Raw genomic sequence first — 214,075 nt, forward strand, 5'->3', positions numbered from 1 at the left:
CGAAGCAACCAACATGAATTTGACCAAACTCCGGGAGGAAGTGGAAGACAGGAGGGTCTGGCGTGCTCTGGTCAATGGGGTCACAAAGAGTTGAACACGACTAAACGACTAAACAACAACAACAAAAATATAGACTTTTACATACCACATGTTATTTATTCCATTCACATCTTATATACATAGTTGCCTAATTATTTTAATTTATAGAAGATTAGATCCAGATTTAGTTGTACTTAAATTAGCCACAACTAAGCACTAGTTTAACTCCCACTGATTTAAACTAAATGTGACTAAATTGGATGCAACCAACAGTTTGACTCAAACATGTTTCAACCTACAACTGAAACATGTTTCAATATTGGGAGATGTTTTGTGGCCTCCTAAACAATTTTTTTGAACAAAGTTATTGCAATTGGGCCTTCTCAGCAGTGGCTGCCTCATTGTGGCTGCCTCATCACTCTTCCTGGTAGAGATGCGGGAGGCTGGTTCCCTTCTTGGCTTTAGAAAACAAGTGAAGATACACCTGTTCACACAGGCCTTTCACAGCCTTACTCCAGATTAAATTTGCAGTATAAGATTGGTTTTCCTTTTGTCTGATTTTCTAATTTGGTGTTTATTATTGGATTTTATTCTGTGTCTCTGTTGTGTTATAATCTGCCCAGATTTGGTCACTAGATGGCCAGGGTAAATTTTTAAATAAGTAAGTAAATACATTTATGAGGTGAGGGTAGAGCAATTTTCAGTCAAACCAACATAACAAATATTAGAGATATAGGTAAAGGTAAAGATTCCCCTTGACAATTTTTGTCCAGTCGTGTTCGACTCTAGGGGGCGGTGCTCATCCCCATTTCGAAGCCATAGAGCCAGCGTTTGTCCGAAGACAATCTTCCGTGGTAACATGGCCAGTGCGACTTAGACACGGAACGCTGTTACCTTCCCACCGAGGTGGTCCCTATTTATCTACTCGCATTTGCATGCTTTCGAACCGCTAGGTTGGCGGGAGCTGGGACAAGCAACAGGAGCTCACTCCGTCGCGTGGATTCGATCTTACGACTGCTGGTCTTCTGACCCTGCAGCACAGGCTTCTGCGGTTTAGCCCGCAGCGCCACCACGTCTCCCTGGCCACCATGTCTATATTAGAGATATAATTTATCACAAAAAGTTGTGTTCTTGTTCTTTTCTCATTTATCAAATGAGACAATCCCTATCTGCACTGCCTTGACTGAGCAACTAAGGTGTAACACAGAAAGGGAAAGATATGTAAAAGTATTTGGATGGTTTTCATTTTATACGAAAAGCAAAATAAATAAAGCTTTCATTTTAAAATATGGCAAGATCTAGTAATGATATATAACCGATCATTTGTCAATAATCTTATGATTAATTGCAATATCCCAGACCAGATGGGTGGGATATAAATCAATCAATCAATCAATCAATCAACCAAACAACCAACCAACCAAACAAACAAACAAACAAACAAACAAACAAATAAATAAATAAATAAATAAATAGTTTATTACAAATATTACCACCACAAGCAATTATGGCATTTTATTAAACTTATCTACATTTAAGTTTAAACTATGTAATTGATAGTTATTTGAGCCATCTACCAATCACAACTTTCTGTTAATCACCTAGGTGCAACCACAAGTTGGCCCATGGAAATCAGTGAAACTTACAATTGTCTCACCAAATCCCCATTGATTAAATGGGCCTACTCTAGAGCAACTTGCTAAATTAAGCAAGAGGATTTCAGCCACCGAAAGATAACTTTCAATACTTCTTTGAAACGTAACTTTGGCATAATGTAAAATTTTTATAATCTTTTTCATTCGCTGTTGCAGAAAAGCACGAGAGCAAAAATTGTTTAATAATACCCTGTTTCCCTGAAAATAAGACAGGATCTTATCTTATTTTTTGCTCCAAAAAACACATTAGGGTTTATTTTCAGGGGATGTTTTATTTTTGTCATGTACAACCATCTTTTGTTGTTGTTTAGTCAGTAAGTTATATACAACTCTTCGTGACCCTATGGACCAGAGCACGCCAGGCTCTCCTGTCTCCCGGAGTTGGGTCAAATTCATGTGTACAACCATCTACATTTATTCAAATACAGTCATGTCATCTTCTTCTGGTTGCTGCACAATGGTGGAGGGCGGGGTTTCACTTAACGGGCTTATTTTTGGAGTAAGTCTTATATTACGAACATCCTGAAAAATCATACTAGGGCTTATTTTCAGGTTAGGTCTTATTTTAGGGGAAACAGGGTAGGTGCATTAAAACATATCTGTAGCAGATTAATGTATCAATTGAACCTTGCACAAACCATATGGTCATTGATAAACTGTCACTAACAAATGCAGATGTGATACCTTGATTGGGCACTGAAAAATCAAACATTCAGCAAACTTTTGTGGGTCAAGTCCACTTCTTCAGGGATGCACCAATATTTTGTGTATACAGTAGTGCAGAAAAATTATAAATGAGAATCTTAAAAAAATAATGGCAGTTAGTTGTGCCAGGTCTGCTTTTTAGAAGTGGATTCATTGGAGGTGTGGTTTTCAAACCACAGCCCAGGTAGCTGTTGGTTGGATATCATCCCCCCAGCTCCTCAACAAAGTGTCACCAAGTCGTTTTAATGTGCTCTGCCCCTCATATTAGTTTATCTTGCTATGTGTTACCCAGTCAGCCATGTCTTCTTTGTTACTCTTTTACAGCAGTACAGTATTCTGGGGCCAGAAGTATATATAATCCTAATTGATTTATTTTGGCCACCACCACCCCATTTCCCCTCTCCTCCTTAAAATGTGTATAGTTGAAAGGTTTCCTCTCCTGTTACCTTTTTCTTGTATGGCAGTTGTGCTGTTTTGTACACTTAAAACAGCAGCTCTCACATGTTGGAAAATCACAAACAGAGGCAACAAGTGCATACTCCTGTCCTGTGTTTCAGCCAGTCAATCACGTTCTTCCTTTGCTCTTGTTTTTTTTTGCTGCCCCAGCTTTCATTACACTGCTGTTGAGTACATAGGCTGGATTCCTCCTTAGGCTGTTTAGGGGAGTTTGCCATTTAGTTCCCCCCCTTTTTTGGTACTTCTGAAAACCTTGGATTTATTCCACACCAGCTGACATTTTTGTCTTGAGACTCAAGTGACAAATAACTTCATTTCCAAGCAATATGCCATATTAAGAACCAGCACATTGAGATGTCTGATAACAGCCTTTTGTTTCACCAATTCAAGTTATCTGAGCATTGCTACACAATAATCTTTCAGAGCTGGCATAAGTGGGGGCAGATCTCCAGTAAAGACAGATAAAGATGACTGGCCTCCAGTAAAGGTAATAAGACAGAATTGTAAAATGCTTTTAAAAATCTTTTAGATGGCATCAGCTTTGAGCCGCTCATGGAGTTTTAAATTTGTGAAGCACACCAAGGTTGGCAATAGACCAAATACCTATTTTTTGTATTTATTATGGAGATATAAAGATTTTTAGGGGACTGATTTATAATTTCTGAATGGAACAACACACTTCCTGTTACCTATTTTATATGTTCTGAACTTGCACTGTTTCTGTATTCTTGTTTTGTGTTCACAGTTCAGTAAACATTGGACATTTCTAAGAGCACTATTTGTGTGAGTTGCTGTATCCCTGCCACGGGTTAACTACAATAAGGTACATTAGCCTCACATGTGGAAAAAGCCTCGCGCTTGGTTTCAGCCAAGCAGGTTCCAATTTTGTATAATTTGCTTTACGTCTTTATCTCAGCTGCTCCTTCACTCCTCCTTCCCCGTCTCGTCATCAGATATTTGCTCCGCCCCCCGCCAAGGTGCCTCACTTTCTTCCGTCCACTCAATGGCGGTTGGCGCATGCGCAATAGCGAGAGGTGGCCCAGGCCATGGCGGCCGTTTAAAGGTAACTGATTAAGCAAAACTGGAGCGGTGGATTTTTGTGCTGAACCCCCCCTTCTCCTTTTCCACGCCCTCCCCCCCTTACCAGAGGTGACGAGATCCAGGATTAGGTTTTGAGGGAGGAGAAACTGAGGAAAGGGAGCACTTCTAGAATTCCCGCGCCTCCTTTGCAAGCCGCAGGCCTCTTTGACCTCCATAACTTGGAGGAGGAAAGGAAAGGTTCCCTGGTTAAGTTCCCACAGAGGTGGGGAGTCCTGTCCCTCCCTGCCTTCCCTCCCTGTGAACGAGAACCTGTCTGTATAATTTTAGTCCCTTCTAATTAGCAGAGAGAGAGAGTTGCTATTCGACCAAGTCAAATGTCCCCACCCTATTAATCTTTATTTCCTTGCTCCTTACGAAGCGAGGAAGCCATTATTTTTAGCCGCTAGACAACCACGAAAGGGACCCTCTGAATTTATGAGAGCAGCCCATTTCCGGGAGGGTACCGAGAAAAACCTCATAAGTGATCTGTTTTGCAGGAAACTTGCTCGTTTACAATTCCCAGTGTAGGAGAGGCCTCACAATGTACCGGCGGGAAGGAAAACCAGTAATGCTCCCTATATTTTTGGAAGGATCCTCTTCCCAATGAGAAAGGAGACCAAAACGTCTTCGGACAAGAGGAATCTTAACAGACCAAGGAGAACCCAGGACTTCTCCCCCCCCCTTTTTTTTTTTTGCGGCGGATTTAACTCGAGAGTCGGGGTGACCAGTACAAACGAGCCCAATCTTTGTCGTTGTGGCTGACAAAACGTCCCCACAAAGGAAAGCAAGCACCCCATTCCTCTTTCCAAAGGGGTCTTTTGCGGCAAGGGGATTATTCTTATACCAGAGGTGGGGAGTCAAAAGTACCCTCATTCCTTAAGAGAAAAATGAATGGCTGCACTAGGTAAAACAAGCCCATTTGAACCTTTCCTTCCGGGTGGAAAGAAGCATATAGTAAACACAAATGACCCTAGTGTGAGCTGTGGGGATCCAGGAACTTAAAGAATCCCAAGATTTCCCCCCCCCCCCCGTTTTTGAAGGAAGAGGTAATTGCTTCCCGTGACTTATAAGCAAGTTACCCACCCACTCCTTGAGCGGATCCCCATTTCCCTCTTCATGCAGACGCGGGAATAGGGAGCGCCTCATTTTTGTCCCTTTCCCTCCTTGAATTGGGGGGGAGGAAGAGAAGCCAATAGAGAGATGCTTCTTTCGGGAACGGAGAGAGGAGCAGGCTGCTGAGCCGGTCAGACCCACCGGGGAAAGGTGGCGTAAAAGAGAGGAGGGCGATGGGTCTTGGTGGGGCGGGCGACGACGACGGCGGCGCCCCCCGAGGGCTCCAGGTGGGGGATTCGGACCGGACGTGGAGAGGAAAAGGAGGCGGCGGGGCTGCCGCCGGCGCCGCCGCTTCTGCAGGATCCGGAGCCTGAAGGCGCAGCATCGCCATGAGATCCACCGTCTACAAAGCAACCGCGGCGGCAACGACCACGACGGGGCCGGGCTTGCTGGAGCCTGGCCCGGAGGAAGAGGAGGAGCCGCCGCCGCCGCCGCATCTTCGCCAGCCTCCGCCTCCCGCGCAGAACCAGATCCCCGTGCCGGCCCCAGTGGCTGCAGCAGCGGCGGGCCCGAAGGGCCGGGCGACCGTCCCGGCGGCTGCAGCGGCCGCGGCCCCTGGGCAGCAGCAGCAAGAAGGTGGTGGTGGTGGTGGCGGCGGCTGCTGCTGGGGCGGCCTGGTCCCCTCGCCGTGCCCGGCAGGCAGCACTCGGCAGGCGGGCGTGGGCGATGCCGCCGGCAGCTCCCGCCCTTCCAAGTACCAGGCGGTGCTGCCCGGCCACACCGCAGCTGCCGCCGCCGCCAGGGACGGCAAGCGCGGCGGCCCCAACGCCGGACCTGGAGGAGGGCCAGCGTCCCTTTCTCCCACTCCTCCGCCGCTGCTGCCGTCGTCGGCTTCCGCCACGGCTGAGCCCGGGCAGCCGCCGCCGCCGCCTCCTCCTCCTCCTTCTCCTCCGGCACCAGTGGCGGGGGGGTCTCCGGCCCCTTCGGAGCCTTGCGGCAAGTGGAAAAGCGGCAGTACTACCAGCAGCTCCGGTGGTGGCGGCGGCGGCGGCGGGGGAAGCAGCCTTCGGAAGAGCCCCATGGGGGCCGGCGGGGGCGCCTCCAGCCAGGCGGCCTGCCTTAAGCAGATCCTGCTGCTCCAACTGGACCTTATTGAGCAGCAGCAGCAACAGTTGCAGGCCAAGGAGAAGGAGATCGAGGAACTCAAGGCCGAGCGGGACACAGTGAGTTGGATGGTTGGGAACGGGGTGGAAGGGGTTAATGTTCATCAGGTTGGAGGGAGCGGGGTTGGGTAGGAGGATGTGGCGGCTCAAGGGTTAATAGTGAGGCTCGGTGCAGGCTAGTTTTCTTAAGAGTTAATGGAGAGCATGCACGCGTTTGGAGCCTAGTGTTCACAGTGGGAGGGGTTAATGTAAATCGCCGCAGAGGCATATGGGGGCTAATGGAGGGTTTCTCATTTGGCTTACAGAGGGAATGCAATTAGGGCACGATGGGGCAGACTGTACTGTCACTAAGACTAGGGGTGGTCTGTGACTTTGAAGCCGGTTCAGGAAAATATATGATGGAAATACAAGTAATGTGGTGAGCAGACACTAGTCAGGAAAAATAACTACTGTTAGGGTGAATCATGGAGCAGGAGGTGATCAGAAGCTCATTTTGGTCAATAACTATGGTGGATCCTGCATTATTCAATCCCACCTCCAATCTAATGAGGCCTTGGGAAGTCTGTGCCAATTAAAGGGTTAATGTGGAAAGGTGTGGTCATGAGATTATTGGAAACTTCTAGTTAAGGGTTAATGAGTGACAACACATTGGTGGTATAGTGCTTAATCCAGGGATTTGTCATTTGAAGGTGGGGGTCAGGAGTGTTAAGTGAAAGGAAATGTATATCATCCATAGGTCCCCAAAGTGGTCTATATGGACCCCCAGGGGTTGATTTTGACTTTCAGGGGGTCTATGTCAGAAAAAAAAAATTGGGGGTGCAAGTTTAGACTTGTATTAAGGCTTTGCAGGGGTCTAGGGAAAACAAATAAGTTGGCAAGTTGTCTACGGGGCGAAGAAGTCTGGGAACCTATGTGGGATAGAAAAGGCAAGCAAAGGACAGTTGAAGGCTTAGTAGGAAATGGGAGTAAAAAGTAGTGTGTACTGGCAGCCAAAGGGGGCTTGGCACTCTCCAGGTTAACAAGCGACTAGGAAAGGGTTGACAACCTGAGGGTTAAGTTGCAGGGCCTGCTGGGTAGCTGGATTATCTGATAGGTGGAGTTAAGGGCACTGAAACAATCCAAGCCCAGAGTATGGATCTGGGTGAGGCTGTAGTCATCAAGGAGTTAATCAGCAACTGGCCAGGCAAAGCACAGTGTCCACCTTGTGAGGCCCCTGGAGCTGAAAGAGTACTGTTGTGCAAGTAGGGTTAAATTAAGTAACAGTCTTGTGCTGTTGGGAGATGTATGGTACAAACAGGGTTAATTTAAAGGGACATTGGCTGGGAACTGCACAATTTGGGGGGGAGAGAAGGAGAGCACTGAACAAAACAGTCAGCTGCAGTGAGTGCTATCTGAACAGTAGGGGAGGGTGTTTTTAAAAAGGAATATGCCAGTTTTAGGTTTAGCAGCAGTCATCCATTCCCTGATCTTCTATTGATGCTCCTTTTTCACCAGAGCACCATCCTACTTTTTTATTACAACTGTTGCAAAATGATTCCCTGTGTGGTGTACACATGCAAGGTGTTCTTCTCCACCCTTGCCCTGGCACTGTGCAAGCCAAACTTGTCTTCCCCATATCTGGCGAAACCCAATTGTTCAGTCCCCGACTTTTGCAACGTGAGAGAGTCTAATGGAGAGTTTTGCTGCTACATAGAGACTACAACCATATTGGGATGTATACAGCGAGCATAAGGGTGGGTAAAATGCTGCCTAGCCCCTTTAATCTGTTACCATAAGAGCTGAATGGGACACAGGGTGAAGATTGGGGGAGATCTTCAAGATCAACTGCAGATGAAGGTTGGTTTCTTTAGTTATTTTTAAGATTACTGCTGCCTACAGCAATGGTAGTTCAGTGAATAATGTACATTTCTAAATTGCAAATATAGAAATAGCTGTTTGGCTTGTCTTCTTTCCTACCCCTGTCCCCAAATTGCCACAAAGGGTTTATAATCCAGGCCTGTATGCATGGCACGTCTGCAGCCTAAAAATAGCCCCCTCTTCCCAGTTTCTGCAGCTGCTGCACCCATTATTATCAAGAAAAGAAGTATTTCTCCTTCCTCCTGCTCTAGGCATGATCTTCAGGGTCTGCCTTTGAAGTAAGGTGGGCTGGTAGTGGTATCTGCTGATTGCAAGAAGTCATAGCAGTTTAATCTTTTACAGTTCTGTAGCAGAAATATGCGATTCAACATAGATAGTGTAAAAAAAAACACAGTCTCCCATCAGGCCTGTGTAACAGCTAACCAATATGGAGGTGCCAGCTGCCGTTTTGCAGTCAAGGATGTGGTGATGGCAGACTGAGTATTTTGCATGCTCTTGTAAAGATTTGAGGGCAAAGGGTGGAAGCAAACCCAAACACACGCATACTCTGAGGAGCTAGAATACACACAGTGCAGATAAATGCAAAGTTTGTGAGTCAGGCTGTTAACTAGAACTGCTGGATTGGTTGTTATTGCCTTGCTGACTGCAGATTTACAGAATACCTGCAGTGGTTCTTTCCTTCCCGCCATGTGCCATCGCCCTCCTCCCTTTTGCATATGGAATAGTGCCAGAATCATTATCACTTGAATTAAGTATTTTAGTTTCATTTGTGCAAATACTTGAATAGTTTTTAGATTATACTTTCCCGCGTGATCTCAGTTTCTTGCATGTTCTTTGCAGCAGTGGGATCTAAAATGGAGGCTTTGCAGAAAATATTTTAGATGATTTGGCAGCACTTTTCTAGATCAGTGTAACCCTGAAATGCTCTGGATATAATTTTGCATTTCTGTTACACTTCACATTAACTCTCTGCTGTCCTTCTGCTATTTTTTAAAATTCCAGTTTGAAGGTTTTGTAATTTTCAGTCACCCATACAGCTCCCGTTTTCTATTAAAGATTTATTTAATGACTGCAGTGTGCCAGGTAACCTAGTGAATAAAATGATGTGGCTGTCTGTGTGAGGGAAAAGGGACAGAAAGAAACGAAGTTCAGGGCTTTGACTGCTAGGAACTGTGAAAAGGGTAGGGGATGACCTTTTATGTAGACCACTTTTAGTCCCCATTTTATAGGGGAACTTACCAGAAGCTTCATATTGAATTCATGGCTGAGTTTTAGGCCCAACATTATTAGATAGTGCTGTATTCCTATTGTAAATGGCTCTATATTTTGTCCTTGTTCTGTGCTGCTGCTTTAGGGATTACCCTCCCCTTGTTGGATGCAGAGCCTGAGATGCAAAATATGAATGTAACCCTTTGGGATTGGTTCCAGAGTTCATGGTTTGAGAACCATGGGAATAGGATCTGTTCCTAATGCTGTTGAATGAACATGAGCTGAAGAAAAGTAGAAAACTTTTTGTGCTTTTTAACATGGAAATAAGGGGACACATGCATATTTATAATGTAAAAATATGGTATCCTATAGCTTTGAAACAAAAGACATTCCCATCACTCAAACTGGGTATCAGCCTTTGAAACCCAAACATACCTATGTATATTATTCAAGGTGAAATATATATGTAGGTTATGTTTGCATCAAGGTAATACCACAAGGTATAACTGAAATGGTCATTTAAATCCTTACTGTCTATTCCATGCATGTACTAGAAGGTACCATAGATTTCCTTTGTAAAGAGGAAGTAGACATTTTCTCTGTGGTAAACAGAGGCATCCTGGCAAAGAAATGTTGTGTTTCCTAATCTGGTAACATTGTCACACAACAGTTGAAGTGCATATTTATTAGCAAAACAGAGTACTATCCCTGATGATATATGTTAAAAATAGTGGTGGGGAGGAGTGGCAGTTCTAGTATTATGGAATAGGTGTATCCAAGTAGATCCCAGTGCTGTCAAGATTTGTCTTTGAATTTGGAAAAAGCCTCAGCACTCACTGGTAAGTCTTGCAAAATTAATTGTATTCAAAGACTGGGATTTCTACAGAACTATCAGTCTGTTTCTCTCAAGGGCCAATGCAGAGTGAATTTTAGCAACTAGGAATGTCATACTCAGCTGAGAGAATGCCACCTTTAACATTTAAATTGCAATGTTGTCTTCACAGCTCCTTGCTCGAATTGAGCGTATGGAAAGGAGGATGCAGCTGGTGAAGAAGGACAATGAGCGTGAGAAACACAAGATATTTCAAGGGTATGAAACAGAGGAAAAGGTTGACCCTGAAATACCAGTACCAGAGAAATTGCCTATAGAATGTCCACCACAAGAGCTTCTGGAGATGTCCCAGCCGCTGCCTTTGAAACACTTCCCATATGGAAGGAATGGGAAGGGTCACAAAAGGTATAGCCAGAGTTGCTGTTACCTGTTTTCAAGCCTGTTCTTCTGGAGAGTTTCATCCATGGAAACCACATTCTGTAAAAGGGCTAAGAATTTCTGGCAGATAAGTATGACATCCTGGAGCAATATAGTTTATAGTCTTCTTTGCAGGAAATCTCAGTTGGGAACCTGGGCATGATTTCTTAAGTACAGTAGTACCTCGCTAGACGACAACCTCGCAAAATGATGAATCTGCATGACGATGAGGTTTTGCGATCGCTATATCGATTCGCAAAGTAGTGGTTCCAATGGCCGATTTTTGCTGGATGATGTTTGGGTCACTGCTTTGCAAACCGATTTTCGCAAGACAACGATTTTGCCACTGATCGGCACTTCGCAAAATGGGTGTTTTCAGGACTGATGCTTCGCAGGGCAGCCATTTTAACAAGTGATCGGCGCTTCGCAAAATGGCTTCCCTATGGGCGATCTTCGCAAAACGACGACGATTTTTCCCCATTGGAACACATTAAATGGGCTTCAGTGCATTCCAATGGGGAAATGGTTTTCGCAAGACGATGTTTTCACTAAACAGCTATTTCTATGGAACGGATTATCGTCGTCATGCGGGGCACCACTCTACAGGAAATATTTCTGAGTAATCTTTGAATTAAAAAATGTATCTGGGATTGGATGCTAATTAGAAATGCCTCCCTCCCTCCTTCCCCTTATTTTTCTAATCTTTTAAGGCAGAGGGAAAGACGATATAATTTGGTGGTATAACATATACTTTCACTACAGGGGAATTTCCATTCAATCCCTGGTATTTCCATGCAAATATCTCAAGTATCAATGAGAGAAAAGAAGTGTCCTGAAAGACTTTGATAATGGCTGTTAGTCAGGGGAGATGGTAACTGGCTAGAAGATTATTAAGAATAACCACAATTAATATTCTGTAGTGTTCCTGAGTATTCAAAATGTTTCACAGTCTAACTAATCCTTGTGGCATCCCTATAAAATAGGTTAATCTTATTATCACCAAATTGGAGAAGGGGAAGTTAATGATAGCTGAGGTGAAATTTCAAGCAGGAATTCTCCCAAGTTCTTTAATCAGTTGATCAATAGATTGAGAAGGTTACTTAATTCAAGCTTGGTTTATGTCATTATGTCTTTATCTTGGCAGAAACTATAGCAAAGTATTTGCTATAGTTTGTCATGCTCTTGGTTAATAAGACTCTGACAGTACTGCTGAACTTGTTCTTTGTTCTTTTATAGTTCAGAGGGCCTCCTTTCCTAAGTCTATGTATCATTCTCATAAAAACTGTAAGACTTGGGGGACTAATGAATTTAAACTTGTCTTTTAATAACGAAGTACTTAACCCTATGCATGGTAGCTCCTGTGCAGAGTTCTACATTTGCTGCTATAGACTTGTTCTTGATCTTCCTGCAGAAAGTCTCCGTTTGGAAGTGCCGAGAGGAAAACTCCAGTAAAGAAGCTGGTGGCTGAATTTTCAAAAGTCAAGTGTAAAACACCAAAGGCTTCTCCACTGAAAGACGAACCCAGCAGTTCTTTAACTGAATCAGTTAGTAGGCGTGAACTGCGAAGTCAGGAGACTCCTGAGAAAGCTCAATCATTGGGGGATGCTCCACTGAAATCCTCAGCCTCTTTGAAAGGGCCTGGGTGTCATTCAAAGGACAAGAGTTCCTACAGTGAAATAGAAGACTTGCCCTACCTTTCCACCACTGAAATGTACTTGTGCCGGTGGCACCAGCCACCTCCTTCACCGTTGCGAGAACCTTCTCCCAAGAAGGAGGAGACTGTAGCAAGTAAGAGGCTTGCTTGTGCCTTTGTGATGGTTGGCCTGAGGTTGGGATGGTGGGGGTGTGGAACTCCTTTTCATTTGGTGGGGGTCTGCATAGGAGTCTCTGAATATCTGAAGAGAGATCGAGGGCACCTTTCACTTTCTGAGTGATGCAGCTGTGGGGTCCTAGACCTCTGGCTGACTAATACGGAAACCTTTCAAACCCACAGCATTCTGGAACAGGTATGGGCAATGTATGAAGAAGATCAGCCACAATGTCTAGTGAGCTTGGTGATGTTTCTAAACAAGCACGACACTTGCGGCGGTTTGTGCTCACAGTATATGTTATGACCATTCATTATTGTCGACAAACTGTTCCTCTTCGTAATGTCTTATGCGGCGGGTGGGCTATATAGAAAAGATAGAGGTTATTAGTCAACCTGTTAGTTTGTGGAGTAACACAAAACAGTTCTGTGCTAAAAGAGGCATGCTTGCTGGACTGACAAAGAGGTCTGGTAAGGCTGAAGTGTTCCAAAAGAATAATTTAAGCCTCTTTTTGTCTTGATTCCCACCATTGCAGCCAACTGTTGGTTTATCAACTATTTGGGGTGCATTTCTAAGAAATTTTTTGTACACAATGAATGGGGTTGCATAAAGAGTTCCCTAGTGGTGATTGTGCTGCTGTAGCACATACAACCTGTAAGGCATGCTGTTGTTCACTTTGAAATCAGCCTACCTAGTCTGGCAGGATGTTGGTCTTTAATTGGAATTGTTATTCCAGATTTGTACTTTGACCTGAAAAGGTTGTTCAAGCGGCATTGTTGCCTTTTGAGGAGGGGGGAGGGAGAAGACCACAAACATACGTGGTTAAAAATGGAAAGGTTGATCTCACATTTTAGGTTGAGCCTGTAGAACAATTGGTCAAGAAGAATTACATCACCAAACAGAAGTCTGTTGTCATGTACAGCTTCCCTATGAGTGCATGTGTCATTTTGGGTTGCAACAAAAAGATGGGGAAGAAAACAAATCACAAATCCTGTGCTATCAACATGTTAAGAAGTCATATGATGTATGTTTTCTGCCACTGTTTACTAATAAGTAACATGTAGTGAGGTCTAATATACAGTGTAGGTGGGAAGAAAAGGAGCAAAACACATTTTAAAATTGCTTTTTGCATTAAAAGGGGTAGTTCTGCATGTAGAAACACTTATGCAAATGAATACCATGTATACAAAATTTGAATTTTATGGGGTTTTTTTTGCATGCTTGGGTTTTGTTTGTTTTTCTTTTTACAAACTTCAATGCTTTTAATATTTTTAAATATGGTGTTTTGTCTCCTATTTCCTCCCCCCCCCAGGAGAGTGCAGGTGATAGAAAGGGTGTGGTTGTGTGATAAGTGATGGGATGTTCAATATCACTAAATGGCTAAAAGTCATGGGTAAGGGACATGAAGGGCAAAGTGTTCCTTGCATAATTATGTTATAAATGGCCCAGAGAATGCTCTAGCACACTGGTTCTTAACCTTTGTTACTCAGATGTTTTTGGACTGCAACTCCCAGAAGCCTTCACCATCAGCTCTGCTGGCTGGGGTTTCTGGGAGTTGCAGTTCAAAAACACCTGAGTAACCCAAGGTTCTGAAGCTGAGGCTCCAGTACTTTGGCCATCTAATGAGAAGAAAAGACTCCATCGAAAAGACCGTGATGTTGGGAAAGTGTGATGGCAAGAGGAGAAGGGGACGACCAAGGATGAGATGGCTGGACAGTGTCTGCGAAGCAACCAACATGAATTTGACACAACTCCGGGAAGCAGTAGAAGATAGGAGGGCCTGGCGTGCTCTGGTCCATGGGGTCACGAAGAGTCGGACACGACTAAACGAACGAAACCCAAGGTTAAGAACCACTGCTCTAGCACTATGGGATAGTATATAAGTTGAAAAAACAACAATTTAACTATAAAACATGCACAAATCTACCATCTTAGCACTTCTCTTAGGTCTTATTCCCTGTGGTCATTCTTCCATGTTGTATTCAAAGCTCTGTCCATTCCTTCCCTCAAGTCATTCTGTGCAGATATAATGTGTGCTACACTTCGTGTTCTCAGAAGATTATTTTGAAAGGACAGAATGGACTATAAAGATTCTCATTTACTCCCAGCAAAACTGAAGATTCCTCAGATGTATAAATCTATTGTTTGTTGTCAAACATCTGGTATTTACTGTCACATGAATTGGTTTGAATCGAGCCATCTTGCAATCTTGTTTTTTTTCCTTTTTTTCTTAATGTAATGGCAAACATGGCATATATTTTAGAGAAGCTGTGCAGCAATTTCCTTCTGGGAGTTGAGCAAGTGATTTTTATTTCATCTTTACAGCAGATTGGGGAAACCTTTTCTGCTTACAAACAGCTTGTTCTTAAAACCTGAGTAGCATTTGCACAATAGAATCAACCTTGAGACCTGGCCAGTCTTCCATCTTTTTCTTCCACAATGTAGTTGTCTGCTTAATCTGCTCTTGTTATCTTGCAGTAAGCATTAAGAGGAGTTTGGAGAATAATCTTTTATGGGGTCATTCCTTATCATAATAATACATGTGCTAAATCTTAAAAACTGCTTGTAGAGCTGTTCAAAGGTCTCTTCAGTCTAGCAGTCTGCCTTCAATTGGAACCAGCCCATTGCACCTGGGAAGCTCACAAGCTACTCTTATTATGTACACAAATCAGTAATATAATGTATTCAAACAGAGATTTTACACCTGATAATTGTGGCAAATAACTGTCATTCTTCCTGAGTCTCTAATCCTTTTAAAAAAGTAATCAGTCCTGGAGGCCTTTGCAACATCCTGTAGTATAGAGTACTGCAAGATTTGTAAGCTTGTTAGTAGTCCTTCAGGTGGTGACAAGGGTGATTTAAACTCCAAAACACTGGTAAGACTGGACATGAAAGACATTTGTGCCAAGGAAACAATTACCTTGAATATTCTGCATACATAGATCAATGGTCAGCAGGGCTGCGCTGAGAGCAGAAATCCTCTGAAATTCTCATCTGTGAAGCTTTTTGAAAGCTGCCATTCAGCCTTGTGTGTAGGTGGAAAATGTGATGCTGGTTTAGAGAATATCCAGCAGATGATTAAAGCAGGCTTGTAAAAGACCTGTTCACCTAGTTACTGGTGCCAAATAAACGCTAAGCCTTCAGTAACTAGACAGAACTTTTTGTAAAGTGGAAGAAAATTGACTTCCTTGGTCTTTCATGCTATTGATACTCTACTTTATGAATAACAGTTATATGTAGCAACTTCTGTAGGCATCCTTCAGTCTCAAGAGACTATGGTATTGTGCTCTATATGGAGGTCTTGGAACAGCGTCTAGTGTGGCTGAGAAGGCCAATTCGAGAGTGACAATCTCTTCCACACTGAAGACAAATCCTATCTGTCCCCTGAGCAGCTCCCTGATTTTGTTGGTTTTGGGACGGCCTCTTTGCCTCGGCCTGCTGTACAAATGTCTCTTCAACTTGGGAGAGGCCATGATGCACTGCCTGTCTTCAGGCTGAACACTCAGATGTCAATATTTCCCATCTGTTGAGGTCCATTCCTAAGGCCTTCAGATCCCGCTTGCAGATGTCCTTGTATCGCAGCTGTGGTCTCCCTCTGGGGCGATTTCCCTGCACTAATTCTCCATACAGGAGATCTTTTGGAATCCGACCATCAGCCATTCTCACGACATGGCCAAGCCAATGTAGACGACGCTGTTTCAGTAATGTATACATGATGTAGCAACAGATGGATATTTATAACTAATAACTTTTGTGGAGATTCCTGGTGTGGTGTAGAGAGGATGGAGTGACAGACTAGGACTCGGGAGAACAGGATTCAGATTCTTTTTCAACCATGGAAACTGACTGGGGGAGTGGAACTGGTAAAAGTACTCCATAAATATCTTGCGTACCTTGAAAGCCTTGTTAAGGTTTAATTAAGTTGGTTCTGAGTTGCTGGCACAAAACATGCACACAATTCAGCCCGTTACAGATCCTTTTAACTGCACAGTTCCTGGAGTTATTTTGAGTGCTTTGGGGTAACAGTTCTTGTTTTGAGGGAGAAGTTGGTCATAAAGAGCATTAGACATGTCTGATTGTGACTCTAATGCACACCCGCTATCAGAAGGGGGGAGCCTTGCCATTCAACTCTGAATTGTTCATATTTTGAGAGATAGTAAGCAATGTGGGGCTGCTCATGTGTGCTGCACTTCAGTTAAATACTACTGTACAGTACTTGGTATTATTTCCATACAACTCTTAATTATTTAAGCCCATATACTATAAAAGCCCACATGAGCAGCTAAATAACTATCTCACAGTGGAATACAGAGTCTGAACAGTGCAGAATTGAAAGGCTCCACCACAAAACTCATTAGGAGACTTGATGCAAATCCTTTTAACTTCAAAGGATGTTTGGGTATAACATAGAATGGTAATATGAAACTCACTTGGAGCACTTGGATAGAAATCTGTAAAAGCAGTTTAACTGGAAGCTGTGAAGCACAAATCATCATGTGGCCAATACTGGAAAACCTGGACTTCTAAAGAGGATTGATATTAGTTAGTGCTGCACTGGTGGGAGGAAAGGGCAGACAGACACCTTGCTCCTTGATGGTATGCAATGACGCAACTTTGTATCCCTTTGAGCAGTGGAATTGAACTGCTGGATAGCTCCTTGGTTTAAGATTGGAAGTTTGATTCTCAAGTGTGCCTCCTTCACAGAGGCTGGCCTTGATTATCCAGACGGTCCTTCCCAGCTCTGCAGTTCTAAGATCATGATGATTTGCTATGTTGTCTGATCTTTATTTCTCCATGTAAGTTTCTCTTTCAAATTAGCAGTTCTGACACTTCTCTTCCCCTTTCCAGTTCCATCATGGAGGGACCACACAGTAGAGCCTTTGAGAGACCTGAATTCTTCAGAACTTTTGGAGGTATGTTAGTAAAGAAATAGTCTGAGAAAATGAAATGAGAAATATAGCTGTGCCATGGGTAATTGGGAATAGCAAGACATGCAGCAAGTTGTGGAAGAAGGGAAGGAGCTATGCAGATCTCCATTTCAGCCACTAGGAGGGTGGACAGCCATGCTACTGTTTGAACATTCACCAGACGCTATCTCCACACTTACCAGTCACTCTTTACAACTGGAAGGGAATTTCATATAGGTCTTCTAGATTTCTGTATCTAAGACTGACAAGCAACCATTTTGTATTCATTTGATGTTCTACCCTGCTACCAGAGTCTAACCTAAAGTGTGTTGAGGTGTTTCAGAAGGGTTTCAGAGGGATTCTTGACAATTGGCAGGCTGCTGGATCAGATAGTTTTTATTTTGAATTGTCAAGAATTTCACACATCCAACTTGTAAATACAGTAATGAGATTTATTGAGGTAGTGGTAGCTAGAGTCTTAAATGCCAATGCTAATATATAATCAGGATGTGTTTTACAATTTATGATTTCTGGTGCTTAAGTTATTAAGCATAGTGGGGACGGGGAAGTACCAAAATGGATAGCTTAGTGGTTTAGATATCTGGCTGTGGTATCAGAGATTGGAAGGTCAGTTCCCCAATTCTAGCTCTGCAGTTCTAAGATGACAATGATTACTACTACTGTATTACTTTTTTGACTCTTGTATAGACCTGTGTGCATCAGGACAATACAGTCAACTTACCTACAAGGTGCTTTCATTGAGATCTTAGTTCCTTACAGTCAATACTTAAAGTATATGTGTGTGTGTGTGTGTTTTAATATACCACTCCCACTCCTATTAGTGCTGCAGCACTACTCTGGGTGGTTCACAACAAAGTAGCATATAATTTTTTTAAACCAGAAGTGAACATAGTAAAAATGCTGTAATAGTTGAACGTCAGGTGTAATAGTAATGGTATTTAAAAATCTCAGCAGCAACTCAGCATTCCCACTTTATTTAAGCTTGCTTCTCAGTGGTGCCGTGACTTACAAATGTCTTGACTTGCGACCAATTCGAGTTACAACCAGTTCCAGTTGCAAAATTTTGCTTTGACTTGCAATCGGCACTTTCCATTACTTTTACTGGCATGGCAAAGTATGATTCCCATTAATTCCGAGGCTGGCAAGTTGCTGCTATGGCAGACAGTTGCTTTTGTTTTGACTAGATTGGTCTCTCCACCTGTGGGAATAGCTAAATAGTTCCATAGTAATTTACTATAAAAGCCCATTGAAACGCATTTAAACCCGGTTAATACGTTCCAATGGACTGAAAGCTCACCCTCCAGCGAAGATCCTTCATAGGGGTGGCCATTTTCCATGCTTGTGCGTTTTCCATTCCTGTGCAGTGAGGAATCCATCCCTAAGCACAGCGGGGGGCCATTTTCGTCAGCCGGCGGCCATTTTGAAACCTGACGTTCAGCTATTTTTGATCGTCGTAAAGTGAAAATCGGTTCCCGAAGCAGGGAACCAATCATCGCTAAGCGAAATCCCCGACTGTATAGGCAAAATGCCTGAGCATAAGGTGCTTAGTGAACCAAAATGGTCAGGTACCAGTTTGTTCTTTCCTCATTTTAGGATTCTAGGAATTTTTTCTCAATTGTTTTGTATTCTGTTATTTGTTTACACGTTCACTTATGAAGGAGATTCTTTGTGAGACAATGTTATTTTACATTGACCTTGCTTTCAGACTTTGCTGAAGAGCTGGCTGAATGCCCTGCAGTGGCTTTTAGTAAGCGGCTGTTCTAGCTTGATTTTTAAAGCACAATATGCATGTTCAGGGTTACTTTTTTACAGTCCCCTTAATTGCTTTAGCATTCTATACATAACAACATTTCAAACCTTGCCAGCATTGAAACACCGAACTTGCAAAAGTAGTCATTTGAAATAGTGAGTGTGAAGCATTTGCAGCTCTCTTACCCATTTTTCCCCACAACAAATAAACCAAAATTCTGCACCACTTTCCTAGCTTAATCACATGCCAGGTTCCTCTGTAATGTGTGCCATTCTGTTCTCTCATGTAGCATCTAATTACCCTTGCCACTCTTTTCTAGCTATACTTTTGTACCTTTTAATAGTGAGTTAGCAGTTTATCTGAAAAGCTTTCCTAATAGGTGTTGTATAGTTATTAAAAGCACGAGAGTTCTGTTGGGTTTCAAATTGGCAGCCTGGCATATCAACTCCTGTTCCATCCTCCTCCAAAATGAGACAGTGCAGAAAAAAAAAGATTAGGGCTCTTGCTGTGGTGAGCACCTAATATTGAGACTGGTTTAAATGCCTTCTAGGAAATGAAGAGGAATTATGCTCAATACATAACACAGAATCATGTTTAAGTATTGAGCAATATTATTATTAAATGATATTGCTGAACATGAGGAAGTGGATTTGTCCATAAAAGCTCACATTAAAATATAGCAGTTAGTCTTTAAGGTGCCACAACATTTTTGTCTTTACATTTTATTTTTCTTTTGTTTTTGCTGATATGCTAGCACAGACTTACATGGCTCTCTCTTGTAAGACTATCATTATTAAAAACATTGTTCCTTTTACACAACTTTTCACAGAATTTAGATGACAGCGTCTTCTCCAAACGGCATGCAAAGCTGGAATTGGATGAGAAGAGGAGGAAAAGGTGAGGGAGAAACACATGCAGCAGTTGGTATCTAGGAAGCTTTGGCAGCTACTTTTCTTGGAACAAACACCATGTCTGAAATGTTCTCTAAATAAGACTGTTATCCATTACAGAGAGCGATGGAGCATAGAGTATGAAATAAAATGAAAAGTTTCACCAATGGTGGCTGAATCATTTTGCACAGTTTCAAAAATGGTGTGACTTTTAGACTGAATTGCCATAAATTAACAAGTCACTGTAGATGTGAGTTGTTACACATTGACTTGCATGACTCGGTCATGCTGAATCAGCATGCAAGAGATAATATTGATGGGTATTTCTTTACTTATGGCAAATTATACTGTTTGGGTAACTGCAAAGAAAATCTCAGCCAATAAATCCTATCTCTTCAGATTTAAATAATCCTTATTTCATATGGCTGCTAGGTTACATTTTGAGGGCTTTGGGGAAAGGGCCCTGAGGGTGGTTTGATGAGGAAATTGGAATAGCAGGTAAGTCTTGGAAGCATAAAAAGTTCTATTATCATGATGTAATACAAAGATTCAGGATAACTTAATAAAATTTGGGGTGAATTTAACAAAAGCAAATACTTTCCCATACTACTTGCAAACTCCTAGCCACAGATGCTGTGCTAGATTTTTCTTTTGAATTACAACAGTGGAGAGCAGTGACTGCTACCCTTACTATTGTTGTCCTCAGCTAAATTTTTAAAAACTGTCTCCCCTCTCTTGCTCTTCTTCCAAAGGTGGGATATTCAGCGGATCCGAGAGCAAAGAATTTTGCAGCGACTGCAGCTCAGAATGTATAAAAAGAAAGGAATTCAGGAATCTGAACCTGAAGTTACCTCATTTTTCCCAGAGTCAGATGATGGTAAGTGCTTTAAATAAGGTTCTTCTTTGTGGCCTCTGTGATTCACACCCTGGGTAATCTGTGCATGCATGGAGCCTTGTTGGAAGATTATAGAGCTTCTGCGGTAGCAAAAAAACACATTAGGGCAGACCCCTCCCCCTTACTATAAGTACCTTGGCACCAAGACTCCCTTCAGTTACTTTCAACCGCCATGTTGAGAGCCTCATAGTGATCGCATCTGTGAGTTTTCCTAAAGTGAAAGAGAATTTATTTTTTTGATTCCTTTATTACTATTATTTTTTTAAAAAAAGTTTTTTTTCTTTTTTGCTGTGGCCTTACAACCAAAGCTCCCCCCTTTTTCCCTTATTTTCATGGCCCCTGTGGGCCCATTTAAACATTGTGTGGTCTGTGACAACAAGGTCTCACTTTCTGATGCCACGCTAAATGTCTTTTCTGTCTCAGTGAAGCCCACCAAACCTTTTCGTGCCCTCACTGTAAGAATTTCAAACGCAGAGTTCTCCGTAGTACTCTTTCTAGCCTTAAGCTTCTGCTTTGGGAACAATCGCTCGAGTCTACAAAATCTATGGCTCATCCTGCCTGTAAGTCCGTCTCACAGGCTAAGGCCATGGATAAAGCCATTTCAGAGACGGTGAAACAGTGCCCTTCTTGCCACGCCATCACGCTCCGATGCCCCTTCGACATCCTCCACTAAGGGGCATAAAGCCAAACATTCCATGCTGAAACCCTTGACATAAAAAAATGACCACCAAATGGAAGCTGTCCACCAATGTGCCATTGGCTCAAGAACCCTCACCACTGAAGAAACCTAAAGCTTTGAAGGTGAAATCCCTGAGGGTTACTTCCCTGCAGCTCCCAGAATCTGGGGATCTGATATGCATGGGTTTGGATGAAGAAGTGCTTCCATCTCATCAACCTTATCCATCAGTCACCAGAATGGAAAGAATGGGCGGATCAGCATCACATCCTCCCTGGCTATCCCTCAGCAATCTGGCTCTCCCAGCAAGCCCTCCTTGGTTGCTTCTCCCAACATGCAAGGAGTTGAAACGCAACCTGATACTGTGCCCTACTCTGTTCCAGCAGGCCTACCACCTTGGCCTCCGATGCATTATCAAGGGCACTAGCCCTTGAGAGACTGGCAACATATCTTTGTGTGCAGCATTGACCCATGCTCAGCACTATTATCAGGTAGCCATTTGCCCCAATCAGGGCTCAACTGATAAGCCTGCCAAGCACTAGCAACTGGTTGGTCTCCCCGGTTCGATGTCAATGCCACATTAGAGGCCTCACCCATGGCAGCCATCAATGTTGAAATGATCTTACCTTCATGATTCTCAAGAGATTCATACGGCTTACTAACAGCCAGCATCTGAAAGACAGAACAGCCAATCAATACTCCTCAGCTCAGGGTGCATTTGCAGCTCCGGTGAACCATTACTCTCCAGGTCGTCAGTAGGATCGGGATTGATCATCCCACTCAGGATCACCAGCGTCTATCTACTCCATAGTTATCCAGTGTTGCCCATCAACATACCATCTTGGCAGCAATGTTTATTTCAACACCATCAAGGTATTGGCTCCGATACAGGCAATCCTCAATATCGACCATTGTCCAAGCCTCCATTTTGCTACCATCGAGAAACTGGCTCTGATATGAACAATCCTCTGTATTGACCACTGCCCCATGGATGCCTCATCAATGTTGATACTGATGATCCTCGACATCAACCACTGTCCATGGATGCGCCATCAACATCCAGACATCGGTACCAATATTTCGAGGCACCGCCACTTGATATTAAGGTCAGTCATCAGTCCACGGATTCTCGACATGGCCGAACATTCCGAACAGGACTCTAGACTGCAAACGCAATCTATTTTACTCACGTCACCGGAGTCTGACTTAGCAAATGCTGACCCTCCATCTCCAGCAGAGGACTTTCAAACTTATGCACAATTAATGGTACACATGGCTAAGTTCCTGGATCTCCAAATACACAGACCCACAACTGAGCCACCAGATCATCTCTACGATCTGATCTCCAAGGACACCACAACTCCCGTTCAGATTTCTATGTTACCTCTTAGCACTAGCCAACGCTCGTGGACAAAACCAGCTTTGTCTCACTCAATGTCGAAGTGTATCAACAACCTTTATTGAGTTCATGATCCAGGAGTGTTTTTTCTTCAGAAACAACCAGCCCCAAACTTGATCTTTGTTGAGGCTTCCCAGTCTTGATCTCAACATCGTCAAATTTTCATACCGCCTAATAAAGACAGCAGGCGAATTGACTCCATGGGCAGATGGCTATATTCTTCCGCTGCATTCACCATGAGAGTAGCCAACTATCAAGGAGCCATGGGTGCTTACCAGCGGTTCCTCTGGGACAACACGTCCACCTTCATTTAAGCTCTTCCAGAAGACAAAAAAATCTTGGCTCAAACCTTCCAGCAAGAAGAGCTTTCAGTTGCCAAACAGCAAATGTTGTCAGCCAGATGTACTGTCGATGCCACAGCTAAATCTATGGCTACCTCTGTGGCCCTTCAATGTTTTTCCTGGCTAAGAACTGCTGGTCTTGCTGAAGATGCGAGAGCGCGTATTGAAGACCTCCCATTTGACGGGACAGATGTTTTCAGTGCTGAAACAGATGACATTCTTGAAAATGCTCAAAAGAAAAGCACAGCTGCTAGATGCTGGGGAGTCTAGCCTACATACCAGCAACGTCCCCAGCACAGTCAGTGGCAGCACCCCTACAACTCCTACCAGAAGTTCCATCAAGAGCTTCAGAGGCAAACTTCTTACACAACTTACTACAAACAACAACCTTACCGGGCCATTTTATGAAGGGAAGCCATTTTGCAGATGCAGAAAAAACATCGTTTTGTGAACAAACGGTTTGCGAAGCAGGGACCTAATCAACGTAAAGCAGATTTCCCCCATAGGAACCATCATCTTGCGATTGCAATAGCAATCGCAAAAAGTGATCGTCAAGCGATTTTGACGTCATGAGGGATAAGCGTCTAGCGGGGCACCACTGTAGTCTATTATCAGCTGCCAACCTCTTCAGCAGCGCAATTTTTCAAACACCCTACTCTCAGGCATTTCCTTAAGGGTCTGTCGAACATGTACCCAGATGTGTGCCCACTCCCACCTCAATGGTCTTTGACAGTGGTACTGCAACAACTTACTAAAGGCTCCATTTGAGCTCTTAGCATCAGCTGATCTTAGATTTCTCACCTTGAAGACAGTGTTCCTCGTTGCTATTACATCGTCTCGTCGTGCCAGTGAACTTCCAGCCTTAAGGTCTGATTACCTTCATCTTCAGTTTTATACAGATAAGGTTAAACTGTTTGTAGATACAGTATTTCTTTTCTACTTAAGGTTGTCTCCCAGTTTCATCTATCCCAACTGTTGGTTCTCCCATTCTTTTTTCTATCTCCATCTACTTATCAGGAGAGAATCCTTCATACCTTAGATGTCAGAAGGGCTCTGGCATTTTATTTAGCCCGTACACAACCTTTCGGCGTTCAGCCCAACTCTTCGTCAGTTACCAACTCCCCACTAAAGGTCTTCAAGTGACCGCTCAGAGATTTCCAAATGGGTTGCTTTTACCATTCACCTAGCATACCAGCTTGCTCGATTGCCAGCTCCTCAAGTTAATTTGCCCTCATTCTACTAATTTGCCCTCATCTATAGCCTTTCTTTGTGGCGTTCCCCTTCCAGACATCTGTGCCTCTGCCACGTGGTTACAGCCGTCTACATTCATCAAGCATTACAGATTAGATGTTTGGCAAAAATCTGATGTGGCCTTTGGACGTGCTGTGCTATCCTTTACCTTGCTGTGACACCCTCCTCCAGGTAAGACAGCTTGTTAGTTACCCAGGGTGTGATTCAGAGAGGCCACGAAGAAGAACGACAGGTTACTCACCTGTAATTGTAGTTCTTCGAGTGGACCTCTGTGATTCACACATCTGACCCAACCTCACCTCTGTCACGCCATGTAGCTATTCTATGTAGCGGTTGACCTAACTGAAGGGAGAGTCTTGGCGCCAAGGTATTTATACTGGGGGGGGGGGGGGTCTGCACTAATGTCTTTTTTTTGCTACCACAGACGCCCTAGAATCTTCCGACGAGGCTCCACACATATATGGATTACCCAGGGTGTGAATCACAGAGGTCCACTCAAAGAACTACAGTTACAAGTGAGTAACCTGTCTTTTTTTGTCCCATCCCTGAAATGCTTGGACAGGGCAAGAAAATCCTGTTGTGTCCAAATACAATTCCTATTTGAATGAAGCTGGATGAGTAATATTCTCCTCTGTTCTTTCTCCATTTAGTTGAAAGCTTGCTGATCACCCCTTACTTGCCTGTTGTAGCATTTGGCCGACCATTACCAAAATTAACCCCACAGTAAGTATAACCATGTACATTAAAATGGGACAAGATAACCCCCTCAAAGTTAAGGATCCCTCAAGTGAGGTGGCTTTAAATATATCTTCCTTTTCAGAAGGTAATCTTGTTCCTGCCTGTGTGAATATATTGTTTGCTCACCTGTGTTCCAGATTTCATGGTGGTTTTCCAGTTGAGTCAGAGATGAGAGTGCTAGGTTTCGCATCCTCTTACCATAGGAATAAATATCCTGTGTAGCTTATGCTATAAGGATAGTTACATGGTTTCAGTAATCTAAATCCAATTGTTAGTCTGAAATAACAACTGTTAGAGTAGACCCCTTTCAGAAGTGATTCAAATCCCATTCATTCAGTAGCTCTGCTCTTGTTGGTACTAACATTTGATATGGCCTACTAATTTCAAATGCAGAATGTAATCCAAAAAATCCAGAGAGATCACATGGTAACCTGCTACTGACATCTTGAAAATCTACTGGCAGTTTTGGAATGGCACTAAGCATGTTTGGCAAAAATCTACAAACTACTGATCTTCTGCTAATACAGAGGAAAAGTAGAATGACATGGCAAGAAAAGATACAAAGATGCTTATCTTTATGTTTCAGTGGGAAGGAATCAGCATGAATGAGGCTGTAATTTGGATTAATGTTAAAACCTAACACTTTAAATCTTAATTTCATCAATATTATATAAGACATAAAATATTCTTTAAAAATTTGTCAAACAACATCAAACCAGGGTTGGCATGTCACATCTTAAATGCACATCTGTACTGTGAACCTCTTCAAAAATTCAGGGACAAACTGCTGGACATGACAGAAGCAGTGAATTATGATTCTGTTTGTAAGACTCATACTTGCTGATACTTAGAAACTCAGTGATGAAAGAGGATAATAACTTGGTGAATAACCTCTTAGCTGTAACTTTAATACTAGAAAGATATAAATTACACTTTGCAATAATGATGAAGTTGTGATAAATGAAGAGGCAGGTTGGGATGATGTCATGTCAGTGTGTCAATAGAAACAATTAGCAGTATTTTGGAACAATGGGGACCTCAGCTGAGAGAATATGTGAAAAGTTTGTCAGCCTCAGAGGTTTTCTGCTGTATTGTTATAAAACGTTAACCGCTGATTATTTATTTGTTTATTATCTGTTGACTCATTCTTAATGGTTCTCTTGTTAAATATTTGGGATTTTAGTTGTCTTTATCACACTTCTTCTATTGCCATATAATGATTATAATTAATAAAAATCTTTAGAACAAGTACTTTGTAGTTCTAGCATAGTAGGAAGCTTAAAGCAACAAGCAGGCCTGCCCTATTGTCATGCCAAGGGCCTTTCAAGGAGATGGGCTTCAGTGGTGTGTGAGGGGGAGGGCAAAGAAATGAAAGAACCTATTATTATGTAGAATGAAGGCAGAAATGGGAAGAGTTGAGTTTACATCCCAGAGGAGTTCAGTCTCAGGAAAATGTAGTGTTATGACTATGAAAAGTGGGGGTAGCTTTCCACATTAGAGAGGGCAATTTTGGACTGATTTCTTTTTTAACCTTCTCACTTGAAAGCCTTGGTGTGGTTTTAAATACCAACTCCAGATACAGAACTTGAAAGTTGAGTTGTTCGATCATTTATCTTTCTTTGCCATCACTAACCACTTCTTTCTTGGTAGGAATTTTGAACTGCCATGGCTGGACGAGCGAAGTCGCTGCCGGTTAGAGATGCAGAAAAAACAGACACCTCACAGGACATGCAGGAAATAGGTGTGTCCAACTAGGAGAATCCTCTGCCTCAATGGTTGGCCTGTGTTGTATGCAGCAAATGGCAGAGAACTGTGTATGTTCTGTCATGTCACTCTCACCTGCCCCACCTCGATGTATGTTCTTGTTCGTTCTAAATATTTTTTAATGTTTACCTGTGATCTCCTTCTCCCCCCCCAAAAAATGTCCTTCATATCTTTTCCACTATTTCTTTTACTTGGGAGAAAGTCCTGGGGTTTGTATAGGCGCAAAGGTTGACAACTGGTTGAACTGTAATTGTCCATGTCCATTTACAGACTGTGAAAAGGTGAACAAGCATAAAAATATAATGAAACTGTTCCCTTTGGTAAGTTACCACACATGCGAAACCCACTTCTACTTTCATGCGGTTCTTTAAAATATTTAGCCTCCTAGTTAAGGCAATAAAACGGAGAAAGAAGGTGTGATGCATCCAAACACATTGGGCAAAGAGAGGTTTCCATTTGACCTGCTGCCTGTTAGCTGGTCTCCTATAAAGTATCTGCATATAAATCCATGCTTTTCCTCCTGCCTTTTTTGGTTCTTCATGTGCTGCTGTCGTGTTTTCATTTTTAAAATGGGCTTATCCTGTTCATGCCTTCTGCTTCTAATTAAAGGAGGGTGGGTCATTTAGTCTTGACTTTGTAATAGTGACCACAAAGGGCTGTGTGCCTCTGACCAGTCTGTCACACCATTAGTTTTGTCAGAACACTTGTCGTAACCCTGAATGCTGTGTCATCTTGCCTTCAGATTCTTTTTTGGTTTGCTTTACCAGCAAAGTCTTTAAATAGTTTTTTCTGTCAAACTATATAGTGTGGCCTAAATGACAGGTTTTAAACAAAAGAAATCAAACATTGTACAATTATTGTTTCTTAACAGAAATGTGGAGTGTCAGTACTGCCTGATATACTGACTTTTAAAGCCTGCTCAACATAGGTAGATAACCGACACATGGCATTGCTAAGAGGCACAAATTCCATCTCAAAGTATGACCTTCCCTACTACAGCAAAGCACCAGCTGAATGTCACCGTTTCTGAGAGGGACTAGCAGCTGCCATGTGCTTTTGTTCCCAGACTAGGTAACCTGTTGCTGTAGCGAAGGTTAGACGTGAGAGAGAAAAGGTGGAGAGAGCCTTTCCTCCCACCTAGAAATAAAGAGATTTATCCTCATAATGCTTCTTGCAAAGGATTGTGTTTCCTTCTCTCATCCTCAAGTCCACTGCAATGCTGTTTATACTTGTTTGCAAGGATCAAACCTGTTGGAGAGGAAATTATGTCTCTGCACTTGACTATATCGAGTGACTCCTAGAGACAGCAACCAATTTTCTGCTCCTTACTCTTTTTTCACATTAAGTTAAGCCACTGTAACTGCTGAAGCTTTGATTTATAACTTTTTGAAGCATGACTGGCATTTCTTAAGTAGGTCCCAGGTATCTTTTCAGTAACTGGAGATGAAAACCTTCACTCTGTCCTGAGATCAGGGAGCATGCTCATCTGCTTGTTTCAAGTAATTGCAGGAAGCTGCCATTGCCTCTATATGCACACTTGTGTGCTTAAAGGAGCACTAGAATTAACATCTTTCATCTAAACGGAAAAAAATTCCTGGGATCACTTTACTGGATTGTTGAAGATCCCAGTGCAGGATGGTGTTCATTCTCTTTGGATGCTAAGAATATTATGCAGGAAGGACACTTATTCAACAAATGTGTTCTTCTTTCTTGAATATTTCCCTAGCTGATCTTCTCCTTTTCTGGGCTATGTTCCCACAAAATTTGAAAAAAGGCTTTTTCCCCACAGGAGAAAAAAGGTAGCATACTCACACATGAATGGAGTCGAAAGGTCACAAGAATGACTTAGACTTTCAGATAAGAAGAACAGATTCTCGTTTGCCAAGTAGCCTGTGTAGTAGAGGTAGTGCACAATGCTCGCCTAATTTTATTTTAAATGAGGCTGTATTCAGATTGCTTTTTTAGCATGCCAGCATGCACCCTTAAGTGGTTTTTTTAACCCCCTATTGTTATGCCTGGATGTATAAAATGAGCAAGCCTTAAGTAGAGGCTGCTTGAAAGTGTTTTTGATTTCAGAGCTGTTCTGCTAGTATTTCAGCCGACTTCTACTCTAAGCACAAAAAGTTTGCGATACCAGTTCTTGGTTCTAGATCCCATTTGGGGCAGAGGGAGGAGAATGCTTTTGCGTAACCCAAAAAACGGCTTTTATCAGAAATGCCAGCCTGTGTTCCTGAAATACAGTAGTGAGATTTACCTGTCCCAACTTCAGTCAGCAGAATACTGACTTTCAAGAAAAAAATCCATTTAATACTTAACACATGCAACATGCACGCACACATATATATGAAGAGATGGGGTAGGTATGTGGAAGTAGGTAGGGGCTGTACAAAGAGTTTGCAGTGGATTTTAGCTAGGACGAGGGGTGGAGGGAATAGTCTTTCTCCCTTTAGGGAGTACAGCACTGTGAAATTCATATTTTAAAAAAGCCCTTGCAAATTAGATCTGATTCTCTGTTTAAAACAAAACATCGCTTTCTTTAACCAAGTTAATGCTAGGTCTAAAAAAGAAGTGTAATTCCCCTCCTTGTTTTTTTGCCCGTTGACATGTGGTTGTCTGCAAATGCATCCTTTTTGATACCATTTTAAATATGTAAAATCAGTTGTCTTGTAAATATCTTATAAAGGAAAAAAGTTTGTAAATACCAAATCTGTGGCTGTTAATGTTTTTGTTTTTTTTAATTTTTTGCTTCAGTTCATTTAGGTTTAACAGTGTTAACAGGGAGTATTAAAAGAGAAATTCTGCTTGTATGTTTAAGCAAAATTGAAACAATTTTTTTACAATAAAATGAAAAGAATATTAATGATTTTGTAATGAGTTGTGCCTTGTTTAATAGACTGGATACAATTTTGATGACTAAAATCAGTTTCAACTACCTTCTTTCAGATGTAGAGCAGTGGTTCTTAACCTTGGGTTACTCAGGTGTTTTTGGACTGCAACTCCCAGAAGCCTTCACCACCAGCTGTGCTGGCTGGGGTTTCTGGGAGTTGCAGTTCAAAAACACCTGAGTAACCCAAGGTTAAGAACCACTGATGTAGAGGACTATAATAGCTTTTGCTTTGCTAGATGTGCGAAGGAAATATCCCCACAGAAGTCTGAGCTGTGGGGACATAAAATGCAAAGAGTAGGAGGTTTGATTATACATAGTGCCCAAATGCAAACAAAACAGTAACCCACTAACCACAGCAGCACTGGGTACAAGAGTATATTTCATTTTATCCATGCAAAAAAGGCTACTACCCTCAGTAGAAAGCTTAGACCTAAGCACATTCAAATTGAGTAAGATGGAACTTGTTCATGTAAACCCTACTTAGGCAGCTTTAGATAGCAGTTCTCTATCCTGAGGTATTTGATTAGTCATCAGAGTTTGGAGATCAGAAGTTCTGTATCCTAGACAATTTTAAAAAATTAACCATCACATCTGTCTGCCCCTCAGCATTATCACTCCCAAGTAATAACAAACCAGAAAAATATCTCAAAACAATGAAAGCATATACCACGAGGCTGAAAAAAAAAATAGATGGATCAACATCTGGTAAAATACATGAGAGTTTGCAGTTTTTCAATCAAGGGTAGCCCAAAAGCTATCTTGGCAATATGCTCTTGCAACAAGTATGGGAAAGGTCAGATTTCATGTTAAGGACCAGTAGGAGAGGGACAACAATAAAATAAAATTGTGCCTTTAGTAAAACAAAGCTATGGTATAACAAAACTTGGAAAGCCATGTATTCATCTGGCTGTACCATCTCAAAAAATATACTTTTAACTTCAAAGATGCAGAATATGGCAACCAAAATGATTAGGATGCTGGAGAAACTTCCCTGTGAAGAAACATTCTGTTTGGGACTCCAGTCCAGGAGAAAAAAGTGAAGTGGCATGACAGATAGTATAAAATTATGCAAGGTATAAAAAAAGTAAATGGGAACTTAGTATGCCCTTACCATGTTAGAGCTGGGAGTTACCTAATGAAGTTCGCTGGTGCAATATTTGAGACAAATACAAATATTTAACAAAGCTTAGTTATATCAAACTCTTGTCTTGTAAGTTACAGTGATGGCCATCAGTGTAAATAATGGCTTTAAAAGGACACACTTGTTCTCCATGGGTTTATCTCTGATACATGATGGTAGTACACTATCTTCATGTCTAGTAGGAGAGGATGATTGACTTGATGTCCTGATTGTAAACTGATTAGGCACTGTGAGGAACAGTACTAGGCCACATTAGTTGACAAAATTAAAGGGCAGTGGGTTGGATTTCTATGGACACAAAGACAACATATTGTGTCATCTTAAAGACTCCATTATCTCAGGGTGACTTTTTGTAGATGAAAATCCATTTATTTCCCCCCCCCTTAATTTTGCTAACATGGCTACTTCTTTGGAAACTACTGGAGTTGCAACCTTGCATGAATGTCTTAGTCTCTGTACTGTATTTTTCTCTCTGATGAAGTGGGCATGTTCTGCCACAGCCTATATTAACATATAGCAGTTAGTCTTTAAGGTGTCACATCTTTCTTTTTTGCTTTTGTTTCTTGTTGAAATGCTAGGATTCAGTTAATCATTGATCTGACCCAGCAGAACTATTCATAGATGCTTATATTCCAAATGGCCTCCATATATGACATGAAGCAAACACGGGCAGATTCAATACTCTGTTGGTTTCTGATTTGTCATGTCTGATTTGTCTTCGGTCTTCTTTTTGAAAGGGCGAACGGTTTGTCTCAATAGCACAAGGGATGGAGGTGAATGAGCTTCCATCAATGTTAGCATTAGCAGTAACACTGATTAATTACTGCTAATGTTTACCTGCTCCTGTCAAGAGAGCTGCCCGAATAATAGAGGGAACAGCGAGTCCTGCTGGAGTCCTGCACCATTTCCTGAACCGTTTCTGATACTTTCATAAACCCACCCCGTAACTGCTTTGCACCATTTCTTGCATCTTCCCTCCGAGACCTAGATGATGCTCAGTCCCCACGCCTCCACTGCTGCAGGATAAGCAGGCATGACGTCATCGATGCAATGGCAAAACGTCACGGGACACAACGGGTTACGCACATCCCCCACCCGACCAGGACGCGTAGCCCGTCCTTAGGCTCAGCACGTGACGCTGTTACCAGGGCTTCTTTCTCCCAGCCCTGTTAACAGTTGAGGCACCTCCTCCGTGACGTCAGTTCTTCTGCACACATTGATTGGATGCGACCCCCCCCTTCTCTGAACTGTTTTTGTCCGCAGACTTTCGCAATCTCCGCTTCTTCAGTAATCAGGGACAAAAGAGTGAGCCGGGAAATCTAGCTGGCCCGTGGTGTATGCCGGGAGTTGTAGTCTTTCTGAAGCCGTGCGTCATCCGTCCCTACCCGTCATCCCCCTTCCGGCGCCGCCTCATAACCGTTTCGCTTCTCGTTTCATCTCTTGGGTCCTGTCAAGATGGCGGATCGTCGGAGGCAACGCGCGTCGCAGGACAGCAGCGAGGAGGACGAGTCCGACTCGCCTCCCGGAAGCGCGGCCCCTTCCCCGCGTGGCTCCCACCGCCTCGGCTTGGCGGGGCCCGGAGGCAGCGGGGGCGGCGGCGACACTGGCCCTGGCCCTGGCCCTGGCGATGCCGAAAGTGCGGAGGCGGCGGTGACGGTTGGAGGGAGCCCGGCCGACTCGGAGTGTGTAAGTGAAGAAACCGGGCGGGGAAGTGGAAGGGGAGGCTTGATTTAGCCCGTCGCCACATCTTGTTCGCTCTTGGGCTTAGTTGAATTTCAGGCCACATCTCCGAAACGGCCTGAGAATTTTTAGAAAGAAAGAAAGAAAGAAAGAAAGAAAGAAAGAAAGAAAGAAAGAAAGAAAGTGAATTTCGCACTCCGTCGTGTGAAGCAGTGACCCCTGTCAGGCATCTGTGTCCGAGTCTCGGAAATTCAAAGGGCGATGTTTTGGGACACTTTGTTTTTGCTTTGGGTTCTCCCTCAGAAACAACAATAATAAAGAAACCCACCAGTTTTCTTCTAATTAGGAAAGTGCCCCTGAGCATATACAGTGTGGTTCCCTTACCACATAATCACTTAGCCTCGTTCTCAGGTACTTGGATCTTGGAATCAAGAATTGACACCAAGGGCTAGGCTCTTAATATGATTTTTTTTGCCAATATTGTTACTCCTTAGTCTTGTTTTATAATTTTTTTAAGTCTAATTTATGGTCAGGTGTATGTGGAACTTAACGAACCATCCTACAATGTGTAGTAGGTGGTAGTCTTTTAAAATGAATGTTGCCTTGTATTTATCATGCTCATACTCACTTTCTTATGTTTGTGTTTTAATAACGTAGTGTGGCCCTTCAACAAATTGTATCTGAAGGTTATTTAATGAATGTCAACAGTTTGAGTCAGCAAATTTGAGTATGACATTTTGAAGTGTGCAAAAACAACAATATAATGATTCAGGGCGATACAGTTACCGGTTCACTTTGAAAATTACTTTTAGGTAGGTTGAAAGTAGGCACTGAATTGAGGGGTCTTCAAGGGGCAGACTAGGAATTTGCACTGGTTCCTTGTCCAGCCGTATGACTACTACAGGATTTGCAGATTGCTGAAGTCACCCTTTGTTCTGCTATACATTCAGCAGATCCAGCTATTCTGGCTAATTATTTTAACACTGAAATAACAGAACAGCTCTTAGTTTTTGTTGTGCTTCCCCCAGAAGTAAGGTAGAATCAGTCTTGCTGTCACTATATGTTAAACTTGGGGGCTTTCATATATTCCATGTGCTAAACCTCTCAGCAGCAATTACAATTTTATCTTGTAGTATCTTGTTGTATTGGACATTGCCGCAGCAGCATGGGAATTTTTTAATTGTGCTTGCTAGATGGTAATTAGGAGCTTGCATATTACAATCATACACTTTTGTGAATTTCATATTATGGATCTGAAGGTATCGAGGTCACAATTTTTCTTAAGGGAAGCCGTATGGTTGTAGGGGCCTGAGGAGAGTGAGGAGGCACACCAGAAATTAAGACACAGTTTAAGAGGGCAGCATTGCAAAATACAGTAAAGCCAAAAAGATACAAATAGGTAAAGGAAGTACAGTAGATCTTAGAAACCAACAGTTAAAAATTCTGGCATGCTACAAGGATTAGCAGCCTTTCCTTGCGGCTCTTTTCCCAAAAGCAGCTGTTGACCTCCTTCCTCTGTAATAAAATCATTCTTGTTTTCTAAATGAATGTGGACATCAGGCACCTCTTCTGGACATAGAAGGAGAAAATGGCCCTTCTTTCTTGAGCACCCAGCTACTTTTCCTCATCTAAATCAAAGCACCCTTGTTTCCCCCTTTAATGAGAAAAGCACCAAGGCAGACCAAACACTTGATTCCATTGGCATTGCTGTGAAAAGCAGTATGTTTTCCACAAACAAATTACAGGAAGTTTTTCAAGGCAGTCACTAATTTAGTCTATGGTAGCATAAACAACAAAGAGATTAAGGTTTTGTGAAGAGCAGCATGTTTCATTGGGCTGCCATCTATGAAAGCAGTATGCTGCTCTGATTCTCCTTTCTGCCTCCTTGACAAGGGCTGGACTCAATGATCCATAGGGTCCCTGCCATCTCTGCAGTTATAAGAATAAGATTAGTAAATAAAATGTGTCAGCCTTTAAACGACTGTTTTTATAAGAAAATAGATTGTGTAAGCATGTAATAAGAAAGTCAGATAGCTGAGCGAAGAGTAAGTAGAGGTGGATGTAAGGTATATATGAAGAGAAAAATAAAGGTGGGCAAGAAATGCAGAGATTTTGTGAATTCACAGAGATGTAATATCTTAGTGTGCAATTCTGGGTCTTGGCTCAACCTCTCTTCTCTCTACATTTGGTACATTCCCTGTAATACTTATGTAAAATGAAGGGCAACAATATTCTTGCTATTACTACAGTAGCTCATAGGCAAAGAGCTTAATGATTTGTTTAATTGAGAGGAGAACCTATTGATCTGTATGCCTCCATCAGAGGGGTTCTTTAATGTGTTTAGATATTTGTGACTTGTATTTATAATAAATCTTTTAATCTTTTTTATAGAGTTGCATTATTTTTCATTTAAATCTGCGTGAATTTCTCTGTAGAGTAACCTTTTCTTTCTTAAAAACAGGAAAGTGAAGATGGCATAGAAGGGGATGGTAAGTCCTTTTTTAGTTTTTGTTCTTTCAGCATGAGCAGTGGGGAATGGTGACATCAGTGGTATAGAGCTGAGTTGGTGAATGTTCTTAAAATTAACAATCAAATCCTGCAAGAAAACAACCAAACAAAAGCATGCTACTACTTTCCAGACAGTTTCTTATGCTTCTGGTGCTTTGGGTTTAGGGGAAATCCAGGGACCTTTTGTTACTAGATATGGCCAATCTGGGTCAAGAAGTTAGCAAAATGAGATGGTTTTCTATCAGTTCTTCCTGTTTGTCTCTATTTGTAAATTTGTTTTTCTTTCTACTGTTTATATCTTGCCCTGCATCTGAAAATTTCAGGGAGTGGCACAATCAGTACTTCTGTAAATTGTATAAAACAATAAGCAACAATAAAACCTTTCATCCGGTAGGCTAAAGACAAAGTCATGAGCATTAGTCCTCAAATGAAGAGCCATGTTTTAATGTGGCACTGAAGTGAGGTCAATATCAATATAGTTGGGCTTTGAAGAAAAGACCACTACACAGCTGAGTATGTTTGTGTATCTAAATGTTGGGGGACTTTATCAAGTGATTTATCACTAAGTAAATTGAATATCTGTATTAGTAATCTGTGGCAGGTACCCTTCCCCGGGGACAGGTACTACTCTCAAATGATCAAATCTAATGTGTATGGCTGTCTTTTAAGGAACAGTTTGATGGGCTCACGTAATGTTCCCCCATCCCATGTATGTAGACATTCATCAAGGAGAGCAGAGATGTGCCTATCAGCCGTACTCCTAACAGACTGCACATTTGGCATTGGTGTGAATGGGCTGTCCATATGTACGTACTTCAGTAGTATATGAAGTACAGTATTGTGTCAAAACATATGTAATGTGAGCCTTCAAGAGGATTGGATAGTAGTGATCAAGGCAATATTATTTAAGTTTCCCCCAGAGAAAAGCAAAGCAGGCAAGGTAAATCTGTTAGGAGAGCCAGAGATTCATAACAAGGAAAAAGCAATGGATTTACTGAATTGTGTATGTAGTGGCATGGCTGCAGATGAAAAAGGAGAGGCAAGACTGTGGAAGGGATAAAGGTAGGGATGAATATTTTATGCTGTATCCAGCAGCATGGAGGAAGTCGTTATAAGGATTAAAAGACTATCACATTTGGGTTGCAATCTTGTTGCCAGAAGTTGCACTCTGTAAAGATGATTACAACATCAGCCATGGCAATTTTTCAGAAATGAAAATTTTTCAATGCCCCACATAGGTCCCAAGGCTCTCTTGAGATCCCTTTCATTTTCGGAAAGCCATTGGAGGCTGTAGGACTGGAGGAGAAATCTTTAATTTCCAAAAATTGCCATGGAATAGATGATCTTACCACACTGGCCATGTGACCACAGAAAGATTGTCTACGGACAAACGCTGGCTCTATGGCTTGAAGAGCGGGATGAGCGCCGCCCCCTAGAGTCGGACACGACTGGACAAAAATTGTCAAGGGGAACCTTTACCTTTACCTGTACCACCAGTGTCAATTTTTGGAAAGTAAAGAATCCCCTCTATCTTGCAGCCCCCAGTAGTTTCCTGGGGGAGAGTTTTTGGGGGTGGGGAAAAGTGGAAATTTTTAATTTCTGAAAAATCACGGGGCTGAAATCCTATTGACATAGCTATGCCTGTAGGATGGTGATGGTGTTTATTGGCAAGGGGAGATTTTCAGTAATTAAAAGCTCTTGCTTCGTGGTCTCTATGATTCACACAAATGGGTTGTGCACCTACATGTAACTCCATTTTGAACAGAACCCGTTGTGAATATATAGATGAGCACTTGAAGAACCATAGTTACAGATGAGTAACCTGTCCTTCCTCCTTCTCTCCATGGCTTCCACAAGATGGAAGGGATTATTTGCAGGTTGGACAAGCATGGGAGAGAAGGGGAAAGGTTTTGTTTACTGAAAATCCCTTTGCTGTGGCATCACCACTCTATCACAAGTATAGTTATGTCAACAAAATTTTAGCCAGTAGATACTTAAGAGGTGCCATTCTGAGAGGTGAACAGTTATGGAGAAGAATTTTAGATGCAGATAAGAAGATGAAATATGGTATCAGAAGACTAGAGAGAAGTATCTAGTAGTTGTGAGAAATGCTTGAGTGTGATTTTTTGCAAAAGGAGTGGGTGGTGTGAACAGTATTTTTGCCGTTTTACTGGAGGAAGTGGTGTGAATTGATGACAGGAGAAATACTGGAAACAAAGGAGGACTCAAAGATAAAATAGGCTTTATGTCTGATCAGTTAGGTGGATAGCATAATTGTTAGTGAATAGTGAATATAGAGTATATGAGGAGGTAGAAGATTGAAAGAAAAATGAAAATTTGGTCTTGAACATACTGCATTTGACATTATGCTTCTAATCTCAAACAATTCTTTATTTTAAAGCTGTTCTCTCCGACTATGAAAGTGCTGAAGACTCTGAGGTAAGTGGAGCCATTTTTACAGGCACATGCAAATATTTTTGCTACTATTTATCCCATGAATATAATACCCAAACCAGTTCACTGAATTCTAAAAAAAAAAACACTTCAAGGACCTTGTAAAATCTATGAAGTTCTCTTGGACCCTGGCCCAGGTCGTTTATAGATTTGGATGAATCAGGGCATGGAAAATGTGTCGCCCTTGTCCTGGAAAGCTGCCTGGCTCCTTTGTTTTGAAAGTTTGCTACTGGCATAAGCCTTCCAGATACTGTTGGAGTTCAGCTCCCATCACCCATAGCGGTTGGCTATGCTATCTGGAGCTGTACAGAGTCCCTCATCATTTAGAGGGCGGCAGATTTCCCGCTTCTACTTCAGAAGACATTTGTCCCTCTTCCCAATATTTCAGACTTGCTTTGCAGGTCTAAAGACTAGAAATGTGCGCTGTGAGTGTGTGTTAATTGTTGCAAATGTTGATGGCCATCAGATTTCACACATAAGGATGCTTTGTGAGGGAGAATGAGGTGCAGGATGGAATTGCTTCTTTATGCCATTCATTGAATTGGACTGAATGTTTGTTTCAGGCTGAGGAAGGGGAATATAGTGAGGAGGAAACATCCAAAGTGGAACTGAAGCGAGAAAGTAATGATACCGAATTGACCACAAAAGCAGACAAAGGGGATGAAAAACCAGACTCAAAAGGCACCGTGGCAGGCGAGAGGCAGAGTGGGGATGGGCAAGTAAGTCTTGCTGAAAGCTCAATATATGTACTAATCAATTTGACATTGGGATATTATATTTTTCAACTAATTAATAAACATGATCTTATCTTTTTTAAAGCAGCATCTTGCATTTTAAGACATTAAAATTTTAGCAGATTAGTATTATTTTTACCATTGAAGTGAAATGTTGTGTACATTTCTACCTTGCCTTTCCACTACTAAGTAGTGCTCCAGGCAGCTCATGATAGTTAAAAAAACATTAAAAATTTTAATAAGACTAAGTGAAAGTTTTATGAAAAACAGAAGAAACAAAACATGACAATAGAAAACATTGAAATGAATAATCTACAAACAGTTGAAATCATCATAAAAAATTAAGCCCTATCATAAAGTTTAATTTTAAATGTTATGTTTTTGTGATTTTTTTGAAAGCAACAAAAGGAAAAACGGAATTTCTGAGAAAGCAAGTTCCATTTTCTGGGAACTAAGATATCCTCATATAGTAACGATATTTTCTTGTTGTCAGTTGGTATGGTTATTTCTGCTCAGTATTTTGGGTATCTGGTTTTTTGGAATCATGTCAGTACTTCATCTTTATTCTGCATTCTTTATTAATGTAACTCAGAGAAGTAATCATAGACCTAATTATATCTATTTGAAGGCCCTCCCCATTTTTATGTTCTCGTCCTACTTTTCAGTCAGTTTGATTACAGATGATATAAATATTTCAGGCATTTTAAACAGTTTAAGCTGTAACTATTCAATTAAGGGAGAAATATATCACCTCAACAGCACTTTGTAGTAATCCTCTGTAAAACACAAAGAAAATACAAATCCAGAGATATATTTCTTGAGCTTGTAGTATCATTTGGCAGACTTTAAGGATTGTGGGTTCTGTGACTATTTACTATGTTTTTCAGTTGTGGGAAGGTGAAAAGGTACTTGGTTTCTTCCTTTTCAGGAAAGCACTGAACCCACAGAGAACAAAGTTGGCAAAAAACTTCCTAAACACCTGGATGATGATGAAGACCGGAAGAACCCAGCATACATCCCTCGGAAAGGTCTTTTCTTTGAACATGACCTTCGTGGGCAGACCCAGGAGGAGGAAGTCCGGTATGTGACACCAGCAGCATAGAGAGATGGGGTGAGCCTCTTAGACAGGGGCCATGGCATCAGACAGCTTGTCTAACAGTAGGACAGAATTAAATAATTGAAGGATCTGGTTCCAAAGGGGAAGAAGTAAAAGCTAGTGTAAAAGACCATATTTCAATTTATTGTGTTTGTGTGATATTACACATTATATGCTCAGTAATGAAGTGGAAAAAATATGTGAGACAGCCATTTCTCATTATTTCAGTGACTACAGAGCACTTTCATGGCTCTGAGCACTTTCCTGTAGAAAGAAAGTTTCTGTGGAAGCAGTCTTTGCTTTACAGAAAGCATTAAGCTGGTTTCCTGTAAGTTTAGGGGTGCAAAAACCTCTTGGCCATGATATTCCTCTTTTGCTAATTTATCCTTCTCTGCTTTGACTTTTTGACAAAGTGTGAAGATCTTTTCATTTTGCTAAGCTTTTGGTTTGATTTGAACTTTCTTTCAACTGCATTAGTTTTTGAATGGTTTTATAGTATTCTGCCTTTCAGCCCATCTGGGGCTCTGTATTCTCTCAAAAGACAGAATAGAAATTAATCAGTTCTCACTGGCTCTTGATCCATAAGGCCTAAAGGGCGCCAGCGTAAGCTGTGGAAAGATGAGGGCCGGTGGGAGCATGATAAGTTCCGGGAAGATGAGCAAGCCCCCAAAACAAGACAGGAGCTGATTGCTCTTTATGGCTATGACATCCGCTCAGCACACAACCCTGAAGACATCAAGCCCAGGAGAGTCCGTAAACCAAGGTGAGTTAGCAGGGATACAGTTTGTGTGTATGCACTTGTTACTGAATAATACTATGAGGATCTTGAGGGCCTAGATTTCTCTCTGGCTCCTAGGGTGGTTGAGGAGGAGGATTAGAGTTGGGAATCTCGACACTCTAGTCTGAGTAGCTTTGAGGAGTTAATTTCTGGTATATGACATCTTATCTCCATTCAGATTTGGGAGTCCACCTCAAAGAGAGCCAAACTGGTCTAATGAACGGCCTAGTAAGCCACCACGACACCAGAGCCTAGACAGTACTCCTGTGCCACCCCGGACATTCATCAATAGGAATTCGGCAGGGACAGGGCGGATGCCTCCTCCTAGGACTTTCCCAAGATCTAACAGCTATAAAGAGACCCGCCCAAATTATCGTGCTGTGGACGTGAACAGTCAGCACGCACCCCGCTTCAGCGAGCAATCAAAGCATGAGAGCAATTACCGAGTGAGACGCTCAGAGCCGGTTCCAGTTCGTGAGCCTTCTCCTGAGGTAGAGATCCCACATGCTTGCAGCAGCCCTGTTAAAAAGGAAGAGGTGGTACCAGAAATCCAAACAACTGCTGCCGATTCTCTTCAAGCCCCCCCTGACAGACCTGTGGAAAAGAAGTCCTACTCTCGTGCAAGGAGGAGTCGGAACAAAGCCGGTGAGACAGGGAAATTGGCAGATGAAGTCCCACCTCCATCAGGGTTGACACCTGCACCACTGAAGACGGCAGAAGTTGTACCAACCCCTTCACCAGCAAAGACTGGTAACTGGGAGGTTCCTGTTGAAGCCAGTTTAGATGGTCTTGAGCAGGACATGACCCAGCTGAATATGACGGAACAGAACTGGAACCAAGGACAGCCACAGTTCATACAACCTCAAGGTAAGTGGCTGGGCAGTAAGCTGAAGCAGAATGGCATCAGGTGCATTTAGTTGCTTTCAATCCACCCTTTAAAAAGAAGTGCAAAAAGATTACTAAAGAAAAAAAAGATAAAATTTACCATCAGCTGTAAAAAGCAGCACGTTAGAGCCTTAGATGTTCATCTGGTTCATGGGGATAGCTGACAGACTTACAGTTCAAAACGGTTCCTTGGTTGTCATTCTTCATATTTCATATGGAATGTTGCATAATTTGATCATGTCTATCTTAAACAAAGCCCAAAACTTTTTCAGTATAATTTCCAGAGAGGTACAGTAGTAGGGTTTACTTCTTACAGCATAAGCCTTTGCCACGTCAAGGGGAAAAAACACAGACAGATAAGAATAAGAGAGACTGCTGAGTTGAAAATTTTTTTAAAAGGCTTATTTTTGTCTCTTGTGATTTTCTTCTAGAATAGATAAGAAATTTTTACACTAAATGTTTTATTTGCCTATGCCAGGATGTTTGTTATCAATTGTTTTGTGAATGACCAGAGTTAAGAATGTGGCTGTGGCTGTTTCCATTTGCAAATGTCTTCAAAATTTGCAGCCCTTGTCCCCAGTTTTGTTGGTGTGCACTTCATGCATCTGCTTAAATAAACTATAGTTCATGATAGTTTGTACCATAATAAATTTATTGCTCTTTTAGATTCTTTCTTTAGATACAAGTCTAGCCTGTCAAGAAAAAGGCTAAGCCGGTTTTCCCTGTCTAAAATCTAGATTTTCTCTATGTAGAGATAAATTCTATAGAGAACCCATTCAGTCAGGTCACCCTCATGTGCAACATAGGGTGGCAGATCCCACAAAGAGTTTCACCAAGTTTTTAGTTTGTAAGAACCAGGCCGTAGGGTAAACTGGCTATGTAACTTGCTGTTGGTGAACATAGATTGTCTACTTAAGTGAACTTCTCAAATTTATACTTCCTTCCTCAAGACCACTGAAATGCTACTCAGTCCAGATACTGTATTCATGCTGTATAAACTGGTTCATCTATTCCAGGTACAAGTTAGTAAGGTCATTACATTGGGCTTGTGCAAGTATTGTTTCCTGAGCACCAAACAGGAAAGTAATTATTGGATTCATATTTGTACACTTGTAAGTCCATTATCTGTCCTACCTTTCTCTCCGAAAGTTGGCAAAACGTGTTTTTCCTCATTTTCATCTTTTTCCTGGAGTGCCCTGAACCTACTCTTGGCAGTCGTCTTAATTCTGTTGAAAAGGAGAGGAGGAAGATAGAGGAAGAAGAAGATTATTGCAAGAGGTCCCATCTGTAGTGGTGGGGAACACAGTTAATTTGTATTTTGGTTTATGTATTTTGTTTATGTTTGTGTTATAGTTAAAATAATAAAAAAAATTAAAGAAAGAAAAGGTGAGGAGTAGTTTGATGCTTTGTTTTCTGTCTCATTTTCTTTTCCAGCAGGCATTCCTAACCAGATGCACATTGGAGCAGCCCCACCACCTCAGTTCAACAGGATTGAAGAGATGGTAAAGTCCCATGTCTCTTTCTTCCTTCTCTAAGGGTGGGTCTGATTGGCAGGCAGTGGTACTAGAATTCTCCAAGGCAAGTTCCCACTTTCTGTGATAAGTGAGCATAAATCAAGCAGGCGGGAGAAAGTATGCAGCTTGAGTCTAGTTGAGCAGTCATATGGTGGCTTAATCACTGTTGGTTTTACTCTTGTGTAGAATGGGAAACAGGCTGATGACAAAGAGAATAAAGCTTATAGTTGCCAAGGGATGACAGTTCTCTTTCAGCTGAGAGGGCCACCGACACCTTACTTCTCTCATTTTCTGGACATTTTACTGTAGTTTTTCTTAGGATTACCATCAACTTGAGCCTCCAGATGTCATCAGGGTAAGAATTAAATGGGCAAAATGCCATGCTAGCAGCAATTTTTTATTTGACCATGAAGACTAGAATCCTGAAGTGAGAACTGAAATCCTTAGGATTTTGCAGAAGCTGCTCTGAAGACATAAGATGTGAACAGATGGGAGGATTCTGACTTTGTAAACAGCAGAGCTAGCTGAGTAAGTAGAAGAGTGTTTACTGTTTACCATCTCCAATTGAAACCCAGACACTGTTGTGCTTGTTTTAGGGTGTTCAAGGGGGCCGTGCAAAGCGTTACTCATCGCAGCGTCAGAGGCCTGTCCCAGAGCCTGCTCCACCTGTGCACATAAGCATAATGGATGGGCACTACTATGATACACGTAAGTGCTATCAGCTATTTGAATATTTTTGATGTAGGTCTTGACTGAGTTTCACTGTGTTCTAGAGCAGTAGTCCCCAACCTTAGGCCTCCAGATGGACTGCATCTCCCAGAAGTCTTCACCACCACCTCTGCTGGGCAGGATTTCTGGGAGTTGAAGTCCAAGAACATCTGGAGGCCCAAGGTTGGGGACCATTATTCTAGAGCATGAAGCACCTGCAAACCAATTTATTCAATCTTCTAGTGAGCATCTGGAGTACTTTAAAAAAAGCAGGTTTGTGTGTACCAGAATAATAGAGAAAGTGTAGAGAGATCTCATCAGATCTCCTGTATGGAGAATTAGTGCAGGGAAAGCGCCCCAGAGGGAGACCACAGCTGTGATACAAGGAGATCTGCAAGCAGGATCTGAAGGCCTTAGGAATGGACCTCAACAGATGGGAAATGTTGACATGTGAGCATTCAGCCTGGAGGCAGGTGGCACAGCATGGCCTCTCCCAATTTGAAGAGACACTTGTTCAGCAGGCTGAGGCAAAGAGGCAGTCCCGAAACCAGCAAAATCAGGGAGCTGGACCAGGGACAGATTGTATTTGTCTTCAGCATGGAAGGGATTGTCACTCAAATTGGACTTCTCAGCCGCACTAGATGTTGTTCCAAGACCTTTGTTCAGAGCACGTTACCATAGTGTCTCGAGACTGAAGGATGCCTACAGATGTTGAGAGATCTCTCAGATATTACAGAGAGGCTATTTTCAGAAGGACAGATATTTGCCTCTGTTGTGGCAGATGTGTTTGTGGACGGACATGTGGTCTCCACTTCCTTGCTGCAAAATTAGTCCTTTTCTATGTAGAAATATTAAATTTCATCAATATCCTTTTCTTCCTATGAGAGGCTGAAGCAGTATACTTAGTGTTGATTCGGTTTTCGCCCCCATCGGCTCTCAGGTAATTTATAATGTAATGGCAGTTGAGCCCGATGTATCTGTTAAACTTTATAGCTTAATGGGAATTTGAAACCATATCTCGTCAGTCCAAGTCAAGCCTTAATTTTTATACCATGGGATACATCTATCGGCTAGTGTGCCAAACTGTTGTGAAGTATCTGACTTGTGCTCCATCCTCGTGGCAGTTGCAGCTTCTTTTTGCTAGGATTCCAGCGTGCTATTGCTAAATTATCATTGTCCAAGGAATAAAGGCAATTGTTAATGTTTTATCATTACAGTACAGTTCCAGGGACCAATATACACACATAGTGAAAATCCTGCACCACTACCTCCTCAGGGGGTGATTGTTCAGCCAGAAATGCATCTTCCCCATCCAGGTAGGACAGTGTCACAGTTTGGCCTGCTTCTCTCTTCAATCACTCTCACATAAACATACACCATTTATGTGGGCATACCTGATGTGAACATATATATATGCCCTTGATATTTATTTATTTTATTTATTTAACTTATATGCCACCCACTCTACCCAAAGGTCTCTGGGCGGCTTACAACAATTAAAATTCAATTAAAGTACAATAAAAGATAAAATTATTAAAATACAATTAAAATTGCCATCAGGACCCACAGTTGATGTTATTTTAATTAAAAGCCTTCTGGAACAGGAAGGTTTTGACCTGGCACCAAAAAGTCATCAATGTCGGCGCCAGACGAATTTCAGTTGGGAGGGGATTCCATAGTCTGGGGGCAGCTGCCGAAAAGGCCCTTTATCTACAAGCCATCCCGCTTACCTCCTTGAGGGATGGCTCTTTCAAAAGATATCTGAACATACATATATCTCAGATCCTTCTAAGTTGCCTGCTCTGGGCGGTAGTGGTGTTTTTGCACCTGGGAGACCCAGAAGCAGCCTCCTTGAAGAATGTGAAGATTGTCAGCATACTTTGGCATGCTCTGGACAATCACAGCACCCTGTTAGCTGATTCCTCCACACTGGAAGGTAACATTGAATTACTTCTGACACAAAAGAAGTGAGATATGCTTACAAACTGTAAATGCACGCATATAAGTGTGTTCTATGAGAGAGATTGGGAGGGAAGTCTATGAGGCGAACACATGTGATCGTGAATCATATCAATCAAAGTTAGGTACATCTCTACTCTTTTCCTCCCCTATTGTTGGATGATGCCAAATTTCCAGTTCATTTGTATAAGACCTCCATCATCTGTAAAACGTCTGTACCACATTCAAGCTTTGTATTCCATCCTTGCCATTTCATTGTGTTTGAAAACCTGTCGTAAATGCTAACCAAATGCAAAGCAAGTTTGGCTAGCTCAGAATTGGGATGCACACAAGTATGGAAGTGAACATTTTTCTTTCTCCCCCTTCTCTTTTCTTGAATTTACTCTGTGCAGACAGTGAGAGTCAAAATGAGTAGAAATAATGTTTTGTTTTGTTTTGAATAATCATGTTCAGTGCTACATGAATCCTTGTACCAGTGAACTTAGAACAACACCTAAAATTTGGTTAATTTGGGATAACGTTAAGAATCACATGTCTTAAGACCGCAGATATGCTCATTGATCACAGAGGCCGTATTTGAAAATGCTGTTTCCTCTTATGATGGAATGTACAGTCTCTTGCCCTCCACTACAAACTCTGCTGACTATGGCTGACATGAGTTGGAGTTTAAGATCTTGTCCTGTCTTGCCTTAGGAATAGACCGTTCTGAATAAAATGGCTGCTCTTGTCAGATTCTGGAGACTGAGTATATTCTTTGATTACTTGCTTTTACTGCTGTAGGAAAGCTGCACCCATGCCACTTCCTGCCTCAGTCAAGAAAACAATACATACTATTCTTTGAATCCTTTTCTTTTCTTCCCTGTCAGGTGCCTTCCCTTCTGGGCAAGAAAGATAAAGAAACTTTGAACTTAATTTGAATCATAGGAAAAAACTACTTTTGATGCAGTGTCAGCTTTTTTAATATTGTTATGTGCTGTCGAATCACATCTGACTTACCGGTATATTGAACCTAATAGGGTTTTCAAGGTAATTAAGGAGCGGTTTTACCAGTTCTACCAATGAAGTTACCAGTTACACAGTTCTACCAGTGAGTTACCATGGCTTAGTGGGAATGCGAACCCTAGTCCATCCACTACATCACTCTGGGTTGCTTACTATTAAGGATCACATCTTATATCAATAGGAGAGATCTAATCTTTTAGTTTTAGCTCCCATTAGGGGAACCTGTAGAATGGCTGGCACAAAGATGCTCCAAATAATGTTTTCTGTTGTAGAGACAAAAAAAGATTTTTTTAAATGGTATTTTTTTTTTAATGTAACACAGGTCCTTAAAACTGAGGTTTAGTTCACCACCATTTTCGTATGGTATTTTGCTTTCAGAAGCAGTTGTTTGACTGCACTGTTTTTATGTGTCTGCCAGGGTTACATCCACACCAAACACCTGCACCTTTGGCTAACCCTGGGTTATATCCTCCTCCGGTCTCCATGCCCCCTGGACAACAGCCTCCTCCACCACCACCACCACAGCAGCTGCTAGCACCAACCTACTTCTCTCCTCCCCCTGGAGTGATGAATTTTGGCAGTCCCAGTTATCCTTATCCTCCAGGAGCACTTCCACCACCTCCACCTCCTCATCTCTATCCCAACGCTCAAGTAAGTTTGTTCTAGTTTGATTTTTAAACACTGAAGTATAAAATGGATGGTGGCAAAGAAGCAAAGCATCAACATGTCCAAGCGTAGCAGCTGTCAGAGCAAGCTTTTATCCTGTCACTAGAGCCCTCTGGCAGGCACCTTGCAAAATGGGTGATGAATTAAGTTTCTTGGGTTTTAGAAGGATAACGCAAAGATAATTCAGTTGTCAAGTGAAGAGAGCATGATCCATTGTGTAGTGAAGATCTCTCTTGTTTTTGTTTGTCTGGTTGGTTTTTTTTTTGTTTTTCTTTTCCAATTATATCTATTTGGATCTGTTTGTTTATTTTCATTCTAGTTAAAAAAAATCAGGTACCATAAGTACTTCGGTGTCTGTGATTTCCCTTTTTCTGGTTTTCAGGCCCAGTCTCAGGTGTATGGAGGGGTTACCTATTACAACACGGTCCAACAGCAAGTGCAGCCCAAGCCTTCACCACCACGAAGAACATCACAGCCAGTTACCATTAAACCACCACCCCCTGAGGTATCTACCACGTTCACTCTCCTGTTTCTCTCTGTTGTGATCTTGTGTACTTCCATGAGCATGGAGTTCACAATTCACAAACCCCCTTCTACCCACAATAATGGTTTGGGAGAGCAGAAAATCTCTACTTGTTTGTTGTTCTGATGTGTTGCAAACTCTAGATTCTCGTTGCAGGTTGTAAACAGGGTTCCAGTTAACATTTCTAAACACTTTTGAAGGTGAGCTTAGTAGATAAGAACAGACTTGATATGTGGACCCTGTTTAAGTAAAAAAAATGCTGAAGTCTATCTGGATAACTGCAACTTCACTGTATGGGAAGTTGGTTCTGTTTTTGGTATGATCAATGTAAAAAGCACATCATCATTATTTATTTGTTTGGTACAATCCAGTATTGTTGTTGTCTTTAGTTTTGTGTTTCTCTTTATTTTGAACATGTTTTTCTTTCACATGAAAATGTTGCTTTTTGTCACTCTTCATCACCACTTAAACCAGTTCTTCAAGAGTTCAGGTCTAACTTAAAGATGGAAGAAACCTGTGACTGGCTGTACCACCTCGCACAATATGTAGGGGGTTCAATTGTATAAGGCTCTTTCATGCAAAATAGTTTCCTCAGTGTAGCTAACCAACATGCCAGAAAAGACTGAGATAAAAATACACTGTCTTGTAATGCCCTGTATATGCAGGATTGTTTTGTATTGTATCCCGTGCAGATATTTGTATTTTATAGCCCATATGTATATTAGTGTTTCGTAGCCCGTATAAATTTTACTACTTTTGGACTGAAATGGTATAGGTGTGTCATAGGATTACCACCAGTTTAGTTAGAATGAAGTCATCAGGAATTTTGAATGACCAAAGATAAAAATTTGTCTGTCTCATATGTTTTCATGCATTCTCAGGGTAATCCTCCTGCCTCTCAGTTTTAGATAGTGGAGTGATTTGCTTAAAACAATAGGTTTAGAAGAGATCCCCTATCTAGTCCATTCACTTGGCCCCAGTGGAATACAACTGAGTCTAAATGGGTTGTGCAAATATGAATGCAAAGCTAGGTACCTGCCCTGTCATTATTACAAAGGGTACTGATTTAAGCAGGAAGAGACAATAAGGAATCTGACCAAGACGTTGGTTGTTTGCTGGTCGCAGTGTACCTTGGCTTATCCCAGCTATAGTTTAGAAGAGTGGTAGAGAACGTGTGGCCCTCCACAAGTTGTCATCTCCGACCAGTGGGTATACTGGTTGGAACTGATAAGTGGAGTTTGAATTCCCTGGGTTCCCTACCCCTGCATCTGGCCTCAAGATGAACGGGCAAGCCCATGGTAGAACATGATCAAACGTAGACATAGCAACAGTGTAAAGAATTCTTTATCATTGACACCTAAACTACATTAATCCCAACTCTGCTTTCTTGTCTCACTTGTTTTTTCTCTAGGATGGCAGAAGTGAAAAATCCAAAGAGAGGAACAACACTTAAAGGACTCTGTACTTTGCTGATTTCAGTAGAGTAGCAGAGTTGGCAGCTGTGGCAAACAGAAGGCAACTTCTCTGGGTGGAGTCTTTCCTGTCATTTCCCTTCATTATAGGTGATGCACATGGAATTGGGGCACACTGCAGTGCCAAACCATGTCAGTATCATGGTCAGGGCCAGACTGCCATTAGGAAGGTATCAGTGATATTGCATATCTTTTCAGTCTTTCTCTTCCTGGGGCAAAGAGGCTATACAAACATTATCGGATATAAGATTCCTGTGCTCTGTGAGGGAGCAACAGTGTCTCCACATTCTAATCTTTAAGTGTGACTGTTTTGACATGTCAAACTAAAACTTCCCAACTTGTCATGTTGATTTCCCATTTGAAGACTTTACATTGCTTTATTTCTCTTCTGTTTAACTTGTCTCCGTTAACTTTACTTGAGTTGTGTGAATCTGTTCTCCTTGGCTGATTTTTTCAGTAATTTGATTTTAAAATAAGTAATATTTGTGCAAACTCTTCTTGGTCTCTTGGATTGGAATTATAAAAAAACTGAAGGAAGGTCACACTCTCTGCCAGTGAAAGTTGTCTTTTGAGGTCCCACTCCCCCCCCCACACACACACACAATTTCTCAAGGAAATGGTCCTTAATTTAGAATTAGTCCCAGTGGCAAATTTTTGCTTTCAGTCATGAGCTGAAAAAGTGTTCAGATGTCCCAGGCTGACCAATAGGTGCATCTTTGTTTAGTGGTGTGCGAAAATGAAAAAGTTATGATCCAATCCCCATTAGGTTTGTTAGGAAGCATTGTATTTCAAAATCGCCAATAAGCATAGCCGGGGACTGCATTGGCAGAGGGGATCTCAGAGACATTGCCCAAAAATTAACTTCTCCACACTTTTGGGGGAGAGGATCATGTTCCTAAGAATAGCAGCAGCTTTTCTTCAGCTTGTTTGCCTGTATTCTGCAGCTTAGATTTCGCCTGCCAAGCTGCATGGCTTCTACTAACCCCACCCCCATCCTGTTTCTAATTCTTTAGAAAACCACTGCTAGGAAGTGACCAACCAGCAAGTACTTATGCTGGTGAAAACAAGACTAATCCTGGCAACAGAACGCTCACAGCCACCTCTGCTTTTTTTTTTTTTTTTTTTGATGCATGTGTAGCTTCCTCCCCGAAGTATTAGAGATTGTGTGTATTTTTAATTGATATCTCTTTAATTTAATTTTTTTAGTACAGCTGGCATTTGGAGAAGGAGCCCCTTATGTTGTAAATGTATTGTTTTCCTCTGCCTTAACGTTTGACATTTATCCTTCTAACATATCAGTCTTGAAATCTTAGACCTGATGACACTGTGATAGCTAATTTTCGTTAATAAATTTTTTTGTTCCTGTCCTCCTCCGAGTGCCCTCATTTGTACATGATGATACTGTAAGTGCTTGACACAGAAGATACAATGGGCAGCAGAAATTACTTGATAGCAATGGCTTCCTGTATCTGAAAGGAAACCTGGACAGCAAGTGTTCCATATATCTTGCAGCTTGAAACTGATGTAGAAAACTAAAAAGAATTATAAAAATATATTCCATGTGCTTGTTTGGTGTAATTTGGTTTCCAGGAGATTCATAAAGGCCTGAGTGGCAAGGGAGTAAATTATTGTTGTGGATAAGCAGATAGAATATTAGAGATGAGAAAAATGAACCCCATTGTGCAAAGGTATTTCTAATGCTATGCTAACATGACTATGTACAGTGGTGCCCCGCATAGCGAGGTTAATCCGTTCCGGATTAACCTTCGCTATGGGGAAACATCGCTATACGGAACGGAAAAGCCCATTGGAACTTCATTTAATGCGTTCCAAATGGGCACAAAACTCACCGTTCTCCAATGTTTCCCCCATCCGGCTGCCATTTTCGCGCCCTCGGTAAGCGAGGGCAGGGCGCGGAAACGCTGTGCGCGGCCGTTTCGGGCATCCGGCGGCCATTTTGGAACCACCAAATAGCTGATTGAAAAAAATCACTAAGCGAAAATCAGTAAGTGAAACGTTTACCGATCGTCGCTAAGCGATTTTTGCCCATTGGAACCGTCGGTATGCCTTCGCATTAGCGATCCAAAAAAAGGATCGCTATGCGAATTCGTCGTATACGGTGCGCTCGTTAAGCGAGGCACCACTGTATTCTCCTTAGATTATTTTTGCTTTTCCCCCTTTATTTTCTGACTCTTCTCCAAGGACTACTCTGTGTTGTACATATTTCTTTAAAGATGGCAAGCCTCTTTCTGGTAGTTTTAAATACATCACACTGTGTATTATGTACACACTCACCCTGTTAGTTCTTACTTTGGGTGAATGACATGGCCCACCAGTTTTAAGCACATCACATACAGTATTCCTGTGCAGTTCTTAAGGGCTGTTGACATGAGTATCTTGCCACAATAACTTGGATACTACACTCACTGATACAGCTCATCCCAGCAGAAAGGAACTGAGTAAACAGATGCCATTAAGCCATTTGTACTAATTATCACCCAATCCAGTAGGGGGCAGTATAATACCTGTGTCACAGCAAGCCTTTATAAGGGCTGTTATTAGTGAGAGGTTTTTTTATTACCTGAAACATCACAGATGATGATTGTACCTTCAGTGTATGAGAGCAGGGAGTGGGAAGATTAACCTCCCTTCTTCAAACTGTAGTCCAGTAAGATGCAGATACTTTGGCCATTATTAAATGTGACTGAGTGTAGACCACAAACTAAGCATACCTCTTTGCATCCTGGTCAGACCATCAAATGAGGACCATGTACAAATGTTAATTTTGTGCTTCTGTGTGAAAGAACACTAATAATTGACAGGGCCAGTTAAGAAGACTTTTTTGCCCATGTACTACTTATTAGCAGAGGAAAGTAAGTGTATGCATTATTTAAGAAAAATACTTTCTTGCCTCTCAGGAGACCGTCTAATGCCTCTCCAGTTTTTACAAAGTGTTCTACCTGGAGTGGGCCTATACCCCATATATAAACCCCATGACATTTAGTCATTGTGTGTGTGTGTGTGTACATGTACATACACACACACACCTCAGGAGGGGGGAGACTAGTAGTTTTTCTCTCACCCTCTCATACTTGCATAAATCTCTTCTCAAAGTATCACCCCCACATTCATGATTGGCAGTTTGGCACCAAACAGCTACAGAATGCCAGGGTAGCTATGCTTATGCTGGCATTTCCCTGCTATTAGATGTATGCTCTAAATCCATCAAACTATGAATTATTTTCTTTCATATTTTTATTCACCCCTGGCCATACCTAAAGCTTACTCATGCACTACTGTTGTAGGGCAACTGTGATGCGTGGCACTCCTGTAGGTTTGTTATGTGACTACATGACAAACATCCTTCCAGATATTTGGAACATTGCTGCCTTACGCTGAATTAGATTGTTGGTCGAAGCCTTTGTGCTGCAAGGTCAGAAGACCAGCAGTCATAAGATCAAATCCACGATCGGATTCATCACTTGTCCCAGCTCCTGCCAACCTAGCAGTTAGAAAGCATATAAAAATGTGAGTAGATAAATAGGTAATGGCATTCCGTGTCTAGTCATGCTGGCCACGTGACCACAGAAACTCCCTTCGGACAAACGCTGGCTCTATGACTTGGAGACCGGGATGAGCACTGTGGCCTAGAATCGGACATGACTGGACTATATATCAAGGGGAACCTTGCCATCTAGTCTATGATTACCAGCTCTAACAGGCAGCAACTCCCTGGGGATTACCAGTGGAAATCTGCCTAGCCCTAACTAGAAATCTCAGGTATTCCCCAGTGGTATCTTCCAGGCTCAACTGTTGTATGATTGCTGGTGCAATTTTGAGAGTAATAGTGCATCACAAAGGCCATGATTCAGCTCCATAGTATAGTCAGTGCCTATGACACTCAACAGCATTCAGTTCAGTGCTCCAAATAGCACAGCATCAATAGTAGTAAAATCTTATCTTGCCAATAATTCTGCCCTTTTGCCAGAGTGCTAGAAAAATACAAGCCAAAATCCTGATGTAGCAGTAATGGCATAACCTTTGGAGGTGAATTGCCTTAGAGTAAGAAATTCTTGCAGAGATGACCTGTTCTGTACTGAGTTATGCAACTCTATACACGAGATAATGTGTGCAGTGATGTCTTTAAATAATTACGGTGTTGCATTTGCAAAGCCACACAAGAAGATTTTGGCCAGTATTTATCTGTACTTTCTTGAAATAAAAGATCTAGACCCCATGCAACAAACTTCCTAAGAAGCACTTATCAGCTTCGGATTTCTCCTTTTGTAAACACCACCTCCTTTTGCTTCAATGTAACATTTAAAGTTATCCTGCAGTTTTTAATGCCAGTGCCATCTATGCTCCATAGCAAAAGCAGGGATTCTTTGTGGTATTTACAGTGATTGTAGCAAACCAGCAAAATTTCACTTGAAACTGGCTTGCTCACAAAAGGGGGGGGGGGGGTTGAGCTGTGTGATGCACCAGACTCCCTAAAGCAGAGCCTGACTGGGCCCCAAAGACAAACCTCCCGCGCACACACTCACCCCTGCAAAGGCTGTTTGCGCCTTCGTGTGTATGCGCAAATGGCAGCACGTCGCTTGTGCAGGTGTGCGCGCTTGTGCACAAGCACAGATGGCAGCACTGCTGTTTGTGCATGCGCATGAGCACACTCACAAGCACCATGCTGCTGTTCGTGCATGTGCACAAACACGCCCACACAAGCGCCATGCTGCCATTCACACGTGCACAAGCACGCGTGTGCATGCATGCTCATTCATGCATGAACACAGGGGTGCCCCGTCTTCCTCAGCCCGTCCACGGAATGAAAAAGGTTGGGGACTGCTCCCTAAAGGGTCACTGCGCATTTGGCCAGGCACTTATCTACCACCTTTATGCTGGAGCAAGTCCCAAGACCTCAGCAGTGTGTAGCATAAGCCCTTTGAACAAGTCTGATGTGAAATGAGCACTTAAAACTTGCTCAGTACTTTGCCAGTATAGGCACGTGGGCTTTGTGGTTCCTTGTTTTTGTTGTCGTTAAGTCATATCCAACTCTTTGTGACCCCATGGACCAGAGCATGCCAGGCCCTCCTGTCTTCCACTGCCTCCCGGAGTTGGGTCAAATTCATGTTGGTCGCTTCGATGACACTGTCCAACCATCTCGTCCTCTGTCGTCCCCTTCTCCTCTTGCCTTCACACTTTCCCAGCATCAGGATCTTTTCCAGGGAGTCTTCTCATGAGATGGCCAAAGTATTGGAGCCTCAGCTTCAGGATCTGTCCTTCCAGTGAGCACAGGGTTGATTTCCTTCAAAATGGATAGATTTGTTCTCTTTGCAGTCCAGGGGACTCTCAAGAGTCACCTCCAGCACTCTCATGTGATTCCTTAGGACTCACCAAAGCTCTGTAGATAGGACTCTTGAATGATAGCTAGTTTGTGGCCCTCTCCCTTCCTGGATTTAGCCAGACCCTGGTGTTTAAGAGACCAGTCCTCTATAAGTATTTTTATAATCAATTTTTATTAGAAAAATAGTTTCATTAGAAATCACTTTATATTGCATAAGCATTAGCATCAAGAAACATATTCAAAGATCATTGCAGTTAAATAAGATAACTATTTCCCATCTAAAATAATGTTCAAAGGGCTTATGCTACACACTGCTGACCTACTGGGATCTGCCACACAGTTTACACTAAGCTGCCACCAACCATTCCCTATAATAAGTCACACAGACCAGGGATGGATTTTCAAACAATAAAAGAATAAGGTTTATTTTAAATACAAACAGGGTAAATAAAACAATCAGGTGAATAAGATGAAGTAACGTGGCTTAGTTTCACTCATACATACACACAGTTTGGTTCACACAGAACCTTAACTTAAAGCACAGACCCTGAACCTATCAGTTCTGGCTAACCAACAGACACCTGAACCTATCAGGTTGGTACTCTGACACACAGTAGTACCCTGTCTGACACACAGACTCCCACAACAGCTTCTTCTTCCCCAGCTGCTGCTTCGTCACAACCCAGTGTCTCTCAGCATCTTATAGTGTGTTCTAACTCACCACACAGGCATCACATATTTATACAGTACAGCCCCTCCTCCTGATGTCCCGCCTTCCACTCCCCATAGGATGGAACTTTCCCTCCAAACCCATGACAGACAGGTAACATCAGTGCTGTATGTAACACCTCCCCTCTTTATAAGTTGTTTTGTAGGGGGAAAGCTAAGGTGCTTTTCACCAAAAAACAACCTGTATAAAATACACAACAACAGTTATACATACCATATCACATCATACTTACTTAAACTTACATTCTAAGTTAAACATTTCAGTTAAGCATTTAAACATTTACCATATACAATACATCAATTTACCTTTATTCATACAAACCAGATTCAAAAAACAGGTACATTTAACTTTTGTCATCATTATATACACATAGTCCATGTTCTTTCGCCGTCTTCATTCTTCAGGTCTTCTTGATAAGGCGTCAGCAACACAGTTCACTGACCCTCTGACCACCTTCACTTCAAAGTCATAGTCCTGTAGGTTTAAAGCCCACCTCATAAGTTTGCTATTGTGGGTTTTCATTGTCTTTAACCATTGCAATGGTGAATGGTCAGTACACAGAATAAAATGTCTTCCCCAGATGTAAGGCTTGGCCTTCTGGATCGCGTAGACTATGGCCAAACACTCCTTCTCCACGGTTGCCAAATGTCTCTCACCTTTTTGAAGTTTCCTACTCAGGTAGGACACCGGATGCTGGTCACCATTCTCATCCTCCTGGCACAGAACTGCTCCTACCCCGCTGTTAGACGCATCGGTGTAGATGATGAACTCCCGGTCGAAGTCTGGAGCACGCAGGACAGGATAGTTGATTAACGCCTCCTTCAACCTCTGGAACGCCGCCTCACAGTCGCTGGTCCACGGGATGCGGTCATCAGCCTTCTTCCTCGTCAGATCGGTCAGCGGAGCCGCAATCTCGCTAAACCTCGGGATGAACTTTCTGTAGTAGCCCACCAACCCAAGAAATGATTTGACTTTTTTCTTGGTGTTGGGTCTAGGCCAATCACGAACAGCTTCTATTTTGGCCTCCAGGGGTTTTATCACTCCTCCCCCTACCATGTGACCCAAGTATTTTATTTCTGGGCTACCCAGCTGACACTTGCTGGCCTTTACTGTTAGCCCTGCTGCACTTAACCTCTGCAGCACTAACTCCAGGTGTATCAGGTGATCTTCCCAGGTATTACTGAAGATCCCTATGTCGTCAATGTAGGCCACTGTAAAGTCACTGAGCCCTGCCAAGGTCTGGTCCATCAGCCTTTGGAATGTGGCTGGTGCATTTCTGAGACCAAAGCTCAGGACTCGAAACTCATAGAGACCAAAAGGGCTGCAAAAGGCAGTCTTTTCTTGATCCCTGGGATCAATTCTTAATTGCCAATATCCCTTTACCAGGTCCAATGATGAGATGAACCGACAACCCCCTATGGTTTCAATCAGGTTGTCTAGCCTGGGCATTGGGTAGGCATCAGGAGTGGTTACACGGTTTAATTTCCTGTAATCGACACAAAACCTAATGCTCCCATCAGGCTTGTCCACAAGGACTATCGGAGAGGACCAAGGACTAGAAGAGGGGACGATTATGTTCTCCCTCAGCATCTCGTCCAGCTCCTTCCGCACCTTGTCCCTATAGGGTCCCGTTACTCGGTATGGGGATACTGCCTGCGGGGGTGCATCCCCTGTATGGATCCGATGCATCACTCCCTTCACTATCCCCGGCTTGTTGGAAAACACCTGTTGATATTTACTAAGCAGCATTTTTAGTTCTTGCTGCTGGTCTTGGGTGAGTGCAGGACTGATCTTTACCTCCTCTGGGTTGTATTTTACTTCCCCTCTACCCTCCCAGAAGGGTAATTCAGCTTCCTCACTCTCAGCTGCTTTTATCGCGAATAAAACCCTCTGTTCCCCTCTGTAGTAGGGCTTTAGGGCATTCACATGAACCACCCTCCTTGCTTGGTTCTCCTCCTGCTCTATTAGGTAGTTCAGGTCTGACATCTTGGAAATGACCCTATATGGTCCTGCCCATTTGAGCTGCAGTTTGTTCTCTCTGCAGGGCCTAAGCCAAAGCACTTCCTCCCCTGGGTCAAAGTGCCTCTCTCTAGCTTTATGGTCATACCATGTTTTCTGTCTGACCTTCTGAGCTTGCAGGTTTTCTGCTGCCAGCTCTAGATTTCTCTTTAGGTCATTCATCAAGGTGTCTATGTAAGTCACAACGTCTTGTGGGTCATCCTGGGTGATCTGCTCCCAATCTTGCTTGATCAAATCAAGGGGCCCTTTCACCCCTAAGTGTGCAGCAAACATGTCAGAGTGACCCCTTTGTAAGATCATGGGGCGATACTTTTCAGGTACCACCAGCTGACTTCTGATCCCATCTCCCCCTTTTGAGATGTTCCTCAGGGTCTCTCTATATAAAATCCCCTTTTTCTCCAGAAATCTCACTGGGGTTTCAGGTGTTAGCTGAGCGTCAGTCACCTGTTCAAAACACTTTTGGAGAGTGGCGTCTGCCTTTTGCTCCTGTCCAAATCTGCTGTCTGTGGTTAAGGTTTCCACCACAGCTTCTGAACTCCCCTCTGCTACCGTCTCTGGCTCATCATTACCCCCCTGAACTGTCCCTGTGGTGGCTTGTGAGCGTGTAATCACTAGCACCCGTTTCACATGTTCAGCCAGGTCATTTCCCACGAGCACGGCTGCTGGCAGAGTCGATGAAATCGCTAGCCGCCAAACTCCCCCCCAGCCTTGAAAGTTGACAGGTACCTCTGCTACTGGCAGAGAGATTACCTGCCCCTCAATCCCTGCCACCTTCATGCTCTCATTTGGGATTATAAACTCCCTAGGAATAATATCTGGATGGCACAGGGTTACCTGGGAACAAGTGTCCCGCAGCCCCCTATACTGACGGTCAAGTATTCCTACGTCCACCCCTGCTGTCTCAAACAACTGAGAATCTGTTTTCACCAGCAAGCAGCGTTTTACCTCCACAAGAGGACCATTTTCCTCAGCCTGATCAACAGAGGTAGCTGTTCCAGACTGAGTAGTCATGGCAACAGGCTCCCTCAGTGACACTGAGCTTTGCTCTTTCTGGACACAGAACACAGCTTTTGGCTTGGTCCCACTAGACTCCTGAGGCACCATTCCTTTTAGCTGCTTTAATTTCTCACACTCTGAGATTAGATGACCCTTTCCCTGACAGAAATAACATTTTCTGGTGTATTTTGATTCTCTCTCATCTTGTTTTGGTTTTCCCTCCAAAATCTGAGGTCTTAGTTTCATGTCTGAGGGCTTCCCTTCACCATGGGCCCCTCCCCCTTGCTGGCTTTTCCCTGGTCCCTGAGAGTACTTGCTGTAGGTTTCTTTGGGTTTACCTACAGATTTCCCCTCACCCAAGGGCTTTCTTATTTGGGAAATAAAATCCGCGATCTCTGCGGCTGCTGCCACAGATTTCGGTTTCCTCTCCCTCACCTGGAATTTCAATTCCCCATGCAGGACTGAATAGAACTGTTCCAGCGCTATCAAATCTTTAAGCTGCTCATAGGTCTCTGTCCCCTCCTGCGATAGCCATTTCTCAAGCAGCCTCACCAGTTGGGCCCCCACTTGGGTAAAAGTCTGCTCTGGCTTCTTGGTTAGGGACCTGAATCTTTGTCTCAGCTGCTCTGCATTTATCCCATGTCTGGCAAACACCAGTTTTTTAAACTCTGCAAAATCTTTCATCAGTTCCTCAGGCATCTCGGCATAAACCTCAGCCAGGCTACCACTGATTAAAGATCGCATGATGGTCATCTTCTCAGTTTCCCTCACTGAGAAGTCCACAAACGCTCTTTCCACTAAGGAAAAGAACACCTCAGGACAATCTCCCTTGTGGTACACAGGGAATTTCTTCAGGTCAGCTTTAGACAGTTGGCCTCCCTCAGTATCCCTATTATTATTATTGTTCTGATTCATCAGTTCCAATTTTTTTAATTCAAACGCCATTTTCTCTCTCTGCAATTCCCTCTCCATTTCCATTCTCTCTCTCTCTAATCTTTCTTCTTTTTCCAATTGCCTCATCCTCAGTTCATGCTGTTGGGCTATGAGCAATTTTCTGAGCTCTGGGTTCTGTTCTCCTGTGCTGTCACCTTGCACTGAGCCCAATTCATCTTCAGAACCTTGGTCAGTCTGGGGGTCTTTCACTTCACTCATGTCTGCTATCTGGCTTCGAGTCAAGGGCATAATCCCCCCTCAGAACAGGCTGCTTTAAAAGTCAAGCCTCAAAATAAAACGACCACTTTTTTCCTTCTTGCCTCAGAACCAGCTTTCCCTATAGAGATTGCTGCTGTTCTTCAGCACTCCACTTGCAACAGTATCGAGTCAGAGCCTACCCCCCTCTGCTGGGCCTCTCAGCTGGCCAGCTAGCTCACTGTTGCTACGCAGTTTTGCCTCAGCTTTTCCCGCCAAAACCAGGCTGCCTCAGAGCACCTTAATCTAAGTCTCCCCAGTTGGCACGTTCTTCTACTAGCGCACCTCCCCGTGAGGTACACCTAGAAGATTACCTACGCGCCTCAGACTGTCCCTGACTAGACCCCCCTTGCTCTGGGCACACTTGCCAAGGCTTTGCTGGACCACTGGACAACTGGACCAGTCGTATCCCACACGCTGGACACCAATCAATGTGACAAACCCAGACCTACTGGGATCTGCCACACAGTTTACACTAAGCTGCCACCAACCATTCCCTATAATAAGTCACACAGACCAGGGATGGATTTTCAAACAATAAAAGAATAAGGTTTATTTTAAATACAAACAGGGTAAATAAAACAATCAGGTGAATAAGATGAAGTAACGTGGCTTAGTTTCACTCATACATACACACAGTTTGGTTCACACAGAACCTTAACTTAAAGCACAGACCCTGAACCTATCAGTTCTGGCTAACCAACAGACACCTGAACCTATCAGGTTGGTACTCTGACACATAGTAGTACCCTGTCTGACACACAGACTCCCACAACAGCTTCTTCTTCCCCAGCTGCTGCTTCGTCACAACCCAGTGTCTCTCAGCATCTTATAGTGTGTTCTAACTCACCACACAGGCATCACATATTTATACAGTACAGCCCCTCCTCCTGATGTCCCGCCTTCCACTCCCCATAGGATGGAACTTTCCCTCCAAACCCATGACAGACAGGTAACATCAGTGCTGTATGTAACAAGCATTAGCATCAAGAAACATATTCAAAGATCATTGCAGTTAAATAAGATAACTATTTCCCATCTAAAATAATAAACACTAAAAAGCTGAAACTATGGTGGGCTATAGTGGGCTAGTCCCCACCTCCTTCTTTTTCCTTACTTACATCCTCTCTCCTTCAAGCTACATGCTCATACCATCATCATGGAACGAAATCCAGAATACAACCCATTTTGTTCAGTCTCAGACCCATTCACATAAGCCATCGTCCATTTTCTACCCTCCTAACTCCTCCCTTCTTTATGGTCTTTCTGGCTGTAAACCAATTAACTTTTTAGAGGTTGTACCACCTCTCTCCTTCCTTTATTCCCACGAGAGTCCAGGTGTTGTTTATCTCTTCTGTAACAAGCTTGGAATGTTGAGTCTCCAGGTCCTCTAAATATGGGCTTCATGATACATGGATCCTGGCTGCAATGGTCTTCAGGAAAACACTCTCATGGCGCTTAGAAAAACACATTCCAAAGTCTCTCAAATCATCTCCACACAGAACCTGTCTGACTCCATTTTACATTTCTCTGACTACATATCCCATCATCATGACACCTCTGACTACATATCCCATCATGACAAGCTCCATTCCAGAAACTTTTGCAATTCTAAGGGATGTTGGGAGAGCTCTCTGCCTAAAACCCATGAGAGACACATAGTATCCACAGTAATGAGCTAGGTGGGACTGATGGTATATGAAAGGTCTAGGTCAGTGATGGCGAACCTTTTTGAGCCTGAGTGCCCAAACTGCAAAAAGAACAAAAAACAAAACAAAAACCCCAGCAGGCAGTGGGTGGCGGCAGAAGCAGAAGTTGCGATGGAAGCAGGAATCCCAGGCACGGATGTGCTTCCAGACCCCACTCCAGATCCACCTCCAGTCATGCCCAACCCGGCCACTACCTATAGCTCAGCCGGCCCGCCGCTGCCAGCGTCAGCTACTCCGGATCCTGGCCCACCACCTATCAGGGCACTAGCACTGCGGCTGCAGCTGCCTCCTCAGGTTTGGCTGCCAGGGTAGTGATTCAGCGACTTATTGCTCACATGCCCACAGAGGGGGCTCTGCATGCCAGCTGTGGCACACGTGCCGTAGGTTCGCCATCGCTGGTCTAGGCTATGTTGTCATCAGGATAATTTGAAGTGCGGACTTCTCACCCACTGTCTGACATGGTGCAGCAGAGCTTCAAGGTAAAGGAAGGAGTGGCCATTGCTCAGTGGCAAAGGGTTTGCTTTGCATGCAGAAGTAAAACTTGTAGAATCACTTACAAAAACTTGTTATATAACTTGTTACAAAGCCTGTCCACTCATGTATACAGTATTTGCAATTACAGTAGATACAGTTAATGCTGCTGTTTGCTTTTACTCACTTTCCTTTAGCAACTCAGTGCATAACCAATCATTTGCTTTAATTTCTGTTGGCCTACCTCATACACACTCATACACACAAAATCCCCTTGGGTTTTATATGAAAAAAAGTTACAAATTCTACTCGCAATACTTCTAAAAATACCTAAAGCTGCACCTTTAGGGCCAGAAATACAACTAATAGATAGTTCAGTGGTTTAGGTCTCTGGCTGCAGAGCCAGAGGTTAGGGGTTCAATTCACCACACTGTCTCCTTAGTAAGGGCTTGACTTGATCATCCATAGGGTCCCTTTCAGCCCTGCAATTCTTAGATTATGGTGGTGGTGGTGGTGGTGATGATGATGAAATCTTGTGATACTCCTTGAGAATGGGAGAGCAATTACGTGATTTTGAAGGCTGTCTCTTACATATTTGCTCATGTTCTAATTTTGATCTTAGAGTAAGGTGTCACTGAAAAAACAACAACAAGGGAACAACTGGCATTGGAAAGGCCAGGCCAGCAGAGGAAGATAAAATGGGTTTTGTTGTTGTTGTTACTTTACTCAAAGAAGTGGTTGTTCAGCTTTTGGGGAAAAGAAAACATTATGAAGGATAGCTCTCTTCAGCAGGATGCAATCCATTGCCTGCCCATCGGCCTCAGGCTCATCTTATCTAGAAAATGGGGCTAATAGTGACAATTTGCATGCTTGGTGCAAACAATGAGTGAGACTAACTATAAGGAAGAGGATGGAAACCCTGTCAGTGAGCCATCCAATCACTCCCTGGGACCCACTGAGTTCAAAACATCCATCTCCTTAGTAGACCTGGGTATGGACTGTGGGGGCCAGGAATTGGAACAGAGCTTCCTACAGCAGTCCCAAAAAGGAACAAAGAGTGGGATAAGGAGAACAGTCAGGGGAAGCAGGAAAAGACTCCCGGGAAATGAGGGATACAAAGAAGGAATTGGTGGGAATCAGGGAAATAAGGAAAGGATGTGCTGGAGGGAGCAAAGCAAGGCTTTGGAATAAATGAATCGGAGAGAAAAACTCACCCTTGTGAGGGAAGGGAGGAGGTAAAAGCAGGGGAAGAGGGCATCTGGGAAGATAGTCTGGAAACCCAGGGTAAAGAGGTTTTCCTCTTGGGAGTAGAATCAAAGGAAACTTTGGAGTTGCCTCAAGAATGGGCCTGGGTAGTTGAGGAAGATCTGTGCACTGTGGAATTGGTCCTCCTAAGGGTCCCACTGGAAGAAGCAGAGAGACAGTGTAACACCTAACATCCCTGCAAACTGTCTTAGTGGGGGCAGAGGGAAAGGAGGGAGAAGAGACACCAGACCCTGGAGGCTAGAAAGAGAGGGGAATATAGCGCCAAGAACAAATTGTGGAGAGGTACAAAAGAGAAAGCTTGTCAGACCCCTCAATCTTCACCAGGGAAGCTACCAAGGGAGCCCTTGACTTTGTAGTCATTGTGGTAATACAGACCATGACTGTTATGCCCTCCCCCCTTTGCGTGACCCTCAGTTGAAAAGGGAAACATGTAAAACAAAATGATGTTCACACTATGATACCCTATTACTGTACTAACCCGAAGCTGGTGATCTTGACAATGTACCCATTCATTCAATCAATCTTGTTAATTTTCATTAACCCGGGTCTCCTTTTGCAGAGCAAGTAAGGGATGAAAGCAATCCCCGTGGTCTCCTTGGAATGGGAAGTGGGGAATCACTGACCTTGTTACCTGGCTTGTGATTTTGAACAGTGACTGGCTGTGGGGTTTAATAAAACTCACTGTATTGCCTGGTGGTGGTGGGGATTGCACTGCCTAATTTTGGTTATTTGTGAACAGAAGTCCACATTGGTCAGGCAGAATTTGAGCTATGGCACACCTGGAGTTCAGATGTACTATGAGGGAACCCAGGAAGTAGTAACAAATTGCCTCTGTGCACATGCAGAGTGGCTTTTCTTTGAGCTTTAGAAACTACAGTCACTCTCCATTCCCTTGGAATTGAGAGCAGGGTTGCACAATCAACAGTTGAGGTTTCCAGGCACTTTAGGACCTCAGCACCTCCTCTGTTATGAATTAACTAGCTTTTAATATTATAATGCATTAGATCACTTATAGTTTCTTATCCTGCTCAGCCCACCTTCCCCTATTTTAACATAGCCTTGAACTTCACAGATGAAAATGGGAACAATTGTTATGTACCCATAACACCATGAGTGTACAATGTGAATACACATACATGCCACCCGTACTCATCAGATAATGTTACAGTCTGTTCTCCATCTGTCTGCACAATATTTCTTTTCTCTCCTACAGTGCTTTAAAAGCAGATATAGTTTCTTGTTTGGATTAAAGTTATGCTGTTTAAAATTATGTGTCCTTAAGTCTCTTCTCACTTATGATGAGACAGTGAGGTTCTCAAGATAGGAGAAATGTTCAAGGACTGAGTTTCCATAGCTGAGCAAGGATTTTTAGTCCAGGTTTCTTGAAACCCAGTCCAACACTCTATCCATTACACCACACTCACTTCCTAGAGATATGGCAGGAAATGGCAAATGTCCCATCTTATGTATCAACATGAACCTCATAAGCTGTTCATGCTAAATGGTAAGTTAGATGTTGTGTAATAGCTGGAAATCTAATACTACAAAGAACTGAAATTGTTTGCAAATCATACAAACAAAATTCTTTAAAAGCATCCCAAAGATTCTCCAAAAGGCAAAATAAAAGTTACTGGTTTTGCTTTTTTTGGGGGGGGGGGCTGGTCTAGGTAAACAGAAATAATTAGTTTACTAGGTTTTGGTATGGAAATGGATTAATATTCACATACGCGCATAGACACAGATGCGCTCTCACTCCCTTTCAGAAACAGTATTTTTTCTCCCTTCTCCAAATGCCATGTAATTTGTCACTCCCACACATGGTCTGTTTGGCAGCGCTGTCACCAAGGTTTTACTTGTGGCACCTAGCTGCTCAGGCTGTCAGAAGGAGAATTGAAAAGGCCTTTGTAATAAAATAGAAATAATATAAAATTAGAAGGCAAGGCAGAGGAAAGAGAACTCTGAGTACCTGATCGTTGTCTATTCAACATGTGCTAGGTTTCAAAAAGGGTCTTCTCTCTCCCCAGCCCACCACTAATCATTCTACAAGACAAGAGTCCTGAGTTCCTGGAATATGTCTTAAACAGTGTTGGCTCAAAGCAGATACAATGCTTAACTGTATTAAATGTAAGCTATGGCTTGCAGTGATTTCCATATTAAACCATAGTTTTGGAGCCTAGTTTACAGTACGCCCTTAGGGATGGTTCAGATTAAACAGTTAACTCTCTTGACTAAGAAGTAATGACAGGGAATTCCTGTGGCAAAAGGGGGGAAAAATCTAGATGTATGAGGGGAAAAATAGTATAGGACAGATGGAAAGAAGTAAAAGGTGGCAGAAATAGAGTTAGAATCCTGAATGCAGCTTTTCAGTGAGTGTCATGCGGAGGCAAAGAATTGTTATACTAACAAGTGAAAACCACTTCTAGAAAGTGAAGTGAAAGCTGCTCTTGAAGCACTAGGAAGAAATAAATTAGGTGTAGATAGGACAGGGATTAAACTTGTTTCAAGCCACAGAGACTGAATTGTCAAAATTCTAACAAAAACAGGCCAACAAATATGGAAAACAAAACAATGGCCCACAGATTGCAAATGTTCAATTACATTGCAATCTCTAAGAAAGGAGATTGCAAGCAGTGCAGTAAGTACAGGACCATTGCTCTAATTTCTCATGTATGCAGTGATGCTCAGGTTGTTGCAACAAAGATGTTTACATGGAGAGAGAAATGCCAGTGATTCAAGCAGGATTCCAGAAAGAAAGAGGCCCTCAAAATAATCTATTACATATCCTCTGGCTACTGGAGCAGTAGATCAGTCTGTGTTTTAGAGACTACAGCAAGACGTATAACTCTGTGGATCATAAATTCTGGGCTATTCTAAAAGAAATGGGTGTGCCTGTCTTGATGAATAACCTGTATTGTGGATAAGAAACTAATGTTAGGACAGAATATAGAGAGACTAGTTTCTTATTGTGAGTGCTGCCAGTACTGCCTCCTGGATGTCCCATCAGCTAAGGAGTCTCCAGACAAGAACTCCATGGCTTCCAGCTAGGGTTTTTGAATTCTAATAGCTTTTATTAACAAAGCAGCACTTCTCCCAACTGTTCCCTCTCCCATGCTTCCAGGGGGTTGAGTTTCCATCACTTACTTGGACAGATCCAAGTGGGGCCCCAGTTGACTTCATTGGGGCACCTGAAAGTCCAGGTCCATCAAAGTAGGAGGGGAGAATGAGATTCAGTTCAGGTTGTCATTTTAAGAAGGGCTGATAGAGCCAAGTGCAGGGGACTTGTTAACTAACATTCCCTCCTCCTGGAGCCCCCTTTGATGCTCCCATTTATGCTTGTACCTCCAGCACTGGAGTTGGGGTGGGTCCTGCGAATCCCTTCAGGTAGCGAGGATGCCACAGCAGAGGTATTGCAGGTATGGCAGCAGGTAGCAATGTAGGATCCCTGGCTCCTTCCACAGCCAAATGAGCTGTGTGGGATGAGGTGACTCCAAATGTCCTCTGTCCCACCTTGGATCTCTGTAGTGGCACAGGAGATGGGGTGTCATTCCTTGACTGCCTCTTCCTAGGTATTCTCCAATGATGATGATGACCACCTTGATCCCTCCAGCATCTTTATCCCAGCTGCTGCCTCCATTCCAGACTTGACTGCTTAATGGCTATTTTAAAAAAGATTTCTTTGTTTTTTAATGGCATATACCTGCCCCAAATTAAATGGCATCATAGCTGGCCGTGTTAATATTAATGGTTATGTTGATATTGATTTGCCCTAAATAATTGATTATTCATATTAAGGAAGAGTGAAAACAGGGTGGGGTTGTTTTGAATTAAAAAGATGAAAGACTAGAATGCCAATATTGATTGTAGCTCAAATTAATTGTGATTGTTATCATTATCGTCATCGTTATTTGAAAGATGCAAACTAAGCCTCTTCTTTCTTACATTCAGACCTATCTGTTCTTTTTAAGCATTCAGGTTTGACTCATCTCCTCACTCCACCCCACTTCTCTCTTGTCTTAAGTATAAAACAGGCAGAGAGGTGCTTCCAAATCTGGTCCCCCCTAGACTACAGCAGTACTGGGAACTCTGCCCATCCTCCCTTGTGCCAGCTGCCAGCCAAGCTGTCGCTTTGGTTCCAACTGGTTGCTGTCTAACGGCATGAGTACAAGATTTTTGGCAAGACTTAGTCCCTTGCCTTCCATCAAAGTCAAGGACAGAAGAATGCCTCTTCTTCTTTTTTTCCTCCCCCTTTCCAAATGTTTATCTGTCTGTCCAGTTACCTATCTCCAAAGAAGATCTTGCCATTTCTATTTTCTTCCTTTACCTTCCTAACTTGCTTCAGAACAGAACTGAAATACTTATTTGATGTATTTATTTCTTCATTATTTTAATTTTCTTTGCTTCATGTCTGGTCCTCTGAAGCCAGGATGCAAAAATAACAATTCTCCCCCATTCCCTTCCAATATTCTGTGTAAGTTTGCCATCATACTTCAGAAAGAGCACCTGTGCCTTGAACAACTGCCCGAGAGGCAGAAATTAATGTAGGCAGCCTTGACCAATGCGGGAAGTGTGATGGAGAACAACAACATGGCTGTGCTTCTGCTTGTTCTGTGCTTATTGTCCGGATAGTAGCTTGGTCAGGGGGGAAATTTCATCAATCCTACTTAATATCTACAGTGTGGTAGAGCTTGGGAATGTCACATGGGAGGTAATTCAAAATAATAATATCCAAGCTCTGGTAACTTCCCTTTCTCACTCCCTCTTCCTCCCTTTGGAGTATCTTTGCTTCATTAGACAAGAAACTGATTCCATATCTAGAAGCATTGCACCTTTAAGAGGAAAAGACAGTCTGTTTATTCTAATGTGAGGTTGTCTCAATCCACATTTGATAAATTGTATCGCTGCTGTTTTGTAATTGGTCAACTGGGAGACAGCATGACTTTGTTTATGTGTCTGCAGTCTCAGATATGTAGCACTGAAAGATTTGTGTGCTGTGTAAGGGTAACATTGTAAGAGCTGAAACAGTACATTTGCCTTAAGAAGTGATCTGATACTGAGTAAAATACATTGTTCATTGGAACAGAGTTGTGCCTTTTCCAGCTCAATGTTAAAAAAACAAAGATACAGAAAGAGACTGGAGAAAGAAAGAAACAACCAAAAAGCCCACAGGTTTTACATTCAAAGGCAAGCCATGGTCTTAGGTCCTCAATCTATTAATATGTTTCAATCTGATATCTTAAAATTCAAGGCAGATTGGCATTATCTCCTGGGCTTCAAAGTGTGCTGGCTAAGCCAAGTTCGAAGACTTTGGCATACATTTGAACCAGAAACAAGGAATATATCCAGAATCTGCTTACCAGTGTGCCATTCCCTGTTTAAATGGGCTGGGAAAGGAATTTCTACATGTGCAGGGAAATTTTGTTTCATTTTCTTTTATTTTCTTTTTTAAAGAAGAAAATACTACAATTAATCATATCCAACATGAAAAAAATGTGAGATTTTAACAACTGGAATGTGGGAGAAAGCAAAACTGTAATTGTTTGTCTAGGGCTTTTCCACCCCTACTTAATTTTTAAATCTCTCAGTTTTTATTTATTTATGTCAAAATATATTTAGAAACTGAGTAAAGGTACCCATGGGATATAACTAAAGTGTGTGCCACTATGACCAGATTGGACATCTCAAGGAACAAATGTAGCTGATACACCAGTTTTAACTGTGCAAAGGCATTTTTGGCCACTGCTGAGACATATTCACCTAAACTCAGGGCTGAATCCTGCAATCCAAGGTGCAAACCTGACTTTTAGGGGAATCAGATGGGAAGGAGAGATAGAGCTGGGTGTCATCAGTATACTGAAGGAACTCAACCACAAAACTCCAGGCAATCTCTCCCAACGTGGGAGCCTCGTGGCGCAGTGGTTAAAATGCTGTACTGCAGCTAAAACTGTGCTCACGACCTGGGGTTCAAATCCCAGGTAGCCGGCTCAAGGTTGACTCAGCCTTCCATCCTTCCGAGGTCGGTAAAATGAGTACCCAGCTTGCTGGGGGGGGCAATGTGTAGCCTGTATAATTAAAATTGTAAACCGCCCGGAGAGTGCTTGTAGCGCTATGGGGCGGTATATAAGTCCAATAAATAAATAAATAAATAAACGTTATATATATGATTACCCTATATAAATATTATTAACCATTTACATGGCCAGACATGCCTCTGAGATGCACCTGGAATCTTGTTAATTAGCCATAACAAGTTATGCAAATCTTGTGTGAACACCAACAAGATTCTGACCACTGTGTAAAGAAACACTTTCTTGTGCTTTCTCTGAACATCACATCAGCTTCAGCAGGTTTCTGTGGGCTTGTAAAAGAGGGAGGAAAAATACTCCCTGTTAACTTTTCTGCACAACATCCACCATTTTACAAAAGAAACTGAATAGGGAGAGATTTTTTTTATCATGTCTCCCCGTATTGGGTTCAAACGTCCTAAAAAATCTGCAGCTGCAACTCACAGGGTGGTTGTTTGTCGTGGAGTTTTATTTGCAACCTCACGTGCTGTCTGAAGTTTGGGTGACTTGGAAAGACTCTTCTGGGTTGGAGTCATTGTCTATCAAACACTAACAAATAATTCCTTCCAGGCTTTGAATACACGGAGAGCTCTGCCTCTCTGCTAAGTGTTCCTTTCCCTCTCTTTCCTGGGTTGGTGACAGTTGTTTGTTTGCTTTTGATCTGTTCAGTTGTTTGTTTGTTTTTGCTAAGTATGCATGAAATAAAGAAAGCGGAAAAGAAAACAGCACAAACAAGTTTATAATTTCAAGCAACTGTAAGTAAATAAATGTTTTTTATTCTTTCTACTACAAATGTCTCAGAGTGAGTTATTAAGATTTTAAGTGCCAGTTAATACTCTGGGGAAGGTTACAGATATTCTCCGTTGTCCTTCTACTGTGTGTTGCAAGAAGGAATCTTACCAGAAATTCAAAACCATGCAATATTTTGGTTTCAGCATCTTTTCAGCCTCCATAGAAAAGCCACTTCGGAGTTAAAGAACCCATTACTGTAATTTACTGCTGAAAAATACTGAAAGGGAACCCAGCAAAAGAAAATGGAGCGTGTGTGTGTGTGTGTGGTAGCAGTTTTGCTCTTTGAACATAAGGCCTAATCTCTCTCCCACATGAGAATAGACTCAGCTGTGAAAAAGAATTTACACACATTTGGTTGTTCGTTGGCTTTCGGGAAGGTGGTTGAAAAAGGTGAAAATTGATTAACGTCATTTCAAAATGGGTGTCACCACTCCCATGTCTTCTTTTCCCCCTCCTGCCCTACCCAACCTCTTCAGTCAATGTGAAGCAAAATGGGTGGGAAAAGCAGCATCTTGTTTTCTTCCTGCAATCATTGCCATCCCAAATTTTAGCCAAAGAACAGGTTGCCAGGCAACCAGCTTTAACATAGCAACACACATAAAGGCACCAGGAGCTGATGTAGGCCCCATCCTCCGTCTTGACATGGCAATGCACATTCTGTTCCCACATTAATGGATTCTCCCAAGCTCTTTTCTTTTTTGCTTCTTAGAAACAGAACTCAAGTGGACATCTCTGGGCAAAACCTCAAAATAAAGAGAACCATGTTTACCTTCTCAGAGTCTAACAAGTGTAGTGGTTTATACAGCATTCTTAATTGGCACAGAGTTTTAATGTTGAATCAAACCTGTGAGGTAAATATTTTTTTTCCTTTTACTGAAAGTAGATGAGGCTGAAAAATATTGAGCTGGTTCTAAAACTCAACCAGCTGAGGACTGTATTAGGACTGGCTCAAGAGGTTTTGCAGTCTGCGGCAAAGGTCACGATTCACTCCCACCATGAAAGAAAACTCTGGTGGTAGTGGAATTTTACTTCGGCACCTGCAATGGGACAATCTCTTCTGCTGCCCTCATAGTTTAAGAGGCACAGAACAGGCCATCGGAGGCACACAGCTTTGTCCTTCAAGAGGGAGGAATGCATGACTGGAGACTGAGGAGGAACTTTGAAAGAGGTGCTTTCCAATAACATCTTCTGCCTGAGGCAATTGCCTCAGTCTTTCTAAAAAGAGGACTGCCCTAACTATCATTTACAGTGGTGCCTCACTAGACGATGATAATCCATTCCACTGAAATAGCTGTTTAGCGAAATCATTGTCTAGCGAAAAGCATTTCCCCATTGGAATGAATTGAGACCTGTTTAATGTGTTCCAATGGGGAAGAATCGTCATTGTCTAGCGAAGATCAGCCATAGGAAAGCCGCTTTGCGAACCGCCAATCAGCTATTTAAATAGCTGTCTTGCGAAGCTTAGATACCGAAAACACCCATTTTGCGAGCATGGAGGGAGCTGTCAAAATCATTATCTAGCGAAAACTGGTTTGTGAAGCAGGAACCAAACATTGTCCAGTGAAATTCCCCCATAGGAATCACTGTTTTGCAAATCGCTATAGCGATCGCAAAAAGTCAATGTCTAGCGAAAAAACTGTCATGTGGGGTAACTGTCTAGCGAGGCACCACTGTAATGGTAAAGGGAGCAGTAGTAAGCTGCATGGGGACATTAGAACTTGGATTGGAACCATGACTCCATCCACCCCACTCTTTAATGGTAGGTGGTAGAGATTACCTGAATTGAGTCTCCACACAGACAAATGTCCATATATAGTGTGTCCCAATAATAATGCATCTCATTCCCACAAAAGCAAAGCAAAGCGTGCTGCTTATATACCACCCCATAGCGCTTCAAGCACTCTGGGCGGTTTACAAGTTAATTATGCAGGCTACACATTGCCTCCCCCCCCCCCGTGAGCTGGGTACACATTTTACCGACCTCGGAAGGATAGAAGGCTGAGTCAACCTTGAGCCGGCTACCTGGGATTGAACCACTGCGCCACAAGGCTCATGAAAAGAAAAGGACAATCACATGTGGAAAATATCATCCTTCAAAATAACATTTGTTTTGGGGAACTGTGTTTTTCAGGCATTCAAAAAGCATCTTCTGTCTTCCAGATACATAAAAGAACTATATTGCTATAATGACCACCACAGGAATGTAGTTACTTGATGGTCATAACAACTTTTTATTGACATTTGCCTTCACATGAATAACAATGCAGACTACTATTTATTTATTCATTTCTTATTCATTTACTTTATCTTCTTAAATGAAGGTTCAATATCAAAAGGTTAATATAAAAAGGAAAAGACAGCAAATAAAGAGAATTGTTCTGGTACAAGTTAAGGTCAGGCAGTAGTCTATCAAAGTAATTCAGACAGTAATATGCACACAGCAGAGTTTTGTTTCATCATCATATATTGCAAAGTCTTACAGTCCTGATGTTCAAACTGTGCTCTTAGATTCCACAGAAAAAGGCGTTGTACAATAGCAGCAATAGACAAGAATCTCTGAAAGGCACATTTGTCCCCATTACACTTCTCCAAACAGCATTTAGCCCAAGGCTAATTTTGGACTCTGTTAAATATTGAATGGTGGGTTTTAATCCTTATAAACCCTTAGAGCCAGCATTTAAATCTATATCAGGAGCAGGTCTTTTGTAAGGTTAATGACTCTTAACTGCCCATTCAACACCACACTAACCCATAATACTTTTGTATTGCCCCAGGGATAGCTAAGAATGGCCACTATCCTATCACCTAAAAGTAGAGTGGAACAGCAGAAATCACTTTACTGTCCTCTGCCCCATAATGGCAGACTCCCTGTCATAGTCTTTTCTCACACTGGTTGTGACACCGGTCACACAGCAGTTTGCATTACTGGGAACCTGCTGGGGAGACATTTTCAAAATAGCCCTCCCATGCTGCGTTTTGGCAAAAGGATACTGGACAATATGTTGTTGTTGAAAAAACCAGTATCCCACCCAACTGCAGTGACAACTGCAGCTAAATGTTGAGGGAAGAAGAAAGCCTAATGGGTGAGGTGGGGAGGTGACAGGAAAATGCCTCCAGTGTCCTCAGCTTGACTAGATGGAAGCGGAAAGTTGGTATTTATGTATATATGTCATATATAGATGACATATTGGACCAAATAGCGTGTTATAATGTTCATGCTTTTAAAAAGTCCTTACAGTGACCATCATTAGAGTAGAAACTGTACAATATAGTTGGTACATTGTTAGAGGTGATGCTTCCTTCAATACTGAAAGCCATCTGTTGGTCGTAGCACATGCTTTCACCCAGGTGTATACCTGGCATTCCTGTGAGCTTTGTTTTGTGCTTAGTCAGTGGAAAGTAAGCAGGTGGGTTTTTTGAGGGGGAAAAAATGATGTGCTTAATTAATTTATTGCTTTTTTTTTCTTGTGATAATATGTTGAACTGTGCTTTAATATTATAATAGCTCGTGGTGCTTTGAATTAGAAAGAGAGAGAGAGAGAGAGAACTGTGAACAGTGCTTTGAGGAGGGAAATAGCAATTTTGTGTGCATGCCTGCATACGCGTGTGTGCATTTCAGAGAGATTTTCAACATTTTCTGTTTGGACACTTCTCTCAGTTCATGCTTCTGTGGTTGCTTTTTCTTAAACATACCAAGAAATGTTCTTACCAAACATGCCTGTGAGGGTGGTGGAAGCAAGGGAAAAAAATCCTGAAGATCCAAGCAGACTCACTGGTGGGGAAATATGGTCCTTCAAATGCCTCAGCTCAGAATCAGAAACCTGGTATTCTCCTGTCCACTTCCCATGGAAGGTGGCAAAAAAACGTGCGAGTGTATAGGGGGGAAAGGTCAGTCTTTTTCCTGTCCAGTTTTCTTGTGAGTGAAAATATTCTGCGTTATCTTTCTTGTAATATCTGTTGGTGTACAAATGTTAACATGGTAGCAGGTAGACACTGAAATCACATAATTTCCTTCAAGAGCAATACTTGGATCTCCCAAAATTGATGTAATCAATGCTACATTTGTACCATCAAATTGTGTTTCCCAGCATGGCAGGTAAGGGTGGAATCAACAGCTAGTTGCCTCCATCCCTCAGAAGTAACTAACCAAGCATCTTCAAGTTATTAGTGCTCACTGAAGAAAGGCTAAAGAGAGAGGAAAAAATACATCTTCTGTATCCAAAAATTTGGCTTGAAACAAAAGGATTTTACACTCCCTCCACATGCTTCAAAAAGACACAGCGTCTTACAGAAGAGGGAGGATTATTCATACGGCTGTTGTCTTGATTTGTCCTTAATTTGTTGGTTTGTTAGATTCTGGAGCTGCAGATTGAAGCTCAGCTGTTCAAGGGAAGGTGACCTGCTGTCACAGATTTGTGACAAAAAGCCTTGGGGGAAGGGGAGAGCCTTGCCAGTTTTCTAGGGCTGATGAAAAAGGAAAGCATGTTCTTCATGAAACATTTCATTTTAAGAACACAGAAAGGGAGGGAGGGAGGGAGGGAGGAAGGAAGGAAGGAAGGAAGGAAGGAAGGAAGGAAGGAAGGAAGGAAGGAAAAGTGATTTGTGTATATTACTTGTCCTTTTAACCTTGGAAGCACAAACGACTTGGCCATTGTGGCACACTGGGTAACCATCAGTGAGAAATCAGCCACACTGGCTGTGTTCAGAGAGACTTGCCTCTCCAGGAACTTTATGGGTGCAAAATCAAACAGCACACAACTATGAAAACACAGGGTCAGTAAGTGGGCTACAGTTGCTTGAATGGTGCAAAAAGCCCTTTCAAGATGACATCTTGGGCACGCATATCCTTCCTGTCCATATTGCTTTGGGGGCAAACTTTTAGCAGTCATAATACTCTGATGACTCTGCGCCTCTGTATTTGGCCCCTCAGGTTGAAGAAGCTGGCATAAGTAACCAGACAGCCCAGGGGATTCTAAATAGATAGACTGTTCAATTTGCAGTCATTGAGTTTTAATGGCAAGAGTGCCAGCCTTGACAAGATTAGACACAAACATTTCTATCAAGAAGAGAGAGGAAAAGAATTCTAGCCTGAATTTATCTTTTCTCCTAGATTTTAAGACCTAGAAAATCCAGCTTATTTCCTAGTGGATTTTGCTTGCCTGTCACATGTGTGTGTGTGCGTGTGTGTGCGTGCGTGCATGCAAGTGAGTCACACCATTTCTTTCTTTCCTCCCCGGTCCCTTTGCTAACAGCTCTTTTCCTCCGCATGGATGCTTTCACCTGCTTAGCCATGCAGAGGGACATTTATGCGAGGAAGCGAGCCATTGATGAGCTGGGAAAAAGCTCTGAAATATCTATTGCAAATCCTGCATCACATACACATCTGAGAAATAGCTGCTGTATAAATGCAGCCTTGTGAAAACAAGCATCTAGCTCTACAGAATCCTTAAGTATGCATTCCTTGAGATATTAATAACATGAGCAAAAGAAGGACTTACTAAATGTTTTATTCTCATTATATAGAGTGTCCCAGATTATTTTCTGTCCTGGAGCAAATCATGAGCTGCTAGGGCAGCCTCCTTCCACCTGCTGTTCTCCAGGTATGTTGGGAGATTCTGGAAATTGTACTTGAGCACATCTGGAAGGCACCAGTTTGGAGAAGACAGTTCTAGGATATCTGAACACAAACAAAAAATTGCTTTTCCTGACAAGTCAATTACAATAATGAAACTCAACTTATCTGAAATTAAGGGACAGGCTAGAACATTCTTATACCAAATTATACTCATATATAGCCTATAACCAGAAATCAAAATAGGTTTAATTATGAGTGTATCTTTAGCACATTATGAAAGTGGCACATGTTTACAAGCTAGAATCCTCTTGGGTTTGCAAAGCATAAACCCTGAATTGATGTGTATGATTGTTTGAACTGTCTGTCATGTGCTCAGACATACCCCAGGACACACACTCAATTGCATACTCAGCTGTGTGCTTGGGCACATAACAAATGGCTAGAAAATTGTGATAACCACATCTAGACTTACATGGGCATTATTTTGCCCTAAGATTCAGAGCATTGTACAGGAGTTGCAATTAATTTGATTTGTTTTATTATATTTTATTAATTTTCTTATTGTATTTTCTTATTGGGATTGTTCTAAAAGAGGAGGCATGCTGGAGGATAATTTGGGGGAACATGTTCACATTCCACCCTTTTTAAACAATATAAAGAGAAGAAATATGGTTTATAGTCAAAAGTACTGGAAGACTTAGGATGTTGCATTTCATGCCAAAAGGCAAATCTTAAACCTGGGCTTCAAAGATATGAAGAACATGCACAGCCATCTGTTCCTGTCCTTCTTATGAAAGGGTTGCTTTAGAGCTTAGGAGGCTTAGGGGACAAATATGTGCCCCCACTCCCTCAGTGGGCTGCTGGAAGCACTGAAATGTGATTTTTTAAAAAATTATTATTTTTGAGTAAACATTAAAGTCTGAAAGGATAGTTCCTATTTTGGTTTGTTTATTTATTCATTTTTAATTGGGGGAGTCAAGAGCCTGGAAGGATCTGCCCTTCAAGGCTTTAATGTAAAAATCACTGCTTCTGAATGCCCTCCAGGAGAGAGGAACCCAGCTGGACAAACCCTTATTATTAAAAAAATCAAAAGACAGAATGTGTCAGAACAAGTTTTTTTTTTCAGAAATATCATCATCATTTAAATTTTTTTTAATGTTCAAATTATTTAAAATTTAAAAAACAAAATTAAATGGTGGAAATAAAATCAAAGTTATAATACATGGCCAGTTCCAGAAATTAGATATCCATATGGAATAACAGATTGGACCCAAACTGAATGAGAAAAGGGGGATCAAAAAACATGGAAATTAATGAACATGCATCACACACTACATCCAAAGAGTGAAGTGGGCACATTATATTTAATGTGGAAAATTGGTGGTCATGAATTACTACAAATACAACAGGTATTAGAGGAAATACAAAGAAGCCAAAATGATTATATTAATAGGAGAAAAATTACTTAAAGCTTGAAAGTATCTTGAAAATAACAAAAATGGAGGTTGAACATAAGAAATGACAATTTGAAGATAACTTAAATAGCTCAAAAAATAAACCACTGCATGGACAATATCTGAGAAATATTGATAGGAAACATGACAATAATTTAACTTGCGCATTGCCAAAACTGGGGTCCTTAAAGAAAGAAACCTAAGACTTCATCTTTGCTGCAGAATAATAAGCAGCCCAAGCTAATGTCATGAAAGCGAAATTACAAGGAATTTGTGTAAACAGCAAATGTTAACTCTGCAAAGAAAAAGATGAAATTGTGTCACATCACATCTGTGAATATCCAAAGATTGCACAGGTAGATTACAAAGCTAGACATGCCAGTGTTGCAAAACTATTACACTGGCCAGTATGTAACTGTGTGTGTGTGTGTGTGTGTGTGTGTGTGTGTACACACACACACATTTACATAATGTTTTTATTTATATATAATCTGCCATCATCTAAGAATCTGTGGGAACATCAGGTAGAGAAGGTGTCAGAAAACAACCAAATTAAGATCTTGTGGGACTCCTGGATTCAAACAGACAAACAGACCTTGAGCGTAATTCCCCAGACATAACAGTAATAGAATGAAGAAATGTCTGGATAATTGACATTGCAAGTATGGTTACGGCACACCTCCAAACTTGACCTGTAAAGTAAATAAACAAGGTGTGTGTGTGTGGGGGGGGGAATGATTGGTTGGCCAAATGAATCGATGTTACCCTGTGTCATGTGAACAGAAATTTATAAAATGATTGAAATAATGGCAGAATCTATATAACTGGGTTTCTTTTGGTATATGTGAGTGTACCCACGTATGATTAGTCCCTGAAATAGGAGATGAGTATGTGGAGAAGGCAGACAAAGGAGGACAGCAGTCTGTGTTGAGAGTGAGACCTCAGTGAGTGATTCTGGATGGGTATGGACAAGCCGTACAGACATGACCCGGTGTATCCCAGTACTTACAACAATGCACACTCTTCCCATTTATGGATATTCATACTGAAATGATCTGTTCAAATCTACTACAGAAAATACCAGAATGACCCAGAACAAATGGGAGAAAACACCACAGGGTCAATGAGCCCTATGGGAAGAGACGTGTTGGTTTTATTCCCAAGATGCAGTGGGCAGCTATGAACTAGGATTCATTGTATTTTCTTGCCTCAGCCTATTACTCCAATACATACTGGCTTTCATATTTTCTTAGAAAAGGAAATCTGGATGTGATTCCTTTCCAAAAGAAAAGAGTCGTCAGCTAAGCAGTCCAATGTACAGAAGATGAATCCACAAATTAACTCCGCTATACAAGCTCTGACAATACTTGCATGTCTTCATTTCTCTTTTTTACCATTTGGCAAAAGATTTTTTCTCTCCCTTGGCTCTGGCTATGTCTTGTCTCTGTCAAGAGAACTGGTTTGAGTGCTGTGTTTTACTGCCCCCCCCCTTTATGAGGCTTCCTTGCATACTGTGCTGTGAGTAGGAAACACACAAAAAGGGTTTGCATTCTTGTCCACAGGAAAGTCTGAGAGCTCACAACAACATAATTATTACTGTCTGTGCCACTGGTGCACTTGGAGTAGCAGTGGGGATGGGTGACAATTTTTTTGCACTTTGGTTTCAGTCAGACTTACAAAGTTCACAACATTCAGAGTTGGGAGAAAATTAAACGAATGGACTTTCCCATCTCTTTTATTACCTGTATGACCATTTCATTTCAGTTTGGCTTTCTTCAGAATGTACTGTACAACAATTTGCAAGATCTAAATGTGGAATCTGTCAACAAAACAATCATCCTAATTATGGAGATGCTATAGTATCACTGTATGTGTTGCAGTGCAGGAAAAAATGTCGTAGAGGTGTGTCTTGTTGAGAATTAATTGGCTGTTTCTATGTGTGGCAGAGTAGCATTGCCCTCATGCCCCCTGATTTGTGGGTGCCATCAGTATTTCCTTGGGTGTCGGGTGCATGACTGCTTTGATTGTTTCCAGTGTTGTAAGTCTTCTCTTCCTCTCCTGCATGCAGTGCCCATCCTGTATTATCCACCTGGCAGCCATTGCACTGGTATGGCAGTGGCGTTGTATAGGGTGGTGTTATGGAAACAGGACTCCATTACCTGCTACCATCATGAGGTTTCCCTCTTCTCTCTGAACTTAGCTGAAACTTCACAATAGCTGGAAAAGAAACTGATTTTCCTAGGAAAATATTGCTGCAAGCTATCCCTGTTGCAATGCAGATTATTTGAGGGGGTTTGATTTTGAATGAACCATTAACTAATTTACCAAAATAGCTGCTCTAGATTTGTTGATATGGGCCAACCCAGTTGCTTGGATTTTTGAATTCTCCCTGGGGGGCATCTGGCTTTTGGACCTATGATGACCATCTGCACCTCCAAATTTATCACTATACTACTGGTTGTATCTGCCCAACCACCTGGGCACATGTTATACATAAGGGAGGGAAGTCTTAAAATTCTCAATCCACACAGTTAGTTATATTATAAAACCACTTACAAAAACCACCTTAAAACATCTCAAAGTAGATTTCTTCTTCTTCTTAGTTCTAGAGAGCATGAATCCTGTATGTGTTCTTGTATCCCTTTGACTGACTTATTAAAGGTATTGATATAGTTCAGATTTTAAAATGTTATTCTTCTGTGGTGCTGTAGAATGGCCCCGAGAAAGCCATGATACTGGTTATTGTTACTATGACAGGGTATGATATTGTTGAGAATTACCTGTGAAAGGTAAAGGTAAAGGTTCCCCTTGACAATTTTTGTCCAGTCGTGTCCGACTCTAGGGGGCGGCGCTCATCCTGCTCTTCAAGCCATAGAGCCAGCGTTTGTCCGAAGACAATCTTTTCCGTGGTCACATGGCCAGTGTGATTTAGACACGGAGTGCTGTTTACCTTCCCACCGAGATGGTACCTATTTATCTACTCGCATTTGCATGCTTTCGAACCGCTAGGTTGGCGGGAGCTGGGACAAGCGACGGGCACTCACTCCGTCGCGTGGATTCGATCTTATGACTGCTTGGTCTTCTGATCCTGCAGCACAGGCTTCTGCGGTTTAGCCCACAGCGCCACCACGTCCCTGTAGAGAATTACCTGTGCACATCACCAAACTACAGTTACCGGTGTTCTTTCGGAGAAGCTATGGCTGTTAAGAGAAATCTAATAAGCTGACATTTTATAGGTATACTTGTACATATGAAGCCAGGGACTGGAAGACTCCTTGCTCAAGGTTGCCCAGGCAATCCCAGCCCAAAATTTCAACAAACAACCTATACTCGTTTTCCCAGTCCTGCCCATTCATTATGTCTTTTCAGTTCTGTGATCTGCCTGTGCTTGGCATTACCACTCTCCCCACTAGCCTCACCTGGCACATCTGTCTTGTGTGGCTTGCTGGGGCTTGCTGGTTGCGTTATTCATCCACCTTGATATTCCAGTTCCCACCCCCGTGCCCTGCCCCAAGGTGGCAGGTAACCACCTGTTTGGTTTGGCTCAGTTCATCTTGTGGGAGAGGAAAGCCCAGAAGCCAATGAGGGATGCTGGGGCCGAGAATGGAGTTGCCTAAACCTGCTCTCTGGTTGGGAGATGCCCTGGAAGCGCCAAAGAAACAGTAACTGCAGGAGAAGTGCTAGAGTATGGCATCTAACTATGGAAGAGATTTTCAAACTCAGGTGTGCCTTTGTGTTTGTGTAGTACAAAGGATTAAAAATAGAAACCAAGGTTTCCCCCACTGTGAAACACCCACCAAATAAATTTGTTTGGCTTGCCCCATTATGATTTGGAGGAAATCTGTAAAGATGTTATTATTCTGCTAGATTTTCTGATTCTATTTGTAATGCAGGATGTACAAATTGTGTTTGTGTTTTTCTCTTCTATTTTTTGAACTATTTTACATTTCATTATAATTGAACGGATCTCAAAACAGACCTGCATCCAAGTATCAGTTGCATAAACCTAACTGTAAAATACAGTACAGCAAAATAAAATAAAAAATGTAGCATTTTCTTAGGTATAGTTAGGTTTAGGTAGGGTTTTCTTTTCTGTCTACTGTTTTTATGTTTATTGCTTAATTGTATGTTTAATTTTAGTTGCAAGCCATCCAGATTAGTGCCACTAGATAGGTGAGGCAGAAGTTTAATAAATAAATAAAATAATAAACAAATACATACATAGATACATACTTACATACTTGCACATGGTATCTTCTTTTTGTTAACAACAGCAAGATAGCAAATGGCTGAATTCTTGATTCAGGCTGGACAAAAAGACTCAAAACAAACAGTAGACCATCAAACAATGCTTAGAAAAGTAAATATGCTCCATGCTGTTGTGCAGAATTCCTTCACTAATGGTTCATTTGTAGGGAAAGTGCAACCTTCTGGATGCTGTTTGAAAAGAACTTCTGTCAGCCCCAGCATATAGTCAACAAGGAAGAATGCTAGGAATTGCAGTCAAACAATATCTGGAGCAGAACTTTGAAGGTCATCTTTGTAAACAAAGCAACACAGTACATTACTCTTTACTTTCTGACACCCAGTTTATTGCTTCCATTATCTTGACTCTGTCTACCAAAAAATGGCAGTTAATTGTGCTGCATCTTATTAATACATTGCAGTTCCTGACAAGTCTGAAAAAATGCCATGAAATATTGGCTGAAATCCAGCAGTAAGTCACAACTAGAGTAGGGCCACTGAATCAACAGAACTTATGGAAGGGTTGACTTAACAAATCCCCACTGATTCAGTGGGCCTACTCCTGTTATGACTTACTACTGAATTTCAGCCACTGTCTGATACTACACCAGACAAAAGATAAAACAAAAGACTACTTCCATGGTCTTTTAGGACTAACAAAAGAAAGCCATAAAGCTTAAAAATAACTCTAAAAGAGGCAGTGAAAATAGTTTTGAATGCCCTAATGTGTAGCTTTTGGAAGTAAGCAGTTATTAATTACACGCAAATAGAAGGGGAAGATATGGAGGCAGTGACAGATTTTACTTTCTTGGGCTCCATGATGACTGCAGATGGTGACAGCAGCCACGAAATTAAAAGATGCCTGATTCTTGGGAGGAAAGCGATGACAAACCTCAACAGCATCTTAAAAAGCAGAGACATCACCTTGCCAACAAAAGTACACATAGTCAAAGCTATGGTTTTTCCTATAGTGCTGTATGGAAGTGAGAGCAGGACCATAAAGAAAGCTAACCGCCGAAGAATTGATGCTTTTGAATTGTGGTGCTGGAGGAGGCTCTTGAGAGTCCCTTGGACCACAAGGAGAACAAACCTATCCATTTTGAAGGAAATCAACCCTGAGTACTCACTGGAAGGACAGATCCTGAAGCTGAGGCTCCAATACTTTGGCCATCTCATGAGAAGAGAAGACTCCCTGGAAAAGACCCTGATGTTGGGAAAGTGTGAAGGAAAGAGGAGAAGGGGACACCAGAGGATGAGATGGTTGGACAGTGTCACTGAAGCAACCAACATGAATTTGACCCAACTCCGGGAGGCAGTGGAAGACATGTGCTCTAGTCCATGAGGTCACGAAGATTCGGACATGACTAAATGACTAAACAACAACAATTACACACAAAAAAAATAACATTGTAAGTTCTGAGTATATGATTCTTCAAAAGTAGCTTTGTTAACTATTGTTGTCCAAAATACAACTGATTTGTTTGTAAATAGTGCCTTTTAAGCTCAGTCCAGGGGGTGCACTTTTCCCAGCCATGATTAATACAGTAGATGGGGCCAGGGCTCAGGTGTGTCCTTTAGCTGGCACAGCTACCATTATTGGATGTAAAGAAGGAGAAATCCACAATAATGATATTCAGATTCTATATTTTAGACCAGTGGTTCCCAACTTTGATTCCCCAGATACTGTATTCTTGGACTAAACGTCCCAGAAGCCTCCAGCACTAGCTCTGTTGGCCCGGCTTGCTGGGAGTTATAGTCCAAGAAGATCTGGGGAACCAAAGTTTAAAACCCCTGTTTTAGAGTAACAAAATGCTTCTTATGGGAAAAAATGTATACAGTTATGTGAGGAAAGAGCACAGATGGGAAATTTTACTTTTTTTGATTAAAACTCCCAGAATTCCCCAAGGAACATGAGTATTACCTGGGATCTATAGTCTGGAAAATTGCACCCTCTGCAACATGTCTTTCAAAGAACTACTCACTTTCAGGGTTGGAGGACACATTTTGTCTTCACTAAAATGTTGTTTCAAAATGCTTCCCTTTCCTTTCTTCAATAGAAATGCATGCATGCCCTTCAAACCAAAGGAGAAAAGAGGGAAGGGGGGAAGGATATATATATGGGGAATATTACATGATCAGGGGGTGCTCAAATGTTGTATAGCTCAGGTGGGGTGCAGACAATTAGAATCAAGCCTGTGTCAAGCTACACAACTTCATTCTGGTCCTGTTTCTCTTCTTACTGTGCTAGAATGACGGATAGATGTGGAAAAGTGAGTGGCTACAGGGATTAATGAATTGTTTGCTCAGGGCTATATGCTATTTAAGTAGTCATTCCCATGGTGTGGCACTTCTAGGATAAATTGCCACAGGAAAAGTTAAGATCTAGTTGAAGGTATTAATCCTGGTCATGATGGGGAACTCTTGAAATATCTGTTGCATTGCATCCTCATTCTAATAACTAATGAACAAGAATGAGGAAGACAATATTAAAAAACATAGGCTACACGAGGGTTAGCATGAAATTTAAAACTGGGTGTGTATACCTTACCCTGTTCCCTTTGCAGGCACAGGCATGTTGTAAAAAAAAATATGTTCCTTGTTATGTTCAGAATTCAAGAAGGAAATTAGGAGTGGAATAGTAAAGAACATTTTTATCTGTCGTTCTCCATCCCATCTCTTTTGATTTCTTTCTCATCTTCCTTTGCAATTTGTAGAAGATTTTATCTCACCAAGGGTCTTAAAGAAGGAAAAGACAGAAGGAGAAATTAGGTGCTGAAATTGGAAACAGTAATAATGGATCAATTAACACTATATTTATGTTACACTCGGGCGTGTTTGCCCATAATTTCTTGCAACTCAACCAGAAATTTTCCTTGTGGTGAAAAAACAAGCAATATATATATATCAATATATATATATCAAGCGCTCTTGTGTAAGAGTACTAATCCCCACTAATCTCAGTGCAGATAATTTCCAGATTGTGTTGTATTTTTAAAGTTTTTCCCTAAAAGGTTAAGAGCAGTGATTAAAATGGTTCCGACATGTTATTGTGAATGGGCTGAGCAAGTGTGCTTTAAGAGTAAGGGCTTGAAAATTGTAGTTTTTCAGACCACAACTTCCAGAATATTTTGGCCCGCATGGCCAAGAGGGAACTGTGGGATTTGTGGGCTCAAAAAAGTTACTTTTCCAAGTTGTGCAATGGATGAGGCTTGGTATGACTCCTCACCTGAGTATATAATTTGTAGCAAATGTATGTTTAGTCTGTTAATTTATTACTATGGTTGATTAACTATTAAATTTTATCTTATTAAATGGGGGTAACGGTCATAATACACCACGTCGATACAAGGTAATTGTTTAATAGTTGGAGTAAACACAGTCCAAGCAGGACTACTTCTGTGCCCATGAACAGCACGGACTCCGATGTAACTGCCCATGGAGCGGTATGTGGGGGAGATAGTTATCTACCTTTCATTTGGCTCTCATCAAATTTCACATTATACTTCTATCATTTTCAATCACTCCTGTAAGATTTTTGGCTTTTTAAGCTTTTGTATGTCTCGCCAGCGATCCCTGAATTTTTACTGCTAATATACTTTCTTCTCAGATATATTAAATTCCTATAAATTCTTTCCATTTCCATATTCTTCTGTTCTATCCTTTTTGCCAATATTTCTTCTATTACTCTGGTATATTTGTCCATCGTATGTTTTCTTTCCGAAAACTATATTTTATCCTCAAGGTTTTTTCTATGATTTTTTAAACTTTTTTTGAAGTTGTGTGATTCCCTAATACCAATTCCTTTTATAAATATAATTATTGTATCCCTGACTGCAGCTTCCCCTATCAATTTTTCCCATATTTCTATAATATCTTTTTCTGTTTTATCTGTCATTTTCTTTTCCTGAAGAATACCATATTTAATAAAGCATGGCCTGTTACTTGTATTAATCTGACCTCAATTTTAGCCACTGTCAAAATCAGATTTTTAGATACATATGATCTATGTATGTATGACAGATACAGGGGTCAATGTTCCTGCAGTCCTGATCATCACACCCCAACTGCTTATGTCACTGAAACACTATCTACAGACACAGACACACACACCATCTTTACAAGAATGAATCAAATGATCACATGGGGGAAACGTCTGTTCAAATTCTTCCAGCTTGGAAAAAGTAGAAGCCTCCATTAGCACAAGAAAAAAATACTGTGTTAGGAGCAAAAAAGGGTTGGACCAATTTGAATTGACCTTTGTGTCATGTGATGAGGGGGGGAAATACTTTGAATTGACCTGTATTATAACCACAAGAAATCCTCCAGTATTTGATTGTGTAGTCACAGCCTAAATATAAAACAGGAGAATAAATTAAGGAACAACTAGGAAATATTAGCTGGAAGCAGCTACCTGTATATCAGCCATTCAACTTTACTATAAATCCAAGAATAAAGAATCAGATCATATGTTCTAAATGTTCTTTCAGAAATAGTGAAAGAACAATTAAAAAAACATAAAATACCTTAGAAAAAAATGAAAATACAGAAGGAGTAAAAGAAGTTGAAGGAAAACAGTTTGGTGGAGAAGTAAATGCATATTAAAATATGGAGCTAAAGTGTGGAATGGGAAGCCATTTAAATCTGTCTTGGGGAGAATATGGGGATATAAATTACAAATAATTTACTGCTGGTACCTTTCTTCATAAAATCCAAGGCATATTTTCAAAGACGTTTTAAAAAAGTGAAGTGGGAACATATTTACACTTGTGATGGAACTGTAAAGGTATTAAAGAGATCTGGACAGATATAAGTAAGTAAAGAATTCACAGCCAGGTTTCAAGTCACTATTATCTATGACTTAGAAACTGTTTCTATTCAGTTTTGGTGTGTCCATAAAAGAATGAGCCATCTATAAAGAAGTTTTAATCTTTTCATGGGTGGTAGCGAGACCATGCATGGATGGCGACTCAAGTTACAGGACTTGCTGTCAAGTTGGACTTAAGTCATTGATGACTTGACTCATACTGGCTTTTTCCCCCCAGTAACTCGGTCTCCACTTGTGACTCAGAATACACCCACTCCTTTTTTTTCTGGAGGAAAAAGCTTGTTTTTGATAGGGATTTGGGTTTTGAGACTTGGTACCAAAGACTCAGATTCAGACTTGGTACTTGATACCAAAGACTCTGAGTTGGACTTGGGAATTGAACCTAAAGACTAGCCAATATCCCTGAACAAGACTGATATTACTAATGAGATCCTGGAAATGAAATACTCTACCTTGCTCTTTAAATAATCTTGGCACAGTAATACATGGGCAATAGCTACAGATGAAACAAGTGAGAAAACGGGTTGAATAAAAACTAAAAGGAAACAGGCAGAAGATTTAATTAGGTCATTGTGTTGCTTCATTATGTACAGAGATACAAACAACAACTGCTTTAAAACCCAAGGTGTTTCTTGTTAACTTTTGCAAGGGATCCTTATTCTTGTACATTAATTATGTGAGAAAACTAAATGCTGAATGTCAGTTTGATTTGTATACACTCTTCTAGGTTTATCAGATTGCTACAATATTTGTAATTGATTTTCTTGTTTATATAATCAAAAGCAAAAGGAAGGAGGCAATGCTGCAGGCTGCATCTTCCAAGATCTGAAGCGAGGTAGCACTTGCCAGTCTGGATCTGGTGCCTGTGCATAGCTTGTCTCCATTTATATTCAGCTTGCATGGCTGTAATTAAACATTATAAAGATGCCATAAATCTTCAGTGTTCAGGTGAGGAAACGCAAACACCACCTCTGGAACCTCCAGCTAGATGTTCAGCAATATACTAAAGGCAAGATAATATATGACCCAGAAACTACTTAGGTACCTTGATACAGTTTGGGAAGGCTATTATCCTAGGACGATGACTACATGCAAGAGGAAATAGAGCTTCACATTATCTTCAAGAAATCTATTCCCAACCTGTCAGTACCCATACGTGATGGTCTGACATCATTTCCGCTCAGCTCAATGGGTGCGCTTGGACCAATATTTCTCTTTCAGCCTACATTGCAGGATTGTTGTGATATTTAAAGGTGGCCACATACGCCATCAAGGCAAGACAGAATTGTAAGAAATTAATAAATTGAATAATCCAGGATAGGTGGTGCAGTGGTTAAACTGCTGTACTGCAGACAAACTCTGCTCATGATCTGAGTTTAATCCCAGGTACCTGGCTCGAGGTTCACTCACCTTTCCATCCTTCTGAGGTCAGTAAATTGAGTATCCAGTTTGTGGGAGAAGGGCAATGTGTAGCCTGCATAATTAAATTGTAAACTGCCCAGATAGTGTTTTAAGTGCTATGTGGTAGTATATAAGCAACACACTTTGCTTTTAAAGTATTTTCTATTTTGCCTCTAGTTTACCTAGGAATCTTTCTTACAGAAGTACATAGCGATCTCCACAAGGTCCTGTGTTCACATACTGTATGGAGTACAGCTTTGAAAAATTACGTTATTGGAGCCACAACTTTCCATATTGGCTGTGGATTATGGGAATTGTAGTCCCAACAAGTAACATTTCCAAGGTCTAGTTCACCCCTACTCTTGCATTGGTATATGTCCACAACATTTTAAATGCTCTGATTTCTGAATCCCAGTGTGCAATCATGTCTCCTGTGACAAGTGTGAGTTTGCTTTATCTTTATCTACGTATTTCATCACCCTAGACTCCCTTAGCAGGGAGTTAACCTCAATCCAGCTAATGTTAAACAATTTCAGCACAAGGGGTTAAGCAGAAATCATACATGGATCTTCTCTGGAGTGCATGGCAACCTGGGAAAGGGAACAGGACAAGTATTTTATTTGTTACAAGTAGGTTGCATCTTCCTTTTTTTTATGGAAGATCAATGAGAGTATCAAAACTGCTTGTTGGTTGGCTATATTTCATACAGTACTCTACCTTTCCAATAAATGGTATTCCTGTTTCTCTGTGGCTGAAGATAGAGACCAGTATTCTGTTCAATATTTATGTGTGTGCACACTGAAACTGTTATGGTGATCTGACAACGTACCAATTTTGTGCCTGACTCTATGTGCGATGGCTGTATGGCTGTTATCAGCTTCTGCATTTGTAGTTCTGAATATGTACAGTAAATATTGAGCTGGAGAGTGACCATAAATCCACCTCCCACAATCTGCAAATTAGTTTGCCTTTTTTATGATTGGTCACTGGGAGGTAAATACAGGCTTTAATGGCAAGTATGATTGTTCAGATACATAAATCTGCTGGAACCATGTTCCTCAAATATTAACATGGTTTTAGCTTCTAATTACAAGCTATCTGAATTTATAGTTTAATCCTGATAGACAAATGCATACTGGTTCACCTGTGAGGGTGGCAATAGTAGCTTTAAGGTACAGAACAGTGGCTCCCAACTTTGTTGAACCTCAGTGTTTTTGACACAGGCTTGATTAGAATTGCCTGTGTCACCTGACCATGTAATATTCCCCATATATCCTTTTCCCCCCACCCCTTTTCCCTTTTCTCCTTTGCTCTGAAGGGCATGCATGCATTTCTACTGAAGAAAGGAAAGGCAATCATTTTGAAACAACATTGTAGTGAAGACAAGATGTGTCCTCCAACCCTAAAAGTGAGTAGATCTTTGAAAGACATGTTGCAGGGGGTGCAATTTTCCAGACTATAGATCCCAGGTAATACTCATGTTCCTTGGGGAATTCTGGGACTTATAATCCAAAAAAGTAATATTTCCCATCTGGGCTTTTTCCTTGCACAACCATATACAATTTTTTCTATAAGAAGCATGTTCTTAATCCGAAACAGTGGTTTTCAACTTTGGTTCCCCAGATGTTCTTGGACTGCAACTCTCGGAAATCCCAGTCCAGCTGCTGGTGAGGACTTCTGGGAATTGCAATCCAAGAACACCTAGGTTACCCAAGGTAGGGAATCGTTGGTACAGAAGAACCAAATTCAACAAATGAAACCCTTTCCCTCTGAATTTAAGTGTACACAGGAGTAAGTCTTCTTCCCATTAGTTCTGCCACTTCGAAATGTCTATGCCCCTGTTGTTGTTCCTGCTGCACAAACCATCCTAGCATTTTCTGCTCTGCTGGATCTGGCTCCCTTAAAATGCTAGACTTCGATCAGCCCTATGAAATGTAGACTCAAGTCTGGGAAACTTCTTTTGGCTGGTGAGCCAAATTTAATTTCAGATGAGTTTGGTGATGGTGGCTGCATTCAACTGGTGGCCAGGATCCAAAGGTGCCAGTGTGGGAGAGCAAAATTCCAAATTTTGACTTGAAGCCATTACTCGTAATGAAGCACTAGGAGAGACATTGCAGGAAAATTTTTAGAATGGTGGGAAAAAACATACAAACTCCGAGAAGCAACTAAATAATGGTGTAATGGGAAAGGTTATCTCCTTGAGATCTCTGGAGGGCCACTTTGAAACCGAGCTCCTCAACCCTGGAGTAGATGATACTGAGCTACAAAGACCATGGGGGAGGGGAGACTGTAGCTCAAAGATAAACCATAGGTGTCAGGCTGAAGACAGGTAGAGATGAAAAAGGTACCTACCTCAAATCTTAAAGAGAGTTGCCAGATGCTGGTCAACACAGGGAGTGCAAACAATCACACAAAATAGACCAGTGGTCTGAATCAACGTAAGTCAGTTCTCTCTGTTTCTTTTCATGTTCATATGTGTGCCACCTAAAGCACCTCAATAAAGGTAATATACATGAAAGCAGAAGAGAACTTAGGGGAAAACTGATATGAACACGTCTGCATATGCAGAAATGGTGGTGAGTCAGCTGTACTGGCCTTCAGACACTTGATCAAGGAAAATGCAGCTTTCTGCTGAATAGATATACTTAAGAGCCTGCTTTAGGGATATAAAGCTGATCTAAATCTCTTTTTAAAATACTTAATAATAAGAAACAATTATTGAGTGCTTATGCATCATAAAAATACTTAACCATGGAGGTGAAGATGCTTGATGCAACCTTTTTTTTGCCAGCTAGTGTTTTTGCAGGCAATTATTCATCTTCGTCAACGCATGGAATCCTCTTCTGATTTTGGTTACATATACAGTAGCTTGAATTTCAAAGATTATATCTGAAACTATTAATGACCCGTACCCATACACACGCTTTAAATAATAATTTTAAAAGTCAATATATTCTCTCTCTTTGTCTCCATCTCTCTTTGTGGGTTGTTAAATCATTCAGGCAGGGGTGGATTTACTAGGAAAAGGAAGCTTGAACTTCAAGGCCCCTAATCTCGGAGCTGCCCCAGAAGTGGCTTTTGGTGATCTACCTGGAACAACCCCATACAGTAGAAGAAGATAACAGTGGTGACCCACAGCTCATTGCTGGTTGCGGGGGGGGGGGCATAACAGATGAAGCTCCAAGACCCCAAAACGTAAACTTTTTGGGGGGGCTGAAATAGTTTGCATCAAAACGCAAATAAACTTCAGTTGAAGACTCCCGAAATCACCCAAACACCCCAAATTGTAGTTAAAAAACCACGAGCAAGTGGCACGTCTCTACTTCCTTCCCCCTTTCCTCCGTGCAACAAGTGCGGGCAAAAGGGAGCGCGCGAGCGCGAGCGCGTGCAAGGGAAGGGGAGGGCAGGAGGAAAAGGGGCGGGGCCTGGAGCCGGCAGGCTACTCACGCCGGGGGGGGGGAAGGAGGAGGAGGCGAGCGGGGGGGGGGGAGAGAGAGAGAGAGCGAGAGACGGAGACGCGCTGCTCGTGAAGAAAGCCTGCAGACCCGCGATTCTTGGGCTGCTCCTTTCTAGGCCGGGAGACACAGAGAAGCAGGGAGCCTGTCGGAGGAAGCGGGTCAAGTCAGAGCGTCTTCCTCGCTTGCTACCGCCGGCACGCTCCCCTCCGGGGGGGGAGGAGAGAGAGAGAGAGACAGGCTGCCTTGCCTGGCTGCCTTCAGCCCCCGCTGCTGCTGCTACTGCTGCTGGCTGCCAGCCGCTGCCTCCCCCGCTGTCATGAGCATCCATAAAGGAGGACTCGCCTCGCCGGTGTAGCCGCCGCGGAAGGACCGCTCAGGGCGCCCGAAGTGGCCGCAGGAGCGGCGGGTGGGGGTGGGGGGGTGCAGAGAGCTCCGCCTGGCCAGGTGGGGGGGGCGTGGGGGGCGCCGGCCCCGGGGAAGCCCCCCGCCAGAGCGTGCCGAGGGCTGCGCGCCTCTCCGTGCACAAGGCACAGCCGCCGCCGCCGGCGGTGGGCGCATCAGCGGCAGCAGCAGCAGCGGCGGCGACTCCCCCCCCCGAGAAGAGCTGGCCCTCCCCGCCACGCGTCTGGGTGGGCGGCCAGAGCGAAGACCGCCGCCTCACCTTGCGCCCCCTCCGACACCCTCGGGGGTCAGCCGGGACGCTCGCCGGTTCGGGAAGACCCCCGTCATCCCGCCCTCGTTGCCGCACCTCCGTGAGACTGGCCGAAGCCGCCGCCGCCGCCGCCCCCTGCTGCCCGGCCGGCCGCCCTCGTCCAAGGAAGCGAGGAGTCCCCGCCGCCGCCGCCGCCTCCTGGCGCACGTCCCCATCTTCCTCTCCCCGCGCCCCCCGCCAACCCGCCGCCGCCGCCGCCGCGCCCCAGACCTCTGCCCGGGCCATGGCTCTCTGATCCTCCGCTCCTGCGCCCCCGTCTCCCGGCGGCCAAGTGCGCTAGAGCCCCCCTTCCGTCCCCGATTTGGGCCGAGGCGGAGAAGGGCGCGTTGGATCACCACCACCCCTCGTCCTGGGGCCCGGCCGCGCCCCTGGCTGCCCCGGGAGTGGCCGGCGGGATGAAGCCGTTGGAGAAATTTCTCAAGAAGCAGGGCTCCCACTTGGCCGCCGCCCGGGCTGGCCCGGGGGCGGCCGGGCAGCTGCCTCGCCGGCAGAGCGTCTCCAAGATCCTGCTGCCCGGTTTCCTCAAGGAACCGCCCGAAGAGCCGCCCGAAGCGGGCACGGAGACCTCGGGCGACGGGCGCTGGCTGGAGCTGCGGCCCCCCGACGCCACCCTGCGCTCGCCCACGTCCTTCTCGTCCGAGGAGCTCTCGCCGGGAGGAGGAGGAGGCGGCGGAGGAGGCGGCGGCGGAGGAGGAGGGGGAGAGACCCAGCTCAGCCCGGAGGCTGTGCCCACCTGCTGCTGGGCCCCGCTGGCGGAACCTGAGAGCCCCGACGGGTTGCTGGCCAGGCTGCTGGAGAGGCTGGGAGGGGACCCGACGGCCCCGCACGGGCATGGCTGTGGCACAGGTAGGGGGCGTGACCTGCGGGCCTTGCCCGGCTGGCGGGAGGGGCAGCCCGTGGGCGCTAGGAGGTGTGGGAATGGGGGGGGGGGTGCCAATGTCACCGGGAGAGTCGGAGGCAGCGCCAGTCGGGGACTGGAGTAATAGAAAGAGATCTGAATCGATTTGGGAACTGGTGGTAGCTGTAGGTGGTGGAGTAAGGCTTAATTTGAGCCCTGGAAGAAGCTTGATCCCTTGTCCGAGAATGGGTGGCGATAAGACTCAAGTGGGAAAGGAGGTCTCCGAGGTTGTACAAAGTGTCGTTCCCTGTGCCGTCTCCCCCACCCTAAATATTCAAACCTGAACGCAGAGCTACAAGATCCAAGACTGTGATTCCCAAGCAAGCATGACACCCCCCCCCACTCCACCCTGTTTTCAGAGAGAGAATCCAGTGGGGAGAAACTGGGTGTAGCAGAATCTGGTGTGGAATATGGGGGATTTGGGGCAATCTGGTTTACATTTTTCTCCATTTTAGCCACGTGTTCCATTTGTCTGCATAAATTGGGAGCCACCTGGTCTCCTCTTCGTGCCCTTCAGATGTGCTGCTCTTCTACAACTCACCCCCGACATCATGGATCCAGTAGACATATTGGCTGGGGAGGATAGGGGCTGTAGTCCAACACATGTGGAAGGCTCTGGTTTATGAACAATTAGAAACAGCAGGCCTAGGATGGAGGGATACCTTTGAGAAGGGGCAGGGGAAAGAAAGAAAAAATCCCTGATTTATTGTACCTGATTAGGACAAATGTGAGGCACCTGCAACTTGCAGAAAGAGAGAGAGAGAGAGAGAACATTTTCTGTTTATAGGATTGCAAGAGATGAAGTGACTATGAAGGCACAGTGGGGTCTGGAAGGGTGTTTCCTCAGGGAATTGCCTGTTTGGGGTGGAGCTGCTTATTTAATAGCACAAGGCAGAGATCAACCTTCTAGGAATTTACAGGAGGGAAAGGCAGCCAATGGTACCACAGTTCAGTCCCATATAATTTAACACTGAAATAGCTGAGGCCTCAGCTTTGTGCAAAAGAGAGCCTGGAAATGTTACTTTTGAAGACAACAGTGGTCACAATTTCCCAGTAACCATATGGTTACGTTTCCCAGGTTCTGGATTTGAGACTGGCATCAATGCAAAGTGAGACTGGTTCTGGGTCAGAGAAGTGAGAGGCTTCTCAAAGTTGAGTAGGGTTGCTAGGGGAACAGGAACAGTAAGGAATTCCCTCCAGAGACTTGGAGAGCTCCCATTATCCATCCAGACATCAGGGTGAAAAATAGAATTCCTCAGAGCACCTTTCAAACTTCTGGAAGTTAGCCCGTTGGTTAGCAACACAAACTCTGATCCAGAAAGTATCCAGTTCAGTTGTTAAAAGGACCATTTTCTCAGCTGCTGTCTTCCTGTCTGTGGAATAAGGATAATAGTCACAGACAAGGGATTGGCATGCTTTGCCATGGCATAATCATTACTGAAGGATACGTGGAAAGGACTTTGTTTGAACAAACATGCCACATAAATTGTAAATATTATAATATTTATTCATTCACAATAGGGATGTGTGTGTAAGTGTATGGTATAAATGGAATAAATAAATAAATAATATTTTGCAGCATCTGTCCTGAAAACAACCTTTCCCCACCACGGGAGAAGTTGGTTTTATTGCAGCTTGTAAAGAGCTACATGTCTGGCTACCTGCAGAGAGTCGAGAATTGTTTCCAGGTGGCCAGTCAGGGAAACCATTTCCTTAGAAGAGGAGAAGTTTCCTTGGAAGACAAAAGCATGAATAACTAACAGGGGACCAATTAAAGATATGGACTAGCCACGTTTAATTTCTTAGCAAAGCTGTTTTGCAAACAAACTGATGGTGACAGAAGATGCCCAGGTTCCACTGAGGAAGTCTATTTCTGAAAAAGGATTTGACTAACTGGGTTAGTTCACACATGTGTAGAGATCATCTAATTGCTTTGTGCTGAGTGACTGGGAGCTAATTATATTAAAAAATTCTACCCCAAAGCACTGCATCAGCGGGTGATGCAAATGAGATGCACATTCTTTCCATTGCATTATCTTCCCAGGCATAACAGTTGTTGGCTGGATGCAGCATTCATCAAGTGATGAATGTAAATCTATGAACAAATCCCAGAATGTGTTTTGATCCCATATGCTAGATTTCTCCCTTCAAGTTAACAATTTCCCCCTTCAAGTTAAGTGCAAGAGTGCAGTAGGGGGATGGAGATTAAGGTTCCTGTCTGGTAGAGAATCTGTCCCTTTACCCCTTCCACTGTGGGAGTTGTAGTCCAATAGCTCTACACAGTACAAGGTTGGGGAAGACCAAAGATGAGGGTAGTTTAGAGCAGAAACTGTGAGTGTGTGGGGTCCAGATAGTAACTCCCATAACCCTCTAGTCAAAATGTTTGAGTTAGGCTATGATGGCCACCCGAAATATAATGATGCGGTGCTTGTAAATACTTTACTTTAAAATAGTCACAGTACTTTATTTAAAATACTCTAATTGAGCCGTAAAGATGTAAATATATGTAATGCTGGTAAATGCTGAACTCCACCCAGAATCTAAATAATGCAACAGTGCAGCAGAACATACACTCAGCTAAACAATGCATAGAGTAGTGCTACAAGTAATTATTTCCCCTGTTGCTAAACAAAAGTCACAGAGGTTGTAATAGCAGAATACCCATAAGTATGCTTTGTTTTTCATCCCAATACATACCATTGAATTCAGATGCATCTGTTATGGTAACTACATCATTTGTAACAAGATGGGTGAGTGATTGCATGGATGACTGACGGAACAGTATATGCACACCTACCTACAGAGGCAAGTCTCTTGTACTATGCCACTGCCACATGTTAATTATTATGCAGAACAATATAGTTAGTACATGAATATATAGAATAATATAATAATCTTCTATAGTACTATCATGGAATAAGAACATTAACATTTGCAATACAGTATATTACTGTATAATAATTTTCTCTCACATCCTTGCTGCCTTAAGGGATTGCTCTACCCGATTGTTTAGATAGATAGATAGATAGATAGATAGATAGATAGATAGATAGATAGATAGATAGATAGATAGATAGATAGATAGATAGATAGATAGATAGATTAGATAGATTAGATTAGATAGATATGCAGTGGTATATGTGTGAATGTATGTAAGAAAGATTTAAATGCAACTGTAGACTCACACTTAGGGAAACCAGACATTTCTGGCTGCCTTTTTGGCACAGGAGAGACAGCTTGAGGTTTCCTTATCAATACAATGTACACTTATCCCAATATAATACCTGCAAAGAATGAAGCTTGAAGAGGGTTTTTTCCACTTCACAATAAAACTGGTAAGAGGCTGCAAGAAAAACTGGCACAGGATGTTCTGCCCTGTTTCTTACTTGGATTTCCATCCAGCATGTTTATGACAGTAGTGGGTGTGCTTTGTTTTGTATTCTACTTGTTTAATTTATACCTCCCCTTTCTCTCTGTAGAAAGACTTACTGTGATTTTCAATTGATTATTAGTGGTATTGTGATGCACACACCTGTCACAAATATTTCAATGAACATTCAAGGCGTGATCACATGGGGAAACAGATTGCAATTTGGACCACTTCTGAGGCTGTCTGGTGGGATTTATTTCCTGTCGTCACATGATGTAGGTGGAAATGTCCTCCAGGCTGACCCCAGTCCCAAGTTGGACCTTTTCGGTCTAGCTATAGGGCTACTACTATTGGGGGGCAGATTGGAGACATTCCCTGGCAGATGGAAGGGTTGCTTTGAGAAAGATCACTCCTGTTAAAGTGACCTTTTCTGGAGTGATAAGGCATGTGTCTTTGCAGCTGTCCGATCACACCCTGCATTAATGTTCCTTTCCCCCTGTATTTTGGGTGTGTGTGCATGGATTAAAGTGAAATATCCTAGAAATTGTATTCACTGATGCCAAAGGCCTGTGTTGAAGGCTTAAATAGAGGCAAATGTTTCATGTACCTCACTTGACTGTAAGGTAACACAAAGTTAGAACAATGTTGTACTGTATATAAATATACCCCATTGGTCCTATACCTTTTATTTTTAGCAGTTTATGCATGCCTTCTTCAACCAGGTGCCCTCTGGATTTTTTTCAGCTCCCAGATTCTCCCAGTCAGCAGTCCAAAACATTTGAGACAGGTTAAGGAAGGCTGGCTTACACATTTGGGACAAGTCAGCTTAGAAACAGACAGTGGAATAGAGTTGAAATAAAAAGACCTGATGTCATCACTCCTTCAGATAATATTTGGCATACCATGAAGTGGACATAAAGTTAGCATTCCATGTACTGTGGAGTGGACTTTGGAATAGTGTTAAATAGTTTGTAAAGCAGATTATAGAGGTGAAAGGTTTCTGGATCTCTTTGTTAATATTTAACACTATTCCAGCACTACACTTGGCTAGGATGGGAAGAAGAAAGTAGGAAGACACCAGGGGCAGTCCATACCATGTCGTGGGAAGGATGAAATGAGAAGCCCTTCTTGTATGATGATTGTCCACCTGTTAGCAGACTTTTTTAGGTGTAGCCATATCTACTACAGATCCTATCTAGAAAGTGTATACACATTCTTCTTGGAATTGCAAGTGCTTAAGGAAACATGGGGGTACAGGGGTTAAAAAATAATAATAAAAGGTCTTAATAAGAAGTACTGTATAAGCAGACCATAGTATGCACTTTAACCCTCAGCTACTTATGAGGTGTGCTTCAGAAGGAAACCACTATTGCTGCAGGCTCTGAGACTATTGCAGCCATTTCCAGATATATAACTTTATAGTGAACTAACATTAGTCATTGTATGACTTCACATCAGATGGAATTAAACAATAAAAAATTGGATTCCTTTATGTATAAGTTGAACATGGTAGCCATAAGCATCCTGACAAAGAACTGTTGATCTTTAACCTTATCCAAGTAGATAGAAGAAAACTTGTATTGAATGACTTCAGTATTTTCTGTCTCTTTGGTAATTCCTATGTACTGTACTGTATTGGTTATCAACAGGGTTAGGGATGGGTTACGGTTAACAGGGTTTGTATTTTCTGCTTCTCAGTAACATGACATACTAAAAACGAAGAAGGGGCATTTTTTTGTCCCAATAGATTTGCAGGGGCAGTTTTTCTGAGTTCTTTTTTTGCTTGTAAAAAAACATCTGTACACAATAATTATTTGATGTTGGAAATATTGTTTACAGTTGTTCAAGTAATAATGTCCATTTCTGTGTGAATTCTGCATATATATACATATGCATTCTGCATATATATATATATATATATATATATATATATATACATATGTTTACAGTTGTTCAAGTAATAATGTCCATTTCTGTGTGAATTCTGCATATATATATACATATGCATTCTGCATATACATATATATACATATATATACATATATATACATATATACATATATATATGTGTGTGTGTGTGTGTGTATGTGTATGTGTATATATATATATATATATATAGATAGATAGATAGATAGATAGATAGATAGATAGATAGATAGATAGATAGATAGATAGATAGATAGTTGTGGGGTATCAAAATGCCTGGAAGAGGCAAAGATGAACAAAACTGCTATTAGAATATCAAATATTGTGGCTGTGTGAACTGTTATCTGGGGCAAACCAGAAAATTTTTGCCTCAGGGCCAGCTCTGCTTTAGGCAAAGTGAGACAGAAGATATCAGTCTTTGTGAAAGGGAAACCAAAAGTTTACTTACTGAATTATCTTTCTGTCTGTCTGTCTGTCTGTAATGGAATGAGGCTCTTGTGGGGTTTCCTGCCTCATATAACAAAAACACTTGGCTGGCTTTGGGTGTGATATGCCCTGATTTGGGTGGGTTATGGAGGGTACCATCTGTTTCTTTGCTCCAGAAAGGGAAATGTTTTGCACTAGCCTTGCCCTACTTTGCTTGACTGCTCCATTTAGCTTCTGTCTCCTGTGCTCCTAACCTCCTGCCATTTTAGCCATAGTTCTGAACTAGGGGATCATGGACTTCCTGGCAGTTGTTTCATTGCATCCCCTAAGAGTTCTGATTTTCGCTGTTCCTCTCTTGCTCTGCTACTATGACGTTGTGATTCAAGTATTGGACTGGGGGTAAAAAAAACCCTGGTTTCTCTCCCTGCTTCATCATGAAACTCACTGGCTGGAATCCTATTAGTGTTCATGTAGTTTGCATAACTGGACACAGCTAATTGCAGCTAACTGACAAGGGGCCAGGTAGCATCTCAGTTGCACAATTGGGTGCATTACCAGTTATGTAACCAAGACATACCCTGGCACTTACCGATTAACCACAGCAAGTCATGCAAACCTTGCATGAACACCAGAAGAATTCTGGCCATAGAGTAATGTTGGGCCAGTCACAAACTTTTAGCCTGACATACCTCACAGGTTTGTTATGAGAGGAAGTAAGTTATATACATGGTGTGATGCTCTTTGGAGTAAAGCTAGGTTGTAACTGTAACAAAAATTCATAAATTGAACAGTGTCTCATTTGAGGTCCAGCTGCATCAGTTTGGCAAGTTCAGTTTTGCAGGAGATTTGTAGACCATCTTTCTTGTAGTTATGACCAGACTGGCTTTCCCTGTCATAATCCAGCTTGACCAAGAGTTAGGTGCTACTGAAACATTACATTTCTCTCTCTTTCAGGACAAGGTATCTTCCGTGCAATTTGCAGTTTCATAGCTTAATGCTAATAGACACAATTTGGGGAGATCATGAAAAGCTGTCCAGATAGCTGTCTCTTAAGTCTGGTAGCTGAGGGTGTGGCCACACAGAGAAAATTTGGACCACTTGCTGTCTGTTTCCAGGCAATCACATGGCATATGGTGAAATATGCCCAGCTCCAATCCATGTCCAAGCTTTTTGGTCCAGCTGTAGGGCTACTACTTTTTTGGACCAGACTAGAATAATTTCCTGGCAGACGGAAGGGCTGCTTGAAAGGAGATAATTCCCATTAAGGTGACCCTTTCCAGTGCCTTTGGACCCACACCTTTGCAACTGTTTGATTGCACCATGGGTGAAAGTATGACAAGAAGTGGAGAAAAGCAAACACAAACTGTCAGGAACTCTGAAACCTGTCAGAACTCTGAAAACTCTCTGCAGGCTCATGGAGGATAGGAGAGACAACTGTCATACTCCTTTTTAATTGGGGAGCAAAAAAAGGCTTCCAGACAGATGCCCGCCTCCTGTTCCCTAAAACAAGGATGAGTTACACCTTTATTAAACTACTAACATTTCATTAAAAGCCAACCTCTCAAGTTCTGCGGGATTTGAAAGCTTGCTTGCTTGTGAGATTTTACTTGTCTAATAAAAGAATGCCCACATTTTCAAATTGTATACATGGACCACATGACTTTTTTTTTCTTTTATGTTCACTCATATCTCCTGTTAACCATCAGGGTGGGGAGACTGGGCCTGAATTTTGTGGTGAGGCTTGTTACACACGTCATGGTTTCCTTAGCCCACAGATGACAGATCTTGCCTCCATATTTCAATCAGAAGATGCTGAGATCCTTTATAGCAAAGGTAGGCGACAGTATGACTTTCCCAACCCTACAAAGAAAAAAAAACGTGTGAGCTTGGAGACCTTAGCCAGCTGCAAAGTTTTGCCTTGCCCCTCTTTGCAGCTATACTCAAATTCTCCCCATGGGGGAGAGCCATATAAATCTTGGAAACTATAGGTTATATGGGATGGACTTTGTGAGATTTATTGCCATCCTCTTTCATATTGGTGTACCTCAAAGTGTATGGGCAAATAAAGACATAAGATTGCCACATTCTGGAGGTGACTTGATGGCATGTAATAACAACAGACCCTAATATTGGGAAAAAGTGAAGACAAGAGGAGAAGGGGACGACAGAGCTTGTCGTCTGGATGGGTGCACAGGATGGTTGGACAGTGTCATCTAAACAACCAACATGAATTTGACCAAAGTCCGGGAGGCAGTGGAAGACAAGAGGGCCTGGTGTGCTCTGGTCCATGGGGTCACAAAGAGTCAGACACGACTTAACGACTAAACAACAACAACAATAACATCAGCATTCCACGAGAAGAGGCAACATTATTTGAAAATTTATTTGAACTTTTAGGAAACAGTTTGTTTCTAAATCATTTTTTTTCCAGACACCATCAGAACAAGAGACTTTTCCTTTTTAATAATAAAAATACTGTAATAGAAACTGAAATCCATAGGTCTCTAAACTATGCACAAGAGGTTGCACAATGGAAAGTACAGTGGGACACTGGCAGCTGGCAACTAACTGAAGTGTTGATCCTCAAGATTGACTCTTGTGGAAAACTATATTAGATCTCCACCCCAGCATGGGGCTTTCAGACTTGTGGGTTTCTAGTCCTATGCTGGAATTATTAGTAGTGAATCTGGAACTCAGCTGTCTTAGATGATTGGCATAATTATTTCCCAGTCCTGCTGTTTTTGGTTCTCTAAAAGGATATGTTAGCGTAAGTCCTGTTCAGTGGTTCACTTTGCACCGACAACCTACACATCATATGCTAGCCTGCCTGTCGTCGCTTTCATCATGGAAGCAAGACGTACTTAAGAGTTGGAGACTGCTCTTTCCAGGTAGCCTCTCTCCATGTGAGCCGAAACTTTGCGGGCAGAAGAGTCAGGGTTCTGATTTACACTGAGAAGTTAACCAAGTATAGCAGCCTCCCCCTCTTCAGACTGTTTGTGTGTGTGTGTGTGTGTGTGTGTGTGTGTGTGTGTGTGTGTGTGAGAGAGAGAGAGAGAGAGAGTGTGTGTGTGTGTGTGTGTGAGAGAGAGAGAGAGAGAGAGAGAGAGAGAGAGAGATTAACATGACAAGGGAACAGGTGGGGCTACTGCACTGCATTCCCTCATTGTGTGTGGATTCCCCATGTGCACTGAATGACTGAAGAGGGGTATTGGCTTTCAGTGACACACACCTGACTTCTGGAGATAGCTGCTGGCTGAAAGGAAGGTGTGAGCTCCATATGCGAACCCTATATTACTCCTCACCAACCTGTTACTCTGCAAATGTATTGTATTCCATCACCCCAGCAAGTTGGATGCCCCCTCAGTAGTTCCAACCAACATGGCCATGTTCCCAATCGCTCATTTGGGATGATGGGCATTGTAATCCAGCATGTCCAGAAGGCACAAGGATGGGGAAAGATAACCTCTGTACAGTATTTATGTGTTAAAATTCAAGCAACTGTTCTCTCTCTTTCCACAAACACTGGTCATCGTAAAAATATATGAGAATTCAAAAATCTGAAACAACTGTCAGACTCTTGAGAGCAGATCACACTGTGTAATACTCAGCAATTCCAGTTCATTTGTTCTGAGAAGAGTGATATGGACAGGTGGTGGGGAATAGACACAACCAGCAGAGAGTCTCCTTGAATGGTGGGGATAGTGGAAAAATAGAATTCCTCAGAGCACCTTTCTAACTATCATTGTGATGTGTGTAGTGTGTCCCAACACATTTTGAATTAAGAAATGACAGGTACTGTATTTCTTCCCTATCAGTATGTGTGGCTTGGAAAAGTCACCTCTTTTTTTGCATGATGAATCCTAGAAGCCTCTAGCAAGGACTCCATAGTTCAGGAAAGTAATGTGTCCAAGCTTTGGGCTTAAGCTTTTATTCAGCTCTTTTTTTGTAAAAACAAAAGAGTGTTTCTTTCCATATTTTCCACTTAGCAGTATTTGCCTCCCTTCCCAACTTCCTCCCCCATCTCAACCCCAACCCCAGGCAGTGGACCGGTCAACATCTTTGGTCCTTTGTCAAGGGATGTGCAACCAACACAAGGCTTCTGGCTCCCAGACCTCTTTCTGACAGCTCATTAGAATCCAGTCACTTTAGCTTCCAGCTTGCCGCTCTGACCATTGGAGACCCATCCTCCTTTCATGTCACTCTCAGCCTTAGGATATAATTATATGTCCTCCCCCCTCCTTTCCCCCACAGAAAAACAAGGGTCATAGGCTGTTGAGAGTGGCTGAAAAAGTTGCACAGGCCTGCTGCGCCTGGGGAAAGAAAAGGAGAGGCTTGCTTCTCTGGCCCCCTCCCTTCCATTATTGTTGTGTTTTGCTAATTGCAGGACCACCCCAGCTGGAGAGCTTGGTTCCCCATTGTGCCAAGGATTTCCTTAATCCTCCCTTCTCCTCACCACCCCTCCTGCCGCCACTTGTAGAAAATCCCTTCCCCTCCAAGCAGACTGGAATCGCTTTGATCTGAGCTTGAGGGCCAGGCCTGTGTTGTCTGTGTGTGTTTCTTCCTCTCCCTGCTAGAGTACCAGTTTCACAGAAATCCCTGCTGCTTCTCCTTCCGCCCTGATGTGTTTATAACTTGCATCATGAAAGAAGATAGTGGCCTTTCTCCTTCTATACAGAAACAGAAGGTGACCATCATTCTGCTAGATCAAGTGAAGAGTCAATCTAGGCCCACCTGCACACTAACAGTCCACAGCCCCAGAGCAAGGCATTGTTGGAAATAGTTGCCCTTTGTTGTTTTCCCCTGAAACTATTTGGGCATCCTTCTTTTAGATTTGGAAGTTCTGTTCCTAGCGACCATGGCTTGCCTTTCTCTTTACAAGACATCTCTGGCTCTTTTTTCTTCTCATAAACATGTAGTCCTACTTTTTCACATACTCTCCGTCTCTACTCCCTGTTATTCTGCTCCCTTATTAGCAGTGACTCTTCCCTCAGCTTTTAAAGCAAGTGTGCCTTGCCATAGGTCACACACACACACAAAAAAAATCAGGGCTAGCTTCTCTTATCTCTGAGAAGTAATTCTCACTTGCCATAGGAAACTAGGCAGGTGGCTTGTTTACAAAACTAGCTAACATATATTTTGACTCTCACAGACATATAATCCATCACTTCCCTTTGCTTCTTTACTTTAGGTTTGTGTTTGTTTGTTTTCTCTAGTTTTTTGTTACATCTAACAGTTTTTTCTCTTCATCAGTCTGCCTCTCTCTGTGATTTTGGGTCTCCCTTTGAGCTCCTTTCTTCAGCAAAATTCTTTATGGACAACTTTAAACTCAATTTACCTGCAGGTGAACTGTCATCCGATGATTCTCTGCCTCATCCTCACAACTCATTTGTCCTTCTATCACTACCTCATCCTCCAATTTGTCTTGAGTTTTATCTGACTCAGGGCTTGGTTACGTGTGGTAAAAACCTGTTTTTGAATCCAGTTTAGCATGCTTGGAGTTGATTTTAGAAGTGTTAGCTACGTGAAGCACAGGAAAGCGTGGATTATTATTATTTTTTGCCTGGGAAGTGTGGGTTTTTTTGGTTGGAAAGGGGGCGGTATTTTATTTGGCCATGAGAGCAATTTATTTTAAAATTGATTGTGAAATTGATTTATTTTGAATCATTTTGGGCATATGTGAACACCTCTGCTGCTGTCAATTTTGTCTGTGGAATGTGTCGAGTAATGGATGCCAGGATCATGGGTTTCAGGCTGTTGGAAAGCCTTGCAGTCTGATCTGAAGAGAGAGCCAGCAGAGAGAGAAAGGTTGAGTGGGGAAAAGCGGTCCCTCCTTTACAATCCTAGAAGCTGTCCATCTTGCCCATTTCTCTGGTGAGTTTCTCTTTGTCACTCACTGGTGTCACTTCCCGCTTTCCAGACCCAGCTGCCTGTTTCCTTTCTCTCTCTCCTTGTCCACCTCGCCCCCCCCACGTGTCAGTGTCTGTCTGTCTCCATCCACATGTGTCAGGCTGCAGGGAAACCTTGCATTCCGATCTGTTCTATTTTTCCCCCATCTGCCATAATGAACTAGAACCATGCCAGATTGCAAGAAAAAATATATACTGTATTAGATATAACACCGCAGCAGCTAAGGCTAGTGGCTGTGAGAGGCATGAGGGCAGACAGGCGGGTGCAGGTCAAAGCCTCAAATGCAATGATTCTAAAGGCCTGCATAGCCCCTTTGACTGATATACAACACAGTTTAAAAAAACGGATTAGAAGTTACTCAAGAGGATGCATGCATCGACCCAAAAACTATGTGATTACCACATGACCGTAAACTGACTTTAAACCCCCAATCTGTCCTCTGATTCATTTTCATAGTATAAACGCACCCTGAGATACAGATTATAAACTAGGGCTGGCCTAAGAAATTTTGCTTCCTGAGGTGGACAAGATGGTGTCCCATGTCCATGCCATATTCTGAAGCCAACTAGATTGACTGCTGAATTTTACTTCAGTGTGAGTGCTGTGGCAGTGTCTTCTGCTGCACCTGAGGCAGCAGAGTTATTAAGGGGCTCAGAAGAGGTATCGTGAGATCAACAGCAAAGAGGAATAGCTGGAGGAGCAGGAGAAACTGCTTGGTTCCCCAGCATCTGCTTCCTGATGTAGTCACTTCGCTTTGCCCAGTGGTAGGACTGGTCGTTTTGTCAGTCCCAGGAAGACATCATCATTTATGTGGCCTGTATAGCACTGGGCACTTTATGTTAACTGCTAAACTACTGTTTAGCAGGAATGAAAGAAAGAGTACAGTATCTGTTTTTCTGTTGCTTCCCCTTTTCATCCAGCCATGACTGTCTTTCTCCTCCTCAGACCCTTCTCCTGAGCTCAAGAGGCTATCAGCATTCCTTGGAGTTGGGTTCTGTGCCCTGTGGGTCAGCTGGCATCACATTGTTCCTTGTGGTGAAGGGCAGCTCTGTGACATGTTTTCTTCAGCTAATCCCTTCCTGTATAGGAGATGTGGGAGCCAGTTGGCAGGTTTCCTCATCTCCCAGTATTTTCTCCTGGCAGAGGCTAATTGGCTGTTTTGGATTTTTTTTTTTTTTTTTTTTTTTTTTTTTTTGCTGCTGCTGCTGCTAATCACATGGGCCTGCATTGCTGAGTTAAGAATGCAGACTCCATGAAAATTACCCCTTTCTGTGATTTGTGTAGCACACAGATATGTGAGCTTGCTGTTGCATTTGTCATGTCATTCATTCCTCATCTCTCTGTTCTGCCTACCTCACTTCATTGTCTGTCCTTATTGAATTGGCCACCCTTCTCCAGTTTGACACCCTCCAGATGTGTTGGACTACATCTCCCATCGTTCTCATCCATGCTGTCTGTGATGGGAGATGTAGTCAGGAATCAGGTTCGGGGAAGCCATCTTGCCAAAGATACCATGTCCTCCCAGTGCTCTCAGAAATGTTCTTTTTGATGTTCTTAGACGATGTTATCTAGAAACATAAATTCTGTAATAAGAAAAAAAATCACTTTTATTTTTCATACTGCAACATTTGGGGAAAACACCACATTATTGCTGAGGGGTAGTATTGCTGTGCAAGAGTCAGTGTAACAGGGTAATTGAAGAGACTGAGACCCTGATCCCATAAATAATAATAAAAAATACCCTTCTTAAATCATTTTTAGCATGATTTAAATCAATTTAAATATGGGTGAATACACATATTCAGAAATGTGGATTAATTTGACAGGGAATCTGGTTTTTCTGTGTGGCAGCAAGGTTTTCTTAGTCCTCTGCTAGAGGTCTGTTTATTTTAATGCAGGTGTGGGATCGATTTATTGGAATCGATGCCACGTGTGAATGACTCTGTCCACATTAATTTTAAAGTGCGCTCCCACAGGCTGGCTGTGACAGCCACTTTCCTCCTGCTGTTCTTGTGTTGTTAGAGTTTTTAAATTCCTGCTATCTAATACAGCACTATATCAGATAGCAACAATTTGAAAAAAACAAAACAAAAAAAAACCAGAGCTTTGCCCTGATGTCTGCTGTTTTTTGCATGGCGGTGGAAAGCTGTGAGAAGCTGCGGCACTAAATCCCCCAGCTGAGAGGCCCGCCCCCCTCCACCGTCCCTTGAACAACAGACTAGCCACTAGGAAGAAGCCCAGCACTGGGAAGAGGGTGAGGAGAGGACACAGGAGAGGATCCCAACATACCTGTCCCCATTGCCCTCGTGTTGCCACTTTCTCTACCATTGAATTGCAGCAGCTCATTCAAACAGGGCTTTTTTGTATGAAGAGGATCAGGTGTGTGGCTTCCCAGTGCCACACAAAACAACTGACAGCCAGGCAGCCCAGCTGCTGCTTGAAGCAGTGATCAGAGGGGGCTGCCTTCCAGCTGGGGGATTTGGCGTCATAGCTTCTCATTTACTTTGCAATATGCTGCATTTTATATGAGACACAGGGAGTGATTCAAATATCATGTGACTGTCACATGATTACAAATCAATTTCATTTAGAACACAGCATATTGCAGGGTAAATGTAAAGTATAACCATGTTTTGCACTGTGAATAGAGAGGACCTGGCTGAAATCTTACTTCCAGCCAAGAAAGTTATCACTCAGTTTCAGGCTACAGTCCCTGTCTGTTGCCTGGGGATAAGAACTTTACAGGGCTATTTGACAGGCCACTGACATTATCTGTTTTGAATACTGTGAAGCCCTACTGTACTTTGGTGTTGGCCAGTATCCTGTGGCATAGCTTCATGTGCACAATGCAAACCTGGTTTGTAAAATCATGGCATGGTAGAAGTACTATTTAAGACACCCATTGCTTAATCCTCGTTGCCTGAGTGTAATGCCTTTCACACTTACGCAGGTATAACTTCATGTTATTTGAACACAAATGGGATTTCAGCCCATAAGCACTATCATTATTATTACTATTCTTTCTTATATTGTGCTCCTACCATGTGGAGTTCCAATGGCAGGCTAAACATGAGGAATTTCTTGCTTAAACTCTCTTTCAGTTCACAGCAGTTAAAGTTTAAACCTCCAGGTTTGGGGCAGACTAAAACCAAAGGTGTCTCCTGAGTCCTGTGACCAGAGAAGCCCAACAGATAGAAACACTGGACCACAGATTACAGTAGTAGGTTAGGATGGCCTATTCTTTGAATAGGGAAATTCAGCAGAGGCAGCCAGTTTGTCCTGCAAAATGATACCTGCTGAAATCCCTTCAGCTGATCTCCAGAGCTGTAGCTGTGATACGCTGTAGTGTGTTGAAGCAAAAGCAACAAAGTTGTGCCACTAGCAACAAGTTATGTTTTTTTTAATAAGCTTTTCTGTGCATAAAGAAGCATATGAAGAAGTGGGTTACAGTCCATAAACACATATGCCACATTAAACTTGCTAGTCTTTAGACAGCTATTAAAGAGGCATAAACACTATATTCTTCTACATATGACCATTCCAGCTGAAGATCTGGTATCAGAACACAAAAGGTAGGCATCCAGTGCATTGAGTAATGCACTTTACAACCTATCGTTCTTCATAGGAGATCAGGGCAGCAAGTCATCTGCATAAAATCACAGGGCATAGATCTCTAGATTTACAGTTTACAAGTGTTTGCTAAAATACAAATAAAACCAATAGAAAAAAAGCCAGTAAAAAATTAATGAAAATGTAACCTATCACTTACTTATTCATCAATGGGGAATGAAAAAAGATATACAGTACTCCAGCTATTGACACCTGCAGAAAAACCATATTCAAAAGTCCAAAGCAAATGAAACATGACATGGATAGCATACAGTATGAAATGCTTTCCAGCTTTTGATATTGCTTTAATGCAGTCACAGAGGTCTCTATATCACAGAATGGAAGAGAGAGGTAGGGCTGACCCCTTTCTCTGTGGCCTCTTTTGATGCATAAACCTGGATAAATAAGCCCTCTCATCCAGCCTTTTCTCCATAAAAAAAGAGATGTACAAAGGGACTGTGAGACTGGATGAGAATTAATCCCTGGTGTAAATAATTTTGTGTGGCCCTGTAACAGAAAGATTGCAGTTGAATTTGGAGGTAAAACTTCTCATTTTTACTGTAGCCCTTACGATGTAACAAGTTGTTCAGTGGATTTTGTCATCTTTATGAGTTGATGAGCTGGCTGGATAGCCCAGTGGTTTAAGTATCTGGCTGTGGAGTCAGAGGATGGGACTTCAGTTCCCCGTTGTGCAGAAGAGCCAGCCTGTGTGGCCTTGGGCAAGCTGCACAGTCCTACCATATTCCCTAAAGAAGGGTATGGTAAGCTACTTCTGAGTATTCTCTAGCTTGAAAACCCTGAAAGGGGTTACCATAAGTCAGAACTGACTTGACAGCACATTATTGTTAATATTATGAGCAGAACTGCCATCTTAAAAAAGAGGGCAAGGCTTCTGTAGTTTTAATAGTTCTGTACAAAAGGAAATGCCAGTAGGTGTAGTGAAATGCTTCCTTCCACTTAGCTGTTACAAATACAGGTGTACAGTATTGTCTTTGTTTTCATGTGGCAACCCAAGGACTGGTTATGGAAATTACACCTTCTGAAATTCCCTCTCCTACACATCTATTAAAAAGGCAGGGGCACTGTTTTCTTTTACATTTGTGCTGTACTCCTGATTCATCTGGGATTAAGCAGAGAGGACAAAGGGAATGATTTTACCCCACACACCTATATTTGAACTCTAGCACCTCTCTTTTAGACATGGGAGGGGGACATATCCAACTTGGCACCCTCCAGACGAGTTGGACTCCAAATCCCATCATCACCAACTAGCACAGTGATTGTTCAATACATCCACAATGTTGTGTCATGTTGGGGAAAACTGAATGACACAAAGGAAGACCTTAGAAGGTTTTGGTGTGCTTTCCCCCTCCCTACTGGGGTTTGCAAAGAAGCACATCCAATGGGATTTATATTGCATAATCAACTCAAAGAGCAGCGGGTGGTGGATTATGTTTAAGGTGTTACAGTAGCTTTGCCTCCTAGTTAGAATGAACATGGAAACTCCCAGCGGAATGTCCTAAAAGCAAAGAGTTTTCTTTAAAAAAAAAAAAAATCAAAGGCCTGGCTGAGCTCCAAGGTGCAACCCAAACAGGCGTGCCTAAGTGGGGAAGTACACAACTGCCTTGCTTCTGGCATGGCTCCCTCCTTCTGGATAGAGTGGTCAGAGGCAAAAAAAGAAGGCAAGGTTCCAGCCCTTTCAATGGTAGCTGTAAAGAAGACGGAATTTGAGCAGGGCCAGTTTGCCCTGCAAACGAAGCCTGCCAAAATTCCTTCTTCCATTCAGCTGTTAAGAGATTCAGGCACCCCTAGCCATTTTTTGCATCTGGCCAACCTTCTGGAGAGGGTTGGAAAAGATCCCTTTATGAACTACAACCCACTCCCCCCCAACTGTCATCCAGCCAGTGTAGCTACTTGCTATATTGGCTGAAAGATTTTGGTAACTATAGTCCGAAAAAGAAAACTTTTTGAAGCTGTGCTCCTAGAGAGTTAGACTTGGAGCAGGGTGATGAAGAGGTGTGGTGTCACTCCAGCATCATGTAAGTGTATTGCTGTTTATTGTGTGCTGCCTTTAAGATGCATGTATGGCCAGAGAAGCCATACATTCTAATGCATCATTCCCCAAACTTATGCTATTCAGATGTTTTGAAATTCATTCAGAGTCAGGACAAATTGCCTTTTTTGGGGGAGGGGGACTATGATTCCAGGAAACTCCCAACATTTTCCATTAATTCTGGGAGTTGTAATACCAAAAAAAAAAAAAAAAAGTTTCTAAGATTTGGCTTCACGAATCGCACTTTGGCGGATCGGACCCACAGTTCTTGCACAGGCGCTCCAGGCTTCCCTGCCCCACCTCCTCCTCTGAGTGGATGCCCGTAGGAGGAGGTGGGGTTGGGAGTACCCACACCCATGCAACACCTATGGGCCCAATCCACCAAACAGCACTGGAGTAACAAACTGCAGTTCATGCCCAGCTCTACTCAAGATATTTTCCTGCTTGAAGGAAAAAGCACATTCAACTTACAGAAACTGACTAGACTACCAGTTCAGTACTGGAAATGGGTTAGCATCCATCTCCACACCTGAGGGCAGCAGGACAGTTTGGAGAGCCAAGGCAGAATGTATGGAACATAACAGTTGGTCTTCCACCAGATGCCAGGGGACTCAGCAGGTCTCTTGCCTCAATTGGATACCTCCCTCTGCCTAAACATAGATCAGCTGTAGTCCAAGAAGATGAAGATGTAATCCAAAACATCTGGACCATACTAGGATGGGGAAGTCTGCATTAATTTGCCACCCTTCTGTAAATCCTTCTATTCTCATCAACCTTCCCAATGTCCCTCCTTCCATGGAGATCTAAGGACAAAGAAATGGCAGCGCATTTAGTAGATATATAAAAAGGGAGAAATTTACAGTACATCTACCGCAGACAGTGTGAGAAAGGTTGCCATGGGATTTAAAATCCTACTAAAAACCTCTTTTTGCTGGTAAATGAGATTTATTCATGCATTTTTGTTTAAATCAATTGTTTTCCATCTTATAGCCACGGCTAGAGGTATCTTCAGAGACTAAACAATAAAAACCAGTACCAATTTAAAAAGCACAGACCAGATACATACAGTTTAAACAATAATTGCTAAAATTGGTATACTGTAAAGTAGCACTATTATAGGGCCAGATGTTTTCTATACAGCCTGGGGGGGGGGTTGCATCATCTCTGGACATCTATAAGATCACACCACAGAGAGAAATAATAGCTCTTGATGCTAGCTCTTCTTGCCACAGCAGAAGCAGCAGAGAAATATCCCATCGCTCAAGCTAAACAGGTTAACAATAGTGGGCCAGCTAGGTAATTGTAGTCCCTGGATTTCATAGATTTATGGGGTGGGGGCGATGATTGTATGCATTCCATCCAAATGAAGGTAAGTCTGCCTATTGAGAAGTCCTTCTCTTCATTCTGCTAAGTGGAGCCCTGGACTTCTGCCCACAGTGCTGACTTAGTGGTGCTGCTGATCATACTTATGTCTTCTTTTTTTTAAAGAAAAACCCATGTTTCCTCTAAGACTCTTCACTGAGAAGGAAGTTCATTTTTTACTGTGCGTTATTTGAAAACTGGTGTGAAACCGCCTGCTTCACATGTCCTGCTTTAATGTGAATCCTCTTATTAGAGCAAGATGTGGAGAAGACCTTGGCTGGCTGGCTGGCCAGCACTGGAAGTTTTCCCGCTGCTATTGACAGTGCTGGGGGTGGGGCAGCCTTGCCTCCTTGCCATGGGAGGAAAAAGGAGCCACTGGAGTTTCCCCCGTCCCCCAAAAGACATCACCAGCGATCCAGTGCTGAGGTAGCAGGGAACCTTCCATGGCATCAGCTCCAGTGGTTTCACCTTTGCCCCATGCTCTGGCCAGCTGGGACAGAAACCCTAGTGTGGTTTGGAAATGGTGCCAATAAGCAATTTTTTAAAACGACACCAGGGTTTTTACATTAAATGAAATAACCAAAGTCACTATGAAGAGACTCTAATCCTTTCTGAAAGTGTAGTTGCAGCCTAGAAGTTGTAACAAGTTACAAGTCACCTAGTTACCAGTACAAACCAAAATGGAACAAAAACAGCCTGCTACGGGATTAATCAGTTTTCAATGCACTGTAGGTCAATGGAGACTTGACTTACAGACTTTTTGACTTGAGAACCGCCTTCCAATACGGATTAAGTTCTCAAGTCAAGACCCCACTGTATGAAGATATGGTTTTGGTAACAAGGATGAAGTGAAGTTACATTTCAGAAGCAATGCAAAGAGCAACAATTACATGGCATTAATGATGCAAAATATGTTTTATAGTTGCTTTCCAAAAAGCTTAAAAAGGTATTTTTATGCAGTTTTCAAGGCATTTAGACAATGAATTTTCATGTTTTATGCTATCCTCTTATCAGGTTTAAGGTTTCTCCTCAAGTAGTGAAACTGACATACACACCCCATGTCTCTCAGAAGAGCAATGAGCCACACGGTGAATAGCACAATTAGTTACTTTTTTTCTTGCTGCAGTGAGTAATGGCAATAAATTATCTTTCAGACAGAATAAGAGGAATAGGAACAAATCACTTCCATCCTCCTCCAGGCAGATGGGACATTTTAATACTTCAGAGTCATGTTTTGTAGTACAATTCATGCAAAACTAAACCTACAGGGAACGCATTTTATGACAACATCCCTAGATTTCAGCAGCTTGCTACATACATTTGTTGTTGTCTTTTACGGAGTGAAAACCAGTGGGATGAAAATTGCCTCAGCAATTCTACCTCATTTTGGCATTCAAAGGACTTGTTTGTTTGAGCTAATGTAAGATAGTGGGACAAAAACAAAATGTCCCATGCTGAGCCAAGACACTGAGAAACAGAAATGATGTATTCTGGTTGTCAGTAGGGTGGCCCCGTTCTGTAGGGATGTTGGAAATCTCAGCACAGTCGGGAGTTACATGACCCACTAATGCTACCCCTAAACCTAACCTGAACCCAAATCCTTCTGCTAACTCAAGAGTAATATATTGGAATTTCCATAGGATCAGAAGACATGCCAGAAGACTATTAAAACCATTTGTTTTGTTTATTCTCCCCGGATAAGGTTTTTTAAAAAAGGAGATTTCCAAGTTCTGAGAGAAAGATCTGGGGTCAGAAGATACCTCAGAAGGTAGTCAAGGGCAGTTATCATTTTAGTTTGTGGTTACTGTAACCTGGGCAAGGTTTTGGTGAGAAGCATCCGACCTCTTTCCTAAGTGTATTTAAAGCAAAAGCAAAGCGTGCTGCTTATATACCGCTCCATAGCACTTTAAGCACTCTCTGGGCGGTTTACAAGTATGCAGGCTACACATTGCCCCCCCCCCGCGAGCTGGGTACTCATTTTACCAACCTCGGAAGGATAGAAGGCTGATTCAACTTTGAGCCAGCTACCTGGGATTGAACCCCAGGTCGTGAGCACAGTTTTGGCTGCAGTACGGCAGTTAACCACTGCGCCACGAGGGTTAGGAGAAAGTGGCTGTTTTGACATGAGAAAATGTGTTGCAATAGAACAGTGAGTATGCCATGAGAAAATTAGAAGAAAAGGTTTCTAAGTACCAGATGTACTCCACCTGAACTTTATGTTCCAGGTTGCCTGCTGTATTACTGCATTACTTGCTGAGTCTGGTCTCAACTCTCCGGCCAGCCTGCTCACCTCTGCATCAGGTGTGTAATCAAACAATTCAGCCTGTTGAGACTGAGACAGCAGGAGAACAATAACCTGTGTTTCGAAGAGGCCCTTCCAGAAGGCAGTGCCTTTGGTAGGGCAGTGGTTCTCACCTTTTGATCCTCCAGATGTTGGATTTCCACAGTAATAATCTGTGATCATTGGTCATCCTGGCTGGATTTTCTGGGAGTCGAAGTCCAAAATATCTGGAAAAATTAAAGACTGAGAACCAGTGGAATGGAGGACATTCTTCTAAGACTCTTTCATTCCCCTCCATTTCCACCTCCAAGTTTAGCTTCAGTTACAATTTAATGTTAATATAGAAGAGAATAAGCTTTTGTGGTGCTTCCTGGGAGTTATAGTCCTGATGCTTACTAGACTCTATATATGGCACCTCCTGAAGAACTACAATTCCCAGGAGCCACTGTGCCAGCTTCCTTAAAAGCTAGAGAAGGCCATGCAGCCTTGAAGGTAGGCTCTTCTCCAGATGAGTCACACATAGGTGTCTGTTGGTCTGTTGGTGGGCTAAAACCGCTGGAATTCTGCCTTGGAAATTCTAAGAGAATTCTGGGAGTTGGAGTCCAAGAACATGAAAGAGTATACCCCTAAAAAGGAGTAATAAAGTACTGCCAAAATTCAGATCCACCTGTTCCCCGTCAGCATCAACTCTGTGTGGCTGCTCAGCTGGTGTGTTTAGTAGAGCTGGCTAAGGTGAAGTGGGTGTCAATGACAGGGCATTATTTTCTCTATTGCTAATCTGCACCCTAGCCAGTTTGGATTCTCGCCTCACTCAGGCTTTTTCCTTCCTTCCTTTCTGGGGTGCTCTCTGGCACAAGAGAAGGAAGGATTTCTTACCCAGTGTCTCTCTCTGTGGACCATTTTCCTTTGCCAATTAATTAAGGCTTAGCTCAGTTGCAGGCAGAGAGCCAGCTTGGCAAGCGTGCTGGATTGCAGAGTTTGCAATGAGCTCTGTTCAATGAATGGTGCTTAGCCGTGGCCAGCGCCTGCCCTGAGGATTTATGCCTTGTGTCTTGTCCTGGCCAAGGAACAAGCAAAAGAGGAGAGCTTAATCCATTTGTATGCTGCCTCCAATATGTTAATGATCTTTCAAACCCATGTAAAATATATACAGGATTTAAAAATAAAAAAATCAAAGGCCATTAAAACCTATTAAAATGCAAATATTAAAATGTAAAACAATGAAATGATCCACTGAAACAATTATCAGTACTTAAAATCGAAGGATCAAAACACAATTCACAAACTAGGCAGCGCCATCCGTTTTGAGAAAGGTGTGGGAATAGGAAACTAAGATGAATTTTTAACAGGTACAGAGAAGATAACACAGGTGGTGCCTCCAGAATAGCAGCAGAGATTTTGCCTAGGGCGAGTGATGATGTGTTTTTCAAAATGAGAAACACTTCTCAATGTAGTGGGATGATGGCTGATGTCTCCAGGCTACCAATGTATGGGGCTTAGAATACTCTCCCATGTCCTACAGTGCTGGAGTATGTGTTTGCAAGAGTAGTTAATCTTATCCTTTTATTAATCAACAGAGAATAGGTGTGTTGGTACATGTGCTACATCACATAAATGTGTCGGTACATGTGCTATAAACACATGTGCAGTCTACTTTTCTTTTAAGAACCTACAATTTAGGGTTATTTTCACACTAATTTAGCAAGAGTCAATTGGTGGCAATGTGTGCAAAGTTATCAGCCTTTTTCAGTTTTATAGTGCTTCATGCAGGAGAAAGGTAGGGACTAAATGGTAATTCATTCTTTGACACTCTGAACAAACCCTGCTGCATAAACAGTATGAGAAACAGTAGGAGCAATCCAAGCAAAGGGTGCCACACGATGCACAAACTTCCAGACAATAAGCCCTTGGCCTAATTTCATATGACACTCAGCATCATACTGTTTCTCCGTATGCCACTGTGGACCTAGCAGCTGATGCTGAAGAGGAGAGGATGGTTCTTGCTATCCAGATTGCTGTCCCTCTCAGAATTTCTTCCTTTTCTGCTGTGTGTGTGTGTGGTTTCATGCATGCATTCATGTGTGCAAGACAGACAGAGAGAGAGAGAGAGTACCTCATGGTAAATCACGGTATTTATAAGGTACCTCAGGGACTGAAAGAATTATGGAACCATGTAGTATTGTTAACTCTACCCATTTGGGTTTATGCTCCACCCATCATTCATGGCTCCACCTCTACCACCAAGGACTGGACCTGCTCTTAGTTAGATGGGAGGGGGCTGCATTGTGTGGGGCACCTGATTTGGGGTATCATGAAAAGGTAGAAATTTATTTATTTGTTTAAATACCCATCTGGCCAAAGACGCCACCTTTAGGTGGTTCGCAACATAGAACAACAACAATAAACAAATCATAAAATGTGGTGCTTTTATGTCCTTCTGATAGCCAACATGGTCTAGTGCAGGGGTCTCCAAACTTTTGACTGTGAGGGCCGCACTGGATATTTCCAACATTTTTGAGGGCTGAAGGAACAGGTATGTGTGTGCGGGTGGGCGCACGAACACACCCACACTGCCCGCAACCCCTCCATACCTCTGCCCGCCCGCCCACACGCACCACCCGCCTGCCTCCCCTACACTGGCTGAAGGGAGCAGGCCAGATAAAATGGAAAGGCAAGCCATAGTTTGGAGTCCCCTGGTCTGGTGGATGGAATGATGGACTGGGACTCAGGAGGCCTGGGTTTGCATCCCCTCTCCGCCATGGAAATTCACTGGGGGAGTGGAACTGGTAAAACCACTCCTTACATATCCACTTACTTTGAAAGTGCTATTAGGGTTGATATAGGTCAGTTCTGGCTTGATGACACATATCAACAAACATCCTGTCTGCTTTCCAGGAAAGGTGCATAGTGGATTCAGGTTCTGAGGTACCTTGAATAGCCTTGTATGTTAGCTTTTGGGTGGAAAAGAGTATTTCCTGTTCCTCTTCAGGGGGCAAAATATCTTGAACCAGCTTTGTAAACCACCATGGGGCTTTAGCCCCCACCTGACTTTTCCTGTGAGCCACTGTTCCTTCATGTGAGAAGTGTTCTCCACCCCAGTCTAAATTATTGTGAGCACATTTTTTAATTTGTGTATTACAGGCTCATTGGTTGCAGCATGCATTTTATAAATGTGTACCACTGTCAAAATTCAGTCATCAGGGGTACCCTGAGATCCTGTGGAGAAAGATTTCTGCATGGCAGCCAATGTGCATAATAATTGCAGGGCTGATAAGGTCTCCCACTGAGTTTCATAGAGGAGGATGGGGGTGTGCCTCTCCATTCCACACTGCTGCTTGCAAATTCACATTGGACCAGCCTTATGGTGTTTTATCTCTACATATAGTGTTTTGTTGTATTTCTCTTTTTTAGCCTCGTCTTTTCAAAACCAGTAGTTGCCCAGACAATGGTGTACCAATTGCGCATCCATTCACAATGCACAGTTTCTTCCTCCCTCTGAATAATGCCTTTGCCATTGCTATTTGCCATCAGTGAAGAAGGCCACAGATGGGTTCTGGCCATTTTTGTAGGTAACCCAAACAGGGTCAAAACTGGACGCCTTCCGAAGATAATGAGGAAGCCTTAGCTGGGTGCCACGGTAGTGGAGAGTTTGGCTGGCACTGTTTTGTGGCTTGCTTGGCACAATGATTAATCCGGCCTACCCTGAGGCATTCTGCTCTTGATATAGCAGCCTGGTGTGCAGTTTTAGCAGTTTATTTAGGGACGTGAGGCTCAGATTAGAAGCCTCTCAGTAGGAAGGCTTGGTGGAAAGGTGGCTAATTAACTTTCTCTTGTTCTCCCCCCACTGCTCTTTCCACCCCACCCCCCCACCCCCATCAGACAGTTTTGATTGTCTGGAAGCCTAGCTCTGAGAATCCCGCTGTCTTTTGATGTCTGGCTGAGGCGAGGGATTAACACGCTGGCCTCCTTTCTCTTCCCCAACCCCCAACCGGCCTGCCCAAGCGAGTCCAATAGGATTTTCTTGCTCACAAGGGGCTGCGATAAATTTGTCAGGGAAGTGAGGAGTTCACCTCTTTCCATCGGCCGTGTGTGGCGCAGTGCAGAGAAGAGATGGGGGGCGGGAAAAGGAGGGAGGGTATGGGCGAAAGCGTTTCGAAAGCAGATCGTGTGCTAGCCCAAATGGCTCCTCACCCCACTGCCCCCAAATCAGCTGCTCTTCTAGGAATTATAGGGAAAGAAACAAGTGTGTTTGCTAGGGCCGGTGGTCACTACAAGCCAAAAACTGCAGTCTGGAGGGCTGCAGTTGGCCACCCCTCAATATTATCATGTGATGGTAGGGCATATACTTTGGATGCAGTTTTGATCTTGGGTATTGCTAGTTAAAAAGAAAAAAATATCTCTGGTCAAAACATTGGGAAGCATTCCAGACTGGGACCCTAATAAGATGGATACAGAAGTCAAAACCCTGCTGCCCAAACCACCCACTCTGTGTTTTCCTCCCTCTGCCACCTCAATCCAATATGTATAATAGCCCTTCCCAAACTAATATTTCGATTACAATCCTCATCAGCCCCAACATCCATCCAGCAAGGTCAATGGCCAGGAGCAATGGGAATTGTAGTCCTAAACTTTTAGAAGGTATCATGTTGGGGAAAGCTAATCCAGTGAAACAAAAGGCGTGGTGTGGCTTTAAAAAAAAACCCACTAAGTTTCTCTGCTTATTTTGATTTCTTTTGCTACCACATTTGGAGTGAGATAGTCATACAGAGGAGGGGCAGGATCTATTCTCGATCATCCCAGACTGCAGGACAGATAATAATAGGTTCAAACTACAGGAAGCCAGATGTAGGCTATATATCAGGGAAAACTTCGTAACTGTTAGATTAGTACAACAATAGAACCAATTACCTCAGGAGGTTGTGAGCACTCCAGCACTGAAGGCATTCAAGAGAAAATGGAACAACCATCTGTCAGATTTGGATTCCCATATTGATCAGGGCGTTGGACATGATGGCCTTATAGGCCCCTCAATTGTTCTATGATTCTATGCGCTCTTTCTTTTTTCTTTTTCCCTAAGGGAAACACAAACACAACAAATCTCTTTACATATTCCTAGAGAGGAAAAGATGTATGGCCACTCCATTCAGCATCAGCCATATTATCATCACCATCACCTCTCCTTCTTCATCACATACCCTTTATTTCTAATATTTCATTCAGTTCTCAGAAAAGTCCCATCTGACTGCAAGAAAAAGGCAGCAAAAGCTTGGGGCACTCCCAGCATTTGTTGTGATGTGCCACAAAGTCAAATTCAGAAACGTCCTGTCAGCAACAGCCCTGCACAGGTCTTGCAAACCAAAGACCATAACATCTTTTATTGAGTCCATCTCACACTACGTCTTCCTCTTTTCCTACTGCTTTCCACTTTGTCTGGTATCATTGTCTTTTCCAGGTACTCTTTTCTTCTCATGAAATGGACAAAGCACTATAACCTCAGTTCAATCGTTTCAGGTTCTAGTGAGAGTTTACATTTGATTTGATCCTATTTATTTGTGTTTCATCCCAATGTTTGCAGAAGTGCAAAAATATTTAAATTAGAAACTCAGAGTGGGGAAAACTCCCAATTGTGCAATGGCAACAAAACATGCTCAACAGCAACAGAATCGCTGACAGATGATGGGAGTGGATGGCAACCAGGAAAATTTGTGGAGGGGTGTCAGAATAGAATATCATAGAGGAGTCCATAGCTACCTGACCTGAACCAAGAGCAGGAATATTCCATACTACAACATTTTGTAACAGGTCTCCCTCATACCTTCCATTTCTAATGTTTTATTGTGTGTTGGAAATTAACCCTGTTCATCCCTGAATATGGTGTTTGTTGTAATCAGCACTTTTGGTAACAAATGCAAAGACAGGTGATGCTTTTGTTAAGAGCCACTAAAAAAATAAAAATAAATGCTAGCTTTCAATCTGTAGAAGACTTCATCAGGCTAGTATAGGTTGAAAGCTAGTATTTATTTATTTATGTTTTTATTGATCTAATAAAGGTATCATCTGCCCTTGCTTTTGTGTTGTCTAAGAACCATGCGGCTTTGTTTGTTTTGGGAGTCAATGTCTGCTTTGTAACAAAAGTGGGGGGAGTGAAGATGAAGAAGAGATAAAATTACTTCGCCCCTTTGCTTCAGAACCATTCATGGTTGGCTTTGGCCAAAGAAACTGACATGTACTAATCACCTAAGAAGGTTCTTGCTGCAGACATAATGTGTGAGGTGACCCTTTGAATGGCATAGCTGTGAAACAAGTTGGACCTGTGAGATGCTTAACACTCTCAGTATCATGAAGAAGAGGAAGTGTATTGGATCTAGTAGCATGTAGTGGCTGCAGTGTTGGACTGAGAATGGAAGAGCTATGTTTAAGTCTTTACTGAACCATGAAAGTAGGTAATCATGACCTACCTCGTAGGTTGTTGTTGTGAACATAAGTAGGGAGCAACTTGTACCCTGACTTGAGCTTATTGGAGGAAAGGTGGGTTACAAATGTAGCCAACACAATTATTTATGTAGCTAGAAATTCCTTGTTTCTGGGAGAATACAGAAAAAATAAAGACAAGAATCTGAGTCTCAGTTTTCTGCTCAGTGCTAAAATATACTAGTTGCCAGGAGCAGCTCAAGACCTTTTGTCTGAACAGAAAAACAAGACGGCACCTCTTCTGTTCCATGTACAACAAGCTGATTAGATTTGCAGTTATGTCTCAGTTCATCCCTGCCAATAGTTCAGCTGCACCTGATGGCCAGAGATGGGCTGGCACACACATAGACAGCTGCCCCGCTCTGTCTAATGAGAGGGAATGGCCCTGCTTTGTTCGGAAAAGTATCTCAGCAATTTATCAGTCAAGCTATAGAATAATATTTTGTAACATTAGTGCAACAAAGATTATTTGGAAAGATGTGCTCAAGTAATAATGATGCAGTTCTGTTCTTCAGTTGAGAGCAGATGACTCCTCTGAGACACTTTAAAGAGGAGACGGTTAAAGCCTGTTACTTCAGTTTCACAACAAAAAATCAATTCGTTATAGCAAGGGCTCCCCTTTGAAGTTAACCTTTCTAATTCTTCTGTTTTGAGCACCAAATTATTGAATTGTTCCTCCCAGATCAGTTTGGTGCTGAAAGGGATAAAGGAACAGAAGCAGTGAGTGCTTTGACTTTGTAATCACAAGGGAGTGGTATGTAGGCTAACTGGAGAGATTCAGAAATAGACATATAGGGAGGTTTTAGAAAGTCTTAGACTTTGGCTTCTTTTTTGTGAACAGAAATGAATTATTCATGTTGATTAAAGGTCAGAATAGATCGTAGAAACTACCCCCCCCCCCCTTTCTTACTTCATAGCTACAGGCTGCAGGAGTTTCCAAATTCCAGTTGACAAAATGCATTGTGTGTGTGTGGGAGGGAGGGATTTTAATTTCGTGTGTGTGTGTGTGTGGGGGGGTGTTTGGTTCCTTTTAGTGCTTTTCTGTGGAATAATTTCTCAATCAAAATTGTCCTTCCAAATTATTTTCTTGCTTTTCTGTCTGTCTATAAGGAAGAGAAAGAGAGAAGGGTGCTGAGCTCTTCCCAGGCATAGACCATGGCATTGGTCAGAGCTGGGAAATAATTTAGTTGCTTCAGACAATATAGTTACCTGTAACAATTTTTCTTTCTTTCTTTCTTTCTTTCTTTCTTTCTTTCTTTCTTTCTAATGAGGACATCAAGGATAAATAAGTACATAGAAACACTGTTACCAAGTTGTGTAAGGGAAGTCATGTAAGTTGTGGCAACAAATTGCTGGTCATCGATGCTGTGTTCTTGGGTGCCTGCTCAAGAATTCAGCCAGTGCAGCCGGGATGGGAGGATTGGTGTTGAAAGGGAATTCCATGCCCTAATGCTCCGTGTTGATCTGGAAGCTTTGGGAAGCAGCAAAGCATACAGGGATGTATCAACAGACAAAAGTACTAGTGCAGTAGATGTCAGACTCATTTGGCCCAGAGAATGACCCAGGGTGAAAAGATCTGAACAAAAGTACAGCCAGCATTGTAAAGCTCCCTGAGTGCTCATTGGAAACAGGTGGACACCAGAGAGAGGTTGGCTGGGATCAGTACATTCTGTGCATGCTGCCAGTGGACACTTTTTGGGAGACAGAATGGAATTTCTCCTCTCACCTGTTGTTCTGTACTGCTTATCTAGAATCCTAAGAACTTTGACAAATGTTTAGTTTGCCTGCTCCCTATTGTGACCTATTCAGACTAAATTAACAGCTTGATCCTTGGACAGTACTGACCTCCTCATTCATAAATAAAGACTGGTTTAAGAGGATGCAGCCACTTGCTTGCTGCCTGACACATAACACTGTTACTTATGAAATTTGTCTTGCAAATAGAAATCACCAATAAAATTCTGGCTAATCAAGTAAATATCCATGCTTTGTTCCTGATCAAATAATATCCCTAATTGCCTTTCCTTTGACAAGGAACTCTCTTCTCCTCTGTTCACATTTAGAGCCACCTATATTTGCATTATATATATTTTTAAATTCTTGCACAGGAAAAACTCCTGAGAAGGGCTGATTCCTTGATCACCATCCCTTGTACCTACATCTGTGCAGGCATCCAAAAGAGAGAATAATCTGCACGGTTTCTGCAGCAACAGTGGTTCTAAGTATTCTGGCATTAGATCCTCACTGATTATGCCTTCCACAAATTAGCTTTCTTTGTTTTATGGTTTGTCATTGGCTAGCGGTGGAGTGGGGTAAACACCAGGCTTTGTCTGCGGGTATGACCACTCATACAGAAAGATCTTCTAAATTAAATCTCATCAACGCTAATCGATGTTGGCTTCTAATGATAGATTACCATTAAGTTCTAATTTGTAAATAGCAAAATGAAATGGTAACAAATGCTATCAAGACGTTGGACAGAAGATAATATGGGAGGAGTACGGCTGTGATGAAAGTACCTATCTTTTCAACTTGCTGTCAGGATCCTTCACCATTCACCATGTTAGCAGGAGCTGATGATAAACCTGAAGTTCAAAATGTCACCAACCTGAGGAAGGCTATGTTACATTTCTTCTCACTGCTTTGTGTACTCAGTGAGGAAAAACATTATAATATCTTGCTCTTTTCTCTTTTCTTCTTTTAGATCTGCTGCTAGATGACATTGTCCTCACTCATTCATTGTTCCTGCCAACAGAGCAGTTCCTGCACCAGTTGCACCAGCAATATCCTTCACAAATGATGTTAGAAGCTGCTTTAAGAATGACAGCGTTGTGGGGGCTGTCTGCATGGCTGTGAGCTGCGTCATTGTGGCATATTTAATTTCAGGAAAAAACCTATCTATCTCACTTATTTGTATCCCTGGTTCTCATTGCCAAGAGCTTTGTGAAATTTGTCTTTCTGCATACACACTTCATGACTAAATTTTTTCTTGTACAGTTTGTTTAGTCCAGGAGTGGCCAATTGGAGTCCTCCAAAGGAATGTAAAAGTTATTGCATGGACTACAACTTCCAGAGTACAGTGGTACCTCTACTTACAAACTTAATCCGTTCCAGAACGTTCGTAAGTAGAAGCACCAATTCCCATAGGAATGCATTGAAAACCGATTAATTCGTTCCAGCTGAAGAAGAAAAAATACAACCCCCCCAAAAAACAAACAAACACTGCAAGCCCCTGGGGCTGCAAAAAACAAAACAAATAAAAAACATAACCCCACCAGCCCAATCCCACCCTGCAAAAGCCACCCAAAACAGTTTTAAAAAAGCAGCACCTTACCTCCACCGCCGCGACCACTGCTGCCAGGAGGCCTCCCGAGCTCCAGACGCTGCTGCCGGGCCAGGGCTTCTCCGCCATCACCACAAGCTTTCCCGGGGTTCACCGCAAGCGCCGCCTTTCTCCCCCGCTGCGCGGCTTCTCTGCCACCATGGGAGGCTTTCCTGGGGCTTGCCCCAATCACCGCCTTTCTCCACCGCCATCCTCTGCCAGGCCAGGGTTTCCGCGCCACCGATGCAGGCTTGGTAGGGCTAGTCTATCAGCCTGGGAAAGCCTGCATCGGCGGCGCTTGTGGTGAACTCTGGGAAAGCCTGTGGCGGTGGTGCTGGAAGCCCGAGAGGCTGAGCCCAGCTGGGATGGTCCGGCGGCTCGCCTCCTGGTGGCGGTAGCAGCAGTGCTGGAAGCCCGGGAGGCTGAGCCTCCTTTTGTCTAACCGTTGGGGCAAAAGAGCTACAAAGAAGCAACCTTTTCGCCACCAACGGTTTGAATTTCCCACCCTTTTCCTCTGCCTTTTTCATTTGTATCTTGAAGCTCTGGCTGTAAGTAGAAGCAAAATTTTGCAGCCGGAGCTGTTCGTAGATTGGATCGTTCGTAGGTAGGGACGTTCGTAAGTAGAGGTTCCACTGTACTTTTGGCAACATCACTACGGCTATGCTTACTAGGGTAGCTTGGGAACTCACTCCAGATGTTGTATTGCAGCTTCTATTATATTTCATAATTGGCTATGTTGGCTGGAGCCATCCAGCATCGAGGTTCACATGTTGCCCATTCTGACATAGGCTCCAGAGAATTCTAGCTACATTTTAAAATCCTAGCTCTTTTAAAAAAAGTTTCTAGCCCTGTGGCTTGAAAATGTGTGAATAAACAGATGACATCTCTGAAGCAACTTGGGCTTCTAGTAGTTAGGGGCTGTTTTGCTTCAGTAGTCTTGATTTTCTCTGGGGCTAGAAAAAGCTAAATGTATTGGGTAAAAACCTATTAGTGTTCCTGTAAGGTCTGTATAATTTACATGGTTAAGTGTAGTTAATTAACAAGATACTGGGTTGTATCTTCGTTGTGCAGGTGAAGTGCCCAATAACGTACTGGTTAGCTGCCATTAGCCATGGCCATTTACACAGACTTTACATTAACATCAGTAGGATTCTGGCCATTGTGCTATATGATCAAACAGAATGAAAATGAGCCTTAAAAGTCTTGTGGCTCACATAGCAAATATTACCCCTCATATGTATCTTTTAACCCTTTGATTATAGGCAAAATCATGCCCACATCTGTCTTTTGACACCTGTTGGCATTTAAACATTCCATGTCTTGACGTGTATCTTCTAGAAGGAGGATGTGATGCAGTGTCAAGAGGAAGAACTACCAGCCTATTTCTTATTTATGAAAAGATTACATAACTTGATGAAAGAGGCTATGTTTTTAATGGATGAAATCCCAGGTTCAACTAGGAAGGGGCACATGTACACACACGAATGTGTACACACACACACACACACACACACACACACACACACACACACACACACGTCTCAGAAAGTATTCAGGCTTCATAGGGCAGTCATGTTTTTTGTCTTAGTCTTCAACCTGTTATTATATTCTCCAAAGGGCATCCATCTTGTTTTCTCAAATGCTAGGAGAGGCTTCCTTCCTTTTCATGCTGTGTAAGTAATGAGGCAGATGTGGTCACCACAAAGTGTAAATCGGCCAGGAAGCTTACTGAGTGACCTTGAACAAAGTCATTCTTTCAGGCCCAAAACGGATTGTGATAGTGAGCTGTGAGAGGAACCATCGACTCATGTTTCCTCAGCATCTTTCCTAAAGACAAGTGTTGGGGGAAAAAAGGTTATCTCATAGGATTTCCCCCATTTCCTGCTTTGCTTTATTGGTGGCTGCTTGAGGAGAGCAGGGAAATGATTGACCATAAGTGCAGAAATGTGTGTCAAAGATACCATCATGTCCTTCCTATCATTTGTACTTTTGGGTTTCAGTCCAGCTGGGGTGTCCAGATGCAATCTGTATTTCATACTGGTATTGAAGAGGAAATTTGAGCAGAGGTAGTTGGGCATGTACGAGCCTGGAAATGTTACTTTTTTGGACTTCAAATCCCAGAACCTCCGAGTCAGCCATAGTGGCTACAATTATTCTAACAGTTTTAGTCCATGAAAAGGAGTGCTTCAAAGCTCTGTTCAGTGTGGCTTCCTCCCTAGTAAGTGTGTTTAGGATTACAGTGGTACCTCGATTTAGGAACTTAATCCGTATTGGAACGGCCTTTCGTAAGTCGAAACGTTTATAAGTCGAAGCACCATTTCCCATTGAAATACATGGGGACGGGATTAATCCGTTCCAGCATTTAAAAAAAAAACCAAAATTAAAATAAACATAGCCACACACACACACACACACACACACACACACACACACACACACACACACACACACACACACACACACACACACACACACACACACACACACACACACACACACACACACACACACACACACACACACACACACACACACACACACACATGCAAAAACAAAACAACACAGCACAGAAACATAATCCCCCCAGTCCAAACCCATCCAGAACAGTTTATAAAAAGGAAAAATGATTCCTTACCGGTTCAAAGCCTCCTCAGCCTCTCGATTCTCCACTGCCTCTGCTGTGGCTGGGGGTGAGCGGCTGAGCGCCTGGCCAGCTCAAGCCTCCCGGCGCTGGGTGACTGCTGCCTCCAATCATGGCAGGGGGGGAACCCCTGGGAGGTCTCCCAGGGCTTCCCCGCCACCATTAGAGACCTCCTGGGGTTCCCCTGCCACTGTGATCGGCACCTTCAGGCTTTCCCAGGGGGCAGACCCAGACCTATCAGGGGAGGGCTTCCCCTGGTAGGCCCAGTCTACCCCTCCCGGGAAAGCCTGAAGGGGTGGCAGGGGACACCCAGGAGGTCTCTGATAGCAGCGGGGAAGCCCTGGGAGACCTCCCGGGGTCCCCTGCCACCATCGGAGATCTCCTGGGGGTCCCTTTTCCTAACTGTTGGGGTGAAAGAGCAGCCTCTTTGCCACCAGTGGTTTGAATGGAATGGAAAAAAGGCAGGGGAAATTTGAATATCCTGCCCTATTCCCCTGCCTTTTTTCGTTTGCAAGTCAACGCTCCGTTTGCATGTTGAGGCAACATTTTGCGAATGGAGCCATTTGTACTTTGAAACATTTGCAAGTGGAGACGTTTGTAAGTCGATGTACCACTGTACAACCTTAATTCTATTATGGCCTGTTTGATGAATATCTCATGCTGCAGGTCTTGTTACACAGAGCTTTTTTTTCAAAGAAAAATAATATAATGGAGTTCTTTTTTTTAAATCTACATTCTATGTGGGCTTTATTAATTTTAGCCATCAGGTAGCAATTACGCTGTCTCTCCTACCCGCTGAACAGCACCTCCTGCATCCACATGCTGCCAACACAAATGTGGTTATTTGTAGATGGGAGAGTTGCTAGTTCTGCAAGTTCCCAGTGACCATACACACACATGTGCCGTCATATGTACACACACACACACACACACTTGTTCTCCCCTGCTTACTGTATTTTCTTTTTGGGTGGATCATATATGACATCTTGTCTCCTTGTATGAGCTGTTTCAGATACCCGTGTTACCATGCCCCCATTTCATCATACTGCATTTATAGTATGTAGAAACTTGCTTTCTTTTTTTATTTTCCTTGACAGAGACATATGAACTTAAATAAGCTGGGATTTTCAGGACACACAACTTCTGCAGAGTTACTGTCATTTTAATTCATATTTTTATCTCTGCTCTTTTTCTAAGGAACTCAGGTGCTTTACATGGACCTTGTCCCTCTTTTGCCCTGACAGCAGTTCTCTGAAATGTGTTAGGCTCTGAGAAAATACGGGATTGGGATTGGCCACCTGTTTGTCTCATTTCCTGCTCTATCATTCTGCAATCTGCATTCACTCTGTTACTACTTGGATCAGATTCACACAGTTCTATCCCACAACTTGTGTCCTCGTTTTCTCTCCCTCTTCCAAAAATTGTCTTGTAAAGTTGAATCCTGTGATTTATCCTTGACCTCCCTGTGACTACCTTCATGACAGCATCGACAATCCCATTGCCCTCATGTTGGAAAGAGGGGGAGGCCGTGCACCGGAAGCAAGCGGTTTTGGTTATTTTGCTGCACTTCCTTGAAACATACAAGGGGATCTTGCAGGAGGAGGAGAAAGCAGGCAAAGTCATCAAGGTATTCCATGGCCTTCCTGATGTTACTTTCAAGAGAACTAGAAACTTTAGAGTGTGACCAGATGGCCAGTTATCCTTACCTTCATCAGCGATGGCGAACCCATGGCTCACGTGCCACAGCTGGCACACAGAGACTTCTCTGCAGGCACACAAGCCATAAGTGGCCAGATTGCTACCCCTGGCAGCCAAATCCAACGGGCAATTGGCCAGGATCTGGACCAGCTGGTGCTTGTGGGCCAGGATTTGGAGCAGCGGGTGTTGGCGGGCCAGCTGTGTTCCTACTGGCCGAGCTATAGACCCTGGTATGGTTGGGCTCAACTGGAGTCAGATCCAGAGTGGGGTCTGGAGGCACCTCCATACCAAGGATTCTCCCTTCTGCTTCTGCTTCCTCCACCACTTCCACTTCTGCCACCCCCACTGTTTTTTTGTTTGGGGTTTTTTATTGTTGTTGTCCTTGCAGTTTGGGCACGGGCTCAAAAAGGTATGCCATCACTGGTCTAGATCATACTAAACAGGGTTGCTTTGAGTTTGTCATTTGTGGCGATCCTTGCATCCACATGTAAGGATCAACCACACTGCACTTCAGGCAATTTGATTTGCACTATCCACACTGATCTTATTTCCTTGAGAACACAAACAAAATCTGTCTCCTGTCTCATTCTCTGTTCTTTACTTAAGCTGCTTAACCATGTTGAGAAATGGAAAGTTTCCTTTCTGCTCACCTGCAAAGAGGAAGTTAGAGGAAGTTTCCCATTTCTTTTAAATTGTTGCTAAGTGATACAGCACATTAGCGGTGCATTGAAAAGGCTTGAAAGAGCCCTGTCAAAGCATAGTTGTTGAGTTTGTAACAAGTAAAAAGAAGTGAAAAACTTTTCTTTCCATTCCCCTCTGTAGGCAAGCAGTAAAAAAGCTTTCCATTTTTCAAAATCCTTAAATAGCTTAAGCAAAGGGACCACTTGAACCAGTCACTTTGGTTTGATCCCAGCGATCATACACACTAGAAACAAACCAAAACATAGCCAAAGGAACAGTAGTTTCTGATAGGGATCCAAAAAGGTGCAGGTAGGCATTGATCAGGGATGGGCTGGTTTGCTATATCACGTATGTTGCTGAGAAAAGGAACAAACCTGCCTGTCCTCAACCTGGATCAAGCTATGGGGAAAGTGCTTGTCTCATCATACTCTCACTTCTTAAGAAACAGATTGAACTATATTATTGCAGGAGCTGCTTCCCTAAAATGTCACTGCATTGGCCTGAGATGGCAGGGTATCATGTTACAGTAGGCAGGTGTGAATAGGTAAAGCAACCCTCTGTTTATTGTCAAGATATGAAGTCTCAAGCTACATTCTCTTTTTTTCTAGGACCTGTATCTCCTCATCATGAAGGACTCCTCCCTCTACCACAAATTAGAGGATGACATTCTGAAGCTACATCAGCTTGTGGAGACTGTTGAACTCAAGTAAGTAGAGAGTGGGAATATGGACAGTAGCATTTTAGTTAAAATAATGCTGTTATGGCTATGTTCTTTACGCTGATGATTAGCATTATCTACCTAACATGCCATCTTATTGGACATAGATACTGAGAAGATGAAAAATTAACCTCTTCTGCTGAAAATCAGTTATGTCATATGGTTAGATTTGTTGAAGATAAGCATGACAAATGTGGATTAATATCCCTGTTTTGCCACAGACTCAGGCTGAAACTGGATGTGAAACGTAGTAGTATGAGTCTTTCTCCTTTTATTCATCTTTTTAAAAAGAAAACAACTCTGGGAGATTGAATTTGAAAGCAGGAAAGATGGGGGGGTTGGTCTGCAGACCCATCTCAATATGGTCCAAAAAGTGATTTGATTTTCTCTGGTATGTATATATTTCCCCTTGTGAATAGAAGAGTAATTTCGAGATATATAAAATTTGGGAGGGGAGCATTGGAGGGAAAAGTATAATTATCCTTTGTTTTGTCTGCTTCACTGTTAAACATGACTTTCCAAAGCCTAAAGTAGCATATTAGTTTATTGTGTAATTTCATAGCTGGCTTTGCATCAAAAGGTGCTGAACAGCAATAACGCGTGGACAATAAAATATAATAAAATATAAACAAAATGCAAAGTGGAAAACAAAACAAGTCAATAACATCAAATCCATCTAGCTTCATGAGGCACTGTCTTTCAAATAACAGCCATTATCATCTTCTTGTCAGTGGAATAATGTCTGTGGCAAGCCTATAAAGTAACTGGATATTATGGACTTCATATTAAATATGAGGTGTTGAAGCTGAGATGTTGTGGCTCCCTTTAGGCCACCTAGCAAGTTTGAAGCAAAGCAGAGGTTAGAGCTAGGTTCTTCCAGTTCATAGCTTACCTTTTAAACTACTCTGCAACATTGGCTTCTGAATAGTAGCAACCTGCCTGTCATAGGGATGTGCTGGTGCTGCAGGCTAAACCGCAGAAACCTCTGCACTGCAAGGTCAGAAGACCAGCAGTCGTAAGATCAAATCCATGCAATGGAGTGAGCTCCCATCGCTTGTCCCAGCTCCTGCCAACCTAGCAGTTCAAAAGCATGCAAATGCAAGTAGATAAATAGGTACCACCATGGTGGGAAGGTAACAGTGTTCCGTGTCTAATCGTACTGGCCACGTGACCATGGAAACTGTCTTCAGACAAACGCTGGCTCTATGGCTTGGAGACGGGGATGAGCACCACACCCTAGAGTTGGACACGACTGGACTAAATGTCAAGAACCTTTACCTGTACCTTACCTTTCATAGAACCCCTCATACCAGACTCCTCATTACAGACATTCTACCATGCTATATCCTTTTTCCCCCCTGAGTTACAGCACTCAGAGTGAGCAGGCATGGGGAAGGCTATGAGTCCTGTCTGGGATGATTCTACCTCCAACATGTCTTCAGCCTGTGAGGCAATGCTTGCTCCAAGGAGTTCAATACCCAAAACCATGATAGGCTGCTATCAGCTCCCATAAAAACAATATTAACTATTTTAGGACCTTGGACAAAGCTAAGGATTAAATATCTATTGCCATACAGTGGACCCTTGACTTACAGACGGCTTGACTTACAGACTTTTTGAGTTACAGACTTCTCTGGCTGTAAAATTTAGGTTTGACTTGCAGACTGAGATTTGACTTACAGACCAGAAAAAAACCAAAATGGAACAAAAACGGCCTGTTACGGGATTAATCGGTTTTCAATGCACTGTAGGTCAATGGAGACTTGACTTACAGACTTTTTGACTTGAGAACTGCCTTCCAATAAGGATTAAGTTCTCAAGTCAAGACCCCACTGTACTTCCCTTCATTCACCTTCCAATGGCTTGAAAGGATTTGTATAGTTTATTTTTAAAAGGGGGGGGAAGGAAAGGAATTTGAAAAGAGGGGGAATAGTTCCCAGTAAAAAATCAAATGTGGTTACAAGATTACAGCATTCAAAAGCAGAAATGCATCAGAAAATATTGAAGAATAGTTTATCCTAAATGTGAGGAGACACTCCATGGTTTCCCTAAAACAGCATCAAATATGGCATGCAAAGGTCTCCTCATGAGTATCACTGCTGCCAAGAAATGAAACACAGCTTCCTTAAAGGTATGCTAAGTTCCGAAAGAGTCAGATTCTGAATTCCCCTTTTATACAAATTATAAACTCCCCATTAACTCCTGAGGCTGACAATAACATAACTACTTGTAATCAGCTTTGATCATTCTTACATACCTCCTTCCCAGCTTCAAAATTTGCATAACCCTCAGGCAAGAAAGCAAGCTGATTCCTATCTCACAAACAATTGATGATTACTTTGATATAAAAAGATAAAGTTTGAGATGTTAGGTTCCACTTTGAAGTTCTCTTGATCTCAGTCCTTCTTGGAAGTGAGCCAGGACAGGAATACAACAACAGGTGATAAGGAAGAGATGTGAACAAGCTATCTCCAGATGTGAACGCTCATGTTCCCATGCTCTTACAGGTACATAGAAAAATCCAGAAGATGAATTTCATTTTTCATGTTCCCTTAATCTATTCATGCTATCATAACTTGAGGGAAATTAGGGATTGCTGCAATGCCACCCAAACAACTTGTATTTTAATGGGATAGATGAAACAGGAGTTGATGCCATGGCTAGGTGGGCTACCGGCCCTGCTATTTCCCCAAGTCTTTTCCTTGATTGAGACGTTAACATTGCCCCACAGTGGATGGGATGAGGTTGAATGTGTAATGATGAAGATTTGAATGTGATCTTCCTCATTGGCAAGGAAGAAGGAATGGGCACAGGGGTAGCAACCTTTCTCTTCAGATTATTATCATATAAGGGAGGAGAAACAACATTCAGTATATGTACAAAGTATTTGTAATAGATGAGAATGAGCAAGAGCCAGTTGTCTTGGCCATCTTCCATCCAAAACTACTTCAGAATCCCTTCATTTTGCACAGAAACTACAACCAGAAGTCCTCAATCGTGCCCAGAATGCCACCTGTTTTCATGCCTTTTTGAATATGTTTTTTGGTGTGTGTCGCCAATGTTGTTTCTTCATCTTTTAAAATCTTGCCTTTCTGGCTGCAGGGTGACAGAAGAAAGCCATCCTCTTAACAAACAAGTCAAACCCCTATTCAGGCATTTCCGGCGCATAGATTCATGTCTCCAGACACGGGTCGCTTTCCGTGGGTCAGATGAAAGTGAGTATCGAACAGACAGTTGCGAGACCAGCTGGCAGTGAGGGTAACAGTGAGGGTTCCTGTTTAGACAGTGTCTTTAAAGATCTGATGAGTTGAAGGATGTGTTATACAGTGACATCCACAGATGCTTCTCTGTGAATCGGTGAAAGAAGTGTGCAGACTGTATATTGAATCAGGTTCTTTTCCCACTTAGCTCATTATTGCCTACAACGCTGGCTGGTAGCAACTGTCCAAAAGTTTCTGGTAGAGGAGTTGTCAGTGATTGAACATAAGGCATGCAGAACATATGCTCTGTTTTTATGCTATGGCCCCTCTCCTGAACACGAGACAATAGGAATTGGGAGTCCCATAGTAGGGAGTGAGGTTGATGATTAAGGAAACAATGGAAGTGCTAAAGGTTGTCAGGTGTGAAATATAAACACCGTTGATGGGAAATGGGGAGACTTTGCCTCCAAAGGTTACATAGAAATACTGTAAATAAAAAGTAAAAATTATATGAAATAGGTGCTAGGGTTTGAATAATAGAAAGACACCCCCTGCCTCCTTAATCAGGGCATAAGGTTAAGGATCTTGGATACATGGATACCTTAGGGGTTTAGCCATCTGGCTGTGGAGTCAATGATTGGGAATTTGATTCCTCCACTGAGCCTCCCTGACAGGGGCTGGACTTGATGAGCCACAGAATCCCTTCCAGCTCTACAGTTCTAAGATGATGATGATAACAACGACGATTATTATTGTTGTTATAACAAATCTTCTGGCAGAGCTTTAGATAGGCCAAACTGATCTCTGGAGGTAGGGTTCAGCGCAAATATTGCTATTAAAGTGCGAGTTCTGTCAGCCCTCAGCCTTGAAAGAACCCATATTAGTAGGACTAAAAACAGTTTTTATCACTGAGGTGCTTCGTCATCATTTAGTCTACTAGCCATCCCTAGAGTGGTCAATATGACCAGATAGGCGGGGTATAAATGGAATCAATCAATCAATCAATCAATCAATCAATTCCTGGCTAAAACCATCATTTCTGTTCCTTGTTTTGTTCTAGTCTTCTGCCGCGTCTACATGCCCGACCACTCCTATGTCACCATCCGCAGCCGTCTCTCAGCTTCTGTGCAGGACATCCTCGCCTCAGTGACAGAGAAGCTCCAATACTCCGATGAACAGCCCTCGCGGGAAGAAGCTCTCATTCTGGTGGCAGTGGCATCATCAGGAGGTAACTGTCTCCCAAAGTCTGTGGCAGGGACAAAGCAGCACGGACCTTTGGGCTGCCTTCTTTTCTCTTTTGCGAATCTGAGGCTCAGAAACAGTCAAAGAGAAGACTCTCCCTTTTGTGTGTGTGGAATATGTCTTAATTTCTCTCTGTATACTGAGTGTCAAAGAAGGAATGAAAATAATGCCTAAGTTATATTGCTGTTGTTATTATGTGCTATCAAGTTGCCTATCATGCTTATTACAGTTTTGTAAAAATGTAGTGTTTGGATTGCCATATGTTTTAGTTGATTGTAATTTGACTGCCTTTAGCACCAAATCTGAGAAATTTTCTTTTGGGGGATATAACACTTGGAAACTATCAACCAATGTGGCCAGTGGCCAGGCTGGCTGGTGAACCTCAGATGCTGTAGAACCAAAAAGGGAAATTTCTACTTTCGAATTGAGCAGTAGCCTGGCTGATGCAGCTCTGAGACCAAATATAGCAGAAGGACTCACTGATTAAGTTGTTGTGTGTTTAGTAGCCATTAAACAAACAGTGGTGAGGCTGGGTGAGGAGGAAAGTTGGTACCTCATTGTGGTATTGACAAGGCCGTTCAGCTGGGAACGTTTGGATTCATTTGGACAATGTGGATGAAATGAGAGTGCAGCAACACTTAGTTATAATAACACAGTGAAATGTGGCACTCAGTAATTCTGAATGCCAGGATTTGAGGAAGAGCCATTTGGATAAGAGGGATATCTGCTATTTATTGTACCTGTATCTGCAGTGTGGGGTGGAGGTGAGAGGGAAAGCCTGTGTTTCTAGAAGGCAGGTTATTCTAAGATTTGGAAGACACAAAAGCTGAAACTGCAGAGCTACAGGCAAGACTGCCTATCAGGCTTCCAACAGATCAGTTACAGTTCTTCAAGAGACTTTGCAGCACTAGAGTAACTCCTACTGCTCTTTCAGAATTGGCACCTCTGCAATCCACACCACATTGTTCTGTACAAAGGGATCCAAGCTGCATGCTACAGCAGAAAGTGTGTTTGTAGTGGGAAGTTAAAGTCACTGGCCAGAATCCTATCAGGATTTTACTTTCGAGTAATTGAAATTGCGTAAGTTGAGGCAGCAAATTTCAACTAATTAACAAGGTTGCATGCCTGGTTGCATGCCCATCAAGCAACCAGGAACTTGACCAGAACTTTGTTAATTAGCTGCAGTTTGCTGCCATGGCTTACATAATTTCAATTTTGAGCAAAATCCCAATAGGATTCTGGCCACTGAGTGTAGTCAGACTAAACTGTTATGGCTGTTTGATGCTCTTTTAACTGTCAGGACCCCAATTTACGAAATCCAGAGATTTTTAATTTGGTCAGGTATTTACAATTCTTCTGAAGTTCAGTACTTTAGCTGTCTAACAGTGAATTCGAAGCCCCTCACCAAACTGCAAACCTTAGGATTCTTTAGAAGTGGTATTAAACTGCTTCAGCTATGTAGTGTGGATCCATTAATGGCTTAACTTGAGTGAGAGGAAAAGTCTAATTTCTCTCAGCCATCCTCCATGTAACATGAATCACAGGCCAGGAACCCAAAGGTCCTCAATTACAATGTTATAGGAGATAGATATTCCTGCTGAAGGACAGGGCACTCCAAACCATTCAGTAACTCTTTATTTTCTTCCTGAACCCCAGAGAAGTCTGTACTACAACCTAACGAAGAGTGTGTTTTTACTACCCTGGGGATAAATAGCCATCTTTTTGCCTGCACTAAGGAAACTTTTCCATCGCTGGTAAGTGAACTTCCTTTCTGTGATCTGGTTTTTGTTGTTGTTGTTGTTTGCCTGTGCCTCTTGGCAATGAGAAGTGGTCTGACCTTTTGTAATGCAGGTATTGTTGCGCCAATTTTTGTGTGTAAGCTTCTGGGTTCACTATTAACAGCTGCATGCATTGGTGCTGCCCAATACTGCATGGTGTTACAGTCGCCAGAAACCGCTGTTTTCTTCTGAGCTATCAAAATATTAATCTGGTTCTCACACATACTGGAATTTCTCTCTCTCTGTCTGATCCCCACTACCACCATATCAAATCTGAACTGCTGCCTAGGTCCCTCTCCCGGATGAAATCCAAGTGTCGCCAGGTGACACAGAGATCCACCGGGTCGAAGCGGAAGATGTGGCAAATCATCTCACAGCCTTCCACTGGGAGTTGTTCCGCTGTGTCCATGAGGTGAGCCGATAGTTGAAGAAGAATTGGGGGGGGGGGAAAGGACCACGGAGCTGGCATGCAAGTTGGAAACTCTGGAATTTATGAATGAGTGGGGAACATTTAGTTGTGGGGTTTTTTTTTTTATTAAAAGAAAAACAATAATAACAACAATGGTAGCATAGTTACTAAAATTACCCTCTGTGCCACCATCACCCTTGGGACCAGATAACCAAATATATTATTTTAATCTCTTTTACCCCATTCCACTCCAAAAATATATAGATTCTTCTGCTGGCTTATGACCTCTCCTTTTTACAAAAATAGTTCAAATATGTATTCCATACCTCTTTTAAATCATTATATTTTGTCACTCCCCTTCTTACTTTTATTTCACATGTTAGCTTAAGAAGCATTTAGTTTTTGTGTAACCTTCTAGAATGGTTTACAGCTAGTTTAGATGTTTTTTCCTGAGCCCTGACTCAAGAGAGCGCTGATGGATGGAGTATTAGAGATGACTTTAAGAGCCTTGTTTTAGAAAATATCTCAGACCAGGCAGACTCTACCATTAGGCAGAATGAGGCTGCTCTTTTAGGCAGCAGATGATGAGAGGTGAAGAGGGGCAGGGAAGTGTTAGAGTGGTGTGTGCTACTCAGATTGCAGTGCTTCCCCCAAACTGTCCTACTGCCCTCAGGTGCAATGGAGGACACTGTACCCTCACCAATGTTGTTGCTTTAAATAATATACTGCCTTATGGTGCTAAAGCACTCTCTGTGTGGTTTACAACATAATTATACGAACAACAGCTTTGCCCATCAGCAAGCTGGGGACCCATTTTACTGACCATGGAAGGGTGGAAGGCTGAGTCAGTCCTGAGCCAGCTACCTGAATCAATCAGGATCATACTCAGGTTGTAAGCAGAGACTTGACTGCAGTATTGCAGTTTAACCACTGTGCTGCCAGGCTCGCCCAATATCTAAGGTTTTTCTGTACATTGTATGGAAAAAAGCTATCATGTCCTTCACCTCAGTCTCGAGGCAGCCCTGGTTAAGATAGTCAGAAAGGGCATATGGTGTGGTGGAGTCTCCTATCCTACATGACTGGGGGAGGGGGAAGTATACATTATCAACGTCTTGGGGCTATTTCTCCTCTGTAATCCATGCTTCAGTTTCCCTTGTGTCTGCTCTTTAACTCACATCATGATTCTGTGCATTACCTTTGCTCCACAAAGGTAATTTTGTGCTCAGTATTTCTCTTTGAAATGTTAGTTTTTTGTATGCAATGCAAGTTTAACTAAAGACCCTTTCAAACATCTATATCCTAAAGTTAATCTTGTACTGTGAGATGTTTTTGTATGTTTGAGTCAGCATTCAAAAATGAATAAACATGGTTCAGCTCAGTAGGCCTTGGTTGCAGTCCTCCAGATTACTTCCTTAGGTATTAGATTAGCATGATAAAGGAAAAATAAGGTTAGAGTATTTTTCCTTAACATCTACCTTTCTGTATGAGAGCAGTTTTTTTTGTTTTTTGTATGGAGGAGCTTTCAGTCATGTGAACTTTCAAACCCTTCATACAGGACTACTGTATCATTAGGCAGGGTGAGGAAACTAACTCAGGTAGCAGATGTTGGAGGGCATGGCCAGCAGCTTCTTAACTCATTGGCTGTTCCTTGTTAACATTTTCAAAATTGATCTGCCACCCCCAGATGTGGTAGGGAATGCTATCCCATTCTCAGTATTCAACTGGCTGTTCCTATCACCTTTTAAACATGGGATGGGACAAGAAGCACCATTTTGTCCACCTCAGGCAACAAAATAGCTAGAGATAGCCCTGTTTTTATTGCTAAAGTGATATTTGCCCAGCCAAAGGCTCAACATTTCAATGACAAGTAAGCTTTAGTCTTTCCTTCCTCCTCTTTCTTGTTATACATAAAATGGACTGATAGGATGGGTGGTGTGATTCTAGGGTGAAGAGGGACATGTCCCATCCCTTTATCCCATTCTTAAGAAGCCACCGTGGATATTGATCCCCCCCCCTTGTCACATTGTTGTTTATAGCTGGAGTTTGTGGACTACGTGTTCCATGGGGAACGAGGCAGACGAGAGACAGCCAACCTGGAATTGCTGCTGCAGCGTTGCAGTGAAGTTCAGCACTGGGTAGCCACTGAGGTGTTGCTCTGTGAGACACCGGGGAAGCGTGCCCACCTGCTGAAGAAATTCATCAAGATTGCATCTGTGTGAGTGTTGCACCTCATGCTGTCTTTGTACTGTGAGTAAGGGTGGACACACAAGCAATCTGGCTATCAATAACTGCTTAAAGACTTGTCAGTCCAGTGTGTGTAAACATGACTCATTTATCTATAGCTTCTCATCCTTTGCACATTTTAATCTAGTCTTCATTAATTTGTCTGTTTACATTATGGTTTTATTAGTTATGAGGGTGCTCAATGATCTGTGCAGATTTTAGAGGCCACCCCCACCCCTACCAATAGTGAAAATCTGATTAAAATGTGTCTTTTGCTTTCTGAGATTTTGAGTGGGAGCTTCCCACACATTTTCAAGGAATGTTCACCAGGACTAGAAACTCGTGTTCTTAAAAATGGAAACTGACATTTTCAGGTGGTAGAATTCTGCTTTCATTAGCAGATGCAGTGCTTTTCCTGCCCTCCTGAACCATCATATAATGCATATGTCCATGGCCTTTCAACTTATGTTAGATGGTGAAGAAACTGGTGCCAAACTCTTGTGCTTATTCTAAAATGTGAGAACATAGGGTTGTAACTGCTGGATAGCTTAGTGGTTTAGGTATTTGGCTGCGGAGCCAGAGGCTGAGAATTTGATTCCCCACTGATTCCCTACCTCCTTGACAGGGGCTGGACTTGATTATCTAAAGAGTTCCTTCCAGTTGTGAGGTTATAATAATTGTGATAAAGGTTGCCTGCTGCTTGGACATTGGTTTAATATGACTGGCTCTCCATGTAACACCATTTGGTAGATTTATAAGTGCCTACAAAATCATCTGAATCCATCATCAGAAGGAGTGAGTTTTACTTGCATGGCATTCCAACTCATCCTCTGCAGTAAATGTGACCAGCACTTTGGATGTGGACTCCACCCTTTCTATGTTTATATATTTTTCTTTACCATATATTCTCTGCAGTAGAAAACTGTAATGTTTTGAGCAAAATCCACCCACACATCCACCCACGACTTGCACACTCATTATGGTTCATCCATTCAAAGTTAAGTAAGTCTGACACTTCTTTTCCTACCAAGGTTGCTATGTCTGTAAGAATTACATGACAGGCAAAAATCCAGCATATGCAGCTTTTGTCAGCATGAAGATGCAGTGATGTGGAAAATGTCATTTGGTGAATTCTTGCCTTTTCCCCAGCTGTTCAAAGCATAGACATCCTGGCAAAGTGTCAGCCTTATTCATAAGCCACTGTAGCAATCTGAACATGGGGGAAAAGCAAGCTGTTTATTGTTCTTTAAACATGGGTTCATGGGGTTGAGGGAGGTACATTTCCAGCAAAGAAAAAATGTAACATGTGGAGAAAGCTGTAATTTGGTGAGCTTGCTTCAATTCTGGGTTATTAGAAAGATGCTGGGCAGCGGGGGAAATGTTGCTCTCACCATGTTATACTAAGAATTATAAAAAACATCTTCTAATATCTTCAGGTTGTTCTAGCATTTTCAGTGTCTCTGGTAGCTAGATTTGGCATAGCCTGTTCCTGGAACCATTGCAGAACCACTGCCATTTAAAGTGTACTTCCAGAAAAGCCATTCCACTTTGAATTGCCATACATTATTCACCCATTTTAAATAAAAAATACAGACAATGTCATTCCCTGACCTTATATGTGATTTTTTTCTACTTGAAACACACTGTTGTAGTGCTAAAATCTGTCCAGTGTAAACCGGCAAAGAGATTTTTCAGAGGGAAAATTTTTTTTCAATAAAAACTTCCTTCTCTGAAAAAAAAGAGCTTCAACCTAAATCCAATTGCCAAGCCAATTACAATAGACCCATTGAACCGATGCTCACAATTCTATCAGTTGGTGGTTCCCAGCCTTGGGTCACCAGATGTTCTTGGACTAAAACTCTCAGAAGCCTTCACCACTAGCTGTGCTGGCCAGGATTTTTGGGAGTTGCAGTCCATGAACATCTGGGGACCCAAGATTGAGAACTACCACTATAGGTGATTTACAGTTGTATAAGAGAATCACAAGTTACAGCAGCAAATTACCTCTGGTTATTGAGATCCTGGTCGTGATCCTGGGCACATGCCCTGTTGTGCAATTGGAGTCACATCTAGGAAACCAACCAGCATTTTGCTAATGAGCGGCAATTTGTTCCCATGGTTTATGTAATTTTGGTTGTTGTAGGTTTTTCGGGCTGTTTGGCCGTGTTCTGAAGGTGCGTGATTTTCCTTACACAAATATAAATTGCTAATTGGTTTTCAGCCAGTGAGATTTACTTAAGTGTTGATTTACCATTGAGCAATGGATTCAAGTAACTTTCTTTGGTTGGGATTCATAATTGGATTTTGACAAATTTCTGCTTTTATTGCTTTCTGTTCAGTACAGCCTGATACTGATGAATAATCTCATCATTGCCCACCAATTAGTCAGCTCTGAATTTCTAAGTCGAAGGATTAATAGCCAGTTGCTTCTTTTTATTCTTTTCCTTTACTTTAAAAAACCCAGCAAAACAACAGTCAAAGGAATATATGGAACAAAGCTAGTAATAAAACCAACTGTCTACATAGGAACAGGGACTGAATAAACTGGAAGTAGAGGCAGAAGTTGCAAAAAGGAAGCTTTTAATAAAAATTAGAGGGGAACTTAGCTGAACGGGACTTGTGAATAAACATTATAGAATAATATAGCAATGAGCTTTCCATGTTATATCAAATGCCATATAGAACCACTGTTTTCATATTGCTTTCAGCTGATATTTATCCTGAAATATGCACTTTTTCAAATTAAGAAATTTAGTTGTCCCAAAACTGTATCAACCATGCCAGTCCTAGTACACAGTACTAATGTTTTTTCTTTCTTTCTGTGCTTCTACTGCATGTTCAACTTGCCTCTGTTCGCCTTCTTGGCACTAATAGAAAGAGAAATAATGACTTTGACACCATCATCTGGCTGTCTTTAATAACCCGTGGCAGCAGACTTTCGTCTTGGCTTGCTTTTTATTTTGGTGGTGACCCGGGGATGATGCAGTAGAAAGGAGCAGGAGCAGGTGTGGGCAGCTGAGCAGAGCTGTGACACATACTTGGGGATGGGTTGGGGAGGTTCTGAATGTTAGTAATTAGCAGTTTTTGGATAAGAGCAGGCACAGTGCTACTGTTGTTGTTGTTTGCAAACTGCCTCCCTCCCCATCTGTAGAGAGCTCTGTGATTTGACTCAGATTGGCAGGAGTCAGGAACTAGTAGGGTCTCTGGATTTCATTAAGAGTACCATTATGTTTTCTCTTAGAACTTGAACACTGACAATTAGCTTCAAAAGGATGTTTAGTGCGTTTTAAGACAAAGCCTTTCCTTGCCCCAGAGAAGGCTTAAAATATGTGATCAGTGTGGTTTTTCCTTCCACAGCCTGCTAAAATGTGCTGTTCCATTTTATCTTCCTGCTAAAACGACTGGTTATTCACTTCTAGAATGGCGACTGAAAATCAAGCGGTAGCCACCATGGCCAAATATAGCAAGCTATATTTGGTGGTCTGGAGGCAAATGACAGAAGAGCTAACCTCTTGTCTGTCATGCACATGATAAAAAGTATCAACCTAATACCTGGGGAAAATGTGACAATGCCTCTTGAACACTGGGAAATGGTGGATTTAGGGGAGGCTATTTAAACTGAGAAGAGAAGACTCCATGGAAAAGACCCTGATGTTGGGAAAATGTGAAGGCAAGAGGAGAAGGGGACGACAGAGGACGAGATGGTTGGACAGTGTAATTGAAGCTACCAACATGAATTTGACCAAACTCCGGGAGACAGTGGAAGACAGGAGGGCCTGGCGTCCTCTGGTCCATGGGGTCACGAAGAGCCAAACACGACTTAATGACTAAACAGCAACAGCAAATTAAGACTGAATGTTCTGCCATATCAGTGTGTGATTAGACAGGCATTTAACCTACTGTGTGGTCCACCGTGGGGACAGGTTGGTTCATTCCTTTTTCTGGCAATTACACAACATAATTTCTGGAGTGAACCAAATTGTCCCCAGAGGGTTCCTACTCACACTTTTCTGAGCTCTTTTCAGGGCCTTCTGGGTTTTTTGGTGCAGGAAAAGATCACTCGGGTTTGGTCCATTTGCTGTGCATGCAGTCGTTGGGAATGAAGCAAAAGCAAGTCTGGTTGTCAAGGTTCCTTCTGGTTTTAATTTCCAATATCGTGAGATGGCTTAATATCATGAAGAGCCTTGTGGCACAGTGGATAAACCGCTGTACTGCAGCCAAAACTGTGCTCATGTCCCAGGGTTCAATCCCAGGTAGCTGGCTCAAGGTTGACTCAGCCTTCTATCCTTCTGAGGTTGGTAAAATGAGTACCCAGCTTGCTGGGGGGCCAATGTTTAGCCTGCATAATTAACTTGTAAACCACCCAGAGAGTTCTTGAAGCACTATGGGGCGGTATAAAAGCAGCACGCTTTGCTTTGCTTAATAAATGAGCCACTTCAGGGTATTGGCATATTTCCTCTGCTCCTTGGCAGAGGAGCAGGGGAAGTGAGAAACATTTTTAGACTGTACAAGACCACTGTTGATGTGCTGCATCACTTATTTTAAAAACTAATTAAAATTTCTTTGCTTTGTCTTGATAGGCTGTTCAACAAGCTGCCTGCAGAGCATCAGCAATGGTCTGCTACAATCTAAAAAAAATCACTTCCCTGCTGAGGAGCAGAGGGGAGTGTTCAGTATGTGAATATAACCTTTAATAACCTTTGAACCGCAGAGCTGGAAGAGACCCGATGGATCATCGGGTCCAGGCCCTCTCAAGGAAACTGAAATCCCAGCCTAAGCCACTGAGCTATCCAGCAGTTCTATCCTGAAGCAGCTTGCTTATTCAGCCACTTCACAATATGAGAAATTCAAAGTAGAAGAAGCCAGACCAAATAGGGTTGTCTGAGTTCTGATGTCATGTAGATTTGAGGATCATACGAAATGATATATTGCACCTTAACTGACCCCCACCGAACATGCTCCAAAATATAGAGCGTAGAGAAGACATTAGTTCTTAACTGTGCTGTCTTTTTTCTTTCCCACAGATGTAAACAGAACCAGGACATGCTCACCTTCTATGCTGTGGTTATAGGGTTGAATAATGCACCTGTCAGTCGCTTGCGCCTCACCTGGGAGGTAAGAAAGTAAAGGGAAGGTGTGGGGGGCTGACTTCTTTGTATATGTGTGTAGGAGGCAGTGCTGTGCATACTCTTCCTGTGCCCTGCACCATTCTTCAAGGAAGCTGTTTCAATATTCAAGTATTTATAAACTCATTTAGTTTATCTGTCAAGTTATCCAACAATATGTCTTCACTACAACTCACAAATATAAAGCTCCAGTAATGTAATAACCAGATAAGAAACATTGTAAGTGCACACTCTAGTTCTGTAGAAACAAAACAGAAGAACCCACAAGTCATCACAATTGCCACTGAAAAATACCAGCCACACTTGCTCCTCTGTATAGTGAAATCCAGAGCTGTCACTGAAAAAGCTGTGCTCCTCATTCTACTTCGCAAGAGCAGAGCAGGATTTCTTTTGAAGAGTCCTAAATCCAAGGAAATTACCAAGAAGACCTGTATCTCCCATTGCTTTCACTGGGCTGTTCTAAGTAAACCCTTTGGAAGGACTGGGCTTCAAGAGAGACACATTTAGAATATCTGTTTAATTGATATGGGATGCTTTGAGTGTCATTCTTCATGCTTTCAGAGAAGAGGGAGAAAGATGATAAAGGCTAAATGTGAGCAATAAAAGCCATTACCTCCATTTCTCTCTGGATTGTTATAGAATGGAATAATTTCATCTTCTTAAGAAAAATGAGGAATCAGGAGTCAGAAATTTGAAGGATAGATGTGGGATGTGTTAGCCTGAGCTGCAAAGGGTGAATATATAAGAAGAGAGTATGCTGAGAGATATTAGACGTTGTGTAGCTTTTCTGACCTCTTTACAGACTAAAGTCTGCAGTCCTCACAACTGTCTTACATCTTGGTTTCCAGGTGTGATGTGTTGCTTTGTTTTCTTTGGCCTTATTTTGTTTGTTTTTACTTTGCACATGGATAAGTTCTGGAGTGGCAGGACTATGAGAGGCAGCCAGTGCGAGGACAGGAGGGTGCAGATCAAAGTTTCAAATGCAGTGAGTTTGCAGTGCCTGCCCACCCTTGTGCTTACTGCCTCTCACAGCCACTCACTGCTGGCACTGCCAGTGTTATTTTAAATTTTAAAAAAATCAAACTGGGATAGTGCTAGTTAAGTATTACAGATAGGAAAATATATATAACAAATCTGACTGCAAGGTTTACTTGCAGCTTGAAATCTATGATCCAGGCATTAATTGCTTGATAAATCTCACAGATTTTAGAAGACCGTGTAGCACCCTTTACTGATATAGAATACAGATTTTAAAAGGATTATAAGTTGTTCCAATAAGACACACACACTGACCCAAAAGCCGTGTGTCTACCACGTGACTTTAAACCAAACCCTACTCCATCTCTTGATTCATTTTCACAGTGTAATTGCACCCTTTGACTGTACAGTCCTTGAAACAGAGGACCATCTTCTGTAAGAAAAGAATGTGTGGCCATTCTAGCCTTCAGCAGCAAAAAGTCATAGGCTGCTGAGTTAACAGGGCTCACCCTAGGTTGCTAAAAACAACCACCCTGACTGTAAAACAAACTGTTTTTAAAGAGGCAATGATGATTACAGGCTTCTTTTTCCTCTCTGTTGTTTACAGACTGTAGTGTAATCTACTGCTAGTGAAGCGATGATGCCATGATGGCCTTGTTCACATCCCTGGTGTTTCTCTGATGTTTGCATGGCAGTGGGGAATGGTGGTAGGGAGGATAATGTGATTTTTGCTGCAGATTCCAATATCTGGCATTGTTTCACACATTCATTTCCACACATTGTTCTGGAACAATCATCACTGGTTCACTCATTTTTACAGAAAATCCACACAATACCATTGATAAATCACTGAATGTTGTCCCCACCACCACCAGTCCTAATTTAGGGATTTTCAGTAACAAAATACAACTGTGTCCTAAAAGTGGAATGCCCTCATCAGAGGGAGTTGACTGGCATAGCAACAGCAATATAACTCTCAGGCAAAAATATTTTCTATGTACTTCTGCATGTTAACTGATGTTAATCAATCAAGGATTAGCCTGCTCTGAATTTTTATCTAATATATTTACTTTCTGTGTTTTATTTTGTTGCTCTGGAATACTGGTACAGTACATCATTAGTATATCAAGAACAATGATGGGTGATGTGTACATGTTTTAATTAAATTGAAGCAACAGCCAGAACTTCATTCTGGAGAGGCAAATTGCTGCTGCAATTTTAAATGGATATGGTTCCCTTACCAGACAGATTTTTGTTCACCTATTCTGTCCTGACTCTTGTTTGCAAGAGTCTTGTTTACATGTTAGAGTATAAGCAATTATTGATCAATATAATTCCAAATTCTCTTTAATTAGCCTCTCTTATAGTACATTAAGTCCCACTGAATTAAATAGGATTTATTCCCAGATAAATGTGCAGTTTTAACTGCCTCTTACTGTTTATGCCTGTTCCCAGGGGAAGGGTGCTTTAATTACCTGTTTCCTGCCATTATTATTTTGCTGCATATAAAAAAATAATAATGGAAGGAAATCAGTAATAAAAAGGTCCAGCCCAGGAGCACAAAAAACCAATAAGGAGTAATTAAGAGATGCTGCTCTTCACTGAATTTCTAACTGTGTTCAACAAGGAAGCGTAAAACTGGCTGAACCTGCAAACAAAAAGCTTTGAATTAACACTGACCTTCACTAAACTATACTTAAGTTCTGTGTAAATATTGTAGAAGAATTGTTGACATAAGCAAGGGTGTTCTTCATTCATGACACAGTTTCAAGAGCTTTGTGGAATGGCTGTTTAATTCCATGCCACTCAATTAGTTTTGGGTGAATAGGGTTTCTAGTGATGGAAGTGATGACGTTTTTTGAAAACCTGTTAACAACCAAACCTGATAACAACAAATACAAATGAGAAGTTGAAATACTGAGAATATATACTGGAAGATATGGGTGTGTGAAATGTAGTTATGATGTTAAGAGTGTATGTGATGGTCCTTGGCACATTTTCTCTTTGGCTTACAAATACATCTCTCTCTCTCTCTCTCTCTCTCTCTCTCTCTCTCTCTCTCTCTCTCTCTCTCTCTCACACACACACACACACACACACACACACACACACACACACACACACACACACACACACACACACACACACACACGGAGATACATATCCACCCACACTCTTGTGTTCTCAGTTCTTTTGCAATAGCTATCTTTCCTGTTTACCAGGAGCTGTGGGTACATGTATTTTGTCAAAATCATTTTTCATTTGTTGCACTCCTCCCTATAATTTTCATACAATCTCTGCCATCAAACTGGGTCATCACTGGAAAGGAAATAAACAAGAAGCATCCAGGCTTGTGGAAGCAAAGGATTCTCTCCTGAGGGCTGATCTCAGTGTAGGATACCTGACAGGGCCTTGCTGTGCAGTGTTTGGCCCTCTTGGCCTAATGCATTGTGATGGCTATGTTTCATCCTAGTATCAGCTGGATTGTTTGGGGGGGGGTATGGAGGGTATTTGGGACTCTGAGGGAGTTGTAGGTGTTTGGGCCTCTGAGGGGTTCATAGGCAGTCCATAGGCCTCCCATTACCCACTTCTGGACTAGAGAGTCCCATGCCATCTTCTTAATGTTTATCAAAGCAAGGCTTTTTTGTAGACCATATTGCTTAAGCTAGCTGTTACATTTGCCTGTAAAGTTATGTCTGTATTTACTGAGGCACATTCAGCGTAGAATTCAGCCAAAACTAAGCACGTTTAGGTGCTCAGGCCTTGATGAATGGGACTGTAAATGCCAGCTAATTCAGGGGACAAACAACAGGGAAGGCCATGATTTGGTGATTTCAAGAGGTAGCTGACTTGTATTAGTTCCTCACCCCACTGCAGCAGTATAAGGCATTCCCTCTGCTTGGACTCTGGACCATCAGGAATCAAAAAAATACAGTGACTGATTTTGTGGATCTTGGCCAGATCCAGTTTTAGGCAGTGTCTATATTCTTTCGTATTATATTTGTGTTGTTTTTGTGCCTTAACGTGTTTAGACTAGCAATAAACATCATTAGTGCTTGTTTTTAAGTGGAAAGAAAATAGGGGAAAACCTCCCTGACCCCCTTTTAAGTAACATTCTAATTGTTTACAACACATTTGGGAAATCACAGTCTTGGGTTTCTATTCCTTGAACTGAACCTGCCACACCCTTAAATGTTGAGGGCAGTGCCTGATGTTGGGCAAGTCAATGCATCAGTGATCTCGTTCCTTCATAAACAAGCTGTGCATCAGAGCTAGAAAACAACATCACTTAGGTTGACTCATGGTAGGTGGGAAAACCAGTTTGACACATTTTGCTTGGTTGGTTCATCCCTTCACAAGCAGACAAGCAGATTATCAGTGGAATACTGTACAGTGGAAGATGCTGTTCTATCACATAGAGTATTCTTAAGCGGGTTATATTCATTTAGGCTCGAGGGGGTATAATTTATATACTTAGGTGAATATTGTCTTAATCTGCTGTGGGCATAGCCAGATACTTCCAGCTCCAGTTTCCTGCTGCTGGAAATGGAATATTGAATTTGAGCAAGACTCAGCACTGAGGCACAAACTTAGTAGGTAGAAGGCACTGCTCTGTTGGCCAAGTAATAGCTGAAGCCTGAGTTCCTTTTATTTATCCTAGACCTGCACATTCCGAAGGCTTCATAATTCCTAACAATTTCAAAACTAGTCTTCTGATTTTGTCACATTAAGAATCTGAAGGAGGCTGTGCAAAGTTTCAGATGTGTGTCCTCCCTTCTGCCTAGAAACTAAGAGGGCTATCTTGGACTTCACATTTGAATGAAATCTATCATACTGGACCTAAATACTGTATTAGATTTAATTTTGGTTGTTTTTGTAGTATTTCCAATTGCCTGCGGAAACTTATAAACTGATTGTGTACTGGGGCACTTCTGATTCTCCTTTTACCCATCATCATAATGCAAAAATCTTTATTCTTTAATCATGGCAGCTGGAAGAAATAATGGAGGAAAATATGATTTTGTTTCCTTAAATCTGGGATTGTCAGCTTCCAGAGTTCTGGGGGCTAGACATAGGTGTGACAAACCCAGACCTACTGGGATATGCCACACGTTAACTAAGCTGCCACCAACCATTCCCTATAAGAAGTCACACAGACCAAGGATGGATTTTCAACAAATAAAAGAATAAGGTTTATTTAAAACAACACACAGGGAAAATAAAATGATCAAGTGAATAAGATATAGTAACGTGGCTTAGTCTCATTCATACATGCATACAGTTTGGTTCACACAGAACACTTAACTTGAAGCACAGACCCTGAACCTATCAGTTCTGGCTAACCATACAGACACCTGAACCTATCAGGTTGGTACTGACTGACACACAGTAGTACCCTGTCTGACACACAGACTCCCACACCAGCTTCTTCTTCCCAGCTGCTGCTTCTTCTCATCCCAGCGTCTAAACTTCTCCACACACGCATCACATATATATACAGTACAGCCCCTCCTCCTGATGTCCCGCCTTCCACTCCCCATAGGATGGAACTTTCCCTCCAAACCCATGACAGACAGGTAACATCAGTGCTGTATGTAACACCTCCCCTCTTTATAAGTTGTTTTGTAGGGGGAAAGCTAAGGTGCTTTTTCCCAAAAAACAACCTGGATAAAACACACAACAACAGTTATACATACCATATCATACTTACTTATACTTACATTCTAAGTTAACCATAGCAATTAGGCATTTAAACATTTACCATATACATTACATCAATTTACCTTTATTCATACAAACCAAGTTCAAAAAACAGGTACATTTAACTTTTTGTCATCAATATATATACATAGTCCATGTTTCTTTCGCCGTCTTCATTCTTCAGGTCTTCTTGACAAGGCGTCAGCAACACAGTTCACTGACCCTCTGACCACCTTCACTTCAAAGTCATAGTCTTGCAGGTTTAAAGCCCACCTCATAAGTTTACTATTGTGGGTTTTCATTGTCTTTAACCATTGCAGTGGTGAATGGTCAGTGCACAGAGTAAAATGTCTTCCCCAGATGTAAGGCTTGGCCTTCTGGATCGCGTAGACTATGGCCAAACACTCCTTCTCCACGGTTGCCAAATGTCTCTCACCTTTCTGGAGTTTCCTACTCAGGTAGGACACTGGATGCTGGTCACCATTCTCATCCTCCTGGCAAAGAACCGCTCCTACCCCGCTGTTAGACGCATCGGTGTAGATGATGAACTCCCGGTCGAAGTCTGGAGCACGCAGCACTGGATACTGGACGAGCGCCTCCTTCAACCTCTGGAACGCCTCCTCACAGTCGCTGGTCCACGGGATGCGGTCATCAGCCTTCTTCCTCGTCAGATCGGTCAGCGGAGCCGCAATCTCGCTAAACCTCGGGATGAACTTTCTGTAGTAGCCCACCAACCCAAGAAATGATTTGACTTTTTTCTTGGTGTTGGGTCTGGGCCAATCACGAACAGCTTCTATTTTGGCCTCCAGGGGTTTTATCACTCCTCCCCCTACCATGTGACCCAAGTCTTTTATTTCTGGGCTACCCAGCTGCAGTTTGTTCCCTCTGCAAGGCCTAGGCCAAAGCACTTCCTCCCCTGGGTTTAAGTGCCTCTCCCTGCCTTCCTGGTCATCCCAAGCTTTCTTTCTGACCTTTTGAGCTTGCAGGGTCTCTGTTGCTAGCTCTAGGTTTCTCTTTAGGTCAGTCATCAAGGTGTCTATGTATGTCACAACACCTTGTGGGTCATCCTGGGTGATCTGCTCCCAATTTTGTTTGATCAAATCAAGGGGCCCTTTCACCCTTCTCCCAAATAAAAGTTCAAATGGACTGAACCCGGTACTGGCTTGTGGCACTGATCGATAAGCAAACAAAAGGGATTGCAGCTTCTGGTCCCAATTGTTTGGATTCTCTGCCAAGTAAGCCCTAATCATGCGCATTAGAGTCCCATTAAACTTCTCAGTTAACCCATTACTTTCAGGATGATAGGCAGTGGTTTCCTTGTGCTTAATTCCACAGATTTGCCATAAGCGTTTCATGAGCTTTGATGTGAACGATGCTCCCAAATCTGTGATTATTTCTGAGGCAAATCCCATCCTGGACATATACCCCACCAAGGCATCTGCCACTGTGTTAGTTTCAATGTTAGTCAAGGGTATGGCTTCAGGGTACCTCGTGGCATGGTCCACAATTGTGAGAATGAACCTGTTCCCCCTCTTTGTGGCCTTGGGCAAAGGTCCCACAATATCCACCCCTATGCATTTGAACGGAGTGTCAATCACAGGCAACGGGCACAACTTTGCTTTGGTCCTGTCGCGGTTATTCCCCTGCCTTTGACACACATCACATTGTTTACAGAACTCCCTGATCTGCTTCCCTATGTCAGGCCAGTAAAAATTCTGTGTGATTCTCTGCTGTGTTTTGTTCACCCCTAACTGTGCAGCAAACATGTCAGAGTGCCCCCTTTGTAAGATCATGGGGCGATACTTTTCAGGTACCACCAGCTGACTTCTGATCCCATCTCCCCCTTTTGAGATATTCCTCAGGGTCTCTCTGTACAAAATCCCCTTTTTCTCCAGAAATCTCACTGGGGTTTCAGGTGTTAGCTGGGCGTCAGTCACCTGTTCAAAACACTTTTGGAGAGTGGCGTCTGCCTTTTGCTCCTGTCCAAATCTGCTGTCTGTGGTTAAGGTTTCCACCACAGCTTCTGAACTCCCCTCTGCTTCCGTCTCTGGCTCATCATTACCCCCCTGAACTGTCCCCGTGGTGGCTTGTGAACGTGTAATCACTAGCACCCGTTTCACATGTTCAGCCAGGTCATTTCCCACGAGCACGGCTGCTGGCAGAGTCGATGAAATTGCTAGCCGCCAAACTCCCCTCCAGCCTTGAAAGTTGACAGGTACCTCCGTGACTGGCAGAGAGATCACCTGCCCCTCAATCCCTGCCACCTTCATGCTCTCATTTGGGATTAGATACTCCCTAGGAATAATATCTGGATGGCACAGGGTCACCTGGGAACAAGTGTCCCGCAGCCCCCGATACTGATGGCCAAGTATTCCTACGTCCACCCCTGCTGTTTCAAACAACTGAGAATCTGTTCTCACCAGCAAGCATCGCTTGACCTCCACCAGAGGACCATTTTCCTCAGCCTGATCAGCAGATGTCACTGTTCCAGATTGAGTCGCCATGGCAACAGGCTCCCTCAGTGACAAGGAGCTTTGCTCTTTCTGGACACAGAACACAGCTTTTGGCTTGGTCCCACTCGAATCCTGAGGCACAATTCCTTTTAGCTGCTTTAATTTCTCACACTCTGAGATTAGATGGCCCTTTCCCTGACAGAAATAACATTTTCTGGTGTATTTTGATTCTCTCTCATCTTGTTTTGGTTTTCCCTCCAAAATCTGAGGTCTTGGTTTCATTTCTGAGGGCTTCCCTGCACCATGGGCCCCTCCCCCTTGCTGGTTTTTCCCTGGTCCCTGAGAGTACTTGCTGTAGGTTTCTTTGGGTTTACCTACAGATTTCCCCTCACCCAAGGGCTTTCTTATTTGGGAAATAAAATCTGCGATCTCGGCTGCTTCTGCCACAGATTTCGGTTTCCTTTCCCTCACCTGGAATTTCAGTTCCCCATGCAGGACTGAATAGAACTGTTCCAGCGCTATCAAGTCTTTGAGCTGCTGAAAGGTCTCTGTCCCCTCCTGAGATAGCCATTTCTCTAGCAGCCTCACCAATTGGGCCCCCACTTGGGTAAAAGTCTGCTCTGGTTTCTTTGTGAGGGACCTGAATCTTTGCCTCAGCTGTTCCGCATTTATCCCATGTCTTGCAAACACCAGTTTTTTAAACTCTGCAAAATCTCTCATCAGTTCCTGTGGCATCTCTGAATAAACCTCAGCCAGGCTACCACTGATTAAAGATCGCATGATGGTCATCTTCTCAGTTTCCCTCACTGAGAAGTCCACAAACGCTCTTTCCACTAAGGAAAAGAACACCTCAGGACAATCTCCCTTGTGGTACACAGGGAATTTCTTCAGGTCAGCCTTAGACAATTGGCCTCCCTCAGAATCCCTATTGTTATTATTGTTCTGGTTCATCAGTTCCAGTTTTCTTAATTCAAACGCCATTTTCTCTCTCTCCAATCTTTCTTCTCTTTCCATTCTCTCAATCTCAAATTGCCTTCTTTCTGTCTCTAATCTTTCCTCTCTTTCCCTTTCCTCCATTTCAAATTGCCTCATCCTCAGTTCATGCTGTTGGGCTATGAGCATTTTCCTGAGTTCTGGGTTCTGTTCTCCCGTGCTGTCACCCTGCACTGAGCCAAATTCATCCTCAGAACCTTGGTCAACCTGGGGGTCTTTCACTTCACCCATTTCTGCCATTTGGCTTCGAGTCAAGGGCATAATCCCCCCCAGCACAGGCTGCTTCAAAAAGTCAAGCCTCAAAATAAAACGACCACTTTTTTTTTCTTTTGCCTCAGAACCAGCTTTCTCTATAGATTGCTGCTGTCCTTCAGCACTAACTTGCAACAGTTGCGAGCTAGAGTCTACCCCCCTCTGCTGGGCCTCTCAGCAGGCAGGCTAAATCACTTCTACTTTACAGTTTTGCCTCAGCTTTTTTCCCGCCAAAAACAGGTTGCCTCAGAGCTCCCTAATCTAGCCCCCAATCTGAGGTTACACGTTCTTCTACTAGTGCACCCCCCCGTGAGGCACACCTAGAAGATTACCTACGCGCTCTCAGATTGTCCCTGACTAGACCCCCCTTGCTCTGGGCACTCTTGCCAAGGCTTTGCTGGACCGCTGGACAACTGGACCAGTCGTATCCCACACGCTGGACACCAATCAATGTGACAAACCCAGACGTTAACTAAGCTGCCACCAACCATTCCCTATAAGAAGTCACACAGACCAGGGATGGATTTTCAACAAATAAAAGAATAAGGTTTATTTAAAACAACACACAGGGAAAATAAAATGATCAAGTGAATAAGATATAGTAACGTGGCTTAGTCTCATTCATACATGCATACAGTTTGGTTCACACAGAACACTTAACTTGAAGCACAGACCCTGAACCTATCAGTTCTGGCTAACCATACAGACACCTGAACCTATCAGGTTGGTACTGACTGACACACAGTAGTACCCTGTCTGACACACAGACTCCCACACCAGCTTCTTCTTCCCAGCTGCTGCTTCTTCTCATCCCAGCGTCTAAACTTCTCCACACACGCATCACATATATATACAGTACAGCCCCTCCTCCTGATGTCCCGCCTTCCACTCCCCATAGGATGGAACTTTCCCTCCAAACCCATGACAGACAGGTAACATCAGTGCTGTATGTAACAATAGGCACATGGGCTCCCATCTCTCCCCACACTCCCCCTTTCCCCCTTCTTACTATGTTTTAACTGAAATGTCCCTTGCAGCCTCCAGTGGCAATTAAAAAAACAAAACAAACATTTTGGCACATGTACATAAAGAGCTTAGCAACAAAATAGCAGAATTCCATCCCATACTCCAGGGGTCACAAAGGGGCTTTACGTGTAGAATTTTTTGCTTTAAAAATTAGTGTGTGGGGGGGGGAATGTTGAAATGATGGAGAAAACCCTGAATATTGCATTTGGGTCACTAGAGAGCCATTGTTTAGACTTAAGTGTAGTATTTTGGCTCCCCTGAAATTGTAGCCTGTCCGAATTATGCCTGCAAAAATTGAATGTTGGGGGTGCACTTGGGAATCCTTTGTTTGCACAAAATAACCTAGCAGAATCAAATATAGCGAAATGGACATCTGAGCTTCTTATTTAAACTGAATGTGGTTTGTTTTTTGTTTTTTTTTGCTATTTTGGAACTCTTACTGTATTTCTGACCATTTGTTACTGTTTTTGTTGTTGTTTTCTCCAGAAGCTTCCAGGGAAATTTAAGAATCTCTTTCGGAAATTTGAAAATCTAACAGTAAGTCATTCCTAGTTATTCCCATACATTTTATTTCATGAACTATGACTAGATCTTTTTTTAAAAAAACACCACCCCTTTTTTAGACAATAGTTTCTAAAATCCCTCAAACAACATGGCCATTACTGGCTGGGGGATGTTGAGAACTATAATCCAGAAAAGTAGCTTTTCCAAACCTTGACTCAGTTTCTCTCCTTAGCCCTTATGTCTTCTCTTACTCTCAGTTGTCCAGCATATTAAAATAAAGTTTAAATTGCATGATTATGTAACAGTAACAGAGATAATGTTATATGTTAGCATATGTAAGCAAATCTGCAAGTATTACTGTTATTTCTCCTCCTCCCTTGCCCCCAACAATCAGGAAGAGGGTTAGGGTTGTTTTTCCTTCAAAGACTTCAGATTTGGATGTGAAAGCTGCACCATTCTATTATTGTGTTCTTTTGGAGAAATTTAAAGGTTTTCTTCCAAGTTTGGTTTCCAAACTTGTGTTCCAGGGAATCCTAGGGCTCCTCCACAATTTACTGGGGTTCCTTTGTAAGAAAGTTCATAATGGGTAATTCTTTTTTTAAAGATAGGCCCACAGCTCCCCAGTTTCCTTTACTACATGCAAGTCGGAAAGGTGTTTTCTAGGTTTCTCTTAATTCAGGTAGAGAATCAGTGAAGCTCAATAGCCCTAGCCAGCACATGAAGTATTAGCTGTGTCTAAAACATTGCAACATACCGTATTTTTCGCTCCATAAGACGCACCGGACGTTAAGATGCACTTAATTTTTAAATACTGAAAATTAAAATAAAATAAAAATATATAAACAGAGCAAGTCCCACACTGGGACTGCCAAAAAAAATCACCAAAAAACAAAGCAACATAGAAACATGCATCCCAGCCCAAATCTACCCTCCAAAACCCACCCAGAACATTTTTTAAAAAGTAAAAAGCAGCAACTAATTTTTAAATACCAAAAAATAAAGTAAAAATAAATAAACAGAGCAGGTCCCATGCTGGGACTGCAAAAAAATCACCAAAACACAAAGCAACATAGAAACATACCCCCAGCCCAAATCTACCCTCCAAAACCCACCCAGAACATTTTTTAAAAAGTAAAAAGCAGCAACTAATTTTTAAATACCAAAAAATAAAGTAAAAATAAATAAACAGAGCAAGTCCCATGCTGGGACTGCAAAAAAATCACCAAAACACAAAGCAACATAGAAACATACCCCCAGCCCAAATCTACCCTCCAAAACCTACGCAGAACATTTTTTTAAAAAGTAAAAAGCAGCACCTTACTGGTCGAAAGCCTCCTGGAGGTCCTCAGAAGCCAGCAATGGTGGTGGTGGGGGACTCCCCACGGGGCCTGCTGAGGCCTCCGGAGGCCTGGGAAGCCAGCGATGGTGGCTGGGGGAGGCCCCCACGGGGCCTGCTGAGGCCTCCGGAGGCCTGGGAAACCAGCGATGGTGGCTGGGGGAGGCCCCCACGGGGCCTGCTGAGGCCTCTGGAGGCCTGGGAAGCCAGCGATGGTGGCATGGAGGGGACAGTATTCGCTCCATAAGACGCATGCACTTTTCCCCCCAGTTTTTTTGGGAGAAAAAGTGCGTCTTATGGTGCAAAAAATACGGGGTAAATATAAAAGAATTTCCCGATAGTAGGAAGTTTTGAAAAATACTGTTGTAACAAATTGACCAGTCAAAAGGAGATGGTTTTCATCCTGAGGGCTACAAATCAAATTAAAAAACAAGCTTTTCTTCATTTTCCTTACTCCCCTTTTTAAAAAGTATATACAGTACTTAGTCCATATGATGTATGAGGTGTATCAGATTTTCTTTGTATGTTTTGAAATGTGTATTTTATGTTTTTAATTTTTTTCCATATATCATCATCCTCAGCAATGTCCACTACCAATCAGTTATCTTTTCAACAGTTGGGCCATGCCTGTTCTTTGGCAGCAGTTCATTCTCTGTCTTCCTGCAAGATCATGCTGCTCTTTTTCTCTTTGGCTTTGCAGGACCCTTGTCGGAATCATAAAAGCTACAGGGAAGTCCTATCTCGGATGAAACCACCCATTATTCCCTTTGTGCCCCTCATCCTAAAAGGTAAGTAACTGCAGTTGTAGCCGATTGGCTTCTTCTTGACATGAGATTTGTGAAAAGTAGTATCTTGGTTTTTCTGTTGTGTGCTGTCAAAGTTAATTCTGACTTAACGGCGAACATTTTCAAGGTTTTCAAGCTAGTACTTTTCAAGGCTTGTACTTCTGGTGCACAGTGGAGAACTGAACTCCCAACCTCTGGCTGCACATCCAGATACCTAACTCACTGAGCAATCCAGCAAGCTTTAGCTGATTTAATCTGGGTTTAATTTTAAAGAAAAGTCTTTCTCCAGAGAAGCTAACTCTCAGCATTCTGACACACTTTAGTACAACCTTCTGCAGCCCAGTGCCTTCCACTTATGTTGGATGACAAGTCCCATCATCTTCAGAAACAAGACCAAAAATAGGTCTGTATAGATGAAGGGCTGGGGTTGTATCATCTTCTCAGGATTCACTGGGATGACTGGGATCGCAAAGGAGTAGGGAACAGAAGGGACTGTTGGTGCACCTCTTATCTTTTCCTACATATATGGGGACGTGGTGGCGCTGTGGGTCAAACCGCAGAAGCCTCTGTGCTGCAAGATCAGAAGACCTGCAGCCGTAAGATTGAATCCACGCGACGGAGTGAGCCCCCATCACTTGCCCCAGCTCCTGCCAACCTAGCGGTTTGAAACATGCAAAATGCGAGTAGAGATAAAAGGTACCACCATGTTGGGAAAGTAATGGCGTTCCGTGTCTAGTCGCGCTAGCCATGTGACTACGGAATATTGTCTTCAGACAAACGCTGGCTCTATGCGTTGGAAATGGAGATGAGCACCGCCCCTTAGAGTTGGACATGACTGGACAAATTGTCAAGGGGAACCTTTACTTTTACTATACAGCATATATACGAATGCTTTTTTTTAATCCTGTGGGAGAGATAAATCAAGGACAGTGTTGTGATGGAAACAAAGCCAGCTTCTTCAGTCCTGCTATCCAGGGACACAGCCTGTTTTGAATGGAATCTTTTGGGATATATGGAAACTCTGAGGGGTGGGCACACAATAGTTTCAAATGCAGTACAGTATTCCCTTGTTAGCAGCATGTGAGTCCTTCTAGTATATTAGCCCTTCTTACACATGTGTGAACCCCCATCATAATAATGGATATTTTGCTTCTGCTAATGCTGCTAAAAATTAGAATAATAGAAAAGTGCTTCTGAGCACGTGCATAGATTCCCTGTTTGTGTCATTGCTTAACTACTGCATCCTATCCTAGCCACCTGCGAGATGGGTGAAAAGGTACCAGGCCAGAACCTGTGGTTACAATCAGGCACCTTGTCAAAGCAAGAAATCCAGTCATGGCAAGGGTTTCAGTCCTCTTCTCTTGACTTACTTTGTCTCTTCATTTCCCCCCTTTTGTTCTCTCTCAGATCTGACGTTTTTACATGAAGCTAGCAAAACTTTGGTGGATGGACTTGTCAATGTAGAGAAACTGGTAAGAACATTTTTGTCACCTCATCCTTCTTTTGCTGTATCTGGTTAGCATGTCCTGTACTTGGTAGCCAGCACAACATCCTCACTTTCTCAGTCTGTGCAGTGGAAGTCATAACTTCATATATTTATTTACATTTTTTTTGGACTTATATACCGCCCCATAGCGCTACAAGCACTCTCCGAGCGGTTTACAATTTTAATTATACAGGCTACACATTGCCCCCCCAGTGAGCTGGGTACTCATTTTACCGACCTCGGAAGGATGGAAGGCTGAGTCAACCTTGAGCCGGCTACCTGGGATTTGAACCCCAGGTTGTGAGCACAGTTTTAGCTGCAATACAGCGTTTTAACCACTGCGCCACGAGGCTCATTTGAGATGAATCTAAAAGCAACTTAGTTGCAAAATATCTGGGAGATCTTAAAATACTCTTTTAATTGTAATAGTTGCAATGTGAAGGACAGGAGTAACCATGGCCAAATGCCCTTAGTGCAGAGATAAAATATTTGTTCCAAAAGAAAGAAGATGAAAGCAGTCCAAGATAGGAAGTCTTTTAAATTGTGGCTTTTTGGCTTGCCAATACTTCAATGATGATTATGGTGATGATGATGTGGAATAGGTTTGCTGTTTTTTTTTTTTCAAACAACAACAGCAGGGTATGTGCAAAGGGAACTTATTATGGTTTCCATTTGGTGTCAGATTTCCTGTCAGCATTTCTCACCATCACCAACAAAACTAAGGGATTTGTATGGCCTGGACAGAAGACTAAGCATATGTTAAAACAAATAAAGAGAATAAAGCCACCTTAGCACAAAGGTTTTCTTACAGTCTAGAATTTTTCAGCAGAATGGTATTTTTTGCTTGTGAGAAGGGGGGAAATACTGATTTCCTGCTTCCAAGGCCTTCTGGAAAATTGTGTTTCAAAGTGAAGGAATGAAAACTCCAATATGCCACACTCCAACAACTTTATTTATTCCTGAAATCAGTAGTTTCATCAAAAGTCTGATGAGTCCCAAGTTCACGGTGCTGTAAGTCCAGTCTGAGTTTTAGTCTATGCTTTACAGCAGCTATATAAGATCCTGAACCTTTGGGGAAGAGTTAGGGTTAAAACCCAGAGTGAATTCACAGCATCCCTGAAACTGGGGTCATCAGCAGCCATTTCCTGAAATCCCCCCACCCCAGACCAAACAGGAGTAAAACCAGGAATAGGCCCCAGCAGTAGAGACTGCCCTTGATAAATAACGTTGGAACATATGGAATTTAGACAAGGAGGAGTCTGTACTCCAGATCATGATCCCTGAGGACAACAGTTTGAATTAGAATCTGAAGTGTAATAAATTGGTGGTATTGCTCTGTAAACAAAACCAAAGTAGAAGTCCAGGCTTGCAGTAGTTTCATCAAGCCTGATTAGTCCATATGCCTGCTGATTGAATATCCTGGGCCTCAGTGAACTAAAATGGACAGGAATGGTCGAATTCAATTCAGATGATTATCATATCTACTGTTGTGAGCAAGAATCCCGCAGAAGGAATGGAGTAGCCCTCATAGTCAACAAAAGAGTGGGAAAAGCTGTAATGGGATATAATCTCAAAAATGATAGAATGATGTCAATACGAATCCAAGGCAGACCTTTCAACATCACAATAATCCAACCTTTTGCACCAACTACCAATGCTGAGGAGACTGAAATTGACCAATTTTATGAAGATTTACAACACCTTCTAGAACTGACACCAAAGAAAGATGTTCTTCTCATTCTAGGGGACTGGAATGCTAAGGTAGGGAGTCAAGAGATAAAAGGAACAACAGAGAAGTTTGGCCTTGGAGTTCAAAAGGAAGCAGGGCAAAGGCTAATAGAGTTTTGCCAAGAGAACAAGCTGGTCATCACAAACACTCTCTTCCAGCAACACAAGAGGCGACTCTACACATGGAAATCACCAGATGGGCAATACCGAAATCAGATTGATTATATTCTCTGCAGCCAAAGATGGAGAAGCTCAATACAGTCAGCAAAAACAAGACCTGGAGCTGATTGTGGCTCTGATCATCAGCTTCTCATAGCAAAATTCAAGCTTAAACTGAAGAAAGTAGGAAAAACCACTGGGCTAGTCAGGTATAATCTAAACCACATCCCTTATGAATACACAGTGGAAGTGAAGAATATATTTAAGGAACTAGATTTGGTGGACAGAGTGCTTGAAGAACTTTGGATGGAGGCTCGTAACATTGGACAGGAGACAGCAACAAAAACCACCCCAAAGAAAAGGAAATACAAGAAAGCAAAGTGGCTGTCCAACGAGGCCTTAGAAATAGCAGAGAAGAGAAGGGAAACAAAATGCAGGAGAGATAGGGAAAGCTACAGAAAATGGAATGCAGACTTCCAAAGAATAGCAAGGAGGGACAAGAGGGCCTTCTTAAATGAACAGTGCAAAGATATAGAGGAAAATAATAGAAAGGGGAAAACCAGAGATCTGTTCAAGAAAATTGGAGATATTAGAGGAACATTTTCTGCAAAGATGGACATGATAAAAGACAAAAATGGGAGGGACCTAACAGAAGCAGAAGACATCAAGAAGAGGTGGCAAGATTACACAGAGGAATTATACCAGAAAGATTTGGATATCCCAGACAACCCAGATAATGTAGTTGCTGACCTTGAGCCAGACATCCTGGAGAGTGAAGTCAAGTGGGCCTTAGAAAGCTTGGCTAACAACAAGGCCAGTGGAGGTGATGGCATTCCAGTTGAACTATTTAAAATCTTAAAAGACGACACTGTTAAGGTGCTACACTCAGTATGCCAGCAAGTTTGGAAAACTCAACAGTGGCCAGAGGACTGGAAAAGATCAGTCTATATCCCAATCCCAAAGAAAGGCAGTGCCAAAGAATGCACCAACTACCGTACAATTGTACTCATTTCACACGCTAGCAAGGTTATGCTCAAAATCCTACAAGGTAGGCTTCAGCAGTATGTGGACCGTGAACTCCCAGAAGTACAAGCTGGATTCCGAAGGGGAGGAGGAACTAGAGACCAAATTGCAAACATTCGCTGGATTATAGAGAAAGCCAGAGAGTTCCAGAAAAACATCTACTTCTGCTTCATTGACGACACAAAAGCCTTTGACTGTGTGGACCACAGCAAACTATGGCAAGTCCTTAAAGAAATGGGAGTACCTCACCACCTTATCTATCTCCTGAGAAACCTATATGTGGGACAGGAAGCAACAGTTAGAACCGGATACCAACAACTGATTGGTTCAAAATTGGGAAAGGAGTACGACAAGGCTGTATATTATCCCCCTGCTTATTCAACTTATATGCAGAATACATCATGCAAAAGGCTGGACTGGAGGAATCCCAAGCCAGAATTAAGATTGCCGGAAGAAATATCAACAACCTCCGATATGCAGATGATACCACTCTGATGGCAGAAAGTGAGGAGGAATTAAGGAACCTTGTAATGAGGGTGAAAGAGCAGAGTGTAAAAAACGGTCTGAAGCTGAACATCAAAAAAAATTAAGATCATGGCCACCGGTCCCATCACCTCCTGGGAAATTGAAGGCGAATATATGGAGGCACTGACAGATTTTACTTTCTTGGGCTCCATGATCACTGCAGATGGAGACAGCAGCCATGAAATTAAAAGACACCTGCTTCTTGGGAGGAAAGCAATGACAAACCTAGACAGAATCTTAAAAAGCAGAGACATCACCTTGCCGACAAAGGTCCGCATAGTCAAAGCTATGCTTTTTCCAGTAGCAATGTATGGAAGTGAGAGCTGCTGGACCATAAAGAAGGCTGACTGCTGAAGAATTGATGCTTTTGAATTGTGGTGCTGGGGGAGGCTCTTGAGAGTCCCCTGGACTGCAAGGAGAACAAACCTATCCATTTTGAAGGAAATCAACCCTGAGTGCTCACTGAAAGGAGAGATCCTGAAGCTGAGGCTCCAATACTTTAGCCATCTCATGAGAAGAGAAGACACCTTGGAAAAGACCTTGATGTTAGGAAAGTGTGAAGGCAAGAGGAAAAGGGGACGACAGAGGATGAGATGGTTGGGCCGTGTCATCAAAGCTACCAGAATGAATTTGACGCAACTCTGGGAGGCAGTGGAAGATAGGAGGGCCTGGCGTGCTCTGGTCCATGGGGTCACGAAGAGTCGGACACGACTAAACAACTAAACGATGACGATCTTAGACAATCTCTACCTCTCCAGCATCCAAGGAACACACTAGACACACATGAATTTCCCAAGATGTATTGCTGCCAGAGGCAAAGAATAAAATGGCACATTCTCCATTTCAACAGACAGTAGCCAGCGCATGAGGCAGCTGAATCTTATACTTCAATACAGTACTGGCAAGGTGACAGTGTCCTCTGTGATACCGAAGGGGATGTGACTAGTTTAGGATATGTAGTAAATGAGACACAGGACTCGGTCCTCGACCACTTCATTGGGGATCCCAGTGTCTGCTGCTTGGGGCAGCCATCTTACTCTGCCCATGGTTAGAACCAGCCCTGTAGACACAATGAAAGATACATGACTCGATCTGCTGCTATTTCTTAGAAGCAACCTAGGAGCTGCAAAGGGTTTGTGGGATCCAGTCGAAACCCTGTGAAAAGGTTTTCCTCCAGACCCTTTCCCAGAGATTACAGTCAGAACTGTCAGAGCAGTAAACAAAAAGATAACATACGAATTAACGGTTTCACTGCACAGAGTGCTCTTCCTTCACCTCTGCCAGCCTAAGGGATGAATTAATGTAGGAGAGGGAGGCTGTTTCCTTCCCTTGTTTTTGCCCCTTAGTGCGTCCCCCTTTCCCTGATGCAACTGCTGCGGAAGGATGAGTGTGCAATGAGCTGAAAAGAACCTTCAACGTGATTTTTGTCCCTGCCTGTGCATCTGGGATGTAGCAGGCTAGTATGGTTTGTTTTCTCATCATGCACCACCAGGCAAATGCGGTGTGACTTTGTGAGGGTGTGTGTGAGCATTCAGGTGATCCCCCCATAACCCCTACTGCTGCCCGCCATCCCCCATCTTCTCCCAGCCCTCTGGGGATTAACTGGCGGTTGGTCCTCTGTATGGTTTCTTACGCAGCGGGATAGTAGTGTTGCCATGGTAACAGCTTCACAGAAGCTCCTCCAATTCTCCTTGTCGGAAAGTGGTGTGTGTGTGTGTGTGTGTGTGTGTGTGTGTGTGTGTGTGTGTGTGTGTGTGTGTGTGTGTGTGTGAGAGAGAGAGAGAGAGAGAGAGAGAGAGAGAGAGAGAGAGAGAGAGAGAGAGAGAGAGAGAGAGAGAGATCACTGTGCTGGAGTTGGCCCAGATTTTTCTGGCCCCTGGGGAGAAAGGGGGGGGGGAAATGAAGTGACACCATTGCCAGCTCAGCCTTAATTTTTCTCCCGCCTAAACATACGCCATGTGAATATAGAATTATTCATATGCTGAGTATTCATCTTCTCTAATTTAAAAAAAAAGAATCCAGTTGTATAACGATTAGTGTAGCATATGCCAAACAAGCATATTTATACAAAAGTGCTTATTGTGCAAAATGTGACATTTGGTCTACTTTCTCTCTGAACCTGCCTGTTGACATTTTTAAAGAAATCTGGATGAGGTCCTTTTAGAGAAAAGTATAATGAGATTAGGAGAGGTTAATGAGTAAGAAATCATGTAGGATTCTTGAGGGAAAAGGAGTGAAAAAGCTGAGAGAGCCATACAGTGGAGCTCCGTAAGCAGGTTGTTGATGGCTTGACCAATAAGAACTAGAAACATGGTCTTAAAGTAACGTAACTGTACCGTCTCAGGAATCCAAAATATGTCCTGGCCAGTTTCCAGTCCTATTTGGCAAGGACTGTAGGAACTGTCCTGTTTAAAGATCAACAATTCACCTAAGCACAGCATTGTCTCCAGATAGTTGGGACATGCTTAAGCCTCCAGAATGAAACACAAACTACTAATCCCCAGAGTTTTCTAGTGCAAGTGGAGTTCTTTTAGGTCAGGTATTTGCTGAAGCATAGGCTAAAACCTGATTTAGAATGTTAAACTCCCAGAGAGATGGAAAAGCTGTGGCCCTCTAGACGTTGGGCAGGCTGACTAAAGTTGATGGCAATTGAAGTCAACCAATACCTGGAAGAACAGAGCTTCCCCAGCCCTGTTGTGCAATATGTGGTGCAGAAATATAGAAGACTAACTTTGACCGCATGTAATCACTCTCCTGTTTGATAGTGAGAGATTGCAGTTTCATCTGGTATAAGCACACATTATTGTGTAGGAGGAGGTACCTGAATTTGCTTGATTTCTACTTATTTCCTTCTATATCCTCATTTTATATTTGTGACTGTATGCCACTATTTAAATGGTATAACTGCTTTGAGTACATTGGGCAGAGGCACTATAGAACATCAAATATCGGCTGAAATCCAGTAGTAGTAAGTCACAACTCGAGTAGGCCCATTGAATCAGTGGGACTCTGGTAAGTCATCTCCTCTATAAGGTTCACTAAAACAGCCATTAAAACACAAGTATTTTTTAAAAACACAAACTACCTTAAACAATGATTCCACAAGGGTGCCTACTATATAGATACACATACAACAAACTATTTGGTGGGAGTTATTTTCTTTATGTACATTTTGACACTGCTGAGTTAATTAATTTACTAAAACAAACCTGATTAATTCAGAAATATTTCTGTAACAAGATGACAGCTCTATTCTCTCCACACTTCTCTCTTTTTAAAAAGTATAGTTATTGACAAAATTTTGTGAATTGCCTTTAAAAAAACCCCAGAAACCAGGCTTCTTAAATTGATTCCTTAAAGTCTGTTGGTGGAGAGAGCAGTATTTAAAATAAACAATGGTCTGAAATGTGTTGATAGAGCATAATACCTCTGTATTTCAGTCCTGTGGAGGTATTTTCAAGTTTAAATACACAAATACAAGATTGAGTGGTATCTTGTATTGGGCCACTACAAATCAAATAACCTGCTGGCTTTCATGGAGAAAATTCCACTTCTTCAGGCTTAGCATAACCTATTAATTGATAGTACAGAAAAAATTTACAGAAGAGTCCAAAAATTGGTGGTACATGTCTGTGAGAGTTGATGTAAGTCATCTCAGGCTGGTCTCAAGCCTCTTTGCAACACGGCACAGTTTGGAATTTTTACATTTTCCTAGGACAAAAAGGCCGTTTCCTTGGTTTTTTTCTACACTATTTAACTACAGTGGTATAAAGCTCCCTCTGCTGGTTGAAAGACATAAAGAAATAAAAAACATTGATTTCTTCCCCATAACCACTAAGAAGAGGACCTCTCAAGAGTGGTAGATTTATACACCAACTATAGTTGAGGGCCTTAGATTTTAAAAGGCCTTTAAATACATTTTTAAAAACCCCAATACATTTCAAGTTTTACACTACATTATTGTTAGCATAATGAAACTTTAGAGTGGGGGGTGGGGAGGTAATGCCAAGAGGCTTTTCACAGAGCTGTAATAACTAGGTCAGCCAGTAATTTTAAAGGAATGACACTATGAGGAAGAAATAGAGGCAGGTAGGCCAGGGGCCTTCTACCCAGTCCCTTAAATTGGGACTGTCTGCCACCTAGTTCTCTTGCAGTTTCCTTTTTTCTCTCTCTTCTTTCTGGTCTGGCAGCAGGTTGGCAAAGCTGTCTACTTGTGGACCACACAGATAGCATAATGTTTAAGCTATTTAAAAAGTAATAATCATAAAGTATAATTAATTTGATTTTAATCTATGGATACTTACAGTCTGAAAATACAGGATGCTTAATGAAAAGGAGGCTATCCTCAACACCTAGACATTTCACTCAGCTTGGTTTCTGGCTTTTGATGTTGCGGTGGGCGTTATGCTTGTAAGCAAGGCCTGCAAGCATCAGAACATTATCCCCTCCTTTTTTAAAAAAAAATATGAAAGCTGAATTTTTTGCCCTGCATGCCACATCCTGCGCTTTTTCCAATATAAGGGTTTGTTTTGTTTCGTGTCCAATTCCTCTATGAGCTGTTCCTGTGGCTTTGTGGAAGCTGGTGTCTTTTCCTTGATGTTATTAAAGTGATGGTGGATCTTTATGGAAGATACAAGGGGTCAGAGAAATATATTAGAGTTCTTTACAATTGTTTGCTACGTCTACCATCAGGGGTTCTCTTTGCAGAATGGGCTGCACACCTAGAGATTTTAAGGTCTAGCAAGTAGAACAGTAAGCTGACTTGATAGCTCAGCAAGTTGGCTTTGTGGCTGTGCAGCCAGAGATTGACAATTCTGGCTTGTCCTTGGGCTGGAATAGGCTAAACAGGGTTGCTAGGAGATCTGGTATTCCATTTGGTGCAATCCTCAAGTGAACCTATTTAGTTCACTTTTTAAAAGTGTGTGTTAGGTATGTATTTAAGGTATGTCTATAGTCAAGAGCCTACCTGTAGTCTAAATCTAAGACACATACCTAATACACATCTTAATACACTACTTTCCCTTGTCTTAAAGGTGGTGGATTCAATTGTGGGCAGTTTCTCAACCAGTCCTTTAAGATTATGGAAAGAAAATACAGTATTTATTTTAAAAAGTAATGCAGTGCATTTTTTGCTGCCCTAATTTTTTCCCCATTTTTTCTGACCCCTCGCCAAGGAGCAGAAATGTTTAATTAGCCAATATCCTGAAGTGGCTCTCTTATTAAGCTGTGACTTCATTATACTGGTAAATGAAAAAAGGAAGGCTTTTGGTTCATTCCCAGAAATCACATGTGATGGGAACAAACCAAATACAATCCTAACCCATACCCAAAAACTTGAAGCCCGTGACAGTGGTCAGAATGGTATAGGTAGGAACCCTCTGGGAGCAGGCTAGTTTGCTCCAGAAAATATGTCATCTGATCACAGTCTTTAGGAGGGAACCAGCCTGTCCCTGCAGCAAACCAAACAGCAGTGCTTGTGTAGTCAGCCTCTTTGATTCCCCACTGTGCCTCCCATAACAATAGCCAGCAAGCTGCATAGTCGCAGAACATCCCCAGAAGAAGGAAATGAACAGTAAACCACTTTTGAGTACTCTGTATCTAGTATCTCGCAAATCCTGATAAGAGTCACCATAAATTGGAACTGACTTGATGACATGCAACCACTATTATTATGTAGAGCAGTGAAACGTTCTCTTTCTTCCTCAGCACTCAGTAGCAGAGAAAATTCGGACAATCAGGAAGTGTCGGAGTCGGCCTCTCTGTAAGTATGGGTGCCCCACCAGAACTGCAAAGAGAAACAAATGCAGTGACTGCTTTCATGCTACTATTCTCTGACATATGTTTGGTATACCTAATATACTGGGTACTGCACAGAATGTAAAAGAAATATATCTTTTGCCTGGAAAACTTACATTAGACAGAAAAATCAGAGATGAAAAAGGAACATCAGAGAATTGTTATGCCATAGTGAAATTTCATCCAGTTCTGAAGCCCACACATTTTTAGAGTCTATATTCGCAGTTTTGATTAGATTCTTGCTTTTTCTTTAAAATATACAAGAGATTTTCTTAAAATTCTACAACCAACACAAATTTCATTCTTGGAAGTATTGTCATGGTCTTATGGCATACACACTGATCGCCATTTGTCTGGTTTGCTGACTTCCAGATGGCCTTATCAGTTTGGGATATCATAAAAGGGAAGCAAGGTGTTAATTATTTGCTGGAGAGACTATCAGTGCTTGAATCTTCAATCCAGTCTTGTAGGGCCTCTGCTCAGGACTGGAGAGCTAGTGCCATTCCAGATATCTGTGGAGCCACAGTTCCCATCAACTCCTGCCAGACTATCTAATGGTGAAGGATGATGGGAGTTATAGTTCATCAAGATGCAAAGAGATTCCCCACCCCAATTACCCCATTCTGAACTTTTACTCAAAATAGCAGTGTTTAACTGAGCTTGGAATTATGTTACCCGCAGACTGCAGAAAAAAATGAGGTGGAAGGAGTGTGTGACTGGCACTGTTTTCCTTCTTCCCACAGGCCTGGAAATGGAGTCATCTCCCCAGCAGCTGCAGACAAAAGCTTACGTTCGGCAGTTCCAAGTTATCGACAATCAGAACCTGCTCTTTGAGCTCTCTCACAAGCTGGAGTCAAACAGCCAATAAGGCCAATGCCCGTAGGCAGACGTCGCTAGCAAAGAATGTTTACTCCACGCAATACTCAAGCACTTTTTGGATGTACGGGGGCCCTCCTAAAGTTTGCCGTGGTGGGGAGGAGAGCCTGGAGTCACCATACAGCAGGGATGGTCAGCTTTAGTCAGGGGTGGGCCAAGGCATTTTTGTGTTTGAGGAACAAATATAAAATGGCACATTGCCTTTCCACTAATTAACCTGATGAGACACCATCTGCCAGAAAGTTGTCCTGCCATCAAGGCATGTTGAGGCCAGAGGAGCAAAATCCAAATGGTACCTTCCCTACCCATTCACCCAAGCTGCCATTTTAATTATCTATAACTCTATAGCCTTTGTTCAATGAAAAAGCTAGCCCTGTCACCTCACATGACTCATTTACATTAATGGGAGCTACACAAGAGTATATTTGAGAGGCAGTTGTGTAGGAGAACTTCCCATAAGCTTGCAGCTTATTATTCAGAATAATCAAATCTCCCACTCTGCTGTACTTAATGGCATTCAAAATTTGCCACCCAAAGCAGCTACCTGACTTTGCCTCTTGGTAGAGTTGCTTCTGACCTTCTTTTTAGGGAGTTGTTAGGATTCAAAATAAAAGAGCCACAGGACACGGAACAGTGTTTTGTGCAAGCCAAAACAGGATTTCTTGACTTGCTTGTAGGACAGCTGGCACTGGAGGTCACTGCCCTTTTCAGGCAGTTTCCCTTCCCACCATCAGCATAATGAAATATGTCCTTGAAAATTACATATGCGTGAGGCATACGAATAAGCATCCAGTGTTGTCAACTGGACACAGTATGACTGCCAGAAGCAGCATGTACAGAAATGTCAAAAAGTATTAACTTCCATTTTTAGTTCTCTTATTTCTATTATATTAGTGTACATTTATATTTCCATCTTAGAAAGGTCTGAGATAGAAACCCTTAAAAAATACATTGTTAAAGATTACTCGTAGACTCTCTATAGAGTCTTCTCCGGGTAATGTCTTCACACACTATTGGGGAATAATGATTTAAAAATCTAGTGCAGGTAACTTAGAAGAGGAAATGTTTTTGCCTTCTGAAAATTAAAATTCCATTTTGACTGGCTGTGATGAATAATACAGCAATCAGGAATGTCCATTCTGTGGGATTTAAACACTTGGAGCTTTAGACTTTAAATACACATCAAACTCATATGTCTGCTATAGTTCCTTATTGGGGTGTGTCTAGACTTGATACTTTTAACTGGCCTAGAAATCATTCGAGATCGCCAAATGATTCCTGTTCTGTGCTGGGGTTAGGGAACAGAGAGTCCCTGGCATTCTCACCAAACTACAGTTCCCAATATCTTTTTGCAGGGAGCCATGGTGAAGTAATGCAAACCATACATACCTTTGTGGTCTAGATGTATATATGTACTCTGTGGTTCTGACTCCTGTCTGGATGTCTTCTATATACACATGTGTTGAATATATTTATTTTGGAAAACTGGGTGATGGTGATGGGGAGAAGAAGCCAATTGCCTCTTCCTCTTGCAGTGAGTTTGCGATAACAGTCAGGATAAAGATTACTCTTAAGCCCTGAGGTCCCTGCTTTAGTATATTTGAAGGGCAATGAAGGGATAGGACAGGGGAGGTTGCATCTCTGTGGTATCATGGGAGCACTCATAGGAACACTAGAGAATCACTTTCTGGATGGTTACACAGTGACAACACAGTATTTGTTCTCACTCCTCCACAGTGCCTTAAAAAGCAGGGGTGGGGAACTTTCCTATTTGGCCCATGGCATCCTTGGTGTCTTCTCCATAGCAATTAGGATTCTGTCATTCACAAACTGAAGCTTTTCAAGATGCCTAAATGCTATAAAAGGGGAGTGATTTAAGGGATCTGTTGTAGCTGGGGAAGAAACAGTGTGGTGTGCTGATGTGACTATATATTTAACTCCAGACTGATAAACCCTAAATAAATGATCAAGATTAATATAGGCGTAAAGAGCTTTCCCACACACTTTAATTGAAGCAGCAAATTGAAAGTGAGATGCTTTTTTTACTAGCCTTTAATCTTTGCCTGTAAACACAAACTTGATTTGAATTATACTAGGAGATTCTTAACCTCTGCTCAACATGATGACCCTAATTTTCAAAGCACTGAACTTAATCTGTTTTATCTATAGTGGCAATAGAATTAGAAATATAATTTATTCTGGATTAATTATTTAATCTAGTGTAAGACCTAGTGGTGCCTCCACTGACTTTCCACTTGGTTTTAGCAAACTTTCTGCAGAATAGAGTGCCAAACACATTCACACCAGTTCTTTTCTCTCTCCCCCACCCACCCACCCACCCCTCCCTCTCTCTCTCACACACACACACACACACATCCTCTCCCTCTGAAACAGGAAGTTTATTTTGCAATTCCTGAAGAGGTACTCAGAAAGAACTTGTTTCACAGTAGCCTTTCTCAACCTTGTGACCTCCAGATGACATCACCTACAGATCAGTGTGGTATAGTGGCTAGGAGTGTTGGACTAGACCTTGGAAATTTTGGGTTCAAATGCCTATTCATTTATGAAGCTTGCTAGGTGACCTTGGGTCACTCACAGTCTCTTAGCCTGAACCACCACGCGCGATAACAAATAAAAATTAATAAATAAATAAATACTCTGATTAGTGTTCTGGAAGGAAGAGAGCTATTGGAGAAAAAGTGGGACATAAATACAGTACAAGTAAGTAAAATTACACTCCAGCTTGCTGTAGGCATTATAAACATCATAGTAATCCAACATGTCTGGAGGGTTTCAGTGGGGGCTGTTCATTGGGATCATAATGGCTCTTACAATTAGACATAAAACTCCTCATCTTGCCCCAGTCCCATAACTCCTGCATTCAAAATAAATAAATAAGTCATGTCTCAGGGGTCCATCTCAGAATATGTATTCAGATCTGGAATCTGTTTTCAGTGCCATGCTTCAATCCTGGAAATGTGAAGTACATGATGAGTGCCTCTTACCACAGCTAGAGTGCATTTCCCACACTACCGAGTAACCGAAGCCCACTTCCACACAGGCGATAAGACTTTCAGGTTAGATGGAAAGACTTGAATCTTAGTGCTTCTCGTTTTAGAAGTGAACTGCTCTCCCAGCAACGTTTCTAACAGCTTTAATATTTGGTCTAGATTTTTGATATCAAAGAATAGGATACTAGAAGGATTTCTCTTTAAAATTGATTTTTAAAATTGATCTTGTGCTTTCCTAACCTCCTCCCTTCTCTTTGATAAAGATTGTTTTTATGTGTGGAGTGGGGTTGCCTTTAGTGGCTTTCTGTTCAGGGACTTTTTCGTTTCAGGGTCTCTCGCTTTTGTCTATATTTCTTTTTTCTCTCTCCTGGAGAGAGAGCATCAGGTCCTAATGCGAGGATATGTATATGAATATGTATATATATATTTTTAACAAGACACTCTTGAATTGTACATTTATTTTTTAAGAAAAGAGCCTTGTATCATACTGGACCATTGTACAGTGAATTTTCTACTGCTGGAATGAGGAACTGCTCGCCTACACACATAGCCCCATAAGCTTCGGCAAGGTGGAATGTAAGATGTGATGTGTTGTTTTGGGGAAGCTCAGTTTATTTTTGGTCTGGCTGTTGTTGCTGTTATTAATTATTATTGCTGTTGTTATTGTTTTGCTACAAAAGCACTTGGGTGAGAAACCATATGGTGGAAATAAAGTATTGTGAACAATAACATCAATTATTAGCTTTTGTGGTGACAGTCTAAATAATCTTTTCCCATATCAGAAAAAAACAAAGCAAACAAGAGATAGTTGTGGCACTTTAAGGACTAACTACTATATTTCAATATGGCTTTCGTGAATCAAGTCCAGTTCCTCAGTAGTGAACTGAGGATGGGTCTGAGGACTAATGGACTTGATCCACAAAAGTAACATTAGTATAGAAGTTAGTCTTTAAGTTGCCACAACATTTCTCTTTCTTTCTCTCTTTTATCTGATATGCTTGCACAGACTAACATAGCTACTCCTACATCTTCTCCCATAAAATCCTCAATACAGTATGTAGTGGATAGAGTGACAGATTGTTTTTATCTTGATTAGAAGTGTAGGCACCTTCACTTGCAAAGTCAAAGAGACAAAGTGTATATATATGTGTTGATGTAAATATAAACACATCCCAGAACATAGTCACATTGTAACATATGTTACAATTAACTAAGGTTACCTTGATTTAAATTACTGTTCTGTAAGAATACTTTTTGCTCTATCTGTAAAGAGGTGTCCATGTTATAGTGTATTTCAGCATAGATAAAAAGGAAAAACAAATGTATTGTGGTATCTTAAAAAAAACAGTTTTATTTCAATGTAAGCTTTCATGGATTACAATCCACTTTCTCATGTTTTTGTTTTATGAGACTTGGACAAATTTGTGTTCACACACATAAACATGCATACCTATACATGGGACTTGCAACAATACCTTGCCAACACTCTAAAATATCTTCACAAAACCATGTTCAGTGGCCATGGAATGCTTACTTTTTTGGGAGAAACTATACAAAATTGGAGGGGATGATAATCCTGGAAAAAGGCATTAGTGGTTAAAATAAAGCGATTAATATTGCAACAAATAGCTGCATGTCTGACATTCTTAAAGGACACTGCTGGAGAATATTGTGCTATATTAAGTGCCATTTTATCCAGAACAAAAAAGTTGTGTTGTCCTTGTACATAGTCTGAAACCAAGGGTGAGCAATGCCTTTATTGGATCTCTAAAATCTCATGGTCAGGCAGACTCTGGAGTTTCGCAGGGCATTTCATCAGTCTGGGCTGTTTCCAGCTGATTGGTGAAAAACAATGGCTTGGCAACACTAAGGAAAGTGGTCTAAGTGAGACCAGCTCCAGAGATATGGGTAGGCATCCTCCTTCCACATGTGGGCCTTTCAGCTATCCGTCATTTTGCAGAAGCAAAGAGAAACATGCTTTTTATACTTCTCACTAGCCAAGACTCTTTGTGTATTGCTTAAGACTCAAGTCCTGTCCTGCACTGTTCTAATAGTAAAGCCCACAAATGTGACATCAGCAATCCAAAATAGTCCTCCCTGTAATGTGAAATAGGAAGTGTTATGCTTCACAGCACCCTCCATGTTCCTGAAATCAGGCACCAAAGGCCAGAAGAAATAATCATCCAACCAGTCAGGCTGAGAATGAGTGCCTAGTCCAAGATCACCATGGGAGATTTAATTAACAACCACATCAACTGTGATACAGAAATAAAGCGAATAATTGACACAGCTAGAACAACCTTTATGAAACCGAATAAAATGTTGTTTAACAAAATGCTTAATATATCTTTGTGACTAAGGATGTTAAAGGGCTACATATAGTCAACCCTCCCACACACTATACAGTAGGACCTCCTTATCCAGGGATCAATATCCACCGATTCACTTATCCATGGTCTGAAAATATTAAAACTACAGTATTTAAAAGAACAAAGTTCAGAGGAGAAAAAAAACTATTTTCACATGTATTACCATAACCAGCCACTAGAGGGAGTCAGAGACTGCTGTGGATACTTCTTAGGGAAGATGGATATGGGGGCGGTGTCCTACTGTACCTACCTGCATGCCTCCAGCTTCCATCCTGAACACACCACTAAATCTATTATAAACAAGTATTCTTAAAAAGCACCAGTTACACAAATATAAGGACAGCTCTGCATTTGGTATAGCTGCTAGAAAATAGGGAATATCCATCAATACAGCACACATAGAGCTTAGACCTTCCCCACTTACCTGCCCAGTAGTTTTATCAAATTCGAAGTTTATAACAGCTGAGCCAGAAATGCAAAAACCTTTGCAAAAAAATGGCAAAAACCTTTTTCTCCGGACCACCTGCATCCCACCACTTCTTTTCCGCCGTAATATAAACAGCACATTTCATGCAAAACAACAACTCCCATGATCCTTTTGAGGCAGAATGAGTCGTGGCGGAGAGTGGACAGTGCCCTATGACATCATATCACTGCGCCCTTGCAGAATTGATTGGCACGGTCAGATGACAATAGTGGAGCTGACTGGGTGGGGGAAATTTCCCTATGGGGCTTTTGTGAAAGTAGCATGTCCTCTTTCTTCCATTGCGGTCTCAAACTAATAGTCGATTTGCGTTGCCTTGGAAAAAGAAATGACTCGTTCTGCAAATTATGATCCAGGCGCTTCGGGCGAGACCTATCTCGTAGAGGCGCCGCTTGCAGTACAGTATTCGTGTAATAGAAGCACTGCTAAAAAACCAGAGGTTTGTACCTCTCGTTTTGGTGGCGGATCCCCGCTTCATGCCGCAATTCGTAGAGCAAGAAGACGTTTGGAAATCAGTACAACTCCGGCTCGAGAGGGCATGGTTGAGTGGGCGATGGACGTGGAAAGAGAAGCAGAATTAGCTTTCCTGCCAACTTGGGATACTGTGTTTGTTGCCTGGGCTAATCAGTGTGAATGTACCTGAACGGGGTAAACTGAGAAAACTGGCCAGGTATGGGTGATACAGAACATCCCCCGCCAGTAAGAAGTAAAAACAGTCATGTAGCACCTTATCTGGCTCCCTTCACCCGAAGAGAGGTGCTTAGGACACGCAAAAGCTTATGAAAAAAAATTAAAAACTAGTCTTGCTCGTGATACACTACTGGGGCTTTTAAAAATAAATTGTTTATTCAAAAGACTAACGTTCAGTGACTCTGTTGTGTAAAAAAAAAATACTACAGTACAATTTATTAGATATTCCTGAGAATTTATACTATTGTAACAGAGCAGCCGTAAACCACCCCCTCTCACACGAATCTGTTCATGCGTCAAAGAACATGGGAATCCATCTCATGGCTGTTATAAACCTCTTTTCCTGCACCAGTTTTGTCTACCTCTAATCTACCATTACAACCATGGATTATGTCATATGGATTTAGAAGTATACTGTAAAGCGAGCTCAGATGTAGATTACCCGTTCCCACCCAAGGACTGGTGATAATAACCATGGACTGTACTTGCATCTATAGCACATTTCCGAAAGTCTTCAAAGCAAACAGTTCCCTCTTCCCTTTTCCCATAATTATCCAGATAACTTCTGCCTTTCTTTCGATGTTTAGGGGAAAAGGCAAAACCATACCTTTCCTTCCTAATCTTATAACTATGATGCGGAGTGCTCCATTGTCGCTTCTGAACACCTGATGCTTTCAACCGCTATTATGACCAAAATGGCACCAAACGAAATAACAAAACTCCTTGAGCAGTCGAATCGCCAGTTTATAACACTCGCGCATCCCTTGTATTTTAGCAAGGCCCTTTCCAACATGGCTGGTGATCCCAGCAATCTTCGTTTTGACCTTCTTAACATGGCGACCAGCTGACACCCCCCCCCGCCTTTCCTTCCTCTCTTAAGTCGCCGAAGCAGAAAGAGGAGGAGTCGTTTTGCGCATGCGTGTTGGCCAAGAGAGTGCGCCTCGCCGCCATTTTGTGTGGCCGCCGGGCGGGCACACGGCTGTTTCCGGGTTGGAGGCCCCGGAGCAGAGGAAGGTGGAGAGCGACACTGTGGGTAAGCAAGATAGGGCCGTGGGATTCGTAGAGGGACGTCGGGGAGGGTCCGGGAGTGTGCTAGAAATCTTTGGAGCCCTTGGTGCTTGCTGGGAGTCTTTGTGCTGTGAGAAAGGAGCCGCGAAGGCTTGACGGAGGGGCTTGACATTTGACCCGGGTCTCTCCGGAGGTTAGGGGTCATGGAGCTGGGGGCAGAGGGTGAGGAGGGGCACGACTGGGGGGTAGGCTTCGTGAAAAGAAGAAAAAAGGGAATTTGGGGCAGGGGTGAGGAGGCACAACCGAGTGTCGAGTATTGGAAACAGCCCTCGGGACCTCGGGAGGCAAACATGTTTAGGAGACGGTAAAGGTGACTGGAAAAACCTGATAGTAAGGAACGGTTCAGGAAGAGGGATTTCTTGGTAAGTGGGGTTAGGAATTGGAGCTACTTTTGGGCATAAATAATCTGTGGACTAGAATAAGTCAGCTAGAAAGTGTAGCGTTTGGGGCCTGGGGAAAGTGGTGAAGATTGGAGGGAAATGATCTCAATTTTTCGTTTGGGAAAAATAATCTTCAGGGTTTGTGTATGGTTTAGGTGATGGTCTTTATTTTCCTTCTAAACTGTGGGTAGGGAAACGTGTTGAGCTTGGTGATGACAGCGATGCTGATGTTTTGTGGTTGAACGAGCTGGGATTTTAGAAGGAAAGACAGACGTGAGTATGTGATGCTTTGTGGTCAAGGTACATGGAAGAGAGGATGGCAGGTTCTTAACTTGGAGGAAAGTTTCTTGTAGGCTGAGTGGAGGACATTGTTTTGCTCTTGAATGGTAACAAGGCAGAGTCTCAATCCTAAAGAGAAAACGAGGTGGTGATGCCATATGAGGAAACTGCCTTTTTTCTTCGTTCTTCTTGAGAGTTGGAGTTTGGACATTAAGAGTTGGAGTCCAAACAATCAGGAATAATTGATAAGAAAAATATAGGTTTTCTTGGAGCTCTTGGCCACTTGTTAAACTTCAAATGGGGTGCTGAAAACTGAGCAATGAATAAGCAGAGATTTAATTTTCATTTGTATATTAAATGTCCTTGGAATTAGACATGCTCAGTAGTGAGCAAGTTCTGTTGATGTCCACAAACCTTTGAACTAGCCATTTTTACTTGTGTTACACTAGGGTCTTTATTTTATGGCTGTCCCTGTTTGATAAAAATAGCATTTGACCTATATTGTAGGTGTGGTCTCCTTTTTTTTTCTTCTTGAAAACTACATATGATCAGTTCAGCTATAATATTAGACTCCTTAGGGAACTACAGTGCTGTATGTACACACCTCCCTGCAGTGTAATTGAAGATGCTTATTTTATAGCTTATGGTAAAATATTAGTGGTTGTGTGACTATGGTGTGTCTTTACTAAATGTGCAGTTCTTTAAACTCCAGCATTGGGAACAGAATATGACACAGTTTCCCACATAGAAGCGCCTGCACTTACATGAGATCGAAAATGAACCAAAGAAGTTTATTGATAGTCTTTACTTTCCTGAGCAGAATTGTAATTTTTTAAAAAATTGATTTATGCGTGTTCTTATAGAGCTTACCCTTTTCTTCTGACCATTTCTGTCCAAGTAAGGCTAGATAAAGTCATACCTGAAAGTCCTAGCGAACCACTGACAGTCAGTGAACGATACTGGCTAGACACACCAATCATCTAAGGCAGCTTTTCCTGTTCCTAAGATGGTTTGGTGGGGTGAAACATTGATTTTAAGACAATATCAAACTAATCAGTGTCATAAAATTTGGTTGACTTACTCTGTTGGCTAATGTTCTGTTAATGCCAGCATAACAAAGTTACAGCCACATAAGTGTGTCAGCTGTTAAGCCCAGCAATAACGTTACCTCTAGGCTAGGCGCACACACAGAGCTCCATCAGGGCTGTACACAGGAAACTGGCAGCTGGTTTGTTTGCTTCCTGTTTCGGGTGAAGCACTCCCCTATGCACACATGGGGCGAGGCTCCCACGCAGCGGGACCGAAAATTAAAGAGTATGTTGTCCAGTAATAAAGAATTGCTAGAGCACTCTCTGGGCAGTTTACAATAGAATTATGTAAACAATACTTTGCCCCCCCCCCGAAAGCTGGGTACTCTTGTTAACAATTTTCAAAGAATGAAAGGTTGATTCAACCTTGAGCTGGCTACCTGAACCCGTCAGCATTGAACTTGGTCATGAGCAGAGCCTTGACTGCAGTACTGCAGTTTAACCACTGTACCACAGGCAGTTTACATATATGTGTAAGTTTTTTTTGTGTGACATGATACAAGAAGCGTTGTTGTCTGTGTGTAGAAGTTAGGTTCATTTAATACTTGTCTGGTACACGGTAGTGACAGGTTGATGTATAGTACTGAGACTGGACGGTGATTTTTCAGAAATCAGTACTCTAATTGAGCTGTGAGAAATTTGCATAGTGTGGTGTTCATTATATGTACCCACTGCTATGTTATGGATCTACAGTGGTGCCCCGCTTGACGATTACCTTGTTAGACAAGGGAATTGCTTTACGATGAAGCGATCGCAAAATGATGTTTTAATAGGGAAAAACCACTTTACGACGATCAGTTCCCTGCTTCGGGAACCGATTTTTCGCTTAACAACGATGTTTACAGCTGATCGGTGGGCCTTCAAAATGGCCACCCACTGTGCAAAATGGCTCACCCCTGTGTTTTAGGACGGATTCCTCGCATTACAGGCACCGGAAAATGGCCGCCCTATGGAGGATCTTCGCTGAACACTATTTCGCCCATTGGAACACGTTAAACCGGTTTTCAGTGCATTTCAATGGGATTTTTACTTTCGCTTGACAATGATTTCGTTCTACAGCAATTTTGTTGAAACGGATTATCCTCATCAAGCGAGGCACCACAGTAATTTATCCACAAATGTAATATCACTGTGTGAACAGAGAATAGCATATCAGTGGTAGGTTCAGCAGCTATTCTGTCTGGAATGATGACCATGATTGCTTTTAATCTGTTCTCATGGGAGATATTGATACATAAAAAATTAAACCTGCATGTTGACCTATATGGTTCCTCTTAGGAGTTATATACCTTTTATCACAGGATAAACTTTTCCCTTTATTCTAGGGCTGATTTCTGAGGTAATAATGTGTGGTACAGTTACTGCTGTTACAGAATTGACACCAAAGGAAGATGTTCTTGTCATTATAGGGGATTGGAATGCTAAAGTAGGGAGTCAACAGGTAAGTTTGGTCTTGGAGTTCAAAAAGAAGAAGGGCAAAGGTTAATAGAGTTTTGTCAAGAGAACAAGCTGGTCATCACAAACACTGTTTTCCAACAACACAAGAGGCGACTCTACACATGGAGATCACCAGATGGGCAATACCAAAATCAGATTGATTATGTTCTCTGCAGCCAAAGGTGGAGAAGCTCAATACAGTCAGCAGAAATAAGACCTGGAGTTGATTGTGGCTTTGATCATCGGCTTCTTATAGCAAAAATCAAGCTTAAACTGAAAAGAGTAGGAAAAACCACTGGGCTAGTCAGGTATAATCTAAACCACATCCCTTATGAGTACACAGTGGAAGTGAAGAACAGATTTAAGAACTAGATTTGGTGGACAGAGTGCCTGAAGAACTATGGATGGAGGCTCATAACACTGTACAGGAGGCAGCAACAGAAACCATTCCAAAGTAAAAGAAAAGGCAAGAAAGCAAAGTGGGTGTCCAATGAGGCCTTAGAAATAGCAGAGAAGAGAAGGGAAACAAAATGCAGGAGAGATAGGGAAAGCTACAGAAAATGGAATGCAGACTTCCAAAGAATAGCAAGGAGAGACAAGAGGGACTTCTTAAATGAACATTGCAAAGATAGAGGAAAATAATAGAAAGGTTAAAACCAGAGATCTGTTGAAGAAAATTGGAGAGATTAAAGGAACATTTTGTGCAAAGATGGACATGATAAAGGACAAAAATGGTAGGGACCTAACAGAAGCAGAAGACATCAAGAAGAGGTGGTAAGAATACGCAGAGGAATTATACCAGAAAGATCTGGATGTCCCGGACAACCCAGATAGTGTGGTTGCTGACCGTGAGCCAGACATCCTGGAGAGTGAAGTCAAGTGGGCCAGCGGAAGTGAAGGCATTCCAGTTGAACTATTATTTAAAACCTTAAAAGACGACGCTGTTAAGGTGCTACACTCCATATGCCAGGAAGTTTGGAAAACTCATTAGTGGCCAGAGGAATGGAAAAGATCAGTCTACATCCCAGTCCCAAAGGGGACTATTAACGAAGTCAAGGTCTCTACAAATGGCCTCAGTCTTAGTGTAGAAATCGGCTGCAAGCTGCTCACAAGTAGTGACATCTGCGTGAGGTCCCAGATGTCATCCGGCTCCAGTGAGGTTGCGGAACACTCTAAAGAGTTCCGCCTGATGGTTAGCTGCCTCACTGATACACCTGATGTGATAAGCCATCTTATTAGCCTGTATGGCGTTACAGTATTTGCCAGACATCTTTTTTACCGCAGTTCAATTAGCACCCATAGGAGTTTTTATCCAAATGCTCTCTGGCCTTCTCCTAACTTATTTTGTGGCTCACAGCTCCTCTGAAAACCAGGGATGCAGAGAAGGCATTTACGTGCAGTGGAGTCAACTGCCCCAGTAATGGTTGAATACCAGTCTGCAACCTGGGCTTCGACACCAGCTCATTCAGAAACCCACCCAAGGCATCTTGGAAACCAGTTGGATCCAATAGAATTCTGTGGGCAGACCATTCTGATTTGCCCTTTCTCCCCACGAAGGAGTGTTGGCATTGCCAGACCAAATTTCAGCGCATGAAGAAAACCTGGTCACCCTCAGATCATACTGTCCCTGACCAGCCAAAAATACAAGGTTGAGCGTATGACTCCCCATGTGTGTGGGACCAGTGACTTGTTGTGACAGCCCCAGGGATGTCATGGATTCCATGAAGTCCAAGGCCAAACCAGTAGACAGCGCCTCTGAATGGATGTTGAAGTCCCCCAGGAGCACCAGCCTCAGGGAGTGCATCAGTGCCGCAGGGACAGCGCTCCATCGCAGGGAGAGTGATACACCAACACCACCCCTGATCTGTCCCCATGGTCCACGGCCAGATAGAGGTACTCAAGACCAGGGCAGGGCAAGGTGGAAATTCTGCTAACCATGATAGAATTTTTGAATACAATGGCCCCCTCCTCAGCCTTCCAGTCTACTCTGATGTTGATCCGCCTGGGGGGCAGATCTGTGAGAGAGAACTACCCCTCCCTCAGTGCCCACCCAGGTCTCTGTTATACATCCCCAGTCAGTCCCTTTATCCACAATCAGATCAGCAATCAGTTGGGATTTATTTTGGACTGACCTGGAGAGGGACAGAGTAGAAGGCAATGGATTGAGCTGGTTACCTTGCACCTGTCCAGAAAAGGAAATGTTACAGCCCGGGATAGGGACCAAGTGCTGAACTCAGGATCTCCTGAAACAGCCAACGTTCCCTCCAGCACCATATCTCCCCCTCCCTGTCACCACCTATATTCCGTTATGCCCCCACGTAATCAACTCTCCAGGCTGATCCACAATCATCAGACCTTAATGGAACATAGCAAGCTTTTTTGTAGTTCAGCCTATCTTGTTTGCACTTTGGGTGTGCTCATGAGATTGAGAGCTGACTGTATAACACCCCAGTGTTTTTTTCTTCCTCAGGAAGGATCAGTGGACATTTATGTACAACAAGGACTGGTTTGGTGGTCTATCACTGTTTGGCTGTGTGTTATGAAAACATTATGTCATGTGATAAGAGTGTCCTGAGGTCTCCATATACCTGAAGTATGTTGTCAGGTTTTGCAGGGCAGAAAACTGAGTCACATGAAATCCCATATACAGTACCTGCATTCTGAAATGTATAGTTTGGGAAAGTGCGTCTTCTGTGGTCAGATGTGCACCTGCAGCAGAAGTAAGTGTTAATGTGGACCTGTTCCATTTCAGACTGCGGATGATAATACTATTTTTGAATACTTCCCTGAATATCACTTTACATAAATAAGTGAACACATCAGTGATTAATTCTAACCTACTTCTTGGTCTACTACTATTATTTGCAGGAAGCTTTTAATAGGGGAAACATAAAATTGTGAGCTGCTAGCCTGCAGGCTGAAATGATGCAGATCCTTCTCATTCTGTTCCATGAACAATTACAAGGAGCTGAATGGGCATGCAGTTTCTTCTTGAAAAGCTAATACTTTTTAATATTGAATAGTTTAATGGAAATTTTAGTACAGTGGTGAGCTCCAGTATGATGTAGTGGACAGAATCTCAGACTATGATTGAGGAGGCATGAATTCAAATTTCCATGGCCATGGAAGCTCATAGGAGTGTGACAGTGGTAAACCACATCTAGAACATCTCCTGTCCCTACCAAACCATGTTAGGGTTGCCATAGGTTGTAAGTGACTGGTGGAACCTAATGTTTTCCAGCCTCCTGCTGCTTCATGGCATTTGCAGCTGAGCAAATTACTTCACCTCTCCATAAACTGAAAGCAGTGTGACAGGACATAACAACTGCTAGAGTGGTAGATAGCAACCCATTTTTCCAGTATGTATACTGAAGTCTAAGGGACGTGGTGGCGCTGCAGGCTAAACCGCAGAAGCCTGTGCTGCAGTGTCAGAAGACCAAGCAGTCGTAAGATCGAATCCACGCGACGGAGTGAGCGCCCGTCGCTTGTCCTAGCTCCCACCAACCTAGCGGTTCGAAAGCATGCAAATGCAAATAGATAAATAGGGACCACTTTGGTGGGAAGGTAACAGCGTTCTGTGTCTAAGTTGCACTGGCCATGTGACCACGGAAGATTGTCTTTGGACAAAAACGCTGGCTCTATGGCTTGGAAACGGGGATGAGCACCGCCCCCTAGAGTCGAACACGACTGGACAAAAATTGTCAAGGGGAACCTTTACCTTACCTATACTGAAGTCCACCCTAGAGATGGCATGGATATCCCTTTTTGTAGAACCTACATAATGGAATATTTACACCCTTTAAAATAATGCATTTTTGTATATAAAACAAGGTGGGGGGACCTCTGGGCCCCTTGTGGCCCACAACTTAACTTCATAAAGACTGCCATATTGCTTTTTACCTACCTTCCTGAATATAAGGGTAACCTGGTCACTTTGCTGCTGGCAGGATGAAGTGTGAGGGTGAGCTCTGCTCCAGACTGCCTTAGTCAGTGTCTCTTGTTTCCCGTCTGCACTCCCCTGGGATGGCTGGGAGTAGGAGGAGTGATCAGAGGAGGAGAACAGTTTTAGAAGCTATGAAAGCTTATTTGAGCTTCTTGACCTGCAGAGATGGCACAAGTGGGAATGGGAGACATTAAAAGGGCGTTGCACTCTTCTCTCTGTCTTTGCACTTGTCTTTATGCCTAATAAACAGAGCTCTTAACTAAACCTGAGTGCTACAAATTGAGCACAGCTTTCCCCACCACACCCAATATTATTCAGTACTCACCTGACTGTAACCTCCCTGTTCTTGCAGTTTCCCATGGCCTGCAGAGGTTGCTTGGTCCTGTGTTGAATGAACTATCTGGGGACAGAGCAGTCTGGGACAGAGGATGATAAGCATCCAGGACGGATAAAAATCAGTGATTTTAAAAAAATCAAATTGGTTTAAATTCTGAAAAAAAAATCCAGTTTTTAAAATTTAAGTTGTGATTTAAATCAAATCCACGCTGGAAGCAGCACTATGTTATGAACTGTGTCCACCTCTAGATGCAGCCTAATTTTCCTTTCTGATAAGTCTATGGCTCTTTGTAAGAGAAAGGTTCTTCCCCTAATATAAACCACTTATGAAGAGAAATAATATGCATGCACATCCATGGATAATATCTGCAGAAGTATTTAACATTCTTTGTGTTCCTGCAGACTGCCCTAGTGTTGTTATGGAGACAAACACATGAAAATCGTATCCTATTCCTTGCAGACATTAGACAAGGTCTTAATGTTAAAAAAAGTCTGTTAATATTAAAAGTTTATCTGTTTGGAGATAAAATGCAACTTAATATGTTTCACTCTGTTTATTACTAGCAGTCATTTTGTGCAAGGGGTAGCTGAGGTAGATAATAACAGTTAATTTGGAGAGAAGAAAGGCTCACTGGGGACTTCATTTATTTCTTTGAGATACGTGCCTTTTTATAACCACTACTGTACCAATAAGTGCTTTTGCCAACATGTTGTGGTGCTTTGCTGCTGTTTTGAGAGTCCTCATTTAACCTTCACTAGGCTGAGTTTGAGAGCCTTGTCTGCTCATGCGATAGCTACACTAACCCCTGCCAAAGGTGCCAATCCAAGCAGACATCCCTTTGTATCACTAGCTGATTTAATTTAAGGCATAGTGATGCCTTACTTGGCACATTAAGACTTAATGTGAGAGCTTTCTCTTGAGGGCCTGCCACCTGAGCCTGTCTTCTCATCCTTGGAGTGCTTTGTCTTGTAACATGTCATGCTTTTAGTATCTCTGCCTATAGACCAACTTGTGAAATAATCTTTATCTGCCTTATAAGGACATGCTGGACCACTGTTTATGCTTGTATATTACATGGCAACTTCAGTTAATATAAGAGGTTGGAAGCTGCTGTTGAACAATCCATGTCTCATAAGCATCTTGGTGTCAGTGGAGATAATTGACCAGAAATATGGCATAGCATCCATACCACAGCCTTCAGGAAGGCAATAATACATTACAATAAATTCTTTGTGTTTTAGATAATGATACTTTAACCAATCAATTCTCTCTAATTTAGTAGATTTACATATATTCCATGCTATCATTGTTACTTTTTGCCTTACTATGGCTTTTTGCCTTACTGTTCTATTGTTCTTTAATAGAATAGGCAGCATATGCCTTGCTTTTTAAATTAAACTTTAGTGTGGGAAACATGTATGTATTAATTAAAAATGTTTGTGAAAGAAGTAGCTATAGCAGTGAGGTCTGAGCCAGTCATTCCAAGAGAATGTGAAAGAGTGGCATTTGTATCCTTCTGTGATTCCTTGCTTTTCATCATTTTACCAGCAATGAGCACTAGCCTGTTCTCAAGCTGTCTTCTTGTAAACACAAGGGGATTTGGTAACATCATACTACTGCTACTACTACTTAAAGCTGGATTCTGGACGAGGAGTTGTATTATTGTGAGCTGGATGGGTGAACTGGATATGTTAATCTCTCTCTGCTCTGTCCACCTGATTTCCCAGTGCAGTGTCAACAGGATCTGGAGAGCCAGAGGAGGAGTGCTGTGATCTAGGTACCTACTAATTCAACAAGATTTCTGTCTGGATGAGTATTTGATGTGTTGTGTTGGGCACTAGAGATATATCACAGATTCAGGCTGTAGACTGCTTGCCACACTACTAACATTCCTTCTAAGCAGCTATGTAGCGCTACATCAGTCCCATGCAGCCAAGCCAGTGTTGCCACCCAGTTGGTTCTGGCCGTGGCTAGAATGCTGCATGCGTGGGGCAGGGGCCCCACCTGAGCAAGCAGAAAATTAGAGGGAACATGGTGCGCTATCTGACAGTCTTTCTGTCTGAACTGATGAAATAGTGTATGTAGTGTTGAGGGTGCTTATAGTTTTCTCCCGGAGGCCTCAATGACTGTCTCAAGGCAGTTGAAGGCTTCATGATTATCACATTAGCCAGAAGGCTACCCCTTCGTGTTGTTGCCCCCACATACATGTGGTGGGTCTAAACCCGTTATTCTTGACTAGGCAGCATGGTGATCTGGAATCGGGGAGTTTTTGTTAACACTCTTGTCGTGGTCATATCACTTCCCTATGAAGTTTCAGTGATAGTTTCCTTCTGCAAGGGAGATGTATTGACTGATATGATTCACCTGCAAAACTTGTTGGATCCTGCTGGAGTCCTCAAGGAGTTTCCAGCTGATAATGCTGGCTCTTCTATAGAAGTCATTGTGTTACTGTTGAATATAGGGATGTCTTATGCAATCTCTTCTGCATGTATATACAGTGGGGTCTTGACTTAAGAACGGCTTGAGTTAAGAACATTTTGACTTAAGAACCACTCTCATAGGAAAATACTGACTTGACTTACATACTTAGATTTGAGTTAAGAACTGAAAAAAACCCACGTGGGAGGCAGGGAAAGTGCAAAATTTGAACTTTCGGTTAACTGTTGGCCAGTGAAAAGGGTGCCTGTCTGCTTCCTCACTCCTCCCAGCGTTTAGAGAGTGGATTGGGAGACAGTCTTCGGACTGCCTGGTACTGTACTTCCTGGACTGTATTTTCCCTGCCTTCCCTGAACCTTTCTTGACCTAAGAAAAAAAGAAACAAAATATCCCCCCTCTAGTGGTCGAAGGCGGAATAGCAGCTTCCCATTAGTTTCTATGGACGGAAAACAGCAGATACGGATCAAATGGTTTTCAATGCATTCCTATCGGAAATGCAGATTTGACCTGAGAACTTTTTGACTTGAGAACCGCCTTCCAATACGGATTAAGTTCTCAAGTCAAGACCCCACTGTACAGTATGTCATAATGGTCATAGGTTTAAAGTCTTATAGAGTTCTTAACCTTCCCCAACTACAGGTGTGGGAATAAATACATGAAAAGCAATTACAATTTAGTCTAAATTTGATCTTTCCAGATATATCTTCCTGTTCCAAGTAAAAATACCGTAATACTTCCATATAGGTACTGTGCTACCCATTGTGGTATGGATAGAGTGATGGACTAGGATTCAGGAGGCCTGGTTTTGAATTGTTACTTAGTCATGGAAACTCATGAGTGTGTGGAACTGGTAAAACCACTCCTTAAATTTCTCACTTACCTTGAAAGCCCTTTTAGGGTGTATGTAAGTTGGTTCTGACTCAGTGGCACAAAACAACAAAAATAGGTATTGAGTGTTCAAAACACTTCATATACATTTTATTATAATTCTTATGACAACTCTTTAAGGTATGTCAGTATTTACATCACAGGTTTAGATGAGGCTAAGCAAGAGAGGCTGCCTAAGACTAAGTGGTGATTTCAAGGTTGAAGTGAGTTTTTAATCAGGAGAATTGTGATTTATAGCTTGTTCCTTTAGCCTTTTATATTGTACAATCTTCCAGGAAGGATTTGTATAGTCGTGGGCCATTCATGATCGATTGTCTCTTTATGTTATTGCTATCCAAATGTGATGCATAGATGGTATTCTTCAAATAATGTTTTTGGTTCATCATTATGACATATAGGGATGGTATGACCTCTTGCTATATGGAGGCCTTTGGCTATCAAGCTGTCTGTCAGATAGCTTTAAAACATCTGTGGTAGAGTAAACTTGTAGCCTGGGTCTTCAGAATCTCAATTAGCATTGACCTTGGGAATTTATATGAAGGAAAAATATTCCTAATACTGTAATATGGAAAAAAATATATCTGATAAAAAATAAATAGTAAGCTGTGAACTTGTTAGAATATCGGTATGCTATCTGTTTTTCACATAGGATAGCACAGTGGAAGCTGTGTGTGTGGCCTGCACTCCTAACTCTAAAGAACAAAGGTTGTTAAAGGCAGGAGGAGAGTTCAGCCCCACTTCAGCTGCCATGGTGCTTCATTGTTTTGTGTACATTGCTGTGATGGCTGCATGTATTGCTGCATTTTATTGCTGTTCACCAAGAAGATGCATGAAAGTGAATATTTTTGCTTGGGCTCTGTTTAAGATGTATGGGGTCCACAAACAATAACCATCATTGGATAAGTAATTTTCAATGTAGTAAATGCTGATTAGAAAGAGAACAACATCTTGCTTCTGCAATAATGATGGTAATTATATTTGGTTTGCTGTGTTTCTGAAAAGCTAATGAGTCAGAGCATATGTCTTGACTAAATCACTTCTGTTCCACAAGTGCAATCCTGCAAAGAAGCCCCTACCTGCCAAAAAAATAAAAGGGAAAAATACAAGCCATTGTCATATAGTATGTCTGTGCCTCTCTGTGGGATACTGAAGGTCATATCATTTAATGTGGTAGAAACCTTTAGAGGCATTATATAGATTTGGCACTTGGTGGGTATGAAAGTGCATTGGGAACAAAGGTTTAAAAGGGGATTTTTGAGAGCAGATGCAGCATAGTATTTAAAGACAAATACCAGTCTTGATTAGAAATGCAATAGATGGTTTTAGCAGCTGGTAGCTCTTAGCCCCCTATTTTTGACAGATTGTTGGGAATGTTTGTGACACGCATTGAATGTATTAAAGTACCATATAAATATTAAAACCCAAATAAGGCTTCTATGTATTGCTTTTAAAGTATACTATCTCTTGTATGGCTGTGTATTTCTGCTGTGTGTTTATGTTTCTGTAAACTGGATATGGGGTGAATATAATGCTTTTTTCAAATGTCAGAACCATTTCAAATCTGACCCTCAGTAATCCTTAGGAGGGCCCTGTGAGGCCATCCATTATTACCCTCATAAAGTGTGTGGAGTTTGGTGGGGCTGAGACTACGGGTGTGACATCTTAAGATCACCACAAAGCTCTGAATTGTAAATAATTTCACTGCTGTATCACTTCTATTGTTTTTTCTCATAATCATGCAGTATATGTGCATAATCTTCTCAGTTGTCTTTTGTTGCAAAACAGGTAATCTCTTGCCTGCAAAAGCTCACACTGAAGTCTAAATGTTTCCTTGCTTTGGTAGCATTCAGTTGGAAATGGACCATGGATGTAAACATGGAGATTTTGAACAGGTTTCTATTCCTCTTTAGATGTGTTCTGTGATTGGTGTTCTAGTTCCTATATATAAATGGTAGCACTATGTTGAAGATATACTCAATTCATTTTAAAGTTTTTCTTGTTCTTCTGGACAAACATGCTGGAATTTGGTACTCTCCAAACCTAAAATTAAACAAGAATGGTGAAAGTGATAGATGGAAAGTACATAACACAGTATTGACACTGCATAACCTGTAAACACACAAAGAAATGCAAAGAGTATAGGAACATCTCCTATAGGCAGATTCCTCTTCAAACTATGGTGTGCTGAAGTAGACAGAAGCCTACAAGATGCCTCACACTTTCCTGATAAAAGACGTGTATAGAGAAAAATTCTACAGTAGATCAAATCAAGGAATAGAATTGCTCATTAGTCTGATTTAGTCTTCCAGTTCATCAAGGATTCCCATACTGGGAAGAGCTTTTGCAACTTTTGAAATTTTTGCCTGGTGTATGTCTTCCAGCATATGAACTACCTGTGGCTTTGTGATCAAGTCAGTGCATGCTTTCTTTATATCAGTCATTTCCTGTCCTCTTCAGGTGACCATGGTATGAAACTGTCATGCTGCTATCATGATGTTTCAGTCACTTCAGGGACTGTGTGCCTTTGCATACTTGTCAACCCAAGGGTGTGACTTTCTATTGAGATGAGAATTGGAACAGGAAAGGAATTGGAGATGAAGAGAGGATGCTTTGGTTCAGGCTTCAAGATATAAGATTGAGAACACTTGTGTTTTTAGCTTTCAGCTAGGTATGTTTAAAATTTCCTTTTTCTTTAAAAGTAGTTGGGTAGATTCAATAATACTTGTAATGCATGACGTGCATAAATAATGGTGGTGGTTGTATAGTCGTTAAGTCATGTCCGACTCTTCGTGACCCCATGGACCAGAGCACGCCAGGCCCTCCTATCTTCCACTGCCCCCCGGAGTTTGGTCAAATTCATGTTGGTAGCTTCAGTGACACTGTCCAACCATCTCTGTCATCTCCTTCTCTTGCCCTCACACTTTCCCAACATCAGGGTCTTTTCCAGGGAGGCTTCTCTTCTCAGGAGATGGCCAAAATATTGGAGCCTCAGCTTCAGGATCTCACCTTTCAGAGCACTCAGGGTTGATTTCCTTTAGAATGGATAGATCTGTTCTCCTTGCAGTCCAGGGGACTCTGAAGAGCCTCCCCCAGCACCACAATTCAAAAGCATCAAGTCTTCAGCAGTCAGCCTTCTTTATGGTCCAGCAGCTCTCACTTCCATACATCGCTACTGGAAAAAACATAGCTTTGACTATGCGGACCTTTGTCGGCAGGGTGATGTCTCTGCTTTTTAAGATGCTGTCTAGGTTTGTCATTGCTTTCCTCCCAAGAAGCAGGTGTCTTTTAATTTCGTGGCTGCTGTCACCATCTGCAGTGATCATGGAGCCCAAGAAAGTAAAATCTATCACTGCCTCCATATATTCCCCTTCTATTTCCCAGGAGGTGATGGGACCAGTGGCATTGGTGTTGAGCTTCAGACCATTTTTGTGCTCTCCTCTCTCACCCTCATTAAGAGGTTCTTTAATTCCTCCTTACTTTCTGCCATCAAAGTGGTATCTGTGACAAACCCAGACCTACTGGGATCTATCACACAGTTACTAAGCTGCCACCAACCATTCCCTATAATAAGTCACACAGACCAGGGATGGATTTTTAAACAATAAAAGAATAAGGTTTATTTTAAATACAAACAGGGTAAATAAAACAATCAGGTGAATAAAATAAAGTAACGTGGCTTATTCTCACACACACAAGCATACAGTTTGGTTCACCTAGAACCTTTAACTTAAAGCACAGACCCTGAACCCATCAGTTCTGGCTAACCAACAGACCCCTGAACCTTTCAGGCTGGTACTCTGACACACAGTAGTACCCTGTCAGACACCCAGACTCCCACAACAGCTTCTTCTCCCCAGCTGCTGCTTCGTCCCAACCCAGTGTCTCACAGTCTGTCTCAGCATCTCCCTTCACCACACAGGCATCACATATTTATACAGTACAGCCCCTCCTCCTGATGTCCCGCCTTCCACTCCCCATAGGATGGAACTTTCCCTCCAAACCCATGACAGACAGGTAACATCAGTGCTGTTATGTAACACCTCCCCTCTTTATAAGTTGTTTTGTAGGGGGAAAGCTAAGGTGCTTTTTCCCAAAAAAACAACCTGCATAAAATACACAACAACATTTATACATACCATATAATACTTACATATACTTACACTCCAAGTTAACCATAGCAAATATGCATTTAAACATTTTACCATATACAGTACATCAATTTACCTTTATTAATACTAACCAAATTCAAAACCAGGTACATTTAACTTTTTTGTCCTCATTATATACACATAGTCCATGTTCTTTCGCCGTCTTCAGTCTTCAGGTCTTCTTGATAAGGCGTCAGCAACACAGTTCACTGACCCTCTGACCACCTTCACTTCAAAGTCATAGTCCTGTAAGTTCAAAGCCCACCTCATAAGTTTGCTATTGTGGGTTTTCATTGTCTTTAACCATTGCAATGGTGAATGGTCAGTACACAAAATAAAATGTCTTCCCCAGATGTAAGGCTTGGCCTTCTGGATCGCGTAGACTATGGCCAAACACTCCTTCTCCACGGTTGCCAAATGTCTCTCACCTTTTTGGAGTTTCCTACTCAGGTAGGACACTGGATGTTGGTCACCATTCTCATCCTCCTGGCACAGAACTGCTCCTACCCCGCTGTTAGACGCATCGGTGTAGATGATGAACTCCCGGTCGAAGTCTGGAGCACGCAGGACAGGATAGTTGATTAACGCCTCCTTCAACCTCTGGAACGCCGCCTCACAGTCGCTGGTCCACGGGATGCGGTCATCAGCCTTCTTCCTCGTCAGATCGGTCAGCGGAGCCGCAATCTCGCTAAACCTCGGGATGAACTTTCTGTAGTAGCCCACCAACCCAAGAAATGATTTGACTTTTTTCTTGGTGTTGGGTCTAGGCCAATCACGAACAGCTTCTATTTTGGCCTCCAGGGGTTTTATCATTCCTCCCCCTACCATGTGACCCAAGTATTTTATTTCTGGGCTACCCAGCTGACACTTGCTGGCCTTTACTGTTAGCCCTGCTGCACTTAACCTCTGCAGCACTAACTCCAGGTGTATCAGGTGATCTTCCCAGGTATTACTGAAGATCCCTATGTCGTCAATGTAGGCCACTGTAAAGTCATTGAGCCCTGCCAAGGTCTGGTCCATCAGCCTTTGGAATGTGGCTGGTGCATTCCTGAGACCAAAGCTCAGGACTCGAAACTCATAGAGACCAAAAGGGCTGCAAAAGGCAGTCTTTTCTTGATCCCTGGGATCAATTCTTAATTGCCAATATCCCTTTACCAGGTCCAATGATGAGATGAACCGACAACCCCCTATGGTTTCAATCAGGTTGTCTAGCCTGGGCATTGGGTAGGCATCAGGAGTGGTTACACGGTTTAATTTCCTGTAATCGACACAAAACCTAATGCTCCCATCAGGCTTGTCCACAAGGACTATCGGAGAGGACCAAGGACTAGAAGAGGGGACGATTATGTTCTCTCTAAGCATCTCGTCCAGCTCCTTCCGCACCTTGTCCCTATAGGGTCCCGTTACTCGGTATGGGGATACTGCCTGCGGGGGTGCATCCCCTGTGTGGATCCGATGCATCACTCCCTTCACTATCCCCGGCTTGTTGGAAAACACCTGTTGATATTTACTAAGCAGCATTTTTAGTTCTTGCTGCTGGTCTTGGGTGAGTGCAGGACTGATCTTTACCTCCTCTGGGTTGTATTTTACTTCCCCTCTACCCTCCCAGAAGGGTAATTCAGCTTCCTCACTCTCAGCTGCTTTTATCGCGAATAAAACCCTCTGTTCCCCTCTGTAGTAGGGTTTTAGGGCATTCACATGAACCACCCTCCTTGCTTGGTTCTCCTCCTGCTCTATTAGGTAGTTCAGGTCTGACATCTTGGAAATGACCCTATATGGTCCTGCCCATTTGAGCTGCAGTTTATTCTCTCTGCAGGGCCTAAGCCAGAGCACTTCCTCCCCTGGGTCAAAGTGCCTCTCTCTAGCTTTGCGGTCATACCATGTTTTCTGTTTGACCTTCTGCGCTTGCAGGTTTTCTGCTGCCAGCTCTAGATTTCGCTTTAGGTCATTCATCAAGGTGTCTATGTATGTCACAACATCTTGTGGGTCATCCTGGGTGATCTGCTCCCAATTTTGTTTGATCAAATCAAGGGGCCCTTTCACCCGTCTCCCAAATAGAAGTTCAAATGGACTAAACCCGGTACTGGCTTGTGGCACTGATCGATAAGCAAACAAAAGGGATTGCAGCTTCTGGTCCCAATTGTTTGGATTCTCTGCCAAGTAAGCCCTAATCATGCGCATTAGAGTCCCATTGAACTTCTCAGTTAACCCATTGCTTTCAGGATGATAAGCAGTGGTTTCCTTGTGCTTAATTCCACAGATCTGCCATAAGCGTTTCATGAGCTTTGATGTGAACGATGCGCCCAAATCTGTGATTATCTCTGAGGCAAATCCCATCCTGGACATATACCCCACCAAAGCATCGGCCACTGTGTTAGTTTCAATGTTAGTCAGGGGTATGGCTTCAGGATACCTTGTGGCATGGTCCACAATTGTTAGGATGAACTTGTTCCCCCTCTTTGTGGCCTTGGGCAAAGGTCCCACAATATCCACCCCTATGCATTTGAACGGAGTGTCAATCACAGGCAAAGGGCACAGCTTTGCTTTGGTCCTGTCGCGGTTATTCCCCTGCCTTTGACACACATCGCATTGTTTACAGAACTCCCTGATCTGCTTCCCTATGTCAGGCCAGTAGAAATTCTGTGTGATTCTCTGCTGTGTTTTGTTGACCCCTAAGTGTGCAGCAAACATGTCAGAGTGCCCCCTTTGTAAGATCATGGGGCGATACTTTTCAGGTACCACCAGTTGACTTCTGATCCCATCTCCCCCTTTTGAGATGTTCCTCAGGGTTTCTCTATATAAAATCCCCTTTTTCTCCAGAAATCTCACTGGGGTTTCAGGTGTTAGCTGGGCGTCAGTCACCTGTTCAAAACACTTTTGGAGAGTGGCGTCTGCCTTTTGCTCCTGTCCAAATCTGCTGTCTGTGGTTAAGGTTTCCACCACAGCTTCTGAACTTCCCTCTGCTACCGTCTCTGGCTCATCATTACCCCCCTGAACTGTCCCTGTGGTGGCTTGTGAGCGTGTAATCACTAGCACCCGTTTCACATGTTCAGCCAGGTCATTTCCCACGAGCACGGCTGCTGGCAGAGTCGATGAAATCGCTATCCGCCAATCTCCCCTCCAGCCTTGAAAGTTGACAGGTACCTCTGCTACTGGCAGAGAGATTATCTGCCCCTCAATCCCTGCCACCTTCATGCTCTCATTTGGGATTATAAACTCCCGAGGAATAATATCTGGATGGCACAGGGTTACCTGGGAACAAGTGTCCCGCAGCCCCCTATACTGACGGTCAAGTATTCCTACGTCCACCCCGGCTGTCTCAAACAACTGAGAATCTGTTTTTATCAGCAAGCAGCGTTTTACCTCCACAAGAGGACCATTTTCCTCAGCCTGATCAGCAGAGGTAGCTGTTCCAGACTGAGTAGTCATGGCAACAGGCTCCCTCTGTGACACTGAGCCTTGCTCTTGCTGGACACAGAACACAGCTTTTGGCTTGGTCCCACTAGAATTCTGAGGCACCATTCCTTTTAGCTGCTTCAATTTCTCACACTCTGAGATCAGATGACCCTTTCCCTGACAGAAATAGCATTTTCTAGTGTATTTGGATTCTCTCTCCTCTGGTTTCGGTTTTCCCTCCAAATTCTGAGGGCTTGGTTTCATGCCTGAGGGCTTCCCTTCACCATGGGCCCCTCCCCCTTGCTGGCTTTTCCCTGGTCCCTGAGAGTACTTGCTGTAGGTTTCTTTGGGTTTACCTACAGATTTCCCCTCACCCAAGGGCTTTCTTATTTGGGAGATAAAATCTGCGATCTCTGCGGCTGCTGCCACAGATTTCGGTTTCCTTTCCCTCACCTGGAATTTCAATTCCCCCTGCAGGACTGAATAGAACTGTTCCAGGGCTATCAAGTCTTTAAGCTGCTCATAGGTCTCTATTCCCTCCTGCGATAGCCATTTCTCAAGCAGCCTCACCAATTGGGCCCCCACTTGGGTAAAAGTCTGTTCTGGTTTTTTAGTGAGGGACCTGAATCTTTGTCTCAGCTGCTCTGCATTTATCCCATGTCTTGCAAACACCAGTTTTTTAAACTCTGCAAAATCTTTCATCAATTCCTCAGGCATCTCGGCATAAACCTCAGCCAGGCTACCACTGATTAAAGACCGCATGATGGTCATCTTCTCAGTTTCCCTCACTGAGAAGTCCACAAACGCTCTTTCCACTAAGGAAAAGAACACCTCAGGACAATCTCCCTTGTGGTACACAGGGAATTTCTTCAGGTCAGCCTTAGACAGTTGGCCTCCCTCAGAATCCCTATTATTATTATTGTTCTGGTTCATCAGTTCCAGTTTTCTTAATTCAAACGCCATCTTCTCTCTCTCCATTCTTTCTTCTCTCTCCATTCTCTCTCTCTCTCGCTCTAATTCAAATGCCATTTTCTCTCTCTCTAATCTTTCCTCCATTTCCCTCACCCTCAGTTCATGCTGTTGGGCTAGGATCAATTTTCTAAGTTCTGGGTTCTGCTCTCCTGTGCTGTCACCTTGCACTGAGCCAAATTCATCCTCAGAACCTTGGTCAATCTGGGGGTCTTTCACTTCACTCATGTCTGCTACTTGGCTTCGAGTCAAGGGCATACCCCCCCTCAGAACAGGCTGCTTTAAAAAGTCAAGCCTCAAAATAAAACGACCACTTTTTTTCCTTCTTGCCTCAGAACCAGCTCTCCCTAGAGATTGCTGCTGTTCTTCAGCACTTAAATTGCAACAGTATCGAGTCAGAGCCTACCCCCCTCTGCTGGGCCTCTCAGCTGGCAAGCTAGCTCGCTGTTGCTACGCAGTTTTGCCTCAGCGTTTTCCCGCCAAAACTAGGCTGCCTCAGAGCACCTTAATCTAAGTCTCCCCAGTTGGCACGTTCTTCTACTAGCGCACCTCCCCGTGAGGTACACCTAGAAGATTACCTACGCGCCTCAGACTGTCCCTGACTAGATCCCCCTTGCTCTGGGCACAGTTGCCAAGGCTTTGCTGGACCGCTGGACAACTGGACCAGTCGTATCCCACACGCTGGACACCAATCAATGTGACAAACCCAGACCTACTGGGATCTATCACACAGTTACTAAGCTGCCACCAACCATTCCCTATAATAAGTCACACAGACCAGGGATGGATTTTTAAACAATAAAAGAATAAGGTTTATTTTAAATACAAACAGGGTAAATAAAACAATCAGGTGAATAAAATAAAGTAACGTGGCTTATTCTCACACACACAAGCATACAGTTTGGTTCACCTAGAACCTTTAACTTAAAGCACAGACCCTGAACCCATCAGTTCTGGCTAACCAACAGACCCCTGAACCTTTCAGGCTGGTACTCTGACACACAGTAGTACCCTGTCAGACACCCAGACTCCCACAACAGCTTCTTCTCCCCAGCTGCTGCTTCGTCCCAACCCAGTGTCTCACAGTCTGTCTCAGCATCTCCCTTCACCACACAGGCATCACATATTTATACAGTACAGCCCCTCCTCCTGATGTCCCGCCTTCCACTCCCCATAGGATGGAACTTTCCCTCCAAACCCATGACAGACAGGTAACATCAGTGCTGTTATGTAACAGTATCATCTACATATCGGAGGTTGTTGATATTTCTTCCGGCAATCTTAATTCTGGTTTGGGATTCCTCCAGTCCAGCCTTTTGCATGACGTATTCTTCATATTAGTTAAATAAGCTGGGTGACAATATACAGCCTTGTTGTACTCTTTTCCCAATTTTGAACCAATCAGTTGTTCCATATCCAGTTCTAACTGCTGCTTCCTGTCCCACATATAGATTTCTCAGGAGATTGATAAGGTGGTCAGGCAATCCCATTTCTTTAAGGACTTGCCATAGTTTGCTGTGGTCCACACAGTCAAAGGCTTTTGCATCGTCAATGAAGCAGAAGTAGATGTTTTTCTGGATCTCTCTAGTTTTCTCCATAATCCAGCACATGTTAGCAATTTGGTCTCTATTTCCTCTGCCCCTTTCGGAATCCAGCTTGTACTTCTGGGAGTTCTCAGTCCACATACTGATGAAACCTACCTTGCATGATTTTGAGCATAACCTTGCTAGCGTGTGAAATGAGTGCAATTATACGATAGCTGGAGCATTCTTTGGCACTGCCATTCTTTGGGATTAGGATGTAGACTGATCTTTTCCAATCCTCTGGCCACTGCTGAGTTTTCCAAACTTCCTGGCATATGGAGTGTAGCACCTTAACAAGGTCATATTTTAAGATTTTAAATAGTTCAACTGGAAATTCGCTTTCACCTCCACTGGCCTTGTTAGCCATGTTTTCTAAGGCCCACTTGACTTCACTCTCCAGGATGTCTGGCTCAAGATCAGCAACCACACTATCTAGGTTGTCCGGGACATCAGAATCTTTCTGGTATAATTCCTCTGTGTATTCTTGCCACCTCTTCTTGTTGTCTTCTGCTTCTGTTAGGTCCCTACCATTTTTGTCCTTTATCATGTCCTTCTTTGCACAGAAGGTTCATTTAATATGTCCAATTTTCTTGAACAGATCTCTGGTTTTTCCTTTTCTAATATTTTCCTCTATATCTTTGCACTGTTCATTTAAGAAGGTCCTCTTGTCTCTCGTTGCTATTTTTTGGAAGTCTGCATTCCATTTTCTGTAGCTTTCGCTATCTCTCCTGCATTTTGTTTCCCTTCTCTTCTCTGCTATTTGTTAGGCCTTGTTGGACAGCCACTTTGCTTTCTTGCATTTCCTTTTCTTTGGGATGGAAAAGAGTGTTTGTGATGACCAGCTTTTTTTCTTGACAAAACTGTATTAGCCTTTGCCCTGCTTCTTTTTGAACTCTAAGGCCAATCTTACCCTGTTGTTCTTTTTATCTCTTGACACTCTATTTTAGCATTCTAATCCCTTATAATGAGAAGAGCCTCTTTCTTTGGTGTCAGTTCCAGAAGGTGTTGGAAGTCTTCATAGAATTGGTCAATTTCAGCCTCTTCAGCATTGGTGGTTGGTGCATAAACTTTGATTACTGTGATGTTGAAAGGTCTGCCTTGGATTCTTATTGAAATCATTCTGTCATTTTTGTGATTGTATCCCAGTACAGTTTTTCCCACTCTTTTGTTGACTATGAGGGCTACTCCATTCTTTCTACGGGATTCTTGCCCACAGTAGTAGATATGATAATCATCTGAATTGAATTCGCCCATTCCCATCCATTTTAGTTCATTGACACCCAAGATGTCAATGTTTATTCTTGCTATCTCCTGTTTGACTACATCCAGCTTACCAAGGTTCATAGATCTTACATTCTAGGTTCCTATGCAGTATTTTTCTTTGTAGCATCGGACTTTTCTTTCACTTCCACGCACATCCGCAGCTGAGCATACTTTCGACTTTGGCCCAACCACTACATTAGCTCTGGAGCTCCTTGTACTTGTCCTCCGCTCTTCCTCAGTAGCATGTTGGATGCCTTCCGACCTGAGGGGCTCATCTTCCAGCATCATATCTTTTAGTTTTTTGTTTCTGTCCATGGAGGGTTTTTTTTTTTTTTTTGGCAAAGATACTGGAGTAGCTTGTCTGTTTGTGCTCCAGGTGGATCACATTTTCTCCACTATGACCTGTCCGTCTTGAGTGTCCCTGCACGGCATAGCCCATAGCTTCTCTGAATTACTCAAGCCCCTTCGCCACGACCAGGCAGCAATCCGTGAATGGGAAATAACTGGTATCTTCTAATTTTTAAGGTGGCAGCCTAACTGAGAGATACTTTTTGGTTAGAGTTGTGGAGACCAACATGTAACCATTAATTGACATTTAATAATGATGTAGCTGTGGTATCTTCCCAGTTCCTGACAGAATAGGATGCATGCATCCTGTTTGCACACAAACAGGGAAAAATAAGCAGATGGTTGCAAGCTGACTATACCCAGACAGCTAATTGGGTTTGAGAGGCTACCGTAAGGCTTTAACAGAATGCCTTTGCCAAGGAAAGGTTGTACCTTTCATGAAAAGATTCTCCATTTCTTGTATTGCAGAAGACTTCTGCTGAACTGTAAACAGTTCCATATGAGTTTTTTTCTATCCAGTATCTAGGCAAACTGAGAGCCTATCCACACTGGCATATAATGGTATATGGTTCCCTGATAGCATTGCTTGGCATGGGGGGGAAAGACCTTGTGCCCTAGTGTATTTACTTAAAATGATCCATCCATCCTTTTTAAAAGTTGGCCTATATCTTTCTGGGCCAGGGTATGCAGTCTTTTTGGAACAATTCGTTGAGATGCAAAATAGCTATTTTCTTGTTCCTTCACGAATGGGTACCGAGAGTTAAAATAAATTGTACTGAATATAAGGACCTTTTAAGCATTAGCCAGATTGCACCAAATTCCAACGTGTGAACTGGCCATTAAACTCCTTGTAAGGTTCTTTCCTTCCAGGAACATTTGTCTGTAGCTTCTCTTGCTAGTTGATCCTGTCTTTTTTGCTGGATTCTAGGAGATCTCAGCTTTGTCTGATGATTGCCTGGACTACATCTCTGTTACTGTTTAAAGGCAGAATGGTCAATAACAACCTGACTGATTATCTGTGACAAATACGAATCTGCCCAAGGAGATCACACAGGAAAGCAGAGGATGTTTAAGAATTCATTTACAAATTTGAAGATCAAGTTTGTAAATTTATTTGCAAGCTTGCTTAAGAAAGACCATGACGTTTTCAAATTTACGGCTGCTTGCATTATGGTCTGTTGCAGTGGTCCTCAACGTTGGGCCTCCAGATGTTGTTGAACTACAACTCCCAGAAGCCTTCACCACCAGCTCTGCTGGCCAGGATTTCTGGGAGTTGAAGTCCAAGAACATCTGGAGGCCCAAGGTTGGGGACCACTGGTCTATTGTATTCCTTGCTTTACAGTTTATACAGTCATAGTATAATTGAGTCGGAAGGGGCCTATAAGGCCATTGAGTCCAACCACTTGCTTAATACAGGAATCCAGATAAAAGCAGATCTGACCGTTGCTGCACAGCTACTTGCATTTTATTGCTTTTTATGGAAGTAACACCGCACGGATGTTCTGAGAGGAAGCTGCCTGATTTCTTTCAGACATTCTATGGAGTAATTGGGAATGCATTGCTGTTTTCAACTTCCCCAGAGGAGGCTGGAGGATGAGATGCACACACATGTTTAGAAGATAGGAATGGAAATATCAAACTTCTACTGGTTCTGGGATATTTTAGGCCATTTTCTGTGGGAAATGGCTGGTGCAGTTTCTCTATAAAATGAAAATGGGGAGTCTCAAGAAACTGATACTCACCCATAGGCTAGTCTTGGAGAGTGCTTATATCCTGAGAACCAGGAGTTTAATACCACCTAATGTATGCCACCTAATGTATGCCTGTATAGTTTATGATGTTAATGTCAGTGACCTTTGCATGTGTAATGTTCCTAGTAGATTGTGTCGATAGACTGGTAAGTGCGTTATGTTATATACCTCTAGATCTGTAATAGAAACAGCTTGGAGTTTCAGAATTACAGTGGTGCCCCGCATGATGATGATAATCCATCCCGTGAAAATTGTTGTTTAGCGAAATTGTCGCTGTTTAGCGAAATCGTCGTCATGCAAAAACCCTTTCCTCATTGGAATGCATTGAAACCCGCTTTAATGCATTCAAATGGGGAAAATACCTTGTCGTCCAGCGAAGATCGCCCATAGGGAAGCCATTTTGCGAGCGCCGATCAGCTGTAAAAATGGCTGCCCTGTGAAGCATGGGTCTGGAAAACACAGGGCAGCCATTTTGCGGAGCCGGAAAAAATCGTCATCTTGCGGACAAACGGTTCGCGAAGCACAGACCTAATCAACGTCCAGCGAAAATCCTCCATAGGAATGACTGTTCTGTGAATCACTATAGCAATCGAAAAAAGTCATCATTATGCAGATTCATAGTTTAGCGAGGTACCCCTGTACAAAGTTTCAGCTGCTTAGTATTGGACATCCATCTTCACTAGTGCTTGAAGATTTTTATGCTTCTCTAGCAAAATCAAAAGTTGACGAACATAGTACCTGTTTTACAAGTTGTCTTGCATTAGTCTTTCAGAAGGGTCAGCTTTATTGGTATCTCTTCTGTTAGAATTTACTGGAATTTTATCCTGTCTCTTTGCCCAGAGCTGCTTGAACTTCCTTGCTTTGGCAGACAAGTCCTGAAACTGGATGCATTCCATTATCATTAGATTTGCCTGCTTGAAATAGGCTGGTAATTTGTCACTGGGCTTGTGGTTTTGACAGGTATCAATGCTGTACTATCACGGATGAGTCATGATTCTTCCTGTATCTGCTTCCTCTGAAGTGTTCCTGCTATGACGTGGTGTCTGATGGGGCTCCACATTTGATTGCCTGCCAGGTTATGTAAAGCTCGCACAGCTGTGGAATGCCAGCTAAAACAGTGCTACATTAAACCTGAACTCTGCTTGCTTTCCCAGTCTGTAATACAGTACGGGATTGCCTGGAAACATCAAAAGGCATCTTGCAAATTCTTATTGCCAAATATAGGGCACAAAAACATCAAGTGCCTTGTCCCCCACCCCCAACATTTCTAGGAGCCTGGGAGACTTGACTCCTGAGACTCCTCCAGCCTTGCTGTTTGCAATTGTACTGTTAAAGTATTAATGGATTCATTGAAGGGAAACACCATGCCATTTCTACTGTGAGAGTCAGAATGAATACAAGCAGTACAGCATGAAACCAGTTTGATATCTTTTTAATTGTCGCAGTTTCCATCAAAGAGGCATGTAACTTTGTGATGGTACTGAAAATGCTGTGAAGCATGTTTGGAAGGGGGGAAGCTATTTAAATTTGTGACCAGAGTGGCATTTTGTAACTGTATATGGGCAGTTTCATATTTTAGAAAACGAGGAAAGTTTGGCATCTAGCCCCAGTTTTTACAGTGATTGTTGTTCTAGACAAGTAATGAGTGCACTTGTCTTCTCACTGCATTTGAACCAGCTTTTCTGTCCCCCCACCCCCAATAATACTGGCTAGTTCTACAGTTTCTGCCACTGGGGAAAAAAACAGAATAATTGAAGAGCAGAGTAAACTGCTTGGTGGTAGGCATTCCACCCGATTGCTCTATTTTAGCTGTGATTATTACCCCTTAAATTCACTTTGTTTTTCTACTTAAGCCAGAAAACTGAGGCAGCAGGCCTTTCTGGTGGCTTTTGAGTATAACCTGTCCTGGCACCTACAAGTCAAAAGCCTGTTTGCTCCTACGTCTGTTCTCCATCTTTCAAAAACATTTTCATTTTTTAAAATTTTGTTAGTTTAATTATTACACTGTGGCTGTAATGTGTACATGTTTCTAATACAGTTTCTTGGGACTGATTTTTCTAACATGAAGAGAGATCTACGATATATAAATCATATAGACAAGTTACTCTCAACCTTTGGCTCTCTAGATTTTGTGAACTTAAATTCCTAGAATCTTGGTATTGGCTGTGCTCAGTGGGACGTCCAGGAGATGAAATCCAAACTATCTGGAGCACCAAAGGTGGAGACCTGGTGACCTAAATAATACTTTTCTCACTGGTGTGATGGAGTAGGAGGTGAAGATGACAGTACATGCAAACAGTTTTAAGGGGGAAAAATGCACACTGGGTCTCCAGCCTTTTCTTTTGCTGTTTGTGTTTTCCGTTACTGCTTTGTTGTGATAATTTTCTATTTCACAGTTGCAGGTTTATGAGTGACCAAAAGCTCTTCTTCACAACACTGAGCCAGCAGGGAGTGGGGCAAAGATGCCAATACCACCTCCCCCTCCACCTCCCCCTGGACCACCCCCACCCCCAACTCTGAATCAGGTAAGTCTTCCATTTGCCCCCACGTACCCTTTTTAACCCCCCTGGGAATCTGCTACCTACTAGGTGGTCAGCATTGCTTCATAGAGAAAGGATTGTAGCACAGTGCAAAAACTGGATTCCTTCTCTCTTGTTTCTGTTGAAATCTCCAAGAACAAAGTACATTGGTCTGGAACCAGCAGGAAATTTAGTTTGTTTGAGAAGACTTTGTACATGCATAAAGGTTGTGGTTCAGTGTTTATGTACCATGTAGGATTTTCCAGCTTCAATCTCTCTGTGTCCAATTTCCAGTTATACTCCAAAGTAGCAAATCTGTGGGAGTTGTTACAGAGGAGAAGTGATACACCAAAGTACAGTGGTGCCTCCATTTACGACCATAATCCATTCCAGAAAATGGAAATAAGTCGAAATGGTCATAAGCCGAAGCACCATTTCCCATAGGAATGCATTGAAACCCCATTAATCCGTTCCAGCAAAAGAAAAAAAAATTACCAAAAAAATCACTGCAAGACTCATTGGAAACACAAGTAATCCCTTCCAGCCAAAGGTGGTGGGGGGGAGAAAATCAATCAAGCGTGCAAGACCCATTGCAAATGCACAGAAAACAAATGGAGCTGATTGGAAACACACAGAGAAGGGACAGGGTTGGTAATGCAAAGAAAACAAAGGAAAAATAAGGGAAGCATGCAGAACCCATCAGAAATGGGGGGAAAACCCCAAAAAAGCAACCAAACCCCCCAAGATCCATCGGAAATGAGGGGGGGAACCAACCAACAAACAAACCCCCAAGACGCATCACAGCACAGAAACATAACTCCCCAGCCTAAAACCGCGCTGCAAAAACACAGTTTTTTAAAAGCAGAAAACAGCACCTTGCCTTACCTAACAGGCACTCCCAAGCCTGCCTGCAAACACACACATGCTCACTGAGAAGCAGAAGCCAGGCAGTCCCTCTTCAATCACACTCACTCTAACCCTGGGAGCGAAAAGAGCTACAAAGAAGCAGCCTCTTTCTGCCACCTACAGTTAGCAATTTGAATTTCCCACCTTTTCCCCCTGCCTTTTTCTGTTTGTAAGTGGAAGCTCCAGTCACAAGTAGAAGCAAAATTTTGCAGCCAGAGCTGGTTGTAAGTTGAATTGGTTGTAGGTAGGGACGTTCATAAATGGAGGCACCATTGTATCAATGATCTTAGCTTGATGGTCCAAAAGGGCCGTAGATTTATGGATTGGAGTAGTGAGAGAAATATGACTTGAAAGTAAGTGAAGATGGATCATTGTTGAAGATGTGTTTCTTTGAACCCTTTCCCTTTCCCATTAGTCTGCAATGAGAGAATGGTAATGCTTAGTTCAAGCTTTTGAAGAAGGGATAGAATGTAGCTTCCCATTTTCAAGAAATAAATTTCTGAGAACATTAAACGGGAACAGGTGTAGCTGGTGGTCTGAGCAGGAAATTTGCTCCACCATTTGCTCTGAAATGGTGGATGGAAGATCAGCTACCCGTAGCTGAGAGACCATTTGCATCCCAAAGTAAACTACTACTACGGCTACCTTTCTGCAATCAAATGTGTACCATGTTCTCTTTTTAGGCCAACACAGAACCTCCAAAATTGAGCAGGGAGGAGCAGCGAGGGAGGGGAGCCCTCCTGCAAGACATCTGTAAAGGGGCCAAGTTGAAAAAGGTGACCCAGATCAATGACCGGAGTGCACCTGTTATTGAAAGTAAGTATGGGAGCTGGGTCAAAGGCAAGAAGGTCTTTACTGTCTAACTGAGCTGCTTTTGATGGCCTCTGAATACTACTAAGTCAGGGTCTTCCCATTTCTTTTAGGCATGGTCCATATCAACATCAGGCATTGGAAGAAATAGACTAGAATTTCACAAGTGAGGCAGGGCAGGTTGTTTCCATGAGATGTGCAGATTTTGAAAAAGTTACTATTTTGAACTGCAGTTCAGGAATCTTTGGGGGAATTCTGGGAAGAGTAGTCCAAAACAGTACTGTTCTTCAGACCCTGATATGTTGGCTAATGTGGGAATTTTCCTTTCAGAATCCAAGGGCAGTGGCAGCTACAGCTCTGGTGCATCTCCCCTGCAACCAAAGGGAGGCCTCTTCCAAGGTGGTGTCCCCAAGCTTCGACCTGTGGGTGTAAAAGACAGTTCAGGTGATTTGCCCACATTCCGAAATGAGGGTGATTTAAGTGGTGATACCAAATGCCATCTTAGGGCCATGGGAATTCCATCTTGTTGATATAATCAAACATTATGCTTCCTCTAAAAGGCTGACGTGGTTTGTGTGCAAGCCATACTTTCTTGCTTTGGTAAGCAAAATGTACTTAGCCTTGAACACTGATGAATAAAGAAGCAATAGGAGAAGAGTGGGATAAAATGTGGGATAAATGAATTATGAAGAATATGTCTGTAAGGATAAAGGAAAATTGCTATAAGGTACAGTAATATGGAGGTGGTATTTAATGCCGGTAAAACTGAATACAATAAATAAAAATTTAGCATCACTATGTTGGAGGTGTAAAAAAGAGAAGGGGACATATTTACATATGTGGTGGTTATGTGAAGTAAGAAAGAAAGAATGGAAGCAAATGTTTAAAGAAATAAGAGAAATAACTGGATTAAATATTCAAATATCCCCGTTAACAGCCTTATTGAATATGGTCAGAGAAGATCAATTGCTGAAAGAAAATAAGGATTTAATTGTAATAACGGTTACGGCAGCAAGGTTAATACAGTGGTGCCTCGCAAGACGAGCACTTCATTTAATGAAGAAATTGCATAACGAAGAAGTTTTGCGATTGCAAAAGCGATTGCAAAACAATGTTTCCTGTTTTTTTTCACTTTGCGATGATCGGTTACCTGCTTCGCTAACTGATTATCGCAAAACGAAGATTTTCGCACAGCTGATCGGTGGTTTCAAAATGGCCGTCGGGTAAAAAAAATGGCCGCCCGCTGTTTTCTGGGATGGATTCCTCGCTGCACGGGCAGCGAAAATGGCTGCACTATGGAGGATCTTCGCTGGACGGTGAGTTTCAAGCCCATAGGAACGCATTAATCGGGTTTTAATGCGTTTCTATGGGCTTTTTAAAATCGCTTTACGATGTTTTTGTTCTACAGGGATTTCGCTGGAATGAATTAACATCGTAATGCGAGGCACCACTGTATTTGCAAGAAATTGGAAAATGATAACCAAATTAATTTAGAGGAATGGTATAGAGAATTATGGGAAAAGGCAATTAATGATAAACTGACATGTGATATGAAAATAAGAAGAGGTCTATTAAAAATAATGATTTTAAGAAAACATGGAATATATTCCTGGAATATGTATTTCAGAGAGGGAAGGGGTATACGCCGAGGGAAGAAACAATGCATTTTTGGAGAGAAAATACATTGAATGAAATTTTAAAATATTATTGATACTAGCCCTGAGGGTGAAGGTGGCCCTGGTGTATTATGTAATTGTATTTTGTTGTGTTAGGGTTATGTTGTCTATGTTTCATGTTCATTTAAGTAATAATAATAATAATAAAAATAAAAAGAACACCGATAGAGCTGAAGAAGGTCAAACTTAATATCCAGGCTTGAAGTTGTACATTTTTTTTCTATGCGCTTCCACCTAATATACCTTCCCCTTTTACATATTACTTGGAGGGCCTTCTTTCCTCCCACGTCTACCATCTGAGGTAAGGTAGATGATGGCCTTTTTTCTTTTCTTTTTTTCTTTTTTTTTTTTTTTTGTTAGTGGCACTCTGTGTCTGAAATGTCATGCCTCCAAAAAGTCATTTTATACCATGCTGGATGAAGACCTTTTTATTTGTCTTGCTTTCTATTACTTACATTTGTTCTTAGGTCTGATTATCTTTTTATTTCAAACTCATATTTGATTGTGTGCCATATTAAGTTTTAACATTCATTCATTGTTTGACTTGCTTGCAACCTCTAGCCGGCAGAGAGAATACATACACACAAATACGGTGTGTGCGCGTGAGTTGGCGTTCGTTTAACTCCTCTATTAAACCTGTGTTCCTTTTCTAGTTTCAGACAGCCCATCTGGAAAACAGTCACTCCAAGTTCCTGGGTCTAGAGCCGCTGCACCACGGCCTCCAGTTTCTGCCTCTAGCAGCCGACCCCAAGATGACGCTGATAATAGCCAGGCTTCTCCGCCAGAGCTTCCCCGCTTGCAGAGACCTTCCTTGCCAGACCTCTCGCGGCCAAACAGTGCCAGCAGTACTGGCATGAAACACAGCTCATCTGCCCCACCGCCTCCCCCACCAGGACGTAGAGCCAATGCACCCCCTGCTCCCCCTTCCATTCACAACAACAAAGCACTTTCCTACAACCGTGAGAAGCCATTGCCACCAACTCCTGGACAGCGACTCCCAGGCAGTCGGGATGGGCCACCAGCTCCTCCCATCAAGCCTCCGCCTTCTCCTGTGAACATTCGAATGGGGCCAACAAGTCAAGGCCAGTCCTTGGCACCCCCTCCTCCACCTTACCGGCAGCCGCCTGGTGTCCCCAATGGCCCTGCCAGCCCCACCAATGAATCTGCCCCTGAGCTTCCACAGAGACATAATTCCTTGCATAGAAAGACGCCTGGGCGGGGCATGGCTCCTCCCCCACCCCCATCAGCCTCCCCTTCTTTACAAAGCAATCGCCCCCCACCTCCTGCCCGTGATCCTCCAAGCCGGAGTGCAGGTAAGAATTTTCTCTGATAAACGGTAGGTTTGGTTCTTGCATTTACAGCATGTTTGTAAAGTCTGAAAAGCTAGGGGGTCAAATGGACCCAAAAGCTGCAAATCCTCATCTGAGAATCAGATCTTCCGATCCAAGATGTACAAGGGTAGGATTGCAGAAGAATGGAGGTATCCTGTTTTCAAATAACCTGTTTTCAGGTCTACAGAAAAATGGGGACACCCACATGCCCAGTGTGAATTTCACCTCTGGCATGAGTTCACCATGTTATGTTGAGTTGGGAAAGATTATTAAAGTCCTTGCCAACAAGTCTTTTTTTTTTTAATTAATTTTCCTCATAGTGTAGAATAATATATTTTGCCATCCTGGGCCAGAAGCTCAGTTATCAATCATGTGATTTAAGAGTGTAAACACAAGTGACTGAATACTCAGCGGAGTCTTAACGCTCTTCAGAAATATAAGAGTGCAGCAAGAATTGAGATATGAACAGTGTATATCGTCTTAGAATCTGATCACAGTGTTTTTAAAGTATATAGCTATGTTCTGGATACTATAGGACATATGAGACGTTTTGTGCTTGAATTGTGCTAACTTTTCAGAAAGAAGTGGTGTAGACTAATTATGATCAAAATACGATGAAAAGCAGTTTTAATGTTCTCTTCAGTGTATGTAAAATGCTAGGCTAACCCACATCTTATGCTAGAATTCAGGTGCATAAATTGCACTTTCCAAGAAGTGAGACAGGTCCATACATGAATTTGGGAGATCAGGACAAACAGTGATCCACCTTTATATTGTGTGGGATAGGGCTGTCTCGGGCATTTAAAACTTATAATCAAAGATGCTGATAGGAAGTCAACTTTTGCTCTTCTTGTGCCTGCCATAGTACTTTACTGCGTAGAGAATAGCTGCACCCTCCAATTAGGGCTACTACTTCATAATTTATTGCTGACATAAGAAATTTCTGTTCTAGCCCCTCCACCACCCATGATCCGAAATGGTGGTAGAGATGCACCTCCCCCTCCCCCACCCTATAGAATGCATGGGTCTTCGGATCCCACGAGCCGCGGGAAACCGCCCCCACCACCTACCAGAACGCCTGTTGGACCACCACCTCCTCCCCCACCAATGAGAAATGGACATCGGGATTCCATCTCCACAGTCAGATCATTCTTGGGTGAGAATAAAAAGACTTCTTTTATCTTAATACATGGGTGAGCAATTTGTGACCATTCAGCCATTGGGACACATCTCTTTTGAGCCCAAATGAGCATGGTAAAAATGTTGCCTACACTGTAAATGTCCGTATTCTAATGGTATCTGTTTGGATCTGTATGTATCTGATTTAGTTTTTTAAAATGACATTTTGAATCCAAGGCTCAGACATATATCTGGTTTGAGAAGCAATGAAACACGATATGCATTTGTATAAACATTAAACTGCTTACTTGTGCATAGTCCAAAAGAACAATACTTTTTTGCGTATTTGATACTTTAAATTTGTGCACTTCTGTTTGTGATCTTGCATTCAGTATCGGGCCCTTATTATTGTCGATACTGGCTTTTTGGTGTGTTGTGCCCCACTAGTCATGGTGCATTAGGATAAAAGCAGCTGCCTAGGTGTAGGGTTGCCTCCAATGGCCTTTGTGTCATTTTAGCTGTAATTCCAGTTTTTCCCACACAGAACCCTAACATAAGAGACAGCAGCGCTATAATTCTTTGATAGACATTGCTTGTTCACAGGTTCTTTACTGCTTTGTTGTAAACTCCGTTTTATCTTTGTTTTCTGCAGATGATTTTGAGTCCAAATACTCTTTCCATCCAGTTGAAGACTTCCCAGCTCCCGAGGAGTTCAAGCACTTCCAGAGAATTTATCCCAGTAAAACTAACAGAGGTGAGTGTTGATCTGGCTCAGCTTATTTCTTGCAAGCACCTGCTTTATTTGTAAACACACAATTTTCAGCTCATTACTTTAGAACTTAATATGTCATGATGGGTGATTTGCAATCAAATCATAAGGCTCGAAGTGTTGCACATCAACCCTGTAAACAAGGTCAGGTGGAGGGAGTATTAGCTATTCCTTTGTTCCATTAGCACATTTTGCAAACCATGTAGTCATATAGAAGCATAATGCTGGTTTATTTATTTATTTATTAATGGTTGTTGTGGGTTTTTCGGGCTTTTTGGCCGTGTTCTGAAGGCCAAAAAGCCCGAAAAACCCACAACAACCATTAGATCCCGGCCATGAAAGCCTTCGCGAATATAATGCTGGTTTGTACTTCTGCAAGCCTGTGACAGTTATAGGAATGCTGGAATTGCGGGAGAGAGAGACAGCATGCTAGGGAGGAGTGGCTGGCACAGGAACTCATAGTTCTACATGGTAATGGATTTTTAGGAGAAGTCTGTGTATCGGATGCAGTAGCTTAATCACTGGTCGTCACCTCAAGAAAACAAGTTCCTAGAAGAAGAAAATGCAAGAACTAGATGATACTTTTTCAGGTGCAGGGGGAATTAATGAGTTTTGATTTACTTTAGGGATCTTGAGGTAACTCTCTTAGGACGGTAGCAACAGTGTGAACACTCATGTTCTCTTGTGCTTTGGTGCCAACATCCTTGTGAAAGCAGCCCCTTGCCCAATTGTATGGCGTCTTTGGCATTAATAGTATCTGTTATCTTCTTTCAGCTACTCGTGGGGCCCCACCTCTACCTCCGATCCCCAGGTGAAAAACAGCAGTGGACCATCATTGCACAGCACCAAAACAAATGGACCTGTGTTCTTTTTTTATGTTTGTCTCCCTTCTCATCCCTGAGAAATCTGCATGAGAAACACATTTTTGCTGTTGGTTTTATCCCTTCTCCTCATCCTTCCAACTGTTGTGAGAACCTGGATGAATTCGCCATTACTCACTTCCATCTACGCGTTTCATTCCTGGGCTCGAAAGGACCTGTTGGTACAGCTGGGTGAGAACCTTCGTCTGCAGATTTGTGCTGGTTTCTCGCTTTCCTTATCAATCCTGTCATGGAGGGAGAGCTCCCGGTTCATACATTGCTGCTGTCCGTGAACAAAGGCACAATGACTGTTCCCCAACAAAGCAAGTGAAACAGGACAGTTTTTGAACTGTGGACCTAGTTGAAATACCTGTTTCTAGATCCTTGCCCTAGTGTATGGGATGGAAATGGCCATACTTTGGGGAGATGGGGGAATTCTGATTTTTTGTTTTTAAAGAGGTGCAACATTTAAAAGTACTGAATTAGCTATTCTACTTTCAAATGCAAACACTACATATTAACAAACTGTGTAACTTAAAGAGGGGAGGGAAGAAAATGAAAACAACCCTTGGAGTACATTCTAAATGGGAAATGTTGACACTACATAAATGTGCCAGTATCTATGGCTGTTATAAGAAAAATTCAGGGTACAGAGCAGTTGCTCTCTTTATATTGTGGTCCAGAGTCATCACCTTCTCCATGTATGGCGGCTGCTCTGAATATCTGCTGGCTTCCCAGGCGAAGCTGCTATGACTTTTAAAGATGCTGCTCTTCTACAGTGTAAAAGAAACAGGCACCACTTATGAACAGACCTTTACATCTGGGGGCCACCACTGCCATGTGTTGTGTTAATAAGCAGTACAGTGGTAGGGAAGGTTGGGGCAATAGCAGTCATGAAGCACAATGAACTGTGCAAGAACAGGCAAAGACAAATTTGACAAACTGGCTGGATTAGCAGTGCAGTTTATTGGAAGAATGATGAGAGTAGATACTGTAGCAATGGAAGACTGTGATTTAGGCCCCTTGTTTTGACCATGTCTGCTTTTTGTCAGGAGATCATTCCTTCCTCCTCTCAAGACAAAGGCACGTTCCCCTCTTACCTCCCTTGTGCAATCAATATTTTTGAATTTGACCTGTTTTATTCATCCTTCCAGCAGCAGGCATGTTTGGCTTACCCTTATGCTGATGGGTGATGGGCACTGACTGCCTCTCCACCTCAAGGAGGACATCAAATTGGGAAGCATCCAGTTCTGCTTTTGAGTACTAGACTATACCTGACAGGATATCACTCCTAATAAGTGTGTTTAATGTAATACAAAAATTAAAATGCTTAATTGATAAATCATCTATTCTAATTGAAGGTTGATCACTACTAGTTGCAAAGTTACTTTGAGGGTTGGGGACCTGAGACCTTGCTGCATGTTTTGATGCATCCATTGTGTGCCATTGACATTGTTCTCCGTGATTCTTGCATATGACAAGCAGGGTTTCCATCTTTATATGTGACTGTTGGGATGCGTTTTGTATCCCGTACAACGTGTCAACCTGGTCTCCTGCTTGTGATATGGAAAACTTGATTTGCCACCAAGAGCGTACTTTATACTTGCTTTGTGTCTGTGGTCAGAGCAGAGGCATTCCTCCTTGTGTTTCTCCATTGCCAGGGAAAGCAGTGCTCCAGTTTTGGGTTACACATGTGCTTTTCAGTGTAGCAGCTGAAATAGGAATGCATGCTCCTCTGTCTCTGTCAATGCACAGCAAAGCCTGCTGGGAAATCACATCTAGACTGTTGACCCACAGTATAAAGTGCCCCATTTTGGGATGAACATTGCTCATCTGGTCCAGAGCTGAAGCAGATTTCCTTCACTCTTCTTCTTCCCTGCTCTCATTTATATGTTGTATAGATGGTTGTAACATCAAGCCTGGATAACTGGTTGGTTGATTTTTGCCTTACACAGTACTTCTGTCATGTGGTTGGTACCAGATTTATTATAATTGTGCATATTTACTCTTAAGTTACTTGGGGTGGGAAAATACGTGTTATAATAAATATTGATCTATTTTCTATGTTGTAAAAAGTTTGTAGGCTTGTTGGCATACACTACAAAAAAAAATTCCTTCCCCTCTACTTATCCTTTTTTTTCCTATGATGATGGAAATTCGTCTGCATTTCTGTTAATGACCAGGCAGTCCCTCATGTTGAGGGCCCAGTGCTTGGTTGGAGGAATTTCTTTTTTCTTATGGAGGAAAATTAAATCTTACCCAGTATAGCAGACTGGGAGAAGTTAAATGCGCTGTGCATTTGTGGGGGAGGGGTATTTTCTTTAGAGGTTACATTCCCTGTAACACTGGCTTCCACTAAGCAAATCTTTGGGAAGCAACTGTGAAAGGGGATCCTGAACTTGAAATGGCAGTCAAATGCAAACTGAATTTTTAAAAGGCACCTATGTCGTACTTGCATGATTTGGCCAAAGCACTGCTTTCTTCCCCTTTCTATTTTTCTTTTTCTTTCTTGTAGTTGTGTTGGGTTTGGGGGAAAAGCTTGCTTGCTTATCGATCTAGAGTGTTTTTATGAGGAGGAGTTAGCATATACACACATGTTCTTATCTCATCCTTTCCCAAAAGCTCAGGGCATATTTATACAGCATTTGAAAACTGCATAAAAATAAAATTCACCTATCACCACCATGAAGATTAAAATCTCTATTTGCTCTCTCCCAACTCAGATATGGGCTGTGCCAAAATATATTTGAAACTAGGCTGAAGGTTGCTGCCACAATTTATGGCTGGAGACTTTGTCAGTTAGTAAACATAGCCTGATACCAATGAATGCTTTTCTTCTGGGTTCTACCATTTCAGGCTGCAGATGAGAGGGATCAACATGTTTAAGTATCTAAAATGTTCCTTCTATGTTAAAACACACATACACACCAACTATGCCCTACTAGGGTGCTCGATAACTGAAACACTCTGTGTCTCTCCATCCTGACAAACTGTCCAGGATAAACCTCTGAATGTATCACAATATGTCTGAAGAAAGATGGAGGAAAGGTGACTAAGGTACTGTTTTTTTTAGTATTGGATACAATTTCTGTAGGTGGTCTTGATGAGAGCTTTTCCAGGATGGGATGTGCCTTTTAGGTCTCATCTGCCTGTTTTCCAGAGACAGTGTTTCTACAGATTTAGATCCTCAAGAGGTGGAAGATGGAAACCAAATTAAGATGTTCACAAACCTCTAGATACAAACAATAACTGTGAAGCTGATCCCAAGATTAGCTTATATATATTTGGAAGGTTGGCTGCAAGCAGCTCTTAATGTGTTGTGTTCCACAATATCACAGAACTGTAGACAATGCTCAGATGTAGCCCAGAATGCAGGAACTCTGCTTGAGAATATTGATTTCTTCCCCTTGATTTTCAGAGAGTGACTTGGAAATGGCTAGTGGAACAGCTGGATCCTTTTTTCTGGTAGTCCAGTGAAAAGCCTGCATAATTCTATCATCCTTCTCATGCCTAGCAATAGAGGCATGATGCAAATAAAGATAAATGTAGAATTACATTAAACCATGCAAGCTGTCTTAGTTTGGCAGAGCTCCATATTTCTCATTTTTGGAGTTAGATAGTCCTAGCCTCCTTGTGTAGTTTAGGTTAAGCCCAGACCTTTCCAGTGCTGCAATCTTGCAAGTCTTCCATTGCAACTGAAGTGTGAAACTACATGAATGTACCAGGGCAAAGGCTGTTTCAGAAGAGTGTTTTTTTAATTGAACAGCAGATTCTTTGAGCTTCACTCACTGTGCCTTATGCTTAAGTGGCTCCCTGTGGAGTTGGTTTTGTGTTTGTGTATTTGAAGGAGAGAGAATCTCTCTGTTTTCAGTGTCTTATGAGCCTATATGCATCTTTTGTGTGTAATGTGTTTGGTTAACATTACTGTTATCCTTTTTATGATACACTACTGAGAGCCACTTGCTGTAGTTTCAAGAACCAGAAGTTTGGTCTCTTGCATTTACTTTGCCTTTAAGATGAAACTCATTTGTGTACCCGTTTTTATTTTGTTTTGCAAAGGTCTGGAGTAGGTTGGGGGACAGCTTCCTCTAGAAGGTATTTCTTGATCTTTTGCTATGGGGAGACTGCTGGGCTTGTGTTACTACAATAAATGGCATATTGTTGTTGAGGCATGCTTACAACAATTACATACAGTTTTGTTACTCTTTTGCAAAGCAGCTGCAGAAGCCCTCTTGTAGCATTTGGAAAATGTTGTCCTTTAAATCTTCATTGAGATATTTTTTGTCACTTAAGTCATCACAGTAGTTTTTGTCTGTCTCAGATTCCACAGACTGAGAACTACTACAATAAGCACACATTGTTTTCCTGTATGCTTTTGCAATGGAGCACATGATTGTTTTTTTAAATACTAAACACCCCTCTCCTTGTAGTTCTTTCCTAATGTGAACTCTGAAGAGCATTACCTGTCATTTCCTTCTAAAGCTCTGTTTGCAGTGGGTAGTTTACAGTGTGAATTAACAGAAAAGATGGCTGTTTGCCCTTTTTTTCACAAAGCTTCTGGTGAGATAGGGCAGTGGTTCTTAACCTTGGGTTACTCAGGTGTTTTTGAACTGCAACTCCCAGAAACCCCAGCCAGCACAGCTGGTGGTGAAGGCTTCTGGGAGTTGCAGTCCTAACCCAAGGTTAAGAACCACTGAGATAGGGGCCAATGAGAAGTTATGTTGCAGAACACACAGTGAGAGTGCCCATACCATCCATAGTGTTATTCATTAGAATCTTTGCTGTGTTTTTTTAATGGGCAAAATAGTAGTCCTGTTGGTACTACAGCAATGAGGTAGTTATGTGCAAAGGTTAGTTAGTATATGCTGAAATCTCTTTAGGGAGCTGGTTGAAGATGAGAGAGAAGGACTTTACCTGTACTCATATTCCCTGCCTACAATGTTTGCTAGTGCCTCCTCTTACTGTTTCACTTCTTTGCAAAACATCTGACCCACAATAAATAATGCTGTCTCTACTAAAATTGTAACTGATGCAGCATTGAGTCTGTGTCCATGATCTAATAAATTAATCAAATACAAACTGTCTTTAATTTGTTTTT

At 42.5% G+C, this 214,075-nt stretch overlaps 4 protein-coding genes and 2 long non-coding RNA genes across 19 annotated transcripts; 5 read left to right on the forward strand and 1 right to left on the reverse strand.

The window, feature by feature from the left end:
- Positions 1-5,238: 5,238 nt before the first annotated feature.
- On the forward strand, positions 5,239-29,766 carry MSL1 (MSL complex subunit 1). Of its 4 annotated transcripts, XR_013537548.1 has the most exons (10): positions 5,239-6,211; positions 10,222-10,454; positions 11,878-12,254; positions 17,123-17,187; positions 19,782-19,849; positions 20,595-20,719; positions 24,441-24,575; positions 24,829-24,919; positions 25,055-25,127; positions 26,793-26,886. XR_013537548.1 is itself a non-coding variant. In XM_020805857.3 (8 exons), exons 1-8 carry the CDS (start codon positions 5,378-5,380, stop codon positions 26,881-26,883), a joined length of 1,866 nt encoding a protein of 621 aa, XP_020661516.3. In that variant the 5' UTR covers positions 5,239-5,377; the 3' UTR covers positions 26,884-29,766. The 4 variants fall into 4 exon arrangements, 3 of the variants coding, with proteins under 3 accessions (XP_020661516.3, XP_078233980.1, XP_072860341.1); XM_020805857.3 differs by lacking the exons at positions 24,441-24,575; positions 24,829-24,919 and having other exon boundaries at positions 26,793-29,766; XM_073004240.2 differs by lacking the exons at positions 5,239-6,211; positions 24,441-24,575; positions 24,829-24,919 and adding an exon at positions 7,014-7,987 and having other exon boundaries at positions 26,793-29,766.
- On the forward strand, positions 13,240-14,789 carry LOC144583638 (uncharacterized). The gene is made up of 2 exons (XR_013537549.1): positions 13,240-13,860; positions 14,118-14,789. It is a non-coding gene; the product is annotated as an uncharacterized LOC144583638 (long non-coding RNA).
- A 2,524-nt stretch (positions 29,767-32,290) lies between the features above and the next one.
- CASC3 (CASC3 exon junction complex subunit) lies at positions 32,291-50,280 on the forward strand. Of its 7 annotated transcripts, none has more exons than XM_073004243.2 (14): positions 32,294-32,620; positions 35,076-35,103; positions 37,524-37,561; positions 38,140-38,295; positions 39,239-39,390; positions 39,993-40,169; positions 40,363-41,051; positions 42,504-42,571; positions 43,180-43,291; positions 44,509-44,607; positions 46,671-46,903; positions 47,301-47,423; positions 47,585-47,641; positions 48,853-50,280. In XM_073004243.2, the coding sequence occupies exons 1-13, from the start codon at positions 32,390-32,392 to the stop codon at positions 47,618-47,620; spliced, it is 2,142 nt and encodes a 713-aa protein (XP_072860344.1). In that variant the 5' UTR covers positions 32,294-32,389; the 3' UTR covers positions 47,621-47,641; positions 48,853-50,280. The 7 variants fall into 7 exon arrangements, with proteins under 7 accessions (XP_078233979.1, XP_072860345.1, XP_072860344.1 ...); XM_073004242.2 differs by having other exon boundaries at positions 42,507-42,571; positions 47,598-47,641; XM_073004241.2 differs by having other exon boundaries at positions 32,295-32,620; positions 47,598-47,641.
- Positions 50,281-91,208: 40,928 nt separating this feature from the next.
- RAPGEFL1 (Rap guanine nucleotide exchange factor like 1) lies at positions 91,209-170,859 on the forward strand. Its single transcript, XM_020805854.3, has 15 exons — positions 91,209-92,003; positions 122,165-122,243; positions 126,897-127,050; positions 128,411-128,508; positions 131,623-131,735; positions 132,781-132,948; positions 134,619-134,716; positions 135,030-135,152; positions 137,186-137,364; positions 142,397-142,487; positions 153,388-153,438; positions 155,442-155,529; positions 156,934-156,998; positions 166,154-166,208; positions 166,987-170,859. Exons 1-15 carry the CDS (start codon positions 91,553-91,555, stop codon positions 167,109-167,111), a joined length of 1,938 nt encoding a protein of 645 aa, XP_020661513.3. The 5' UTR covers positions 91,209-91,552; the 3' UTR covers positions 167,112-170,859.
- On the reverse strand, positions 165,660-173,130 carry LOC140708427 (uncharacterized). The gene is made up of 2 exons (XR_012088599.2): positions 172,924-173,130; positions 165,660-166,232 (listed from the first exon to the last, which is right to left on the reverse strand). It is a non-coding gene; the product is annotated as an uncharacterized LOC140708427 (long non-coding RNA).
- A 1,468-nt stretch (positions 173,131-174,598) lies between these two features.
- Positions 174,599-213,014, forward strand: WIPF2 (WAS/WASL interacting protein family member 2). Of its 5 annotated transcripts, none has more exons than XM_073004247.2 (8): positions 174,599-174,706; positions 201,384-201,512; positions 203,096-203,228; positions 203,553-203,666; positions 205,552-206,211; positions 207,182-207,385; positions 208,001-208,102; positions 208,892-213,014. In XM_073004247.2, the coding sequence occupies exons 2-8, from the start codon at positions 201,450-201,452 to the stop codon at positions 208,930-208,932; spliced, it is 1,317 nt and encodes a 438-aa protein (XP_072860348.1). In that variant the 5' UTR covers positions 174,599-174,706; positions 201,384-201,449; the 3' UTR covers positions 208,933-213,014. The 5 variants fall into 5 exon arrangements, with proteins under 5 accessions (XP_072860348.1, XP_078233983.1, XP_072860349.1 ...); XM_078377857.1 differs by lacking the exon at positions 174,599-174,706 and adding an exon at positions 174,789-174,903; XM_073004248.2 differs by lacking the exon at positions 174,599-174,706 and adding an exon at positions 174,794-175,103.
- The last annotated feature ends 1,061 nt before the right edge of the window (positions 213,015-214,075 follow it).

This window comes from Pogona vitticeps, chromosome 6 (assembly GCF_051106095.1).
Source record: "Pogona vitticeps strain Pit_001003342236 chromosome 6, PviZW2.1, whole genome shotgun sequence".
In the NCBI taxonomy this organism is placed as follows: Eukaryota; Metazoa; Chordata; class Lepidosauria; order Squamata; family Agamidae; genus Pogona; species Pogona vitticeps.

Bases quoted from the DNA above. Each gene is read 5' to 3' on its own strand.
- CASC3 (XM_073004241.2), top strand. From the start codon at position 32,390: ATGGCGGATCGTCGGAGGCAACGCGCGTCGCAGGACAGCAGCGAGGAG. The intron at 37,562-38,139 runs GTAAGTGGAGCC...TGTTTGTTTCAG, and splicing joins AAAGTGCTGAAGACTCTGAG to GCTGAGGAAGGGGAATATAG. The intron at 43,292-44,508 runs GTAAGTGCTATC...TTATCATTACAG, and splicing joins TGGGCACTACTATGATACAC to TACAGTTCCAGGGACCAATA.
- MSL1 (XM_020805857.3), top strand. From the start codon at position 5,378: ATGAGATCCACCGTCTACAAAGCAACCGCGGCGGCAACGACCACGACG. The intron at 19,850-20,594 runs GTGAGGGAGAAA...CTTCTTCCAAAG, and splicing joins GATGAGAAGAGGAGGAAAAG to GTGGGATATTCAGCGGATCC. The intron at 25,128-26,792 runs GTAAGTATAACC...CTTTCTTGGTAG, and splicing joins TTACCAAAATTAACCCCACA to GAATTTTGAACTGCCATGGC.
- WIPF2 (XM_073004247.2), top strand. From the start codon at position 201,450: ATGCCAATACCACCTCCCCCTCCACCTCCCCCTGGACCACCCCCACCC. The intron at 201,513-203,095 runs GTAAGTCTTCCA...TTCTCTTTTTAG, and splicing joins CACCCCCAACTCTGAATCAG to GCCAACACAGAACCTCCAAA. The intron at 208,103-208,891 runs GTGAGTGTTGAT...ATCTTCTTTCAG, and splicing joins TCCCAGTAAAACTAACAGAG to CTACTCGTGGGGCCCCACCT.
- RAPGEFL1 (XM_020805854.3), top strand. From the start codon at position 91,553: ATGAAGCCGTTGGAGAAATTTCTCAAGAAGCAGGGCTCCCACTTGGCC. The intron at 135,153-137,185 runs GTGAGCCGATAG...TGTTGTTTATAG, and splicing joins TGTTCCGCTGTGTCCATGAG to CTGGAGTTTGTGGACTACGT. The intron at 137,365-142,396 runs GTGAGTGTTGCA...TCTTTCCCACAG, and splicing joins TTCATCAAGATTGCATCTGT to ATGTAAACAGAACCAGGACA.